Source organism: Lissotriton helveticus, chromosome 2_1 (assembly GCF_964261635.1).
Source record: "Lissotriton helveticus chromosome 2_1, aLisHel1.1, whole genome shotgun sequence".
NCBI lineage: Eukaryota > Metazoa > Chordata > Amphibia > Caudata > Salamandridae > Lissotriton > Lissotriton helveticus.
The window spans coordinates 1,995,497,224-1,995,785,581 of record NC_136059.1 but is presented as its reverse complement, the minus strand read 5'-3'; the positions used below and the strand labels follow the sequence as shown (position 1 = coordinate 1,995,785,581).

General features: G+C 45.1%; 1 protein-coding gene across 1 annotated transcript; it reads left to right on the top strand.

Moving 5' to 3' along the window:
• Positions 1-96,671: 96,671 nt before the first annotated feature.
• PLRG1 (pleiotropic regulator 1) lies at positions 96,672-235,418 on the top strand. The gene is made up of 15 exons (XM_078676958.1): positions 96,672-96,813; positions 115,720-115,826; positions 128,478-128,602; positions 140,254-140,307; positions 154,922-155,015; positions 170,551-170,614; positions 172,022-172,123; positions 173,303-173,395; positions 174,393-174,542; positions 174,675-174,776; positions 193,865-193,967; positions 194,695-194,803; positions 202,642-202,781; positions 215,140-215,333; positions 235,237-235,418. Exons 1-15 carry the CDS (start codon positions 96,775-96,777, stop codon positions 235,294-235,296), a joined length of 1,536 nt encoding a protein of 511 aa, XP_078533084.1. The 5' UTR covers positions 96,672-96,774; the 3' UTR covers positions 235,297-235,418.
• Positions 235,419-288,358: the final 52,940 nt, after the last annotated feature.

Sequence of the window (288,358 nt, the reverse complement as noted above, 5' to 3'; positions counted from 1 at the left end):
GAAATCACCGGTCGTGGAAAGCCGAAACGACATTTGGTGTAGAACTTGTCCTTGTTTCGGAATTTACGACGACAGTACTTTCCACAACGATGGCTTTGGAAACGTAGAACTTTTTCTCTTAGGCTTTTCTTCTCCTTTGCGTTTGGAACAGCACACGTAGAATACTGTTGTATGAAACTCATCACTGAGTCTTCTGGATCTGTTCCAAATTTAGGTGCATCCTTGATCCACAACAGCATATGTATGTGAGGAGCACCTCTTGCTTGGTACTCCTTTCTCCAGAAGAAATCCAACACCTCTCCAAGAGGTGGATTCTTCTTATTCATGATGAAAGACATCATAGCTTCAAATCTATGATTGAAGTACCGGCATACATTGACTGGATCCAAAGAGCACAGTTCTCCGGGTGTCTTGAATTCGATGTTTTCGATGTTTCCATTTGCCTCTCGTAGAAATTCAAGTAAGTCTTCCCAGCCATACTCGGCACAGCTCAGAGTGAGGAACCATGTGGGAGTTCCTAAGTTCCTCAGCATACATTTTAAATCACCATGACGACGGTACCAGTACTCATTAGTACCACGCTGACACGCCATGAGATTAATCAGGTGAGAATCCAAAATACTGTCTTGGACATTGACTTTATCCATAAAGTCACTTGCCGAGATGTTTTGCATGTGTATACCACTTTTCAAGATGTGGTTCACTGCATATGACAGTCCAGACAGATCGCTTTCAAACAGGAGATGAAACAAATAGGGAATACATTGTCGAAACCTAGCATCTCCTGCATACAATCGCAAAGTCCGGTATTCAGAAGCAGGAATTTGATGAGGTCGCTCATCATATCTTCCTCCCTGACCTGTTGGAAAAAGCTGTGGGAAACACCGAGCTTCCAAACTTTCCTCCCAAACACTAATGGGACTCCCTTTGGCTTGTTTCATTTGAAACAACTCAATAGCATTCCCCATGACTTCCTTGGAATGCAAAGGATGAACACTATAATGTTCATATATTTCTTCACTAGTAGAGGGTTCTACTTTCTCAATTTGACCAGCACACAAATCGCTATCCTCTTCCTCACTTACTTCCTCTTCTGCAACATATATATTCTTATAGTACTTATTATTTTTTTTCAAATACAATGTTGCCTTTTTGACTTTCCTAACATCCACTAAATCTTGCCATATTTTCTTATTCTTTGTCGGAACCCCATTAACTAAGATAACCAGAGGGTCCTCTTCCACTTTTTCTACTCCAATTGTGTTAATGTTTTTCTTCAAATCTAGAGGCAAATAAACAACTCTTCCCTTTAATCCTCTCTGTAAATCTGATGGAGGCAATTTCCCTGTCTTTGGCTCCATTCTTACAATAGCCTGAAAGGGATGGATACTTTGAATCAAAATAGATTCATAAGTATTTAAATCCTTCAATTCAGAAGGAATCTCAACCAATTCCAGATTATTATGAACCGCTCTAGCAGGCATCTGGTTTTGATTTAATTTATTACAACAATAAGTACACACACGTTGATCCAATCCCAAATCAAAACAATTTTCTACCATCAAGTATGTTGCAAAATCCTTCCATTCACTATTATTTTCCCTTTCACTTTTTGCATATAAATCCACTAACTTAGTCTGATTCTTATAATAAGTGCGTCGACAACACACACAAGTGAAATTAGGCCTCTCACTTGATTTCACCTGAAACGTGGCAATTTCCTTCTGAAAATTATCTGTACTGGAAACCTGTACACTATCTTCCACATTACCCTCTTCTTGTGGGTCAATTTCAACATTCTCCTCTTTACTTCCAAAGTAACAAAACTCAATTTCTTCACACATATTCTTCACATCTATTTCAGAACCATGCAAAAGAGCAGCGCATAATTGTTTAAGCATAACTGCTGGACTCTTAGCATAATACAACATTCTAACTAATTTCCTCACTTTATTATGATGCACTGCTAGCATCCTGAAATGATGAAAAACACTCTGGCATACTCTCCTGGAAAGACAAGCCAGTGAATGACCATGCAAACCTGTCACTTCTCTCACTCTGCAAGGATCTAATTCTTGCAACAACTTCATTTTCTGCTTCAAACTTTTCTTATTAAATGTCCGTACAAAATCACAAAGCAAATTGATGGAATCCTGTCGCACACTGCAAATACTACTACACTTCCAGGTGTACACAGGACCCTTAGGACGTCTTCCTAAAACCTCATTACCTAACACCTCTTCTGTCTCTGTTGTCACAAGTTTTTCTTTTTCAACTGGACAACCATCTTTCACCTCATAAGCTCGACCATTGGTGTCAACTGCATGCACCAAATCATTATCCTGGAAATAACTCTCCTCATTAAAAAATGCCTCACAACTTGAACTATGCATCCATTCTCCGGAAAAAACTTCACAAAAATTACTACGATTAACTATTCTCTTCCATCTACTATTTCTTTTGAAATCATAAATTGCCTTGTTTAGCTTACTAATTCTATTGATTATCAAAATAAATAACTTTCGTTTAATTTCAAATGCCTGATCAATAACTTTCTCAACTTTTTTTTTTCTCTTATAAAAAACCACTTTCTGTTGACCTTTCTTAATATTTTTTAACAAATTGCCAATTATCCTGTTGCGGAACATTCGTTTACGAATGTCCCTAAACTGTTGTTTCCTTCTACTATCATGCAGAGTTATCTCTTGCTCTAGCAGTAACATTTTTGATTGGCCTTTCCTTTCCGTTTAAATTGCTTCTCTTTTTGTGGACTGAAACATTTTCTGTAGTAATACTTTTTTTACTACAAATATTTCTTATGAATGTTTTTGTGGTCTTACCCGGTGCTTTCTTGGTGACTTGACAAGTTTTTTTGGTAGAGGACTGCTGCATTATTTCATGGACCTGCTGTCTTTGACGTTTTGCAGCCTTTCTAAGTCTATCCTTGGTTGGCATGCTGAAATCTTGAAATGATCTGCAGTTGAATCTGTGGTAAAATATAATAAAAAATGTTATTAACCACTATTACCAAACAGTAAATCAATAACAGTCATCAAAAACTTAACACACTACTTCACATTTTTACATAGAATATTTTTTAGTGCTTGGCAAATTTAGAATACAGAAATAGCAGAAAAGAAATGGAATTCATATTCATTTTACCTGTGCTGTTTTATATGTGAATCTGATCTAATTTTATGAGCATATTTTAATATTTTATTGAAGACACTACACATAACCTGTTTTTGAAGGTGTCTTTATTTTTAAATGAAACGGTTTACATTTTTACTTTTCATTTATTATAAATTTTTATATGTTTATAGTTCCATAGGCTCAAGCACGTCAGCTTCCCACCCTATATCATACAATTCTGACAAATCGGCATCCTCATCATTTTTTTCATCATCCTGAGAATTTAAATCATCCAAGGGATCTACTTCCACTGACGTTTCAATTACAAGTTCAATGATAATGTCATAATCAACTGATTGCTGATTGTCACTCATGGTTGATGTTGTCGTTATCTTTAAAGAAAGAGAACAACAATGAGATGTTGCAGAGTAAGAGACAAATCTCAGAGATTATAATAGTAAAATTGTTTAACAAGAGTAACATTTTGCAGCTATTATTTAGCCATGTCCAGCGATGCTGAGGAAGTGAAGCCTATGTCCAAGTTTTCAGTGAACATGACTCATCTCTTCTTAACCTTGGATAAGCCTCACCGACTCTGTGTCCCCTGCTCATACTTAAATGTACAGGGGCAGATTTATGCTAAATGGCGCATCCCCACGGATGCACCAGTTAATGTGCACCGCTGCTCTGCCAGCCATAGTGTGCCTAATTTACAATGTGGTTTGAGAAACAAAAAGCAACCCACACTTCACATTTAACACCATACAGTTTTGGTGAAAAAGAAGATAAACAAAATTTAATATGTTTATCCTGGCAATTAATTGCCCAGTTTTTATTCAATAAAAAAAATTTTTTGTTTGTTATTCATAAAGTCCAGAGAAATGACATAGCCTTTCATGTACTAGCCATAAATGTCGCGATGTTCACTTGGTTCAACACAACGAAAGTTAAATCAAAATTCAATATACAATGTGCAAAAACATTTTTTGAATCAAAATTACATATACAATGTGAAAACATATAAATATTGTGCAAAAAGAAAAAAGGGTGATACCATATCTCACAACAAGAAAAGAAGAAAAAATGTTTCAATCAAAACATGATGGATGCTCATTCACAATTATTTGACCATCAAACAGATTATCACTGTGTCTGTTGAAAGCACTGCCAACGTTCTGTGGAAGTGCTAGTAGGCTGCAAGTTCCTAAACAATTTAACTATGAATCCAAACTAAGGACTTGATCCCGTTTGCCTACGCGTTTCGAGTTTGGGAGGGTTCTTCACAAACTCTCATCAGGGCCAAATAAATTCCTTCCTTCGTTTCTCAAACCTAATAATAAAAACAGAAACCAAATTGTGGACATTTAGTATGGATTGCTCCCCTCAACCTTCACGGTCCTTCTCATATCTACATATATAAAAAAGGAACATACCTCAGACAACTTGAGGTAAGTTCTGATCTTCCATAGCAACATTCATGAATTCATGGAGTCTGTGGGTATTTCTAGAAAAACGTATTTTCACGTAAGGTACAGATATTGTGCAGTTCTGACCATTTGAAATGCTGTTAAGACAGAGGGAGAGACAAATGGCTGGATGTCTCTTACCTGAATTAAAATGGGGAAAGTGCCTTTAGGATTCCTGCGTTTTCTGTTTTCTAGTTCTGGTAATTATCACCAATCGTTTTTGGGAAGCGCTGTAACACATGTATTAAAATGCCCATTACTCGCTTATATCGCTCTTTCTCACATTTTCACTCAACATAACAGGCTGGGGGTTCGAACAACTTACTGCGTTTATGTCCCGCTTTCGAGATGGGGGTGGCTCACGAGCCTCTCACGAACGTCTTCGTTAAACGAATTCCAAAATTCTTTAATTCTTTTCAGTTTACTCTTCCCGCGCAACCCAAGTACAGGGTTCCTGTATAAATAAACATGGGCACCCCTTACTCACTCTGGAATTATATATTTGTGCACTAAACATCAGAGACCGGCCGCCCGCTTTAGGCTTGAAGTCATTTATATGGAACCGACGCGTGGCGTTCATTGCAAGCGGCGCGTTTCAACTTCGGGCTTCAGAAGTTGACGTGCTATTACTTGAGAAACAAGCGCTGGTGCTTTGGCAACCCGCTTCTTTGGTTAATAAACGAGGGCGCTCCCTATTTACAAATGTTAAAAACTCTAAATCATTACAATGGAAGCGCGCGCGAGAATGTTTACACAGGTCGCGTTTAGATTTACAGCTTTTAAAGTTGATTGTGTTCAAACGCGCATGCTGTTGCTCGGGAGCAGCGCGGAAAAACCTTAACAAACAGCTTATAAAAATGATTAAAGGGAAAACATGAGCGCTTGTTACTCAAAATTATTAAGATTAAAAAAGTCTTCATTACCGAGGCGCAGGAGCTGTGTTTTCTCCTGGCGACTCTGAGTCAATCAAACTGCACATACCTGAGATTTTGACATCGCCTTTCACTTCCTCATTCCATCACACAGAGAGAGGGAGAGATTCACTTGCACTGGCCTATCTAAAAGGTTCACTGTTTTCTCCACCAATCACTGGTGGCGCGAGTTAGTTAACCGGACCAGTGCATTATGGGATTTGAAGTTTCAACTTGCATTCAACACTCAAAGTCTAGTGATTTCACTAATCGAGTTCAGACCAGTGTTTATGGTGTCAAAGCGGAGTATCAGATAGGCCTCTTTGCGCAACAATGCCTTCTCTACATTAGGCGATTTGTGCTGTGGGTCCATCCCAGCTAAAACTGTCCATTTGAAATCCGTCTCTTTGTGGTTAGCTGCCAGAAAGTGCTCAACCATTGGGGCATTTTGCACTTTTCTCTTCAGTCGCGAACGATGCTGGGTTATCCTTACATTTACTTGTTGACATGTTTTTCCTATATACAATTTATTGCATGCACACAGAATCCCATAAATGACATTTTTGCTTTTGCAATTTGTATGTAAGCTATGTCTCCATTTCCTACCATTATGGCAAAATTCATCTCCTTCCACAACATTATTGCAGGCCACACAAGTGCCACATTTATGGTGGCCTGTGATGGGTTTAAGATTCCATTTTGTCATCAGGTCACTTTTTGGTTTCGGTATGTAACTGTCGGCTCGAATGATTTGTTGACCAACACTCTGATTTTTCTTCATTGCGAAGATTGGCCTTTGTAGTGGGTGTTCCATTCCCTCTAACAAGTGCCAATTGCGCAATATGATTTGGCGAAATTTGTTAGTGTGAATCCCATAGGTAGTAACACAAACGAGTTTCTCCAATTCCTTCTTGGCTTTTACCTTCAACAATTCTTCCCATGGTGTAAAGCGTGCCCTTTTCTTTGAATGCTTTAAGAGCTTTTTAGGATAGCCTCTTTTAGCTAGTTCCTCACAAAAACTGTCTGCATGTGTATTGAACTCATCGAGTTCAGAACAATTGCGTCTAATCCTGAGGAGTTGACCATATGGAAGGTTCTCTTTTAAACTCTGCGGATGGGCGCTTTTATAGTGTAAGATGGTATTTTTGTCTGTTGCTTTCTTGAAAAGGGTGGTGGTGAATTTCCCCCTTTCCGTGCCGACAGCCACATCGAGAAATGTCATTCTCTGATTGCTACAATCAATGGAAAATTTGATATCAGGGTGTCTCATGTTGAGCCACTGATGAAAGGCCATGAGCTCGGTCTGGCTCCCCTGCCACAGGAGCCAGACGTCGTCGATGTACCTCATCCATTGCTTGATGTTTGTGCTGTAAGGGTTGTCATTATAGATGAACTTTTCTTCATATTGCGACATGTACAGCACCGCCATTTCAGGAGCATAGGGACAACCCATGGCCGTGCCCTTGACCTGGACAAAGAACTCATTTTCAAATTTGAAGTAATTGCTTTTCAGTGTAATTTGGGCCAAAGATAGAATAAATGCAGTTGGAACTCTATGGGGTCTTACACGTTGTTCTAAATAGATTTCCATGACCTCGAGGGCCTCTCCCTGGGGAATCTGAGTATAGAGAGAGGCAACGTCTAGCGTTACCATTAATTGTGTTTCTGAGTCAAAAGTCATTTCATTGAGTTTATTAATGAAATCAATGGTATCAATTAGGTACGATTTGACTTCAGGTAAAAAAGGCTTCAGAAAAAAGTCAATATATTTTGATGCCGGCTCCAGGACTGAATCACAACCGGAGACGATTGGTCTACCTGGGGGTCTAGTGTCGTCCTTGTGAATTTTTGGAAGAAAGTAAAGAACAGGTGTTCTTGGTGACTTTTTATTTAAGAATTCCAATTCCTTTGGGCCTAAAAAGCCACTTTCAAATGCCTCCTTGGTAATACATGCGATTCTGTTTTGGATTTCTACCACTGGGTCATCCTTTACCGCTCGGTACCATTCCGAATTATCAACATGTTTTCTACCTTCAAGCAGATACATCGTGCGTGGCCAAACAACCACCGCACCGCCTTTATCGGCCTGTTTAATGATAATTGTAGGATCCGATTTCAAATCTTTGATGGCTTTAAGTTGACCCTTGCTGATATTGTGATGAATAAATGATTTACTTTTTTCCAATTTTGTTAGCGATGACAAGATTGCATGTTCATAGGCATATACCTGTTTGGGAATATTACTGGTTGGCATAAATTTTGATTTTTCTCTGAGGCCTGTAGCTTCAAAACTCGTGGTGACTTCAGCACCAGCAAAAAAGGTTTTAAGTCTGATTTTCCGGCAGAAGTCCAAAGCTTCAAGTTTAAGCTTTGTGAAATCCGTCTGGCGATTTGGTACAAATTTGAGACCGAAGTTTAAGATAGTGTTTTCATCCTCAGTAAGGGTTTTGTTGGAAAGGTTAACTACTGTGGACACATCTAGTTGTTGTAGTACCTGTTCCTTGTCCGCATTTCCCATGGTGCTTTGAAGCGGACGTTTTGTTGACCGCCCCTTCCTAAAAAAGATTGGTTTGGACCCTTTTTGTTTTGCTGACCTTGATTGGGGTCAGAAGAAGAACCTGATGATGAGGTGGACGAGAAGGTAGTGAACCTCGTTCTTGACCTGCCTTGATATGAGTTTAATGCCCTCTTCGAATCAACCGTGGTGTAATAATCCTCTTTGAGAAAAGGGTACACTTGTTCTATTTTAAACGATTTGGAATCTTTCTCAAACTGAGCAGTTTTGGTGTTAATCGTGATATCTTTGAAGGTTTGGATCTCTTTTTCAATTTTCTCCAATAGATTTTTTGCCTCTAGTTCAGTTTTATTATCAGCTATGGCTTTTATAAGGTCAGCGATTTCCTTTTCTTCCTCACTACATAAACGTTGGGCCGTCTCAATTGTATGGACCATAAGGTCACGACTGCATTTCGTGTTTATATAGCTAAAACCTTTTTTGTATTCCGGATCTTCTACAAAGATGACCGGTATATTTTTGACTTGCAGGCCCCAGGGTATTGTGCCGGCCCGCAAATGTTGTAGAAGGAAATGCCCATGCAATTCCGTCCTGATGTGCTTCTTCTGGAGACGAGTTAATTTGTCAGCCTCATTTTGGTGTTTTGCAGTAGTGCTTAGAGAAAGGCCTGAGAAGGGATTAGAAGCAATCAAATTTTGGATGTGGTTTTCCGTAAAAGACAATGTTTCTTTCTCTGACATGTTCTGACAAGGAGAGATTCCTTGTCATAGGTTTGGTCAATGAAATAAATGTAATCGGAATTCGTTTAACGAAGACGTTCGTGAGAGGCTCGTGAGCCACCCCCATCTCGAAAGCGGGACATAAACGCAGTAAGTTGTTCGAACCCCCAGCCTGTTATGTTGAGTGAAAATGTGAGAAAGAGCGATATAAGCGAGTAATGGGCATTTTAATACATGTGTTACAGCGCTTCCCAAAAACGATTGGTGATAATTACCAGAATTAGAAAATAGAAAACGCAGGAATCCTAAAGGCACTTTCCCCATTTTAATTCAGGTAAGAGACATCCAGCCATTTGTCTCTCCCTCTGTCTTAACAGCATTTCAAATGGTCAGAACTGCACAATATCTGTACCTTACGTGAAAATACGTTTTTCTAGAAATACCCACAGACTCCATGAATTCATGAATGTTGCTATGGAAGATCAGAACTTACCTCAAGTTGTCTGAGGTATGTTCCTTTTTTATATATGTAGATATGAGAAGGACCGTGAAGGTTGAGGGGAGCAATCCATACTAAATGTCCACAATTTGGTTTCTGTTTTTATTATTAGGTTTGAGAAACGAAGGAAGGAATTTATTTGGCCCTGATGAGAGTTTGTGAAGAACCCTCCCAAACTCGAAACGCGTAGGCAAACGGGATCAAGTCCTTAGTTTGGATTCATAGTTAAATTGTTTAGGAACTTGCAGCCTACTAGCACTTCCACAGAACGTTGGCAGTGCTTTCAACAGACACAGTGATAATCTGTTTGATGGTCAAATAATTGTGAATGAGCATCCATCATGTTTTGATTGAAACATTTTTTCTTCTTTTCTTGTTGTGAGATATGGTATCACCCTTTTTTCTTTTTGCACAATATTTATATGTTTTCACATTGTATATGTAATTTTGATTCAAAAAATGTTTTTGCACATTGTATATTGAATTTTGATTTAACTTTCGTTGTGTTGAACCAAGTGAACATCGCGACATTTATGGCTAGTACATGAAAGGCTATGTCATTTCTCTGGACTTTATGAATAACAAACAAAAAATTTTTTTTATTGAATAAAAACTGGGCAATTAATTGCCAGGATAAACATATTAAATTTTGTTTATCTTCTTTTTCACCAAAACTGTATGGTGTTAAATGTGAAGTGTGGGTTGCTTTTTGTTTCTCAAAGTATCTTGGGCCCTTACCCCACTTCTGTCCATATGGGTCAAACTCTTTTTTGCTAGAAAATAATTTACAATGTGGAGCACCATTGAGCAAAAACAGCACAGATGCGTCACACATCTGTGCCACAAAAGCAGCACATTGCAGGAATCACGTCATAAGTGCGACATGTCTACTGCAATGCACAAGAGGAACCCTCACATTGCATGGTGCATCACTTCTTATGCCTGTTTCAAACAGGCATAAGCATTTGATTCAGCAATGCTATAAAGCTGACTCAGTGAAATCTTATAAATTTCACTGTGTTAGTTTTACAGGGCTTTCTTGCAAATTAATGCATACCTTGCAACAAAACACCTATATGAAAACTGACGCAGGTGTCATGTGGCACAGGACTTTACAGCATGACACATCTGCCTAGATGCATCAATTTTTAAATATGTCGCCACATAGCAAATCTTTTGCACCACCGCTGCGTCACAAAAGTGACGCACAGCAGCGCAAAAGAGGCACACGGCTATCATAAATCTGTCCCTAACATGTTAAATGATTGATTCAGGATGACGATAAGGTGTGGCCTATCCAGAGGTTTGTTTAAGGTGAGGCCTACTCAGGGTTGCAGATCAAATTTACGCTTGTTGAAGAATACAGAGGAGATAATACATGTGAAGGCCTACTAATGAAGTAAGTCATGTGCACTTCACTCTTGAACAAAGGCCAGACCTCTTTTCTGTCCGTGGACAGACCTTAACTTCATCTGTACAATGTCATTCGTAAACTTAAGAAACACAGGTGATGTAATTGAAAAATGTGGAGTTTCTTTTCCTCATTTTACAATTACATCACCTGTGTTTCCTTTGCTTAGGTACCTCATAGTGCAGATGGAGTCTAGCATATCAAAGAGTACACAGAAGTTGAGCAGTGTATACAACAATTTTCACATTTACAGAAGACTCAGCTTCTTATCTTGTTGGAGATGAAGTGAGGCCTGTCTTGCAACATGGTGCATCTTTTGCATCACTGCTGCATCGGTTTCATGTGGCACAGGTTTTTTACAGCATGACACATCTGCCTAGATGCATCAATTTGTAATTTTGTCGCCACATAGCAAATCTTTTGCACCGCCACTGCGTCACAAAAGTGACGCACAGTGGCGCAAAAGAGGCATACACCTATTATAAATCTGTCCCTAGCATTTTAAATGATTAATTCAGGATGACGATAAGGTGTAGCCTATCCAGAGGTTTGTTTAAGGTGCATGAAGCTCTAGCAGTACATATCCAGAAATGTAAGTGATTTCAAAAAACGTTTTTATACACAACATATAAATCAATTGTATACCTACATTCATGGGGAAATGACTTAAAATGAAATTAAAATAGTTTGTGAGGAAAAGGAATGCTTTTAAAATTTATGACAAGGAAATAATGGTGTCTGCTTCTTCATTTCATTTCTCTTCAACATTTTTGGGTCACTTTTAACATGGCTATGTAACTCAAAGACTCAAAATCTAAATTTGCCAAGCACAGCTGCGAGCATATTTACAAGGAATTTGCCCCACGGAGAAAGGTCTTAAATTAAAATGGGGAAAATAACATCAGAGACACTCAAATGCCTTATAAAGAAGCAGACACCATTATTTCCTTGTCATAAATTTTAAAAGCATTCCTTTTCCTCAAAAACGATTTTCAAGTCATAATTTGAAAACACTGCACATGGGGAAATGACTTAAAATGTCCTTAAGACACATGAAAGCGTTTTTTGATTGCCTTTGCAGCATTTTTGGGTCACTTTTAACATGGCTATGTAACTCAAAGACTCAAAATCTAAATTTGCCAAGCACAGGTGCGAGCATATTTACAAGGAATTTGCACCACGGGGAAAGGTCTTAAATTAAAATGGGAAAAATAACATCAGAGACACTCAAATGCCTTATAATGTAGCAGACACCATTATTTCCTTGTCATAAATTTTAAAAGCATTCCTTTTCCTCAAAAACGATTTTCAAGTCATAATTTGAAAACACTGCACATGGGGAAATGACTGAAAATGTCCTTAAGACACATGAAAGCGTTTTTTGATTGCCTTTGCAGCATTTTTGGGTCACTTTTAACATGGCTATGTAACTCAAAGACTCAAAATCTAAATTTGCCAAGCACAGGTGCGAGCATATTTACAAGGAATTTGCACCACGGGGAAAGGTCTTAAATTAAAATGGGAAAAATAACATCAGAGACACTCAAATGCCTTATAAAGAAGCAGACACCATTATTTCCTTGTCATAAATTTTAAAACCATTCCTTTTCCTCAAAAACGATTTTCAAGTCATAATTTGAAAACACTGCACATGGGGAAATGACTGAAAATGTCCTTAAGACACATGAAAGCGTTTTTTGATTGCCTTTGCAGCATTTTTGGGTCACTTTTAACATGGCTATGTAACTCAAAGACTCAAAATCTAAATTTGCCAAGCACAGGTGCGAGCATATTTACAAGGAATTTGCCCCACGGAGAAAGGTCTTAAATTAAAATGGGAAAAATAACATCAGAGACACTCAAATGCCTTATAAAGAAGCAGACACCATTATTTCCTTGTCATAAATTTTAAAAGCATTCCTTTTCCTCAAAAACGATTTTCAAGTCATAATTTGAAAACACTGCACATGGGGAAATGACTGAAAATGTCCTTAAGACACATGAAAGCGTTTTTTGATTGGCTTTGCAGCATTTTTGGGTCACTTTTAACATGGCTATGTAACTCAAAGACTCAAAATCTAAATTTGACAAGCACAGGTGCGAGCATATTTACAAGGAATTTGCACCACGGGGAAAGGTATTAAATTAAAATGGGAAAAATAACATCAGAGACACTCAAATGCCTTATAAAGAAGCAGACACCATTATTTCCTTGTCATAAATTTTAAAAGCATTCCTTTTCCTCAAAAACGATTTTCAAGTCATAATTTGAAAACACTGCACATGGGGAAATGACTGAAAATGTCCTTAAGACACATGAAAGCGTTTTTTGATTGCCTTTGCAGCATTTTTGGGTCACTTTTAACATGGCTATGTAACTCAAAGACTCAAAATCTACATTTGCCAAGCACAGGTGCGAGCATATTTACAAGGAATTTGCCCCACGGAGAAAGGTCTTAAATTAAAATGGGAAAAATAACATCAGAGACACTCAAATGCCTTATAAAGAAGCAGACACCATTATTTCCTTGTCATAAATTTTAAACGCATTCCTTTTCCTCAAAAACGATTTTCAAGTCATAATTTGAAAACACTGCACATGGGGAAATGACTGAAAATGTCCTTAAGACACATGAAAGCGTTTTTTGATTGCCTTTGCAGCATTTTTGGGTCACTTTTAACATGGCTATGTAACTCAAAGACTCAAAATCTAAATTTGCCAAGCACAGGTGCGAGCATATTTACAAGGAATTTGCACCACGGGGAAAGGTCTTAAATTAAAATGGGAAAAATAACATCAGAGACACTCAAATGCCTTATAAAGAAGCAGACACCATTATTTCCTTGTCATAAATTTTAAAAGCATTCCTTTTCCTCAAAAACGATTTTCAAGTCATAATTTGAAAACACTGCACAGCTCCTATGCACAAAAACACCCTGTCAGTACTAATACTTCACATGTTCTCCCATTACAATTTCTCAAAGAAACATACTCTATTTGTAAAACACTTGAGACAAAGCAACATTTTAAAAACACAACTTCCTTCATAATTTTCTCCTTTAAACACACTATTCTCTATCTAAATTAAATAAATCTTTTCTCACCTTAGCAAATACTTTATGAGTTTCAAAACAGTCTCAGAAATACACCAATTTGTCTTCAGCAGAACAAAGGGTATGCACTCCAGAGGCTGCAGCTATAGAAAGCACAGAAATGCTGTAATTCATCACACATATCTCTCATGTCACCCAATCAAAACTCTTCCCTCACTTTTTTCAAATCAAAACCCTTCCCCCCTCTGCCCTCTCTGCCTTTTTTGCATAGCAACCACCTCCTGGAATACCTCTGGTGTTTGCAAGTTCACACAACAATGTTTCAATTGAACTCTGAACTCTCAGTGCACCTGCATATCCAGTGCAATCTTTCATTTAATGATTTTTTATTGACCATTCAAAATACATCTTTCAAAGAACTCATCCATGCACCCTAACTTTCTGTTTTCAGCAATCAAAATCCACCAATCACTGTTACTGCTTCATTAACACAGAAACTCCACATTTTTTTTCATTTTAAACTCTTATTTTTTCAACTGCCATTTCATTGCCACACTTCATCTGACTGCAGCAGAACCTTCTCTCACCATGTTTTCTGTCTGGATTGTTGGACATAGTTACATCTATTGGGCTCAGAGGTATGCTGAGAACCGAAATTTACCTAACCTCAATTTACAAGATGTGGAAATTAAGTGGTTTGGCCACAGAGGATTAAAATGTCACCAATTGATACCATTGGTGAAAACCTTTATGCATTTGCCAAAACCTGACCTGTTAATTGTGCACTGTGGAGGTAATGATTTGGGCACTTTGACTGGGGTAGGTCTGGAAATGCTTTTAAAGGACACCTTTGAGCAAATAATGGCACTTTTTCCTCAAACTGCCTTGGTATATTCAAATATATGCCAAAGACAGAAATGGAGGTGGTCGAACCAATTTTGTCCACAAATTGAGAAGTCGAGGAAGCATGTAAACAAATCTGTTTCAGCTTACATGAGAGACCATGGAATGGGCTCCGTGTACAACAATAACTTGCGTTACTACATGCAAGATATCTACAGAGGAGATGGAGTTCACTTCTCAGATGAAGGGAACAGAGTTTTCATTCTGAATTTAAGACTGTGCATTGGTACCTACTTATAAGTACCTAAATGTACCATAAACCCAAAAGCTCTTCTCAGAGCTACCCTACATCTGATCACTCACAATTATTATTTTACTCTAACTTTTTTCATTAATTTTCAACAAAGTACGCTCCCCGGAGCGCTACCCGGTACGCGAACCGGAAGCTAACCGCGCGAAATATTTTTTTTTTTTTTTTCGCACATATGGGCCTCCTCAGCCATCCTCAGAAAACCTAGGGGGTCAAAATACGTCTACCGTGTCCCCTTCTACCCATTCTGAACATTATGTGCCCTCCATCTTGTATCTTAATTCGACCGAAACACAAAATGGTGGACTCCCGTAACGCTTCAGGTTCGCGTACCGGGGCGCTCGCCAGTTCGCGTACTGGGGCGCTCCCCGGGAAGCGCTCCATCAAAAAAGGTGGGAAAGTAATTTACAGAAAAACGACTGGAGACACTTTCACCAAATATAGATTAGCTCATACTACATACCAATCCCTACCATTTTCACAAATTTGATTCAAATTCCATTTAGCCATTTAGCCTGTAGACCTTTCTAAATACCGTGAGGTAAATTACTTCACAGAACACATCTGAAGTGTTGGAATTGACAACCAATGAAAATGTTACTTTCATTTTCTACTTTTTTTACCTGACATTTGATTCGTTATATACCTGAATATATTTAAAGGAAGAGAAGGGAACACAGCCATTTTGACTACTACTTCCTGGTGTACATTTCAATTGGATTTTCACTAATCACTTCAACTTCTTTGTAAAGGTAAGTTGTTATTTTAAAAACTGAAGTATATTGTGCACTATAAGTTAATATGGTAAACTTTTTCTGATAGTTATATACTATCCCTCTGTAGTAGTTATAGATTTAGATAGACTTCTCTGTTATAGTTATGGATGGAGTTAGGTTTCTCTTGCATAATTATGAATTTACTTACGTTAAATCACATACACTTTTTTATATTCCTACTTCCACTCTGATACTATACACTGCCCAAAGATAAATTCACTGATAAAAACTGCCTATCTAAAATTAATCCCAACAGTGCCCTATCTGTACTAATATATTTTTTTTTATCCAAATTTCAGGCAAAATGGAAGGCGAACAGAAAGTTTCATTTCAAATTGTCCTGCAAGAGAGCAACCAAGAAATAATTGATCCAAATTATATAGAATTTATGGATGAAACTTGGGACCAAGAACTACTGCAATGTGTGCAAGCAGTAGATGTCCTCCTTGAAAATGAGGACATTTTACACACTCAAACATTACAAGCTATGTTCAATGAAAATAACGACATTTCAGACAGTGAAATGTTAGACATTTTATTAAATTTTGAAACACAATCACAATAATAAATAATTGCTTAAAAAATAAAGAAATTAAAAAATAATCAACAAAACAAACAATCAATTAACATACAATATTTGAAAAGTCTATCATTCTTTTTTCCTTATAGTACGCTCCCCAGACCGCTTCCCGGTTCGCGGACCGGGCGCTCCCCACGCAAAAAAACAAAAAAATTTTTTTTTTGCCCTGCGGGGCCCTTTTAAAGCCTCTACATCAAACCTAGGGGGTCAGGGAGGATCTACTATGCCCCCTTATGGTCATTTGCCCCTTCGCTTTGGCCTCCTCTTGTCTCTCGATCCTACCGAGAGACAAGATGGCGGCCGCTACGGACTGTTTGGAATGTTGACAGACACCGGAGAAGTTCCGTTACGCGTCAAGTACGTGGGGGTTAGCTTCTAAATGTCAGGTTGGTACCAATTTGGATATTTCTTTGCGTGACCAGTTCATTTTTCATTGTTTTAATAAAAAAATTTCAGGAGCACATTTTAACTTTCAAAAATCCTTCACTAGAAGAAGTTATGGACATTGCACGTAGTATTGAACATTCTGTTATCCCTTCCAAGATCCAAACACAAGATTTTGTTTGCAAATCTGCAGAAAGTACTAGCATCATGCAGATTACTTCTTCTTGTAAATCAGCTGAGACAGATGTTAACATTGTTTCTACCAAACCTAAAGTTAAGAAAAATGTTGAAAAACAGTCAGTGTGTTATAGATGTGGTTCACAATATCACTTGGGTAACAGTGTGAATTGTCCTGCACAAAGTAAAAGGTGTGTTACTTGTAAGTAAATTGGACATTTCTACACTGTTTGCAGGTCTGCTAAACAAAAAGGTAGAATTAATCTCCTCAAATTTGAAGAGTAGGAATTATGTGATGCCATGAGCAATGCATTATCTACTATCCAAATTAACAATTTAAGTAATGATGTGAATAGATGTAAAGGACCTCTGTGTAATGTGTCCATTGGCTCTATTGATATAAATGTTATGGCTGACTCTGGCTCTCCTATTACAATACTGGATAAAAGAACCTTTAAGAAATTTTCGTCAAAGGTATTATTCAAGCCTACTGATGCTAATCCTAAAGCATTTGGAGAGTATGATATTAGTATGTCTGGTTATTTTTCTGATTCCATCAAATTCAAATGCAGAGAAATCTTTATCAAGATTTATGTGGCACTTAATGGTCGCAAGATCTTGAGTTTTTAAGATCAGGCCAATTTAGGCATTATATTGAAACCTGGTCATCTGTAACTTGTTATTTTGGGAGATTTACCTATTCTCTCTGTAGAACAAAAACCAGTAAGTATTATCCAACCTAGTGGTTATAGCGATTTAATTTTGAGTAATTTGTATTTCAAATGTTCCAGTGGGTTTAGCAACAAAGTTGGTTTGGTTAAAGGGTTCCAACACACCATTAAGTTAAAAAAAAATTTCACTCCAGTAATTTAGTGGGTCAGACCAGTTCCCCTCTCTGCCAGAGATGATTTAAAAAAACTATTAGATGATGTGTCAGCAAGATGTCATTACACCTGAAGAATCTTCTGAACGGGTTTCCACTATTGTTATTGCATGCAAGAGTTCTGGACATATCTGTCTATGTGCGGACCTAATAGTACTTAATCGCAATATAGAAGTAGACTGGCATCCCTTTCCGAGGATTTAAGAGATGTTTGCCAAGCTGGGTGGGACTAAGTACTTTACGACTATCGACTTACGTTCTGCTTACTAGCAGGTTCCCCTGTCCAAAGAATCACAATTGTTAACCACAATTGTTTGGCATGACTGTTAACAGAAATAAATGCTTGTTTATTTCTCAAGAAGTTGACTATTTGGGACACAACATTTCTATTGAGGGCATAAAACCGAAGTTGTCCTTACTTAATGCTTTTAAGGATGCACCCAAACATTTAGATAAAGACTCTTTAGGGGCGTTTTTAGGTCTTATATTATGCCCGGTCTATGCAGGGGTATGTCATTGTTATGCAACCACTTAGGAATCTTTTTAAAAAAAAATACTAAATATATTTGGTCTGAGGAATCTAAACTTTTTGATTATGTGAAGAAATTAATTTTGGAAGTACCTGCCATCAGATCTCTTACGCATGGTGAGTTGTGCATTGTAACGGTTGATGCAAGTTGAAAAGGGATGGGAGCGGTGCTTAATTGACAGGAATGCACAGTAGCATTTGCTTCAAGAACTCTAAGATGTGCAGAGGTAAATTATAGCACCCTGGAACGAGAAGCTTTGGCGTGCTCATGGGTGGGGGGGAAGTTTAAGATGTACATTTGGGGCTCTAGGTTTCAGTTATTTACTGACCATAAACCTCTCATTTACATGCTGGGTGACATTTGTTCGAACAAAGCTTCATCTAAACTTATCAGATTACTGGCGAGACTACAGGAATTTCATTTTGATATCCAGAATATTCTTGGAGGCAAGAATGTCAGAGCTGATTGCCTGTCAGGCATGCCATTAATAAGAAGTGACTTTGATGATTCTAGTAAGCATGATGATTGCAAGTGTGTTTTTTCAATAAGTGACCCGATGCAAAGTGTTAAATTTTGAAAGTGAATGGTTTGAGAGTTGTGTTAAGGACATGTGTTGAAAAAGAGTGAAGACATTTTTAGTCAATGGTTGGCCATGTGACAGAAGCATGTCCATTGAAGATAGATGTTTTTCCCAAGTTGCCTCTGAACTATCTTTAGTTAATGATATTTTGGTTAGGGAAGACAAATGTGTTCCACCTGAGGGTTTGAGAAGCAAAATTGTCTCCCTAGCCCATGAAGGGCACTTAGGAATCTCAAGCACGGTTCGCAAAATTAAAGAAACTTATTGGTGGCCTGGCATTGATGGACAAGTCAAATCCTTTTTGGATAAATGTCCTAAGTGTTTATGTTCAGATAAACATTGGCATACCACCAATGCTCCGTTATCCCCTGTGGAAAGGCCTAAAGGTTCATGGAAGAAGTTGGGATTAGATTTTTCTGGTCCATTCAACCTGCTTGGCTCAGATAACAGGTTTCTTATTGTAGTAATTGACTATTTTTCTAAATGGCTGTACTTTTCCTTTGTCAAAAGTGCTGATTCTAGCTCTGTCCGTTCCTTTTTACAGAGGGTGTTCTTGATTGAAGGATCTCCTAGGGAGATCATTACTGATAATGGTAGTCATTTTGTTTCAGATGAATTTGAATTTTTGGAGGGAGAGAATGTTGTTAAATATACGTTGGTACCTTTATATAGCCCCTCTTCCAATGGTCTTGTAGAGAGAGCTAACAAATTGATGAAAGAAGGAGTACAAATAGCCATAGCAAACAAGTTGGACATTTTCAAGTATGTGAGTCACAAAGTGAGGAATTATAATATTACTCCTCATTCCACCACTTATGTTTACCCTTATGTTTTACTTGGAGGTAGGAAACCGATTTCTCATTTGAATCCCTCTTGGTTAATGGATAAAGTTGATACAGCACATACATTTGATCTGCAGAAGGTAAGATAACATGTGAAAGAGAAACAAGCGTTGTACAAAAATAATTATGACAAACTTATGCATGTCAAAGAAACTCTTTTAGCTCCTGGTGACAGGGTTCTCATTAGGAAGCCTTTTAAGGTATGTAACGGACAGTTCAAATTTAAGGAACTTCTCAGAGTGCTCAAAGTTTCTAAAATGGCAGTGTTATTACAGGATCGTGGAACCGAAATGCTTTGATTAGATTGAGTCCTGAACTGTTGTGTGTCGTTTTAGATTCTGAATACAATTCACTTTGCCCTTATATAGGCATAGAAATCAAGCCCTTAATTCGGCATAGCCCATGCAGCCCAAATAAAGACATGGCTACTTCCATCCGTTCACCAAACGTCACAACGATTTCTTGGAAAACCAGCTTAAGTCGTGAGGGACTTCCCCTTGCTTGAATATTGATTTCTCCAAGAACTCAGTTAGTTTTACAATGAACAACTATTCCCCAGGGGTTCATTCATGACGTTAATATGCCTGACTTTATGTCAAACATGGCATTCCTAAACACCTTAAAGGTATAAATATACCTTCACTTGTTATGGCAAAGCACGGTGGTTCAGAGCAGTTCGATGGCCTACTTGCCCAACGCAGCTCGCTACAGCAAGTGCCGAAGGAAGCCGACTCTCCAGCTGACGCACTGATCAGGAAGCTGCCCTCCTCTGCTGAGAAATCCAGCTCCAGTGTTTCTGACTCCCCTTGCGGGGTGTTGGAAAATCGAGTCCCGAAACAGAGATACCAGACCTCCTTCATTCTAAGGTATGGAGTGGATTAGAACCTAGAGAAACCTTTGGTAGATTCTTGGCAAAACTAAACCTATGCGAAAAACCATACTTACTTCTTCCCTCATACTATACTTAGTTTAGGTACATTGGGGTAGGCGTATTTTAGAAGCACCAGTTGAGTATTTTAGTATGTGTTATTTATGTATGTATTTTTATATGGCTTAGAAACCATACAATGCTATTACAGTATTATTTTATAATACTATTCTCACTGTACGCATTATACTTTGCATTCTGTCTAACGATTGCAGCAGTTCACCTCTCTTGCATGAGAAAGAAGACTGTTCAATAAACCTTTTATTGAAAACGCCCGTCTCACTATTTCTCTGCAACTCTGTAGAAACGAAGCATGCACGATCGACTGAGCGAACTAGTTATTTATTGTTTCCACGACTCTGAGAGTTATGTTCTTATTCTTGGGGAAACATAGTTGTCATGTTTCTGCGGTTGTCAGAAGCAAATCCCTTCTTGTGAATTCGAGAAAGTTTCTAGTATCCTCTGAGCTAGCTGACACTCACAATTAAGTTTAGTATATTCGATAGAGACCTATTGACTTAAGTCCTACGTCCAATCTATAGGAAATATTATTCCAATGCGGAGAGCCTATTCGGAATATAGAAAATACACTGCAGAACAAGCCAAGATCATCTACCATAGAGTTAAAACCAAACTGATTCTGATTGGTTTGATCTTGGTGATTTTCACAATATTGGTGATGGCAGTGCTTGTCCTTCTGTTTCTTTAAGGGACAGAGGTGATGGCAGTGTCCTTCTGTTTCTTTAAGGGACAGAGGTGATGGCAGTGTTATTTCCTCTTCATGTAATGTGACTGATGTTAATGATAATGTTACGAGTGGTTCTGGAGATTGCAGACAACTAAAGAGTAGTTGTCGTGTTAGAGCTGCTCCTTTTCGATCAAATGATTTTCTGTATTATTATTTATTTATTTATTTATTTTTATTATAAGAGGGGGTGTAAAGAGTTGTACTATTGTACTTTGTGTTTTATCTTGAGTGTCAATAAAGTTTCTTCTCAGGCTATGTGATGTAATTGGAAAATACTAGGTTACTTTTCCAGTGATTCTAGAGCTTTAGTTTAGCTATGTCATTTACTTGCTTGATACCTGCGGGAGCTGTCGTGGGTCTGTACCTCAGGAATAAAGAAACTCCTTGAGAAAATATTTGAAGCCTCTTTCGTTATTACAAGGAGTTGACTTCCTACAGCGTCACCGGTCATGTGACCCTGCTAATAAAAGGGGCCGGGCGCACGTGCCCTGGGCCCAGTTGCAGTACCCCACTACCGTGTCCATCTGTTTACTTGTCCAGCATGTGGGCCTAGTGGCTCAAGATACCACAGTGATGTAGCCAGCCAGCGCATAGGTTGAGACAGTTTTACCTGGTGTTGGCTGTGTCAGCTGTGAGCTCCGTTACTTTACCACTAAATAAAGAATTCACCAACAACCTGGATCTCATTTGCTTTTATTGGCGCGGACTGTATTTTCCATTACAACAGGCCCTCATGTAAAGAGGTCCAATACCTTGTGTAGAGATGGACTATCCAATGAAATCCAAATAAATATGAAGAGGGTTAAATTCAATCCAAAGAAAGGTTTATTCTTTGTCTCAGCAGATCACGGGAGTACTGCTGTTCTCCAGGAAGCATGACTGTTGAATGTCGATTCAACAGTTGTTGACTCCGCTGGAAAACTGCCCCAGGAGAGATGCATCTTCAAACATAAGCATGTTTGAAGATACACTCTCCAGTAACGTTACAGCAACATAGAATATAGTACCTTTGTACCTCACAGAACATAGAAGAAAGACTGTACATCATAATAGTATGACAAACCCCTTAACATCATCTCCCTTCTCATAAAATGAAAGAAAAGTCTGAAATAAAAGGTATTGTTAAGACATATAATAATCTTTGAACCTTAGAAGAATAGAACAATTTCGAAACAATTTATGTGACTCTGAAGTCGTAGTTGAAAAAGTGACAACAGGTTGAATCATATATGGCGCTTGTGAAGAAGTAGATGTGGCAGTTGAAGAGGATAATTCAGGAGTAAAAGCGTTGTCAGATGAAGTACCTAGGGGAAAATGTGAACAGTCATAGTCGTGTGCAGTAGAACTCTTGCAAAAAAGTATCCACTTGGCTTGTTCATTTGAAATTTTAACCACAGTTCTCTTACTCCACCACCCTTTCTTTTCCTAGAAAAGGGAACCTTTTGAAGGTTTGACAACTTGAGTAGGCAAGGAAAATTTAGAGTCCCCTTTCTTAACCTTGATGGGGTTTTTAAACAAAACCCAACCTCCAATTTGAAAATCCTTTGTATTTGAAGAACAAGATGAATCAAAATATTTCTTTTGTACATTCTGTTTGATGAATTCATTTTTCTTAAGAATGATTTTATCATGACAAGCCAAGCAGGAGGTATCATCTTTCTTGAGAAGTTTTATCCAGATGGACACATGTTTCCATTTGGATTTCTCTTTTTAAGAAGCCTGAAAGGTGAAATCCCTGTTGTAGAGTGAGGGGTGACTAGATAGGACCAAATTTTCTTTCTTAAAAACAATTCAACAGGAAGATTGCAAGCTAAAGCTGATTGTATACCTTCTTTTATTCTCTCAATGAGACCGTTTAATGATGGGGAGTATAGAGCAACCTTAAGATGTTTGATATCATGAGCTTTAAAGTAATCCTGCATGGATGTGGAACAAAAGTGTGAACAATTGTCTGTAACAACTTCCGTGGGAGATCCTTCTGATAGAAAAACTCTATTGAGAAATTTTATAACAGCCAGGATATTAGGAGAATCACAAAAATTGAAATCAACCCATTTGGAGTGATAGTCAATGAGTGCAACAATGTAGCGTTCAGTATTAGGAAGTAGATCGAATGGACCAGCAAAGTCAATTGCAATTTTAAACCATGCCTCCTCCGGTACATGTACAGAGTGGAAAGGAAGTTTGTTGATCTTCCAATGTTTGTCGGAAAGTAAACAAGTATCACATGCATCAATCCACTGAGTGACATCTCTATCTATAGCAGGCCACCAAAAATGTTCTTTAAGATTTCTAGAAGTTGCTCCTACTCCTAGATGTCCCTCATGAGCGTATTCAAACAATTTGATGCGAAGAGAAGTTGGAGGGATACATTGATCTCCACGCATTATAACATTGTTAACAACAGAAAGATCATCTGAAACTTGAGCATATGACTTTAATGAAGCAGGAAGTGAATGTTCTCTGGGCCAGCCAGAAATATTCATGTTCTTGACTGATTGCAAAATTTGATCATCATCATATGCCTTAAACCAATCAGATTGTGAAAAGTGGGAAAAGTGGAGAAAGAGTCATTGATGGATGCAACTACACACTCTACTTCATCAAATTTTGGGTCAGAAAGATTGTCTTTAAAGAGAAGTCTAGAAAGACAGTCCGCTCTGACGTTGAGTTCACCAGAATTATGTTGAATAGTAAAGTTATATTCATGTAGCCTGGAAAGAATGCATGCTAATCTTACCGAGGCTTTACCAGTACAATTACCGTTGACTAGATGTAATAGGTTTTTATGATCACTTAACAGTATGAAATGGGAACCCCATATGAAACTTTCAAACTTTTCAACGGCCCAGGAGCAGGCGAGTGCTTCTCTCTCTATAGTGCTGTAAATCATCTCAGCAGAAGCGAGAGACCTGGAGGCAAAACCTATTGTGTTTTCTTTTGTCCCAAACCATTGACATAACACAGCTCCTAAACCCAATTGACTGGCATCTACTGAAATAGAGCATTGAACACCCGGAGTGAAAGAAGACAATGCTGGGGAATCAGTGATTACCTTTTTGATAAGGTTGAAAGATATATTCAACTCAGGAAACCATACAAATTTCCCATTTTTATTTAGAATATGAACATAACGGTTGTAAAATCTGAGAATAACCTTGAATGAATCTTGAGTAGTATTCAGTCATGCTCAAGAAGAATTTTAGGGCATTTTTATCTTTGGGTTTTTGCACATTAGAGATGGCCTGAGTAAGCGAAAATGTTGGCTTGATACCATTTGAGGAAATGGAGTGACCTAAGTAATCAACCTCTTACTTAAAAAATGTACATTTGTCCTGACCTAAGGTGATGCCTGCATCTCTGAAGCGTGAAAGAACTTATTTAAGTGTCTGAACGTGTTCATGTTTATTTTTTGAGAAAATTAAGACATTGTCTTGATAAGCCTGAACAGATTTGCTATTCTTTAGTAAACAATCCATACATTTCTGAAAGACGCGGGCTGCAGAGGCTAGGCCAAATGGTAGCCTTAGATATTTATAGGCTCCAAAAGGGGTAATGAAAGTTGTCATGCTAGTAGACTAGGAAGACAGGGGAATTTGATGGTATGCGCTACGAAGGTCAAGTAAGGTGAAATATGTTGAACTATTGATACCAGTTAGTAAATCTTGAATCTTGGGGAGAAGATGACAATCAATGAGTATATTTTGATTGAGGGAGCGAAGGTCGACACAGAGGCGGACACTGGAATCTTTTTTTCTGACAATCACAATAGAACTAACCCACTGAGATGAATCTGTTGGTTCAATAATACCTTCTGATACCATTTTGCCTAATAAATTCTTCAAGTCATCTCTTACGCTAAGGGGAGTGAACCTGAGTTTATGTGTGACAGGTATGGTGCCTGGATTAAGTTTAATCAATTGCACAAATGTTTTAATTTTACCTATATTGGTACTAAAAACCTCAGGAAATTGTGAAACAATGTCATTATTGATTAGATTGGCATAATCTGAAATAGATGAAATTTCGATATCAATAACTTGAACAGGATTGTCGGATCTAGGGACAAGTTTCAAACCCATTTTTGCGAGTTCCTGCCAGCCTACTGTTTTTTCCTTTTGTAGCAACATAAACTTTAGTATCAATGTGCCTACTAAGACAAGAGATATTTGATACAAAAAATCCAAGCATGTCTATATCTTTGCCTCCGTAAGCTTTAGGAATAATTTCTAATTTAGAAAGAGCCACTGAAGAAGACCAAAATTTTCAAACAATATGTCGGTAATGATGGTAACAGGGGCACCTGAATCAGCCATCATATCAATTGACATATCACCAATAAGAACTTCACATGTTGGATCTTTAGCACGTTCATGGTTAGTTAAATCCTCACAAGAATCGATGGCTAAAATTTCCTTTTTCACAAGATTATCAGCAGATAAATCTACAGTATTATTATTCAGATTCTGCAATGGTAAATCAAGGGGTGAAACATCAAGGGAGGAAACATTAATGCCAGGGTGTTGAAATTTGTGTGAGGAAATAGAACCAACATGAATAGAGCGTTTACTTCTGCAAACAGAGCTGAAGTGCCCTATTTTGTTACAATTTGTACATTTCTTACCTAAAGCAAAACAAATAGGACTATTACTAAGATGTGATCTAGAGCTACATCTATAACAAATAGTGGTAGGTTTCCTTTGGAAAGGTTTGGTGAATTTGTTCTTGACAGCAATAGCATTCACAGACGGGAAACATCCTTTACAACGCAACTTTTACCACGCAGTGCCTTTACAACGCAACTTTTACAACGCAAACCATTACAACGCATTGCGCTGGGGGGCGCTCTAGGATAGGGAATAGATTTAATTTACTATCCAACACCTTCCCTACTATCCATGGGGACTGGAGTTGGAATAGTAAATTAAACTATTCACTATCCAGCGCCCCAAAGCGCTATGCGTTGTAAAGGTATTCGTTGTAATTACCGCGTTGTAAAGGCATGCATGGTAAAAGCATACGTTGTAATGTCATACATCCCTTTTTTTAATGCTTTTGGCCATATCAATGACCTCGATAAGGTAGGGTCTTTACAACTTAAGATACGCTTTTGGATTTTTTTATGATAACAGCTATAAACGAACTGATCCCTTATATACATGTCGAGAGAAGCACCAAAATTACAATCAGCTGATAAGTTTCTAAGTACTAAAATGAATTCTTCAACAGTCTCGTTGGGATTTTGTTTTCGTTTCCTAAAGTTAAAACGTTCAAGCATTACTTTTGGTTGTTCTAAAAAATGTCTGTTAAGTCTTTGAATAGCATCAGTATACACATTCCAACCATCACCATTTCCAGGAGGAGGTATCGTGTTTGGTAAATTATCAAAGATCTGACGACCAGCACTTCCCAAATGGCAATAGAGTATTGCTAATTTACGTTTGGCTGAATATTCCTCAACATTAATGGCAATCAAATAGCTTTTAAAGCTGCAAAACCATATTTTCCAAGATTCATTAGGTTTGCCATTAAGAGGAAGAAAATGATTTAAATGTACAATTTGTTGATTGTTTGCCATGTTAAATTGGTACAAACAAAATATTTAAATTGGCTTAGAAAATATAGGGCCATATGTAGGTAACCACTATTTACCGATTTTTAAATACCGAATTTTATTGATTTGGTATTTGAAAATCGGTAAATAGTACACAGGTAAAAATTCTGTAAATTTTACCGAATCGGTAATATTCGGTATTACCGATTCTGTATTTACCGATTCTGTAATTCCCATTCATTCCTATGGGCCTGGAGGCCTATAGGAATGAATGGGAAGCCATTCACTATTACCGATTCGGTAAATACCGAATCGGTAATAGGGGGAACATATTCAAGGGTGGCAGGGTGTCACATTGACACCCTGTTGCACCCCTGAATCGTGCATGTGTGCACATGTGGCACACATACATGCCCTAAGGGCATGTATGTCTGCCACATGACACATTTAAAAAAGCACAAAATTGCTTTTTTAAAAGTTTTCGATATTTACCACCAACTTGTAGTTGGTGGTAAATACCGAATCCTTAAATGAAAAATGCCCTCACTTGAGGGATCCCTAGATAGGATTTAAGGATTAGGTAATTTACCGATTCCTTAAATTACCGAATCGGTGAATTACAAATCCTGCAACCTACATTAGAAAAAGCTAAATACCGGTCGGTAACGGCAAATTTACCGATTTTCCGCCGTTATCGACCGGTATTAACCTACCTACATATGGCCCATAGTGTTTTATTTCCTGCTGTAAAGAAAAATTAAATAAATAGGAGGTAGGTCCCTTTGAAGTGCTGTAACTTAGTCAAATGTTAACTTCCTTTTCTAAATCTCTGGGCACCAAACTTTAAAGTTCAATAAAGTACATAGCATATTACTGAAGTTTGAATCAGCTGATTTCCAAGAGAAAACAGATTCAAATCGAGCGATGTTTTAAGCAGCCGATTTCGTTGGCGAGCGTGTTAATAAACGCTTCTTTTTTTTTTAAACAAAATAAATAAAGATGGCCACTGGTGTGTGAAACGCTTTGAAATAAGAGAAACGCTGGTGCGTCAAACACTTTGAAACAAGAGGTACGATTGTGCGATACCCTCCTTTTGAATCTTGCATTAAAATGCTTTAAACTAGGGGTGGGTGTCAAATTCCATTCCGCTCGCTGAAATTGTGATAATTTGACATTTTCACGTTCCACAGAGAGCGCGAAAATGCCAAAATGCCCGCGATCCGCAGCGTAACGGAAATATTTTTCATGCTAGCGCTTTAAAAATACATTCTCGCGCGCGCGATCGCCTTACCTGGATCCCCGTGTTCGCCGACAAGTTTTCCCGATCCGGTCACTTGCTCCACGAGATGTTGGTAGCCTTTTGCGCTATCTCGGGCGAGTTTGCGCCCGTGATCACATCATTCGTCTCGCTGTCATGCACCGCGAGAGTATGAGATCTCGCACACGTCATTCTCCACCGCGAGCAAGAGTGTGAGGACGCGAACACGTCATATCGAACGCGACAAGAAGATAGAGAACCCGAACATGTCATTCTCCACGGCGAGGGAGAGCGTGAGGACGTGAACACGTCATATCCAATGCGACAGGGAGCGACAGAACGCCAACACGTCATTTTGGAAGCGCCATCGACATCCGGCGGAAGTAATGTGAAGCTCAAGAACTCGAACAAGTAAAATTTTCAATCTGGAGAAGAATATCAGCTCTAGCAGCATAAAACCTTCTGCAAATGATGATTTGGATGAAAAAACTCCTCAGATTGACATTTGGCTGTCCTTTTTTGTAGGTCTCGCCTGCCAATGCGCTTGCGAATTGCTGGCGAGAATTATAGTAAGTGGAAAAGAAAAGTCTACCAAAACGGCTGCGGATCATGTGAGGTATGCGTGTGCACGCCAGCCACATAACACATCACCATTTGTCTGTGCCTCGGCATCAGACTTCAAAGGCTGCCGCCCCCCAGATCCCCCGTGTGCACCACCCCGCCCTGCATCAGACTTCAAAGGAATGTGCTCCTGCTCCCGCTCCCCCACCACAGCAATGTCGAGAGCTTGTTCTTCATAGCTGGCATTGCAGGCACAGCTATGCACTTCCCCCAACCCTGACTCACCAGATGCTTCCGACGGTGCCTGTTCCTGTTCCGTGCACTTCCTCCTCTTGCATTGGCACAAACGGCATTCGCATTTCAGTAGGCACGTTCGGAAGGCGCAGTGCACTTCCCCCTCTTGCTTGTTTTCTTTTGTTTACATTGCGTAATTTCACATATCTAAGCATTGTTTAATAATATTTATACGTTTATATTTTTTTTTTACCATTGACATGTTTTAAATACAGTCAAAGCCGAGACTAGAACCAGGTTCCCTAGGGCCAAAGTTGGAAGCTTTATTTATTACACTGCCAGCACAGTTACACACTTACCACTAACCCTGACTCATCAGATGGTTCCGAGGGCACCTATTCCGTATATTTCTCCTTACTGCATTGGCACACACATCATTTGTATCTCAGCAGACGTGTTTGGAGGGTACGATGCACTTCCCCCTCCCACTTCTTTTGTTTTGTTTACATCGTCTAATTCCACATATTCAGGCATAACCCCAGACTCAAGAGCCAAGTTCTTGACAACTCACACCAAAACTTGGCGAAGGAAGGTCCCATTGTGATTGCCCCCTTGCTCGTTCTCTGCCTTATGTACACCATGAAGTCTGCCAAACAAGACCTACAAGGTAAGAAGAGAGGGGTGATCTCGTGGCACCCAGCGTCCTGAGTGTGATACTCGGGTGACTTATCTTCCTGCATCCTGACAAACTGCCATGTTCATAGCCATCTGCTTTATGCATGCTTCTGCTCACTGCAAGAACCCCAGTCACAGTAACTTCTGCATTCTGCCCCTTTCCCATTGTCCATTACTGCAGTCTTAGGCATGCCTGTGCACACATGCATTTTGCAGCATCCCCAGCTGACTTGTTTTGGTACTCGGATCACTACCAATCCATATCCGACCATGAGTGTGCCCTATGCATGCCCCATTTGCTGTGTGCTGCCCTCACATAGCACTGCCCCGTCCTCAGCATGATCTCCACTATGACATTTGTGTGCATCATTCTCCCTTGTGTGTGCATGCTCCCTTCCCATTATTCATGTCCCATGCCTGTGTGTGTGCTCCCTCCGTGGGGTCCATGTCCCATGCCTGGGTGCGTGCTGTCTGCACGCGATCCATGTCCCATGCCTGTACTCGTCCCAGAGCCACGCGGTTGTTAATCCTCTCCTGTGCTTGCCATAGATGCCCGTTGTATGCTCCACATCCACGTGCCATGTTTGCTATCCCAATTCCCCATCACAGGCATGCCATCCTTGGCCTGCCCCTTCTTGCATTTGCCTTCTCTGCCCTTTGCATCAACACCGTTCATCCTGTGTGCACCACCTCTGCTCTTTAAATGCTGACCATGTCCGTGCATGCTTCTTGCTCTGTGAATGTTGCCCACTGTACCCAGCCAGTCCTGTGAATGCTCCCTTTACCCTTTGTGTGCTCCCCATCCGACTCTGTACATGCTCTTCTTGTTTGTTCACACTACTTTATCCCTTCTATACCACCCTCCACCCCATGCCCGATGGCTGTGCATTTTGGGGGTGCCCCTTGTCTTTTTGGTGCTCTCACTGGCATCCAGTGCTTCAACTGTGGTATGCGTGCTCCTCTGACAGAGCTGTAAACTGAGCCCTACATAATGTGAGCAACCGAGGGATAGCTCCTAAAAGTGCAGCAACCTTGCCCAGAATTTGAATTAATAGTGTAGTGGGACTGTCGAGACCGACATCCCATTAAAAGTGTAGCAACACACAAGTTCATCTGTGACAATACACCAAATTAACTGTAATTCGTCATATGTGGAAGGTTTGATGTTTTAAATTGAGCTGTAAAGTTGGTGTGTTGTCAAAGGAGGTTTTCAGAATTTTGAAATTATTTCTATGTGTATTTTTTAACAAACAATGTATAGGCTGTTAAAGCTCATAATGTCCTATCACAAGCATTGCAGCCTTTCTAAGAAGCTGGTATGGCATTGGTATCATACTCAAAAATATAATCATAAGTTTTATTATAAGTTTTTACCATACACTTGTATTTAGCTTAAGTCTCTGTGCTGCTGCACCACATCACTTTTCCTTGCACTTTTATTTTCAGTCCGTCACTCACTCCTTTCATCTCCTCGCCTCTAGCCTCATTCTTTCCTCCTTATTCATTTATTTTCGTCTTCCTCATCCCACTTTTCAGCTCTTCGACTCTCCTTTCTCACTTAATCTTGCTGTTCCTCTTGGTTTATTTCCTCAGCGCTCTCATGCTGCAGTCCTTCTTTGCGGTCGTTCCTTGCATCGACTACCCACATAGCCTCTCCTTGCTTTCCCTCATCTGTTACTCTGTCTGCTATCTTTCATTCTATTTCCAGCTGTTTTGTTTGTCCCTGTCCTCTGTCTTTTGTGACGCTCCGCCTGTTCACTCCTTTCTCCCTCCTCTCTCTGATTTTTTTTCTCCTCTGCGATCCCTCAGTTCTTCCCTGCTGTCTCCTCCCCCCTATCTTCTACAGGTATGTCTCTTCCTTCTTTTCCGTCCACCCCTTCTGTCTCCTACAGGGCTGCCATCTCCCAGCTCTGGGTTCTTAGCTGAGCTCCATTCCTTCTCTGCAGTCTTTCTTCTCTCTACCGCCCACCTTGCCTCTCCTCCCCCTCTTTCCGGTGTGCTCCACTCTGTCTTCCCTTCTCTCTCCTACAGATCTCTTGCTTCCTTTCCCCACCTTTCCTAATAACATTCCATGTTGTGCTGTTTATGTTATGTTGGTATATTATACAACGTTATGTAATTTTGTGACACACTTGTATGTAATGTTGATTTGTGCAGCGCTGCCAGTATTTCTGCTCCTACACAATGTTTGCTCCTGTTCCCTCTCTCACCTTCCGCTCAATCACCCCTCTCTCTTTTCCATACCTCCTCTGCCTACTTTCTCTAACTTCTCCGTTCTCTCCCTTGCCCTTTTGTTTTCAGTCCGTCACTCACTCCTTTCATCTCCTCGCCTCTAGCCTCATTCTTTCCCCCTTATTCATTTATTTTTGTCTTCCTCATCCCACTTTTCTGCTCTTCAACTCGCCTTTCTCACTTAACCTTGCAGTTCCTCTCGGTTTATTTCCTCAACGCTCTCATGCCGCAGTCCTTCTTTGCGGTCGCTCCTTGCATTGACTACCCACGTAGCCTCTCCTTGCTTTCCCTCATCTGCTACTCCACTACTTGTTTTACAAAGGGCTTACACATTGCACCAAAAACACATCTAGCAGTATTAGCAAAAGCCTTAGCTAGCACTTTTGTGCAAATTGTTGCATGTCAAGTCTGTACAAAAGGCATACTATTCACCTTTACAGTATATGCTGAGCCAGCACTGTGCGCAGAGTTCGCACCTATTGCGGTCACTGAGCCTCAAACTGCAAACAAAAGTACTGAATTAGCACACAGTGAAAAAGGTGCCTGCAAATTCTTGCACAAAAATAGCACAACCACATGTAGCTTTTTTATACAAAGGGCTTACAGATTGCATAAACAACACATCTAGTACTTTTAAGGAAGGGCTCAGTGAACAATTTTGAGCAAATTGTTGCATGTTAAGTCTGTGCACAGGGCACACTGTTTACCTTCATATTACATGACTAGCCAGCACTCTGAATAGAGTTCGCACCCATTGCGGTGTATGTAGGCCACAGCTACAGTTTGCAAGTGAAGCATACTTTTAACCTTTTAACAAAAATCCAAAATAACATCTAAGAGTTATGCTCAAAACACAATTTTTTAGGACAAAAACAAAGCAGCAAAGTGTAGCCTACTATTGGCATAGTTGTGGTGAATTAGCTGGTAAAAGCAAGTTATTTTCTGCTTATTACCATCTACTGTGAGCAGTTACTATATCTCCATGGGGGAAAACTGCACGTGTACAGCGGGGGCCTTGCACATAGTTTCGTCTAGTTATTATTATCATGGCCGTTTGCCGGCACCGCAGCCAAAGTGTGGCCCATATTTGCATAGTTGTAGTGAATTAGCTGGTAATACCAGATTATTTTGGCTTTTGAGGGTCTACTGTGACCAGTTATTTTAATAATTACACGCCACATATTTACACTGCACTCAATGCAACATACACTCCAAATACCACTCAGTGCCACACAATTACACGCTGCTTAATTACACTGCACTCAATGCAACATACATGCCAAATACCACTCAGTGCCACATAATTACACGCCACATAATTACATTGCAGTCAATGCAACATACACTCCAAATACCACTCAGTGCCACATAATTATATGCTACATATTTACATTGCGCTCAACGCAACATACACTCCAAATACCACTCAGTGCCACATAATTACACGCCACATATTTACCCTATCTATCTATCGCCCTCACTCTATCTATCGCCCTCACTCCATATATCGCCCTCACTCTATCTATCGCCCTCACTCTATCTATCGCCCTCACTCTATCTATCTAGCACCCTCACTCTATCTATCGCCCTCACTCTATCTATCTATCGCCCTCACTCTATCTATCTATCGCCCTCACTCTATCTATCGCCCTCACTCTATCTATCGCCCTCACTCTATCGCCCCTCACTCTATCAATCTATCTATCTATTGCCCTCACTCTATCTATCTATCGCCCTCCCTCTAGCTATCTATTGCCCTCACTCTATCGCCCTCACTCTATCTATCGCATCACCACAGCATCACTCAGCACCACCACACCATCACTCAGCACCACCACAGCATCAATCTGTGCAACCATTTAAAAACAACTGGTTCAAATATGTTCTCTCAATGTTTCAAGCTTTATTACAAATGTCACAAAAAGATGTTAATATTTCACTTCTGTTCTTGGATTTTCGTCACAATAAAATACACTGAACATAATCTTCACAAAAGTTATTTACAAAAGTTTAAGCTATTGCCATTTTAAATTACAATAGCTTTTATTTAAGTATTAATTATTTAAAAAAATAAAAGCCATTGTTATTAGTAATATCAATACATCTAAGTCACGTAAATACAACACATATTGCATTACAAATGCTATAGTTGTCACATTTGCGAAAGTTATAACTATTGGCATTGTAAATGACAAAGCTATTTATTAATTTCGCTATTTTCAAAACCAACACATAAATAAAAAAATTGTCATTTACAATACCAATAGCTCAAACTTTCCGAATGCGAGACCTATTGCATTGCAATGCTTGTTTAAAATGGGGGGAGAGGGAGGAAATGCCACAAAATCTCCAACTTCCTGTTCCTGTCCAGCAGGCTCCTCCCAGTGCTTTGTCCATCTCCTGTTCATTCTGCCTTTGGATTTTGAGCTGGAAAGATCACTCTTTTTGTCTGCTGCATCATTGCCATTGGATTTGAGGATTTTTGAATTGGATATTTTACAAGTAAGAGGTTGTTGTGTCTGTTTGATTGGGAGCATTGCAGTTGTTGCAACTACAATTTAATTTTGGTAACTATCATTCCTTTTTTTTTTTAATGTTGTGGGCAGTAGTAGTCAGTAGGCCCAGATCTAGTCATGGCCTCATGGGTGGGTGCATGATGAAGCAACCGTTCCTTTGGTGTTTTTGAATGTATTTCATTTTCAAGCATCATTTAGGGCATTGATGGCATTGGATTGAGTTGGGAAATGTGTTTTTTGGGGTGGGCTTTCTGTTGTTGGGCCTGGCCATGTGGCTGGTGGCCATTTAGAAGTCTAGGCCTGCAAGCTTGTCTGACCTTGTCTGCCAACAGGCCTGCTTTCATCCGGTAGGCTCAGAGCAGGTAGCCACAGCTGCATTAAACAAGTGTTTCTGTGTGGTCTGTTGAATTTAGACATCATTTAGGGCATGGATGGCTTTGGATTTAGTAGGGAAATGTGTTTGTTTGGGGGTGGGCTTTCTGTTGTTCGGCCTGGTCATGTGGCTGGTGGCCAGTTTGAAGCCTAGGCCTGCAAACTTGTCTGGCCTTGTCTGCCAACAGGCCTGCTTTCATCCGGTAGGCTCAGATCAGGTAGCCACAGCTGCATTAAACAAGTGTTTCTGTGTGGTCTGTTGAATTTAGACATGATTTAGGGCATGGATGGCATTGGATGGAGTTGGCAAATTTGTTTTTTTGGGGGTGGGCTTTCTGTTGTTGGGCCTGGCCATGTGGCTGGTGGCAATTTTAAAGCCTAGGCCTGCAAGCTTGTCTGGCCTTGTCTGCCAACAGGCCTGCTTTCACCCGGTAGGCTCAGAGCAGGTAGTCACAGCTGCATTAAACAAGTGTTTCTGTGTGGTCTGTTGAATTTAGACATCATTTAGGGCAAGGATGGCATTGGATTGAGTTGGGAAATGTGTTTTTTTGGGGTGGGCTTTCTGATGTTGGGTGTCTTAAAGACATGCCTTTGTTGTGTGTGTCTGGTGTGAGTTGGTGTGCTAATAGAAACAACCTCTTGTCAAACTTATTTAATTTCAGCCAGGCAACTGCTCTGGTAATAATCATTAAATGTACAGCATAGAAGCACAGAAAAAGTCTTTCATTTGGATTTCATTTTATTTATGCAAATTCATTCTTTTCTCTTTTTTGATTTTATAATTCTTATTTTTGTATATTAAAAGTTTTTCAATTATTAAACATCATCATGTAATAAGTACAAAATTATTCTTTACACAGGAAAAAATATTATTACAAGAAGTTAATACACCCCACACAAAAAGAACTCATATCAATAATGACATAAAATTCATACTCTCATCCAACCATTCTCACCAATCAAGCTCCTCAGGCATGCTAACTGACATACTGTGCAAACATTTCATATAGAAAGGACATGAAAAAAACATGGAAGAAACATGAAAAAAGCACATCTGAATTGATAGTCGTTTGGCCTATGGAAAATATGTACATGAAAGGGGCATCAGTCCATCCTTTTAGTTTCCAGATATTCCATTCTTTGACATATTTCTTTAAGGTTTTCAGGTGTGCGTAGCTGGCCAATGTGTGTTGGTGTGCAATGCATGCACCCTGCAGACTTTTTTTGGGCCTGTGTATTTTCGTTTTTGTATTTTATTGCATTAAAAAGGCAGAGCAGTATGCTTTAGCGTGCATCCTTTGCCTGGCTTTTATAGGCCTTTTGTCAGTTCATGGTGTTTCCCAGGCCTCCTGCTTGTTGCTTGTGATTTGTGAGTGTCCATGTGGCTGGTGGCCTTTTTTTGTGGTGGGAGTTATTAGTGTTAAATTCATCACAAGAGAAACGGACACTAGTTACACCTTATGACCATTGGTACAAGGAATAAAGATCAGAGTAGCCTAAAAAAACTCTATGTACTGGTTGGAAAAAGGTGCGGTTTATCTGGTTCATCCGCCCCACATTAGAGTTATGGCAGTTATCATTGGTTACTCTGAAGTGGTAAATTTGCCAGCCTCAACCCGAGGCGCCTCTGGTCTAGGGTGCAGCGTCCAGAGAATAATGAGTGAAAAAAGTGTTAAAGTAAATTGTGCAAAAAAGGGAAAAAAATGGTTAAAAATGGTAAACAACCCTGTGGTTTTTTAATGTAGGTTGTTTAACCACAAGCTTTAAAAATTGGGTAATACTCCTTTTTAGACCAAGTTACTGGATCTAGCAGTATAGTTAGAAAAATACGTCGACATGTTTCAGCTCCTTGGGCCTGGATGGGTCTGTGGAGCTTTCGTCAGGACTAACAAACATAAAAAATTCGTACTCACACAACTTGTGTAGTATTTTTTCTGATATGGACACACTTTTTTGGTTATGTAGTTGAGAATTTCTCCTTCACAATCTGTAATAAGATAGAATGATATACACAACAATTGCACACTTTTTTCTTAATGCATTGCAGTTCTGATCACGATTGGTTAAGTAACATTTTTCTACTGCCAATACGACATGACCAAGGGAGGCAGTGACAATGGGGAGTTAAGTAATGCTGATATAGAGTTTTATTAAAGGGGCGCCTGTTTAGAAGTTCAAGAAATGGGCGCTAGTATGTTATATGTCGACTGTGTACTCGCATAACTCTAAATATAGTAGCCCGCTGGTCTTAGCCTGCTATTAGTTGCTTAAACGCTTGAGGGATTAGTTTATGTAGAAAAGCACGAGTGTGCGCAACAGAGAATACGCTATACTGCCACTTTACCATGAGCGTTTTGCGAGGTCTTGGTGGAAAACTGGGGAAAGCGGTAGGGTCAGACGCTGCGCAATTAACAATATACTAAGAAATACTGTTTAAGAAAAGGTGGTTTAGCCTACCTTATGTCCAGAAGTGTTCTGCTTCATCGGGGTGTAGCTCTTAAAATTTCGAAGCCCAGAGCTGTTACAGAAATGACTTCAATTAGTGTACAGCTACTCGTGCATCTTACCGGTGTTACGACGTTCTAAGAAGGTCGGCGCCATTACCCGTGTGCAGGTAAGATTCCTGCCTTGTGCTGACTCTGCCCCGGGGTGTGGCTTCTGAGTTGAGATCAAGATTTTTAAAGGGCCCTGGCGGGCGGCAATGGCGTCTCGTTTTTTTCAAGCAACTTTATTAATCTCTCTGTGGCGTTTTAGCTAGGAAACGTTCTAGATGTCAAATTTGAGAACAGTCAGTGTTAATGGAGAACAAAAACCAGAACTAATACAAAAATGGGATATACACAGGCAGCCAAATATTCTACTTGTGGTCAGTTCATGCCCTGTAGTTACTTGGCAAATCGATGCCAAGGAATGGCATCGTTCAATCCTTGTTCACATGTTTTAAGGCGGTCCACCCACCTTTGTTCTTTTTCGAACAATAATCGTTCACAGTTATTGCTTTTGTCAGTAAGCATTTCGATTACAGTCCAGCGAAGTTCTTCACAAGAGTGGCCTGTCTCTACGAAATGGGCACATAGTTTGGTGGTATTCTTTTTTAGCTTAATGTTACTTTTGTGCTCACCAATTCTTACTTTAATTTTTCGACAAGTCATCCCGATGTATTTTTTATTACATGGGCAGCTAACCATGTAGATGACATGTGAAGAGTTACAATTCGTATGTTGTCGTTGTGTCCATGTCAGTGTCTCCGTCAGTTGTAGTGTTTTCGATACTGTGGTTGTCTTACAGGCTGCACAGGAACCACATGGGTAGTGTCCAGTTACAGGTGCCATTGTCACGTCCCTCGTGGTTAATTGTTGCTGTATCTTCAATGGGCGGGTATGGACTAGGACATCCTTGATATTCTTTGTTCTGCGATTTGCAAATCTTGGTTTTGGCCAAATAAAGACTCCAGTGTTTAAAATATGCCAGTTTTTATTTATCATTTTATTGACCTCATAGGTTGAGGGGCAGAAGGTCGTCACACAGGTTGTCAGATCTTGTATTGGTGCCTTTGGGAAGCTTTGCAGGAGGCACTCCCTCGGTTGGTTACTCGCTCTTTTTTTACAATACTTTATTGTTTTGACCTTATAGTTCCTTTTTAACAACTTCTGACTTAGATCATTTGCCTGAATCAGGTAATCCTCATTCCTACTGCAGTTTCGTTTCAGCCTCAAAAACTGGCTGAAGGGAAGATTGTCTCTGAGTGGCTTGGGATGGTAACTCTGGTATGATAGCAGGCTATTTTTGGTGGTAGGTTTGGTATAGGTTTTGGTCTGGAGGATATCGTCCTCCACAAAAATTGTAAGGTCCAGAAAATGCAAGCTGTTGTTACTGGAGGTAAAGGTAAATTTTAACCAGGGATCAAGCTGGTTGAGCCAGTTCATGAACTGCTCCAAGTCATCTGTAGTCTTCCAAATCAGGATAATATCATCAATATCATAAACAACCTACATTAAAAAAACCACAGGGTTGTTTACCATTTTTAACCATTTTTTTCCCTTTTTTGCACAATTTACTTTAACACTTTTTTCACCATTATTCTCTGGACGCTGCACCCTAGACCAGAGGCGCCTCGGGTTGAGGCTGGCAAATTTACCACTTCAGAGTAACCAATGATAACTGCCATAACTCTAATGTGGGGCGGATGAACCAGATAAACCGCACCTTTTTCCAACCAGTACATAGAGTTTTTTTAGGCTACTCTGATCTTTATTCCTTGTACCAATGGTCATAAGGTGTAACTAGTGTCCGTTTCTCTTGTGATGAATTTATAACTTCCTATGGGGAATGAAACGGAGACTCTGATCCCTTATCCCTCCTTTTGATTAACTATGGGAGTTATTAGTGTCCTGCTTTTGCCATATAGGCCTGCATGGTTTTCCTATTGGCTTACTGCTTCCATCCATCCATCCCCTTTGCCAGCAGCAGCTCCATGAATGATGTGATGCTCAAATAGTTTAATGCCAAATAGGGTCCACCCCACTTCCATTACATTTGTATTTTGGTGGTTCTTATTCTCTTTCCTATCCTTCCTGAGACTGTAATGTGTACACAATAGTATAACATAGCCCTTGTTGACAAAATCTCAGAAATGGCTAGACTATATCTTCTTTTGTTTGTTTGTTTGTACTAGTACAGTAGTAAGTAATTGAACCACAACAACAAATGCAACATTTCACTGATGTTCTTCTCCTGGCTTACTTGCTTTTAGGTGCCCAAAAAGCCAGAGGAGGAGGTGTCATCATCATTACCCGTTGTACTGCCAGCCAGACAGAAGTCCTGCTGCGCATCACGGCCACGTGTAACCACAACTTGTGCACCTGCGTCCTGCCTGACATCTGAAGATGGCCCAAAAGAAAGGTACCAGGTCTAGTACCAAGAAAGTTTCCGGTGAGAAGAAGGAACAGAAAAAGGAAGTGCCACTAACCACGACTGGTGTGCCGGCCAATGTTTTTTTTTGGGACCAAAAAAAGTACGTCTGCAGCAGCGTTGTCCGGGAACCAAGCTATGAGCAGCACCTCCACACCAGCGGTCCAAACCCACCAACCTAGGCCCAAGCCCTTGAGTGTCGCAGAGGTAGCCACTCTACTAACGAGCAGCGATGTTGAAATGTCATTATCGCAAAGTAGCACACAATCAACGCAGGCGGAAACTCAGCAGATAAGTGTGCAGCAGCAGCCGCAACAACAACAGCAGTAGCCACAACAACAACAGCAGCAGCCACAAGAACAGCAGCAGCCACAAGAACAGCCCACAATAGTAGTTGTTGCTCCTGAAGTAGGGGCATTTCAGGAAATCGAGCTTCCTGCAGACAAACTGGAGCAAACCACTGTTTTGGAAGATCTATTGTCTTCCAGACCACCAGCAAGGAAAAGGAGGCTTAGTCCATCATCTTCTTTTTCAAGCCCCGCTTCTGATGATCGTGATGCCACTTGGCAGCCACCAGCTCAGTCTGAGAGTGATGCACACCACAATACAATGCTTCTGAAAAGGAAGATTCCAGAAAAACTTAGAATTATGGAGGTAGATATAGAAGAGGGGGATGATGTTGATGAAGACGAGCAAGTCATCACGCACATCACTCCCGTGGATGGAGACCAACATTCTCACCCTATCCAGAAAGGCGGCTACTGAGCGGGATGTAGCACGGATACCACCAACACAGGTTACACCACCACGACCTCCAGCTGCCATATTTTCAAAGGCATGGCAGGGAACTACATCCAGCTCAACCATCTCAGTAGGTAGTGGTAGTAAAAGTCACAGTGTAGCTGCACAGAGTCACATTCCAAGCACACCCTCCAGTTCATCTGGTATTGAAAGTGGCACATCCAGCAGTGCCAGAAAGTTCTCCTCCCCAGGTTGGGACTTCTTTTCTGTTAGCACCAAGGAGGAGAACATTGCTATATGCTCAGTTTGTCGACAAGGTGTTCGGTGGGGTAAGCTTGGTATAAACTATGGTACCGGGGGCCAAGCAAGTCATCTCAGAATACACCACACTATAGTGTGGGAGAATCACCTACTTCACTTAAAACAAAGTAAAAAAACTCAACCCATTGAAGTTGGGCATGAAGAATCAGGGGACGATATTATTGCGGTGGAAGGTGAAGAAGAGGGAGGCATTTCTATCCCTGTCCCCAGTAATGTAGTGGTACCGCCCACATCCTCCTCAGCAACATCTGAGTGGCACCGCAGTAAGAGCCATACTTAGAGTCAGGCTGAGACACCAAGGCGACTGAGTACTGCAATGAGACAAACTGTGTCGTTGAGCCTAAGTGGGTTAATGAAAATAACAGCGCCACAAAGGAAAGTAATCCAGCCTACCATTGAGAGCATGCTTAGGTTGGAGGGGCAGTTCCAACGCAACCACCCAACATCACGGTTGTACAATGCGAAGGTGTCTAAAATGTTAGCACTGGACATTCTCCCTTTTTCATTTGTGGAAGAGGTGGTTTTCCTTGAATTTGTGTCAGCCATCTGCCCTAAATGGAAGTTTCCCAGCCGGTCCTATTTCGCAAGAATCGCTGTTCCGGCACTACATCATGATGTGCTGTTCACAATATCCACCTGACAACAGACATGTGGACCAGTTGCCAAGCCACAGATTACATGTGCATCACCTCACACTGGATCTCTTTTGTGGGGGTTAGAGATAAGCTATCTGAAGGAGGAGCTATTGACACAGCTGAGATTTTTAAAGCTACTCAGAAATATGCAATTGTAGCTATGTTCGCCATGGAGAAATCTCATTCTGCTATAAACATTTTGGAAGAGTTTCGCAGCAAGGTTTTCGAATGGCTACGCCCAAGAGGGCTTAGTATTGGTTTTATTGCCACAAATAATGGCAGTAATGTACTTAAGGCTATGGAGCTTGGTTCTTATTTCAGGGTTGCGTGTTTGGCGCACTGCATAAACATTATAGTTCCAGACTTTCTGAAAAAAAAAACCCATAGTCAGCAACTTACTGACCACCTGCTGAAGAATATGCACCAATTTCAGCCATTCTTTTAAAGCTTGGAAGTAGCTGAGGATCATTCAAAATGACTATAAAATGCCAGTCAAAGCACTCATCCAGGAGGTGGCAACAAGTTGGAACTCAACGTATTTCATGCTTGATCGTCTGTTTGAGCAGTACAGGCCACTCAATGAATATGTCATGCAAAGACTGGATGCTACTGTGAAAAGCATGACCCTTCAGATGGACCAATGGTGCCTAGTTAAATGCCTGACTGACATGCTTCGTCCTTTTGAGGTCTTCACACGTGAAGTCAGCATGGAGGACTGTACAATGGGCCAAGCTATCCCATTATTGCAAATGCTAGAGCATCAGCTGAAGAAGGTGTCTGAATCATACAAAGGTGTAGAGGAAAAAAAAGAAGCCTATGACTTGGTGGAGAGCTTAGCCCGTCGCTTAGCTGAAAATACAAAGGTGCAAAATAGGATTTTATCACAAGAACATTACATTTGTGCCACAATTCTTGATCCACGGACAAAATTGACACTGAAGACATTAATTATTTTTCAGAGATGTATGTTGCCCGCTACAAAACTTGGATAGCTGAGGCAGTGAGTAAGTTGGAAAGTTAACGGCTGCTAATTAAATGCCCGCTACATCAACCCACAAGAAGTACTGCAGCAGGGCATCCGGCATCAAGTGCAACTTCAGAGGCTGAAGGAAGTGCGTTTGGCTCAGAACACTCACCATCACTATCCACAACAGCAACAATAACTGGATCATCATTATGCCCAGTAGAATCGTTACACGATTGGTATTTACAGTTAAGAATTGGTATTAAGCACAGTACTGATGCACAGAGAAAACAGCCAGAAAAAAGGTTAGCAGCAGCACCCCTGAACATTGAGCAGATGGTCCAGGCCTATCTGGACGACCCAACAGAGGTGTACATTGATCAAAACCCATTGCAGTATTGGTAAAGGAAAAGGGACGAATGGCCACTGCTCAGCAGGCTGGCGATAAGCTATCTGGCTTGCCCTGTTGCAAGTGTCTCTTCCGAACGTGTTTTCAGTGCTGCTGGGTCCATTGTAACAGTGAGAAGGACCAGTCTCTCGCCCAAAAATGTGGAGAGGTTAACAATGATCAAAATGAATTAGCACTTCATACCACCGAATTACACAATACATGAATCAAGGGAGGAAGATGAGGACAGCGGGTCAGGTGACGGAAGTAGTGTGTTACATGATTACCTACTACTGGTTGAACCCCCAGAGTTTGAGGACGAGCTATACTTCCCTGACAATTAGACTTGCACTTATTATCCTCCTCCCTTATTTTCATTTATTTGTGTGTCTGTCTTTCCAGTTACAAACTTTGAATCACAACAAATCCATCACCACCGTCTTCTACTCTTCTTATTTCTCCTAAATCTCCCTAAATCCATTGCCCTCAAGACAGATGATGATTGGATGATTCTAAATAGAAGAAAAAATAAAATCTTTCCTAGTCCTGCCAAAAGAAGTGGAACATGATGACAACTATAGCTATCCTCTTTTCTGAGCCGAGAGAGACTGCCCATGAACTGAAAAGTGAAAATGAGATAGAAGAGGTAATGAATGATGTCATGCATTGGACGCAGACTGAGTGATTTTGTTGTTGTTTGTTGTGCATGAAGTTATTTTATTGTGCACTAATCATCATTTCACATACTAAACGTAACTCAAGGCAATTTTTCCCTTCTTGCAACTATTTTTAATAAGAAATGGGTACTTCTCCTGGAGCTTGATACATTGCTTTTGATTGAATACAGGAAGGGGACTCAATCTGTACACTGCACACTGAGTATGACAACAGCACCGTCCATGATGATGATGGCGAAAAAGACGGCCCATTAATTTAAGATGAGAAGAAACAGGTAAATGGTAATGAAAATGAATGGCATGCACTATACACCTGACTCAGAGTGATTGGTGTTTGTGTTTTTGTTGTTTGTTGTGCATGAAGGGAAGTCAAAGTGTACTAGTAGTCTTACTCACTTACTGTACACACTAAAGAGCGATTCAAGTCAATAATATTTCTACTTTTGTTGTGTAATAACAAAATTGTACTTCTACTGCAGGCCGATCTTCACAGTCAGTCAGTACAAGTATCGGAGATGATTGATGGAATAATACAAGTCAGGAGGACGTTTCATGAGGGGCATAAAAGGTCAACAGGTCAACAACATCCACAGCGGACCTAAATTTCTGTGTAGAAGTGGAGTCGAGTGTAGCAGTGGGATGACTGCGGTGCATTGATTTAGTCACTTAAATTGTAAAATGCTATGTTTCTGGATATGTGTTTTGTCCAACTCTTTTTAAAAATGTACTCTAAACAGAGGATGTGCTAAGCGACATGCCGTCACTGTGAGCGTATTCTGTCCTGTTGTTGTTGAAGGTCAATGCTGGAAACAGACTAGAGTAGAGATGATGCATACATGCCGCCTCGGAAAGTGTTCTTGTTGCACTACACAATAACTTGTGCATTTTTTTCAACTTTGTTTCTCAATATCCCTTTTGTTTTTTCATCTACAATTACCGGCCGGGCCTTTCGCTATACTTTGGAAAACATTACAATGCACACTTACCTTACCAATAAATCTACATTTGCCAGACAGGCAGTGGTGACTGGCGACACCCAAGATTGATGGAAGAGAGGACCAAGAGGAATGCCGAGATGCACATTCACATTTGACCAGGATAACACAGTAACAGTATCAACTTTCATCATCTTTTCAATAATCTGATTCATTTTTTTGTCTACAATCTTTACAACAGTGTGCTCTTCTTGTTGTTATTATTATCATTAGATTTGCCCCTTGTTTATGATTCATCCCTACCAATATTTAAAATGGGTATTTGCTATCTTTAAAAGTAAGCCCGGAACAACTGAACAAGAACTGTATGTAATCCGGGTCTCCTTATCAATCATCATCATGCATGCATTTCCTTTTTCTCCCTTAACATATTGATATGGAAATGGTAGTCTACAGAGATTGTTTTTTGTTGTTTGTCCATGCGTACTGTTTTTCTTTTTCAAACCTTTCCCCAAACCCCCCTTCCCATCCATTTAACCAACCCTAAACCTCTTCTCCCGGGCTGTGTGACTTATTGAAGTGTTGACTAAATTAAATGTACACCAATAATTTATCACACGCTTGCTGGGGCGGATGTGGCGAAAGCAACAATACTTCAATTTTCTGGCAGAGCGAGGATCTTCTTCTGCTTGGCCACCCATGAGCAGTATATTTTAGAGGTGATTTTTAGTTACCAAAGGAACATATACATCCACATTAATTGCCGGAATTGATAGGATTTGTTGTCATCCTCATACACAGCACTAACTGGTACGCTTGTGTCGAGGAGTGTACTGTAGGCCTAGTCAAGTGACTGAATGAATGAATGAATGAATGAAAAATATTTGTAGAGTGCACTACTGCCGAGGCGTCTTGGTGCTAGAGAAAATGAACAGACCACAATGCATACAAGGGTTTATGTTGAGTAAAAAGCCAGGTTTTAATTTCTTTCCGGAACAACATTCTGTTAGTTACTTTTCTCAGATGACCGGGAATTGAGTTCCATAACCTAGACCCAAGAAAGGAAAAACGTTTTCCTCCCCATCTTGCTTTCTTTGTCTTGGGAAGTTTGACTAACCCAAGAGTGGCTGATCTTAAGTCACGCATTGGTGTATAGCGGGAAAACAAAGACTGCACATCCTCAGTGGGGAATTGACATCACATATATAACATCTCAAAATCTGAAATAGAATAACTGGACTTATCAATCTACATTGAAAACAATAAATTACACACATAGATACATAGAAAACCTACATCTGCTAATTCTATTCTCCATGCCTCAAGCAGTCACCCTGCACATACAATCACGAACATTCCAGGAGGTGAATACAGACGGGCTCGGATGAATTGTAGCTCAAACGAAGAATATCAAATTCATTCTGACAAAATAACACAACGCCTCAGACAACGAGGATACAAAGAACATGTCTTAACTAAAGCTCAAAAACAACTCTCGGATACTGAAAGACAAACACTACTACACAACAATCAAATCAGAGACTGTAAACAAGTAATTCGTTACAATACTCAGTACAACAATGGACATTACCACATCCGTAAAACCCTGAATAAACATTGCCACCTTTTGAAAGACAATCCGAACATAGCGTCTGCCTTACATGACAAACCGCAACTTGGCTTCTCTAGGAGCAAAAATTTGAGAGACATTCTTTCTCCATCATTCCTGGAGATCAAACAAAAACCAACCACCTTTCTGCAGAAACCAAGTGGTTTCTTCACTTGTACCAATTGCTCAATCTGCAAATTAGGTAAATCTAAAACAAAAGAAGTATCAATCAATGATCATAAACATAAAATCATCGATTTCATCAACAGTGAAAGCACCAATGTGGTGAATCTCATCACATGTCCGTGTGGGCAAAACTACATCGGAAGCACAACTCGGCCTTTGAAGACTCGCATTCAAGAACATTATCGTAACATACATAAGACAGATGCAAGACAACCTCTGGTTGGTCACTTCTTGAAAAATCACTGCCACCAACTTACATTTTCTTTTGTAGGTTTGAAAAAACTGAAACAGCACAAACGAGGTGGGAATCTGGAATTACGACTACATAGAGAGGAGAGTGCCTTGATCATAGGCATGGAGACAGAGGAAAAGGGCCTCAATCTGGAACATGATTGGCATCACTGGCTCTAAAAACTAAAACACTCCCTGTGAGACAGTATATGGTACAAAAAGGTTCTCTCTTATCACTGATGATCTGATGCCTTAAATTGTAAAAAGAGAAGGAAGATAACTAGCCCCGCCTAGGAATAACAACTCCTTAAATTGTCCAAACAATCCTGAAACTGACCGCTTAGATATGAAAGTGTCCTTACTTTCAACATGAAGGAAAGATAACTAGCCCCGCCTAGTAATAAGAACTCTTTAAATTGCCCAAATAATCTTGAAACTGATAGCTTAAATATGAAAGTGTCCCCATTCACAACATACATCTTATGCCCTTGCACTACATCACTAGGAGATCCTGTATAAATAAGTCATAGATAACATCATTATGTTCCTAACCTAATTATTTAGTCTAAGCAATATTTTCAGACTTCACTTAAATTACAAACTCTCTGGATCTTAGGAGTTCCTAGAATTGATAAAACAAAGTCTGTCTCGCTGATATTTAAGATTGGACTGGCTTTTTCTTTTGTTTCTTTCCTTTAATACACTTACCAATCGAGTTATAGCACCCCTCTAAGATGGACACCAATTCTCGAGACTGACAACTTCAGTCCGTTCTCGATGACTGACACTTCCAAATGCCTGGCGGCTATCGGGAGAACCTGTTCGCTTAAACATAACGTGTAAAGTTAAGTTAGGAGCCTTTATTGTTTCGGCTCCAAAAATTGTAGATATCCCCATCAATTTAAACGCTCTTTTGTTATATTGATCGGTGGGCTCACGAATACAAGTTACTTTCACTTCCAGTTCACTCTCGGCAACTCTGGCTACTAAACAAGGCGGTGGCATTAGAGCCCAGTATGGGACTTGCATCGCATACGGAACTCTGTGAAGGACACCGCTAACTCGGGAGATTTAACTCCCAGGAAGTAAGTCTTGCGCGCACCCGGCACTCTGCCCGCTTATAGGAGATTACAAGCTGCCTATATGACTATAGCTACTCCCAGGAAGTAAGACTTGCGCGTACCCGGCACTCTGCCCGTTTATAGGAGATTACAAGCTGCCTATATGACTATAGCTATTCTCTCGACTTGGCCTCATTTTTAATAGAGTGGAGACAATCTCTTATCTTGCTCAGTACTGGATCCTAATATCGGGATAGCGAGGGGGCGCGTACACTATATAGTGCCTTATCGGTTTAACAGGGCAACAATGACTCTACCTGTTACATCTCCCTTCCCTCTGCTCGGCGAGTCCTCTGTTAATAAGAGTAAAGTTTAACTCCAGTCTCAACTTGATATTATGATGCTCTTAGAATCTTGTTAAAAATTAAACAAAAAGCTAAACAGTCGCGGGGTTTATGACCTTTATTTTTCCACCAAAGGCTAAAAGCGACCCGTTTGTCATGAAGGATGAATACACAATAAGAAGAAACCAATACTTTTGCTAAAAGGGGTTTTAATATAATCATCATCCGAACTAGAGATTGCTCATTCTGTCAAAAACAATAGTGACACCATTATTACGTGTCTAAATAAGGGTTTGTCCAATCTATCAAACAGTGACAATAATACCTATGGCTAATTACAAAACAATACTAGATGTATAGAAGGGTAAATGTCCTATATTGGTGAGTTATACATTAGTGAACTGATTGTAAATGAGACATTTTATTTACAGAATTGTATGTGGGAAACCATCTTTGTTGCCTTTGTACATCTACGAAAACTGAAGAAATTTAAGGAATGTCTAAACAAAATTGAAATAGGTATTAACATTAACAATGCTTTCTGCAGAGCTCAACCCTATTTCTTGCATTGGTACTTTGGGTGTCTCTCTGTCTATTTATCTAAAACCTCACTCCTATAAATGACATTTAAATTTAATAGGGACCGTTACACTGTATTGCATGTATCATCTGTAACGTAGAGCAACATTCCAAAATGATGTCATTGCTTCTAGGACTTATAATACCTGATCCTTAAATATTCTGTGTAATACTATCCTTTATATTGGCACTGTCACGTTTTCTTTCTCCTTTTTTCTCTTTTTCTGATGTAAATACACATGATATTTAGTCCCATTTCTCTCAAAGAAAACTCTGAACTCTTCTGGAAGCTTTCCTTTGGAACTTTAACTAAACAAAAAATGAAAAAATATTTTATTTAAATTTTGCATTTTATAACTTTCTTGATTCACCGATCCTCTTGGACTAATTGGTTTTTTCACCTTTGCTCTCTTGGGGTCAACTGTTCCTTTAATACAGAGTAATTTTGACAAAACACATTTTACTTTTGTTTGCAGCCTTGAGAAAGCCCTGGCGTTATTTCCCACATAGGGCGAAACACGTGTCGGCTGTCTGTGTTTAATGTCGAATCAATAAAGGAATTCTTTGGAAAATCTTAATGAAAATGGAATGAATCCTTCACATTTGAATGGTGTTTGCAACTAAGAGAAAAGGATTTAGCCCTGAATTAATACACCTACAGAAAAGGAACACATACTCATACTTATCCTAAAATTCGAAACTTTGAAGCTCATAGGGTCCAGAGCTTTGAGTATGGTTCCCTCGCCTCTATAAAAACTGCGAAAAAAGATATAGGCCTGGAATCCTAGGACCTCCTGCTCTTGTTGAAACTGCACATCCTCTGCCCCTCCGCTAAACAGGGCTTTATGAAACAGGCAGAGTGATTTAAACTCAATGCGCCATTGTACCGGGAGCCAGTGGAGTTGTTTTAAGGCGTGTGATGTAGGGTGAAGTTTAGGTAAGTTGAGCAACACTCTGGCTGCCGCATTTTGAATTGATTGCAGTTTAGCCAGTTGTCGTACACCTTCTTCTAAATACAAAGCATTGTCATAATCAATTCTCGAAAGAATTGTGGCAATTATCACTGTTTTCCTCAAGATAAGAGGAATAAATGGAAGGATCTTTCTCAGACGTTTCAGCATAAAAAAACAGGCTGATGATACTTGGTTGATCTGAGCAGCCCAGTCCAGTTTTTTGTCAAACATAAAGCCAATATTTCTGGCTTTATTTACTGGCACCCGGCAGACCCCAGCTGAAGATGGCCACCAGTGCTGATTCCAGATCAAGGCTTTATGACCAAACTCTAAAACTTTTGTTTTCTCGGTGTTCAGTTTTAGAAAGTTAGAGTTCATCCAGGTCATCAAAGCCAAGATGCTGGTAGAGAATTCCACGGCCATGACATCCTCTGCCTGGGTTACAGATACTATCAGCTGAGTGTCATCGGCATATGACATCAGCATGAAGCCAAAACTCTTTATTAATTTTGCCAGTGGGGCAACGTAGATGTTGAAAAGAGTGGGGGATAATGCAGAGCCCTGAGGGACTCCTCCCGGTAGCAAAAATTCCTCCGACTGAAGTCCATCCCAATGGATGATTTGTTCTCTGGATGATAGAAAAGAGGACAGTAGTGCAAGAGTTGTACCCGAAATACCAATGTCCTGAAGCCTTTGAGTTAACACCAGATGGCTCACGGTATGGAAGGCTGCTGTTAAATCAAGCAGGACCAGTATAGCCCTTTCACCCATATCCGTGACCTAACGTGTTTCTTCTACTGCCATAAGCAGGGCTGTTTCCGTGGAATGGTTTGCATGGAAGCCATGTTGGGTATTATCCAGGATGTTGTAAGTTTCTAAATATGATGTTATCTCCACATTCATGGCCTTCTCCAGCACTTTGGCAGGAAGCGGTAAGCAAGAGATGGGACGATAGTTTTTTTCATCTAGTGGATCGAGTTTTGATTTCTTTAGAAGGGGACGAGTACAGGCCTTTTTCCACTGTGAAGGATAGACTCCGGTGGAGAGGATAGTGTTTAGCACAGGGGGTCAAAACAGAACTTATTTCTTCTGGGGCCGGATGTAATATGGACAGTGGACACGGGTCCAAAGGGGAACCGGATTTAATTTGAAGCAACAGGTTTGCTACTTTTTCTTCTGCCAGAATTGAGAATTGGGATAAGCCATGTTCCCCAACCCTGAGCGTAGACTGCACAGGGTATTTTCCCTTAATGTCTTCAGCTACACTAGAAAATTCATTGTACACCTTCTGGACCTTATTCTGGAAGAATCTGGCTAATTTGTGTACAAACTTTTGGTCGGGGTGAAAGTTTTGTCCCGAGGACACTTCATTAGTGCAGTGATCATTTGAAATAATTCCTTGGGGACATTGACCGCCTCTTGAATTTTAAGAGTGAAGAGAGCAGTTTTAGCCTGAATAATAGCTTTCTTATATTCATCAAGCGCCGCACAGTAAAACTTCTTCAGTGCAGCATTATATTTTGTGCTCTCCAAGCACGCTCTTTGTGTCGCCATTTAATTTTGGCTGCTTTAAGATCCGCAGAGTACCATGGGGACGAAGCCTTTTTTGGTTGTATTTTTTAAATTTTTTCAGGGGCTATCTTATAAGCAGCCTTATTAAGCCAGTTGGTAAATTCCAAGGCTGCATGATTTGCGTTGAGAGAAATCACGGCCTGCGCGTCAAATGCAGACACTAAGTCATGTTTATTTACTGCCTTCCAGGCAAGATGTTTCTGCGCCAAAGGTCTAGTTCTCCGTTGGCTATTTCCTGTTTTCAAAACTACAGTAAAATAAACTGCAGCATGATCAGTCCAAGGGAGAGGAGCGACCCTGTTGACTTCTATCCTAGAGTTACTGGTACAAAGTCCATCAAGTGTATGACCTGCTATGTGAGTGGGATCACACACAATTTGTTTTAATCCAAAACTAGCAAGGATATCCAGAAAGTGGATGGTGTCTAAATTATTGGTATCCTCCAAATGAAGATTAAAGTCTCCAAGGATGGTAAAGCTATCAGTATCAGTACAGATTCTAGGTAAGTGTGAAGGGAAAGGAAAAACGGAGATCTGGGGCCTGGGGGCCTGTAAACCAATAGACCAGCAAAGGTTTCTAAATTATTCGATTTTAACAGGAATGACATAGCTTCCGCGCCTACTAAGGACTCAGCAGTGATCATAACTGAAAAGAGGGTGTGATAAATTATCGCTATTCCTCCCCCTTTCCTGTCAATGTTGGCAATGACATAGCCAGTAGGTACAGCGAGTTGCCAGTCAGGATCACTGTTTTCGTTAGCCCAAGTTTCGGTAAGAAAAACAATATCAGGGTCCTCTACTTGGATGAGACATTCTAGATAGTATTTATGTTTCACCATAGATCTTGTATTAAGTAAGATTACCCTTAATAGCCTTCGAATTGCAAGTTGAGGTGAAAGAAGCTCTTTCCCCATAAACCATAAGCTTGACAATCTTTTCATGATGTTTGTTGTTAACGCTACTTATTGTGGTCGTTTGTACATCATTAATACTGGAGGTCAAATCCTCAGCCCTCCAGGCGCATCGATTGCAGCAAACGGACATGGGAGAGATGGAACTCAGCAAAACCTCATGAGAAGTACAGGTACCAGGGTTAAGATGTAGTAATTGATCTCGTGTGAAACTGGCAGGGGTCCTGGCGCTGGGTGCATTTTGGGCACTGACGGGCGCAGACGGGCTTGCCTTTGGCGCGCCCGCTGTGCGGTCGCTGCATCCGGGTATTCATGCCGAGGGAGGGAGGGAGCCAAGATGAGAACAAACAACTAGAGCGATACTCTTCGAGCGGGTCCGCACAAAATGGCCGGGCACCGCGTTAGCTTTCCAGGTAAGATACACAGAGTGGCAGATTCACGCTTCCATTTAAAAGTAATACAAAATCACCCCCAAAATAATGAGTGCAAAGTTAAAATTCCCAGTAAAAGCCTGTCAGCATACCCCACGCCCTCTCTGCAATTGTATATGCTCAATTATCACCGGAGCGGTCGCTGCATCCGGGTACTTATGCCGAGGGAGGGAGCCAAGATAAGGATAAACAACTAGAGCGCTACTCTTTGGGCGCGTCCGCACAAAATGGCCAGGCACCACGTTAGCGTTCCAGGTAAGATACACAGAGTAGCAGATTCATGCTTCCATTTAAAAGTAATACAAAATCACCCCCAAAATAATGAGTGCAAAGTTAAAATTCCCAGTAAAAGCCTGTCAGCATACCCCACGCCCTCTCTGCAATTGTATATGCTCAATTATGGCCGGATCGGTCGCTGCATCCGGGTATTTATGCCGAGGGAGGGAGGGAGCCAAGATGAGAACAAACAACTAGAGCGCTACTCTTCGGGCGGGTCCGCACAAAATGGCTGGGCACCGCGTTAGCGTTCCAGGTAAGATACACAGAGTGGCAGATTCACGCTTCCATTTAAAAGTAATACAAAATCACCCCCAAAATAATAAGTGCAAAGTTAAATTTCCCAGTAAAAGCCTGTCAGCATACCCAACGCCCTCTCTGCAATTGTATATGCTCAATTATGACTCAACACAACTATAGTTTGTAACTCTGTTTAGTAGGCTATCCCCACCACCGTTATGTTTTGATGTAAAATATTTTTGCATATTATTGTTTCGCGGTAAGTTCTGTACTGTACTTCAATCTACTACTCCTCGAACAGTCTCTCTCAGGCAACTGACTGTCTCATTTTCTTTTTTTGCAAATGCTGCTGCCCTGCCAGTGTCTACTACTACTACCACCACCACAACCATGGCATGTTAGGAAAGGAAACCATCATCACCACGCAGCAATCGCTGTGCCTAAGTTAAACATCAAGCAAAGGTAAGAGAAGTTTGGGGGAGGCATAATTAATAATGGACATGTTTTCAATCAATTCAGTAATTCACACACCCCTTTGAGTCCAGTTAAAAAATGCATAGACTAGAAGAGAGAGACTGACAGTACTTGTAGAACAACTCAATCAGTGAGGGGTGCCGCATCTATCTTTTTGTGTCTTACAAAGTCAGCCAATTATTTAAATCAAACACTGGCTATGGGTGGCCCTGCACCAGCAAGGAAACAATGTGATGTAAAACAGTAACCCCACCCACAAAACATTAGCAACATTGCATGTAAATTAGAAATATTGATTTAATAATAACTCTAACAAAAATAAACTATGTAAAAAACCCACAAAACCTGACCCACCCCTCTCCCTAACCCCAACCAATGTCCATAAAGTAGTCCAACCAAATGTCTAAAACACCAACGCCCATTCCCACTCACCAAAACAATAAATAAAAAAGGGGCAATAAACAGGGTCTCCTAAGTTCGGCGGCATTGTCTTTGGAGGACACGCACTGCCTCCTCTAGTAGGGCGAAGCGGCGCTTTAGAGCGCGGCAGTTGCAGCCATAGTGGGGGGGGCACCAGTGATGGAAAGGCAGCGGCGGTGGGCAGCCGGCGGCGCCATACCGCTGGAGGGCAGTGGCTGGGGCCCGGGGCATTGGAGGAGTGTTCAGCTGCTGCGCCTCCTTCTCCTCCTCTTCCAGGACCACCAGCTGTCGATATTCTACTTGTATCGCCTCCAGCTTCTGGCGCTGTGCCTTGGCGGCCAACTCCTTTCCGATCTGGTTTGGAAGGAGTAGCTGTATATCAAAAAGAAAAAACATCCTCATGCTAAAAGGGACCGCCCGCCATATGGGCGGGGGTCCCGTGGGGGCAATTAGGATGCACCTGCCACAGTGGCGGGTGCATCCCGTATTTTTACCATTGCAGCGGGCGGTGCAAAACGCACAGCCCGCCACAATGCTAAAAATACATGTTGTGCTTTTGAAAGCACAACGTGACAGGCACCGCGCGAGGCCTGTCACATGGTGCTTTGATTCAGGGGGGTACTGTCATATAGCTACTGTTTATCTTTATAATGTGTTAATTTAGCATAGGCTTATTAAATGTTTAAACGCCATTTTTACTTTTGCTGCTTCTGCACACGACACTTAATTGTTGATTTAGCTTTCAACCTAGAAGTCCGTTGTGGTTTACATGAGAATAATATGTTATTGCTCTGATATCAGCTTTGCTTAATAAACTATGTTTGTACAGAGAGTGCTGAAGCTTCAGGAATAACACGATACAGAATTGTTATGAGGTCTGATCTCCGCACCTTCATAGACATAACATAAGTGCAGCTTCTGCCAAATTTAGGCTTTAGGCGGGTTTTATATTGCTTTGCTTAGAACACAGACACACACTTGATGCGGTTCGCATGCAGAGAGAGCTGGTGGAAGCAGATGTGATCTCTTCATACTAGGATCTTGAGGTATGGGCCCGCCCTGCTAAAACCCAAAGAGACCTTCTTAGATAGTAATATAATATGCTAGTTAGGGAGGGTGAGAAATAGGTGTTGTTAACCCTTATTCATTACAGCATGTTAACATGCTGTCACCTTTTGCTTTCTATGGACTAGTAACTATGCTGATAACTTTGCTTCTGATAATATGTTTCCTTGTATTATCTAAGATACTGCGTTTGAGAAAACGGCATTAGTAAATAAATATTTCAAATGTGCACGTGTCCTCATTTACTCCACGTTCTGGTTTGAAATGATTGTATAACGAAAGAGTGTTCATGTGTTCCACGTAACCTGAGGTATTGTAAGTTCATGTTCTGGTTTGTCTAAATCAATTGGGAGTTTGTTATGACCAATGAGACACTGTAGCTAGCCTGGTAAGGGGTTTTGGGTACTGAGGTGAGTTTTGGGTCACCCTAATTCACCGAGGTTCCAAATCTCTATGCACAGTTCTGTGGGAGAACGGAAACCCTGCTACATGGCGCCCAACCGTTGGTGGTCTTATATCATGACACTCGAGTAGTATATCGTTCAAACCTTAACCCCTTCACTGTCTTTTCCGGACAACGGTGGTGTCGGACAAACCTACCTATTTTTTAAATAGGTCTTTTCAAGCTTGAATCTTTCTAAAATGGTTTCCTTGAATTACTACCCAGTTGTGCTACAAAGTTTTCTTTGTTTTTCTACGTTTCTGTGTTATCATGGCCCAGCCTGTGGACATCCCTCAGCATAGTCGCATTGCGGTGCGCAACCATTTACAGACTTTCCTAGTCCCATTGGAAGGCTTGGCTGTGATTTTGGTAGTGAGTGCGGATGCAGCTTACCCATACGAACTGTTTTATTCGTGGGTGACGTTTCCGGCTGTGGACGCTAATTCTGGTGTGTTCCACAACTACACTGCCTCACCTGTACCGAATGAATATACTCCGTACAGGGCACTGGAAATACCTATTGATCATTGGCAGCATCGCGTTTGGTTTGGTGGCGCCCTACCCCATTCGTTAACCGCTCCGAGGTTAGGTCCTTTGTCCATTCCAGGCGCAAATTGGCCTGTTTTGGCTGGATTTACTCCTCATTCTCAACGCGGCAATTGTACCCTAGCGGAGGTACGTCGGCTACATGACGTTTCCGTTGCCGTGATTCATGCATTAGTGCAATACATAGGTCGTCTTCTCCCGGGTGGACCCCCGGGGGGTCCGGCTCTTCCAGCGGAACATGGCGGATTGAAGCTCAATCCGGTTAAGGTCAATGCAGTGTTTGGTAAGCGACCAGATGATAAGGATGAATTTCCTTTTTGGCTTGCCGAGAAATTTGACCAACTGTAAGCAGTATTTCCTAACACGACTCCTGGTGAAAAACATAGAATCTTGACGATTAGTTTACCTAAAGATTTAGCTCCCGAACTCGTTGACTGTGAGAGCTGGGGGAGAACTTTTGCAGCTGTTTATGCGAGGTGTTTCGGCACCCCGTCTATGGCTGTACTGCCTACGATAATTAAACGTGTTCAGGACGATCACGGACCGGAAGCAGCGGTTGAATTGGGTATGCGCCTGTGTGGCTCCTTTGAAATAGTTTGCGATCTCGTACCTGCTAATGTCAAGGGAGACGCTGTGAACTTTCAGGTGTTTAACGCGTTGGCTGCTATTCCTGATGCCGGGAAACCCCGCCAGTTAGCGAAGATTGTAGTGGCTGCTTATAAAACAGTGGGTCGCACAAGTAAGGGTCTAAAATATTTTTCTGACAAAGAGAAAAAACAACCGCAGGGGCAGTCTGCTCAGGCAGATGTCCAGCCCAAGTCCAAAAAACAAAATTGGCCTAAAAAACAGAATCAGGGGAAGCAGAAACAGCAGACTCAAGAATCTTATCCTGCGACTCAGGTGCCTGCGCCGACTGAGAGAGTTTATGACTTGCGCGATCGCGCGACGATTAAATCACCTGATCGATTTCAGGTTTCTGATCAACGCTCTCCTCGTTCCTTTCAGGACTCATCGGCTCCGAAGACCCGTGGTGGAGGAGGCGGAAGGGGACGGGGTGGTCAGCAAGGACGTGACCAGCCCCGCAAGACAGACGGCACAGGTCAGCAGGACGGCTCAACGCCAAAGAGACCGCAGTTTGCCAAAAAGGAAGTCGCAGCTTTAACAGCGCATCGATATGCCACAGATAGTGAGAACGCGGCTTCGGACTCTGACGTGGGCTCTGACCTTGCTGGACATCGCGCCGGAGATTACCATTGTGAGAGAGGCCCTGCGTCCACTACTGAGGGTGACAGCGACTGATGTTTACGTTGTGGTACGAGACTTGCTCCCCCTGATAGACTTTATGAAATTGTCCTGTTGATAGAAGGTGACATACAACGTGCCGTCAAAGGGGTATTTTGGGAAAATCTTTCGTCTACGTATGACATTTTGCTTTCGGAGGCTGACTGGCCCCCAACTTTTGTGCTCGCGGTGCCGCGAGGGGAGGAGGTAATCCTCCCGAGTTTCGTGAACACTGTCTCGAAAGAGCATGCGCAGCATTTTGCAGAAGAGTGGACTAGGGATCTAGCGCCGGCTCTGTACCGCAACCAGTGTGGTTGGGATAAATTGTCCCCATGCCATGTGATTCCTTTGCGGTCTCAGCCGCAGCCTCAACCTGAATATCCCATTCGTCGTGAAGCCAAGGCTTCCGTCGCGGAAATCCTTGAACAATTGGAATATCAGGGAGTTATTGACACATGTGTGTCACCGATGAATAACCCTCTTTTTACTGTGACCAAGCCTAACGGATCGCATCGTTTGGTATTGGATTACCAGCATTTAAACTCGCATTGCCGTAACTGTGCAGTACAGAATACTCACGGCTCTGCCCTAGTGGATAGTCTAGTGCGTAAGCGTTTTAAAACAACGCTTGACATTTCCAACGGTTTTTATGCCCACAGATTGGATAGCTTCAGCTTCCAATGGACCAGTTTTACATGCGCTGGGGTCCAAAAACAATTCTGGCGTCTCCCAATGGGCTATAAGAATAGTCCTGGTATATTTACCGCCCGCATAGTCTCTCTTTTGGAGAGGGTCGACCCAGATGCTTGCTCGTATGTGGATGACATATATCTCACAGACGACGAAATTTGGGAGCATCTGTGTCGTGTAAATTCGATTATTTGTAACTTTGCAGACATGGGTTTCAAATTTAACTTTGCAAAATCGCACATTGCTGAGTACACAGTGTTGTTCCTGGGCTATGAGCTCAACAATGAAGGTAGAGGTTTGGCTCCTCACTTCTTGGAGAAATGCGCTCAGTTGCGCGCTCCTACAACACTGAAAAAATTACAGTCTTTACTGGGCTTTTTAAATTTCGGGAGGACATACATTCCGGAATACGCCCAGCGTATCAAGCCTTTGTATGCTTTGATACAACCAACTTTTTCCAAATCATGCTGGCTGCCTGAGCACTCAGCCATCTTGCAATTCTTGCAGGCTGATCTGCTCGCTTCTAAATTCTTACTGACTCATGATAACCACACCAACCTGGTGATAAGAATAATTCCTGGGACAGTGGGTTTCATGTACCTCACTTTTAATGAAGGAGACACAGTACCTATTGCTTACAAGTCACACTTGTACACTTCGGCTGAAATGCGGTTTCCCACTGTGGAAAAGGTTTTAACAGCTGTGCAGATGGCGATTCTCAAGGAACGAGCTCTGTCACAGGGGAAACGCATGTTGGTTGTTACACCCTGTCCTCATTTGGAGGCAGTTACGAAGGACAGTGTAGCAAATTCAAAAGCTTTGCACCCTCGGTGGATTCAATGGGCTGCTTCCTTGACGTCCAGAGATGTCACGTTTATTTTTGACGCCTCCTTACGGTCGCAGGAGTACTTGCAGTATGAGTTCGTTCATCCTGCTCCTCTAGCTATGCGACCTTTGGAGGACTTCCATTGCATCATTTACACTGATGGTTCGGCGCAGGTTGCGCATGGCTCTAGACACGCCTACGTTTCCGCATGCGCCATTGTGGTCGGTGCCATGGTGAACGATGAGTTCAAGTCCAAGGCAGTACACACGCAGCCTCTAGGGGACTGCACCGCACAATTGGCAGAGCTTCGTGCTCTCTTACTAGCGTTGGAGTACGCGGATCCTAGTGTAACTACTCTTATTGTGAGTGATTCTTACTACTGTGTACAGTCTTACAATGAAAACTTGTTCTTTTGGATTCAAAATGATTTTCGTGATTCCAAGGGTAGCACAATAAAACACAAGATGATCTGGGTTCGAGTGGCAGAGCCTAAGGCTAAGTTGCCACTCGTTTTTGTAATTCATACTCTCGGCCATCAGCGTGTTGGAGTCCACGCTGTCGGTAACTCGCTTGCTGATGAAGCAGCAAAATCAGCGGTGTCTACATACTTAGTTGCAGCAGTTACTCGGTCCAAAAGTAAGATTGATGATGACATCTTGGTGGCTGTTGCTGCCACTGAGAAGGGAGGTAAATGTAGTAAAGAGATCCTGAGACAGTAGTTGCTAGTAGTAGGGTTCTTTATTGTAGAAGTTAGGAAGTGGAGTAAGAGCAGACCCTCCACCGCAGCAGCAACCAGTTAACTGCCAAAGTGTAGAATCCACAAGGCAAACACAGAAGGAACATGGAATATGGAACATCAGGTACAGATATTCTTACAAAGACTAGAAAGCCAACTTATGACAACTTACTATGTACTACACATCTTCTCCCTTTCTGTTGTTTGAGAGGAAGAAAAAAAAACAGATAAAGGAAACTTACAGAGATAAAAAAAACTTAACAAACAAAATCTTGCAAATAAGTAGGAGGCCTCCTAGACCTCAGTGAACGAGTGCAAGCGGAATCACCCTGAACAGAACGAAGAGCCTGCGAACAAACTGGAGCATCACCACCCCCTGAATTATCCACTTTGGCTTCAATGATAGAGCTAGAAGGTAATTCATCTGCCAACAAGTAGCCACTCGTAGAAGAATCACTAGAAACTGGAAAATGAGACGTGGAATCGTCACAAGGCAAAGGAGACGAAGAAACACAAAACTACTCCCTCTTATAGAGAGCGACTCTCCTAAAATTCCAACATTCTCTATTATTAAGAATGACACAATGGTTAAGGACCTTCTTGACCTTAAAAGGCCCCTTGAACTTTGACAGACCCTTCTGTAACCTCCCCAACTTGATCTTGACCAAATCACCTACATAAAAAGAAGGTGAAGACACAGACTGGGAAGGAAGTGCATCAACCCTGGTTTCCTCACCATCCAAAATATTACCCTGAGACTGCAAAGTGACAACACTCTTCATCCAAGATGGAAACAACTTCAAACCAGGATCACGTCCTCTCATCAGCTGAAAAGGGGACAAATCTCCGCTAGCTAAGGGAGTGGTGCGATAGGCCCACAACATTTCATTCACCATTTTCCTGACAATGTGCCCACCACTGGAAGCCATCTGAATGATGCCTTTGACCACTTTATTCGCCCTCTCACAGACAGCATTGCCCTGGGGGTTGTACAAGGATGTACGATGATGTGAAATACCACACTCTTTCAAGAAAACCTGCATGTCATTGGACGTGAGCTGCGGACCATTATCTGTAATTATGACAGAAGGCAACCCCTCATCCTTGAAAAGATTACCTAGAAATCTAATGGTACTGGGTGTAGTGATGTCGCTGGTGAAATGAACCACTAACCATCTAGTGAAGACATCCACAACCACAACAGCAAACCTGTCACTTTCACCTAACTCACCCATGGGACCGATGAAGTCAAGGGAAATGGTATGCCAGGGTAAATTGGGACTCAGAATGTGTGCACCAGGAACAACCTTAGGACCAGTTTTTAACCTTTTTTCCCCTTCTCTGCATAAAGTACAATTTTCAATCCAATCAACCACCTGGGAATCCACGCCAGGCCACCAGAAGTGGTCCTTAATGCATCTTTGAGTAAGGGTCTGACCCATATGCCCTTCATGGGCCAAAGCCAACAACTTAGGTCTCAACCCAAATGGTGGTATGAACTTCTCCCCCTTAAAAAGTATGTCACCCACAACTGAAAGATCATCTAGAACTTTAACATACGGTCTGACAGAGACGGAGACAGAACTCTCGCGCCTAGACCCCAATCTGACAGGTTTGATGACTTCCTGAAGAGTAGTATCAACAGACATTTCCTTAGACCAATCACTAGATGAAAAAACACCTTCGCCCACAAAGACTGCATCCTCAACTGAAGCCACAGCAACATCATCCAAATCCAGTGACACCACAGAATTGTGAGGAGAACGCCAATCCAAGGATAGCCTCGAAAGACAATCTGCCTGGACATTTCTCCAACCAGGAATGTATTCCATGGAGTACTGGAATTCTTGTAATCTGGCTGCTAGTTTCATGAGCCGAGCTGAACCCTTTCCCGCTCCACCAGGAGAGAGGACTTTGATGAGGGGTTTATGATCGGACCTCAAAATGAACTTCATGCCCCACAAATATGTGCGGAAATATTCAACAGCCCATGACGCAGCCAGTGCCTCCCTCTCTATAACAGAATAATTTTTTTCCGTGTCAGTGAGAGTCCTAGAGGCGAAAGCAACGGTGAGTTCTGTCGCCCCTTTCATTTGTGACAACATGGCACCCAAACCATGTGCACTGGCATCCACGGTAACAATTGACTTATTGTGAATATCAAAGGAAGACAACATTTTAGCATCACAAATCTCATTTTTGATATTTTCAAAGCATTCTTGTTGTTCAACTCCCCATGTGAAACTAATACCCCGTTTTAACAAAGATCTTATGCAAACAGTTTTATCGGAAAAGTTCTTGACAAACTTCGAATAATACTCTATGACTCCCATGAAGGAACGCAACTGATCTTTGTCACAAGGAGGAGGTGCAGAGCGAATAGCCTCACATAAGTCTTTCTTGGGTTTGATGCCAGAGGAGGTGATAGTGTAGCCCAAATATTCCACTTGATCTACTCCAAACAAACACTTATCTTTGCGTAAGGTAAGACCAGCATTGGATAATATTTCCAGGACAACTTTGAGTGTGGAATTGTGTTGACATTCAGTAAGACCATAAATCAGGATGTCGTCCTGAAAGTAGACTACCCTGGACACCCCTTCAAAGATGCCAGAAACCATACGTTGAAAAACGCTCGCTGCTGACTTGAGACCAAAAGGCAGACGAGTAAATTGATAAGTACCCCAAGGTGTGATGAAGGCCGTTAAACTTTTGGAGTCCTTGTGCAAATCAATCTGGTGATACGCACTCCTGAGGTCTAATTTGGAGAAAAATCTGGCACCATTGAGGGTAGTGACTAATTCTGCTATGTTAGGAAGAGGGAAAGTATCTGCTACAACACAATGATTAAGAGACCTGAGGTCGACACAGAAACGGAGCTTGCCATCCGATTTCTTGGTGATGACAATGGGCGAAACCCAAGGAGAAGCTTCAACTGGTTCAATGACACCAGACGCCAACATGTCATTAAGAAGGACCTTGACTTCATCCCTAATAACAATGGGGATGCGTCTCACTCTGTGCTGGACAGGAATCGAGTTGGGCTTAAGTATAATTTTATGTGAGTAGCCCTTAAGACGGCCTAAGCTTTCTCCAAAAACGCCTTTAAAGTTAGAGAGTAAAGAGAGTAACTCAATGTCCTCTACTACCATGACTTGGGGATCAGCACGTGGATTAACAATAATAGAGAGGTCGTATTGGTGTATCCAACCAAGAATAGCAGGACCTGACTCTGAGACATAGACCTTGCCAAAGATTTGTCTCGTACAAAACTTAATGTTGGCCTCAAAATAGCCTAAGATGTTCAGAGGTTCACCCTGATACCCACCTGGCGAAATATCTCTGGGAAGAAGTGGACTCATTCCCCACAAGTTGACATATAACGAGTTGGGAATGATGGTGTAACGTGAACCAGTGTCCACCGTTAAATAACATTTTTTGCCATTTATAATGAATAGTGCCTTAGGTCTGTTTTTTCGTTTGAGCTCTTCATATTGAAGATCATTATCATCACCAACAACCAAAATCTTATCTTTATCATCTTTGACTTGAGAAATATCACTTACATATGACACAGATGAACGTGCTTTACCCCTGCACACACGAGCATAGTGCCCCAACTTGCCACACTTCATGCACTCTTGTTTAGCTGCAAAACAAAATTTTGAATCAGAAGCATGTGCTAAACTACCACATCTTAAGCATTGTCTAGGAGTATTAGATCTAACAGTATTTTGACTTTTGACATTAACTGTTTTCCTGTTGAAAGGCCTCTTTTGCTTGATGAGGGCAATATCGTCTTGGTCATTATCTTCCTGAGAGGAGAATAAATGTGAATGATAAGACACTTCACTAACGTCGCTTGACATTGTTCTTTTTTCCAACTCCTTCATACACCCTTCGGATTGCTCAACAACTTTTGCTAAGTCAATTGCTGTTTGGAGGTTAGGGTTCTTTGCCGCCCATAAACGCTCTTGTATTTTTTTGTTATTACACTGTACAATGAGCTGATCCCTAATTAGTTCATCGGTCATATTTCCAAATTTACACTTGACGGACATCTCGCGCAACCTGGAAACAAAATCATCTATAGTCTCACCCATTCTCTGACTTTTGGTGTAAAATTTATATCTATTCATTACGAGGTTTTCCTCCTTAGCATATCTGACTTCGAGACGGGAAACTGCCTCTTTATACTCATCTAAAGCAGCTTGAGCACCAGCTTGGAGAGCTTGCGGCAAGAATCTGAAAACACGCTGGCCCTCTTTACCAAGGGAACTCTGAAGAAGTGCTTTTTTTCTTTTGGCAGAGTATTCCTGTGCATCCAGAGCATCCAGGTAATTCTCGAACATGGGAAACCAATCTTCCCATGATACGCTGGGCTGGCCTGGAATGGGAAGAAAACTGGGAGGAAGAACAACAGTGCCACTCTGCAAAGCCACTTGCTCAGACATGGCTGATGTTATGAATATGTCAATGAAGTCGAATAATTATTGAGTTGTCTGAAGTAAAGACCTAACAAAATCAGTCAGAGATAGTTGTGAGGGAATCAAATGTGAAATATTAGAAATAACCACAGCAGATGGGCGTTTTGTCAAAAGTCGCTAACCCAAATAATTAAAATCAAGATTTATTTGAGGAAAATGCGCAAAAGACGTGCGCATCGTCGTTGCATCGCTGGAGATGAGTCGGTAACTACAGCAACAAAGAAAATGGCCTCCAAGAGCGTGGTGACGTAAGACGTGGTTCCAATAGCGTCTAGTGCGCCAAATGCGTGTGTACGCGATTGAGCGCGTCTTCAAGCGCAGGACTGGGGGCGCGAAGACTAGAATCAGGCAGACGTCACAAGCGCAATCACCAATTCCCCCTCAGCATTCCAATACGTCATCAGTCGGAGTGAGGCAGGGAGCGGAGCAGGAGGTAGGCAGAGGAAGGACGGCAGGGCACAGAGGAGGTGAACGGCAAGGTAAGAAACTGAAAAACTTGCCGATTGCTTCTGAAAGTCCTCCGTGAGTGCAGCACGTCTTCCTGGCAGTACTGTAGTAGCGTAGTAAGTCCAAAGCGAGAATCATCTCATATGGGTCTGCTCTTAGCTGCGAGGGTCCATGGGTTCGAAAGAACATCGCCAAATTATTGTAGTAAAGAGATCCTGAGACAGTAGTTGCTAGTAGTAGGGTTCTTTATTGTAGAAGTTAGGAAGTGGAGTAAGAGCAGACCCTCCACCGCAGCAGCAACCAGTTAACTGCCAAAGTGTAGAATCCACAAGGCAAACACAGAAGGAACATGGAATATGGAACATCAGGTACAGATATTCTTACAAAGACTAGAAAGCCAACTTATGACAACTTACTATGTACTACAGTAAACATCCTTCGGGGTTCCCTTCGAAGTACACATACCACTTAAGTCCCGAGAAGGTTCCTTTTGTGAAAATTCCTGAAGTTGGAGAACGTTTAATTCCCAACTCGGAATGCAGGGCTGACTTGATTACAGCGGCACATGAAGGTGTGGCGTCTGCGCATGCGGGCGTCTCGGCCACTGTAACTCAATTACAACAGCGTTTCTTTTTTTTTTTTTTTTTTTTTTTTTTTTTTTTAAAAACCTTTATTGGAGTAAGCAAGAAAATACAAGGATGGGCCTACAACCACACGGGCTGGCCGCTAAAGAGGAGTCGAAATACAAGATACCTGCCCGCATAGGCAACAATCGACCAACAATGCAATACTCCCCACGAAATACAGGACAAAACAGATTTTATTTTATATGAAAGAACAAGCACACAAAAAGGCGAAAGTATAGTACTGTCAGTCAGCCCAAAGGACGTAAAGGGGGGGTTATAGCAGCAGGAGAACATAAACGGAGCTCCAAGCTCCAAGGAGATCGGGGGGGGGGGGGGGAGAGGGGCGAGGAGATCAGAGGGGAGGACCGGAAACACCAGTACAACCCCTATATAAAAGGTTCCAGGAACGCTCGCCTAGGGAGACAGGGTAATCTCAGCAGTGCCTACAAGGGGAGGAGTACAAATGTCGCCACGGTAGTCATTCCATTGACCCCAAACCTTCGTCCACGCCCTGGGTCTGCCCCTGGCCACATAGACAGTCTTCTCACGGAACATGGACCAGTCCATATTATCCTCCCATTTCGAGGCGTCAGGGGGCCTAGAGGCCCCCCAGAGTTGCGCGATATCCCGCTTCGCAACCATATAACCCAGGGTGGCCCATCTGGTCTGGGCCACCGAGTAGTCGGTGGGTTCCCAAACATTCAAAAGACAGCGACGAGGTTCCGGACGCAAGGACACACCTGTCACCACAGCCATCACTTCAAGCACAGCCGTCCAATAAGCAGCCACCATCGGGCACTCCCAAAGAATATGCAAAAAAGTTGCACTCAAACCACAGCCACGCTTGCATAACCCGTCGGAGGAAAAGCCCATCACCACCAGTCGCGGTCCCGTAACGTACACCCGATGAAGGATCTTGAGTTGAACCAGACGGAGACGAGCCGGAATAGCCACCTCCTTCGGGGAGGAGAGGGCCGATTGCCAGTCCTCATCATCAAGTTCCAACCCATCGCCCACCCACGCTTCCCGAAGTCGGACCAGTAGGTCGGCCCGATTATTAATCAACTTTTTATAGATCAGGGAGATAGTGCTATCAGGAAGATGCCCGTCAAGGATACGATCTTCAAGGGGGGAAGAATCAGGCGGAATCTCACCAGGAGCAAATACCGAAGCAAGGGCGTGTCTGACCTGTAGATAACGAAAGAACTCCCGACCATTCAGGCCATAGTCAGCCTGGAGGGCCTGAAACGACCGCACAGAACCCTTAGAGTACACATCCCCCACCTTACAAATCCCAATCACATCCCAACGGTCGAAACCCTTGGTAGACCAGAGACCGCCCAGACGTTCCGAAGCATAAAGCGGTGTCGCCAACGTCAAGCGATCTTCCCAACCCAAGCTCACATTCGCAGCGCGCCACACAGTCAAAGCAGTCAATGTAGGTCCCACAAGATGGCGCCCGGCGGAGCGAGAGTAAAGCACTCTGTTAAAATCACCTCCCGGAAGCTGAAGTTTATCCATCTCGAACGCCGGATTACGACCCGGCGAAAACATAACGTGATTGATAGCAGACAGGTGGGAGGCCCAATAATATCTCTTAATGTCGGGGAGCGCCATGCCCCCGTCATACCACGGGATGGAAAGTTTCGCGAGAGCAATGCGCGGACGCCCATCCCAAATAAGCTGTCTCTGAAGACTCTCAATCTCCCGAAAATAGGTCTTAGGGATAGGATCATAAAAGTTCTGGAGAGCGTAGAGAAATCGCGGCAATGACATCATTTTAAACAGGGCCGCCCGACCCAGAGGAGATAAGGGAAGTTTACGCCAGCGGGCAACGTCCAAACGTAGTCTAAGCAACGGGGGAAGGAGATTACGATCAAAGCGAAGGGACGAGTCCAAAGTAACAAAAATCCCCAAGTATTTAAAGCCATCCTGGGCCACCTGAATGGGAAGCCTACTCGGCAACGGAGGCAAGACACCAGATAAAACGTATACACAGGACTTGGCCCAGTTAATTACAAGGCCCGAGTTAGCACCAAAGGACGCGAGAACGTCAAATAAAACGGATAAAGACTTACGAGGGGAGGTAAGATACAAGAGGATATCGTCCGCATAAAGCGAGACACGGTCTTCAAAGTCCGGGGCCCAACGAATCCCTTTAAGGGACGGTTCCCACCGAAGCCAGGCCGCCAATGGTTCAAGAGCGAGTGCAAACAGCAGCGGAGACAAGGGGCAACCCTGGCGGGTGCCCCTGCCCAAGGAGAAGGGAGCCGACACCCTACCATTCACCACAACTTGCGCCAGAGGTTCCGCGTACAACAATTTAATCCAGCTAATAAACTCGCACCCGAATCCGAATTTCTCAAGAGTCGCCCATAAATAGGGCCACTCCACAGTATCGAAGGCCATAGAGGCATCCAAAGACGCCAAAATGGCCGGTTCCGTCAACAGCCCCGCCCTCGATATCACGCCGTGAAGGCGACGTAGATTCAAAGCAGTGTTGCGATGCGGGATAAAACCAGATTGATCTGGATGGACCAGGTCACCAAGAACCGACAGAAGACGGGACGCCAAAAGTTTCGCCAAAACCTTGGGTTCAACATTTAACAGGGATATAGGCCTATATGAGGAACAAAGGTCCAGCGGTTTACCATCTTTGGGGATGACGACTGTCGTCGCCAGACGCTGATCGTAGGGAAGGATGTTGCGCTCTCGGGATTCTAAAAACATATCGCGGAGATACGGCGCCATCTTATCGGGACGTAACTTATACAACTCAATAGGCAACCCGTTCGGGCCCAATGCTTTGCCCGAGCGGAGCGAACGGATAGCAGTAGCTATCTCATCAGCCGTAAAAGGGGAGTCCAAAGCAATACGGTCCAAGTCGGAGACACAGGGCAGAGTTATATCACGCAACAGAAGGCGAGAATCATCCACATCCCTCACAGACACGGGAGCATACACAACACGGAAGTATTCGGCAAAACGGTCAACAATAGCAATCGGGTCAGTCACATTCTCACCACTCGCAGACTGAATCACGGGCACCACACGATTAACTCTTTCTTTCTTGTCCAACCACGCTAGGAGTTTACCCGCTTTATCACCCACATCATATAACCTGCCTTGTTGTTCTCGAAACATCACCTTTGCAGCGTCCGTGACCAGGGATTTATAGGCAAATTGCTTCAAACCCAGGGCGTGAAGTTTCTCAGGTGTGACACCAGAGTCCAGTCCGTCCTCCAAAGCCGAAATCTCCCCCTCAAGGTCTACCACCTCCCTCTTCCCGGCTTTCTTAGCTGCAACAATCAAGGAAAGGGCCTGTCCACGAATCACCGTTTTAAAGGCTTCCCACAGGGACACAGCCGAAGAGACCGACCCCTCGTTGTCCAGGAAATACGCATCCATGGACTTGAGCAAGAGGCTACGGGTCTCAGGGGAGGAAAGGTACCATGGGTTAATGGGAGCAACTCGGCCCGCTGTCTCCACCCCAACCTCAAAACGAAGCCAGAGCGGAGAGTGGTCAGAGATACCCCTTGGCAAATGCAAAATCTCACTGACCGCCGACGACTGGGCCGCGGGCATCAGGAAATAATCCAGCCGAGACAAACTGCCATGTGCCCCAGAGTGGAATGTGTATTGAAGCTGAGTGGGATGCAACAGTCGCCAGCAGTCCACAAGGCCAAAGGTATCTAGAAACCCACCCAGCCACTGCTGAGCAGCCGGAGTATCCCTAGGGGGATGGCGATCGTGAAGGCCGGAAAGCACCGAATTAAAATCACCGGCCAGGAAGAGAGTACTATTAGGGAGATCTAACAAGACGCGGCCCAAATCAGTGAAAGTGGAAGTCTGCAAACCCGGGGGGACATAAACATTGAAGAGAGATAGGGTGCGGCCCTCATATCTACCCACCAAGACCGCATACCTCCCTCGGTCATCTTGAATCACCTCATCAATTGCCAGGGGGAGGGAGGTTCGAACAAGGATACCCACACCCCTGGAACCAGAGGTAAACCCCGAGTGCGCCACAAGGCGGTAGCCCCACCTATTCATTGCATAACAAACATTTCCAATCAAGTTGCAGGAAAACAATGTCCGGTGATAAACGTCGTATACATTTCAAAACCACACTGCGCTTAATACGATCTCCCAGACCGTTAACGTTCCAGGAAACAAATTTTAACCCTCTACCCCCCATCCCATCCACCCGATCCAAGACCCCACGTCCATGAGCACGACATCAGAAACAGCAGCAAACACAGGAGCAATCCGCCTTGAAAACAACACACAGAAAAGAAAGAACTTCCCAACCCCCCTCCCCCAAACTGAAAAGGAACACCCCCCACCCTGCACCCCTGCAAAAAGCTAAAGAGCCACCCCAACCTGCAGTGTGCCTGTCGCCCTAGGACCCCTATTCTACACAAAGACCCCGGAGGAGGAAAGGCCCCCGTTCCACCCGCCCCCCGACCACACCAAGAACTAAAAGGAACAAACTAAAGACAAAATAATTATGTTGTAGAGGAACGCCGGCCAACACTCCTGAAAACGTATTCAAAGCAAGACATGAGAGCCGAACAGTCAGATCTCCGCACCACCTTCGGCACCACCAGGGTGAGCGGCGGGCTCAGTCTCAGGAGGACGGTCAGGCAAGGAGTCCAGCCAGTCATTAACAACATCTGGTCTATCAAAGAAAAGGGTACGCTCGTTATACTCGACCCGAAGCCTGGTGGGAAAGAGCATAGCATAGCGTAGGCCCCGGTCCCGAAGACGTTTCTTTGCACCACGAAATTCCATCCGTTGTCTCTGAACTTGTTGGGAAAAGTCCGGGTAAAAGTTCACCGTGGCATTTTCAAAGGCCACCGGGCCCTTCACCCGCGAAGCCTGCAGGATAGCGTCCCGGTCTCTATAGTGGAAAAGCTTCGCCACAATAGGTCTCGGCGGGGCTCCCGGCTTACCTTTGCCCCCCGGAACACGATGTGCACGTTCCACTGTGAAAAACTTAGTAAGACCAGAAGGGGCAAGATGGTTCAAGACCAGATCTTCAACCAGGAGATCCACCGAGTGGGGTTCTGGGTTCTCCGGTACACCAACCAGACGGACATTGCAGCGACGTGCCCTGTTTTCAAAATCCTCCAGGCGTCGGGTCATGAAGTCGTTCACCCGACGGAGATTCCCAACCTCCGTCTGGAGCTCCGACACGTCCTTCGTGAGGCTGGATGATTTAATATCCAATGATTGTACCCTTTCATTCGTCTTGCCGAGATCAGCACGAATCAGATTCACTTTGATGGAGCGAGATAGAAAACAAAATTTTGTTTAAACTCGCAAAGTCACATTTCCATAACATGAATAAAATTATTAATGATTTGTGATATGTCGTACTAATACAACTTAGATTAAACTTTACACGTGGGGGGACTAACATGTGTGCTCATAAACGTGCATATTTGTTGCATCTTTTTGTTCGTGCAAAATAATAAAATAATTTATTGTTTTCGTTTTTTGTCATTACTAACTGCTGCAAACTTAAAATAAGCATGTGCTTGTTTTGCTTTTCCTTGTCTGTGTGATGTCATTTCTACTATTCTAGGTGCATATGGGTCTCATAGATAAACGGAGACTGGTAAATATAAACGCTGCTTTATTTGTTTGCAATGGCTAGGTAACATTTTGATTAATCGGGTGGGTTAATTAATTAGTAAACCATGGGGTGGATACAGAATCTACATTATTTCTTACATTAATACTTTTCTTGTGTTTGTTTTATACTAGAAAACATAAGTTGCCTGCTTTTGGGCCTAGTTATTTGAGCCGCAGGAAAAGAGCTGATCTATAATTCTGCAGAAAGTCACGAGACGCCCATTCTGAATTAAAACGTTTATTGAAGCTGCATTCACAAAGCAAAAACTGATGAGCTGACATCATTCTGTCGGACATGGCCAAGGTCGAAAGTGAACTTTTTGTCAGTCCTTAACTTGGCATCCGCGGAAGTTGTACTGAAAGGCTATGGAAGCTGCGAGGATGACTTAATACAAAGTTGCAATCGCAGGAAGTTTCTGGCTTCACGTGGAAGAGACAATGGTCTTTGTAAGACATGATTTTGTGGAACTTTTTAAGAATCGGGTGACATGTCACTTGTCACTCTCAGCCAATGGGACGTCGAGGATTTCTGAAAATTTTCCTTTGCTAGTTTAGTTAGCGTAGAAAGGTATAAAAAGTCATGCCCTTAGGGTTGGGCTGGCTGCTGCTTTCTGACTTTCCGATGAGGGTGATGTGCTGCTGGACTTTGCGTGGAGCACGTAAGAATCCTCAAAGATCTTTACTTTAATTTCTGTCTATTTAGCTGAGTTAGGGAAATAGGTTTTAGAAATGCTAAACTTTATATAATTTCTTTAAATTGATTCAATTGCTTAAATTGTATTTTTCTCATATTTCTTACCATCATGCTTGCTATATTGCATATAAATTTCATTTATAAAACTTTCAACTTATATACCATAAAATAGAAAATAAAATCTTACTTTTGACAAACAAGCTGGTCTTGGTTATTCAGAAGTGTAGGTTACCTTTAGCTAGATCACGTCGCCTATGGTGGTCGTTTAAATGATTGGGTTTATTCTTTCTGCAAATGTATAAATATGTATATAGTGTGTAGATAATGTGTATATAGATTTATTCTGACCACCTGATTCAGTAGGCCCAAAATATATCAGGTTCATAAATGGGTCCATATTTAGTATAGAATTTTGTTTATAGGTTATGAAGTTGGGTAGCGTAGTTTATGATATATTTTCTATAGCCCGCTGGATCAATTCTCTGGTAGCAGAGGATGGTTGCTAGGAGGTAACCAAGGTAATATGTTGGTTGCTAAGAGTTACGTCATGGTATGGAAATAGGATCGATGTTTTAACACATGTTAAGTTCGTTTTTCGTGCCTATCTGTAAGCTATACCGGTATAGATTGTGTGGCGAGAATTTAGTCACGCAAGCCATCTGTTCAGTTTGTAGTGATATCGCCGAGTATCACAAGAGGTATCGCCGTGTACCATAGTGTTGTCGCCGAGCAGCACAGTTATAGGGCTAGGTCTGAATCTTGTATAGTGAGGATTTTCTAAGAAATCAAAGCAGCATGAGAATAGGGACAAAGCGCCTTCCATAAAACTCACTGTGATGAGAGTATTAGTTATATCCGAGCTTGAGTGAAGGGTAAAATTAACGTCGGTGCATGATTATCTATAAACAGGTTAGAGTCCTGTACGGGTACATGTTTCATATCTATAAACAGGTGAGAGCCCTGTACGGATAACGTCGTTATTTTGCTAACGGTGCATGAATTATATAAACAGGTGAGAGTCCTGTACGGATTTCATGTGTGTTTGAATTTAGGGAATTTTCCGTGTAAAAGTGCGAGTTTGAATTGTATTTTATGTTCAAGTGGAACTCTTAGAACTTTCACTTCGCGGTGGGTTCAGAGCAAAGCGAGTTCATAATTATACGTGTTAGAAGGGTGGGGTAAGGTTACTCTACTGACAATTGAATATTATCCTTAGTGTGAATAGCGCCGTCTATTCCGAAGTGTGGATACTTGAATGTATGTAAACTATCCTAATTAGTGAAACGAACAGATGTTGTCTTTATAAGTCATTGTTAAGAATTAATTTACACTGAAAAGTGTCCTTAAAATGGCGCTGTGAAAAGATTTTGTGAAGGAGGGGTAAGCGCCAGGAGTGAGAAGCGAGAAACCGCAGCTGCTGTGTACGTCACAGAGCCGCGCTAGGATTGGGTGACCTACGTCACAGGTTGTATTCTGATTGGCTCCTGAGTCTCTGACGGCCTGTGAGCTGATTGGTCCTTCGAAAATTCTCCAAATTTATTGGTCGAGCTGAAAAGTGACGTAGCTCAACTGCCATTGGCCTGTTGGTGTGTTTCGCGCACGGATTGGTTGTTTCGCGGAACATCCCGGAAATATTTTACGAACAATTTTGTGAATAAAATTTAACTTTTAAAAATGAGTTATCATTTTAAACATGTTGAGAAAAAGACAACATTATTTCAGAAATTTAAGAATTTATTTTCACCCGACAAGAAAATCGAAACGCGAGGTGGTAAACTACTTCATAAGTATAAAACACCTGCAGCGTACATGGAAGGTGAATACGGATATCATACTGTCTTATGGTTCGACAGTTGGAAACGCTATACTAAAAACGACGGTGTTTTAGCTTGGCCTGATGATGGTTCATTTAATGTAAGAGTTTTAAGAAACTTACGAGAGAAAATGAATACTCTTGTTCCAAAACCGAGACCAACTCAATTTGAAGCTTTAGTTGAGTGGGAAGACGAGATGTATCAGTTACAAAGAGAAGCTAGTGGAATTAAAAGACCTTCTAAAAATCCATCATGGAAAAGAGAAACTCATGAAGATAGATTGCGAATGTGGAGACAGGGAAACATGAGTGAAGGATTGTATTTAATTCATGAAATGGTAATGGGTTCTCCTACAGGAAAATCTATGGAAAGTGAATCTGAGGATGCAGTTATGGAAGAAATATATACAACTGCTAGAAAGAAACAGCCTAATCAGCCTTTGAGACCTCCTAGATCATGGTCTACTCCGGTGGTTTCTACTGAAACTTCACCGAGTGCACCTCCAATTAGTGAAGCTCCTAAACTTTATCCAAATAATAGTGAAATCACTGAAACACCTAGAAGATCAGAATTTGAGAATGCTCGAAATGAAGGCAGACATTTTTCAATGACTCCAAGAGCAAGGGAACCTCCAAAAGATTATGCAAGAGAGACAAGAAATGTTGAGGATGTTGATTATAATGAATATTTAAGGTCTAAAGAAGAATTAATTAAAAGAATGACAAAAGGCATGGAAGCTGTCACAGTTCCAGTAACAATAGGTCCTGTTCAGCCTGTATTTGATCAAAGAGATACAAACAAAAACGGATTAACTATTCCTTTAAATACAGAAATTCAAAAGCCTACTGAAAAATTTTATTCAGACTTGACTGAATTAAACACTTCTAGATCGAGAATGCCTGATTTAACATTTAATGAGGATTTATCTCCAAAAACACCAATGGGTGCTATGTCAGATGTAGGAAGTCCTGAAGTCAGGGTAACCACACCAAAACTTGATGTGGCCAAATTAAAAGCGAATATAGAAGAATTAATAATTGGAACAATTGGTCCAGATAGTTTAAATTACTATCGGGATGATGAACTACTATTCATTTGCAAAAGTATTCAGTGGAAAACGAAAAATAAATATGATCAATTAGAGGATCTAGCTGGAGAACTTGAAATCGATGTAAGTAAACAAAAGAATTTTGCAAAACATTACAGATTAGATTTTTCAGAAAGTGACATTGAGAGTTTGAACTCAATGGGAAGAATAGTTCACATTAAAGATTTGATTGTCTATATCAAAAAGCTAGGAGAACTGAACAAATGGAGAGTGAAATGGACCAAAAGGAAGGAAGATGAAAGATTAGAAAAATTGTCAAAACAATTTCCAATGAGAGAAGTTGCAGGTGGAGGATATGTTCATGTCCCATGGTCGAGACAAGACATTCTGTTATTCACAAATGACTTTCCAAAATTAAGAGAGAAACCAGTTGAGTGGTACAGGCAAGTCGATAGATTTATTAAGGTGTCAAAAGTTCTGTGGATTGATTTGGATGGATTTTTTGACATTGTAGTTCCATCTGATCTTTGGACAGAATGTAAAATATCTATTAGTTGGCCAAAAGCAGAACCTGAGCGAATTAAAGAAACAGGTGCCCCAAATCCACTTGTAATGGATTTCTATGAGAAAGTAATTGTTTGGATGAAAAACAAAATTCCACCCAAAGAAGTTGATTGGGTTAAAATAGAAAGAACAGAACAGGAAACAAAAGAATCAGTTCATTCTTTTTATGAAAGACTATTGTTAATCTTTAAACAATATAGTGGTTATGAAAAATTAGATGAAAAAGACATGAGTCATTTTATCTATAGATTTGTTTATGGACTAAAACCTGAAATTGGAGAAATGATCAGAACTAGTATTGTCGGATGGCAAGCACTATCTGTAGATGATATATTAAGAAAAGCAAAATATTGTAGCGATGAATTAGAAGTAAAACAGAAGAAGCTGAAGGAGAAAGCCATGTGGGCTCAGGTAAAGGTGGCTGAGCAACAGATTGCCAGCATGGGAAATAAGAACACTAATTTTGTTCAAACTGGAAATACAAACCAGATACAAGGAAAGTTTAAAGGTAATAATTTCCCAAAGAAATTTAGCCCAAAGATAGAAGAGCTGAAACAAAGATTACCTTGTTTTAATTGTGGCGAAATTGGACATTGGAGGGACGAGTGTCCTCATCCTCCTAGAAACTCAAAGAATCCCTTATTGAATTCACAGATGCAGAATGGTGTTAACCTGCAACAACAGCTACAGATGCAACAGGGGTTAAATGAATTTAATATTCAGCGACAGTTACAACAACAGCAACAACAACAGGTGAATAATCGTCAAGACCAATTGCCACAACCACCTTTTCCGAATTGTGGGGGAGTTCAAAAATATAATCCAAACGTGGGATTTCAGGGATGTGAACAGGTAATAAAACCACAAAAACAGCAAAAGCAGCAAAAGGTTCAAATGCAAAATGCTTCACAACAATTTCTATTAACAGAAAGTCTAGACAGTGATTCTGATGATTATTGCTGACGGTGCCCGAGAGAGGAGGAAGAGTGTGTTGTTGGAGCCACTCTTGAGGTTGACCAGTCTGGTCCTTATGTAAACGGGAAAGTTAATGATGTAGACATCACTTTTCTAGTGGACACTGGTGCTACCCGTTCTACTGTTAGATCAGTGGAAATTGAAAACCTACCTCTCTCTGGGGATACCATCCAAGTTGTGGGAGTAAGTAATCAGCAAATTAAAACAGACTTAACTGATCCAGTACCAGTTGAAATTGGAAATTATAGAGACAAACACAGATTTGTGGTTTGTAATAGTAGTCCAGTAAATCTATTAGGTAGAGACATCCTATGTAAAATTAATTGCAGAATATATTGTTCTCCTGAAGGAGTTGAGTTACAAACAATGGAGGAAGATGGTTTGTATAGAATGACAATGATGATGATGGAAGCAGAAGAAACAAAATTGTTTCCTGCATTTGAAGAAAAGGATTTACCTGAAGAGCTAAAGGAAACAGTGAAATCTGAAATATGGGATTTTACTGGGAATGAAATGGGTCTGATGAAAAACGTAGATCCTGTTAAAATTGCATTGAAACAGGGAATAGAATTTCCAAACACTCCACAGTATAAAATGAAAACAGAGACAATTGAAGGTATTACACCTATAATTGAAAAGTTAATCAAGCAAGGTGTATTAAAGGAAATGAAGAGTAGCTCTTGTAATTCACCAATTATGGGAGTTAAAAAGTCTAACGGAACATTTAGGATCGTACAAGATTTGAGAAAGGTTAATCAAATTGTCATTCCATGTTGTCCTGTGGTTCCAAATCCAGCAGTAATTCTATTTCAGATTCCACATGATGCTGAATGGTACACAGTTATTGACCTTTGCAATGCATTCTTTACTGTTCCCTTACACCCAGACAGTTATGAAATCTTTGCTTTCAGATTCCAAGGTAAGACCCTTGGATGGACAAGAATCCCTCAGGGCTATACAGAAAGTCCTTCAATCTTTAATGAATTGTTAAAAAGATCATTAGAAGATTTAGACTTACCAGGTAGGTCTACATTGGTGCAGTATATTGATGATTTGTTAATAGCTGCAAAGACAAGAGAAAATTGTGTAACCGACACAATAATTCTGTTAAATCGCCTTGCAGAAGAAGGACATAAAGTGTCCCCAGCGAAACTACAGTTTTGCAAACAAGAAGTAAAATATCTTGGTCACAGAATTGCAAAGGGAAAAAGACAAGTAACAATAGAGAGAATAAAAATGATTCAAGCAATGTTACCGCCAAGAACACAAAGACAGGTCAGGATGTTCCTGGGAATGGTAGGTTACTGTCGACAATGGATAAGTGGATTTTCAGTAATTGCAAAACCACTACAAAGACTGACCAAATCAGATGTAAAAGATCCAATTATTCTCAATGATGCTGAGATGGAATCTTTTGAGAACCTGAAAAAGAGCTTATGCCAAGCTCCTGCTTTGGGTATGCCAAATTATGAGAAAGATTTTGAACTGTATTGCAGTGAGAGAGAAGGATGTGCATTATCTGTGTTAATTCAGAGACATGGAAATTTAAAGAAACCTATTGCATACTTCTCTGCAGTTCTTGATCCAATTGCAAAAGCATTACCAGGTTGTTTAAAAGCAGTTGCAGCTACAAGTATCAGCCTTGAACAAAGTGAAGGAATCATAATGGGATTTCCTGTAAAAGTTTTTGTGCCTCATTCAGTTGAAATATTACTGACAAGAGGTAAGACTCAACATTTAACAAGTAGCAGATTGACAAAGTATGAGAAAATCATACTGGGAGCAGATAATGTTTCGATTTCAAGATGTTTGAATCTGAATTCTTCTACATTACTGCCTGATTCCGAAATTGTTGATGACATTGAGACAGAACATGAATGTTTAGATGTCATGGAATTTTGCACTAAACCAAGAAAAGACATCAAAGACAGACCTCTGTCTGAATCGGATTTTGTCTACTTTGTAGATGGCTCATGCTTAAGATCCGAAGGAGGTGTCTTGAAAGCTTCATACTCAGTTTGTACAGTTGTAGATGTTGAAGAAGCATCATGTCTTGAAGGAGTTCGTTCAGCACAAGTGGCTGAATTGATTGCTTTAATTCGTGCATGTGAAATATCAAAAGATATAAGAGTTACCATCATTACTGATAGTCAGTATGGGTACGGAGTTGTGCATGATTATGGACAACTCTGGTCACAGAGAGGATACATGACATCAACAGGATCGCCAATTAAAAATGCAGTTTTCATTAGAAGATTAATTGAAGCAATACAATTACCAAAAGAAATTGCCATAGTCAAGTGTGCAGCGCACACTAGAGGAACTGATTATATTTCCAAGGGAAATGCCTTCGCAGATGAAACAGCAAAGTACTGCGCAAGGAAAAATTATTCTTACAATCGGAATAGGAGTAAAGAAACTGATTCAAATTCATTAATGCTAACAACTGTTGTAGAAACATGGCATGAGATTAGGGATTTACAAAATGAAGCAGATGATGAAGAAAAAGACCTATGGTTAAGATCAGATTGTAGACCACGTGAAGAAGATGGAGTGTGGGTTTACAAAGATGGCAGAATAGTCTTACCAAATTGCTTGATTGCTGACATGGCCAGATTATATCATGGTCCTGCACATTTAGGAAGAGATTCTATGGTCAGACTTTTTAGAGAAACATGGTTCAATACAAAATTTAGAACCATTGCAGAATCTTTTTGTCAAAGGTGTTTGTCATGCCAACAAATGAATCCAAACAGAAAATCAGTGGTGGGGACAGGAATAATTGGTCGAGAGGGTGGTCCCTTTACCAGGTTACAAATAGATTTCATTGAAATGCCCTTACACAACTGTTTAAAATATGTACTTGTAATTGTATGCTTATTCTCAAGATGGGTAGAGGCTTTCCCTACACGACATTGTGATTCAATTACAGTAGCAAAACTAATGCTCAGAGAAATCATCCCAAGGTACGGTTTTCCAGTCACTATTGAGAGTGATGGAGGAAGCCATTTTGATAACAAACTGTTGAAGTTAATTTGTGAAGCTTTGAGCATTGAGCAGAAAATACACTGTGCATACAGACCAGAGGCATCAGGTGTAGTCGAACAAATAAATGGAACTATCAAAAACAGAATTGGAAAAATGTGTCTTGAGACAGGAGTTAAGTGGACTGATGCTCTTCCACTTGTTTTGATGTCATTAAGAAGTACACCAGATAAAAAGACAGGTCTGAGTCCTCATGAAATTATAATGGGAAGAGTTATGAGGCAAGCTTTTGTACCTGTAGGTAAACTGTTGAGCATAAATGACAGTGCAATTTTGGATTACTGTAAAAGGTTATCTGATATGGTAACTTCTGTGTCTAATCAGGTGGGAACTGAAGCTCAATCAAATGACAAAGTTTTGACACATGATCTGAGACCTGGAGACTGGGTCAGAACGAAAGTACATCGGAGAAGGAATTGTCTATCTCCTAGATGGCAGAAACCTAGGCAGATAATTTTGATCACTACTAATGCTGTAAAGTGCAGAGGATTGAAACGCTGGATTCATCCAAGTCATACTATTCCAGTACCAACTCCTGAGAGTTCTGATGTTGAAAGTGATACCACAGATGATTCTGATTCTGAAGCTGAAGACAGAACAGAAGGTGAAGTAATTCCAGATTCTGAAGATCGACAAGAAAGTCGACATCTGGAAACTGTGCCAGTGAATGGAAATCTGACAAGAAAAGACTTAGAAATAATTGAAATAGATTCTGAAGGAGAAGAGAATCTGTTAAAAGGAAAGATAACTGAGGATTCAGTTGTCTCTATTGAAGACAAAGAAGCTGAACCAAAAGAAGTTTCAGACCAGGAGAGTATCGAAAGGCAGAGAACAAGCTCTGAAGTAAGGAACAAAAATCCGAAATCTGGGAAGCTAGAGGTAATTGAGGAAGAGGAGGAGAACGAATTACCGAGTACCAGTGATGGAAGACAAAGTGAAGTTCCTGAAGGAGTGAAATTGCCGAATAGAGAAGTTCCTAAGTCAATTGAAATTTCAGACTACGAAACTGAAGAAAGTGACGTGGAAGGTGGAAGTGAAAACGGAAAGAAAAGGACTTGGAAGTCAGAATCAAATAATTCTGAACCAAAGAAGAAGTACGTGAGAAAAGCAGACTACTGGCCTGGTGGAAGATTGAGAGTCAGATTGATCAAAAAGCCAATAGAACAAGTTGAAGAAATAAGTAGTCAAAAGAGTCCAGGAAAAGAAGTTGGAGTTGGAAGAAAAATTGAAGTGATATCGAGAAAAGGGAAGAGAATAATTAGACCAAACCAGAAATATAAGTCTCCTGAGTGGACTTACTTAGTAATTCCACCTGTTATTGACATATATGATAGTAGTGAAGAAGAAAACGAAATCCAAGAAATTAGTGACAATGATTGAAGTACAGAATTATTGAATTGGCAAAAGGCTGAAGAAAATCTGTTAGTTGACACAAGGTCGAAGAAAAACTGTTTAGTTGAAGAAAACTTATGTATGACATAAGGTCGAAGAAATCTTGTTTAGGGTCATAAAAGAAAAATATATTTTAAAAGGGGGGTGTATATAAATTTTAAAATTTATTTTTATTTTTGAGGCTAAAACTAACCTAAAAATGCCTTATGTTAAGGAGAGCACTTCAAAATGTTCTGTTTTTAAAAGATGCTGTAAGATGACTCTGGTGTGTCTGCTCATTTTAGTTCTGCTCTGGTTAGTACTAGCTGTGATTATCCCTTTAGAAATGAATAGAGAATTACACAAAGTTAACATAACAAGCAAAGCTCTGGTTAGCCAAACTAAACATAGTGCATCTGCAAAAGTTATTGATCATCAACCTAACATTCATCAAGATAAATCAATAGGTGATTTTTCAAGCAATACATTCACAAAGCTTTTGAGTGAATATGTAAAGGTAATGGATGCAAAGGACTGTTATGTCTGTGTTAAGTTACCTGCTTCTGTTTCTGAGGGAGTAACATATAATATGCTTCCTCTCACTTATGCTGTAACATGTAGTGTATTAACTAGTTTATTTTATCAAACTGGACGTTTAGAATATTACTATTCAAATTATGATGAAATTTTTGCTAATGTTAAGATTGATAATGCTTTAAATAAGCATAAGAAAGCAAAACAATTGAGAGAATATTTCCTTGTTACTAACGAACTCACTTACGAGTATGCTTACAAGAATAATCTAACATGTAAATTAAGTGCTGAAGGAAAGAAATTTTTGAATATGGTTGAGGAGAGAAGAGCAATTTATAAGAGAAATGAATTAGTCAAGCAGACTAAGTCATCCTTCTGGCAAAAAGAGGATGAGAAATTAAATGGCAAAATGCTTGAAAATATTGCAATTCACATAGACAAACCTGTTAGTGGAAAGCTTTGCATTAGAAGAGATAATACACTTTTTGATAACTATTTTGTAGGTGCAAGCAACTGTGAAGATACTTATCAGATTATGGGAGGTTGGGGATTTAAAGGTGGAAAAGATCCTATCTTCCCTGGAATTTATTTTGTTTGTGGTGACAAAGCTTACTATAACCTTCCAGACCATTGGTATGGAACTTGTTATGTGGGAATTGTTTTTCCTAAAGTGTTTCATGTTGACAGAGATTCAGAAGGATTGTTTAAAATTCATAATTATGTAAATAGAGCTAAAAGAGAAACTTTTACTGAAGTTCTGGGAGATATTTTTCAAGCTGTAATTCCTTTTGTTGGTATAACCCTAAATGCAGGGAGAATCAGAAAATTGTCCACTATAGTTGATAGATTATCAACTGACACTGCTGATGGATTTCAATTAGTGAATGTTGAAGTTATTGCTATTAGATCGATGGTAATTCAAGATCGTCTTGCTTTAGACATACTCCTAGCAAAAGAGGGAGGAGTCTGTGGCATTTTACATGTTCAACATTGCTGTACATATATACCGGATGAAAGTAAGAATATTGAAATGTATATTAAGAATATTACACAAATGCATTCAGAGATAATTCCTTTAGAAGAAGAAGATTTTACAGGGAAACTTTCAAAAAGGTTTCAAGCAATTAAAAACTGGTTTCATAATATCGGAAGTTCAATTCTTGGCAAGATTTTGGCACCTTTGATTATAATATTTTTCATTTTTATTTTGACTAAAGTAGGTTGTTTGTTACATAAAAGAAAGAAACAGTTAAAGGAAAAGAAGAGAATTTATAAACTGAGAAAAGAAGAGGAAAGGGAGATCGAGTTACAGGAGTTACATAGAGAGCGTCATGTTAATTGCAAAGATTATGCTGAAACAGACTTTTAGGTTTACTAATACAATTGAATTTGAATCGATTTCTTACAAATTTAATTTACCAAAATTTTGAGTGCTGGTGTGGTGATTTGTTAATCACCAGATGAGGGAGTTGATGGAGCGAGATAGAAAACAAAATTTTGTTTAAACTCGCAAAGTCACATTTCCATAACATGAATAAAATTATTAATGATTTGTGATATGTCGTACTAATACAACTTAGATTAAACTTTACACGTGGGGGGACTAACATGTGTGCTCATAAACGTGCATATTTGTTGCATCTTTTTGTTCGTGCAAAATAATAAAATAATTTATTGTTTTCGTTTTTTGTCATTACTAACTGCTGCAAACTTAAAATAAGCATGTGCTTGTTTTGCTTTTCCTTGTCTGTGTGATGTCATTTCTACTATTCTAGGTGCATATGGGTCTCATAGATAAACGGAGACTGGTAAATATAAACGCTGCTTTATTTGTTTGCAATGGCTAGGTAACATTTTGATTAATCGGGTGGGTTAATTAATTAGTAAACCATGGGGTGGATACAGAATCTACATTATTTCTTACATTAATACTTTTCTTGTGTTTGTTTTATACTAGAAAACATAAGTTGCCTGCTTTTGGGCCTAGTTATTTGAGCCGCAGGAAAAGAGCTGATCTATAATTCTGCAGAAAGTCACGAGACGCCCATTCTGAATTAAAACGTTTATTGAAGCTGCATTCACAAAGCAAAAACTGATGAGCTGACATCATTCTGTCGGACATGGCCAAGGTCGAAAGTGAACTTTTTGTCAGTCCTTAACTTGGCATCCGCGGAAGTTGTACTGAAAGGCTATGGAAGCTGCGAGGATGACTTAATACAAAGTTGCAATCGCAGGAAGTTTCTGGCTTCACGTGGAAGAGACAATGGTCTTTGTAAGACATGATTTTGTGGAACTTTTTAAGAATCGGGTGACATGTCACTTGTCACTCTCAGCCAATGGGACGTCGAGGATTTCTGAAAATTTTCCTTTGCTAGTTTAGTTAGCGTAGAAAGGTATAAAAAGTCATGCCCTTAGGGTTGGGCTGGCTGCTGCTTTCTGACTTTCCGATGAGGGTGATGTGCTGCTGGACTTTGCGTGGAGCACGTAAGAATCCTCAAAGATCTTTACTTTAATTTCTGTCTATTTAGCTGAGTTAGGGAAATAGGTTTTAGAAATGCTAAACTTTATATAATTTCTTTAAATTGATTCAATTGCTTAAATTGTATTTTTCTCATATTTCTTACCATCATGCTTGCTATATTGCATATAAATTTCATTTATAAAACTTTCAACTTATATACCATAAAATAGAAAATAAAATCTTACTTTTGACAAACAAGCTGGTCTTGGTTATTCAGAAGTGTAGGTTACCTTTAGCTAGATCACGTCGCCTATGGTGGTCGTTTAAATGATTGGGTTTATTCTTTCTGCAAATGTATAAATATGTATATAGTGTGTAGATAATGTGTATATAGATTTATTCTGACCACCTGATTCAGTAGGCCCAAAATATATCAGGTTCATAAATGGGTCCATATTTAGTATAGAATTTTGTTTATAGGTTATGAAGTTGGGTAGCGTAGTTTATGATATATTTTCTATAGCCCGCTGGATCAACTTCAATAGCCACAGTGTCAAGTTTATGGGCCAAGGCCTCGTACTGTAGGCCGATGGATTCCCTCACGCCCGAAATGGCGCCCATAATGTCCTGCAGGGAGGGCTCCGCCGACTCCTCCAAAACTCGATCGGACGCTGTAACAGGAGCAGGCAGGGCAGCTCCGGGGGACCCCTTAGAAAGGGTATAGCGGTCCATAACATTTGATTGAACCGGAGCTCCGCGCAGAGGTGTTTTCGTCTTGCGCGTCTCCCTGTCCCCTCTGCCCGCCATTTTGAAGATGCGTCACAAGGCGAGCCACCAGGGTCAACGGGCCCGACACCCAAATCGCAGGACCAAAGGTTCCAAAAAGGGCACCACACGGGTAGAGGTCGCCAAACCAGCAAATAGTCCACAGGAAGGCCCAACAGCCGAGCTGCCTCCAAGTATCAGTCCCTGCACGACACGCACACTGTCGGCCCAAGTCGAAACAGAATCGAAACCGAAACTTAGGAGGGGGACCCACAAGGCTAGTTCTCCTGCCGCTGTTGTTCAATTCCAGGACGGCCACAGAACCGCACCCCGTCCCGGGCGCACCTCAAGGGCGGAGCCCAAAAGCTCAGATCACCGTATCTCAGGAATCCAATGTCCAAATCGATTTCTGAAAAGTGCCAGGGTCATCAGCCAAACGTCCTCCACATGAATTCTTGCAGGAAATCAGGATTCAGTCAGGATAAAATGCCGGGAGCGGCGAGGGTCCGGAGAGCGCTGTGCTCAAGCGGCCATCTCGGATGCCCGCCAAGCTCCTCCCCCTACAACAGCGTTTCTGGTGGCGGGGGCTGTACAAACAGACGCGAGATTATGTCCTTCAATGTGACATTTGCCATCAGATTAAACCTTCGACTGCTGCGCGCCCGCCACAGACACAGTTGTACATTTCTAATAAACCACTAGGTTGTGTTTATTTAGATCACTGCGGTCCTTTTTCCTCTGATACTGCGTATAAGTACATCTTAGTAGCAGTGGATTCATGCACACGCTTTGTATGGGTCTGGCCCCATCGCAGCGCTGATTCACGGACTGTCATTAGAGATTTGCGTGTCTTTGTAGGGATTTTTGCCTGTGGTACCTTCCATTCGGATCAGGGTCCGGCTTTCGCCTCTAAGGCGTATAAGGATGCCATGACTTCGATGGGGGTCCAAGTCAAGTTTTCGTCTCCCTACAGACCTGAGGGTAATAGTGTAGTGGAGCGAATGAACCGTGATTTAAAGCAATCTTTGACAACTCGAGTTATAGGCACTGGCAGAAACTGGCTGGCTGGCCCACCTCAATGGCGTGCAGCGTGCTCTTAATAATCTCCCTAGAAGGTCTCTGGGTGGGCGGACCCCATACGAAATGCTCTTTGGCATCAAGATGTACGTCCCTGACCTTGACGGTCTAGACTGCGTGGCTCGCGCCACAACCTTTGACATAGATGAACATTGCAATGTTTTACAGGATCTACAAAAGACCAGAGACAGTCTTGCAAAGGAACATTTGCCCTCCACATCGGATGTTGCGTTGCAGATCCCGGTAGTCGGCTGGCTACCCCAAGTTGGAGAACTGGTTCGTGAGAAGATTGATAACAAGAAAGAATTTGGTCCTTCCTATCGAGCTCCGGTTCCAGTCCTTGGAGTGAAGGGCACAAGAACAGTCATTTTACCACCACTTCCTGGTCGTAAGGAAAACAGGTTTATCTCAATTGACAATGTCAAGATACACAGAGTGGCCGATTCTCCTTAGTATGACACCGGCAGTCTCCTGTCCTTCCATTGTGAGAAATTCAGTTTTGGCCACTGCTTCTAATCCTGAAACTGAAGTGGCCATCGAATTGCCTGCAATTTCCAGTCCTTTATTAAGTACTTTGCCTGGTACTGACCATGATGATATAGACTACACTTACCCCACTGACTTATCCATGCCTGACCTGCAAGCACGTTTGGCCACAGAATCCAGATTTTCATTTGACACTGTTTCCAATGCCTCGAAAAGACCTTCACGTTTTGCAGTTTATGCCAGCTTATTTAAAAAAACATTTTTTGATTCCCCCTTGGACATATATTTGGCTGGTGCTTTTTTCAATTTACCTTTTTATGTCAATTGGGTTTGTGTTTTATTTTTTCCGGATTGTAAATGGACACTATGTCGAGGAAAGAACATGCATTCGACATCTCAATGGAACTTTGGCCCCCCTTTCCTCATCGCATTCTGCACACAGGCTGAAAAGAGACTTGACATTTGTTAACATCACTGCTTGGCCTGTCCTTGATGGGATAGTATGGGATGCCGTTAGATTTCAAATTCATGGCCCTACTGAGGTTGTTAATGTCCCTAATGTGCTTAGAGTTAATATGGGGGAGGTAGTGAAACAAAACATACGTTCTGATGATTGGGATGTTCAGGCCGTAGAGTCTTTGTTTTCTGATTTGAAATACTATGCTGCCTTTGATGCTGAAGATTTGTACTTGGAATCTGCTAATTATGGTGATTTGTTTTGCTTTCAACATTTTGGCAATCACTTCTTACATAAAACGACTTCCAGAAGGAATACTGTAAATTATACGCAATGGGAACATTGCCCCGCTCCTAAACATGGCAGTTCAAGTACTTTTTTGAAAAAGTACACTTATTTTACTGACTTCAATCAGTCTAATCCCGAGTCCTTTTATTTCAAAATGACACAGAAGCCTATGTCCAGGGTTAGACTTACCGATACCAAATTATTGTACTCGAAGTCCTTTCTTGATCAGCTGGCTGTTGGCGGCTATGAATTGTGGAAGGAAACTATTGACCTAAAATCAGTTTGGGGTTCTAAAAGCTGACAGGTACAAGGCACTGAAGCTTTGCACCGTGCCTGTCTCATCCCGAATCAAATGTTGTTTTTGAATTCCTCTATTTCACAGACAACATGCTTTGGATTGGCTACTTCTAAAAAATTGAATACTCCAACTATTCCTGAGTTAGAAGAATATTCTGGTTGGAGTAATTATACTCAGTTTTCGATTAGGGACTTACAGACCCTTTTGCTGAATGCATCCTTTAACATATCCAGTATGGATCCAAAAGGTTGGCTGATGTGGCACAGAAGTGCTGATTCATGCCTGCGCCGTTTTCTGGATTTGTCTGGGGGCTTCACAAAGGTCAGGCCTGATCCACGTTTTGAAACGGAACATTCTGACACGACTTACTCAGTGGGCAAATTATGTCAAAATTGGCTGAAACATTCTAAATTGTCTGCAGTTAAATTACATCTTGCGAAGCTGAATGATGATGTAGATTTAAATGATTTCATAAAAGGCCCGGCTAGTGGTAGATCAAAAAGGTGGATATATGCTATTTACAATGAAATCTGGAAGACATCACAGATTGAGGCGGCGACACGCCTTAGAGCTATAGATCAAGCTAATCCAGAAAAAGTGCTTGCAGTAGTAGACAATAGTATTAACATGCTTTCTTCCCGCATTTACACGTTAGATAATATTGTGTCTTCTGTAGTGGATATTGTGCAGGATGAAGTATCTGTATTGTACCATGGTCAAAATCAATTGCGTTCTATCATGCAATTTGCGTGGACCCTACAAACACTTAAGTCTGGCAAGGTGTCATGGACCTACATGAATGTCTCCTCTCTCTTTGCACCCTTTAATTTAACTGACAAGCAGCGCATGCTTTCCATGCAAGATGCTTCCTTTTCAATGTTACATATTGAGAGATTAGAGTCCTTGCCTTTTTCTGTGGCAGAAGCCACCGCTGCAACGTGGCTTATCCACGGCTTGATAACATTGCCTTTTGCTTTGTATAAATTTACAAATTGTATGCGATACGTTGCCATAGGTCGCTATGAACCATTAGGTAGTGCGTTTCTCCATGAAGTCTGGTCCCTTCCTTTCACTTATAGATGTTTGAAAGACGGACAGGAGGTTTATCTGAATGGGGAGGAGTGTACAGAAACACCAGATCACTCATTAATGTGTAGGCACATACAATTGCACGGTTCTTGTAACCAGGACCGGCCAAACTTAGCCTGTGTTTTAAAGGGGACTCCGGTTCCGGCAATCATCCCAACTTTTACCTTACTGGGGAACGGAAGTTATTTACTTTTAAATAATGAAGATTGTTGCGGGTTAATTAAAGGTGTTGCTTATGTGGTGACAGTAACTGAACGTGTAGTTTGCTGCAAAAATTTACTGTACCCACCCACGCATGGGAACGGGGATGTTTCCATCTGGCCGCGCATCCCAACCTTGAAAGCGGAGTTCAATGGCATGAGCAGAATAAGAGCTCTATTGTCCCAAAAACAAGTTGCCTTGAGTTCGGCTCGAGAAACATTCGTGCTTCACATAGCTAACACCCGTACAGAGGTTCAAGCCCTTTTAAATACTGATTTACCGTTGAATTTTAGCGAACTGGTTCATTCTATCTTTAACGCTTCCTCGACGACGGGGCTGGCGCACTTTTTTAAAATAGTTAGCAGCGGTCTCGTGACTTCTTTTGAGAAAATATTTGGAGTCATTCCTGCTTTCTTTCATTCCATTTTTTCAAGTCTGTTTGGTGGATTCCCGGTTTTACTGGCACTAGCGGCAGGCGTTTTGGTGATTTTTTGTTTCTTTAAATATGGATGCCCTTCATGTGCAAGAAGCCGCGCAGTCCCTCCTGGCACTGTTTCGCAACAGGATGCTTGAATATTATGGCACACTGCCGTTTGCGACTTTAAGCACGGCGTTTGGATTATCGTTCCGATTTTCCTATTTCACCTGTGTCCAGCCTGTATTTCATTGCCTGAGCTGTGATTTTGACTGGGCCATTGATTTGTGTCTCTGCAAGACGGTTTCTCCTGACGTCGATTTTAATCAGCTGATGTGTCCCGTCGTGACTCACGAGTTGATTTGTTCTGGCAATAGGATTATGGCCTTGGTATTGATGCATGGACTAATGGGTCCTTGGAACATACTCGCAGCAGCGCAAGATTTCTTGGCACAGAGCTTTCTTGAAAGCCCACCCAGTTGTCCTCTGATGGTGATAGAGGCTCCGGTACTAGAAGAGCACGTATGTTCTTTCCCACTTTTGAATTGGATGGCTGAACTGTTTTCGGATGAAGACAGTGATTTCATGTTGGAGGTTGTTGCTGCATATTTTGCATATTCGGTCTTGCCTTAAAAAACTTTCTTGGTTTATGATGATGCCACCTTTTTCTTTGCATTTTTTCACCTCCCAGACCTATTGACTTGAGCGCTGTTGAACACAGTATTGACATTTTGGTTTTTTGATTTGGTTCATGTAGTTTTTACCATCAATTATTAAGTTTTTTAACATTGTTCATCGTTCTTGAACTCTGCTTTCATGAAGTTGCCCTTATCTTATCTTATCTTGTCCGTGCTCGGATCATGGGGGGGTGTCATATAGCTGCTGTTTATCTTTATAATGTGTTAAGTTAGCATAGGCTTATTAAATGTTTAAACGCCATTTTTCCTTTTGCTGCTTCTGCACACGACACTTAATTGTTGATTTAGCTTTCAACCTAGAAGTCCGTTGTGGTTTACATGAGAATAATATGTTATTGCTCTGATATCAGCTTTGCTTAATAAACTATGTCTGTACAGAGAGTGCTGAAGCTTCAGGAATAACACGATACAGAATTGTTATGAGGTCTGATCTCCGCACCTTCATAGACATAACATAAGTGCAGCTTCTGCCAAATTTAGGCTTTAGGCGGGTTTTATATTGCTTTTCTTAGAACACAGACACACACTTGATGCAGTTCGCATGCAGAGAGAGCTGGTGGAAGCAGATGTGATCTCTTCATACTAGGATATTGAGGTATGGGCCCGCCCTGCTAAAACCCAAAGAGACCTTCTTAGATATTAATATAATATGCTAGTTAGGGAGGGTGAGAAATAGGTGTTGTTAACCATTATTCATTACAGCATGTTAACATGCTGTCACCTTTTGCTTTCTATGGACTAGTAACTATGCTGATAACTTTGCTTCTGATAATATGTTTCCTTGTATTATCTAAGATACTGCGTTTGAGAAAACGGCATTAGTAAATAAATATTTCAAATGTGCACGTGTCCTCATTTACTCCACGTTCTGGTTTGAAATGATTGTATAACGAAAGAGTGTTCATGTGTTCCACGTAACCTGAGGTATTGTAAGTTCATGTTCTGGTTTGTCTAAACATTGGGAGTTTGTTATGACCAATGAGACACTGTAGCTAGCCTGGTAAGGGGTTTTGGGTACTGAGGTGAGTTTTGGGTCACCCTAATTCACCGAGGTTCCAAATCTCTATGCACAGTTCTGTGGGAGAACGGAAACCCTGCTACAGTACCATCCATAGGCACTCCCCATGTGCACCCCTCCACCCCCCCGGATTCCATGGGGGCCCGCAACGGACCCCCCAAGCATACTCCGCATGCCTTTCCGTGGCGGCAATGTCGCCACAGAAAGTCATCCCAAAATGCACATTGTAATATGGCTGGTGGTGTCTTTCAGACACCACCACCATATTGAGCCCTTTTCCGCCCGGTCGACATGTCGACTGTGCGGAAAAGCAGCGGACGGTCTTTCCGTCGGCCGCGGACCCCCCAGCCATTGTAATGTGGCAGGGGGTCTTTTCTACAATGATGGCGGACGGTTTGCTGCTGCTGGGCCGGCGGTGACTACCACTGGCCCGGCAGGGGCTATCTGCCCCCATCCTAATGATTCCCTAAGTCTCAACAGTACAGTATACATACAGTATACCCGTGCAGTGAGTTTAATGTCAATAGTTAAGGATTATGAATCTAACTTACCACCGCCCGCCACTGGTGCTGACTCATCCCCTGCAGCTCCATCCGCAACTGCGGCATCCTCGTCAGCCACGTCACCTTCGCCGCTGGCCCCGGCACTGGTGGTCGGTAGTGCGCCTAGAAAAAACATTACACATTTTTTAGGTGTCATATACACCTCCCCCTATTGGTCAGTAGCAAGATTGAAAAATGAGTTAATAGTATACAATACATCACTGGTACAAATCAGGTAGTACTGGAGTAGACACTGGTAGTTATATGGTCCTTAGGGTTATTCTAGTCTCTGCTTAGTTAGCCCGAGCCGTGCAACCATTTTACCTTTGTGTCTCTTATTTTTGCACACGTGACCTTACCTCTCAGCTTGTTGTATAAGACACATTTGAGCCCACATGACCTAGTCATACTGATACTGTCTAAGCGCTGCGTACAAGGTCAACCAAAGCATTAACAAGCCACTTTTTATGAAGTTGTGGTGTTAGTCCATATTGCTTATCCATAAAAATGCTACACTTTTTGGCACGGCTGAGAAATGCTTGCAATATACTAACGCGCACCATTTTTCTCATTACAGACAGAAGATTCCCTTCTACGAACCAGAGCTTTGCAGAGCTTATGATATAACAACTACCAGTACTAGGTTCTTCTAAGGTGGGGGGTCCCCAGAATTCACTCAAAGATCTTCATTTAAAATTTTATATAAACTATATTCCTAACAAGGGGATGGTGGTGCTCTAGTTGTTGTAACTGTAAGTGTAACAATGTTTATTGTTTTAATGTTATGCATTTTCCTGTTGGTGCTGGATTATAGAACAACGTAGATAGCTCGTCAATTCAAAATAAAACTTTTGAACTTACATAGACTCTGTGGTATTTGGTGTGGACTTACACGAGTGAGCGAGCGAAAGGAAGGGTGTGCATATGCATTGCTTCCACGACTGAGAGGTCGGGTGTGTTATGTTCTGGGTTGTCTACTTGTTGGGTATCTTGGGGAGAGGGTTCGGAGAGCTAATAGTTATGAGTCATGACGAGACACTATTATAACTAGTCGGGCAGGGGATTGTGGTGGGATATGAACTTCTGATTGAGGTATAAGAAAGGTCCAACCTCCCATCACCAACATCCTATTTTCTTGGGCAAAGGTCTGTATGTGCAAAATCCCTACAACAGTAGTAGTTTATCCTATCCTATCAAAATAGTAATAAATCTGGTTGGGCATTGTTGGTGGGAATTGTCGAAAAGCCTCAAGATTAACAAAGACATGCCTGCCAAGTATCATGCAACAGGTGTGACACTCACGCATTTCAGTGTGGTGTTCCGCATCACCGCACTGAAATGCTTTGTCAAGCATTTATGCCACTCGCCAGCGCGCGCCACCGGCTGCGCCTGTTGTGCACCTGCTCTGCTGCTCCGAGCCATGCTGCTAGTTCTATCACATCCGGAGGAAGCTGGAAGTCAGAGGCAGAAACGGCGGGGGACTCAATCTGAGTCGAGCAGTCCTCGCCGGGTGAAATGCTGACCACCAGTGCGTTAGTTGGTTCTGGGTGTGCCGGACAGCAGGACAGCGGAACACTGGCCGGCGCACCTTCCCCCACCGATGCCGATGCTCCCGGAGCCTGTACCCGGACCCAGGCCTGCCACCTGCTGCCAGAGTTAAGGGGAGGTGGTGCTGCACAAAGAAAACGAGTGCAGCCAACTCCACCTCCCCGAATAAGGCCTGTGCCTGCACCCCTTGTGAGCGCCGCCTTCTGCAAGGAAGGGGGTCGCGGCTCTGGCTGCGATGAGCCCTGTGGCCCTTTGCCATGGTTCTGGGGTAGGCAGGGGCGGAAAAGAAAAGGTAAACATTTTAAAAAGAAATGGAAAAGGCAGGTAATAGAAAAAGAGTGAAAAAGTAGTTAAAAACACACAAAAAGTAGACTAAAATCAAAAATATAGCAGGAAAATAGTCATAGAGATAATAAATAAAATAGATTAAAAAAAATGTCTAGAAACAAAGGATTCAAAAGACAGAGGGAGGATTGAAAAGCAGGCCCCAGAACCATGCAATAGAGTGAAAAACAAAATGGCCGCACCTATTGCAACCGCGTGGGCAAGTTTGTGCAATATTTTTTCCCCGAGCACGCAAAAAGCGTTGCGAACACGTAAAAGCATTACCGAACAGGAAAAAAACACCGCCAATGGGCGCGAGCATGCATTGCGCGACCCAGAACAGGAAGTAAGCATTGTGAGCAGGCGGGACAAGTGAAAACAAGATGGCCGGGCACATAGGCGACCGCATGGGCAAGTTGGCAAGACTTTTTCAACGCGATCACACAGAGAATATCGTGCACAGGCGGGAAAAAAACGTCTGCGTCTTTGCGATATTTCGGAGTGTTCGCTGAGACTTGTGACATTTTCGCGATAGTTTGTAAAAGTGAATTTCGCAAATCCCGCCCACCCCTACTTTAAACATGTCCGCTTGCGTTGCGTGATAACGTCATCACATTCTTAAATGACAGAGAAGTCGGTTGGCTTGCGGTGCAGAAATCGACCAAAGAAGACAAAATTCAGTTTAGACTGAATGACAGGTCGTATTCTGTTCATTGAAAGAGGAGCGGGTCCCCCAAATCCAGACTAAGAGTTGAAAACAGCAATAACAAGGTTTGCTCAGAAAACTTTGAATACGATGAGTCCGTTATGTTACGATCTTTGAAAATTGTTGAAAATGGTGAAATGCTGAGAAATCCTGACACCAAATGTAGAGATGAACTATCCAATGAAATCCAAATAAATACGAAGAGGTTTAAATTCAATCCAAAGAAAGGTTTATTCTTTGTCTCAGCAGATCACGGGGTGCTGCTGTTCTCCAGGAAGCACGACTGTTGAATGTCGATTCAACAGTTGTTGACTCCGCTGGAAAACTGCACCACAAGAGATGCATCTTCAAACATAAGCATGTTTGAAGATACACTCTCCAGTAACGTTACAGCAACACAGAATATAGAACCTTGGTACATCACAGAACATTGAAGAAAGACTGTAGATAATAATAGTATGACAAACCCCTTTACACCTTGGCGCTAGAATCTGGAACTCACTTCCGCCTCAGCTCAGGACCACCACCTCTTCCCAGGCCTTCAAAACTGACCTCAAAGTTCTCGGCCTTCAAAGACACTTCCAAATTTAATTCACGCCCTCTCTATTCATAGCTGCCAAGGTTTCAGATCGCTTATGTGTGACATTTTCATAATTTCAATGTAATTATGAGTGACATTCAATGATTATGAGTGACACTTTCTCACGAGCAAAATCAAAGCTATGAAGACGAGGGAAACATATAAATATCAGAAATTACAACTATTTGAGCACTGAGAAACTAGAGGATCATCTTTAACTGCTTCAAAAAAGCACCAGGAATGGAAGGGAACTGTGAGACGGACTGACCCAAACAGGATGTGAGAGGCCCAGTGCGCATATTCTCAGTATGCAGTTAATAAATGATCACAATTAGTCAGCCTTGGTTTCAATCTGCAGCAGCCTGGTGTTCTGGAGGGCACTAGAATATTCTGCACATTGAAGCCTCAACTTTTGAAGAAAAGCTCATGAGTGTCCTGATTTAATGCACCCCCAGCAGCGCTGACTGATAGCACCCCCGGCAGCGCTGACTTAATGCAATGTCAGCATCTAGTGCTCTGCTGTCAGCACGGGCCTGTGCCTGCTGCACCGATTACATGATCTAAGCACTTCACGCCTCCCGCTGGTTTGCATCAACAACCTCGTGGCCTGTTCTATTGTCTTGTGATTGCTGAAGTGTGTACATGGACAGACTTGGAAGTACTTCACAATCACAAGACACTAGAACAGGCCACAAGGTTGTTGATACAAACCAGACGTGAACTGCTTGGCTCATGCATTCACACTATAGATAAACTAATATCATTAAATCTAAGATTATTGAGGCTCTCACCTCACCTTGATGGACCGAGTCTTCGGGGCTCAGGTTCCTGTGCCAGCTATTCCACATGTTTGTGGTAGGATCCTTCTCCAAGCACACCCCTTTGAAGGGTGGATGACCCTCTGGCAGCGAGGCTGCTGGCCCTTCGTATTGCACCAGCGCTGTGCCTGTGTGTCCTGAAAACCGTTAGTTTTATTTCCTTTGCAGGCTCATGATTGATAGCAGCACTGACTGAGGCGGGTTCAAGGGCAGGCAGCCCTCGGTCTCCAGAGTGACCGAGAGACCCACAGCCATGGCGAGGAGCCACCAAGCAGCCTTGTCCTGGGTGAGACACAGAAGGGCACGAGAGGCACAGGCGTCGGGCGGTGCGAGCAGCGGGGGCTTCAATTGCTAAAAGGAAAGTTACAAACATATCTTCCTCCTGCTCGCACCGCCTATTTAATGTCTTAATTTTCTGTGACTGTCTCGGGCAGGAAATGTACAATGTTTTAAACGATGCCGTGGTGCTGCCCCCAGTGAGAACTCAGCTGAGACAGCCGGGCTGGCCGGACGGCCGGCGCGACCGGAACGGGCTCCTGGCAGATTAGATTTGCATTGTAATTAAACAGCAGAGAAGTGCAGTAGCTGCACTGCACTGAGTGACAAGATACAAATTAAACTTGGCAGGCATGAATCACTCTGGTCGTCTTGGCTCCCCGCCGGTGTCTCTGGCAACGTGAACGCGGCACCGGGGGTTTTATTGCGGCGCTGCGCACCACAGAAAGTCAGGTCAGCAGTTCACCCGGCGAGGACTGCTCTACTCAGATTGAGTCCCCCGCCGCTTCTGCCTCTGACTTCCAGCTTCCTCCGGATGTGATGGAACTAGCAGCATGGCTCGGAGCAGCAGAGCAGGTGCACAACAGGCGCAGCCGGTGGCGTGCGCTGGTGTAGAATCATGCTTTTCAGTAAATTGGTTTTGTTTCCATTTTATGTTATGCATTTCCCCTTTAACTTGCTTTTATATATTTCATTATTAGTGTTCTAAGTTCCAAGATGTAATCTCTGTGAGGACAGTTACCTACTGTTGATGCTGGCATAAGATCTGAATGGTTGTGCTCTTTTCCTTGGAATAAATCTACTTTGTTTTACTACTATTCTTCTTCAATTCATTTCAATGAAACTACAAAACTGGCGACGATTGGGATCTTGAACCAAGGATTCTTCTGGAAAAACCTCAAGATTTATTTTTATCTACCTAAACAATTTTTTCTATTACTTGAAAAACTTCACTGGTTGGCTACTTTTCATGCGTGATGATATTCTTCTAACAGTGAGTAGATTAAAGGAATTGTTAGTTTTGTAGTATCATTGAAATGAATTGAAGAAGAATAGTAGTAAAACAAAGTAGATTTATTCCAAGGAAAAGAGCACATCCATTTAGATCTTATGCCAGCATCAACAGTGAGTAACTGTCCTCACAGAGATTACATCATGGAACTGAGAACACTAATAATGAAATGTATACAAGCAAGTTAAAGGGGAAATGCATAACATAAAATGGAAACAAAACCAATTTACTGAAAAGCAGGATACTACAGCTGGCGAGTGGCATAAATGCGTGACAAAGCATTTCAGTGCGGTGATGTGGAACACCACACTGAAATGCGTGAGCGTCACACCTGTTGCATGATACTTGGCAGGCATGTCTATTATCTGAAGGAAGTCCTTCAATTATAGGAAATTCCATTCTCCATGACTATGGAAGTGCCTTCCCAGTGTGTTCTTGTGGTTTGAGTATCTGCCATTTATTGCAGTATTATCCTTCTACCTGTATTTTGTACTCTTTTGTAACATGCACAAGTCACTTTTCTCTTGTAACGTATTGTTTGCTACCTCTTGCATTTTGTTTGCTTTTGATACTCGCACAAGTGCCACCATTGCCTACGTAACGCTTGTTCTTGTGTTTTGAGTGTCTGCCATTTATTGCGGTATTATACCTCTACTTGTACTTTGTACGCTTTTGTAACTTGCACACATCTCACTTTTTTCTCCTGTAATGTACCGTTTGCAACCTCTTGTATTTTGTTTGCTCACAACTGTCACTATTGCTTCATGTAACGTAACGCTTACTTTTGTAATTTGTTCACTTGTAATTTTCTCCTCATGTATCATTACTGTTCCTATTGTGAAGCTGCTCTGACACCTTCGGGTAAAGTCCGCGCTATATAAAAACGCATAAAATAAATAAATACATAAAAAAAACAATGTCTAAAATATTCGGCTTCGTTGTTGTCAAAAACAGCAAGCCCGACAACTCTAAAAAGTGTCACTATAAGTCAGAGGCCTCCGCATCTGGTAGGAAAACGCTTTAATAATACAGGTTACAGTAAGCAGCAAGCATCCTTGATCCCCTCACTTTCCTTTCGCCAAAAAAACAGACAGTATCCTACAACGACATCTACTGACTGCATACAGACATGTGAAACAGTCATATTCGGATCCATTTCTTCCTCCCGTGCTGTAGGTGGCGCTGGAGAGAGTAGAATTCGTAGCATTTGCACTCTCTTTGAACCGCTTCCGTAAGGTGTCACTTCCGGTTCAAGAACCCGGTTGTGAAAAGAAAGTAGGAAAACGCAGAGTGCGTGTGCTGTGTTGTCATCAGCTGTGGCACCTTTTCTATCGCTATGTCTCAGCGCTCGCAGCGGGAATGGATCAATGCAGAGGTGAGAGTCTCGGTAGCACAACTCCCAAACCTGACTCTGGGACTCGATTCATACATAGCATATGGTTATATAGGCATTTCGTAAACCACGCCATCTGATCAAATCTAATCTTTGCTTGCCCTAAGTACGTAGGGCTTAATCACTTGTGCAGTTCTCTATGAATGGCCGGCAAGATATCCCCTGCCTGAACACTACAGACATATTACGACATTCTCTCGTCTGCCCTGCTTTGACTCTCTTACTCCAGTAGTAGCTACTATGGGATCCGTATCCTATTTAAAACTGTCCGTGAATCGTGCCCGTCCATCAAAAGTACCTTCCATACTGGGGTTTTGAGCCAATACTTAACATGTCAACTCATGTTAATTAGCGGATGCCCCCCAATTTTTAGTAATGCACACTTCCCAAAAAGCAACATACCAGTGTACACTTCCATACGATCAGACTTGTTGCAAGCTTTCATCATCCTAGAGAACTTGTTTCGAAAGCATTTCCACTCAGTAAAATTGAGTAAATCTGCATAGAACATAAATGCGGTTACAAATGGGGTTGTGTCTTTCCCCAGCGGTTGGTGTGTGGCAGATGATGGTGTGTGGCAGATGATGCACTTTGACGTCTTACTCGTTACCATTGGTAACACTGAATAGGTTTCAAGCTGGGGCTTTGAAAAGGGTGAAATGGCGTGTCAGTGTAGAGAAGAAAACATTGATGCACTTAGTGGGCTCTTGTGTTCGGTGTTGTAGACCACACGCATTTTTCCTCATGGGAGGTTGACCAAGACTAAAGAAAAGAAAGGCAGAGAATGTAGAAAGAAAAGTAGCAGTGACAAAGGGAGAACGAAGGGATTCACATCCTATTGTAATAAAGCGAATGTGGTGTGGGGCAATAAAGACACATGAGGTGGAATCAAAAATAGGCAGCATTGGTATCAGGCCACCTCCACGTGAAGCAGGCCTAACGGGGTTGAACTACTCCTTTTCTGTACAGTGACAGCAGAAGGCATTTGGGATTCTCCCAGTGCTGAAACCAAAAGGGTGTATTCTGGAAACTCCCACTGGTTGAGACGATGATTTGGGGTATTTTGAAGAGGGTGAGTGGTCGTTCTATGTGGAAGCTAAGTGGCAATAGACAACATTGTTTATTTCTTCCCACAGACTTGCTCACTTTAATATGCATGCTCGGAGTGTCTGTGCTCTCTCTGTCTCTTCTTCTGTCCTAGTCGTTGTGTCCCTGCCTTAGCGTCCCGGGGTCAGCGACCTTGTACTCATTTCAGTGCCTTTTAGTGACCCAGTGTCCCTGTATTTTCCATGTCCCAGTGTTGGGGTCTCAGAGCTAGTCTTCCAATGTCAATTACAGTCACAATGTCAGTGTGTCCATTTCATTGTGCAAACGTCAATAGCCCTGGATCAGTGCACGTGCTTATGTTTCCCTTTGTCAATCTGTCAGTGTCCTTGAGCCAATATCCTTATCTCAATGCCTGTGCCATTGTTCCAGTGTCACCATTCCAATGTCTAGTATCAGTGTTGATTTGCCAATATCCGTATCCTAGTGAGTCTGCCCATTTGTCAGTGCCCCTGTGTGTATATGTCCCATTGTGAGTGCACTTGGGTCTGTCCTTCTGTTTGTCAACATGCCCATGTCCCATTGTCATTGTTTGAGTGCCTGTGGTGCACATTTGTTTTTGTTGGTGTTTCTGTGTCGGTTTCCTAGTATCAGTGCGGGTACTCTGTGTTAGTGTACTAGCCATATCATCTTATATGATGTCATTGTTTGCCTATAAACTACTTATAGGTTCCTAAGTCCACTTCAAAGCACTAATTGGATGGAAGAGTGCTGAGGGTAAAGATGGATTAGGAATCTCGTGATATTAAAATAGACCAGAGGAGATGAGAGTTTGATAACTTAAAAAAAGTTGTGAAAAAATGTTTGCTCGACAAAAAGCTCACTTCAAAAAATGGTGCTTTCAGAAGTAAAACGTGCATTGCAGTGACTCATGCATCCTTACAGGTTATCGTCCATCATACTAACTTAAGTAGATGAACATGATGAATGCAATTTCACTGATAGTTTGTTTCTCAGCGGACTGCTGGTCCAATTTTAGCCTGCATTCTGATGGTATCTAGAGGTTTAGGAAGTGTTGGCAATCACTAAGCTTTTATTTTCAAAGTAGCTGCCAGTGCAATGTACGGTGGCAATCATTATTATGCGGGTGCCCAGCCTTAATAGGCTCCTGTTCTATTATCTTATACTAGATAGTTCTTGTTTAATGTTGGGCTTACCTTGCTGTATTCTTGTGAAGCTGTGCTTACTTTATTGTATACTTATAAAAGTAACACTGTTGAGTTCGGTTGCCATTCCTTCTTGGACTGTTGACTTGGACTGCAGCAGATGTTCCGGCTCTCCCGACTCCTTGTTGGCTCTATGTTGTGCATGAATAAACCTTTGTGAGGACTCAGCTTACACAGGAGTCTTTCTTCCTTCATGAATGCGACATTTATTTGGTGAACAGTTGTGAGAATCCAGGGCTGAAAGCTTTCCTCTTTGAGCCCACCGAGGAGTTAATCTTTTGGTTAGGTGTGCAGCATCACCGGAGCAACATATTCTGTTTGGGCGAGCCCTAGGTTCCTTGCTGCATTTGCTTTCTGTTTTCTGGGCTCTTCCTTTCTTCATTGGCTGCTCTGGTGAGTGGTGCGAGCAGCGTGAGCATGCATCAGCTAGTCCCTGTTTAGATCGAGCATTCGAGACCTGTTGTATATACTTTAGAATATACTTATATGTGTATGTATTTTGTGGGCTCTGGAGATCAGCCCTTGGACTTGTCTGCTTCCGCTTAGGGACCTTTTTTCCTGTTTAACTGCCTTTATTAACTGTCTTGATAGAAAACAATCAGTAGAGGTCATTAAAATACCAGAATTGCTTTCTGCTTGTGGACTTTCTTTTTTTAAATATTTCTGGTAGCTGAACTGCCTCTATTTAACTTTCTTGATAGAAAACGACCAGCAGAGGTCAGTAAAATACCAGAGTCACTTTAGCGTTCTCTAGATTCCAGTCTATAGAAATTGTATTCCACAAGAACCTGTAGCAAATAATTTTTTTTTTCCAATCTTGTATTTTCAGTGATATGATCACCGAAGGTCCTGATTTTATATTGAAAACAGAGCTTTGGACTATACCATTTCCCACTGAAAGGCAATATTTCTCTCTGGTGTGTCACGCAGTTTGATGCTTACTTTCCCTCCATGTTAAAGAACAGTAGATGTTTCTGCACCCAGGGTAATGTGCTGCATAGCTAAATACATATAAGGTCCCGAAGGCGAGACCAATTGCATTGCTTGTTTTGATCAGTTGGGGATGATGCTCGAGTGCTTGCTACGTGATCTTCTTTGTCAACTGCTATCATAGCAACCGTGCTGATTTCTCCGTAATGAGATCACGCTTTCTTTTAGTAAGTGCCGCCATCTTTGTTTGGTTTATGTACTTTCAACAAACAGATGGTAATTACAGCTTTTACCAAGCGTTATCGTTACAGACGAATCTGGGGCACTTCTGGTCACCACTTTTGTCTTCAGCTACTTATGTAGTATTCTGGAACCTACATTGCTTAGCGAAAGTTTTATTTTTCACTTTGAATTCTTTTCAAGGTGGGTGACTATTTTAAAGCAATTATATTCCTATACATTATGCATTTTGTTCTATTTTCTTGGCTTCTTCAGGGCATCCTTTTCAAATTGCACCTTTTCTTTAAAACCATGGGAAGCCTGGTCTTAAGTGGCGGCAATGGTTCAGATCATTTGAAAATGCCATTGTGGCTATTGATGTGAAGAAGTATTCTAATAAAAGGAAACAACTTTACTTTTTGGATTGCTTGTTGATACTGACCAAGAAATTTTCAATATTCTTCCTGAGTGTGAACCTCCGGCTGGGCTGTTCATACCTTAGGATGAATACACCAAAGCTGTCAAAAGGTTAGAGAAAAGATTTTCAGATCAGCCTAACATCATGATTGAAAGACACAGTTTCTTTCATAGAAAGCAATTGGTTGACAAAACAATTAAGGAATATTTATCCAGTTTGCACATTTTGTCTGGCAAGTGTGAATTTGGTATGAACTTGGATGTATATTTGCGTGACCAATTTGTTTTCCACTGTTCAAGAAAGAAAATACAGGAACGGTTACTCGCTTGCAGGAATCTCACACTTGCTGAAGCAATTGATAGTGCTTAAAGTATTGAGCAATCTTCAATTTCCAGTAAAGTTATTACTGGTTCAGATCTCAGCAGTGATTCTGTGTGTGCCATTTCAAATTAAAATGGGCAGAATGATATGGCAAAAGGAAAAGTAAATTCAACTAGTTCTAGAAAACGGAGTTGTTACAGGTGTGGGTCAAAGCAACATATTGGAAACTATCCAAGTTGTCCTGCTGTCAACCGCAGATGCACCAAATGTAAAAAAACAGGGTAACTTTCAAGCTGTTTGCAGATCTTCCGGTAAAACAGCCAACACAGCATTTAGGGTTAATGCATTGGAGTTCACATTTGAGGATTTTCAAGAAGACCTAATTAGTAACCTTGTGTTAACTGTGGATGATGATATAATGTGCTCTTCTTCTGTCAGGACTCCATTAGGTGTAGCACTTATTGGTGATCTCGAATTAGAAATAATGGCAAACTCTGATTTGCCCATTACTATTTTGTCTGATGTTTTATATCTTGATAAGAACTTTAATAAGTCACTTTTACACACTGATGTTCATCCAAAAGCCTTTAGTGGACAAGACATTGTGATGTTGGGTTATTTCATTGAGCATTTAAGTGATTTTTGGACGCAAAATACTTACAAAAATGTATGTTGCAGAGAAACGTTGCAATTTAGTTGGCTGGAAGGATCTGGCTAGAATGGGTATCATTCTCAAACCAGGAAGTGATCAACATCTTGTTTTGGGGGAAACACCTAATGCCTCAATTGATTTATCTGAGGATAAATATACTTGTGAGATCAATAATCTACTTAGCATAAAAGCATATTTGAGAATAGTGTAGGTTGCGTTAAAGGTGTGGTTTATGATGGATGCAATTTCACGGATAGTTTGAAGTTTGTTTCTCAGTGGACTGCTGGTCTAATTTTAGCCTGCATTCCGATGGTATCTAAAGGTCTAGGAAGTGTTAGCACGCACTAAGCTTTTGTTTTCAAAGTAATCTCTAGTCAGCTGCCAGCTGTGGAGAAGTGTGACTCAATGGTTAGAGCGGCAGACCCTGATGCAGAGGTCTAGCCCGGGACCAGGGTTCAATTCCCCGCCTCGGCGGTTCTTGGGCTCAAAAATTCCACGGACCTGATAATTCTCGCCTCGGTGCCTATTCCAATCATGGAGTCCCACTCTGCAACTCTGGGCAATAGCTTTCTTAATCTCCACAACGGACCACACAACGCTAAGGATGCCTGGCCTCCACCTTGGGGGTGCCCAGGAGTGGACACCTCACAGGGAAAGCCAGGATGGGTTCCACAGCGGTATTCGTACAAGCGCCTTGAGACCCTTGCGGGTGAGTAGTGCGCTATACAAGTATCAATTTACAATTTACAGTACCATCTTCGGTGGCAAGCATTATTATGGGGGTGCCCAGCCCTAATAGACCCCCCATTGACTACCTCTGTGTGTACTAACACATCCCAGACAGGCATGCAATAATTCACATCAACTATTTGTGGAGAGTGTCTGTTCAACCTGCTACAACAAAATATTTAGGTCCTTGCCAATTCATGAATAGTGTCCTTTTCTTTAAGACTTTCTAAAACTCAGGGTTTTATTTTTAGCAGTGTTATTTTGCCACACGCCCAGAACAGATTGTAATCAGTCTCTATTTTCAAAGATTGCAATATTGATGTCTTTTGTACCAAAACATTTTTCAGCCTATTCCAACACCTAGGTATCGAAAACAATGGTCCTTGACCTATTATTCAATCTGACAGAATCAATCAGTACATATTTAGTTGATCACACACCATTTAGGAGCATATCTCCCAGTAAAGCTCTAGCTAATAAATGCACTGTACAATGAAAAATAATGCAACAGACCTTATTCAAAAGCATTAGAAACAATTTAATTCATTGTGTCTAGATAGAATGCGCTATTTTTTTATTCTAACACCTAGATACCGTCTCGGGTGATAAGCAATGCTGTACAAAGCGACTGATGCAAAACTATTTCATATCATGTATCAAAGTATTATTTCCTTCAACATAAACTCTTTACCGACATGGCTTGTTTCAGTCTGACAAATAGTCCTTTATCCGGAGACCATAGGAGTTACGTGTCATTTTGCCTCTGTGTGAGTAAAAGCAATACATTTGTGCTGAGTAATGTCCACCAAATCAGTTTGTTTGGCTACATGTTATCCAAGGTTGTTCTCGATAATGTGGTTTACAGTATATGAAGGGCCTTTATAGAGGAACACTCTCCACTGTGACTTGCTTATCACCCCCACCACTAAAGGCTGTCCCACCTGGGTGAATAACTTCCGACTGTTATCATGACAGTGCATGTGTGGCGCACACTAACACATGCTGATCACCTGAAGAGTTTTGTGACACTCAGAATGGAAAATTCACCTATCGCCCCAGCTAAGTTCTAGATCTCAAACTCCCTGCTCAAGCTAACAGTACCGCGCGTGAGGAAAGCTAGACTTGGAGGCAGGTCCTTCTCGGCCGGCACGGCAAAACTCTGGAATACCCTGCCCCCTGCCATCCAATCCGCCACGTCAGAAGCCAGCTTTAGGAAACTCCTAAAAACTTGGCTTTTTACGCAATAAATCCTGTTCTCCCTCCTGATTACCCACTCTTGTTGTAGGACTCGCTAGTGCCGGGACACCTCTCCAGAGGTAGCTGTTCGCGCTTAACAAGTTTCTGTATTATTATTATTATTATTATCTCTCTTGAGAATTATTTTCAATATTTTTGCCAAGTGGTGTATGTTAGAGCACAAAGTCCAGCAACATTGTCCTTTCCGTAATGTAATTTCTTCTGTATTGTCTGTTTCCTTGAATTACTCTTTAAGTTCATCTTATTGTCTTCCTTTTACTTCATCTCATTTTCTACCTTTTACATTTAGTTTTCTTCTCCTTCCATCTACTTTTTGTCCTCACTATGTTCTCTATACTCATTTCCCTGTCTACACCCCCCTCTTGTCTTCATTAGTGTTTGTTCTTCCTCTGCTTCACCATCCCTTGCATTATCTCCCTTTTCATATGTCAATGTCTCTCATCCTTTCACTTTCTGTTGTTGTTTATCTTTCCCCATTGTCATTTTGTTTCCCTATTGTTATGTTCTCTCTGTGCTTGTAATTTCCATTCTACCTCTGTTACTCTCGCCCTCTCCTTTTGTCTACATTGCTCCTGGCACATCTGAGGGTCTCATAGTTGCCTTTCCTGTTTGAAGGGCTGTTTTCTCTGAATTACAAGTTCAGAACACATTCATTAGTAACAAGCTAGTCCCATAAAATGCAAGACTGTTGGTCCCCAAATCCCCTTCTTCTCAAGCCAAAGCTCCATAAGTCCTGGACCTGTCTTGTGTTTCTGCAATCCTTAAATAGGTAATTGCGGTGCAGTCAACAGTTCAACAATTTTAACCTCAGTTCCATGTAAATAAAATCTGTACATCATAATTGCTGTATTAATTGCTGTATACAACATTTCTAATGGAAACAACAAATTATATATTGAAAAGTAGGAACATAGTATAGTTAACACAATTCTAATGTTTCACATTTGTTTTGTACACATTGTTTCTTTTTGACAAGTAGGTTGCAAAAGACAAATGCAAAGTTACTGTTGTAATGTTAAGTTTAGGTTTTATAAAAAGTTCATAAACCCTGAGTTGTTGTTGGTTCTGGTGAGATGTTAGAAGATAACCACAAACTGTTGTGATCTAATTGATGTATTGAAAATACATTCCATAAATGGTGTTTATTTTTTATTATCTGTAAAATAATTGAAGTCTCTGGTTTCATTGGCAGACTGCAAAAATATTGCATACGAAAGGAGTCTTTCATATATCACTTTTTTGATTTAGTCAAACATTGGTCTTCTTTGGAGGTGAAACAGTGTTCAGTAAGTTAACCAATATTCCTCGACTGAACACGTTACTCCCTTTCCTATATCTCCGATACGGATAGTACATTGAATTACTTAACTTATAAAATTCGGTTATTGATGCCAGATATACTGAGGGTGTACACAACCCACTTCTTATGAATAATGAAGATTGGTGTTAACATAATGCTATAGGTGCATATGGCTATGCAGAGAGAGAAGAACATTGAATAGTATCATTTTATCTAATGATTCATGATCTGTAATGGGACTTGGGGTACTCATCAACTAATGATTGATATTAGTATAGAGGAGGCGGTTGATTGTTCTACCAGATTAGCATTCTATAATATGCCCTGTTTAATATGTGCATTTCATGAAATGTATGCTATTGGAAATTGAGTTGGCACTATGCGCTTAGAGCTATAGTAGCTCTACTGAAATCATTGACTGCATTGGGAAACCTGTTCTATTTGGGACGTGTGTTATGTAAATGCATAAAATACAAACAAAGGATGTCAGCCCATATAAATAATGTCCCTCAGCTACATGCAGTAATGAACGGTAGTAATATTTGTCAAAACAACTATAGTAATATTTGTCAGAAACAGTTATTTAATAGGAGTACAACCACTTTAACAAATGTCTGTTCCCAAAACTAGGCAATAGATGCTAACATTTAGTTAATCACAAGTTTCATTGTTCATTATTAGCAGATAAACAAGTCAATTGTTTCTGCCTACATTTTGTAACTGCTTCAGACCATTGATTGAATTTAAAGTGCAGGTAAACAGCAATACATACTCTGGCATTGTAAACTTTCCAGTCTGCTGATTCAGTCTCACCCTTACCATTCTATTCCACTCCTTATGCCGGGAGTGTCTACCTCGTACTCTAACTAATCTAAGAAGTGGCCAGTAGTTTATTGGCTGTCCAAAGGGGTTGGTAATACGCAGAACCTTTATTGCTAAATACTTATGGTCAGTTGCGTCTCATGTGTTGGAAGGTCCAGAAAAACATGTCATGAAGGCTGTATTGTAATAACCTTTAGACTGTCGTGTAGTTCCTAGGAGTCCCCCAGGACCTATGTGTTTTGGATGACCTAAAGTGAGGGCTTGGTGTCCCAACCGCTTTTGGACACCCCCACAGGATATATCAGCTGTTACACCAGCTAGCTCTACAGTGCCAATACCACCCCTTGCATTCTACAGAGGTGTAGGTAGTTTCTGGAAGCCACTGAACATGGCAACCCTGATTCCTCTGGGATCGTGGAAAACAATACAGTGCGTTTTGCTTAGACACTCTTGCTTTCTTTCTCTCAGAAAATACACAGATTGGCGATTCAGATGTTTCAATAATAATTTATTGGTCCAGCGACAATCTGGTGTAAAACATATGTGCTGCGACAATCAGGAGACAGAAGCATTGCTAGTACCAATATAGTGAATAGTAGATATATTTCTACCATAGTGCTAATTAGATGAACAGAAACAGTTCAGATAAGAACAGTAGCACTTGCATATTCCTAAAACGCTCACCCTACGTAGTTTGCTAAAATATACCTAACCTAACCTAGATGTGTGGGTGTATATGCGTATAGCTATTCGTATCTGTAGCCAAGAAACCCCCAGGGAAGAGCCAGCTCCTCACCTGATGGTTTAGAACAAAGGACCCTGTCTCTGCGTCGAGGATGACAACCCGCAAAGGATGTCAGACCGCTGTGTGTCAAAGATTCGGCATGCAGGACCCCAATCTCAGCTTGGAAGGAATTCTCCTGTAATTTTAGGAGGGAGTCAGGGTCTTTTATACTAAAGTGGTCACTCGAGGGTTTTTTCTAGAATAGATATGTTTTTAAAACAACCATGGCTGTTTTATAAAAATGCCCCCGAGTGATGTGTGGTGCCCCCGAGTGATGTGTGGTGCCCCCGAGTGATGTGGTGGTGCCCCCGAGTGATGTGGTGGTGTCCCCCAGTGATGTGGTGGTGTCCCCGAGTGATGTGTCCCCGAGTGATGTGGTGGTGTCCCCGAGTGATGTGGTGGTGTCCCCGAGTGATGAGGTGGTGTCCCCGAGTGATGAGGTGGTGTCCCCGAGTGATGAGGTGGTGTCCCCGAGTGATGAGGTGGTGTCCCCGAGTGATGAGGTGGTGTCCCCGAGTGATGAGGTGGTGTCCCCGAGTGATGAGGTGGTGTCCCCGAGTGATGTGGTGGTGGTCCTTGAGTGATGTGGTGGTGGTTCTTGAGGGATGTGTTGGTGTCCCTGAGTGATGTGGTGGTGTCCCTGAGTGATGTGGTGGTGTCCCCGAGTGAAGTATCCTCTTAATAGACCTGTAAACAAAACCCTCGTTATGTATATAACATTGATTAACGAAGCATGGGATGTGTTATGAAGAGAGATGAGTAGGCACAGATCAATCCTGCAATTATTTTCTTAGCCAAGAATGGAAGTATGTCTGCGAATGAAGAGATGGTGGTAAATAGGATGAGGAAGATGAATGAATAGGAGACAGGAACAGTAAGCGCGGGAGAGGCGAGGGAGAGAGGAAAGAGGAGGAGGGGGCCGAGATCCAAGATCAGCGAGGGAGGAGGTTGGAGATAGGCCAAAATTCATAGGAGCAAAAGCAGCGAGCAACAGAAGTGAGCCTGTATGGAAGAGAAGAGCCAGGGCAAACAATATGAAACAACAAGGTTGAAAGTGAGACAGAGGGGAAGAAACAGAGGTAAGGAGAGAGAGCTGGTTGAAGAACAGACCATGAAAACAAGTAAATAAAGGCTCACAAGAGCTGCAGTCAGACAAACTACCCTTTGCTCCTGGCAATATAAGCTCTGTCGTGTAAGTGGGGTTTCTACTTCATCCGATGAACTGTTTGAAAAGGTTAAACACTAAAATCAAACTGGTTTGTTAAAACAGGCCACTAGATGGTGCAGGAACGACACTGGATAAGAAACTCCTAACTGCAATGCTCTAGACGGCCATGTAATCCTGGTAGCAACCTCAAATCAAACATGTGGACTACTAGTTTGTGAGGGGCGCCAGAGACCACAGTACATGCAGAACAGAAAGAATTCAACATCTGAAAAGGATCGAAACAGGACTTAAAGCGGGCAGAGTCCCTAGACCCTGTGACATTTTAGAACGGACAAGTAAACGGGTCCCTAAAGTCTTGTCCTTAAGTCAACAGGGGAAAACACAGACTATTTATGAACAATTCATGTAATCCAGGGCAGTTTTTTTTTAAGTGTCAGTTTATATTTCACGTTTTATTGAATCTTTCACTCCCTTATAAGGAGGTAGCACCTCTGCAAGCCTCCTTACACTTCTAATTGAGGGAAGCTTTCTAACCAGAGGAGTGGAATTACCTCACCCTCATACAGATTCTCCGCGGAAAGAATTTGGGTGCTCGCCAAACATAACAAGCAGAGAGGAGATTGCTCCTGGGGTCGCCCCTCCCTTACAAAGAGCCCGGGAAAGAGGAGGCTCTGTGGAATGCATGTTATCTCCTCAAGGTCAAAGCATGTCAGTTCCCAGCCGTTCACAGCCCAAAAGCTGTGAAATTTTCCATTCGTAAATGGAATACACTAAACTAAAACCACATTGAACCGCCCACCTTTGAATGCATGCACCTTCATATATATATATTTTCTTTTAAACTATCATTTGTCTATAGGACTATTGGTAACTAAAAGACAAAACATTGGCAACATTAAAAAGTCACATACAAAATCTCAGGGTACTTCTGTAACAATATCTGGGGTAGCATCAGTCAAAGAAGGTCTATGTTTGTTTAATTTGTAACCGTTAACTGTCATGGGCAAAGAATTATCACATTTGCGCACCAGCTACATAAAATCATTTTACACATTAGTTGTTGGGGTCACCAACCCTGCTTCTGTGAAATCCTACCAAACTGTTATTCTGTCTATATGGGCCACTAGTGTGACCTCCCATAAGCAAATCACATTTTCCCTCACGCTGTTCTGTCCAGTATCTTTTAGTATGCAAAAGCACATAGTCATGGGCCTTTGTTCAGCATCTGAATTGAAAAGTCCCTGCATTTCACTGTAGCTAAAATGTGCACATTGCTTTTGGGTAAACTCACAAAATACATTTTTAAACCTTTGAATTATTCAGTCGTACACACTCTGATGTTGTACACTTTCAAAATCATATGGTTGCACTTGTCTTTCAAAGCAAAATGTATCGTGCACTGTTAGGCCTGATTTATTTCCACCACTGGTGATCGTTAATTCTAAAACACGGGTCTTCTTATCTGACTGAAAACTCTCTTCGGAAGAATTAATTAAAACAGCCTGTGCAATTGGCAACCTGACTAGATTTTCTGTAACATTTCTCACATGTAAATCATGCACGTTTAATTCTGTTTGCAAAGGTATATCCTCACACAATTGTGGATGCATGTTAAACAACACATTAAAAATAAACCCACTATCTATATTCTGAGATGTTACATTCGCGTTGCTGCTCAGCACATTTTAAATGCATCTTTTACTGAACACTAAAGGGATCCAGCCCTTTCTCCCTAACGTAAAAAAGCTATTCACAGGCCCTTTATACAAAACACATTTAAACACACAGCAATTCTCGTTCCACCAAACACAATTAGCTCACTCATGAGCCAGAACACCATATGGGCTACCCCCATGCAAATAAATCAACTGATATCTGAGAGTCTGCTTTCAATTGCAAAAAAATATATATATATATTTTCCCCTTTTAAATCAACGTTCATATCCTGCAACCGACTACACCAAATTGTATTGACCTACTTCTCCGTATGTTTTGGTGCTTATGTCAGTCACCAGGTCATTACTTACCACATCCTTTCTCAGGTTCCAGAAAGACACCACATTTCACAATACATACCCAAGAAAGGAATAAACACTGACAACATATAAGACCATTGCCGAGGAGCTCGCAAATAACAAGTCACAAAACCTCGATATCCGAGAGGGTACGCCGCGCATGCTCCTCCTAGCAATGTAATTTAGACATCCCTGATGGGAGCCGATTTCCCTCCTGTATCAACAATTACCCATTAGAGGGCAATCGCCCATCCCTCTGTAAGTACTTGGTAAAAAAGGGTCCCGAACTTCCCTCATAAGGAATACAAACAAATGATATGCTCTAAGGTTTCTTTATTACACGATAATAGGATGACAAAAGAAGGAAATAACTAAACATCACAGTAAACATTAGTAGCAATCATCAACACATACATATACATAGAGCCTGAAAATAAAAGCTTAGTTGGATAAAGTTAGATATACATGGAACACCTCACCATAATCTTAGGCGTCTTTCCATCTGAAGAAGGGTCCGTCTCTCTTTCCCTCTCTCTGGTTGGGTCAGGACTCTGTTGCACAAACACGACTGCACGTCTGCACCGTGATGTATCATCAGACCGCCAAAACACCAGACCAGCATCTCAGCATTAGAGCATCTCAGAATCTCAGCATCTCAGAATCTCTCGGACCCCCTTTCTCTAATATAGAATGCAGCTCTCCATCGAAGTTTCTAGCTAACTCCGCCCACAGTTCTCACTGGATTCCTGTACCACCTCGTACCAAGAGCACAACAAGCAGCTGGCCAAGCGTTTTGCTCTGACTCGGCACGAAGAGAGCACATTTCACCCGATAAGAACCGATCCTGTCTGGTTCACTACTGGTGGACAACACATGTAATCTAAAATATGTCCTCTCACCTACAGAGACTCAGAAGATGGCTGCAGTTTAGAATATGGAGTTGCTCAAGCATAGGCCTCTACTACTTGGAAAGCAGAATGATATTAGACCATGTCAAAGCCAATAGGCTAAAGTCATAATTCACCTAACTCAAATAACACTATGCCCTTAATCCCTCAGTATCCACTATGGAGCACTTGTGTGCACCATTACCAACAACTCTGCACCTCGACATCCCATACCTTCTATTCTTTGGCAGGATTATTCTACTGAAAAACAGCACAAGTATAGAACAGAAGAGAAATTGGCATATGCAAGACCATCCTACATTAAGGCTAAGGTAACATAGCACACTAAAGTCAGTGCACAATGGTGGTGATCGAGGTTCATCACAGATCATCAGACCAATAAAGTGGCTCATTCACTACAGGGGCCCAGTCACTGCCTGTTTACTACGGCTTGTGACCTTTTACCAAATCCTCCCAGAACTACGCTGCCTGTTTGTTGGGTTTTGAATATTCATATATATCACTTTCGGCCTTGCATTTCAAATTCACTGTGCCCCTGCCACCCCAGTGCCTCCCCCCCCCCCCCCCCCCCCACCCCACCCGTTTTGTGCTGTTGACAACATATCAGGAACGAGTGTCTTTGTTGCCCATGATGTTCGGCGTAAGTGCTCTAGCTCCGGGAGCCCCAGAATTCAGTTAACTCCACACCTGAAGTACCAACAGATGTGCCCAAACGCTACTATAGGAGCCGTGCTGTAAATCGTGCCAACAGAGCACGTTTCCATTGCTGTGCAGAGAGCATATTAGAACTCCCTTTCACACTAGATGTGTGACACAGAATTGCCATATTGGGCAATTTCCTTCACAAATGGGCGATATCTTTCCCATAATTAAGCCCGTTGTGCGCATTTCTTTTAAGCTGCCACGGCGCTACAGTTTCTTTCTTGAGCTGCCAGGCTTGCGTAACTGCTAACTAAAGGACACTGGATAATTAGGTAAAGAGGTTGTCCAGATTACACCACGTTGGTAAAGTGAGGACATGAGCTTGGATTAGAAGGCGCATTTTGGGACTCAACAACCTAAATGTCCCCTCTGCATAACACATTTGATTTCCTGTGCAGCTGCGCCAATTTAATAGTGCAGCGAAAAAAATGAATGTGTCCTTCTGTAAATGTAACTGGCGCTCCGGTAAAGCGCTCCAATATCTTCAGGTCGAGTTCGCGGTATATAAAACCGCAAAAAAAAAATCCATTCCTTTATTAGCACTGAAAGTCTTATGCTAGCGTATTCATGCCACATTAAAATTCACATCGATCCTTACGGTGAAGAAAAAGAATGTCCAGCTTTTTTTTTTTAAAGCACCAAATGCCACTTTAAAGTGCGTGCACACTACCTACTGGGCAAGTGGATGTAGGCACAGGCCATCTGCTCGGAGCCTGGATCCCCTTGTGAAGCAAGACATTCTTTCCCTCCTTTTATTGTGCCCCAAGGTGAGACAACCGCACAGGGGGTCTGCATGAGGGACATTTCTGCAAGCCTCACCGCCCACGGGTATTTCCTCAATATCCTGCACACAGCAGCAGAAAAGGCGAAGCTTGACCCGGGCAAGAACAGGCAGCGCAATGGCTCTATTTCCATTTAAAAAGGTTGAAGCTGTTTTTTCCTCACCTTCTTATCTGTTACTCAGTGGTGTGGTGAGCCTCTCACCTCCGCCTCCCCTTCGCTCTGTCAGCTGGAAGAGGGAGCGGGGGCTGCTACTGGGCCCCACTCAGCCTGTCATCCTCAAAATAAAGATCAATGAATTTTACAGTGCGTGAAGTGTAGCACTGTAATAAGTGTTGCTTGTGTGCCCTAAATAACTGAAATGTTAGGGGGGCCCAAGTTAGCTTCTAAGGGTAGACCAGAACTACATAGTGGAGCAGAAACTCACTGCTACCTGTTTGCAACTTCTCACTCTAGCCGAGACCTGACTTGCTGACTGAGGCATTCTCATTGTTCAGACATCTTTGACTTGTGCTTGATTAAAAATAATCATTAAAACTGCTCTATTCATCAGAATAACGTATCCCCGTCCAGTATACTAGTTAAGTCTTAAAATGACTTGACTAGTGAAATGGTGGTGAGAAATAAATGAAGGGTGCCATTAAAGAAGAGAAAATGCTGATTTCACTTGGCAGCAGTACGAAAATCTGGTGGTTTGTTCAGTTGGTATGTGCTAGTTTATACATATGCAGAGCTCTGCCAATGAACACAACTAGAACACTCGGACAGTGCTTGTGTGAAACCGGGGGGCCTCCATTTAAATACTCATAGTTTGTGAAAGAGAATCTGGCTAGTTGAAAGTTGGCTTCCATGCTTAAATGGTGTGATCTTAGGCAAATATTTTAATTCACCAAAACTAACTTTGTCTAAATAATCAAGAGAAGCACTTTCAAATGCATGCGTTCAGAATATGAGCTGTACGAAAACCCGTTTTTGAATTAATATAGACTACAATGTTGCTCTACATTCTGGTCACATTTAATGTTCACTTCTGCTGTGCCTCTTGGTTCACTAATGGCACGGTCATCAGTGCGGTACATCGTCCATTCTTCAAGAATGTCAAGACTGATGGCGCGGGCAAACCGATCATGAGGGTTCCGTTTTCTCCTTCTACAGATACATGGTTTAGTGAGATTCTAGATCCTTGGCAGGGAATGAAACATGCTTCTGTCTGTCTGTAGGCAAGCCAAAGGGTGTTCATTTTTAATCAGTAAATAAATATTTTCAAAACATTTAGCCCCTCGTTCCATAGGTGCATGCATTTATGGTGATGCATACACTTGTTTCTCTGTCAGCCCTTATGTTTGATGTATGGACGGGAGTAGGTGGGACAAGTGGATTTTACGGGACATGTAGATCTCAGTGGCATTTTGTCACTTGGACAAGTAGAATATTTTGAAAATTCCACACCCCTGGTAATGCCAGGTGACTTCTCTGTGTATCGCAACAATGGTAAGTATTTAAATACGAAAATGTGTTGAGAACTTCAGGAGCTGGATTGGACAACTTGCCTGGTAGATGGAAAAAGGATAATTATCTTTGTTTCAATTTAAAGGAGCGTTGCCGTCTAAACGAAAAACAGGATTGGTACGGTGCAGTCTTCTAAGTATGCAAAGGACTGCACAACGTATGTGCTGCTTATGCGTAATGTTGTTCAAATCTGCCGGTACGGGCTAAGCAAATAGCTTAGTGTGCAGATCAAATCGTGGAATAATCTTTAATTCTCTCAGTGTATATCCCGCATTGAAATCCTCAATTCACAACGCGTTCTGGACTTCGCCTTCACGTTTGTGACTGAATTTAAGATTGCAACTAATCTGCTGGCTCACTTTCAATGCGGGATATATACTGAGAGCGTTAAAGAGAATTCCACGATTTGAAACAAAGATAATTATCCTTTTTCCATCTACCAGGCACGTTGTCCAATCCAGCTCCTGAAGTTCTCAACACATTTTCGTATTTAAATACTTACCATTGTTGCGATACACAGAGAAGTCGCAGGGCATTACAAATATAAATTTAACAGTCCTGAAGATGGTCTCGCAGATAAACACATAGGAGACCGAAACGTCGACCATCGCCTTTTTCCATATCCATCCACCCAATTGAAAATCAGGAAAGGCGTCATCGGGACCTACAGAGCTATATATTGATGTATTAACGATATTCCTGTAGGCCTGTTTATATATTTGTACCATAATCTCACTACCTTTTTAACTTTTTTGATAAATTCAATATTTTTTCATACACACCGGTTCAGCGTTTGTCTTTTTGTATCTATGTTATCTGTTTCATGTTGAACCACAATGCTTATTCTTTTGATAATTTGAAGAAAGTTGCACTGTTGATTTATTCCACTAAAGGACCATTGATTTGTCCTAATAAGTTTTTTCTTAAATCAGTTTAAAGATATATGTGGCTTCATGTTTTATTTCAGAATTTGTGGTTTTCAGCAGTGGATACTTTAAAAAAAAAATGTTTATATATATTTTTATTAATTATAACACAAGAGAAGAAATGTACATATCAGGTGTCATTTGGAAGAACATATTGTAATGGCGAACGGGCAAATGATTTGAGGAAATACACAATAATTATAGGCATCTGAGAGTCAACAATGCCAGCGTAGAGCTGGGGCAAAACAATACGGTACAGACAACTTTAAGCAAACATCATCGGAACCCGCCCACCCAGAAGACAGGATATGAAAATCCAATATTCGACACCCAGATATGAGGAACTAAGCGGCTCAGGATAATATGCCACATCTCTTGTGAAGAAGGGAAAAGGGAAAAAGAAAGGCCATAGAACATAATAAAGGAAAAAGAAAAAAAAAACACCCTCAGCCCCCCACCCTGCACCCCTGCAGATGGCTACGACCTAACCCCACTAGCAGCGTGCCTGTCGCCCACTAAACTAAACCCCAAGGAAGGGAAAAGATGGAGGCAGTTTAAAGATATATCTTCAAAATAAATCCCCTTGAAGGCACCCCTTACCGTTTCATATATTGACCCAAGCCCTCATGGGTATTTCGGGTTGCTCACTGCTTTAAACCTAGTTTTACTGTCTGACACTTCACATTGCACATTCCATAAAGCTACTGGCAAGCTACAATTCTTCTTAGGTATTGGTTTTTTTCAAACATGTGTTGTACCTGTGTCACACCTCCTATCGTTTTGTCATGGTGTAGTATCGTTATATTTTATGGCTATTCCAAAAAGCGCCTTCCTTGTTGCTGTGTGGACGTTTTTTTTTACCTCTGGTGTCCTACAGGCAGTTGAAACTAGTTAGAATGATTTACAAAGGCTACAACGTTCAGGTTATTTAAAATGTGCAATGTGATATCCCATATGTGAAAGTGGATGAGGAGCTAGGTTGTTTCTGAACGGAACTGACAGGATGGAACATCAATACTGAAGAAACAGTGTTATGGGTCCATACCCTTTCCTAAAGAAGAGTTCACTTTGAAAGTTCATCAACACACTTTTACTCCACACTTAAAAAAAGAAGTTAAATGTAAATGTGAAATAAGTCTAAATATGTAATTTTTGTGTTTTTTTTTGGTTTCCTGCAGGATGTACAGAAGCACTCTGTGCATACCCTTGTGTTCAGGTCTTTGAAAAGGACCCACGATATGTTTGTGGCTGACAATGCAAAGTCAGTTGCAGCAGATGAAACAAGGTAAGGGCGTAGTAGTCTTATTTTTTGTACCAAGTGACTTTTCAGATAGTTTGAGTGTGAGAAAGTGTCTCGTTTTGCATGGTTAGCCCCTACCTTTTGCCTGGTTTTGATGTGGTTTCAATTGTAGTGCACTGGGTCACTCCCAACCCTGTGCCAGTGCTTCTTCCCCAAAACATATCCACAGTTGATGCTTCTGCAACTTGTAATTCCATAGTTAATGGTACCTAGGGTCTGGGAGCTAATGAGGGTCCCCTGAGACCCCCTCTCACTGGGACCATGCCACTGCCCTTGCAGCTTGCAAGTCCCTGAGAGGGAGAAAACAAAGTCGACATGGTGCCATGCCAGCCAGCACTGTGTGACGTTATAGGTAAGTTGACCCTCTAGCAGACCTCACAGCTCTAAGGCACATTGCACTATACCACAGGTGAGGGTAGATCTGCATGAGCAGATATGCCCCAACAATATTAGGGTCCATTCCTTAATATTGTAAGTGGCAGTGAAGTCTTAAAGAGTACATGGGCTGGAACCATGACAACTCGAGTTCCACAGTACCATGATTACTTCACTGAACAAAGGAGTGTTTGGTAAGAAACTACTCCTCAATAAATCCACACTGATGTCAGTGTGGGATTTATTGTACCATGTACTCAGAGGGAACCTCGAAGGTGCCTCCTGAAGTCCTGCCAACCCTGTTGTGGTCTCTGACCCTCTGTAGGCAGCTAGCCACCACCAGACATATTCCTAGGCCTCTGGGTGGAGAGCTCCTGCTCTTTGGTACCAGAAACAATGCACATTCCCGGCAGAGGTGTCATACCTCCCCCAGGATGGGCCAGTGCTCGAAAGAGGAAGCTTCAAAGGCCTGCTGCCTTTGCAACGCAACCCCCAGCTGCTAGCAAGAGATGGCAGCCCATGGTTTACACCCCCACTTTGGGTTGAAAACCAGTGGAAAAACTTCGGAGAGTAGGAGGTGTGCCCACCTCTGCCAATTTCACCACTAAGGTGGGGGAGACCAGGTTAAACGCATCTTTCAGTCCCATCATCTTGAAGATGGGGGGTGGGGGGATCCCTCCAATAAGGGCCTGGTCTATGCCTTCTCCCACAGGATGGTGGCATAATATAGGGTGTAGTCACCCCAGGTAAGGTGCACATTGGCCCTACCTGCTACTCCCTTAAAGCACCCCTAAATTCAGTATTTAGGGGGTTCTGTCAGACCTGGAAACTAGATCTGCGACAACCTAAGAATGAAGAAGACGTCCCTGCAGAAAAGACCGAAGATGACAGCGGCCTTAGCCCCAACCGTACCGGTCTGTCTCTACCTTCTGTGAACCTGCGCACCTGTCTTTCAGCCAGCAACCTCTGAAACCCTGGGAGGACTGCTTCCTTAAAAGAATTCCAATCTTCGTGGACAGCTGACCTCTCCAAACGAACCCGACTCCAAGGGCTCCGGATCCAGCTGGAACCGTGATCCCTGCCCCCTCTTCACCCGATGCCCGAGGTCTGAGTAGCTCACCTGTGCAGTGAAGTCTCCCCAGCTATCCTGACCTCGTGCCCTTCATTGTCTGACCCCTCCTGATCTTTACAGCGGCACCTGCAGTGTGAATTCAGAGGTACCCCCTGAACGCAACCAGCTCCAGTAAGAAGACTCTGGCATTGAAAGGCACACCTGCACCAAAGCCACTGGTCCTTGATGAGCTGAACCGACGATACCGCTACGACCCTCTACATCTCAACTTGCCTCGGCTGTCGTTGGTCTCCCTCCTGCAACCTCCAGTGCCACACTTGCAGCCTGTGTACCAAAACAAGAATCTTCATTGAATATCATTGGACGCCCAACGCTGAAATTGCATCCTGAACCCAGTCACCCCTGTGCAGCTGGTAGTGTAGGTTTGGTCCTGGTTTGTTAGTCCCCTGTGCTTGTCCTAATCCCCAGAGCTTGGCCCCTGCAACTTATCTACTAACTGTGTTGCTCCATGAGTAGGACACTTTACTCAGTACACTTTTACTCCGCGTGCCCTTACCCCGCAGTTTTTACACCGCAAAATCTTTTACAACGCAGGGCTTTACAACGCAATGCATTACAACGCATTCCACATTATAACACAATTTACTATTCTAACGCCACCGGGCGTTACTTTGGGGAATGCGTTGTAATAGTTTGCGGTATAAAGACCTGCGGTGTAAAAGATTTTGCAATGTAAAAAAAGCAGGGTAATGGCATGCGGAGTAACACATGTGGGGTAAAGGATGTTTCCCTTGCTCCAGGCACTTCCAGTCTCCATTGAAACTCATTGGGCCGAACTCCCGTTATGACCTCTGTACCTGGCTGCCCCTGTGCCACTGGTGGTGCTCACCTGATCCTTGCCCCTTGCTGACCTTTAGTCCCAAAGACTGGAATTGTAAGTGTATTACTTACCGGTTTAACCTCAATATTCTACTCCCCATAGGATAACATTAAACTGTTCTGAGAAGTGTCGATTTTTGAAAGTGAAAAGTATTTTTATTTAAAAAGTTTTACCTTATTGTGAAGACCTTGGTCTTAAAATAAAATACAAACAAAGTATTTTTTTCAAAAATTGGTCTGGATCTCCTTCTTGAGCAGTGTATCCATTATTGTTCATTTGTTGTACAATAAATGTCTTGCACTCCTCTGTGTTAGTCCTAAATCTGCTCACCCACACTACTACTAATAGAGCACTTTGGGTTTTGCATTGAGCCCTGTACACTTTTAGGGAACCTTTGGGCTGTGTGCACGGTATAACCACCTAGTGACAATACCATATACAGAGCCAGCTTCCTACATTGAGAATTTCTCATTTGGGGTTGTATGGTGTATATTGCAGATTAGGCCCTTGCAATTCCTTTTGTGTCTATAGGGAATTGCCCCCAAGTGCAGTATGTGCTGCATATCAATGGTAAAGTACCTTTCCTAGCATTTTTGTTCTACTTTAAATATATTTTTATAAACTCGGATTGAAAGTGATTCTCTAGTTACTAGATGTGAGAAGTTGGCCTGGTATATGATGCTTACTAGTTCTAGTGATCACCTTGTACCATGCCAAGCAACCCTTATGGTGCAGGTTGTAAAGTCAACCTTATAGACAAGCTATCCTAGGGGTAGCATGGACTAAGCAGTCTTAGGCTAAACTCTGTAAAGGCATGTGAAGCAAGATGTTTTACCATACACAATCCCTTGAATACCAAATGAAAGGACACCACACAGATATATATTGAAAATATATATGGATTTATTACTACAAATATCCCTGATACTCTTTATGAGCACAGAAGCAAATGCGTTAAAACAAAACACAGTTAAAATACACAAAAGTTGCACAATTATGGATGAGCCCTAGGGGCCACCTAAACCATATACTAAGAAAGTGGTATAAGAGATGCCACTTGGACAGGAAATAGGCCTAGGGCCTGGGGAATCGCTGGAGCTGTTCGGGACTAACAGTGAAGAAGTCGGGAAAGGCCCGCGGGACTCGGGTGCAGTGTTTAAAGTGCACGCACTCACCAATGCAAAGTCTATGGTGCGTAAAAAGTACAAAGTTAGTTAGAAAGGAACCTTCCGAGTGACCTAGAAGGATGAAACTTCAGACACAGACACTAGAGATGTGTACCAGTGTGGGAACACCGGCGGAGCTGAGTTACCTCACCCACAGGAAGCGGGTGCATAGGGTCGAAGTAGTGTCGGGTTTCGTCACGCAGGTCGATGGTGCTTGGAGCTGAAGATGCTGCAGGCGGCTCGATGTGAAGATTTCCGGTGGATCCAAGGGTGGATCTGAAGAGGTGAAGACCTGAAAGCAGAGGGGACAATGTTCAAAGTCACTAGCAAGTGACTACCGTGGAACCAGATTGGAACCAGGCGATGTCGGGTGCAAACAGGCGTCGAGGTGTAGCTTCTTTCTGCAGCCACGTGGGGTCGAAGACGTCCAGGAGTCGGTCACGAGCTGTCCCACGCAGGCTTCTCGCTGTTGGCGGTGTCGGCAACTTGATTGAAGCAAACAGGCCTTGGCTAATGCAAGCCACGCAGGAATCGAAAAAGGCTTGTTACTCGGACCAGCAAGGTCAGAGCAGGGGCTCCTTTTTACAGGAGCAAGGGCAAGTCTGGAGCAACCAGACCCGCAGTGAAAGTCGTAGGTTTCGTCGCCAAGATGGCCACTAGCCGCGTGGCAAGTGGACGGTTAGGCGCGTCGAGTGGCACGATGCAAAAGGGCCCCACGCAGATCGTGGAGATGCTGGGGGGCTGATCTTCGGTGCAAGGGCTGCTCGAGGTTGGGGCTTTTCAACCCCCAAAGCACAGCGTCGAGGGTGCCTCTGATGCTGCGCAGTCAGCGTTTCGGGGGTCTTCCAAGAGGTCCGGTCCCACGTCTCTCGGTGCCTCCACGGGTCCCTTCTTTGCAGGGACTGTGGATCGGGCTGTGAGAAGTCTGGGAGTCTGGGTCTTGTCAGGCTCTGGGCTCGGGCTCCGGCGGGAGGCGGCGGCAAAGCAGACGTCGAGTTGCTGGTTGGTGCCTGTGTTCACAGGGTGGTCACTCCTTGGCCACAAGGGAGATTCTCTTCCGTCTTCTGTGCAGCAGAATGTCGAAGTCCAGTCTTCTTCTGTATTTCAAGTTGATTCAGGATGATCTGAAGTCTCAGGACACAGCTCCCACTCTTATTCGAATCTGGGCCTACTAGGTACCTCCTCTGGGTGGAACCAGGAAGGGGGGTGGTTACACCCCCTTCCCTTTGTCCAGTTTCGCGCCAGGACTGGGGCTGGAAAGCCCAAGCACCGGTTTGAACTGGCCTATGCACAGGGACACCTTGTGTGCCCCAGGCATGTCTGATTCTATTCAGCCCTGTCCTACCCAATACACAAAATCCTGTCTGGAGTGGTGCTAGCACCTCCCCAGGCAGGAAACCCTTTGTCCAAGCTGCCCTCGCTGGAAGGACTCCCAGCAGCAGGAGGTCAGACTTGTGTCTGTGGTGGCAGCATCCATTTTGAGATGCTAAGGCTCTGTTTAACTTTAACCGGGGTTCAGGCTAGGTACATGTCGTGTCCCTCTAGAAGGGTGGAATGCTACCCCCGTCGCCAGAACTGGCGAGGGGGTAGTATTCCAATTCGTATGACACCTTACTCGACATGTTTTGATAAAGCCAAACCTAAGATAGCATTTAACCGCGAGGTTCATAATGCACTTAAGAGTATATGGTATGGCAATACCATGAAACAGCTAAAGGACATGGTTCCGAAAGCTGTAGACAGGCTCAGCTCATGCCAGAGCACCATCTCACATATTTCCAAGCACTCTGCCTCCAGGATTGATGAGGCCTTCCATAGGAGTGACTGATAGGAACATATGTGTCCATTTTAGGTTAGGTATAGGCATACTACACCTAAGTAAGGGGTGATTACACCGACTTACCCCAGCTGAGTGATCAGCCAGTTGTGTCAAATATGGAGGCCAGGCCAGGGGTGGCACAATACATGCTGCAGCCCCTGGTAGGCCATGGAAGTACCTATGCCCTGGGTACCTGGGTACACTGTTACAGGGGCCAATAAGGTGAACCAGTTCCAATTGTGTATGTACCTAAGGTACATGGAGTCCATTTTAAGGAGAGAGCAATTAGCCTGGGGCCCTGAATAGCAGGATCCCAGGCCAACTATGTCAAAAACCAGCTAAACACCAGGCAAAAAGTTTGGGGGTAACCATAGTCAGATATCCACCTTCCTACATAACCCCCCCCCAAACGAAAGGAGATAAGGCTATCCTTGACCAGGTAAGCCTATATTGCCTAAGTGGCCATATAAGGAAGTACCAGCTCTGGCTTGGTTACCCCCTGTCTCATGGTCCACTAAGCAATCCCTCACCCTAAGGGTATCTGAGGGTCTCCACCATAGGGAATCTCTACTTGTGGTGTGACTTTGCAAAGTTAAAGGCTGGTGTTGGGATGGAGTACTGAAGTGAGATTCCTCTGTAGGACTCAGCTTCCTCCAATCACTCTCCACCATGTGTGCCTTTCTTTCTTTGACTGAGTTGCACTGTGCTCTCAGGGTCAACCTCTGGCTACCTAAAGCTGGAGGCTGGGTCCCTCTTGTTGGCTTACTGGAGGGACAGGTCAGGTTTGGGGCCTTGGGGTCCCAGGTTTGGCTGTGCCCAACAGAATCCATCTGTGGGAGGTCCCTAACTACTTTTAAGGGGGCTCCCTCAGGAGTTTTTAAAGTTTTCACCTCACTAGGGCTACTAGTTTCGGTGCCCCTAATCTGTTGATGGGGGTGCTTTATTTGACAGGGGGCCCTTTGGGGCTCACTGTCCTTCTTGTCCTCTGCAGCCCTGGGCTGAGTAAGGCAAGGTAGAGAGGGGCAGGATACCTGCTCCAGACTGGGTTCCACCTGAGAAGGGTCCACTGACATCAGAGGCTCTGTCAGGCTAGGCCTGACTACCTCTGGGGCAGTTCCTTCATCAGGGGTAAGATCAGTTCCCTGAGGAGGCTGATCCTTTCCTAAAGTCTGGTGGGAGGGAGATTTCTCTTCCTCCTCAATGCTCTGTCTGTGTGGCATGATCCATCTTTTCAGGCTTCACAACACATGTATCAGTTTGAGTTTGGGCTGTGGCCATCACAGCCCCATCAACCTTTTCAGGAGGAGACTCAGTTTGGGTATGGGCTGTTACCATCACAGCCCTGCTAATCTTTTCAGGAGGGAAGTTAGCTAAAGATGGGGCTGAGGTTTGCTCAGCCCTACCAACCTTTTCAGGAAGGACATCTTGTATTGGGGCTGTGGCCAGCACAGCCCCACTAACCTTTCCATGGAGATTTACCATTCTAGAATGGGTTTCCTGTTCCACCTCAGCCCAGGCTGAGATTTCTAAATCATTCCCCAGTAGACAATCTACAGGCAAGTTTGATGACACTGCCACTCTCTTTGGGCCAGTGACACCTCCCCAGCTAAGATTTACTACTGCCATGAGGTGATTGGTTTCTATTCCATCAATGTTTGTCACCTGATATGTGGCATCAGGTAAAAGTTGCCTTGAGGGGACTAGACATTCAGCTAACATGGTGATGCTAGCCCCTGTGTCTCTAAAGGCCTCAACTTTCAAGCCATTGATGAGGGGCTCCTGTCTATACTTGCTCAAAGTGTTTGGGCAAGCAGTGAAATTGGCAAACCCCATGCCAGTCTCATAGACAAGAGTATCTGAGGTAGGGGACCTGGTTAGGCCAGAATCCACCTGTCCTCCAAAAGTAAACCCACCCAGATTCCTGGGTGTGCTCCCACTTCCTGGGGGATTACTGCTGACAGTAACAGGAGGTGTTGGAGCTGGCTTTGGAGGTATATTCTCTTTATTGCCATTCTTGGGACAACAGCTGTCTGTTTTGTAATGCCCAACCTGTTTACAGACATGACAATAAGGCTTTCTCTGGGTTGAAGAAGTGTCTTGGGACCCACCCCCATCCTTGGAGTTTTGGGGCCCTGGGGAAGTCTTTTCCTTACTTTTATCCCCACCCTTCTCTTGAGGCTTGGTAGTCTCTTTCTTTTGGTCACCACCCTGGTTCTTAGGCCTGATCCTGGTTCTGACCCATTTGTCTGCCCTCCTACCCAATTCTTGTGGGGAGGTCAGATCAGAGTCAACCAGGTGCTGATGTAGAAGCTGATTTTGACAATTACTTAAGATTTGCTCTCTCATAATTAAATTATACAATCCTGTATAGTCAGTAACCTTACTTCCCAGCAACTAGCCCTCCAGAGCCTTAGTGGCACATTCAACAAATTCAGACCAGTCCTGAGTCTGTGTCTTCTGGGTATCTCTGAACATTAACCTGTACTGTTCAGTGGTTAAGCCTAACCCATCAATCAGAGCACTCTTCAGGACCAGGTAGTTTCTAGAATCCCCATCACTAACTGTGAGGAGTCTGTCTCGGCCTCTACCTTCAAAGGAGAGCCACAAGATTGCTGCCCACTGCTCCTGAGGGACCTGCTGTACTTTGCAAGCTCTCTCAAGTGCAGTCATCCACTTGTGGATATCATCCCCAACTTTGTAGGGGGGCACAATCTTACTCAGGTTTCTATTGTCATAGGACCTGTCTTTATCCTTAGGGATAGTGCTGCCACCAGTGGAATCTAATCCACTCTCTCTAGGCTGCCTTGCTCTAGCAAGTTTCTCTTTGGCCAGGGCAACTTCTAATTCTTGTCTCTGGATCCTAAGTTCAGCCTCTCTCATTTTGGCCTCATGTTCCCTACTCTGAGGGCTAGTCAACTCCCTCTGGAGTTGCCATGAGAACCTTTAGAAACATGGGAAGTATTGGACTCACCTGAGTGATTCCTCCTCCTCCTATGCTCCTGGTTAAGTCCATTTGGGGGTCTGAATGGGTTGGACCCACCTTCAGTCCCAAATAAGCTTAGGTTAGCCTGGTTAAGCCTGCTGACTAACACCTGGCTATCTCTATCATCATCAGACTCCCTTTCGTCTACCTCCTCCCCCTCTTCTTCTTCCTCAGGCTGAGTATTGCCAGTGGTCTGGTTTTCCTCATCTATCTGGACGACCGGGGCAGGGGCATCAGGGTTATCATCTTCAGTGGGAGATCCTCCATCTCCAGTCCCTGAGGGGCCTGGTTTGGAGTTCCTTAGAGCTTCAGACTGGTCTAACAGCTCTCTGAGGTGTCCTGCTGTAGGAGAAGGACCTGTTTTGATTCCTCTCATGGAACACAGTTGCCTCAGTTCCTTAAATGGAAAGGTAGCAAATTTGGATGGTGCCCTTGGAGGGTCACTCTCAACAGAGGTTAGTCCAGTGGATCCCTCTGCTCCAGACATTGCTCTAGTGTGGTGGATGTGTTGCAATCTACCTCCACTTGTGTTTTCCTACAAAACCTATCTAGTAGTTGTAGTCAGGGTGTGCTACTCCCTATCCTCTACAACAACTAAGTTCAGTAGAACTTAAGTATATCTAGTCTTGTTTTAGTGTACCTATCAGGTACCTGTATGATCTTTCAAATGATATTTTCAAAGATTGTAATGGTAAAACAACAGCAAGCTCAAATCCCAATCCGCTGCTCACCAATGTGAGAAGTTGGCCTGGTATATGATGCTCACTAGTTCTAGTGATCACCTTGTACCATGCCAAGCAACCCTTATGGTGCAGGTTGTAAAGTCAACCTTATAGACAAGCTATCCTAGGGGTAGCATGGACTAAGCAGTCTTAGGCTAAACTCTGTAAAGGCATGTGAAGCAAGCTGTTTTACCATACACAATTCCTTGAATACCAAATGAAAGGACACCACACAGATATATATTGAAAATATATATGGATTTATTACTACAAATATCCCTGATACTCTTTATGAGCACAGAAGCAAATGCGTTAAAACAAAACACAGTTAAAATACACAGAAGTTGCACAATTATGGATGAGCCCTAGGGGCCACCTAAACCATATACTAAGAAAGTGGTATAAGAGATGCCACTTGGACAGGAAATAGGCCTAGGGCCTGGGGAATCGCTGGAGCTGTTCGGGACTAACAGTGAAGAAGTCGGGAAAGGCCCGCGGGACTCGGGTGCAGTGTTTAAAGTGCACGCACTCACCAATGCAAAGTCTAAGGTGCGTAAAAAGTACAAAGTTAGTTAGAAAGGAACCTTCCGAGTGACCTAGAAGGATGAAACTTCAGACACAGACACTAGAGGTGTGTACCAGTGTGGGAACACCGGCGGAGCTGAGTTACCTCACCCACAGGAAGCGGGTGCATAGGGTCGAAGTAGTGTCGGGTTTCGTCACGCAGGTCGATGGTGCTTGGAGCTGAAGATGCTGCAGGCGGCTCGATGTGAAGAGTTCCGGTGGATCCAAGGGTGGATCTGAAGAGGTGAAGACCTGAAAGCAGAGGGGACAATGTTCAAAGTCACTAGCCAGTGACTACCGTGGAACCAGATTGGAACCAGGCGATGTCGGGTGCAAACAGGCGTCGAGGTGTAGCTTCTTTCTGCAGCCACGTGGACACGAGGGGTCGAAGACGTCCAGGAGTCGGTCACGAGCTGTCCCACGCAGGCTTCTCGCTGTTGGCGGTGTCGGCAACTTGATTGAAGCAAACAGGCCTTGGCTAATGCAAGCCACGCAGGAATCGAAAAAGGCTTGTTACTCGGACCAGCAAGGTCCGAGCAGGGGCTCCTTTTTACAGGAGCAAGGGCAAGTCTGGAGCAACCAGACCCGCAGTGAAAGTCGTAGGTTTCGTCGCCAAGATGGCGACTAGCCGCGCGGCAAGTGGACGGTTAGGCGCGTCGAGTGGCACGATGCAAAAGGGCCCCACGCAGATCGTGGAGATGCTGGGGGGCTGATCTTCGGTGCAAGGGCTGCTCGAGGTTGGGGCTTCTCAAACCCCAAAGCACAGCGTCGAGGGTGCCTCTGATGCTGCGCAGTCAGCGTTTCGGGGGTCTTCCAAGAGGTCCGGTCCCACGTCTCTCGGTGCCTCCACGGGTCCCTTCTTTGCAGGGACTGTGGATCGGGCTGTGAGAAGTCTGGGAGTCTGGGTCTTGTCAGGCTCTGGGCTCGAGCTCCGGCGGGAGGCGGCGGCAAAGCAGACGTTGAGTTGCTGGTTGGTGCCTGTGTTCACAGGGTGGTCACTCCTTGGCCACAAGGGAGATTCTCTTCCGTCTTCTGTGCAGCAGAATGTCGAAGTCCAGTCTTCTTCTGTATTTCAAGTTGATTCAGGATGATCTGAAGTCTCAGGACACAGCTCCCACTCTTATTCGAATCTGGGGGGCCGGATCACCTACTAGGTCCCTCCTCTGGGTGGAACCAGGAAGGGGGGTGGTTACACCCCCTTTCCTTTGTCCAGTTTCGCGCCAGGACTGGGGCTGGAATGCCCCAGCACCGGTTTGAACTGGCCTATGCACAGGGACACCTTGTGTGCCCCAGGCATGTCTGATTCTATTCAGCCCTGTCCTACCCAATACACAAAATCCTGTCTGGAGTGGTGCTAGCACCTCCCCAGGCAGGAAACCCTTTGTCCAAGCTGCCCTCGCTGGAAGGACTCCCAGCAGCAGGAGGTCAGACTTGTGTCTGTGGTGGCAGCATCCATTTTGAGATGCTAAGGCTCTGTTTAACTTTAACCGGGGTTCAGGCTAGGTACATGTCGTGTCCCTCTAGAAGGGTGGAATGCTACCCCCGTCGCCAGAACTGGCGAGGGGGTAGTATTCCAATTCGTATGACACCTTACTCGACATGTTTTGATAAAGCCAAACCTAAGATAGCATTTAACCGCGAGGTTCATAATGCACTTAAGAGTATATGGTATGGCAATATCATGAAACAGCTAAAGGACATGGTTCCGAAAGCTGTAGACAGGCTCAGCTCATGCCAGAGCACCATCTCACATATTTCCAAGCACTCTGCCTCCAGGATTGATGAGGCCTTCCATAGGAGTGACTGATAGGAACATATGTGTCCATTTTAGGTTAGGTATAGGCATACTACACCTAAGTAAGGGGTGATTACACCGACTTACCCCAGCTGAGTGATCAGCCAGTTGTGTCAAATATGGAGGCCAGGCCAGGGGTGGCACAATACATGCTGCAGCCCCTGGTAGGCCATGGTAGCACCTATGACCTGGGTACCTGGGTACACTGTTACAGGGGCCAATAAGGTGAACCAGTTCCAATTGTGTATGTACCTTAGGTACATGGAGTCCATTTTAAGGAGAGAGCAATTAGCCTGGGGCCCTGAATAGCAGGATCCCAGGCCAACTATGTCAAAAACCAGCTAAACACCAGGCAAAATGTTTGGGGGTAACCATAGTCAGATATCCACCTTCCTACACTAGATACCTGCAGAGATCTACAAAAGACTATAAGAATAACAACATCTGTCTTCTTGTAGGTGACTTTACATTTGAAAACCACTTTTCTTCCATTGCTCAATGGCTATATTGTAGTGTCTAGCTGCTTATTTAAGATTGAGTGGGGGTTCAGTCGAAACTGTACAACTCTGCAGGTTTGGATTCTTCACCACTTGTTGAATTTTATCAGTGTAATTGAGAAGGGTTTGCCATACGTCCTTTGAGTTCTGTTTGATAAGTAATTGACATTACATGCAGGTGTCAGTCTAATAATACTTTAATGTCAGTCTCAGGGATGACCTTCCCCTTGCATGCCTCAGAAATAGATTTGAACCATGCAGAATGCTAGAAAAAAGTGGGATACAAGGGCAAATCATGTGGCAAAAGAACGTTTAAGTTGCAGTGTTAAAAGACTTTGAGTGTTTGTAATGTTTTCTTACTGCAGTGGTCGGGTGTTATTGTGACCCATTTTTTCTGTAACCAGGGCAAGTGGGCTGATGTTGCCACATGATGTGAGAGTACCTGCTCTTTCCTAATTTGCCAACTTTCATTGTTCTGAGGAAGCTCAAAGTAGGAGAGGGAGGTGGTGCTACTCTCAGGGGAGGTGGAAATACATCTGTCCCCGATGGAAGTTGGTGAGAAAAAGCGTAATACTCTTGCCACAAATCTTTAAAGGGGGCCTAGGTTTATACAAATAAATCTCTACATTATATTCTAAAAGAAACCAAAAACTGACTGCTAGTTGTAACTGCTCTAGTGAAAACCTGATGCAGTAATAAGAAATATTTCATTTAACTTGACCGTGTACTAACAGGAGAGATGGTCTCTTTTTATTCTCTGCAGTCATAAGCTGAAGATGTCCATTAAGATGCGCACAGAGTATGGACCCGTGCTGCACATGCCAGTGGTGAAAGAGATCAGAGAGAAGACTGCTGGGGACCCTTATCCGCAGTATCCCACTCATCAGGGTGCGTTTTTCTTGGTGTGTTTGCCATTTTAATTTTTTAGGCCAAGGCCGGTTGATTTGTATTAAAATAATATGTATAATATACTTACTTAAATGAGCTCTCTGTCACCTCTCCATCCATTGGTTTGTTGTCATTCTCATTTTGCTTCTGCCCTCCTCAGCATTCAGCATGGGGTAATAGGTCAGCCTACTTAAATAAACCTCTGGTTACAGCCTCTGTAGCAAAGTAGCCGTTTTTTGCCTGGTAACTGATGTGACTTTGACTGAAAGTGCACTAGGTTCTTGCTAACCAGGTTTCCAGTGCCAGAGGTCTTTCACAATACTGTACAGTTGTTTGCTCCAACTGTACAGTAGTATAGTAAATGGTACCCCTAGTACCTGGGGCCTGGGGTCCTAAGAGGGTCCCTGCAGGCAGCAGCCCTAATTGTACCACCCTAAGGGACCCTTCACCAATCTCATGCAAGGCTGCCATTGCAGGCTGCGTGTCTTGGTGCAGACAAAAGTGAAAACACGAAATGTCACACATCTCTCTCTGCCATGTCCCCTAATGCTGCATGTGATATTTGTAAGTCACTCCGACAACAGGCCGAACAGTCCTAAGGCATGGTGCTGAAAAGTTCGAGGCATGTGGGCTGCTGAATTCATATCTATAGCATAGATCGCCGCCTAGTGTTGGGTCCGGATGATTGCACATTGTTGTCCTGGAAGAGTCTTCGAAGTATCACGAGATAGGTGGCTCCTCCCCTGGACTACAGTGCGCATGGGCATCGACTCCATCCCCAGATTGTTTTTTTTCCGCCATTGGGTTCGGATGTATATTCGTTATCTCCAGTTCGGAATCGATATAGACTTTATTAAGGCCTGAAGGCCTTTTTCCTATACCGTCGGTATTGTTTTTGCGCTCGGTGCCCAACTCTGTTCCGGCTCAGCCCCGAGTCGGACGTCCCGAGGAGTCGCGTGACTCTTTGGTGCTCGAGGCCCAGTCGACGCAGCAAGACTTTCAACGACACATCATGGAACGGAGCCCATTCAAGAAATGTCCCGTGTGTGGATCGAAGTATCCCCACATCGACGTCCACCCAGTGTGCAACAAGTGCCTGTCGCCGGATCACGATGAAGCCAACTGTATGGCTTGGTCCCGGTTTCGATCGAAGAAGACGATTCGGCTTCGGCGCGTGGCGTGACTGGAGGCCCAGCAGTCGGCCCCGGCACCGGTGGACATCTTCGAGAGAGAAGACACTGACGAACAAGAAGTTCATCTGCAGATTTCACCTCCTGCGGAGGAGATCGACTACGACGCGGATGTCGAAGCGCTCGATGCAGAAGAAGTCGTCGACGAGGTAGGAGACTACAATGAGGCCTATGGGGCCATGGAAGATAGCTCAGGCGAAGAGCTATGCCCCGTTCGTACAATCACTAAGGTTCAGGTCGCGGGATCGCCACACGGCCTTACCCAAGACCTTGCTCCCCAATCCACGGCCTCGCCTGCGGGCCCGGCTACGTACACTTCTGCGGAGCCGCCGGTCGTCAAAACGAAACCGAAAGTGAAACCCTCTGTGTCGGCGAAACCGAAAGTGATGGAGACGCCAACGAAACAGAAGACGTCTGTCCCTCTGGCCGCCCCCTCGTCTTCCGATATGTCGGGGCGGCCGAAGCCGAAGAAATCTGTCGACCCAGTGAAGTCGACCAGAGGCGTCGAGCCAAAGTCGGTCAAGGCCGTCGATCCAAAATCGAACAAGGGCGTCGAGCCGAAGACTGGGGCCCCAACCCCGGGAGTCAAGGCCGCCGAACCGAAGTCGTCGGCGCCAAAGGCCGTCGGCGCGGAAGGAGGACACGGCGCACCTAAGAAAGCTGCTCCTGCGCCTCAGCCGGAGAAGACAAAAACATCGACGCTCGAGTCTTCACACGCTGGTGGACCGAGGACGTCTGTCGGGTCGATGAAACCGTCCGCTTCCTTTACGAAGCAGGTGTCGGACTCACTGCGACGCATCAGGAACAAGGCTTCCGCGGTCGATCCGAAGGATGCTTCCACCCCGAAGCAGGCTGCCAAAACGCCAAAGTCTTCGACGCCACTCCTGTTTACGTTGCCGCCGAAGGTGGCACCGAAGGCCTTCGCACCAAGGTCGGTCACCAACGCGCCCGTGCAAGGGTCTGCAGGGTCGAAGCCTTCTCCGCAGCTTGAGAGCTTGAAGCATCGACAACCCTTGATGGAGGAGCAGTCGGAACACTTTATCGACGCCGACACCGGTAAACTTACCCTCTACAAGAGAAAGATCACGGCGACGCAGCCTTTGGAGTCCTACACGATTCCTTTGAAGCGCAAGAAGCCTTCTACGGATTCCCCGGTTCTGGTTGAGCCACTTGCTCCTCAGACTCCTAGAGTTGCTACACCCTCACCCACTTATTCAGATGTGGAGGCTGGGGAAGGTGATGACGAAGAGTATAACTTTCCTGCCAACACTGATCCTGAGGATCACCAGGACTCTTGGGCAGATGCAGGGGACCCAGGGGATCCGCAAACTGCCCCGGACACTCAAGTGTACAATGTCAAAACATCTCCTACTGAGGATTGTGCGGCATTTAATGCTCTCATTGAGAGGGCGGCTAAAAACCACGACGTCCAGCTGCACGCTGACCCTGTTGACGTGGACTTCCTTTTTGATACCTTTTCCACAGCAGAAAAGACTGTCAAAACTCTCCCAATGTTGAAAGGGGTTCTCAAACATGCTGCAGACATCTTTAAGGAACCCACACGTGCCAGGGTGGTCAACCCTAGAATTGAAAAACAATATAAGCCGGCACCTGGAGACCCTACCTACATCAAGGGCCAGTTGCCATTGGACTCTCTGGTCGTTTCTAATGCCTGGAAGAGGGCGAATTCGCAAACCACTGGTGATGCTCCTCCCCCAGACAAGGAATCTAAAATGCTGGAGGCATCGGGGAAGAGGGTGGCGGCTCGAACAGCCAATATCTGGCGTATCTCAAACACTCAGGCACTCTTGGCCAGATATGACAGGGCGCACTATGACACACTAGAGACCCTGTTACAACATCTACCCGATCAGTATAAAGAGGCGGCGGAAATGCTCATTCAGGAAGGGAAGCTCATCTCCAACGCTTCTATTAAATGTGCACTGGACATGGCGGACACCGCGGCCATGGCCATTAACACCAGTGTGATGTTGAGACGTGAGGCATGGCTCAGAATCTCCGGTTTCAAGCCGGAGATACAAACCACCATCCTCAATCAGCCGGTCAACCCTGATAGGTTGTTTGGTCCTGAGGTGGATACCACACTGGAAAAAATAAAGAAGGATACCGAGACTGCAAAGTCCATGGGAGCACTCCAGTCCCAACAGTTTCGGGCCAATACTTTTCGTCGCTCAGGCAATAGAGGTGTACCCAGAGGCCTGATGTCCCAGCAAACGCAATACACTAGAGGTGGAGCGCAGTCCTCTTATACCAAGCAGAGTAGAGGCGGCTACCGGGGCAACAGTGCCAAGGGCAGAGGCCGTGGAAATAACAACTCCCGTTCCTCTGCCACCACCAAACAGTGATGACGCCCTGCCACTGCCCCCCGACCACACAACACCTGTCGGGGGGGAGACTCCAGCAGTTCCTGCCAGTCTGGAAATCCATCACCACAGACAGGTGGGTCAGGAAACTTATACAGTTCGGTTATTGTCTGGAGTTAACATCCACTCCACCCAACATGCCACCAAAACACCGTCCTATGTCCACAGAGCATTTGCACTTATTGCAGCAGGAGGTACTTGTCATGCTGCAAAAAGGGTCAATCGAGCTCGTGCCGGTGGAAGAAGAAGGCACAGGAGTGTACTCCCTGTACTTCTTAATCCCGAAGAAGGACGGGTCCCTCAGACCCATTCTGGACCTCAGACCCCTAAACCAGTATATTCTCTCAGAACACTTTCACATGCTGACGCTGCAGCAAGTTCTTCCGTTGCTCAACCAGAGAGACTTCCTCGCAACCTTGGATCTCAAGGATGCATACTTTCACATTCCTCTACATCCATCACACAAGAAATACCTCAGATTCACCATTCAGGGTCGGCATTATCAGTTCAAGGTCCTACCTTTCGGAGTGGGTGTTCACAAAATGCCTGGCGACGATGGCTGCGCACCTCAGAAGGCGGAACGTTCACGTTTACCCTTATCTGGACGACTGGCTTGTCCAAGCAAAGTCGGCCCAGCTGTGCGCCGCCAACATGTCCCACACCATACACCTTCTTCACAGTCTGGGATTCTCACTGAGTTATCCCAAATCGCACCTTCAGCCAGCCCATGTGCGGCAGTATCTGGGCGCGACGATAGATACTCTGGCGGCCACGGCTCAGCCGAATCCTGTGAGGATCAACAGCATTCAGTCGCTCATCCAGAAGTTCAGACCGCGACACTCGCTTCCAGCAAGAGTGTTCATGCAGTTGATAGGCATGATGGCCTCCTGCATCTTCATAGTCCCGCACGCGAGGCTACATATGCGTCTGCTTCAAGAGTGCTTAGCACGTCAGTGGAATCAGGCTCACGGACAGTTAAAGGACCTAGTGTTGGTGACCGGTCGGGCATACAACTCTCTGCATTGGTGGAATCCACACAACCTTTGAAAGGGCCGACCGTTCCAGGAGCCTGTTCCACAGATCATCCTAACAACGGACGCTTCTCTCCAGGGTTGGGGAGCTCATGTACTCCACTACACAGTGCAGGGACTATGGACTACAAGAAGATGCACATCAACCACCTAGAGCTGATGGCAATCTTCATGGCAATGAAGGCATTCAAAGTACATCTGTGCAACAAAGTCGTGTTGATCCGGACGGACAACATGACGGCAATGTATTACATTCAGAAGCAGGGAGGTACACACTCTCCACAGTTGTCTCATCTGGCTCAGAGCATGTGGAAGTGGGCCATTCAGAGAAACATCTTCCTCATGGCGGAACACCTCCCGGGCAAGGACAATCAGATGGCGGATCTGCTCAGCAGGTACAGCCACCAAATGCACGAGTACATCCATCAGTACTCCACCCGTACTTCCAGCAGTGGGGTCATCCAGAGATAGACCTGTTCGCCACAAGGGAAAACGCAAAATGACAACACTTTGCCGCCAGGTTCCCTCACCCACAGTCGCAGGGCAATGCGATATGGATGAACTGGTCAGGCAGATTTGCGTACTCTTTTCCCCAAGCACCTCTCATACCGCTGGTGGCACGAAAGCTAAAGCAACACTCAATGACACTCATCCTGGTTGCTCCAACGTGGGCACGCCAACCATGGTACACCACGTTTCTAGAACTCTCCGTCGTACCTCATCAAAGGCTGCACCTCACGCCCAGACTTTTGACGCAGAGCCATGGCGACATTCAGCACCCAGACCCGCAACAGCTCAACCTGGCGATCTGGCTCCTGAAGTCTTAGAATTTGGCTACCTTAACTTGCCTCCCGACTGCATGGATATCATACGGGAGGCAAGAAAGCCCACCACCAGAGCTTGCTATGCAGCAAAATGGAAGCGGTTTGTCATTTACTGTACAGAACACAACATCAACCCGCTAGATGCATCCACTCACAACATCGTCTGTTATTTGTTACATCTTTACAAATGCAAGCTGGCATATGCTTCCATTCGGATACACTTATCCGCCATAGCAGCTTATCTCCAAAACAGGCAGCACCTCTCCGTTTTCAGAGTGCCTGCCATTAAGGCCTTCCTAGAAGGACTGAAACGGGTCATCCCTCCCAGGACCCCGCCAGCTCCTGTATGGAACCTTAATGTGGTCCTCACCAGGTTGATGGGCCCACCTTTTGAGCCTCTGCATTCATGCGAGGTTCAGTTTTTAACATGGAAAGTGGCTTTTCTGATAGCCATTACGTCTCTGCGACGTGTTAGTGAGCTCCAAGTGCTCACTGTCCACGAGCCATTCATACAAATTCACTCGAACAGGGTGGTGCTGCGCACTAACCCTAAATTTCTTCCTAAGGTGGTTTCACAGTTCCATGTCAACCAGACTATTGAACTGCCCGCGTTCTTTCAAAACCCAGAGACAGTAGCCGAAAGAATGCTCCACACTCTCGACGTCAAACGAGCTTTGATGTACTACATCGATAGGACCAAGGATTTTAGGAAGACACAATAACTCTTTGTTGCCTTTTCGGCCCAGCACAAAGGCAACCCCATTTCCAAAGCAAGTATAGCCAGGTGGATCGTTAAGTGTATTCAAATTTGCTATCACAAGGCTAAGCGCACTTTAACGGCCCCCCCTAGAGCCCACTCCACCCGCAAGTTGGGGGCCGCCATGGCTTTCCTTGGTAATATCCCTTTGGAAGACATTTGTAGAGCCGCCACATGGTCTACACCACACACATTTACTAAACACTACTGTGTAGATGTGCACTCCAAGCAGCAAGCCGCTGTAGGGCAGGCTGTTCTTAAGGCACTTTTTCAAACGTCTGCAGCTGGCACAGGCGGCCGCCGTTAATGGAGGGACTGCTATATATTCTATGGTATAGATATGAATTCAGCAGCCCACATGCCTCGAACTGAATATGCTATTTACCAGTATGCATCTGTTCTTGGCATGTAGGGGTGCTGACATTCATATCGCCCGCCCTCCTCCCCGGCGCCTGTAGCGGCTGCAGATTTCATACTTACTCTTAGCATGGTCATCGCTCACACTGTTACACTCCATCTTCGCCACAATGGCTAATAACAATCTGGGGATGGAGTCGATGCCCATGCGCACTGTAGTCCAGGGGAGGAGCCACCTATCTCGTGATACTTCGAAGACTCTTCCAGGACAACAATGTGCAATCATCCGGACCCAACACTAGGCAGCGATCTATGCTATAGATATGAATGTCAGCAGCCCTACATGCCAAGAACAGATGCATACTGGTAAGTAGCATATTCATTACACGTGAGGCTACAGCTGCATGAGCAGATATGCCCCTCTACTCATCAGTCCTATTACTGCCAGTGCAAGTGGACAGGGAAGCCATTTTTAAAACATGTGCTGCACACTGGTGAAAGCGAGTTCCTCAGCTACATGATGGCTTCACTGAAAATGTGGATGTTTGGTATCAAACATCTCATATTGGTAAACCCACACTGATTCCGGTGATGGATTTACCAATAAATGCTGCCAGCGGGCACCTTAGAGGTGCCCCGTGAAAACCTTCCAGCCTCTGGTGTCCTCTCTGACTGGTTTCTGCCAACCTGAGACACTGTTCTGACCTCTTAACGTGAGAGCCTCAGCTCCCGGAAGGCCCAGAATAAAAGCCTGTCTGGGAAGAGGGTGTAACACCCCCTCCAGTAGGATGACCTTCTGATTAACCTCCCCAGGACGACGAGCTTCAAAGAGCTGCCACCTGTGAAATGAGAGACTTACTCCCCTCACAGGAGAGGAATCTGCCACCTAGAGCCCCCTTGGCACCTGGATAGGGGGCAAAATTAGCTAGTCAGGTAGGCATGACACACCCAGGCTAGTACCGCCCCTAAAGTAGGATACACTGAGGTGGATAACATTTTTCAGAAGTAGCCATCTTTGTGATGACTTACTTGGGAATTCTGAGACAGGTTTATTCCCTCTTCCAACATGAAGAGGTCATATAGAGGGCATAGTGACCCTAGAGTCAGTAGCCATTGGCTATTACTCTACACTCCCCCAACGCCCATAAATTGAGTATTTAGGGGAGCACCTAGCACCAGAGAATACGATTCTGTCGACCTAAGAAGAGAGAAGACACCAAAGATCCGCAAAAGCAGAGAGGAGGGAAGAAGCAGTTGACCTGTTACCAACCCTGCCAGCTTGTCTGCATCCCTTACCGATACCTGCACCAAAGTCAACTTGTCCTGCACCTGTTGGCTCAGAAACTTTTGAGGACTGCCTGCCTTCGATAAAGACCCAAGACCTCCCTTGAAGAGCGGACCTGTTCTCCTGCATTCCGCAAAAACTCAGAAGCAAAGACTCCTAGGCCCATGGAATCACCAAAACGTGACACCTGAAGCCACCATTTCACCCATCGCCCCCGGCCCAAGTTGAAGTGGCCAACGGTGTCAACAAGGTCCCCCAGCCCTCCAGCGCTCAAGTCCATAGTGGTGTTTCTCCTCGTGGACTCCGTCACCTGCAGCCTCTGCATGCAGGCCCCCTCGACCGACTGCTCCTGGGAAGAAAACCCAATGCCCAAAGTCACCTCTGCATCCGACTCCGCTGTGTCCTGGAGTAGAGAACCTCCGGTGTCCCTACGTCCCAGAGCATCGCAAGACTTGAACACCCTGTTGGTTCCTTCCGAATGGCCTTCTAGCCAGAGCCTTCAGCCATTTGGTGTAATTACCGATCTTCATAGAAAACCATTGGGCTCCCAACACTGTTTTGCACCCCGCACCCGGCTGCTCTTGTGCCACTGGTGGTGTGCTGTTGGTGCTGCCTTGGACCTTGCCCACCACTCATCTTAACTCCTGGAGATTGGTCCTGTAAGTCGCTGTAGTATCCCTGTTTCCAGAACTTGTTTTACCTTCCATAGGACAACATTGCTAAACTCCCAAAGTTGCAGGGTGTTTACTTTCTGAACTGAAAAGAATTTATATTTAAAAACGTACTTACCTGAACGATTTTTCTCTGTTGTCTAAACCTATATAAGGATACTTGCTATTTTTATAAAGTGGTGTGGATCTTCTTTTTGAGTCGTGTCTCATTTATTGGCCATAGTGTGTATTTTTTGATGTTTTGCACTCTACTGTGTTGAGCCTGTGGCTGCTCGACCACACTACCCCTACCAGAGTACTTTGGGATTGCTTAGCAAGCTGCTGCCCCTTCATAAGGGATCCCCCGACTCTTTGCACGATATATCAGATTTTTGATATATCACATAAAGAGCCAGCTTCCTACAGCCAGATTGAGGGACTGCATATTGCTCTTTCACAGGGTGCACGTCCCACACAAAGATTTTCCTTTAGGGCCAGTGTTGTCTGATTTGACAGTAGGACCCACTTGAAGTGAGCACAGGGCACATTCCAGCTTTATAAGTTCATGGCTCCTTCCGCTGCTGCTGTAAATTCGTTTTGAGGTGAACTGCTGCTATTTCACAGCATACCATAATGTGTTCTTGGAGTGTGCTTTACCAATGGTTCTTTGATAAATTTTGCCCAGGAAGAAGACCAAACCTTATGGTGTTTAATTTGCGGCACACTTATACCAGTTATTGAAAAAAACGTGGGGTGTAATTTAGGTTTTAATATCCAGTATTTTATGTTGTGAGCCATCTTTCCTTCCTTGTTTCCATCTTCGTTCTTTCCTTCTTTCCCTTTTCTCTTCTTTGTTGAATCCCTTCTATATTTTGTTTCTGCCTTCTTATATCTTAATTCTTGCCTTCTCTACTTCGTTTGTTGCTTCTTTCTTTCTCTTCTGCCTTTCCCTTTCCTTTTTTGCTTTCCCCATTTCTTTGCTTGGATTCTTCTTTTCATTTTTACGTTCTTTCCTTTCAGTCCTTCTTTTTGGGCTTTTATTATTTAAAATTGATTTTGTGCCTTCTTTACTTTTCTTCCCTTCTTTTTTCCTTTCTTCATTTTTTCCTTTATTTCCTTTTTTTGTTTTTGCCTTTCCCTTTTTTCTTTTTGCCTTTTTTCTCTCTTCCTTATTTCTGGCTCTTTTTTCCTTCTTTTTTCCCCCTCCTTTCCCTCCTCCTTTTTTACTATCTTTCCATCTTTCTTTCTTTTTTACCTTCCTTTCTTCTCTTACTTGCCTTAATTTTTTTCTTTCATTCTCTTTTTTCCTTCTTTTTTCCTTCTTTTTCCCCCCTCCTGTCCCTCCTCCTTTTTTACTTTCTATCTTTACATCTTTCTTTCTTTTTTACCCTCCTTTCTTCACTTACTTGCCTTAATTTTTTTCTTTCCTTCCTTCTTTTTTTCCATTTTCCCTCCTTTCTTTTTTTGCCTTCTTTCCTTTTTTGCCCTTCCTCCTTTTTCGTTCCTACATTCCTTTTTTCTTTCCTTACTTTCTTCTCTTCTTTATTGCCTTCGTTCTCAAAGGTGAGGCTAGCAGCCAATGCCAGACTAATGACTTCTTTTAGGTCTGTGTTAGTCAAGACTTTTGATTTTACTGAAAGTATGTGTGACATAGTTACTTATGGAGGTTTTCAGCAAGGCATTCTCCATTAGTTTGTGAATGTGTCATTCACATTTCTCCTCCACCCACTCCAGCATGCACCAAGAGGTAATGTTAGCCCACTCCAGCCATTGACTGAGCTCAAAATGAGTTACAGCATGCTTCCCTTTCACATCGAGCACATCAACACAATATAGTTTCCTTTGATGCTGGGTGCACCAGGGTAAGGTGTAGTTTTTTAAGGTAATTGGTTTTTAAAATTTCTTTTGATTTAATAGGGCCGGGCAGCTTCCTGAACAATAACGTTTAACAAAAACCACGCAAAATAAAAAAGAATTGCCAAAAGGCTGGCAGCCAACACCAGACGTATTGGCTTTGCGAATGCTTGGTTAAATATTATACAACTGGCACCATTTTGCATTCGACTTCCTGAGTTCCAAATCCTCCTCCCCCACCCCTCCCTTTAAGGAAAACACTATCTTTTGTAGTCTGTGCCAAGCTTTGGTATAGGTTCCTTTCAGTGCTGCAATGAGCACAAAGAAAATCCCTGATAAGGTATTTTCAGGAGCATGTGTTTTGATTTTGAATCGTCGCTACAGGTGTGCCCCTGCCCTACTGCTGTAATAAAGCAACGCGTACAGGAATTTTCTCCACATATTAGTGGCATTGGCTATTTCTTAAGGCATTCATCAGTTTAGGCTAATTAAGTTTACTGTGACGGGGATCACTGGAGACTGATTTAGATCATTGCTTAAGGACAGTGGATCAAAACTTTGATCTATATTATTCTACAGTCATTTGTGTATCCCGACATAGTTCATGTCCTACTTAGCTGTATAATTGTTCTGAAGATGCACAATTACTTTTTCAGTTTCTAAGATCATTGTAGGAATTGCCTAGTAGCATGAGCTGTCTCTTGCAAGACGTATTGTTATCTTACAGAGGCTTGGAGCCTTCTCGTTATTTGAGCATTAGTTGGCTTCATTGTCACTCTCATTTGATTGCTCATGTTTTCTAGCAGTCTTCCTTGTGTACTCCTCCCCCTCTGTCAAGCTTGCCCCTGTTGCTCTTTCGCTGCCCTAGTGCTTCTCCGGCTGCCCTCCTATGTGGTACCTTTGCCTGATTATACCATCTACATTGCTTTTTCGCCCATGTTGGTATCTGTTATCCGTTTGCTCCCCCTGCGTTTCTTGCACTTTGTTTTGGTCCCTGCCACCCACACCCTCATTGTTGCATCCCCCTTTCAGTGATATTATTTTCTTTAAGTCTTCCCATAATATCCTAATTCTGTTTCACAAACCTAAACCGAAGGCAAGAATAAAAAAAACGTTGTTAATGTTCGTTTTTGCTTCGGGAGCTTTGTCTGAAATGTATTGTGTACTATGCAGATTGACTGGTAACTGGGAGGGCCTTTACTTCAGTTTATAAGGAAACCTTTCATTGTGTGATGTAAATGAGGAGTGAGAGTAAGCTGTTGTCTGTTACAAGCCTGCTCTAGTTGAGGATTAACTAGCTTTTATTTTTTTCCTTTTAGGTCAGGAGTCTGAGTATGCAGCGACAGGAACCCTTCCGTATCCATCAGGTCCTGGTTAGTCTGACATGAATTTACTTTTGATTTATATGCTCTTTGATTTCGTGGCTCAAAATGGAGAATGGGCAGCTTGTGATCTTCTTCTACTGTCTGTCTTCTAATGCAGCTGTGTTGAGAATTACCCCTTTCCTCGTTTTCACAAAGGACAGTTTTCCTTTCCTCTTTAGCCAAAATAAGAGTTGCATTAGTAAATGTAGATTTTCTCCCCAAAAGAAAATCTGTTGCCTTTATTTAAGTAGAATACATGCTTTCTAACTGTTAGTATTACTTGTAGCACGCAGAAGCATTATTTTTAACGCTTCTTGAATCTAAACTATTTTGCATTATATAATATCCATTCGCAAGAGCAATGGAAATTGGCTTCACAATAAGGCTACTTTTGGTCTGCCCCGCTCAGTTGATGTATTAATCAAAACATTTTTGAAAAAGGCACTGCAAAAAGGTTTCAGCACTCTTATGCATACATATTGCTTTATCGTATTACAGTCCACAAATTATTAGCACAATGAAGAATTGTCCAACTCCTGTGGTATGTATTTTCAATGCAGTTTTCACTTTATTTTTTCATCAAAGGATTCACTCCACAGTCCCAAAAAGCATAGCCAACGCATTTCGTCTACTGAGAGACTTATTCAGGGCTTGACAGTATGCCGACAAAAGTGTTGCGTCACATCTTGTAGTGTTCCTATCCCCGAAAAGATTAATTCTTTATGTGGAGAAGTGTGGCTCAGGGGTTAGAGGCAGCAGACCCGGAAGCTGAGATCGGTCCTGGACCAGGGTTCAATTCCCCGCCTCGGCGGGTCTTGGGCTAAAAATTCCACGGACTCGATAATTCTCGCCCCGGTGCCTCCTCGACTCACGAGTTCACACTCTGCGACTCTGGGCAATAGCTTGCTTAATCTCCACAACGGCCCCTCGCGGCGGGATGCCTGACTTTCACCTTGTGGATACCCTGCTATCTCACAGGGGAATACCAGGACGGGTTCCCTAAGCAAGCGCCGGGAAACCCACTGCGGGTAGCTGTGCGCTATATAAGCTCAACTACATTTATTGTTTCACAATTCCTTAGCAGCCTGGTAACCGCTCCTCACTCTTGTCAAAATGAAATGTCTTTTTTCGTACATGAAGAAGTCTCTTAGTAGACGAAAAGTGTTGGCTATGCTTTTTGGGACTGTGGAGTGAATCCTTTGATGAAAAAATAAAGTGAAAACTGCGTTTGAAAATACATACCACAGGAGTTGGACAATTCTTCATTGTGCTAATAATTTGTGGACTGTAATACGATAAAGCAATATGTATGCATAAGAGTGCTGAAACCTTTTTGCAGTGCAATTTGTTGTGACTTTGTTCCATATTGTGGGGAGTATAGAGGGAAGTATTCCCTGGTTTCGTGGACCTTTTTGTTACTTTAGGACACAATTCAATCTGTTGGGTGCTGTTTTAGTAGCCCCTGCCCTCTGCCATTGTGTTTTGAATTTTTGAAAAAGCCTGGGGAGGGAGCGGGTCCCTTGAACCCCTCCCGCTCCTGTTTTAGAATTAAAAACAAATATGAGGCCCCACTCCGTTTTTATTTCAAAACAAATAATCATGCCTGGCCCGAGGAATGAGGTCCCTGGGGCTGAAATCGGGCCAAGGAGGGAGAGCCACCCCCCCCCCCTTTCAAAGTAGCCTGGCCCCGAGGCATGGGGTCCCTGGCTGAAATCAGCCCACTGAAGGGCAAGCACGCAGCTCCCCTGTTAAAAAGATATATATATTTTTTTTAAACGGACCGGCAAGTTGCCAGAGGCCCCGCCCTCTTTCTGCACTACTCTGCAAACGTGCCTCCTGGTCCACTACTAGTTGGGGAATTAAATCCCCTTGAATGCTGAGAGTGTTTGGGGGGGGCAACAAGCTCTCCTGTTAACTCCAGTAAGTCCCCAACAGCAGGATTGCTCAGAGGACTTCAGAGGCCATGCCCACTTTCTCCACCACTCTGCAAACGCAACTACTAGTTAAAAACCATAGAAATTCACTGAAAAAATCAAAGGTTACAGGGATGTTACAGTTGGGAATTAGCATTTAAGAACAAGCATTGGAAATGCAATAGGTCTCGCAGCGTTAGAGTTAGTGCATTTAGAATTGTTTATGGGTTTTTTGTTGTAAATCTTTTGCATTTTTATTTTTAGTAGCCAATGCTAAAGAATTACAAATCAAAAAAGCAATAAACATTTGTAAAAGCTTTAACTAAAAATCACTAGTAGATATGCTATATGCTATGCTGATGAAAACGCTTGCATATGGTGGGTGGATTAAGGGCCAGAGACTCCTTTTTGTCATGGAAATGTTTTTGGTTACTTGGCGTTGCGTGGGTGAGTGGCGTTGCGTGGGTGAGTGGCGTTGCGTGGGTGAGTGGCGTTGCGTGGGTGTGTGGCGTTGCGTGGGTGAGTGGCGTTGCGTGGATGAGTGGCGTTGCGTTATTGAGATGGCTTTTGAATACTTTGAAGGAAGGGTTAGTGCTGATATGTATAGGGATGACATTCCAAATTCTGGGTGCATTTCTGGAGAAGGACCTAGATAAGGTGTTTTGTTTGCAGGTTTTCGGGGGAATGAGTAACAGAGTGTTGGCACTTCTGAGATTTCTTGTCTGTCCCACTTTATTGAGTTTGGCGGCTAGTTAGGTGGGTTTTTCAGTGTGCAGAGCTTTGTGTGTGAGACAAGCAGTTCTGAAGTTAGCCCTCATTTCTATTGGGAGCCACTTAAGCTCTTTTAGAGCGGGGGAGATGTGTTCGTATTTCTTTCCTCCGTCACCATTCTGGCTGCTGCATTTAGGGTTGATCTGAGAGGAGCAAGGTGTAGTTTAGCTGTGCCTGTGAGGGTGGCGATCCCATAGTCTAATCTGGATAGCACGAGGGATTGCGTGACTTGCTTAAGGTCATTTGGTGGGATGAAGGGTTTGATTTTGTTCAGTAGTTTTAAGTTGAAGAAGGAACATCTTGCAGTGTTCTCGATGTGTTTGACCATGTCAGGGTTGGAGTCTAGAGTGATACCCAATGACTTCACTGAGTCTGCCGGGATGAGAGTACAGTCGAGAGCATCAATTGACTTTATCCACTCCGTGATTCTGGGGGTATGTTCTTTGTTGGCTATGAGGAGGATTTCCGTTTTGGCTTGGTTGAGTTTCAGATGGTTTTGAGACGGCCACTTTTGGACTTCTATTAGGGTGTTATTGAGTCTTTGCATGTCCGCTATGGTGGAGGTTTCGAGGTAGATCTGAGTGTCATCGGCATAGAGGTGGAAGGGAATATTGGCTTTTTTGAGGATGATGGTGAGTAGCTCCATGTAAATGTTGAACAGAGCAGGTGAAAGAACTGAACCTTGGGAAACACCTCTGATTATAGGGTGTAGGACGTGAAGTTTCGGATTTTTGTTCTTTGAGAGCAGTTTTGCAAGAAGGAGGTGAACCATTGTAAAACCACCCCTTCTGCTCCTGCCCTTTCTTGGAGAACGTTGATGAGTAGTTTGTGGTGGACTGTGTCAAAGGCTGCCAAGAGGTCCAGGAGTATGAGTAGACGGCAGCGGTCCTTGTCCAGTGATTTGTGAATGTCGTCAATGACATTTAAGGTGGCAGTCTCTGTGCTGCATCCTTTTCTAAAGCCGGATTGGTGTATTGGTGAGTGGTTGGGTGTGTGAACGAGTATATGAATGGTTCTGTGGTTGTGTGAGTGGGTGTATGAGAGGCTGTAATGGGCTGTGAGTGGTTCTGTGGGTGATGGCACCAGTGATGTCACTGTCCAAGTCATGAGTATATGTGAGGTAATAAGCAATTATAGTTATCTCCGGTAACTATAACTGCTGAATTTCAATGATTTAGTCAATCAATCAATCAGTACATTTGTAGAGCACAGTACTTACCCTTCGGGGTCTCAGGGCGCTGGGGGGGGGGGGGTGCTGCTACTGCGCAAACAGCCAGGTCTTGAGGAGTCTCCTGAAGGGCAGCAGGCCCTGGGTCTGTTGTAGGCGGTTGGTGAGGGTGTTCCAGGTTTTTGCGGTGAGGTGAGAGAACGACCTTCCGCCGCCATTCGCTCGGCGGATGCTTGGGACAGTGGCAAGGGCGAGGTCAACGGACCGAAGCTGGAGGTTCGGGGTGTAGAAGGTGAGTTGTTCTTTGAGGTACGCTGGTCTGGTGTTGTGGAGAGCTTTGTGAGCATGGGTGAGGAGTTTGAAGATGATCCTCTTGTTGACGGGGAGCCAGTGCAGGTTTTTCAGGTGGGCTGTTATGTGGCTGTGGCAGGGGATGTCGAGGATGAGGCGTGCAGAGGCGTTCTGTATGCATTGTCGTCGTTTCTGGAGTTTGGCTAAGGTTCCTGCGTAGAGAGAGTTGCGATAGTCCAGTTTACTGCTGATGAGGACCTGGGTGACCGTCTTTCTGGTACCGGTGCGGATCCATCTGTAGATCATGCGCAAGGTGTTGCAACAGGAGGAGGAGACAGCGTTCACTTGTTGAATCATTGACAGAGCGGATGCCAGGATGACTCCCAGGTTGCGTGCGTGGTTGGTGGGCGTCGGTGCAGCTCCCAGTGCGGCCGGCCACCATGAGTCGTCCCAGGCGGAGGGGAGAATCCGATGATGAGGACCTCAGTCTTGTCCGAGTACAGTTTCAGGCGGCTGCTCATCATCCAGTCGGTGGTGGCCTTCATTCCTTCATGGAGGTTGAATTTGGCGGTGGTGGGGGCCTTGGTGAGGGAGAGGATCAGCTGGGTGTCGTCGGCGTATGAGATGATGTTGAGGTTGAGTGATCGGACGATGTTGGCGAGCGGTGCCATGTAGATGTTGAAGAGTGTCCGTCTGAGGGACGATCCTTGGGGTATGCCGCAGATGATCTTGGTGTTAGTAGAGCGGAATGGGGGGAGGTGGACACTCTGGGTTCTGCCAGTGAGGAAAGAAGTTGTCGAGTCCAGGGCTTTGTCGCGAATCCCTGCGTTATGGAGGCGTGTGCTAAGGGTGTGATGACAGACGGTGTCGAAGGCGGCCGAAAGGTCCAGGAGGATGAGGGCCGCTCCGTTGTCCAGCATGGCCCTGATGTCGTCGGTGGCGGCAATGAGGGCTGTTTCGGTGCTTTGGTTGCTGCGGAATCCGGATTGGGATGGGTCCAGGATGTTCTCTTCGAGGAAGGAGGTCAGTTGCTTGTTGACAATCTTCTCAATGACTTTCGCCGGGAACGGGAGTAGGGAGATGGGCTGGAAGTTCTTGAGGTCCTTGGGGTCCACCTTTGGGTTTCTTGAGTAAGGCGTTGATCTCTGCGTGCTTCCAGCTCTCCTTAAAGGTGGCAGTCTCAAAGGAGCTGTTGATGACCTTGCGGAGGTGGGGTGCAATGGTGGAGCTTGTTTTGTTGAAGATGTGGTGCGGGCATGTGTCAGATGGTAAGCCGGAGTGGATGGTGTTCATGATTTTTGTGATTTCGTTGACGTAGGTCCAGGGAGCAGGAGGTTGATGTGGCTGGGGGGTGGTGAGTCTGAGGTGTCAGTCGGGGGTATAAACAAATTTTGATATCCCAGTGCACTCAGGATTTCATACAATTTCAATGATGTGTTCTTTATCTTAAGACTCTGTGCTGCAATGTCTGTCGCACCGTGTCTGTCGGTGGCTTTGAATAACAAAAATTGTGTGTGTTAGGAGGCTCCTAATCACTGAAGTCTTGCGCACAAGTTCCAATGAAACTAAATTGTTTCTTCACTTTCTTAGAGAACTTAAAAAACTTGATTCAAATGATCAATTGGCAGTTCATCAATGAATCTTTATTTTATGAATATTTGTTCATGATTTGACTTCAATCCGTTATTTCATTCCATAACGTGATGAGACATCGTTGTGATACATTTATTTTAACACCCAATGCATTTCGGGTCATTAAATCGACCCTTCCTCAGGGGCCTATAAAGGAAAAACACAGGGGACCAGATCAGTCACTATCTGTACAAATTCTCACATATAAACAAAATGACATCATAGCTTTTCATTATCAATAAGTGCTAGTTTAGTGAGGTACCTAACAACGCAATATGTAATCACCGGTGATACGTTTTTGCATCCAATGAAAGGAAACCAAATTATGCTTTGTCATTCAAGCACATGTGACACGAAAAAGGTAATCTACGCAATAAAATGCCCTTGCGGCAAGATTTATGTAGGACAAACCGAGAGGAAGATCAAGGTCAGAATGACTGAACATAAAAGTAACATTAGGTTAAAAAACATGAAATCCACCATCGCCACCCATTGGATGGAAGCCAATCACCAGATTTCGCAAATGAAATTCACAATACTGGAAGTAGTGCCACAACGCTGCGACATGGATCCTCACAAATCTCGTTTAATGGCTAAGTTCTACTGGATAAAAAAATGTAACTCTCTTCAATCAAACGAGATGAATGATAGGGTAGAATATGTATGTTTCCTTTAATTGTATTTCCTACTTAACATTGGACATTGCTCTATTCTTGATCATGATAACTTTATTGCACACAACCTTTATATTGTCCTTATTTAACGATTATGTATTGTACTCTTCTCTAGTTCATTTGTTTACATCATATCCAATTTTTCACATTTCACATCATTCCTTCACTTCACACGTTGTTTTTTCATTAGCACCTCAGCGAGTCTCTTTTCCGAATCCGTCACCACACAATATTTGACCTCCGTCTGTCTTCTTTCTTTATTCGGCAGCTTCCACGTTCTTTGCGCTCAGTGAGCTTTTTGTACATCTTCTATTGGTCGTCATCACACACGTGACCCGGTACTGAAGCCAATACACCCAGATCACATGATCACGCAAGCACCTTGAGTCCACGGGACGTAGTCACATGACGCGTTTTTGAAGTTAAAACAATGCCCATTGGTCATTCAATATTCGAACTTACTTTTCCGAACTAACACAGAAGAGACTAACGATCACTGACCGCGACTCTCACTTCGACAAACTCAATTGTAAGTACCACTATTCCCTTCACCGAGATCCGCAGGAGACTGCATCCCTGTTCACCATTAGCCTGCACACGTTTTTTCTTTCTTCTTACCCTTCATGTTCATGCACGGATCTATCACTCGCAAACCATTTATCAGAGGTCTAAACGCCCTAAAATTGCACATTCCATATTACACGCGCTAAGAGAGAACTTTTTTTGGCATTCACTTCACGCTTTTTTGTTAGAAACGACAATAGTGTTATTGCGTTGTTAGGTACCTCACTAAACTAGCACTTATTGATAATGATAAGCTATGATGTCATTTTGTTTATATGTGAGAATTTGTACAGATAGTGACTGATCTGGTCCCCTGTGGTTTTCCTTTATAGACCCCTGATGAAGGGTCGATTTAATGACCCGAAATGCATTGGGTGTTAAAATAAATGTATCACAACAATGTCTCATCACGTTATGGATTGAAATAACGTATTGAAATCAAATCATGAACAAATATTCATAAAATAAAGATTCATTGATGAACTGCCAAATCATAATTTGAATCAAGTTTTTTAAGTACTCTAAGAAAGTGAAGAAACAATTTAGTTTCATTGTTACTTGTGTGCAAGACTTCAGTGATTTGGAGCCTCCTAACACACACAATTTGTGTCAGTCGGGGGGGCCTGGTTGTTGAAGCTGTCGAGGATGTCTGCGATCTTGGGGTGAAAGAAGATGGCTCGGGAGTTGCAGTGGTCTTGTGATGGCGGGAAGTCGTTGTAGCTGGGGTTGGAGAGTTCCTTTACAATGTTGAAGAGCTCTTTGCTGTTGTGTGCGTTGCTGTCAATGCGCCCTTTGAAGTAGGTCCTTTTGGCGGTTAGGATGAGTTGGTGGTGTCTGCGAATGGCGCTCTTGTAGGCTGTGTTGCTGTCCGGTGTCTGTTCGTGGTGGCACTTCATCTCGAGCCTACGGCAGGCCTGCTTGGATGCCTGGAGGTCGGCGGTGAGCCAGATGGTTTTTTAGGTCTCGTCCTTTACCATTCCGAAGGAATGGGAAATGGCGAGAATTCAAGTGCTCGAACTGATTGTCAAACCACCGCTTTTTTTCGTGGCGTTTTCTTCGAGTGCACGTACAGGCACGCGCTTTTGGCCCATACACTTTCATGGCCATCTGTTCCTGTTCCTCAATGTCCCTCCCACCCTTCGTTTGATCTTGCCGCGAGTTCAGGCTAATGGCCCTCCCCCAGCACAGAGCGCGCATCGCGGCCGCACAGCACATCAAAGGGCTTCTCCCAGCGTGTGCTGTGCGGCTTCTCCTCCCCATATTATGTGGCCGGCTGTACTTGTGTTTCCCGGCTGCTTCCCGGCCGCTCTTGTATTTAATTAGCAGCAGCAGCATTTCTCCTGCACCAGGCCACATCAAAGGCTCTGTGCCACTTTCACCCACACAGTAACACTTACAGACACGCAACGCCACTCACACCCACGCAAGCCCACTATCATCCACGCAAGCCCACTATCATCCACGCAACACCACACTCACCCACGCAACGCCACTCACCCACGCAACGCCACTCACCCAAGCAACACCACTCATCCACGCAACCCCACTCATCCACGCAACCCCACTCATCCACGCAACCCCACTCATCCACGCAACCCCACTCATCCACGCAACCCCACTCATCCACGCAACCCCACTCATCCACGCAACCCCACTCATCCACGCAACCCCACTCATCCACGCAACGCCACTCATCCACGCAACGCCACTCACCCACGCAACGCCACTCACCCACGCAACACCACTCACCCACGCAACCCCACTCACCCACGCAACCCCACTCATCCACGCAACGCCACTCATCCACGCAACGCCACTCATCCACGCAACGCCACTCATCCACGCAACGCCACTCACCCGCGCAACGCCACTCACCCGCGCAACGCCACTCACCCGCGCAACGCCACTCACCCGCGCAACGCCACTCACCCGCGCAACGTCACTCACCCGCGCAACGCCACTCACCCGCGCAACGCCACTCACCCGCGCAACGCCACTCACCCGCGCAACGCCACTCACACGCGCAACGCCACTCACGCGCGCAACGCCACTCACGCGCGCAACGCCACTCACGCGCGCAACGCCACTCACGCGCGCAACGCCACTCACGCGCGCAACGCCACTCACGCACGCAACGCCACTCACGCACGCAACGCCACTCACGCACGCAACGCCACTCACGCACGCACCGCCACTCACGCGCAACGCCACTCACGCGCAACGCCACTCACACACGCAACGCAACGCCACTCACACGCGCAACGCAACGCCACTCACACGCGCAACGCCACTCACACGCGCAACGCCACTCACACGCGCAACGCCACTCACACGCGCAACGCCACTCACGCGCGCAACGCCACTCACGCACGCAACGCCACTCACGCACGCAATGCCACTCACGCACGCAACGCCACGCACGCAACGCCACTCACGCACGCAACGCCACTCACGCACGCAACGCCACGCACGCAACGCCACTCACGCACGCAACGCCACTCACGCACGCAACGCCACTCACGCACGCAACGCCACTCACCCGCGCAACGCCACTCACCCGCGCAACGCCACTCACCCGCGCAACGCCACTCACCCGCGCAACGCCACTCACCCGCGCAACGTCACTCACCCGCGCAACGCCACTCACCCGCGCAACGCCACTCACCCGCGCAACGCCACTCACCCGCGCAACGCCACTCACACGCGCAACGCCACTCACGCGCGCAACGCCACTCACGCGCGCAACGCCACTCACGCGCGCAACGCCACTCACGCGCGCAACGCCACTCACGCACGCAACGCCACTCACGCACGCAACGCCACTCACGCACGCAACGCCACTCACGCACGCAACGCCACTCACGCACGCACCGCCACTCACGCGCAACGCCACTCACGCGCAACGCCACTCACACACGCAACGCAACGCCACTCACACGCGCAACGCAACGCCACTCACACGCGCAACGCCACTCACACGCGCAACGCCACTCACACGCGCAACGCCACTCACACGCGCAACGCCACTCACGCACGCAACGCCACTCACGCACGCAATGCCACTCACGCACGCAACGCCACGTACGCAACGCCACTCACGCACGCAACGCCACTCACGCACGCAACGCCACGCACGCAACGCCACTCACGCACGCAACGCCACTCACGCACGCAACGCCACTCACGCACGCAACGCCACTCACGCACGCAACGCCACTCACGCACGCAACGCCACTCACGCGCGCAACGCCACTCACGCGCGCAACGCCACTCACGCGCGCAACGCCACTCACGCGCGCAACGCCACTGACACGCGCAACGCCACTGACACGCGCAACGCCACTGACACGCGCAACGCCACTGACACGCGCAACGCCACTGACACGCGCAACGCCACTGACACGCGCAACGCCACTGACACGCGCAACGCCACTGACACGCGCAACGCCACTGACACGCGCAACGCCACTGACACGCGCAACGCCACTCACACGCGCAACGCCACTCGCACGTGCAACGCCACTCGCACGCGCAACGCCACTCGCACGCGCAACGCCACTCGCACGCGCAACGCCACTCGCACGCGCAACGCCACTCGCACGCGCAACGCCACTCGCACGCGCAACGCCACTCGCACGCGCAACGCCACTCGCACGCGCAACGCCACTCGCACGCGCAACGCCACTCGCACGCGCAACGCCACTGACACATGCAACGCCACTGACACAGGCAACGCCACTGACACAGGCAACGCCACTGACACAGGCAACGCCACTGACACAGGCAACGCCACTCACACATTGTGGGTGCAGATTGTGGGTGCAGATTGTGGGTGCAGATTCAGAGAAAACTCAGCAGCACCACCACCATTGCAATGCAATAGGTCTCGTTTTAACGCAAATTTAAGCTATAGGCCTTGTAAATGGCAAAGCCTTTTATTTATGTTCCAAAAACCAGAACGCAAAAATAAAGGGCATAATCATTTACAATGCTAATAGTTCAGACTCGCGTTATTGCGAGACCTATTGCATTTTCAATGCTTGTCTGTTGGTGCGTCTGTTCGAGTGTTTCTTGATTGGGGCGAGAGTGTTGGCGCAGTCGTCGATCCATTGCCTGAGGTTGTTGGCGGCAGAGTTGGTGTCGGTCGTGTCCGTTGGTGGGTTTCGGGCGAGGGTGGTGATTAGCTGGTCTCCGGTGACCTTGCTTCAGCTGCGGTTGGGGGCCCGTTGTGTGCGGTGGTGCGTGGTAGGCTTCTCTAAGGTGAAGTGGACGCTGCGATGGTTGGTCCAGTGGAGTTAAATGTTTTGGCTGAAGGTGACGTGGTTGCTGGCTGAGAAGATGGGGTCGAGCGTGTGCCCGGCAGAGTACGTGGGAGTCTTGATGAGCTGTTTGAGTTCGAGGTTGTCGAGCAGGGTGGTGCAGTTGCTGCTGTTGGTGTTCTTGAGGTGGGAGTTCAGGTCTCCGAGGAGGATGTAGTCCGTGGAAGCAAGGGCGTGCATGCTGACGAAGTCAGCGAAGGAGTCGCTGAACTACGGATGGGGGTCTGTAGATGAGGGTTCCTCAGGGTGGTGTTGGGGTCGGTGTGGATCTGGAAGTGCAGGTGTTAGGCGGTGATGAGCGTGTCGTCGGTGCTGGTCGAGATTCTGAGGGTGTTTCTGTGGACGATGGCGATCCCTCCTCCTGTTCCGTTGGTGCGGTCCCTGCGGGTGATCTTGTAGCTGTCAGGGATGGCTATGGCAATGTCGGGTGCCCGAGGAGGGGCTCATCCAGGTCTCCGTCAGGAAGGCGACGTCTGGGGAGGTGGAGTCGAGTAGGTCCCAGAGTTCGATGGCGTATTTGCAGGCGGAGCTGGTGTTGAGTAGAAGGCTTCGGAGGCTGTTGCGACCTACTCCGGTGGGCGTGGTGGCGGTTTGGAGGCTGATGTAGCTGCAGTCCGGCAGGAAAAGGGTCCATGGGTCCTTTTTGGTGTGGCCCGGAGGCAGGTGTGTGATCGGCTGGCGTTGAGTGCGTGGAGGTGCGTGGAGGGTGCTAGCGTCGTAGTGGCGTCGGGTGTCTTGGTGTTCGCGGGGGCCAGGGGGTTTGGCGCTGGGCGCAGTCTAGGCATGGATGGGCGCAGACGGGCTTGCCTTTGGCGCAGTCACGCTTGCGGAGAGTCAGTGAGCTGCAAGCTCTGACTTTGGAGAGAAACTTTTCTTTCCTGGTGCACAAAGATTGGCTCTTTCTTAGAACTAACCCCAACTTTCTGCCGAAGGTCGTCTCCACGTTCATTGTCAGTCAAACCATTGACTTAGCAATGTTCTTTACACAACTGCAGCCTTTTGCAGGAAGAACCTTACACACTTTGTATGTCAAGAGGGTGCTCATTTACTACATTGACCACACCAAACATATGTGCGCCCCTCTATTACTGTTCCGTAAACTTTTTAAAACATGTCTATTCTAATTCTAGTGATTTGAGCAGCAGCTGGGCCTATGCCTAGCGATGGGAAACCAGATGGGTAGCTGTGCGCTTTATAAATGAAATTAACATAACACCCAGTTTGACATCGTTGGCAGTAACTGTGTTTTGCCTACCTCTCCAGGCCAAATGTTATATTGCCAGACGTTGGATTAAGATAATATATGGCATTCAGTTTTTAGTTGCTCTCATACAATTTTGATAGTTGTCCACTGCTAGAGAAATATATTTTTCAATTCTCAAATCAATTTAGATATCAGCTTACATGAAAAATGAGTACCCTAAATACTTTCTCAAGTGGGCTAATAAAAGTACAATTAGGTTGAAAAGTAGTCTGAATAATTTGGACTATTGGGGCATCTCAGAGTTCAAATGGTAGAGGGTTGACCGTGTGGTGTCCATTTTAACCTGTCGTGTCAAATCACTCAGAAAATCTTTAATCGATGTACGATATGTGTCTAGGACACCAAGTCTGCTTAAATGACCCAGAACAATAGATTGGTCTTTGTGTAGAGAGCACTGGAGCTGCTGGGGACCCCTCGTCTGCTGATCATTCCAGCTCATCCATAGCTGCCATTGGGATTGTTTCCATGCTATGCCCTCATCAAAAACTGACATGCATCGAGTGTACTAAATGATTAACTTCAACAAATTCATGCAGTTGATTGTGTTGCTTTCTCTAGTAATTTAGCCGTGAAAGGCAGTTTAATAATACATCATGATTTTTTTAACAGAGTTACTAGAGTGGCAAACTTCAAAGCAGGAGGGCGGGGTGGGGGGGGTCCTTGCCAGATAACATTGAAGCTATAATTGTAGCAAATATATATTGTTGCTTGCTGATTGTCGCAATTATGCTGTTGATGTCTGACTGTGTAATCTGTTTAAACTTAGATAAACATTGATTGATTTTGCTAGCTGGAAGATCAGTCTTACCTATGGAAACTTTTAACTGAAGCCTTACAATATTGTTTCAATTGGAGCTGATTTTTCCTGAAGAGATTTGAGTCTTGTTCCATTTCTGATCTGTACAACAATATGGAGGTTTGGCACAGCCAATTCTATAAACTTTGAGAAGGAACTGCAGCCACATTAGGGTCCGAGAGGTTGTTTCTGATATGAAAGGCTGGGTTTGTTGATTTCAATCATGGATTTGTATGTTATTTTTGTCATCGAACCATGTGGTTTTAGTGTCAGTAATTTTATTTAAACCCCATTACATTTTAAAGCTCAGAGTGTTTGTTTTGCAGTTATGAGGCCTTATAAAAACACAGGTTTGGGGGTTTCCATGTAGAATATCAACAAAGGCCAGCAAATTCAGTTATTTTCAAGGAGATCATTACAATTAGATAGTGAGCACCCGGGGCTTATCCTTGGAAGAATGGCGACATAGCCCCATTGTAGATGCGAGTCTATTAGGGATCAATGTCATCTTACATCTTATAGCTATGATGAAAGGTGGTGAAGCAGATGGGGGGGGGGACCATCTCTAGGAGAGCCCAGAAAAAAGAAATGACATTGTTTAGTCCATGGAAAATGTTTGGAGGTTGATTAGGAATATCATGGGGCTAAGAACAAATGCTTTTAGGGCAAAACAAATAAGAAAAAAGGTTCTAATAGCTGTTTTGCACTTGTAGAAACAATGAGAGAAGAGTAGGTATTTAAATTGCTTAATAATATAGTGAGAACGGTCTAAAGTTGAGCATTATAGGAGTTCTATAAGAGACACAGTGGTGTGGATGGACTCTAGGTCAGAGGTAAATCGAGATCTAAGTTCCAGCAACAGGCTGTCTGCAGATTTTCTCCGAGAGGCTTTTTAAGTAACTGCCGGAAGATGCTTCCAGAATTCAAGCTTGTAAAGAGATTTTAGCAATGATTGATAATCCTCTTGCCATTTCCCCTATTAAGTTGGGTTGTGGAAAGACCCGTTGTCACTTGTCAATATTTAGTCAGTAACATTTGCTTTATGGAAGTTCAAAATGCCTAATAAAATCAGTTTTCAGTGTGCGTTGTCTCTGTGAACATTTAAGCAATAGCATAAGAATCTGTATCCAAATGATGGTTATTTTATTTCACTTTAAAAGGTATAGACTTTCTGTAATGAATAGTGAGTTAAAGTTGCTAGTTTGATGTCATTGTTTCTCTTTTTTCCAAGGTGTGGCTTTAACAGCAGATACACAGATCCAGAGAATGCCCAGTGAATCAGCAGCGCAATCTTTGGCCCTGGCTCTTCCTTCCTCCCAATCCAGGTTTGGATGAATGTGTTTCTGATAAACTCAATGAAAGATATTTTTGTTTGATCTCCAGTTTTTGTGTGGAAAAATCAATCTTTCATTTTTCTTCACACTTTTTTCTGTTTATTGATTTTTTGATTTCTGAATTTTATGTTCTAAGTTTAAAGGATCAGGTCCCATTTGACTTGTCATAAACATAAAATCGATTTGCGACATCACAGTAATGCCCTTTTTTTTAAAGAAGCAACTGTTTCCTTTGCCTTCCCTTCCGAGAGTGGTGTCTCTGAAACCCCATTCCATGGGGGCAAGCCTGTTTATTGGCTCGGACTCCACCACGCCAGACAACCACATTAGTTTCGCTTTTGACTGTGTTCCTCCTATCTCATTCCCTTTCTCAGATCACCCTCTTGCATCACTCAGCCTCTTTCCTGGCACAGCTCCTTTTAGAGTCCACCACTTATCACTGTAGGAAAGTGCCTCTTTTTGCATGGTTACCTTCTACCTTTTTGCCAGATACCTGATGCTAACTTGTTTGAGGGTGTTCTGGGGCCCTGCTAACCAGGCCCCACAGCACCTGTTTCTTTCCCAAACCTGTTCCTTTGTTTCCACAACTGGCACACCTCTGGGCCACTTGTAAGTTGCTTGTAAAAGGTACCCCTGGTACCAAGTGCCTTGTCACCAGAGATGGTCTCTGAGGGCTGTAGCATGTATTATTCCATCCTCAGAGATGCTTCACCTTAACAACCACACACTGCCGTTGCAGACTGCATGTTTTGGTGCAGACCAAACTGAAAGGTCGACATGGCACACATCCCCTTTGTGCCATGCCCACCACCATTGCCTGTGGCATGGATAAGTCACCCCTCTACAGGCATCACAGCACTAAGGCAGGGTGTACTATACCACAGGTTAGGACATATCTGCATGAGCATTATGCCCCTACAGTGGCTGTGCTATTCACAGACATTGTAAGTACAGTGAAGTCATTTTGAGTACATGGGCTGGGAGTTTCTAATCACACAAACTCCACAGCTCCATGTTGGCTTTACTGAAGACTGAGAAGTTTGGGATCAGACTACTCAGCACAATAAACCCACACTGATGCCAGTGATGGATTTATTATAAAATGCACTCAGAGGGCATCTTCGAGATGCCGCCTGAAAAATGACCCACTCCTACTGTATTGGCTGACCAGTCCCTGCCACCACCATACAGGTTTCTGACCTCATGGGGTGAGAGTTTTTATGCTCTCAGAGGTCAGAAACAAAGCTTGCTCTGGGTGGAGGCGTTTCACACCTCCCCCTGGCAGCAACAGCAACACTTGGCGGTGAGCCTCAAAGTCTCTCAACTAGTGATGTGCTGCGTTGGGCAGCTCCAACCAGAGGAGATGCTCGCCCCTTTGTCCAAGCCCCACTTTTGGCCGCAGGACCGGCTGAAAAATAAGTAGCATTGTAGGAGAGTCCACCCTAGCCTGGCGCACCCCTAGGGTCACCAGGAGCTGAGGTGCACCCCTCTCTTAGAAATTCTTCATCTTGAATTGGAGAATTAAGTGCAATAGGAACCGGGATGTGCCCCTCTCCTCAAAGTGAGGGGGCACCCAGAGGGTGTAATCACACTAGGGGACAGTAGCCTTTGACTACTGCCTCCCGACCTCCGTAACGCCTTTACATTTTGCATTTAAGGGCTCCCCTGAACCTTGTTCCTCAGATTCACTGACCTACAAAGAAGAAGGACGAAGAGTCGTGCAGCAGCGGAGAAGAAGATGACTGACTTGGCCCCAGCTCTACCGACCTGTCCCCTCCTTCAGCGACCCTGCCCCAAGAAACTGGTGTGGCCCGCAGCCAGTAACCTCGAAGAAACTTGGGGATCTGCGCTTTTTTCAACAAAGACTCTTGTCTCCTGTGGATTTTTCCAGCCGGAAACTAACTCAAGGAATCCGGATCCATGTGCATCTGCTGCACTTACACCACTCTGCACCCAACGCCCACGGCATGAGTCCAGGTGGCCCACTGACCCAGTGAAGTCTCCCCTGCGATCCAGACCTGCGATCCAGCGTTGGATGACCCATCCTGACCTCCCCCTCAATGCCTGCGACCTCAACCTGAAGGGTCCCACTGACCGCAACCGGATCTGGTGAGAAACAACCGATGTCTAAAGACACCCCTGCACTCGCAGCCCTGGGGCCTTGGTCTGCCCAATCTACTGTGTCCTGGCATCCCCGAACTATCCAATGTACTTCTCGAATTCCTTCCGCCAGCCTTCGGAACCGAGCCTGCAGTTGTTTTTTTCCCAACCAAGGATCTCCATTGGTTTCAACACGGCCCCCAGCCTCCATAGGATAACATTAGGACCAGTGACCTCTGCACCCAGCTGCCCCAGTGCTGCTGGTTGTGCAGTACCTACCTTGGTCCAACCCTTGCCCAGTGTTGATCAAAACCCTTGGAGACTGAATCTCAAAGCTGCTTACTTGCCTGCAAGTCACTCACCTGTCTTTCCTCCCATAGGACTGCATTGGTCTCTCACTGTATTGTACTACGTGCGATTCTGAATACAAAGTATCTTTTTCTGTACTGAAAAGCATTGCATGCCTATGTAAAGTATTGTTTGATGCTATACAAACCTCTTGCCAGTAACCTGAAAGTATTGCATAAAAGCCTGCTTGCCTATAACTGAGTTCAACTTGATTCCTAGAAATAAAAGTAACTAACTTAATTATTTTACAAATATTGACCTGGAGTCAGTCAGTCATTCATTTAGTGTGTATTCCTGCCTTGTATGAGTATGTATACCAAACGCATTCACTCTACCCTCTGATAAGCCTAACTGCTCAGCCCAGCTACCACTACATTGAAAGTAAGGTGTTAACTACTTTAACCTCTGCCATACCTTTGGGGACTCTTTGGACTCTGTGCACACTATTCCTCTTTTTTTGGTAAAATATACACAGAGCCAGCTTCCTGCAATCACCTGATGAATACTGCTTCTTTTTCAGCCACTAATTAATTTCTTAAACCTCCTTGTCCTCTGTCTCCGCCCAATACCTGTTGATATGCTCCTGCCCCTTTCTTTCATATACCTACTCCACCACTTCTGACTTTGTTGCACTCTAGCACTCTTCCTAATTTTGCTGTTGCAGTCTAGTTTTCTGACTGATGGGTGGTTGTCCGAATGCTCTTTTGTTTCTGTACCCCTTTGTATCGGAGGTTTGTTTTCCAGGACTCAAAATCACACCTGTCTTCACACCATGTTCCTGTGAGCCCATATGACTCCCATTGGCTCTTCCACCATTCCTGTCTTTCATGTGTAGCTGAATTGTCATATAACCAGAAATACCTATTGTCGCCATTATTATCAACTCAAGGTGGGGCTAAGAAATTCTAACTTTGGCAAAGGGTGTACTCTTCAAACACTATCTTACAGCAGCCATCGCTTCTAATTGACTCTTTTGTTTGTTGAGGCTAGTGAATTTTGGCAGTAGTAAAGGGCATGCACGCCTGCAAGTTCAGTGTGTACCAGCATTTTCCCACCTTCTAGTCAGGCCACAATATCTCTTGTTGGGTTGCGGTTGGTAGCTTCTCGAAATATGGGTAGTGGAAGAGGTAAGTCAGCTTCTCGCACTTCTCCAGAGGTGAGATGAGGATGCTACCCAACCCCTATCCTTGCTGTGGCGTCCACACAAACACAGATTCACTTTACCCCTTGCAATTTTCAATGAGCAGGTGGTTCCTTGCTGCTATGCATGCCCATTGCAACAGTGAAATTTGTGTGAAATGGTGCTGACATGTCCTTAAATAGCATGTTTTGTCCTGTAGTATTTGCAACCACAGTGTTGTAATTGTGCAGTGTTGTTCCTTTAATTCAGTGATTCTTGCTTTAGTTCCTCGAAATTCAGTATTGTGATCTGTAGTATATGCCTTGCGTAGAGAAGCATTTTATAACACACATTATAGATAGTTTTGACGTTTTGCCTGTTATCTTGAGACATATTGGTTTTAGATATTAAATAGCACAGGATGGGTTATTAATGTGTGTCACGTCTACTACTGCCTCCCATTAAAAGAGATGCTTTGTCTGATGGGTTTATACTGACCGCTGTTATTATAGCAGTCTGCAGCCCAGAAACGAAATGTGTAATTTTATGTTTAGACTCTTTCAAACCACACCAATATATGTGTCATTAGCGCAGTCTAAAAAAGCCCTTGTATGATGTGGTCAGGGCCGTTGGAATCATGGTGCAGTGCGGCGGCTGAATTCTACGTTTTGGAATAGCATTATATGCTACATGTCTGTTATAAGGCAATATTAAGCAAGTTCTGTTATATTTTTATGAATCACGATATTTAAAACTTGGGTTTGAACAGCAAGCAGGTCTGCATGCCTTATAAAATGCAGATTAATTTAGGGAACAAATGTACATTCAACAGATTATTAACATTTCTGTCACCTATTTGCTGCGGCTAATTCAACTTAATAGTTCACATATTTTATTTTGGCAACATTTTAAAATGTGTCTCTTTGAAGCAAGTCAGGGGTTCAATTAATGTTCACATTGGAGGAAGCACCGCTTTTAAAAATAAAATGCTCAACAAAATAAGGCATTTTGTGTTAGTATCACAGAAAGGCGATATAGAACTGCGTTTTAGAAAGTGAGTAAAACATTTTCTTTTCTTTTATACTTTTTCTGCCTTCTTGTACTGATGGGGAAAATAGTGTTAAAAACATGAATTTACTTTATAATGTGTCAATAGAAACAAAAAGATCAATATGATATGAAAGATTACTCAGGCCGGGAAATTGTTTACAATAAACGATTCATTCTACTGTCTTTTTAATGTATTTATTCAGATTTTCCTACATTTCTTTTCATTATCCCTTTATTAAACAGGCAGAAAGCCAACACTCTGAATATAATTAGCTGGTATGAAATTCATACAGATACAAGCCACATCTGTCTACCTCTAGCTTCCTTTTGTGGTTCACAAGCACCGATACTTAATCACTGTAGACTTTAAAAAGGTGGGGGGAGAGTTAGCAAGGAACTGTGAGTGACAGAAAAGGTAGTACGTCTAGCACGTTCCAGTGTGAAAACCAGAATACAATTCAGTGTCCAAACATAAAGGAGAAGTGGTAGATTAAGTCATGAACATCATTTAGAGATAAAGCAGAACATATGTATGAAATAAGGAACGCATCAAGATATGTTAGTTTGAGCTCCGTCTCCAACGGACCCCTTAATAATTGTGACTCTCATCCAAAAGATTTTATATTCGAAGTCAAAGTGTGGGGGAGGGGAATAAATATATATAAAAAAGAAGCTTTGCGACCTCAAAACTGGAGTTTGTGCCCTTTGGAATGTGAATGTCGGGTTGCCCCACAAGACTTACCGCTGCTTGTTAAGCAATTCCGCAGAGACGACAAGAGCCACCGCCCCTGTACCCACCTGACCCTTGTGGACTGTGGTACCCAGCAGGGATGAGATGGACGCAGGGAAGGGAGCCAGAAAAGAACGTAGAGGCTTGGTGTGGGTGTGGAGCTGGGGTAGACCGTGGTGTCAACTGGGGAAACAGAAAAAGACCTGATTAGGAAAAGCCCACACCTCCCTCTTCCAGCACAGACCCTAAACGCATACAGAAAAGGACAAGCCTGTAGGGGACTCACCAGTGCTTTTGTTGACCTCTGAACCAAGATAACAGTGAAGCTCCAAAGGAAAAACCAAGGTAAAGCGCTCCTGCGCTATGAGGCACAATCAAATGTTGATGCACAACCCTGATGTGGTACGCCTAGGTGGCGTCAGTACTCCAGGATATCGTTCCTGTTCAGGAGGAACTGTACCCCTAGGCTGCGCTCCTGCGCGGTGAGGTACTTCCCAATTGTGCTATTAAATCATATGCAGTGCTCTGGCGCAGTATTTCTTAACCCCAAGAATAGCGCTCCAGCGCGGTGTAGTCTAACGACCTGCTGGCGCTCCTGCGCTGGACCAAGGCGAAGAAAACCAAAGGCAAAGAAATTATAAAAGCGCTCCAGCGCGGTGTCTTCTAATGACCCCTACTAGCGCTCCTGTGCGTAACAAAGGCACAGAACACCAAAATGCAATGAAAACAAACAAGCGCTCCAGCGCGGCGAAGAAGAAACCAGAATGCGCTCCTGCGCGGCGAGGGTCTTTCATGATACGTCTCCGGGCTCTGAGGACAAACAGCGTATCTGGAAGCAGGAAGGAATCCGAAGCACTGAGCCGGCGGGAAACGCGATGTTTAAGCGTTTCCCCCGGAAGTGCTTCAGCGTGAAAGGTCGGCAGCAAAGACTGGACCGGGTCCCGACTTCCGCCCGGAAGTGAGTATCCCGGCTTTCTATATGTGTTTCGGCCGGGAACGGCAATTGCCGCAAACGTGACAGTGAAGGAGAGCAATTCTTGGTATTTCGATATATCTATATATCAATCATATGGGGGGTATGGAGTTGTGCTGAGGTTGTACATTTTCTAGCATAACAGGATCACACTAAACCTAAAAGGGAAAATGTAAACACTGTTACTGGCTCAAGGAAAAGACAATGTTGTAACCTGCTTCAGACAAATTGTACTGAGCCGAGCCTGTCCCTAAAATTTACTGGAAGGTATCTAGCTGATCATGCTACTTGTAATTAAGTATTTGGAAAAAATGTTGTAATAGGGTGCACTAATAGGGGGGGACTTTAACAGCATTGGGGACGTAGCATTGGATCGTTCCCACCCGCCCCTACCGGATTCACCCATATGTAGAACAGCAGAAGCACGAAGAAATTTGCAGCAACAATGGGGGCTGATAGACACCTGGAGAGGCGCATCACCCTGGAGAAAGGAATTACAAAATTTTCTCGCCCCTACACAAGTTGCATTTTAGGCCAGATTCCATATTATGCGCTCCAGACGTACATAACTGCATACAGATGAGTGGTGAGTAGTTAGCGAGGACGATCTCTGACCACAACCCCATATTGGTGGAATTGATCTGGACTAGGAGTAGGCCGAAAATCCCAATCTGGAGTCTTAGAACAGAGTCGTTACAGGATCAAGTTTTCCAAGCAACAATAAGTACTGCGATTGGGCAATACTTTGAAGAAAACGCGAGGACAGCCGTGAATCCCTTGGTGGAATGGGAAGCCTTTAAGGCAGTTATAAGGGGTAGGTGTATAGCTGAGGCAGTAGGGGTGAGAAAGGTGCTATTTCTGGACACTCTAGCTGTAGAGCAACGCCTCCGGGAGCTAGAAAGGGAGAGACTGGAAAGGAGAGACAAGCAAGAGGACCTCCTAGCAGCTAAAGAAGCAGTGGCTGAGCATGCAGAGCGGCTACACTGTTTTGACTACAATATTACATGGTCCGTGCCCACGCAGAAAGGGATAAACCTGGAGCACGGCTGGCTAGCCAGCCCGGAGGGGTTCGGTGATCCTAGAAATGAAGGGGGAGCAAGAGGAGGTCCGGCCCGACAACAAGACATCAATTACATATTTCTGAGGTAATACACCGACCTATATGAGAGTAGGATGTCCCCCGTGAATGCCTAAATAGAGGACTATATGGTGACCAAGAGCTGCCAGTAATATTGGAGGATGAGCCAGAGTCATTGGGAAGGGAGATAAAGCTGGGAGAGGTGAGGTGTTCCATCAAGGCCATGGCCAGGAACAAAAACCTGGAACAGATGGGCTCCCAGTTGAATTTTACTTAACCTACGTTGACCTTTTGGGTCCTCTGCTAGTAGAACTCTATAACCAAGCTAAGCAGCTCAGGGGGTCCCAGTGTCCACAAAAGAGGTGCCGATTTTCCTGCTGCTGAAGCCAGGGAAGTGGCATACAGCCCGCTCTCCACGCTTAATTGAATGTTCGGTGGTCGCTGCGTCTGCTTGAGGCCGACGACTACTGTAAAGAAGAGGCTGTCCTTTTTGCAGTGGACATAGAGAAGGCCTTTGATGGCCTTGAATGGCCTGATCTGTTTCAGGTGATGAGAAAGTTTGGTCTGGGGTCTGAATTTATGGCATGGACTGCCCTGCTGTATACAGACTCAACTGCCAAAGTCAGGACGGGTAGGCTCATATCGGACTGCCACAGAGTGGAGCGGGGAACACGCAAGGGATGCCCTTTATCCCCCCTGCTGTTTGTTTTGCCCATGGAGCCTCTGGTAGCCAAGGCTAGGAAAGGACGCTTCTATCGTGGACTGGAGATAGAAGGACAAATACACCACATAGCATTATATGCTGACGACTTGCTGTTATTCCTACAAAATGTGAGGGAGGAGTGTCAAGGCGCGAGGGAACTACTTGCAGTGCTAGAAAGAGTAGTAGGCATTAGGGTGAACTGGGTAAAATCCTGTCTCTTCCCCGCCAAGTTCAAGTAGAGAAAGACTGCAGGAGGTGGAGGGAGTTTTATTGGAGAACCGATGCCTGCCGTATCTAGGAGTCCAAATATACCACGACTGGACGAACCTGTTAGAGGGCAATGTGGGGAGGGCACTGAGAGAGGTGAAAAGCCAGTTTTGATTTCTGGGAGACCCTACTCTTATCAGTGGCAGGCAGAGTTGCCCTTCTCAAGATGGTGACTTTGCCGTGGCTATTGTATTACTTCGGTGTGCTCCCGGTGGGGATCCCAATGGGGATGTTTGGCCAACTCACAGCTTTGATGGTGGCATTCTTATGGGGAGTGGGAAGACGCAAAGTAGCACTTGCAACACTTATGAGGCAAAAGCAGCAGGAGGGCTAGCAGTGCCGGTCTTAGAGTACTACTATATAGCGGCCCAGCTGCAATGGCTCACAAAATGGGTGGCGAGCCGGGTGAGAGGGACAGCGCAACAAGGCGATGCGGCGCCCAGTCTCCGCCTCCTATCACGGGTGGTGCTGCAGCCTCCCATACAGGAGAAAGAGATGGCTACCGAGCTGGGAGTAATCTGTAAATGCTGGAACAGGAGTCTGCAGAGGTCCAAGACCAAGTGCCCGTCTGCCCCAGAGATCCCATTGACTAACTATCTGTGAAGCCCTGCCACATGGGGGGGGGGGGGAGGGCTGGCGAGGGCTGAAGGGAAGTGGGGGTACCACGGTGGCGATGCTGTCCGAAGAAAGAACCCTGCTGCCATTCAATGATTTCAGAGAGAGGTATGACATACCTGGGGTAGACTTCCTTTTACATACTGCCCTCACAGCAGCGATACGCAAACAATGGGGGGGAGGGGGGGACTCAGAGCCGGCCACTTCAGAAGGGTGCCAATACATAGTAACCGCGGCGGGAACATTCAAAGCAATCACATCTATATATACAGTTTAGTCATGCAACACTCCCTGCCTTCAATTCCTTCCACCAGAAATGGGTGGAAGATGTGGGAGAACCAATTGCCGACAAAACATGGGGGAACTTGTAGAATGAGCAAGCAAGGGCACCAGAAACACTATATTCTAACTAGTCCACTGTTATGTCCTCCACAGGGCTTACCTCACGCCAGGTCGTATTATTAGATACTTTGATATAAGGACAGCGGCATGCCCATGATGTAACAAAGTGGGAGCGGAATTCCTCCACATGTTTTGGACTTGCCCAGATGTGGGGGACTTCGGGGATATAGTGACCTCGGTGCTAGCAGAAGTGACAGAAAGGGAGTTGACCGCAACCCCAGGGTACTGTCTTTTTGCATTGGTTCCGTCACACTGCTTAAAATAAGGTGACAAGCAAGTTCCAGGATTTGGGCCTTATCTTGGCAAAAAGAGACATCACAAGCCACTGGAAGGCACAGGAGGGTCCGAGTCCTTGCAGATGGAAGAGAGAGTTTTAAAATAGGCAGAGTGTGAGGGAGCATTGAGACTACGGACAGTCAAGAAAGCTGGTAGCGAGAAGTCTTTGGAAGCAGCTCGGTCATGGCCAGCACTGGTGGAACCATTAAAGAGTCCAGAGGTTGAGGCAGAAGATGCGCCGCACGGAAGCCCAGGAGTGAGAAGCAAGAGATCACAGCCTATGAATAAAGAAGGGTGGGAATGGGATGAACAGGAAGAGAAAGGGTGTCCCCGTACAGATACAGATGGTAAGACTAAGGAGTGGCATACCAAACAGAGTTTCAGAGCACATAGTGTCCCTCGAATATGGATCGAATATTGCTGCATATGACACGCCTGACAGGGGGAGGGAGTTTGTGAGTTTTGGATTGATCGCTTGCAAGAGATGGACAAAAGACGGGCCAGGCTCAAACCTTTCCCTCACAAAGGGCCGAAAAGGGTGGCGGACGAATAACAGTAAGATGAGGGGTACTACCGAGAACAAGAACTGCAGCCGCGGTGGCACCAAGGCAGTTGATCTGACAAAATGGAGGGCCAGTGGGAATGGGCGACCATTCATATAATATGAATGTAGTAATGTAAGGAAGGTTTAATATGCCTGTATATAACAATCTCTGCATTGATGATTGCACAATCATAAGTGAAAATGCTCAATGAAAAGTTGTTTGAAAAAAATGGAGTGCACTAATCCCCAATCTGATGTTGAATTTGGAATATAGCAAGTTGTTTAATCTTGTACCCAAAACACACAGTGAATCGGGGCATGGCTTCACCTTAAATTAATGTTTTTTTAGCCTTTACATTTGGACCTAAAGTTTGGTGCTCTGTCTTCATCTGGGTTTCAAGCATACCAACAAAGACTAAATAGGAAAATTAAGTAAACCGCATTAGACTCTATTACGTCTAAAAAAATACATTGGATTACACATTAACAATCAACAAATCCTGATAGCTTAATGCTCACCTTCAAATCGGACAAGATATTTCTAATGGATACTTCTAACTGCAGATTCCTCAACCTTAAGTGCCACCACGATGCACTGTCATCAGTTACTTCTAACGTAGAGCAGGATCTCCGCTCTCACTTTTTGTCTTTCAATGGTTTTTATAAACGATACCCAGTGTGCAAGGTATCTGTGTCCCCTCCTAAAACTACAGGCATCAAACCATAACTTGACTGCAGAAAACCAATGTAGGTCATGAACTCACATGCGATGTGTCTTTGGTGCTTGGGCTTGTGACACAACTCCACATTGTTCAATGAGTGTGTATAGGAAGCTGGCTCTGTATATGCTATACTAAAGTAAGGTATAGGGTGCACAGAGTCCAGGGGATCCCCAAAGGTAGGCAGAGGTAAAAGTAGATAATACCTTATTCTCCTTTTGTGGTAGTGTGGGCGAGCAGTAAGGCTTTATCAGAGGGTAGTGTTAAGCATTTATTGTACACACTTAGGCAAGAAATTATGTCGCGCAGTCAAAGCCTGAACTTAGACCAATTGTATTAGTATGAAAATATTGTTTAGTTATATTTTACTTTCTAGAACCAACCCAGGCCTGATACAGGTAAGTATAATAACACTTTGAAGGAATAATGCAGTTAAATTCAGTTTGAATGCAGTAGGATTGGTTACAGGTAAATCATTTGGTTGTAAAGCAGTTTAAATTACTTTTCAGTTATTTTACTTATTACTTTTCAAGTAACTTTTCAGATTACTTTTGAAGTTACTTTTTCTACTCCGTGTGATATGCCGAGATATCACACTGGGACATTTCCTAGAGAAAAGGTAAGTAAGTCAGTTCTTGTATATTTGCAGTTTCTTAGAGTGTCATACAAAGCAAATCCACGCTTAAAACAATTTTCACAAAAAATCAGTTCAATGCAGTCCTATTGGAGAAAACAATGTTATCGACTTAACGGTAGTACTGAGGTTTGGGAGTTGGCTTTCTGGGGTTAGAAGCAGGATTCCCCAAGGGTCAAGGATGCACTCTCAAAGCACCCTCAGCGGCACTAGGGCGGCCGGGTTCAGAGTGCTAAGGCCGATATGTTATCCAACGGGGATAGGGGGCCTCCGGTCGGTGGCTGCTCATGAGCAGGCCACAAGGTTGTGGGAGCAAAGCTCCTGGTTTTAGGCTCGGGGCAAAGGGGGATCCGGTTTAGCACCCAAGGTGCACCCACAGCGGTACCAAGGCGACCAGGTAAAGGGTGCTGTTTTGGCATTGGGTGCCCTGTTTTTTTTTCAATGAGGATTGCTGGTTTTGGTTTTTAGCTGCAGGCTCGGTCCAGGAAGTCTTCCAGGAGGAACCAACAGCTGGGCAGGTAAGCTGGAGGGCTCGGGACGTAAGTGCACCGCGTGTTCTCTTCTCCAGGGCACAGGGTGGCTGGATGCAGGGGTGTCTTTTGAGGTCGGATTTCACCTTCCGGTGCCACTCGTGGTTTGGGGGGGTCTGGAGGGGCCAACCCACGGGGGACCTCGCTGGGACTAGTGGGCCACTCTGATTCGGGCTGTAGGTGTCGAGTGCAGTGGTGGTTCCTGGCATCGGTTTTCTCAGCAGGCTCAGAGTGTGTCTTGGGAGTTTATTTTGCCGGTAGGGCTGGGGCCAAGTCAGTTCTTCTCTGCAGTCTCTTCTGCTGGGTGTCTTCTTTCGTCCTTCTTTGTAGGTTGCAGGAATCTCCCTTCTTGATTCAGCGCTGCTCCCTAAATACCGTATTTAGGGGGCGTTTGAGGGGTCTCGAGGTCAGTAGCCAATGGGCTACTGACCTTAGGGTGACTACACCCTTGGTGTGCTCACCCCACGTGGGGGAGTGGGCACAATCACTAATCCTGATTGAAGAGTGCCTGTCATCTGCAAGATGGCGGGCACTGAAGAGTGGGCTTCGCCTTTCCTCCTTCACCTGAGGGGTAGGGTTGGCAGAGGTGGGCACACCTTCTGAGCGGTTCTAATTTTTCCCACCAAAAAGGAGGGGAGACGGAAAAAGGGCCTGCTCCTGATAACAGGAGAGGTTGGGGGTCGTGTTACAAAGGCGGCAAGACCTTTGAAGCATCTCTGCCACAGATGGCTCTTCCTGGCCTGGGGGAGGTGTCACCACCTCTGCCCAGGAAAGGCTTTGTTTTTGGGCTCAGGGAATGAAGGCTCACACTTCAGGGGCCCAGAAACATGTCTCGTGGTGGCAGCCTGGCGTTTACCAGTCTGGGAACCCACCAGAGGCTGGTCGTTTTTCATGGGGCATCTCTAAGATGCCCACACTGGCATCAGTATGGGTTTAATGTGCTGTGAAGTTTGCTACCAAAAATCCCAGGTTTTGGTAAACCAATAATGAGGCTGTGGATTTTGTAATGACCAACTCCCAGACCTTATGCTCTTTATGGCTTTGCTAAACTTACAATGTATAAGAATGGACTTTTACATTGTAGGGGCTACAGGGCTCATGTCACTGTACCATCTCCTGAGGGCTAGTGCACCCTGCTAGAGGGGTGCTTACCTAGGCCTCAGGCATTGGGGACGTGTGCCATGTCGACTCTTCACTTTTCTATGCACCAAAACATGCATTCTGCAATTGCGGTGTGTGGGTGTTAAGGTATAGGGCCTATAAGGGTGGCACAGTAGGTGCTGCAGCCCTTCGAGGCCTTCTATGGTCACAGTGCCCTTGGTAACCATGGTACCTTTTACAAGGGACTTGCATGTGGCCAGAGACTTGCCAATCAGTGATGCAACGGTCCAGTTTTGGGAAAGAACACAGGCTCTGGGAACCTGATTGGCAGGAACCTAGGGCACATCAAGTCAAAGTGCATCAGAAATCTGGCAATAAGTGTGGGGGTTACTGCAATCGAAACCCATCTTCTTACAATGTGCCCTCATGCACCTTAATGAGATCCGGGCACCTTGAAGCAAAGCTGTATGTGGCTGAATACAGGCACCACAGGCCTCACGTAAGTCTCCCTTTTGCTCCACTCCAAGTTGAGTGCCACACCAGCTCCTACACTCAAGGCCTCTCCTGCATGAACTTTTCTATGATTGAGGAGACAGTTCTGCAGATGATCCTGATGTGCCAGAGTCCCCCAACCATCGGTGATGCTACAGCAGGTTGAGGCCTTCAAAAATTGCATACTGCTATTCATAGGCACTCTTTCAGCTCTGTCTGGCGCGACTTGGGCACCAAGTTTCTGTGGAGGCACTCAGTTTGATTACCTCCAGTGGGTGCATATTCAGCTATGTCTGAACCACTTGTTCCTGTCTTGGATTCAGCAACGACTCCAGTTCAAATTTCTACACTGGCTCCAAGACCCACTTTGGTCCCTCATTCATTGATGCCGGTGCCAATGCCAGAGGAAAATCTGATACTGGTGTTGATGTCCAACCCGAACATTAATTGGCTCTGCCCCAATCAAGATCATGCTCCAATTCTTTGCAGCACAACCAATCTCCCCACCACCTGTGTGCGACCCTACGCTTCTACAGAGGTGCCTTCAGAGACTCTTGTCTTTTTTGTTCCGACTCCTACCAGAGCTTGCTGCCACTCGGGTATTATTTAATCTCCAATTCAATTGAGGGTTAGATTGTGAAGCCACTAACAGACTAAAGGAGCAAAAGCTGTATGCTATTGGCTTTTAAATATATTTCACCATAAAGATCCTTATTACATACAAATCTAAGTGGGTGGTGGGTTCAGCTGCTGGGCGGTGAAACCTTATAGGAGATTGCCAACAGCAATGCGCAAGAAGACCCTTTTTAGGCTGAGCCTGCCAGATAGTATAGCTGTCTAGTTGCAAAAGATCCATTGTGGGCTTATAAAGAACCTAGAGGGGCTTGCAGCCCACCTATTGCTTACCGTTGGTTGGCTTTACTGTTATTCTCATTTGCTTACTTCTTATTCAGTCGCTTGCCTTTTCCATCTTCTCCGTCCTGTCCCTGGAACATACCCAGTGTCCTCCACTGCTCACGTTTAGAAAATACTTTTTCTTTTGTCCTAAGCACTACACAAGTGTGTTTCCAGATGCCTCCTTCATGTACTTCTCAAGCCCCGCCTTATTGCATGTTGCGCTCATTCGCATGTGTACTTCTCCTTGTCCATCCCCATTATGCACTCAAGTGCTTCTTCCGCAGCACTGCTTTCTCGCTCATTTGCTTCTCTCCCTGGCATTCGCTCTCGCCTGTTTGTTTTTCTTTGCCCTCCAACCCGCTCACCCAGTGTTGCTTCCAGCCCCCAGTGCTGTCTCTGCACTCCTGTGTTGCTTCCGCCCCACCCACTTGGGAAAAAAATATGCTTTTGCAGATTTTTTTCTTTTAATTTACAGATCTAACTCTGATTGGTTAACACAAATAGAAAAAAATGTCTGTTTCATTTTGTAGGCTTGCACATGTGTGGTTATATGCCTACAGAACGATTAGGGTCACTGCGTCATAAGCTTTCTTTTTTTATTTGATTCTTCTTTAGCCATGCTGCACAGCTTGGGGGATACTGTACTGTACTGTACAACTAAAAACTGTTGTCAAAGCTAGTGGGTCTCAAAGGTGACTTCTACTGGATTTGCCAACAGAGTCTGTAGATTAGGGTATTGAAATTTTAATGGCGGCCTGTCTGTACCAATATTTATAGCTTCTGATGCTCTCTTATCTTCAGTGGGGCTGTTTAAAATTACAATAATTTACTTGAATTTACAAATCTAGCCCTGCAGGTTAGGCAATCTTGAGTCAGCCATTTAAAGTGATATCTGTGTGAATCCAGTTGCCTTAAAAGTATCATTTCCTTTTCATTTTTGTAAACAGGATAGATGCTCCGCGAACCGCTTCTGGAGTAGGTGAACGTTCTCAGCCTCTTGGGGTGTCTCTGGTGAGTGTCTTAATAACAGAAAGCTGACCAGGTTTCATTTGCTATTTTGTAAATTCATTGTTGGTGTGGATATATGTTGCAAAAGTGTAATAAAAAATTCCCTTATATTGAAAGAAAATGCATACATCTAACCACATGTGCCCTCTTCAGCCTTCAGTCTGTTCAGTTGCCATTCACATTTTTCTTCCACCCACCACTAGATACCTGTATACAGCATGGGTTGACAGCCAACCCATCATTTTATTCCAATGACATGTTTGCAATATAAAATAGCCTTGTTTTTGCCAAAGGAGCCTGGTGAAATAACCTGGAGGGATCGACTGCCTTTTTCGAAACTATTCAATTATTCATGGCTGCTATCAGTAATAAATTCAGCAACATGCAGGTTATTTTTGTCAATTATACCAGGGGGCTTTCACATCAGCACTCTTAATGAGTTTGTGTAGTGCAGATCAGTGAGGCAGCTAACTTAAGGCCAAACAATATTTTTTGTGGGTATTACTATATGCACATCAGTGATGCGACATCTGCCTCCAATTGGAACAGCCCTCCGATAATGGAGCCATTGTCACTACAGTAGGGAAAACACTTTTCCTTTTTTTTTATATACCATTGCCAAGCAAATACTGATGTTACCCAGGAGGTGTTGTTACAAAGTATAAACGCTCATCTGACTTCACCTCTGACCTCACCTGAGAGATCTTCAAGCTGGTAATAATTAGGGTAAAAGGACTGCTCTTCTTTCTTGTTTTTTTTCTAAATATGACTAAACATGGACACGGCTGGCCACATCACAAAGTCCAGGGAAAAGTTAAATTATCGGAGAGAAAATTTTACCAATGGGTATGTCCCATAAATTGCTTATCCTGCAATCTGGAGAGGATGCTAACACAGGAGAGTTTGAAATTGTGTGTTACCTGGAAGTATGAAACGTTGTATGAGCTGTTCCTTGCTGTACCATATGAGCTAAATTTTTTCTTTGCCAACCCTTTCAATGTCTAATTGTGGCATAAGTTCTTCATAGCATAACTGTAATTGATGTGCATCTGTTTATTACATTTTACTTCTTCACATTTCACCTGCTAAGCATGTAACTTTTATACATGTACAAGGGCAGTAACAGACCACAAAGCATTCACATTCCCACCCCTAAAGAATTTCACATTTCACTTTTAATTTGATGCATCTTTCATATGACTCACTCTTAAGTCAAACTTTCGAAAATTGTTAGGAGTTTTTGTAGGCTTTCTGCTGTTACAGCAGAGGAAGATATAGGCTTACTGAAATGGTCTGGCAGTGTTTGCTAGTTTTAATGTATTTTAGTCTTTTTTCATTAAGTCTTGATAATGCTTAGAAAATAACTGATCAGTTTATATCCAACCCTAATACACATTCTTGATTGTTTAGATGTCTATGGAATCAGGTGGAACCAAGAATATGGCCTTGGTGGTAAAGAAAGCTCAGACTATGCCAAAACCCCAGTGGCATCCACCATGGAAACTTTACAGAGTAAGTTCTGAAATCTCTTTGGTCGAAGTGAGTATACTGAGCTGTATCATGTGTTGACCTGTTTAACCTGTTTCTTCTTTATTAAAATCTGCATTGGATTTTCTTACTACCCTGTGCTGTCTGGTCATGCGCAAGCACCTTATAGCTAGCACATTTCTTGAAAGTATCGTCAAATCCACACCATTTCCTTTGGAGCACATGAAATGTTGAATGCAGGAGTATGTTGACAGGATGAAGATGTTGGATGTGCTGATTTCTATTTGTGCCATTCCGTTCATAATGTTGTGTGGGCTACCGAAGGTTTTCACAGCAAATTAGGGTACCTGTGAACCTATTGTTTGAATTGTATTACTATGGTTTAATCCCCATTCTAAACAAGTAGCTATTTTCATTTGAAAACTATTTAATGTTCTGTAGTGGCTGAATGGTTTTCATATCTGCATGTTTGTATGCATTGTAGTTTTATGGTGATCTGATAGTATGTTACAACACTGCTATTATTTCACTGGTAAGGTTTCAGTCCATAACCCCAGGGTTCTGTCTTGTGTATGGTATTGTTCTGATGACATTTGGCTGGTTAGTGTGCTACAGGTATGGTAAAGTGTGTGTGCCAGCTTGTTGAATTGGAGTAGTAGGAGTTATAGTTTGGGACTGTTTAAGTGGATGAAGATTGATTTATTCACTTGTTGGTGTGATGGAGCTGCACACTCTGAGTATGACTAAATGCTGTTAGTACTATGGACCTAAAGCTAACAATGTGTAATAATTTCATCATAAATATTGAGTGTTCTTTCAAAGCTGTAGAGCAATACTATTTCTATAGGTCTTTGGATAGGAAATAAGTGTGCTTAGTTTCCGTGTATGAAGCCGGTTTTCCATTGTTTGATCAACGTTTCTTCATTGTTAGATCACGTTTCTTAATTAAAGAATTGGTTGTGACTAACATTTGGTAGTTGGCGATTGTAACATATTACAGTTCTGCGGCATGATGTTTGTTGTTTTAAAGTTCGATATTTAGTCTCATATTCCATGCATAAAAGGCAGGTAATTTGACATTTTTTTTGTCACTTATTTTCCCCCTGCTTTTGGGTAAAATAACCATATAAAGGTGCTTAATTTATAATCAACTGTTTGTGAGTTTTTTATACTTATTTTGCTTTCTTATGTGTTTTTTCACAGGTTATCAGTGGCCACTTGGGCTGGGTGAGGTGTATTGCAGTAGAACCTGGAAATCAGTGGTTTGTTACTGGATCTGCAGATAGAACCATTAAGGTTAGTAAAAGAAATCGATGATATTGGCAATTAATCATTACAGGAGTGGATCATACTGGGGAGAAGAGCCGGTGCAGGAAAGGGAGGACGGGGCCAATGGAGGTTAAAAATGTTTTACAAAAGAGACTGGGTGAATGGGATAACGAATAAAAAATTAAACTTACCTACTCCAGTATCGAGTCGCGCTCTTCCACTTCTCTCCACCGCTGCAAGCAGCAACAGGCTCCCAGCCTGCCCTGTGGCCAATCCTGAATTTTTCTCACATTAGTCCAGCTTCGAGATTGGCCTGAGCGCCGATGATGTGCGCTCCAGGACAGACTGGGAGTCTGTGCCTGCTCTCTCCAGCCCTAGCAATGCTGCTGGGGTTGGAGAGGGGTCACTGCACGTGTGGTTTTTGGCTGTCCTGTGACCGCCGGCCAAAAACCACATGTGTAGTGTAGGTAGAGCCCACCACTCGCCCTCATAACCCGGCCCCTCCCCAAGCTAAATAAAACGATATTAAAAGTGGTTTTAAACTCTTTTTTTTTTTTTTTATTTAAATGCTGGCAGGGGCGGGGGGCGACGCTACTCCGCCATAGCGAAGGAGCCTCCGCTGAATAATTTGATCTCTGTACCTCATATTTCTCTCTCTTTCTAGTTTGATGTTTAATAGAATGTTATGTTTCGGATTTTATTTAGTAGATGTCTTTTACATCTGTTGTGGGAACCCATATCCTTCATGCCTTACCAACAGTACTTGTTTAGTTCATGAAAAACCTGTAGAATCTCAAATATAGTTAGAATACCTTTGTTCACTCATTCAATCTGACATTCCTCCTCTAGTTTTCTATCTGTCTTCTTTAGTTGCTTTCTCCACTTTGAGTGTTCTAATAAACCAGTCCGGTCGTATTACGTAGTTGCTTTGCAAACTTTTCTTTGTTACATACCTAGATTGAGCTTTCTTCTTGCCATACACTATTACACTAATATTTTTTCTTTCTTTCTTGTATCAATTCAGATCTGGGACTTAGCTAGTGGCAAATTGAAGCTGTCGCTAACTGGGCATATTAGCACAGTGCGAGGGGTAATTGTGAGTGCGAGAAGTCCTTACCTTTTTTCTTGTGGAGAAGATAAGCAGGTGAAATGCTGGGATCTTGAGTACAACAAGGTACCTTTCTTTCTTTACTCCGTCATGCAGTGTCTGTGCTCTGTTGTAAACTGACTTTGAACTAACTGCACTGCAATCTGCCATAGTTCAAAACAATTGATTTGACGCAGATTGATTTTCTTTGCTGTTTAGGTCATTAGGCATTATCATGGCCACTTGAGTGCTGTATATGGCTTGGACTTGCACCCAACTATTGATGTCTTGGTAACTTGCAGCAGAGATTCTACTGCACGAGTAAGTAGAAAAATTCTAACATAACATGTAGCCACCTAATGTATGTTTCCAATCATAATGTTTAATTGTGTATGATTAAAAGGCGCCCACGTGGGAAAAGCTAACCAACCCAGGCAAATTTGTTTTCGTACAGTGATCATCATTTCTGATTTTCAATTTCCTAGTCTTCTAAATAACAAGTTATATTCTCCAGGAGATCATTATTAGTCACTAGTCCCACTCACTTGTGGAATCCTTGCTCCCTTTTGACTAAATATATTTATATAAATATATACATACACTTCATTTTTGAAAAGCCATTTTCAGTTTTTAAGTTTATTTTTAGCAGCCTATAAATGCAAGTATTGACAATTTTCACTTGTATACTGCAAAATAGAAGCCAATTGTAAATGCAGAAAAATTATCACTAGAAATAAAATACTGACAAAAAACATTTTCACAAACTTTTTTAAAATGGAAAGGTGAGAGAAAATAGGGAACATGTAGCCTAATAGACTGAATCGCGAAACCTTGTAACGCTGCCACCCCAAACTGGTTCTGAAGCTTCAGACAATGTATGCACTTTCCCTATCTAGGGCATGTGTATAAAAGTGGGACCAAACCACCCCACTTTGTTGCAATTCTTTGTGAACAAGGAAGGGTTTACTTTAAGAACTGCGGTGTGACAAGGCCTGGTATATGGAGGAGAGAGCCGACTTCCAGTCTTTTTTCAGTGGCATTGGTTGGAGGTTAGCGCTCTAGTTGGCCACACGCCCACGCCATAAATTCCTGCAACCAGAGCGGGCGCGCACGAGGAGAGGTACGGGGGCAATGTCACGAAACCCTGTCTGACGAAAGATCTTTTTAAAAAAACTGTGTGAATAGTTTATTTTCTGGGGGGGACTGTAAACTGTTGGGAATTGTGCTTTTAACTTTGAGGCATTTTAGAAGCTCTCCGGTCCACCACAATCGCATTAGGCGTCTGTTTGTGTGGAGAGAGCCGTCTTCCAGTCTTTTTTCAGTGGCATTGGTTGGAGGTTAGCGCTCTAGTTGGCCACACGCCCACGCCATAAATTCCTGCAACCAGAGCGGGCGCGCACGAGGAGCGGTACGGGGGCAATGTCACGAAACCCTGTCTGACGAAAGATCGTTTTTAAAAACTGTGTGAATGGCTTATTTTCTGGGGGGGGGGCTGTAAACTGTTGGGAATTGTGCTTTTAACTTCGAGGCATTTTAGAAGCTCTCCAGTCCACCGCAATCGCATTAGGCGACTGTGTGGAGAGAGCCGACTTCCAGTCTTTTTTCAGTGGCATTGGTTGGAGGTTAGCGTTCTAGTTGGCCACACGCCCACGCCATAAATTCCTGCAACCAGAGCGGGCGCGCAGCGGGCACGCCTAAGGCTCGCCAAAGGCAAGCCCGTCTGCGCCCGTCCGCGTCTGGACGCCGCCCGGGATGCTGCCAGTTGTACAGCAGGGATATGTAGGGGGGGAAGAATTACATACACGCGCGACACACTCCTGGAATTGGGATTTGCGCCAGTATGCAATAGGAGCAATGGTGAGGACCAAGCAACTAGAAACAACAGGGCCATTAGTTATGATGAGCACACTAGTCGAGATCGGAAAGTGGCAGAACACTCTTCCCTTTCCCCTAATCCCCTTTTGTCTGCACCGCCACCTCAAAGGCTGCAAGATGAGAACTATGAGGAACCCAGTGGTACATGGCTACACATACAGAGAAATTACATGCAAGGAGTTTATTTGAATGTTAGATCTATCTCCAAACATGCTATGGAAACATGGGACCTATTAGAGGAATTGAAACCTGACATTTGTCTTTTCACTGAATCCTGGCTTAGCAAAGACATTACCCCGGTCTTAGCAGTTGCCTTCCCAGAGGACTACTCAGTTATTAGGCTGGACAGACTGGGTAAACGTGGAGGTGGCTTAGTAATCGCCACCCGTTCCCCTTACTACTTGAGGGCACTGGATAGAGTGTCCCCCTCCAATCTGGAGCTTCTAATATTTAGAGTAGAGTGTGATCAGACCATCATTTGGACAGGGGCTCTGGTATACCATCCCCCGGGAGGCAGTAAGAAGGCATTCTGTTCCACTCTTCTAGACAGATTGGCTCCTCATGTCCTGAAAGCTAATAGGTTCCTACTAATTGGATACTTTAACCATCATTTAGATCTGCTCACCAATCCGGACACGGCTAGTCTGATAGCAGCCCTGGAATCCCTTTATCTGACACTAAATAAGACCAGCCACACGCACAGAGCAGGCCATACGTTAGATGCCTTCTTTTCTAATATATCTGAGTTAGCAGTTGATCCCCCTCAAGTACTTGGCTGGACCGATCATCTAGCCCTACAATTTCGGGTGATGCAAGTTCCAACATCCAAGTGGGCACAGGGCCATGAGACTCTGCGTAGACCATGTTCTAGAGTAACGTCGGCCACTTTTGGTCAGGTTTTTTTGGATCCTGCTCTTGACTCATTTGAGGACCCTAACCTGGCCTGTGCCAAACTGGAGGCAGCAATCCAAGAAGCCCTGGATGTTGTAGCCCCTCTCAAAAAAGCAACTGTACAGGAGAGGGCAGCTCCTGCCCCCTGGTATACGGACACCCTTAGGAAGGAGAAAACTATTTGTAGAGCTTTAGAGAGGAGATGGAGGAAGTCTAAGGATAACATAGATGAATCACAGTACTGTAAGGCCCACAAACTTTACCTCAATAGCTGCAAAGCAGCAAGAAGGTCACACTTGGGTATTCGCATCACAGAAGCAAAAGACTCCTCCAGGGAACTATATTAGATCCTGAAGGAGTTTACGAACCCTCAAGCCGAAAATGTGTTACCCCCCGCCACCCAGGAACGTTGTGATGAGCTGGCCAGCTATTTTACTCAAAAGATCGATTTGATCTATCAAAATATCAACATGGAGGAAGAGGAACTAGTTGAGGGACAACCATCTAATGCTCTACGGCCGAATGAAAAGCCCTCTTTTGGGATCAACTCTTTTTCGTCTATAACAAAAGAGCAAGTCGGCTCTCTACTGAGCCGGGTAAAATCGGGCACACCACTGGACCCAGTGCCGCCAGCTGTCATGGCGACACTTAGCCCGGTGCTAGCAGGTGCGCTCTCCATAATATATAATATCTCTCTGGTGACAGCCATTTTTCCGAATAAGTGGAAAATGGCACGTGTAAAGCCACTGCTAAAGAAACCATCTGCCGACCTGAATGAGCTGCAGAACTATAGACCTATCTCGCTCCTTCCCTGCTGCTCAAAGATCTTGGAAACCCTAGTGAACCAACAACTATCCCTCTATCTGGAACAGAACAACCTCCTGGATCCCTCGCAGTCCGGCTTCCGTGCCTCACATAGCACGGAGACCGCACTGTTGGAGGTGACGGATACTATTAGAATGACTCTGGATAGAGGGACTCCAGTGATCCTAGTCCTCCTTGATCTGTCAGCAGCTTTTGACACCATCTCGCATAAGCAGCTGCTGGACAGATTAGGGGGCATTGGGGTGAGGGGCAGGGCCCTTAAGTGGATAGAAAGTTTCCTGTCGGGCCGCACTCAGAGCATCCAGCTAGACACATTCATATCGCAAACCACTGAGTTGGACAGGGGAGTCCCGCAAGGGTCTGTTTTGAGTCCTACCCTGTTCAACGTATACATGACCCCTCTGGCTGACATCATCAGAGGCTATGGTTTTGCGACCATCTCTTATGCGGACGATACACAACTCATCGTCCCCATTGAGGAGGACATCATGGCAACTCAACTAAAATTTAAGCGCTGCATGTCTAGCATAGCCAGTTGGATGAGGAAAAATGTCCTACAACTTAACACCTCAAAGACAGAGATTCTACTGTTTGGGAAGGCCAAATCCATCTGGTCTCCAGAATGGTGGCCCTCTGAGTTGGGCGAAGCCCCCCTCCCCAAGAGCTGGGCCAAGAACCTAGGTGTAAAAATAGACGATAAACTGTCTATGGAGGAGCAGGTCAAGACTGTGGCCGGGACCTGTTTTGGCACCATGAGGATGCTCAGGAAGGTTTTCCCCTGGGTCCCCTTGTCAGCGAGAAAAATCCTTACCCAGTCACTCCTGGTGAGTCGGCTGGACTACGGGAATTCGCTGCTAGTGGGGGCGTGGGAGGATCTTCTATCAAGGCTCCAGGTGGTGCAGAACACGGCAGCTCGTCTTGCCCTCAATAAGCCGGCACATACGCCCTCTGCCCCCTTGCTGAATCAATAACACTGGCTCCCGGTTAAGAAGCGTGCCATCTTTAAGATGCTCTGTGTAGCTTTCAGATCATTACAAGATAGTGGCCCGGCGTACTTCAAAAATAAAATCAGTTGGTACCAGCCTGGGCGACAACTTAGATCTGGTAATGCGAACCTCTTGTGTTCCCACAGAATACATAAGGTAAGGATGGGTGGTAGAGCCTTTTCCCATCTGGCAGCCAGTCACTGGAATAAACTACCACAGAACTTCAGAGCTGAACATCAGAGCCTGTAACAAGATCACTATGTTCAAAAAACGTCTAAAGACATGGCTCTATTAATTATATTTGCCCAGTATAACCCTCTCTTCGAAGTGCCGAGAGATCCCTTTGGGGATGATTCGCTGCGCTATACAAGTCCACAAGTAAAGTAAAGTAAAGTATATGCCTGAAAACCAGCATCCCAGAGAGGTGGAACATCACCTGAAGTCTGCAGTTTTCGCTGGAGGAGCTAAGGTTCTGCCTAGCGCCCAGAAGCTGCCTACTTGTTCAGAGAGGGATGGAGCCTACTTAGTCATACGGAAGAAGGCTATCCAGAAGGAGAAGACCCAACGTGTTCTTAGCTTGGGAATCACCCAGACAAAAACAGAGTGCCTTTGCGAGTTAGCCAGGGGCAACCGTGCTGCAAGTGGGTGCCCAGGTCTCTCCTCAGTTTACTCTGGGAACTGCGTCCCAAAAACATCTTCTCATTCCTATGTCCCCTGATAATTGCAGCATGACACTGCTGCTGCCTACTGCTTGGAAAACCACTATACTGGGTGAGACCCTATCTGCCTAATAATCTTGAAGCTTCCGGTAGCACATGTCTGTGGATGCATCAGTTCATTAGAGTGATGCAAGTACTTTGCCTGAAGTATTTGTTTGCTCCGGGCCCAGAAAAGGGTCATGACGCCCTGTTATACACTCCTGCATTGGCTTTATAGAAGGCAGCAACTGCTGACGGTGCTGGGATTTCTAAGCCAAAGCCTACTGAGCTGCATTTTTGCTCCCCTGGGAGGCTGCACCTATACAGAGCCTTGGATTTCCACTTGTAGCTCAATGATATTCAGATGGCAGATTAATCGACGAGCAAAATGAATTTGCTTGGGAGATACATGGAGGGTTCAGGAGAGTGTAGCTTCCATTTTGCTTATTAAAGTCATTGTTGATAGATGTATATAGTTGTCAACAGTGTCAAGGCTCCCTCTCAGTTGCCAGTACGGATTGAAAAAGATATATGTGCCTGTTACAAATTGATGTTATGAAACAGAGATGTAAATGCAGGTTGGTTCCTTGTAGTACAACCGGGGGGGTGCTTCTGATTGGAGATGATCAGAAATTGTGGGTCACGGTTTGTTGGGTGTACTTCTGAAACAGTTTCTATTGTTTTGGAGAAGGGCTGGCAACTGGACGTTTTTTGGTAAATGTACAGGTGTTGGGTAATATTTATTTTAATGATGTGAACAGCTACTGTTATTATGAAGCATGTGGGGGTACATATGTGAATTAACACAATGAAACTGACTAGATTGTGATTTGAGTTTTCTGTGCGCTTTCAGATGTTTGGGGTTCACTTAAAGGGTTGGAAGAGTCACAAAGAGCAGGCCCAAATAGAGATTATTGTAACTCTCCTTGGAGAGAGGGTGGTGCCAGCTGGTATTGGTAGGGTTCAAGGATCATGGAAGAATTTGACAGGGGACAAGAGGTAAGTTTATATTTGTGAGAAGGTGACTTGGTATATGCTGTCTACTAGTTAAAGTGGGCACCTGTACCAATCGACATGACTCTTATGATGTATGAGGTCAAAGATAACTTTTATGAAAGCTATCCTAGTAGTAGCTATGGAGAGCAGCCTTCAGGCTTAATCTTGAATGAATGTGAAGCAGCTTGATTTACCAGAATATCACCTCCTGAATGACTAAATGAAGGAGAACCACCAAGTAGTTATATAAAAATATGTATTTATTAATATAACACACTCTGCTATCCTCTACACGAGGTTAGAACACCAAGCACACAATACTGGATCAATAGAACAGTTGTAAGTAGCACAATACACAGCGGGCTCCAGGGGGAGACCGAACCATATACTAAAATAGTGGTATGACGACTTCATCACGACTTGTCTAAACACATTGCCTAGTGCACGTAGACAGAATGTTTATTGTGCTGCCTTTCCCTGCTCGAGCTTGGCTCAGTAGCAGGAGGGCAGGACTGTGTCTCTGGCTGGCAGCATCTATTTTGTGCTGTCTGGGTGGAGAAGGCTGTTACCGGGTAGACCGGTGACCCCACGAACGTCGCTTCCGAAGGGTGGAATCATACCTCCAACACCAGTTACTGGTGTGGAGGTATGATTCCAAGTGTTTGACACCAAACTCGATATGTTTTTATGCAGCCATTTTCTAGATAGCATTTACCGCGAGGTTATAATGCACCTCTACCTATATGTCCGGCTGAGTCTCAGACAACTTGGGAGAATGGTTTCCGAAGGCTGTAGAGGGGCTCTGCTCATGCAGGGGAACCCTCTCACATAAAACCCAGCACCCTGCCTTCAGGATTGTGAAGGCCTGCTATAGGGGTGACTTATAAGTTTTAAGTGTAGTGACCATTAAATATAGTGAACCTATATCTAAAGTAAGTGGTGCAAGCACCATCTTACATAGTCTGCAGTAACAGACCTCGATTTCCATTTTATATGGCCTCTCATGGGTGGCATAATACATGCTTGAGCCCATGGGAGGCCACTGGAGTACCTATACCCTGGGTACATAGTGTACCATATACTAGGGACTGATCTAGTCCCTAGTATCCAGTATCCAATCTGGAGGGTACCAAAGTACATGTATGTCAATTTAAGGGAGAAAGCAGATAGGCTGGGGTCCTGATTAGCAGGATACCAGCAAGACTAATCCCAAAAAGTGAGACATAAAGCAACAAGCATTTGCGATGCAATAGGTCTCGCATTTGCAAGAAGTTGAGCTATTGGCATTGTAAATGACAATGCCGTTTAATTGTGTTTTGAAAATCTGCAAGCGGTGCATAAACATGCATTTATGAGAAGCAAGGCTGGAGTTAACTATGCCTTTGTTACTGCCATCGTTGCTTCTCTTAAGCAAGGGCTATAACTACTATGTGAGTATTTAGGCACCACTTGCAGGTTTGAAAAAACACAAATAAAAAGCATTGTCATTACAATGCCAATAGCTCAAACTCTTGCAAATGCGAGACCTATCGCATTGCAAATGGTTGTTACTCACTTACTGTGAATCGACCACATTCTTTCTGCAGTCCATCCTTCTTACAGCACTGGAACAGGACACTCTAGCAGCACTATGCATGTCACTGCAGGACACTCATATGTTACTGCATGTGATGCTGTAGATCACTAGGCGGTCCGAGGTATGTTACTGACTGGACTCTCACGTAACTGTGAGTCAACCCTAAGTATCGCCCTAGTCAGATACTCAAGCAGCCTCATATTAGTGGCTCCCTCTAGGATTCCTACGTAGGTCACTAGCAGGACATTCAATCACCCCAGAGTGAGTCACTGACGAGACACTCGGGCACCTGGACTGGACCAATGTGTCACTGAGGGGACAATGAGTCAACTGGAAGTCACCAGTGCTGTTCCAAGTATGTCGCCCGAAGTATGTCGCCCGAAGTATGTCAAAGTAAGTATGTCACACAAAGCATTAGAAAGACATTCAGTCTGGAGCTGGACACTAGTCACCTTTAGGTAGTCAGGGGAGGCACTTCTAGGTATGTTACTGACAGATCACTTTTAAAGCCCTAAAGGATATAACACATCAGAGAGTGACATATGGACACTGGTCACATCTTCCCCTTTGCAGCAGCTGCAGTGAGAGTGAGGGCGTCGCTCTGTGGTACCTTCAGGGCGGGTTCCAGTCTTACTTCCCCATCACTCTGTGTCACTGTGACGCATCATAATCATAGATCTGACAGTGATAGACCTCCTCGTCCTCCGCCAGGGCCCCGGTGATGGTTAATGTGGCAGTGTCACCAGGGTTAGGGTTGGTGCCGGAGAATCTCTCTGGATATCTGAGGGTCTTTTTTTATCCTCATACATGACCATTCGAGGGGCCCCGCCCGGCCTCTGCTGGTACCAATACACACACACTCCTCCAATGTCACTGGCAGAGCAGGTAAATCCAGTGGTTCCTCCCGGAGACACAGACACCGAGGGCGGCTGAGTCAGAGCCCACTGAGCTACATAACCTAAAATGAAAGGAGGAATGAGGACTTACAGCGTCACGTGACCAGGAGAGAAGTGAAAAGTACCTAACCTGTATGTATCTTAGAACAGGTAACAGTACAATACATAACGCACCTGCGCAGATTGAGAATGCCCTGGTGATAACATGGCCTTGGAGCTTTGCCTATGCCTTTCCACCGATCCTAATGATATCACATATATAATGCACAGTTGCATGCAGGAACATTTCACTCTATCCTAATAGCCCTGCAATGGGCCGGACACGCATGGTTCTAAGATCTGTTGAAGCTATCACATGGCCAGTTCGTAAGACTTACAACACATCAGGATCTGTTGACAACACAAGAGAGTCAAGTGTGCCATCAAGAAGCAGACACACTTTGTCTGACCGCATACTTTCCGAATACATAGAATTGGGCCAGTTTAACCTACCGCTAGGTCAATGGAAAGACTTAAAGAAACAATGCATTTGACTACAAGATGATGTTACAGCAACAAATGAAAGAGTTTCTTACACTGGTGCAACAAGAAGACAAATCGCAGGGGTTGGCCACAGGATGCCATCATAACCACACAACTGTATTTTCCGACACAAAAGGACAACGTAGTAGTGGGAACAAATCCAATGTTTATACCAAGGATGGTAACAAAATTCCATGTTAACCAGGCCATCCACTTACTGCCCTTTTTTCAATATCCTAAGACACAGGCAGAGAAGGCCCTTCACACATTGGATGTGCGATGAGCAGTAATGTACTACCTGGAAAGGATGAAACTCAGGAAGGAGGATCAGTTCTTTGATTCCTTCTCACACAAGGAAGGGGTCTCCTATCACTAAGAGAACCATCGCGTAATGGATAGTACAGACAATACAATACCGTCATAAGGTAATAGAAACAACTCAGGAAAGACCACAGTTGCACCCAATAAGGAAGAAAGAAGCAATGCTTGATTATGTAGGGAGCATGGCACTAGACAGTATCTCTGCCGCAGCCATGTGGTCTTCAAGCTCAATTTTACAAAACATTACTGTATGGACATCCAAGACAACAAGGAGGCAAAAGTGGGACAATATGTACTAAAACATCTGTTTGTAAACACACAATCTAAAGGACATAGCCCACCCACAAGACTAAATACCATGATGTAATCAATGAAGAGCATGTGAATGGAGAATCATGCTGCAAAACTAAATGGTTACTTCCTTGAAGAATGCTATGTATTCCCATGTGATCCACCCACCTTCACCAATAGGGGTGTATTTACAAAGGAATCAAAGCTAGAGTAATCATCAGAGGCAAGCGAAACAAACATGTCGTTAAGGGGAGAAAAAGAATCTGAAGATGGGGAGTATTTTGAGGAAATCATACAAGGAGACGTATAGCCTAAGTGGCAAAGGGTTGATAATTCCCGTGCAAAAAGAGAAGAGAGACTACAAAGAGATAATTTCAGACCCAGGAACTAGATGGCAGAATAATGCATAGCTTGTGAATCCAGAAAATTCTTCAAGTGGCAAAACTACTCCTACCGGTATTTAACCATTTCGTCATTGTCTACTCTAGGGTTTTCCCTCAACAAGTTAAAGTCTCAGCTTCAGCCTTCACAAATGCTGCAATGTAATCATACCATTTTGGACGCTCCCCTTGAGGGGATTTCCACCTCCACAGCTAGTCTGGGAAATTGAGGCTATGATCCTGATGTTTGAGGTGAGAGCTACTATTCCAACCCTGATGGTTCTGAAGCTTTTGTGGCCATGCATCCTGCTGATACCTCAGCCAAGGTGGCACATGCAATCTTTCAGTGGAAGCACCATCTACTGGGAGCCCAACATTGAGAATGTCTCTTGCATAGGATCTGTGTTTCTGGCGAGGCAGCTCAAGATCTCCTGTGGTGGATTACAGACACCCATTTTATCTGTGGCAAACTTCTTTCCCTGTTCTGGAAGTCACAATAGTAACAGATGTATTTTCTCTCAGTTTGGGAGGTCACCTGAACGATGTGGAGATCATAAGCCTCTGGTCGTCTGGGTAGCAGTGCTGTCACATAAATCTGCTAGTGCTGTGTGACCTCCACTGCCTCCGAAGGCCTTTATGTATTCCATCAAGGGCAGGTTGATTCAGGTTTTGAAGGACAATGCGGCCTCCATGTAGTAGAGCAACAAGCAGGTGGCACGAGGTCGTAGTCACTCTGTCTATAATCATTAAGGTTTTAGTGATGGCTGGTGCGTCATGTGATCTCCCTGGTTGTCAGGTCAGATTCAGATTCAGATTTTAATCTTTATTTCGTTGACTTGCAACATAAAAGATACAATAAAATGTAACAAAACAAAAAAAAAAAGATTTTTTATCACATATGAGACTTGCAATTCATTATGGTTGAGCACCCTATTAAAAATCTATATTTCATCATATTAGGACACACAAGATTACAAATATGTGTTTGGCACAGAAAATGAATAAATATGTTAAAATGTTTAAAAATCAAATTAAACATTAAATTGATTATAACAACCGGAAATTTGGGAAGACACAAATAGCTAGACACAAGAATCATGGTTTACAAAATTTCAGGATGGCTGTTTTTCCTTATTTAGAATAAAAGGTTTAATTTCCGTCTAATAAAATAAACGGACAATAAGAATTTACTGATTCCGAACACAATTATTTGACTGGTGTCCGAGCTTAGGATCCTACCAGCCTCTCTATGGGAGATAGAACCAATATTACGGCACAAGGGGACTATCCATCTTTTCCTTGCCCTAACGTAGCTAGGGCAGAAAAACAATATATGATAAATGTCCTCCCTTTGATTATTAGTGCATAAACTGCAATGGTCACTATCTATTTTCCCCCATCTTTTCTCTGTTACCTTGGACCTCAGCGTCCCATATCTAAATTTTATATACAGAGATTTGGCCAGTGTTGGCTCGATTTCATCAAGAAATTGTTCAAATGATGCCTCATTTTTTACCATAAGGAATTTTTCTGTAAGAGGACCGTGTGTTCTTGTATACACGGAATCGTGACTCACATATGACCAAAAGGACAACTTGAGTATTTTCTTGGAGACTGTGTTTAAAGAACCAGGCTCGTTCCAAAAGTGTATTAATCCGAGCTTCATTAACCAGGTTTTGACATGCTTAAACCAGAAAATCTTCCTGTCGCTATCAAGCTCTAGGACTTCTTTCAAGCCATTTTTATAATCCGATAGTTCAATAGTTGTCCATAATCTAACCCACAACAATACTGGTCTCAACATTGCATGATGATCTGTGTGTTTGATATTTAAATCAAGAAATAAGGGTATCAATGGGGTATTTGTGGGAATTTTTAAAAGACCCCTAATAAATGTATTCTCAAGTGCTTCAAAGGTTTTCTTACACACTGGCCCCCAGATTTCCGCCCCATACAATGATGTTGATTGAAACTTGTATCTAAAAAGCTCTAATGCTGGGGTGATCGCCTTATTCACACTTTTGTTATGTCTGTGCAATATTGGAAAGCAGTTTTGTTTAAACACCAATTTTGATTTCTCTAGTTGTGGGCCCCATCCCATTAAAGAATCTATCAGGACTCCCAGATATGTAAAACTGTGTTCGTAGTCTAGTTTGCGTCCGTTTAACATTAAATTCCTTTTAAAAGTTTTATGCGGGTTTAGTGCCATGTATTTTGTTTTTTTTGTATTAATTTCTAGTCCTTTTGAGGTGCAATACAATTGGAACCTGTCTAAAAGGGTCTGTAGGCCGCGTGGTGTTTGCGAGATTAAAATTGTGTCGTCCGCGAAAAGGAGGGACGCAACACGTTCCCCTCCCAGTCGGGGCGAATCATTGTCACAATTTTCCATATAGGCTGCTATATCGTTTACATACAAGGAGAAAAGTGTTGGAGCCAGTACGCATCCCTGACGTACTCCCCGTTTTATGGGGATTGGGTCTGTAAGTTCCCCATTTGGGCCCCACCTAACTTTGGCATAGTTCTCCTGGTGCAAGCCCATCACAAGTTTTAACAATTCGCCTGGCAGCCCTTGCCTGTTCATGGTGTTCCAAAGTAAATCGCGAGGAATTAGGTCAAATGCTGCTTGCAGATCTACAAAGGTCACGTACAGGTGACCTTTGCGGATAATTACATATTTCCAGTACAAGCAGCATAGCCTAAGTACCTGATCTATAGTGCCTGTTTTATTCCTAAATCCCGCCTGGTATTTGGATAAAACTGACTCATCCTCCAACCATGAGTTTATCCTATTTAAAATATGTCTAGCGTAGATCTTCTGTGTTATGTCTAAAAGACTAATGGGGCGATAATTGGCTGGATCGCCACGATCCCCTTTTTTAAAAATAGTAATAATTTCTGCGCCATTCCATGTGTCCGGAATATGATCAGTAGCCGCAACTATATTAAATAGATGGTTCAGATAGGGTGCCCAAACTTCAATGTTAGACAGATAGAGGTCACCCGGAATTTTATCTAAGCCAGGTGCCTTCCCTTTCTTTACCGTGGCAATCGCTGTCTCTGTTTCATGAATGGTGAACACTACCGGGTGGGCATTTGCTGATATTGTGACGGTGAGTAAATCCGATGCAACAACATCAATTGGGGTTTTAGCTGCATATAATGATGTAAAATGGTTGACCCAAGTATCCTCATCTAAGTAGACCTCCCTAGAACCTGTCTCACGATTGTTTTCCCTAGCTGCTAGTTCCCAAAATTGTCTCTGGTTCTTGTTTTTGGCGGCTGTTAGCATACTGAGCCACATTTCCTCATCCCATGAGGATTTTGCTCTTGCTATTATTAAGTTATAAGCCTTCCTTCTAACTCTAATTTCTAATGAACCTTCCCTTTTAACAGCATTAATCAGTGCGGTTTTAGCAAGGCGGCATTCCTTGTTATACCAAGGTTTACCTATACCTTTTGCATTAGGGACGCCTGCACCTTTTATGGGAATTTTTGTGAGAAGTTCTAATAGTTTGCTGAAGAGCGATGTATGTAATTTAATAAATTCTTTGGGGTCGCAGCTATGGGGACAATATGAGTTTAGGGTGTCTGCAAAGGTACAATATATATTGGCCAATAGATCCTCTTTATCCAATACATAAGCCCATTTAACCGCCCTGCGGTTGTTACTAAGGACAATATTCTCTTTTATAGGTGAGGATGCTTGACTATACCCTCTCTCCGAGGCTCCCGTCCCCTTTAACATGCTTTGTTGAAAGCTCGTTTCCAAAGGGAAATGGTCACTTTCATAACTCTCTTTGACTTTTAAGTCTTCCGTGAATGGCCATAGGTCAAGAGAGACCATGACATAGTCTAGTTTGCTTACATACTCACGTCTCTTAAAGGTTGGGGCTTTCGGGCTGTCGGATGGCATGCGCCCGTTGCATGCTCTCAAGCCATGGGAAGTCAACAACCTTGTGATCTGCAGAGCCAATGCAGTACCAGCCACCATTTTGTTTTCATTCAGGGCTGGTACTCCATTGGCTGTATCCTCGTCTTCAAACAAATGAACTATACCTGTAATTGGTTCAAAGTTACAGTTCAAATCCCCACATAAGACAATACTAGCACCTATTTTTAATAAATCCATAAGTGTCTCTAACTTCCCTATACATGTTGATTCCTTGTGGGAAGACTGGGGGCTGTTGTACACATTAAAAAGATAGATCACCCTGTTGTCTACTGTAGTTACTTCCAGTCCAAGAATGTCTGGAGAATCAGTGTTAAGCATCGTTATGCCTATTTTAATGGAAACACTGATCCATATTAGCAGACCTCCAGATGCGCGACCTCTTGTTGAAGGCACAGCCTCTGTTTGATACGTTTTATAGCCAACCCTGTGCATCTGTGCTGTGGCCCATGTTTCCTGTAATACACAAATATCAAAAGTATTTATGTATTCGTTCCAATCGGGATCACATAATTTCGCGCACACCCCAGCTATATTCCATGAGACAAGTGTAAGCGAGGGGGGTCCCTCGTTGGAACCATGAGTCGCTACAGGCGAGACAACAGACATACTACTATTAACTTCATCATTGTCTGAAACAACAGCGCTTGAGCCCATCATACGACCACTAGTCCCTTTTCCTACATTATGTTTCACTATACATGGAACATTTTCGTTTCCCCTGGCGTCATCTCTACTTTGTAGCCTTCTGGCTAGTGTAAGCAATGGGGCTCCCTTTTTAGTCCCAGGAGACACTACTGGTGAAACAACAAGCAAACTACTGTTCACATCATCACATATTGCAACTGTATATGGCCCTATCTTTAAATGGCTGGTTCCTTTTTCTTCACAAGACCCCGTGGTGCATGGAACATTTTCAGTCCCCCCAACATCCTCTGTACTCTTTAAACATCAATCACATTCCTCCATGCCATTGAATACCTCAAACCTGTTAGTTAACTCTAAGGGAGTAAATGGCACCAAATGAGTCATATTTTCATTTTCTCTTATATTACGACTTATCGGTATGGTGTTCCACCCATGAATCGCAGGAGGTGGAACTAATTGATGCATATATGCAGGGTTCATGGCAGTCTCCATGTTAAAAAAGTGGTTGGTGAGCTGGATGTTATTGGTTAAGTGTTGGGGGGAAATACTGTAGATCTTGGGTAAAAATAGGTCAGGGGACGGGGTACAATGCAATTATTTTCATTGCCAAAGGGCCAATTCAAAATATATTGAACTGCTTTTCTATCCCTGAAGTTTACCACTACAATATCACCCCCTACGTCCTTTGTTCTTCCACCCAACCAAGACAAACGACGAACATGGACTATTTCACCATTTACCTGGTTAATTTTGGGTCTATACAATGATAGCCAGTGCATTATTTTGTTTTTTAGTTGAGAATAACCTTCCCGTTTACCACATGGCAGTTCAGGAACCCCGGTAAGTATAACCACATACGGTAGAGCTTCCGGCGGGAGTTCCATAGGTGGTCTCCTATCCTGTCCCCTTCCTGCATGACTGATCTCATTCACTTCTAATCTTGGGGGTCTATTTGAGAGGATACTTGGTTCCCTTACCAGTATATTGGCTGGGGAATCAGTATTACTGATTGATCTTATATTTAATCTACCCATAGCTGTTGTTGGCTGTTTTGGCTTGGGTTTATTACAGGGTTTGCTAGCAGATGGTAGTACATCTGTTAGCAAATGATTAGGAGCAGCTGGAATAGCTGCTATCTGGATATTGCCAGTATTAGAGGTAGAGGGTAATGCAACCACCGCATCTTATAAGAGGGTGGGCTGTGGTGTTAAGATTTTTTGAGGGTGTAACACTTTCAAAGGCCCTAGTGACCTAACAGAATTCCCAAGTACAGACAGATCCCCTTCTATTTTCCCCAACCTTAATTCCATTCCCCTAAGTCGTTCAGCTAGGGCAAGCATGTAACTTCGCACAATCAGTTCTATATTGTCCAAGAGAGACTTGGGAGAAGCTGATTGCAGTTCTTCTTCCATTGAGGTGTAGATGATATCGGACTCAATGGCTGCTTGGGATGATGGTATCTCGAGGATTGGGGTGGTTAGAACAGGCGCTATTACTTGCTTAATAGCAGGTTCTCCCAAAGTCGTGGTAGTAGCAGGGTTCAACTTCTTCCCAAAATCAGAATGTCTTAATTTGGGCTTGTTTATATCAGTTTTTTTCCGTCTCCTTTTGGCAGGTGGAGGCCCGTGTATTTTAAGTGGCAATGGTCGCGTATTTTTTCCTCTTACTACCTTGCCTGGCCTAATAGTAGGCGAAATCATAATGTTAGGAGTTTTAGGTATACTAGGAAGATCATGTGTCACAATTAGTTGGTCTGGTTGAGTTTGCGTGGGTGACACAGCAGGGGCTAAGCATTCTTTGAGTAGTAGGGGCACACTAGCAGTTGGTGATATATTGCCTGTCAGTACGGTGTTTAAATCATCATCCGAAGTGGCAGACATAATAGGTTCAGACAAGGTCCTGTTTTTAATACGTTCAATTGAACGGCGACGATCTGCCCGCCGCTCAGCTAACAGCAGTTCTTTATTGCCCTCAGGAGCAATTTTGAGAAAATAGTCATCCAGGGTTCGGTTTAACATGCCCCCATTTTTGTCCTGACCAGCAATTGCAGGGCTAATGGCAGCTGTGGCCATCATGCAGAAATAACAATGGTGATGCTATGGTAGTTAGTGAATCACTACTTACTCAGACACGGACCAAGACCTCGAGCCCAGCCCAGCCTCTTCTGGCCGATGAGGGCCGTAGAGGGCCCGCTCTTTGCCCGGTCTTCGCCCCGGTTGCTCCCGCGCGCTCCCGCGCAGCGGATACTCCTCCCTAAATATAGGGCGGGGCGGGGGGCGTTGCCGGCAGGGAGAGCGGCCACAGGTGTAGCACGCAGGGACTCCTGGACAATGGAGTCCCTGCTAGCCTTCTCGCAGCCCTGCCGGTGGACAAAGAAGTTATTACGATATGGAGCTCCCCTCCAGCGCCCCACAGAGTGTCCTGTGTCGCAGCGGGACCCGCGCAGCGGGTCCGGCAAGTGATGGTTTAAATCCGGTGTCAGGCAGGCAGCAAACAAACGAGTGAGCCTCCAGCAGTGCTCAGGCAATCCAAAGGAGTTTCAGGTCATTTTGTGGGATCCCTCTACAACAGTCTAACAAACTCAGCAGGTATTGTCTTTCTGACCACGCATGGTGTCTGTCTTTGCACGGTGGACTGCATCCTACGTAGTCCTTTTTTGCCACCTCCGAAAACACTCTGTGCCCAATATTTTGTGCTCTAGTGTTTCCCTCTCTAAGGTCTCTAGGCCTTCGGGGGGACTTAAGCTTCCTTCAAACCTTTCTACCTCTGATCCTGTAGGCAATAAAGGCATTTTTAAGTAGCGCTCGTTTACATAGCCCAGGACTGGGCTTTGAGCCTGTATTACTCCAAACTACTGGCTCTAAGCATATGCCCTGTACTTCAGCTGCCTCTTTTGGAGTATCTGTTTTACCTCCAAACACCACAATCTGCACGTCCATGCATAGCGATTGAGCGGAACCAATTAAGAGATTTGGAACTTCTGGTGGAATTGAAGAATGTCATTCTGGAGGTTTGCTCTCTCATCTACCAACTCTGTATATTCAGGCCATTTGGCTGAATCTCACATGGTGTTAAGAGAAGAAAGTCGACTGCCTATAGCTAAAACGACCTTGTTTTCTATGGTTTGTATTGCCTTTAACCTCGCAAGACTTTGCTGTGGGCACAGATAAGCGTTAATTAATGTCACTTTTGGACTTCCTTTGTTTGCCTGCTCAGTCCATTTTATTCCGGCCACCCACTTTTTATGTGTTTCTTAAAAGGGCTTAAACATTTATTTCCTACTGTTCACTGCCCCCCCCTCGAGCCTTTCCACAGCTGTGCTCTGAGTCGCATGGCTTTTGTCATTGCCATCACTTTTGCCTATCACGTTAGCTAGATGCAGGCCTTATTAGGTATGCCTCTGTTTTCTGCTTGTTTCTTGACAAGCTGGTACTTGGGACCCATGTATCCTTTCTTCCGAAAGTAATGTCACCTTTGCATGTGGCACAGTCCATCACGCTCCTCGTGTTTTTTTCTCCAATGCATCCAATTAAAAAGAGGCCATTCCGATTGGACCCTTAGCAAAGGAGTATTCTGTTGATGAACAACTGTTAGTTGTGTTCGATGGTGTGACCAAAATAAATTCTTGCCAGAAATGGACCGTATTGAGACTGTATTGAGATGGATTGTCCTCTTATTCAACATGTGTTATGCATTGGCCAAGAGTTATCCCTCTGAGGGCTTTAGGATTCCTTCCACCAGGACAAAAGCTGCTACTACAGCCTTGGCTTTGCTGGCGGTGTGCAGGGGGGTTAGGGTGCGAGGGCAGTGGGAGGGGTTGGGGGTCGTGGTAGGTAGTATTTGAATTTCTGCTAGGCAGTCACTTGGACATCTCTATGCTTTCACAATGCACTACTGCATCATATCTTGAAGTCTTCAGTGTTGATTCTGAAATCTAAAGTGAGGGTCATATTCCTCTCTTAGCACTGCTGACTTCCTGATGTGTGCCCACTCCTGAGACCACCTCCTTGGAGGAGGTATTGCTTTGGTACAGATTCACAAGGTTACCATTCTGCGTGTAGAAGTATCTATGATAGAAATAAGTTATTATCCTGTATGAATACTGTGGCCAATGTATGGGTGAGAATGGTTTAATGGGACTGTACCTGTACCTGTACTAGGAAGAATATTGACTCATTTAACAGACAGCAAATATGCTACACTTTTCTTCAAGCTGTGATAGACATGTACAAATCCATTACATCTACTTCTTTCTATCTGTAAACAAGTGGATTAAGACATCAGGCTAATGCCAGCTTTATAGGGCTGATGTGCTACACTTGTACATATACTTTTGTTCAACTTGTAGCCAGCCATATACTTGACATGAGTGATTTTTGTTTGTTTGTGACTTTAAATATGTGGTACTCTTGGAATGGGACTTGATGAATTGAGCAAATTTCGATTTCCCTGAAATGTATTAAAAAAGAAAAAAACTATATCTTGCTGTGCGGAAAAGTGACTCCTTCTATATGAGCGCTAACGTGTTTTACTTAAATGTACTCTTCTGTGTTAGATTTGGGATGTGAGGACAAAAGCTGGAGTACATACCTTACAAGGGCACACAAATGCAGTGGCAACAGTGAGATGTCAAGCGGCAGAACCACAAATTGTAACTGGTAAGCTGGAGCTCTACAGAGATTTATTCTACAATATTGATTTCCTGTTTCGTAATTGGAAATGTACATTTAAAATTCAAATCACAGTAGCTTGAGTACATCTTACATGTTCACTTTAATATCTTTACTATGGTGCACTTTAATATTGTTGAGGAAATAAGGGTTAGAGCTCGTAGGTTGTACAAAACATTCATTTGGTGGATGGTTTTGGCGATTGGGGAGAATGCTGACTTTATGGTGAAAGGTGAATAAGCCTTTAGACTAAGCCTGCAATTATTTTTCTTTCTCTGATTACTCCTACATTTGGGCTTATGACAGTGCAGTAACCTCACACCTATGTGTGCCTCTGTTGTGTGTTCTCCAGGAAGGAGACTACCCTGCTGTGAGAAGCTTAGCCGTTTAAGACAATTGAGCCACATCTCCTATCTTACATTGTGCATAAAGTGTGCTAGAAAACATTCAGTGTTGATGTCATAGTGTATTTTACCATGTAGACAGGCATGTGTTTACCTCTAGCCAACAGGACTGTGGAATTCCTCAATTTGCCCTGGCATTGTGGTGGGGAGCCATATTTCCTAATTTTCTCTATTTAATTTATTTTATTTTTTTAAAGAAACTGGGCAGAAAGCAATAGTTTGATGTTTTGTGTTATTACTAATTTTTATAGTAGTAGGTTTTACATATGAATTTTGTTGCTTTGTTTACATTAAGTTTCTTTATTTTGCAGGAAGCCATGACACTACAATACGATTATGGGACATGGCAGGCGGAAAAACACACACAACATTGACAAATCACAAAAAGTCCGTGAGAGCAGTTGTTTTGCATCCTAGACAGTAAGGAATTGTCCTTATTTCAAATGTACCTTTCTACGGCTTAATGTTTGTTTATGGCTCTTTGTACTTCTGAAATGGAGTTTCTTCTGTCTGCATACACAAAACCTATAACAGGATGTATCCTATTGCCTTGATAACCAGGCGACTTTTCCTCATAGCACATAGAACAGTGATTTTTTTCCTCTGGTTTTTTTTTAAGAATAAAGAGCTCTGAATTGGAGATATGCAGCAGAAAGATTAAAATTGAACTGCAGCTGTTTTTATTTATAATGAGCATTCCATTGATCACACCTCACTGGCGTAGATGCATGGCTTCACTCAACCCAACCTTGATTTTTAGTGGGTCCCCTCCAAGTAATGAAGATCTTTAACTCAAGGGGGGCCCTGACATCATAACAGAATTGATCTCTAGAGGGTACACGATTTCATGAGGGTCACAGGGCAGAGAAGGCTATCAATGTCACAAAGTAATTTGTTTGCACATATACTGGATCCAGTAAATCATTAGTAGTTTAGCCCTATTTTTATATTATAGATGTGGTAAGCTGCTACCTCATTTATTTGTTGGTTCTTCGATGTAAACTACTTCACGATAGTGCACTGATTATCTCTACCTCATTCACTTCACTTAGTCATGTAAGCTGCACCCAGCCACTTTCTACACCTAGACTACACTGCTGTTACCTCGTACATTCTGATGTATAAATTGGCTTCCACCTAACCGGTTCTACCTCTCATATCTTGTACATGGTGTAAACTGACTGCTACCTCGCATATAGGATGCATTAGGTAAGCTGCACCTCTCTAGAACAGCCTCTCTAAAATGGAGCTCAACGGCAAGCACACTTTTAGAATTAACTACCCTTCCACTCTCACCAAAAAAGCCACTAAACGTTTTAAACAGAACTTCTTGAGGTCGCACCCTGAAACACCCTTTACCGACACCTACTTCTCACCGGGCAATGGAGCCCTGAATACTGATATCATCTTCCACACCTCACGCAGAGCCCAATGGAGAAAAGTGTTCCTCTCCCTACTCACCGTCTCCACCACCAGGAAAACAACTCATGGCCTAACTCTCTCTATCACACCTTCCCACCTCTTCCCTGGCAGGACTACCATTACTATCTACAATAACGGGATTGTCCTAATTCAATCCACGGACAAGAACCTGGAACTACTAGACAACCTGTTCCCCAAGTTCAAAGAGCACCTTTCCAAGCTGCGGACCCCCACACACAACTCCACCAGCACTATCACCCCTGACTTCGCAGCCCCCACCTATGACACCTCTACCCCCAGCACCCCAGTAAATGGCCCACCTGCTGTTAACACCCCACACTCCCCAAGGACAGTCACAAATCTCTCCACCTCATATACTAGCCATCCCTCTAACATGACCCCTCTTGTCCCTACTCATACCCCCTCCATCCCTCTCCCCCCTGACATAACAACTCCCACCCACAACAAGCCACCATCTGAACACACCACCACCCCCTACCATCCCCCCCACGGCAGACCCCTCTCCCTCCCCACTCCCACCCACGAGTCTCTCACACCTGACACAACAACTCTCACCCACAACACGCCACCATCTGTACACACCACCATTCGTTGTTTATCCACGCCCCCCTCCCATCCCCCCCACGGCGGACACCTCTCCCTCCCCAGCTCCCTCCCCACTCCCACCCACGACACTCTCACTCTCCCAACAAAAGATACAGAACATACCACCTCCCCTACCTTAGCATCCCCCTCTCTCCCACCTCCTATTCTCAGCCCTCACTACCCTCTTGTCTCCCCCACTATCCTCAGCCTTCACTCGCTCTTCTACTCACCGGCACCGTCCCCCACTAACGTCACTACATTTGCCTCCCACCCACCGCCTACTTCACCTACTTCACCCACACCCCTCGCCCACAAACACTCCCACACTTTGAATGCCATCCCACTCTTTAGCACAACAGAACCTTCCAATAACGCTAGTATATCCTCCCCCACGATACCCTGCCCGCTCTCCAGCTCACTACTCAACCATTCACCATTGGCTCTCACCACCAACCCCATCCCCAATGCACCTCCTGACCTGACTTTATTCACCCTCCAACAAGTCAAAGAGGATATTCTACAAATCAAAAAAGATGTCCACGCAATCAAAGACCTTCTCTCCTCACAGCCCAGTCTACCTCCCACCACCCCCCTACCTTACAAACGACGCACCCTCCCTACATACCCTCGCCTCCGACGACATCCGCGCTGGCCGACTATCCCCGTTCGCAACAACTCCCACCGCCCCCGCCGTGTCCTCAACTCATTGTCGGACCGCGACCTATGCTCTCTCCTATGCTCTTATGGCCCAGGTCCGGTAAAACACATATCCAGCACGCACATCCCCATACCCACAATTCTTACAAACCCTCTGAGGCTCCCAACACTCAACAACAGAGGCTCCGTCCCTAACAACCTCAGAAAAGTTCCACTCACTCTAGAAAGCTCGACCACCCTTCTCTCTCCCAAACTCAAATGCATTCTACTCAACTGCAGATCGGCCCAGAGACACTCCTCCGACATCGCTGATCTCGTCTCAGCTAGGGATCTGGACCTGGCCATTCTAACAGAAACTTGGCTCACTGAAGCCTCTACCCCGATTATGGACATACTAGTCCCCCCCCAACTATCACATCATTAGGCTAGACAGGTCTTCAGACAAGACGGGCGGGGGAATTGCATGCATTTTTAGAAGCAACCTCTCCGTTACTAAAGTCACCTCCCCCTCCCTCTCCTCCTGTGAACTCCTCTGCCTTGACATCACCAGCGAGGGCAAACAAGTTTGTGCTTTACATCTCATCTATCACCCGCCTGGTGACAATCTCATATTCACCCAACAACTCATGGACATGATCACTTCCAATGCCGGTCGGCAGACCACCCAAGTCTACCTGGGTGACTTCAATCTCCACTGGAACGATCAGAAAGACACAGTGGTGAATAGTCTCAAAACTTTCCTTAATGCGCTTGACCTCACCCAAATTTGGGATAGACCAACACACGACAAAGGCTCGATACTTGATCTCATCATTGCCAAAGAGAATTCTACACAACTGGAGACGATTCTACCCTGCGACTGGTCAGATCACCACATTATCACCTTCTTTATCAATGAAAAAGTTAAACCTAACCCGGCTCAACCAATCAAATCCAAAACATGGAAAAGGGACATGAAGAATCTCAACCCCTCTACTCTGCCTCTCCACATCGGCAATCTCCTCCTTCCCCCTTCAGGTGCCTCGGATGTTCCATCACTGACTGACCACTACCTTGAATCTATGAATACATTAGTCAATGAAGTCGCCCCACTGCAACTGAAGAGAGTCTCCACCAAAACTTCTAACCCCTGGTATGACGACCGACTCAATGACGACAGGCGTTCGATGCGAATGGCAGAGCGCAGCTGGAGAGCGGACCCTTCAGCACTGCACCTCAAAAGGCTTAAAAACAAGAGAAATGCCTACTTCAGGAAAATAAAGCGCACAAAGTTGGACTTCTTCAGCCGCCAGTTGGACCAAGCAAAAAACAGGCCAAGAAAACTGTTCGAACTAATCAAGACCCAAACAAAGGCACAACCTTTACAATCAAATAACACAACAAGCGACACCCCACACTGTGAAGACTTCTCTGCTTTCTTTAAGCTCAAGACTGACAACATAAGAAATGACCTCATCATAGATGTAAGCCGATTCCCCAACCACACCAGAATGGTTAACACTCAACCTAAAAACATGGCATCTTGGCTGTACTTCGATACCTACTCGGAAGAAACAATACACAATCTGCTCTGCACCTTGAAGCCCTCTAATCACCTCACAGACCCTCTACCTGCTAATGCTGTAAAAGACTTCATCCCCTTGCTCCTCCCTCTCTGGACCAAAATCATCAACTGCTCCCTGCAACAAGGCCTCATTCCAGACTCCCTCAAGGTGGGGCAAGTCACGCCTATACTCAAGAAACCTACAGCTGATCCGTCTGACCTAAACAATTACCGGCCCATCACCAATATCCCCACCCTGGCCAAACTGCTGGAGAAATGTGTCCAACTCCAACTAACAAGACACATTGACCAATTTGACCTCCTCAACTCTCATCAATCAGGCTTCCGAGCGAAACATAGCACGGAAACAGCTATGACACACATAATTGATGACGCCCTCCAAATTCTTGATCGCAATGAGTCCTGCCTCCTCATCCTTCTTGACCTCTCGTCAGCATTTGACACGGTCAAACATGAGAACTTGCTGGAGCTGCTAAGCACTAGAATGGGTATATCGGGAACGGTTCTCAAATGGTTTTCGTCCTTCCTCCACAACCGGTCTCAGAAGTTCAAGATCGACAATGTGCTATCTTCACCTGTGCCTGCAGATCTAGGTGTTCCACAAGGATCCTCCCTCTCCCCCACATTGTTCAACCTCGTCATGGAACCGCTCGCCACCTTGCTCCAAGCTTCTAATGTCCAATTCCATATGTACGCCGACGACACACAACTGTACCTAAAGCTTCAATCCCCGGAAGATATCAAACATCTGAATTCCACGCTTATTAACACTCAATCTTGGCTAGCCGATAATCACCTCAAACTAATTGCTCTGAAAACTGAGTTCCTTCTCATCTCACCCCCGGCGAAAATTTCAACCACCCAAACATGGCTCAACAACCTAACAGCACTCAATGTCCAACCCACCATCGTGGACTCAGCGAAATCCCTAGGCATTACACTGGACGCCAAGCTCAACATGTAGCAGCACGTCAGCAAAGCCACAAAAGCAGCTAATTTCCATATCAACACACTGAGGAAAATTAAACCCTTCCTCCCTGCTGAAGACTTCCAAACTGCTGTACAAGCGTTAGTCATCCCTCGAATAGACTACGGAATTGTGGCCCTCAGCGGACTCCCGCTATCCACAACAGCACCCTTAAGAGCCTCCCTGAACGCTGCCGCAAGACTCCTTACTGGCTCAAGAAAACATTCACATATTTCCCCAGACTTAAAGTCCCTAAAATGGCTGCCTTTTGAAGCCAGAATACAACTTAAAATTGCAGTTATGACACACGCGGCCGTGCACCACAATGCACCCAACTACCTCGCTCAAAAGTTGTCTATATCAGGAGGTTCGAGATCCAATAGAAGCTCAAAAAATCTACTCCTGAAACCCCGTAGATTCCGGAAAGAGAAAACTTACAAGCGCTCCTTCTCAGGTATGGCACCCAGGATCTGGAATGCGCTCCCTCCTGAAACCAGGCGTATCTCCTCCACTGCACTCTTCAAGAAAGAGGTGAAAACCATCCTTCTGGCCAAGATCTCCTGAACGTTATAGGTGTTGGATCAGAGACTCTGCATTGCCTTGTGTCAATGCTCACCTTGTCCTTTGGCACTATACCTCTACTTGAGGGAGACACTACTACGCTACTTTCTTGGTACCTGAACACCTCTGGAGTGGGATCAATGACTTGTGCCGTCTTATATTACTTGTTTACCTGACAGTATATTGATATGTTTTATGTATGTTATTATTATCCATTCATGTTAGTGACTACTACATTGCTCCCATTACCTCTGTTCATTCCTACTGCCCCTACCCTGTCATTGTGAAGCGCTCTGATATCTGTAAGGATCTTGTTCGCGCTATATAAAACTTTGAATATATAAATAAATAAATAAATAAATAAAGTCCTCGACATTGGAAGAATAACTCAAATACCTCAAAGATGATCTGTTGAGATGATGGTGCAGGCTCATGAGGCCAGATTGGGCAGCTGCCCACAAGTAAGTGCTACAAGGTGAAAAAACAGTAAAATGTACTGTGATTCAGACCCGTACCCCAGGGGCGGCTCTTCCACAGGGATCTACCTATGGAGGATCGGGCCTCTTAATGGTTCCAGGTGCCACATGGCCATACTTTGAGACCGCTATGCATCCAGAGAGTCATGACAGCAGAAGAATAAAAATTAATGTGCTAATGACATGAGCTTAATGCTAAACTGATTTGCGTCACTGAAAACATATGACCGCATGGAGACCAGTACATTCAAAATATCTCGTATTCATGTAGTGTCATATGGTTAAAAGTACTAAGGAAGTCATAAAGAATCTGAAAGTCCTGACACTTCATCAGGCCACAAGGTTGTAAAGGTTTGTAAGCCAACTGGGATCCACTGCCAAAGGTACCAGAAGGAGCTTTGGTGTTAGGCTATGCCACCTGAACATCGACATTCTATGTAACAATAGATGCTTTTTTAAGCATGTGTCAATAGTATCCAGAATTGCCTTGTCATCAAGAAGAATATACCATGAAACTAGTTATTTATAATGCTGTGATCTTGATGTAAAGAGATGGGCACCCTAAGGTTCTCATTGGAGCCATCAAAAAATCACCACTTTGCGTAAGAGCATAGTAGTTTGAACAGAACCTCAAAGTCCATTAACCCTTTTGAAGAACAAAATGGGCATGTGAAAGTGATTTACTTGCATGCTCTACTTAGCAATATTTCTGAAGGTTAAACCACACTGAAGCATGTTTTCTTACCCAACTTTACATATCTACAGATTAATACTTTGTTCCTACGTGTTTTGGAACTTTTAGACTGCGTTGTTTGATGACTTCATTACACTTTACAGTCACTTTCAATGTAGACATCTGAGCGTTTCTACCATTTTTCCATACCAAAGGATTATTCTAACAGTTCTGAGACTATTCCGTCTTTATGCACATACACTATTAATATGAAATATGAAAGTGGCCGTGACGGTTGCACGTTAGTCTTGAGGGATCACAGTTGTAGACTTTGGGGATTTCTAGTGTTTTTGCTTAAACAACTACCTGATATGGTCATTTTTGTGTTCAGGTACAGTCTGTAGAGAATCCACACGTCTGGTTTAGTGAATAGATTTCTGTTTGCACAGCCAGGAGCCACACATTGTAATACCAGATCCCAAACTTGACAACATTGTGTGAACTTTGGAAAATCACTTTCTGGCCCTGTGCCACAGATCCCTCATTTTGCAAACGTGAATTTTTGGGACTGGCTGCACAAACTTGACCATGTTTGTTTAAACATCCAGTTAGGATATGTGTGCGCTTTCTCCATTTTTGTTTTAACAAACAAAATAATGTTCCAATTATTCAGAGACTGTTAGCACAAAATAAAAAATAAATTGCCCTTAAGCAAAAGAAATAATAACTTGCGCATTCAACCTAGGTTCTGCTATTAACCGCTGGACTATTTGAGCTTGTACTAAGTTAAGCTGATCAGCAAGGCCTTTTGATTGCACTCTGCCTTTGAGTGTACTCTGCTTGTTCTGCATAGGCACATGTCTGGTGAATGTCTGTTTCCTGTTCCACAAGTGACATGACTGACATCTGACAAAGGCTACAAAGCAAACATGATGTCTAGTGCTAGTGACGTCACTGCATTTGAAGTTTATTAAAGTCATTGAAGGTACATTGCAGGCATAGCCACATAACTGTTTAAGAAGCTTTACTTGTGTTTTTTTTGTGATTTTTGCCAAACGTGAGGGACATTTCAGCTGTGATGAAATTTTGTCTGTGAATTATGCAAACCAAGTTCAATCTCGTATCATACACTACATAATGTCTGTGTACACATTTCTTGAATCCCTGCTCTAAGTTTCTATCTTTGTTCAACATGGGTTGCTTGACATGCAGTCTTTAGTTAAAAAGGAAAGAAATGACTGTGGAAAGTACAGAAAGTATTATTTCACTGACTATTAGAGAGTGTACCATTTTGTCCCTTCTTCCCTCAATCTTGATGTAATTTTCTTTCAGGTATACATTTGCATCTGGCTCTCCAGATAATATTAAACAATGGAGGTTCCCAGATGGGAACTTCATTCAAAACCTTTCTGGCCATAATGCGATTATCAACACGCTGGCAGTCAATTCTGATGGAGTTCTAGTATCTGGAGGTAAGACATTGAACCTTTTCATAAAAACAGTTTCCGTGATAGAGGCTACATGTTATACCACTTGGTGAATTTTGCAGGAATAGTGTTGTATGACCACAAAAAAGCATGATGGGAACCCAAACAATTTTTCAGTATTTATATCAAATGTACAAAACTATTTTGTCACTTTCACGATGAGTGGATTTCAGTTTTCCTTTATATGCTATATTGACAGTGCAAAACACCTCTTGCATAGCTAATTTCCCTGCCTATCCTGGGGCCAGATGGGCCTAGGGCAGGTGGTTGGTATCTTCCCTGTCTAGGGAAACCTTGGGTCGCATATCAAAGGCGACAGAGGCCTTTGAAGCCGCCTGCCTTGATATGATGATTTACCAGCCTTCCTAGAGGAGGAGATGTAGAAAGCGAAAGGGGTATGTCATGCAAAGAGTCCAGGTATTCCCTTACTAGTGGAGAGTGTCTTGCTTTAGCAATCCCAAGGTGCTTTTCTATGGTGTAGTTTGGTCGAGCAGCCTAATGCTTAACATAGAGGAGTATTAGATATCTGCAAATACACACAATAGTCAATAAATGATGCACACGAGATCCACAGCAATGTATAAAAATTACACCTATATTTATATATATTTAGGCACCAGAAGCAATGCGATTAGACGTACATTTTTCAATAGAAATACTTTTGCATTCAAACAGTTGACACTTAGGGCATTTTTCGGAAGCTTCAGTGTTTTCTTTCCTATGGGAGGGAAAACAAATACGGCATTCAGGAACAGTACAGCGACTTACGAGAGCAATCTCCTGGACTTAAGTTGAGTGTAGGGCAAAGTCCAAGGCAGCACCAACAAGGCACCACCAGCGGCACGAGGGAGGCCGGATTCAGGGGTGCAATACAGCTTTGGGTGGTCAATGATAGTTTATAGCAATTGGTCTTCGCGTAAAGAGGCTGCAGGTTTTTACTGGGTGGCCAGTCGGACTGAACCAACAGGGGGGCTCAGGCTTCACGATGCTCAGGGGCTTGGGGACACTTTTGATCCTCTTCTACATTGGCGATGGGTGCAGTCTTGTCCTTAGACGTCAAGTTTTTCTTACCCAGAGCAGTCACGGTAGAGGGGACCTGCAAACCGAGGCTGCAAGCGATGTCAGAGAGTTTTCGAGGAGTCAAACCACAGTGGACTTGTTCTCGGGAAGGCTAGGGGAACCACACTGACACCATTGGGCCACTTCAACTCTGGCTTGGAGCAATGGATGCAGTGGTGCCCATAGGAATCAGGTTTTCATGGTCTTGAAATTCTCTCAGACCCCTTTGGGTCCACTAGTTCAAGGGAGTTCTTGGTTCCTGGTTGAAGTGCTGGCAGGTCTCCGAGGCTTTGGAGACGAAGCAGCTGCAGGACAAGTCCTCTTTTGGTACAATTGTCGAATTCAGCATGCCGGGTTCAGGGGGTACCTCTAATGTACCCTCCTGGTGCATTTAATAATACATCCATCACTGGGTTTATTAGGTCTCGTGACCTACAATGCGCGCAAGCGCATTGAGGGAGCGAGAATTCAAGTGCTCAAAATCCTCGTGAAACCACGGGCTTCGTTCCTGCGGTTTTCTTGAAGTTCATGTGAATCACGTGAGCAAACAAGCACGCGCATTCACGGCCGCACAGCACATCAAAGGGCTTCGCCCAGCGTGTGCTGTGCGGCTGCTCCTCCCCTAATTATTCATGGCCGGCCGCAGGCCGGCCGTACTTTCAGTTTCCCGGCCGCTCAGTAATTATCAGGTACGTGTTGTTTCACTTTGTCTCCGTGCGTTTCCCCCACCACTCGTGTTGTTCTCTCCCTTGTTGTTTTTTGCAGATTTGTCTCTCTTTTCAATCTGTTGAACCTGGTTAATCATACCCCTTTTGTTTTACATTCTCTGATTCCCTCCATATCTCAGCATTTCTTTCATGCAGTTTTACTTTTTGCAGACCTCGCACTGTCTTCATTACACGAAACACAGTCAGAAATAAAACAAGCACTGGCGTTGCCAATAGGTCTCGCATTAGGAAAGTTTAACCTATTGGTATTGTAAATGACATAAACTTTCCTAATGCGAGACCTATTGGCAACGCCAGTGCTTGTTAATACAAGGTGTCTAATACCAAACAACATAGGTTTCAGTGAAGCAAATGTGTGGCTGGGAAACTCATTTTGACCAGTGCCCAATACATACCTTAAGATGGCCTCCCTGTTCACTTATACTGTCAGTAATTGAGCTGGTCAGCACAGGGGCATATCTGCTCATGCAGATATGTCCTCACATGGAATATGATGCACCGTTCCTTAGGGCTGCTGTAGAGGCGCAAGGGTCTGTCATATTGTATTATCACTTTTTAGAGCACTATGTCAAGAAGCCTGCAGTACCAGTCTGTATTACTTTGGTGCTGGTTCCCTTAGAGTGGCACAAACTATGCTGCAGCTCTTAGAGGACCCTCCTTATGCCCTAGGTACTAGAGGTACCACTTACTAGTGACTTACAGAGGTGCTAAATGCCTGGCCACATGAGGATCAAGTGCCAAGTTTTCTTGTTTTGGGGAAGGAACACTGGCGACCTAGTTGGCAGGAACCCAGTGTACTTCAGTCGGAGTTACATTAAATACAAGGCAAAACATGTGGGGGGACTACTGCAATAAGAGCCAGTTTCCTGGGTGCTGCAGGGATTTTTTTGTGTGATAACACATTGTTACTTTTTCCACCAACATGCATGCAACAGTGCCTACATTCTTAATTCGAAACAAGGAAAATATTAACAATATTTATAGGTAGAGAAAAACCGATGTCTCACCGTTGATCACCTGACCAGTTCTAACTCTTGCTGTGCTTCTAGTAATTGTAGGTGGAGGGGTCATTTTTTCATCTCCAATCTTCCACCTGCGAAGTATTTTCTGAGGTGTGGGCATCGTGGGAGCTAAGGGCCGCTGTATGATTTCTCAGCCCTCCTTCCTCATCTCTTCCTTCTTCATCAAACATATCTTCAAGCTTCCCTTTGAGCCTAATGCCGTCTCTTGCTTTTATTGTCCTTTTGGACATTTACATTTTTTAATTTTTTTTTATTAAATCAAAGAACAAACTTCAGATACAAGCAGTTCCCAATGTGTAGATACAACATATGTAAAAGACATGTCGATCAACAGACACTATAGCCCGCTGCGCGTAAGACCAATGTATGCAGATCTGCACCCCACTGGAGTAACTGTGACAATGCACACTCCCAGATAAGTATATGCGGCCCACCCCCTGGATCCAATTGCAAGCCTCTATACAATGTCCAGGACCCCCATATTTTCTCCCTCTTGCGAGGGCACCCTCGACCTTGATAGACCACCTGCTCTGCATTATGACACCAGTCCATGTCACACAGCCTTGCTGCCTGCTGCTGTCGGTGGTTCTGTTGCACCCCATCCACGTGCAATGCTCCTCTTAGCTACGCACCCCAGCTAGTGTGAGCCAGAGCTTGTCCCACTGTGGCCATGTGATCTCTCCAGTTACTCCAAGGATGTGCCATCTAGGCTCCAATGGGACCTGCTCACCCACTACGTCCTCCATTATACGGTTCAGGCCTCTCCAGTACTTCTGAATCCTGGGGCAGGCCCACAAAATGTAGAAAAAGGACCCCTTCTCACCGCAACCCATGATGCATAGTTCGGAGCCACTACCTTGGATACGGATCTGTGCCATTCTCGATGCGGAAGACCTGTGGAGAATGCGTAGCTGGACCAGCCTGAAGCGCCCCCTGATGGCTATTCCTCTGGGGCTCTGGAGGGCCTCTGCCCAATCATCATTCTCCAGAATTCCCACATCCGACTCCCAGGCCTCCCGCAGGGAACCCAAGCAATCCGGCAAATTGTTTACCAGTTTTTATAGGTGAGCGACACTGCTTTTTTGATCATAGGATCTAAAAGGTGCCTGTCCTCTACTGGGGAATATTCGGGGATCAAAGTCCCTTCTTTCAGAGGACAATGGAGCGCAGAGCGCAGCTGCTGGTACCTAAGAAATTCACTGCCCCCATTTGGAAGCCCTCCCGCAAGTAATCGAAAGGCAGCATTTTCCCCCTTCTCTTCCAGGGGATACTCATCAATAGTCATAAGCACTGAATAGTCCCGCAGGGACCACGGAGCAATAGCCAAATATATATATATATATATATATAGATATAGATATAGATATAGATATAGATATAGATATATAGATATATATATATATATATATATAGATATATATATATATATCCTGAAAACATTACTAGGCTCCAAAACTGCCATCATTGCATGTAAATCTTTTACATTTGAAAAAATAGACATATAAGCCATAATATACATATGATGTATATAAAGAAAACTGCCTTGAGTTTGCTTTCAAACACACAACCTTTATTTTCAAAGGTAAAAAGCAAGATCATAGAGGCAGATTAGCCTAGACAGGCTGCATAGAAAACAATTGGGAAATTGGCGCCATGCCTTTAAGACCTCCAGGAACCCCCATGCTCCCATCATGCACCACAGGTGACCGTCAGGTCAGTTCTTTTTTCTGGCTCCTTCTGTGAGGCTCCTGGAGCATTGAGCTCGCCAGTTAGTGATTTTTTATCACTTTTTTTCTAGTGTAAAGTGAATTTTTTTGGTTTCACTCGACGTCTCTAGTACTTAGCTTACTAATACTATATTTTCTGACTTTTGGCTATTTTTTCCTGTCAAAATGCCGGCCTTATTTAATAAGTTTCCGGCCTGTGGGGAAAAAGATGGCTAAGTCAGACCCTCACTCGGCCTGTATTGCTTGTTTACCTTCATCTCACAAGCCAGACCAGTGTTACCAATGCAGCAAGATTTCAAAAAGAACCCTTAGAGGAAGGGAGAAGATTAAGCTGCACTCCATGCAAGAGAGAGGAAACGAAACAGCAAGGGAGAGAAGAACATCCCACAACGAAGCCCTCCTCTCAAACAAGGTTGGAGCGCAAAGAAAAAGGTGAGAAAAGGAGACATCGGTCTCATACGCCGTCCAGGGACAGATCGACATCCAAAATACCTTTGTGCTCTGAGTCAGCGTCGAAATTGAAGTCAAGACTTCCTTCGCCCTCGAGACTTCCTTCGCCCTCGAGACTTCCTTCGCCCTCGAGACTTCCTTCGCCCTCGAGACTTCCTTCGCCCTCGAGACGTCCTTCGCCCTCGAGACGTCCTTCGCCCTCGAGACGTCCTTCGCCCTCGAGACGTCCTTCGCCCTCGAGACGTCCTTCGCCCTCGAGACGTCCTTCGCCCTCGAGACGTCCTTCGCCCTCGAGACAAGGTGAGAATATCCATAAGATGAAGTCGACACCAACGCGTAGGTGGTCCAAGTTTGGTTCGCCTATGACGTCAAGAGGCCGGGGCTCGACGTCGACACATCAACGTCGAAGCCCGCCGCCTAGAGGGACCGTGCCAACGTCGAGATGACTGCCTATGTCGAGATCACTGCCTACGTCGAGAGGTCTAATTCCATCAACGTCGAGCCAAATACCAAGGGCTTCGACGCCGGAGAAACACAGGCATTCGACGTTGAGACGCATGATGTCGACACATCCGTCACCGAGGAGGTCGCCGTCTAGGAGATAGACATCCAGATTTCGATAAACACCCCCTGTGTCTAGAAGAAGGTCGCGATCTAGATCGACGTCGAGGAGAATACACTTAGATCATGGGTCTCCGTCTGCAATAGGGCGATGTCGAGAGACCGTTCAATGCGGGATGCCCAGGTGGTGACGTCAAGGAGTGATTCTTCCTCCCCAGGACTTCAGATAGTGCAAGTCACTCCTGATGCCTCACCAGTACCGTCTCCAGCCCCGCCAACTAATATCTCACCGAGATGGCTATGGGACATAAGAGAGTGGAAGATGCGCAGGACTAATCTGCCACCTTCAAGATCCAGATCGCCTATAATTGAGTCCGTGTACACTTCTGAAAGACACGAGCGTGCCGCTCCACGAAGGTCCCCATCTGTAAGAAGGCGATCACGTTCTCCTAGAAGACCGAGCCATAGATCTTCTTCATGGTCGTCAGACTCCAAAGCGGACTATTCTCCTACTCTTTCTTCCTGTCCTCCGAGTAGTATATCGCCCATTGATGATATTCTGACCATCAATGAGGTTCTCTGCTGAGGGGCTGCGAAAGTTCACATTAAAATGCCGGTCTCCACCACCAAGACATCTGTCATCTTTGAAACACTGCCCAAAGGTCTTCCTCTAGACCATTGCTTCCAATGGGTGCCTAGATTGCTGGAGCCTGCTCTGCAAAAATTCCTTAATCCAGCATTCGGTGGGGGCGGCCCCATCTCCTATCACTAAGAAATATAAGGCTCCAGAGAACAACTTCTTTTTTCTGAGGGCTGACCCTCCACCGGACTCTGTTATTGTTTCAGCGGCACGGAAGAATCAGACAGGGGCATCATCGTCTGCGGTACCCCCAGATAGAGACAGTAAGGCACTTCTGTCGGCAAGAGAATGTGCACGACCTCAGCCTCTTACATGGAGGTAGCCAGCACCTCGGCCTTGCTGGGTCGGTATGACAGTTCTTTGTGGGACTCTTTCACGCTTCACTGAGAAGCTCCCAAAAGAAGACAAGCACAATTTCCTGGAAATCCTGCATAAAGGTGGCTTGGTAGCCAATCAAGTTATCAGTGCAGCAGCTGATGCCTCTGATCTTACTGCCCATGGTTATGCTCATGGGATTTGTGCCCGTCGCTCTGCTTGGCTGAGATTGACGGGTCTGAAGCCAGAGGCACAACATCGCATTCTCATCTCCCCTTCAGTGGCACACCACTCTTCGGCTCTCATGCTGATGACGAAATGTCCAGAATGAAGACCAAACTGGATACTGTGAAGGCGGTTGGGCTCGAGAAGAGGAAGGACATCAAGGGACGCTACCGCCCTTGCTATCGGCAAAAATACCAACAGATGGTTCAAACCCCTCAGTGGTCCTCTCAGCGGTCCTCTCAGCAAAATCAAGGAAGATCACAATCCTACCAGCGTCGTCCTGGTAGAGGAAGATGAGGGAACTCCAGACAGTCCACACCTACTGCCAAGCAACAACAAAAGCAGTGAGAGCTTGCTTCCACTAACTCAGTTACCCACATCGGTGGGGGGGGGGGGAGAGAGTGTCAGTTTCTACCTGGAAGAGTGGACCAAGATCACACTAGACAAGTGGGTGCTGAATATTGTAAGGAATGGGTATACCATCGGGTTCAAGTCCCCTCCACCTTCCATTCCTCCTCAAAAGACTGTCATCCATCGCATAAATCTTCTGAGAGAAGAGGTGCCCTCTCTACTCCTAAATGAAGCCATCAAGGAGGTCTCATGGCATCAACGTCGGCAGGGGATCTACTCATGATATTTTTTGGTCCCAAAGAAAGGTCCAAACAAGAAGTTCAGGCCTATACTAGATCTCAGACGTCTCAACAAGTTCATTCTGAGAGAGAGGTTCAGAATGCTGGCATTTCATCAAATAATCACGCATCTACATCAAGGGGATTGGATGTGTTCCATAGATCTTCAAGATGCCTATTTCCTCATACCAATCTCTCAAAAGCATTGGAATTTTCTAAGGTTTTACATTCAATCAGACTACTTCCAGTTCACACTCCTGCACTTCGGTCTGAAGTTGGCTCCTCGCATAATCTCAAAGTGCATGGCAGTAGTAGCTGCTTTCTTGAGGAAAAAGCAAATCTTTGTCTACCCTTACCTAGACTGCTGGCCTCTCAAGAGTGCGTCGCCATCTCTTCTGCAGCAGCATCTCGTGTACTGCATTCAACTACTACATCGGCTCGGTCTACACGTAAATATCAAAAAATCCATCCTCAATCCAGCACAGAGGATACACTACCAAGGCGCAACTTTGGACACAGTCAACGCAAGAGCGTATCCTTCAGAGGAGAGACTATAATCCATTCTCCAACAGTGTCAAACTCTCCTGAAGATACCTCAGCCCACGGCCAGACAGATCTCATCTCTACTGGGTTCGATGGCCTCATGCATTTTTCTAGTTCCAAACGCCAGACTTCACATGAGACCTCTACAGCAGACTCTTGAGGATCAGTGGTCCCAAGTCTCCAATCCTTTTTCACCTGTCCAAGGTACCACACCGGAGGTTGCCATGTCATCCAGATCTGCTGACCAGGCGGGCGGCAAGGTATTCCACCCCAACCTGTCGTTCCTGAGGGTAGCAGCATGGCGCCTGAGTTCATCCAATATGGACATTTAAGCCTCTCTCAAGACTACATGCAGATCTTGAAGGAGGCAAGGAGACCTTCTAGGAGGAAGTCTTACACTTTTAAGTGGAATCGTTTTTATATGTGGTGTACTGCTAAAGGTCATGACCCTGTTTGAGGTCAGGAACAGGTACTGTAACCATAGTTACTGTATTTGGCCAAAGCAGAGTGGCAATACTATTCCATAGAGGTTCACCTGTCGGCGACAACAGCATATAGAAAGTCTCCTGCTCAGGCTTCGTTCTTTCGGATGCCAGTTGGTAAAGATTTCCTGGAGGGTCTCAAGAAGGTCTATCCTCCCATTAGGGCACCATCTCCTCCCTGGGAGCTGAATATAGTTGTCTCTAAACTAATGGGTAACCCATTCACAAAGCTTCCCTTCAGCATATTTCGTGGACGACTGCTTTTCTCGTGGCAATCACATCTGCTTGCAGGGTAAGCGAGGTACAAACCTTATGCTCTACAGAGCCTTATCTCGTTATTCACGCGAACAGCGTGGTGTTACGTAGTTAAAGGAGATCCTGATACTGGATATGAATCCCTAACATAAGTGGAGGAACTTTGCTCAAGGCTCTGGACCTTAACAGCCTTGAATAGACAGTTGTAGATAGGGTTGTGAGCAGGTGTTCCTCCTTTCCACGGTTATCTTTTTATCGAAAGGATAATTCCTTGCCTCAAATCAACACAAGAATCCAGGTAGGTTTTGAGTGACGAGTGATTATTTTTATTCACAACATTTTGTTGTTTCGGTTTCACTTGTTTTAAAATTTTTCATTAGGTAAAGTGTGAGGGAAAGTGAACAGCAGACACGTGTTTCGCCCTATGTGGCAGGTAGAGCCAGGGCTTTCTCAAGGCTAATCTTTACAATCCAACATCATAGAATCAGCGATTAGTCTGTGCATTTTCAGGTTTATAAAAGGATAATGTGTTTAACATCCAAATTTTGTCGGTAGTATAAGAAAAAGTCTGTCGTGGAGTCCTCGATTTACCCGAGGTCAGGTGTCCTACTCACTTCAATGGGAGAATGGTCCGGCTAGAAACAGGCTGCAAGCTGGGACAGGGGAACCAGTCCAGGGGAACCCACAGCGGGGTTAGACCCTTGAGATCCTCAGGCACACAGGGTCACCTTTGGTCCACCTCTCCTTGGGCTGTGTGGCTCGGGTGCAGTGGTGTATTTTGGGGTCGGATTGTTAGTTCAGGAGTCTCTGGCGGTTGGAGGGGCCTGCAGAAAGAGGATGCAGGCAGCGACGAAGTGCATTCTGGCCAAACCCAAGCGTGGGCTTAGCTCTTGTGGGTGTGGGAGCCCTGTTGGCACCATCACCTCCTTTGGAACATGGGCTCTGGAACACAGGTGCATGGGTGCATTGAGGCATCTGGTGACTGCAGACTCACGTATTTGCCTTGTTTTGACAGGAGGGCCGAACAGGACAGCTGGGCCACTCACAAAGTGTGTCTCACTATCCCTGAAGTCCCTCGACGTGCAGGTCGGTCTTCATCAGCGTTGGTTTCCGGTCTGGCCACAACTAGCCTTAGCTGCTGCAAGGGGACCTGTACCCCTGGGATGGGTACTGTGCGGCTCCAGTCGGTCCTGGCGTCCCCACACTTGGGACGAGGGTGGATCCAATCTGTAGGAGCACTACCATCTATTCCTAGGTGGCTGCTGCTTTGGTAGACTTCTTAGGCCGCAGGTCGGTGTACCGGGTCTTGCTTCTTTTAAGCCTGCTGCGACAGGGGAGTAGTTCCTCTACTCCAAGGGAGTTTCTTTGGCAGTTTGCGAAGCTCTGGTAGCCCTCTGGTTTCTGGAGGTCTGCACAGCGGCAGGACGAGTCCCTACGCACTGTATATGACCACTTCCTGTGGGAAGTGGGCATAACCCTGTCCTAGAATCCCTGAGTTTGCCATCATCAAGATGGCCTACTCTAAAAAGGCGTGTCCACTTCAGGTATTCCACCTTTGGGGTGGTACTAGCCAAGGGTGGGTACGCCTCCATAACTGTTTAATTTTTCTGCCTGTCCAGGTGCCAAAGGGCTCTAGACAAAGTGGGTTGGCTTCCTTTCCTGTGAGGGAAGACAGACTCCCATTTCAGAGGTGGTGGCTTATTTGAAATGCTAAACAGCAGGTCTTGGGATTTTTTTGGGGAATGCTAAACAGCAGGTCATCCTGTCAGGTGGGGGTGTGAACAGCCTTTTCCCGAGCACGCTTTGTTTCGGACCTCCTGAGAGCCAAGACCTTCACCCTTGGGATCAGAAACTCTTCTCTGGCGGCAGGCTGGCAAGAACCAGTCACTCAACACACCAGAGGCTGGTAGGTTTTCAGGGGCACCTGTAAGGTGCCCTCTGTGTGCATGAATTAACAAATCCAACACTGGCATCATTGTGGGTTCATCAATACAAGATGTTTTGTACCAAACATCCCTACTTTCAGTGAATCCATCATTTAACTGGGGAACTTGTTTTCACCAGTGTCCAGCATATGCTTTTTAAATGGCTTAACTGATCACTTGCAATAGCTAGTAATGGAACTAGACACCACAGGGGAAAACTGCTCATGCAGATATGTCCTCACATAAAATATAATGCACCCTGCCCTAATGCTCAAAGGCCTGCTGTAAGGGTGACTTACATATAGTAGATACAGTGACTTTGGCATGACACACGGGAGTGTGTTATGTTGTGTTTTCACTCATGGTTTGCACCATGTCATGCAGCCTGCCATAGCAGTCTATGTAGAACTGGTGTGTGGGTTTCTTGAGGTGGCATTAGATATGCTTCAGCCCTTGGGGATCCTCTTTAGTATCCATGCCTTTGGTACCTGGAGTACCATTTACTAGGTTTCAATCTGGACAAAACCAGGTGCTTGTATTCTTCAGATGAATTTTCTCATTCAGCCATTCAAGAAAAGGCCGCCCAGTGTCCAAACAAGGCGTGCTTGAAGGCTGTCTGCCTGTATCTCCTTCAGTGACAAGACATAGCGTCTGCTTCAGGGCTGAGTGAGAGGGCACTCGACCAGAAGCATGGCAACCACAGCTGCACTCTATACCGGAGTGTCTTTGCAGGACATTTGCCTTACAATTGTGGCAAAGCAGGCAAAACTTCACCTTTATATGGAGTTCCTTCCCTGACCACATGCCTCTCAGGGACAGTACATGCATGTGTGCGCCCCATCCTTGAAGGGACGTATCCCATTTCTCGTGATTACTCTGTTCGTTGAAGGATTGAATGGAAGACGTGCTCTAAGGAACTGGCCTTTTTTTGCAGTTACCCCCGAACACCCCCCCCACCCCCTCCCCCCCACCACCACCACCACCACTCACTTTTTGCCCCCTTTGTATGTACTAGATGCTGATTTCCGACTCAGTGCACTGAGGCCTTCTAACCAGATCTTAGTGCCAGTGCTCCTTCCCTAAAACAAGGTCTTGTCTAATTGTTCCACAATTGGCAATGGACTTTAGCAACCCTGTAAATCTCTGGAATTACTGCCTGGGTGGGAATGTTTCAGCAGACTCAACAGTGGGACAGGCAGCACTACGCATCCTTCAGTAAGGTAAGTCTGCTTCCCATCTTTTTTTAAATTGTATGCATTGCTTGCGATTCTGACTCAAGCATTTCAATATATGAAAGATCCAATGATGGATGAGATTTGAGTTGTGTAACTCTGGTTGTTCAGGATTGGCATCTTTTATATATTTACATGGACTCTCTCATTCCCAGTAAGAGGCTCACTGCTTCAAGCAGACTTGTATATGGTGGCCTCCGGGGGGAGTAGAAAGCTCAGTCCTTCCTCCTCATTCTCTGTAATTTAGGCAGTTTCAAATGAGGTTAATGTGCTACTAACCAAACACTGTTTGTAAAGCCTAGTCCCATTTTAACACTGTTTTCTGCTACCTAAAGTCACTGGGGATTCCCAATCTAACGATGGGGAATGATGGCTATAAAGATATAATCACTGTAGAACTGAAGTAACAAAAAATAACTAATTTCACACAAGGTAGAGAAAAAGAATTACTATAATGTAAATGGAAAAAAAAGTACATACAACAATCTGTTATCCTGCAGGCCATGCCCTTCTGTCCTAGTTTTTAACAAATATGTTTGAATTGTTTCAGCTGATAATGGCACAATGCATCTTTGGGATTGGAGAACAGGTTATAATTTTCAGAGAATTCATGCCGCAGTACAGCCAGGCTCGCTCGACAGTGAATCGGGAATATTTGCATGCACTTTTGACCAATCAGAAAGCCGGTTAATTACAGCAGAAGCGGACAAAACAATAAAGGTGTACAAGGAGGATGACACTGCGGTATGTATGATTTATATTCAGCTCACAGTGATTTCTTTTTAAGGAATATTGCATTCTGTTGTATTTCTGGTATGAGTAACTTGTATTTACTAAAGGCTTATTTGATAAATGTATTGTGTGGTGGTGCACGTCTTAGTGTTATAGCTGGTGATGCATGCTTTCAGTTAAAAGTAATGTGGCAGATCTGTACAAAAACAACTTTGCACCTCATTGAAATAACTATCAATGTAAAGGATTTTTCATTGTTATGGAGTTTGAAATCAAGCTTTTCTGAGGCAAAGGATGTAGCTAAGGTGTCATAATATGGAGGAAGGAAGCTTAGCTATCATGATTTATTCTTTTTACTTCTTTCCCCATTGAAAGACCTCTCCTGTAGTCAATCACATGGGAAGCACAGTTTTCATAAAATAATAAGTATTGGGGGCGTGGCCAACCAACATGGCCGCACGGACGTAATACAGCGCGGCTTCGCTCCGAGCACCGGAGATATGACCGGCACAGCGCCCGAAAAGTGATTCAAACCGCACAAACTGACAGCGTAAGATGTGCGACACCGGAAGGGCCTTGAAACTCCCGCTCGTCATCGCCTGTTGCCCCGGTGGACCGATTGACCCGCGCCGCGGAGCAGCACCCAAGATGGCGGCTGCAGAGTCAGAAGGAACGCGAGCACGCCACAGAGCACATTGTCTCTACACCCGGGCACAGAAGAGAATAACAGCAGTGCAGAGACATGCTTCAAAACTGGCGCGTCCGGCCGGGTACCCCCAACGCGAAGATGAACACATAAGACTCACTGGCACGACGGCACTCGGGTGGAAGGCCTGCATTGCACAGATGAAGGTTATGGGATAGCCTGGGGTCCCCTCAAGAAAAACTACTTTAGTGGTGCAAGATCCCTAGCCTGGGTCCTGCTAATGGTGCCTGACCTCAATATGGCACCCAACAAGCCTCCATATTAACAAGCGATAATACATGGAACTACTGAACAGAGAGAACTAGAGCCACGGTGTGAAACCCGAGAGAGTCGAACCATAGCTAAAATCGGCAACTGCAAAGAAAGGCGAACCGCAGCTGTGGGAGAGGATCCGACCCTGATGTAAGCAGCCAGGGTCGAACACCAGGTGCCCTGGGGCGAGGGCCCTATTGATTCCCATGCGAAGCCCCGTAGCACGCTGGTAGGCCCCTTGTTAGACCAGAGTTAAAATGAGCAGAGGGCTGCTCCGTGCGGACTGAGGACCAAATCCCCGTGCCTCCTAAGAAGGCTCAAGGCAATAGAGTCTCCAACTACTTCGCCCCAGCGGATGTCCCGGTGAAAAAAGAGAGCGACGGGGGGCGCAATGGCTCTCACTCCAGAAGACTTAATGGCGTCGCTGAGAGACTTTAAGAAAGAGCTACGGGAGGATATTAAGACCCACTTGAGCACCTCGTTCAATGCATTAAGAACAGGGATGACCACAAGATTGGTGGCACTGCAAGCTGACGTGGTCTCGGTGGGATTTCGCACAGTTGATCTTGAAACTAAATGCCGAGAACTAGAGGTGCAAATGTCGCCCTTGGAAGAAAGATCTGCCAACTTGCACAGCCAACTTCGTGCCCCCATCCTCAAATGCGAGGTCCTTGAGAACTGCTCTCGTAGAGATGACAAAAGGGTGAGGAGGGAAATGAAGGACCCGATTTAGTAGCATTCGTGGTGGGGCTCTTCTCCACGCTCCTGGGTGATGGCAGTCCAGAGATCCAGCTGGAATGGGTCCACAGTGTTAGCCCACGACTGCAGGGAGACAACATGCGACCTAGAGTCATTCAAAAAGCTAGTAGCAGCGACAAGGTAACTTTTCAGGGCTCTTCGTGCTCTTTTTTCCAAGACATGGCCCAAGCAACACTGGCCCGAAGACAGCAATTCCTCCCGGGCACAGATGCTCTAAGGGAACGCCAAACGAAATACAGATGGATGTACTCCTTTGGCATAGCCTTTCTGTTCAACAACAAACCATTCCACTTTACGGAACAAGAAGAGGCGGTGGAGCTGCTTGGTCTTAAGAACACTTCACCGAGACAAGCAATGACTTCAAACAACGACATTGTAAATCAGCCGACGGAACAATGCTCACTTGGGCCATGGCAGACACCCAGAAGAGGTAGCACAAAGACAAAGGGCTGATAATTACGGTACCACTGGCCGCCTAACGCGAGACTCGAGATGATCGCAGGGTGCTCCCCATGGTTATCTTTGAATTTGACAAGGTAAAGCAAGGTGTGGGAGGATTTTTTCGGGGGGACTCTTCATGCACCCGAACGCTGTGAACTCAAGAATGTGCCAACAAGGACCTTGGGTCCCACAAATAGACGGGTGATGATGATGATACTCTCTCTATATTGATGGCAGAGGCTTACTAGAGGCCCTGTGCCCCATAGGGTATACCAATGGGGCTCTGGAAGCAGAAATGGGCTCATCCCCAGAGCTTATGTTTGTGAGGTTCCTTTATTATCATGGGAGCCTCTCCGCTCCAACGTATTGTTTATTCTTGAAGTTAATGTTTATCACGTGGTATCTTATGGTGTCATTTTCACGCTTCATCTGGAAGGAGGGAGGAGGGACGGGGGAGGGGCGGCTGAGACTGGCCATTGGCTGGCTCTCCTGAGCAGATACAATGGGTATTACATGTGGAATGACGGTTAACTATATGTCTTGGAATGTGAGGGGCCTAAACTCCCCCCAGTAAGAGGCAACGCCTGTGGAAATTTCTGTGAGATAATCATATTGGGATAGTGGCTCTACAAGAAACTCACCTGAAAAAAGGCGACTATCTGCATCTGAAACACAAAATGTATCCCTTAATTTTTCACTCCTCAACTACCACAAAACAGAATGGGGCCGCACTTCTCTTCCACACCTCGGTTCACTTTCATCCCCATGACACTAGGACTGACAGGGCAGGGAGGTTTGTTATGGTCAGGGGTGATCTGAGGGGACAACCATGCACCATAGCTACAGTAACAAAATAGGTCCACTACTGGCACGCCAGCTTAGAGCAAAGCAGGAAAAAGAATACATTAAACAAATAATGGATGACTTCACATACAGTAGCGAAAGTGGAAATATGAATGCCTTCAGGGATTTTTAGAGCTCACTTTACACTGCGGACACCCTAATAGAAGAAGACTAAATTAATTACTTAGGCCCCCTAGAACTGCCGCTGGTTTCTCCTGCCACGTCTGAACTGGGGTGGCAGAGTGGGCTAAAGAACGGTGATGGATTAAACCCAGATCTTTTGACTGGGTGTGAGTGTTTGATTGGTTCAGATGCTCCGTCCATCACCACCCCCTTTTGTACCACTTTGTTCGCCATAAGTTGGCAGGGTATGCTCAGACGTGAGTCCCTTGCTCACTTTGCCACTGGATTCAAGCAAGCCTGGCTGATGACGGCTGAAAGGCCAGAAACCGGTCCTAGGATGCTTGTTTCCGGTCCAGGGAAGGCATGGCTTGGCAGGTCGGGCTGGACTGTTCCCATGAGGCACAGGGTCAGACTGATTTGCATATGGCCATGTCTGAACTGGGGTGGCAGAGTGGGCTAAAGAACGGTGATGGATTAAACCCAGATATTTTGACTGGGTGGGAGTGTTTTATTGGTTCAGATTCTCCGTCCATCACCACCCCCTTTTGTACCCCAACATTGAACTCAGCAAACCGATCTCTATTGAGGCGGTCCAAAAAGCGATAGACGCCCTTAAACTTCAGAAAGCCCGAGGGCCTGAAGGGCTGAACGCCCTCTTTTTTCGAACATTTGCACCTGAATTAATCTCCCACTTGGCAAACCTCTTTAACTAAGTAATCTCAATGTGTCTGTTTTCTTCCACCATGGGGGAGGATTTAATTACTATAATACCCAAAGCGGGGAAAGATCCCCAGCGGTGCGCCATATACCGGGCCATAGCCCTCTTAAACCTAGACCCCATGCTTTACTCCAAAATATTGGCTAGCTGCCTGGAAAACATACTACCTGCACTAATCCATCCCGGTCAATCGGGCTTCATCAAAGGGCGGCAGACTCATTATAATATTCGCAGGACACTTCACTTAAATGAGCAAGTAACAAAAAAACACATCCTGGCGGCTCTTCTTTCCTTGGACGCGGGGAAGGCCTTCGACTTAGCTGATTAGTCTTTATTATACCTCACTCTGCGTCAATTCGCATTTAATGACTCCTTTATAGGTATGGTGCAGGCCAACTATCATGCTCCCAGATCCCGAATCCTGAAGAACAGGGAAAGCTCGGACTCTTTCGAGCTCTCTCGAGGGACGAGACAGGGCTGTCTCCTCTCCCCTATTCTCTTTGGCCTCTGCATCGAGATGTTGGCAGCGAGAATATGGGCTGACCCCAACATTTGGGCGATCAGGTTTGGTCAGTAGTGTGTTTTCCCTTAACACCCTGTGGGGTCATAATTGGCATTGTGTGTTGTGGTGCGCAGGGACACTGTCCCGGGTGGCTTGCCCTGGGATAACGAAGGGCTGGTGTGTCCGTAGCGCTCTGCCCGTCTATGGTGCGCCTTTGGCCACCCACATTCGCCTGGGCTCCCTCCCAGCTCCAAATCTGTGCCTAGTAAGGGCCATATATACACCTTGTGCTACTGCACACAGGCTGCCTGCCACTTCTGGACCCTGCGGAGCCTACTGTAACCCAGCATGCAGGGGGATCAGGATCACTACCAGGAGGAGGACCCACTGAGCTACCTCCCCTGGGATGATGATTTTTACCAGGCGGTGGACGATTCTATCTACAGGGCTGTAGATCAGGCCATGGGGCTGGCCCCTCCAGATTTCAGTGGCTATTACAAAGCTGCCCAACTCCGGTTTCTGGCTTGATTGTCCCTCAGGGAGTCTGAAAAACACTGTCTCTCTATGGATCGGCAAATAACGGGCAGAACCATATAGGATCTTGCTTGGAAATGGAAGCAAGACAGACTGCCTAACGTATATCTCAGCGCCACCACCCTTCTGGTATGGGACAGTGTCACCAAGACACTGCCCTTGACATCCTTTCCCTTCCCCTACACTCCCATCCATTTTAATCCGGCCCTCCCTCTGCTCTCACAGAGGGTCCCTTTGACACATGGAGAGAAAGTGGCCGCCTTATGTTATCTGACCTTTTTAAGAGGGGAGAAAAGCTTACTTTTGCCGAATGCACTGCCCTCTTCAAATTGCTGCCCACAGAAAAATATTGTTACCTACAGCTAAAACATTGGGTGCAACAACCCCAGGTGCATTTGGCCACGACCAGGGACCTGCTCCCTATTGAAAAATGTATGCAATCAGGCACTATGACGAATTGTTGCACATCATTCCTTTATTCCCTTTTGTTAACATTGGGGCCACACTTAACCTCGCGGCACTGAAGATTTTGGGACGCCCTACTGCCCTCCCCCTTGAAAAACATACAGTGGACTTCCCTGCACAAAGACATCACTAAATATAATTGCTCCCTGTTTTTAAGAGATGCTCACTATAAAACTATGTAGGAATGGTATCTACACCCCTAGAAACTGCACAAGATTTTCCATAACACCTCAGATAAATGTTGGCGTGGCTGTGGGATGTTGGGAGACTGTCATATTTGGTGGGATTGCCCCTCTATTCAACCCTTCTGGAAATAAATATTCTCCCAAATTAAAACTTTCCTAGGATACCTAATTCCAGACACCCCGGAACACACACTCCTGGGGGTGAGGGACCTAAGTCTGAAGTGCCAACCCCAAGGGGTTCGATCCATCATGTGGCTGTGCTTGGAGGCGGCCAAGATGGCATAGCTGCAGCATGGAAAAAACTAGAAACCTCTTCCCTTACCCAGTGACATGCTCGACTGTGGTGGGCATTAGCCCTTGAGTGAATGACTGATAATATTGAGGACTCACGGAGGGGCTTTGATTATGTATGGAATACCCTGGTGAGTTACCTATCGGAGGGTTTATCCTGTTTTCAGGCGGGCCTAAATTACGAGCCCTCCATCTCTTTCAGATTTAGTGACTCGGGCTTCCCTTTTGCCCCTCTCGTGGATGGGTTCAGTGGTATCTAGGGAAACCCTTAAAGAAGGTAGCCGCGAGGTACCCATGGGATTTGATAGGGAAGTCCTGGGGGCTTGCCGGCCCCGAAATGTACGCCTATCCTGACACACTCCTATACCCACCAGGACCAATTATTCACATCACCAAGAAACTGTTGATTTGTTTCTGTTTTTTTTTCAAGTTTATCTTGTTTTTTGTTTAAGTTGCACATTACCTGGGAACCCCGAAGCACAAACTGAAGCTGCAGCCTAAAACATATAAGCTTTTGTACAGGGAATGGTGTAGGGACAGCCCTATCACATCTGGTGTAAAATGTGAAGTTAAACAAGCTATGTTGAGTACCTGTGAAAATGCTGCGTTTATTTTCAGATATCTGTAACTCTTGACATGTGAACCATGCTGGGAGGAACTAAAGTGTGTTGTGAAATTCTTTAAAATCAGTAAAATGTTTTTGACAAAAACAATAAGTAGTGTGGAGGCAGATCCAGGTGAGTCATTCTGTACTTTCTCCACCTCTGTCCTTACCACTGTGTGAAGTCGAGGAGGTCAACCAGAGAAGGGATGGCAATATGAATATGGAGAATTCCTAAAGTGGCTGTGAGGAAACTGGCACAGTGTCTGTGAGATGAAGTTAAGCATTTCTGCCCTTTGTACACAGCCTCATTTAGGAGCCAGGGGACTTTTTAAGTGCTTTCTTTCCAAAGAGACCATGGTTTTCTAGTAATTGTAGCACCATTGTTCGAGGCATATGAGCAGTAGATCACATGCTTTGCATACTCCTGCCATCTAGTATTGGGTCTGGATGTTTGCAAGTTGTTTTTGTTTGAAGAAGTCTTTTCAGTCACGCAGTAGGTGACTCTTCCTTTCGCTGATAGTGTGCATGGGCATCGACTCCATTGTTAGATTTTTTTTTTCCGCCATCGGGTTCGGACGGGTATTGCTGTGCTCCGCTTTGAAATCGATCCTCAGGTTCCCCCTAGGTGCGTACTTCTCTCTACCTCTACGGTATTGTTTTCGAATGCGCATTCTCTTTCCGCGGTTCGATTTGAAAGTTCAAGATTTTGACCAGATCGTCTGTGGGCTGCCTTACGGCCCATCTGCGTCCTTTCGGCTCATTGTCGGGGAATGGACTACATTTTAATTCTGTCCCATGTGCCACGCGAAATATCCGCATACGGACTTTCATCTGGTGTGTAATCTGTGCTTGTCCCCCGAGCACAAAGTGCAAGACTGCGACACGTGTCGATCCTTCAGATCAAAGAAAACTCTCTGTGATAGTCACTCTCGACGTCGAGATATGCAGCGGTTGGATGTCACACTGGACCTCTTAAGCGAAGATTCCAGTGGTAGAGGAAGAGCTGGCTTCAGCTGCGTCTGACTCCGGATCAGACTTGCAGATCGACCTTGAGGACGATGATGTGCCGCAGGGACAATGGGACATGAGTACCGAAGACACCTTCTACCCCCATCCCACCGTCCCTAAAAAATCTAAGGCTTTGGTAACACTTCCGCCTCAAGGCCAAGGTCTGCACCGAGAAGAGGTTTCTCATGCTCCGCCTCATGGCTCTGCACCAAAACACTCTGAAAAGTCTTCCGGCTCGGGACCGAGTCAGCCAAAGCCCAATTCCAAGCCGAAACCTTTTGAGCTCTAAATCCAAGTTTGGTTCCGAACCGAAACTTTCGACACCGAAACTCAAGAAACAACCCTTGGAGTTGAAATCCTCAGCACTGGAAGGACATTCCTGCCAGACTCCGAAAGCTTGGGTGCAGAAAAGCAAAGACTTGCCTACAACACAACCAGAGCCAAACATGACACGGTACCTCCTATATTGGATCCGAAACAGAAGAAACTGTATATGCAACCTGACACAGGGCATATCCATGCAAAACCACCATCTAAGCACAAGCTTTCTGATGATGACAGCCCATGCAAAATTCCTTTGAAGAAAAAAAGTGTAGGCACTAGTCCTTTCCATACACTTCCATCTCCTCCTCCTCCCCCCTCTCCACCACAGCTTAATCCATTACATATTACACCTAGTCAGTCTCCTCCACCTCAATTTGACGCCGGTTACACTGAAGATGATGATGCACAATTACCAGATCTTTGGACAGACTACACAACTGGTCCTCCACAGGATATAAACCCAGATCTTTATCCTGCCAGTCCATCTCCACCTGATGACAATGTCATACCAACAGTTTATTGCTAGAGCAGGAGAATACCTTGGGGTGGAGCTACTTAAAGAGTCTCTAGTAGAGCATTTTCTCTATGACCCTCTAGGATCACATAAATCCAGTCCGACACTGCCTATGCTCAAAGGTATGTTAATGCAAAGAGGGCCGATGAACTATTAGTTCAACAGATGCAGTATGCACAGCCAAGGGATCGGGCTGTCGGCCCTTGTGACTCCATATTAAAGTTTGAACAAAATTATCACATCATTTTCTCTATATTTCTTCAAATCTTATCTATATTTTTCATCTCAAATTTAAACGAGTTGAACCATGGGTATTCTAAACTTCAATATTTTATTCACGTTGTGATGTATAAAATTATAACAGTCCCGGGTGGTATGTTCCTCGATTTGTAACATCATACATTTCATTCATTGTCATAATACCCAATGCATTTCGAGAATTCTTTTTCAGGAGTAACTATAAAACATTAAAAAAAAACATACCATTATAATCAACGTAATCAAATCAGATCTTCCCCTTATTTTAAACACGTTGTTTCTCTTGTCTGAAGACCAAACGCATATTACCACACAAAAACTGGCTGAATTGCTTTCTTTTCCTTTACTGCCCAAACTCTACCTGAACATTAAATGCTACTGTGCCAAATAAAGAATATTAGATAATAACTTACACTGTGTATGTGAACAGCAGAGATCTGCAACCATTAAATGGGCTGAACGTGTTTCTCACTCAACATCTTTCCTTTACATGCTCAGCCACTCCCCACACCTCTAAACCTGAAGCTAATTAATACCTCGTGACCTCAACCCTTTCCGCGAAGGAAATAAACGAAATACTGAACTGTGTGCAACAAATAAATAACTGGAAATGAGCACAGAGTGAAAAATAAATCCTAAATGAAAAAATAAATCCACATCCGAACAAATTAAAATACAATTGGCGAACCACATAATAAAAAACTATAAGTGTTCAAAACTCCGCCTTGTGAAAACATCAAAATATAAATGAATCCCGTGCTTGAGTGTAAATTGATAACAATGTGTTTTCAGGGTTAATAATTTAGTCCAGTTGTTCCTTGAAGTTTGAATACCAGTGTCCAACTTGTCAACCATTTTACTCTTCTGACATTTTCCTGGGGTGCAAACTCGATTTGGACAAAAAAACTAATGAATACACATGAATGGGAGAATGCACACATTCTGGTGCTTTAAATCAGCCTAATACAAAGTTCTCCAACTGCAATGCACGCCGTACATTGCAGTTGGAGAACTTTATATCAAGCTTATTCAAAGCATCACAGGGTGTGCATTCTCCCATTCATGTGTATTCAAGGGTTTGTTAAGGCACACAGACGATATTTTTAAAGATCCTGTCCGTGCCAGAATCCTTACTCCTAGAGTAGATAAAAAATATAAATCTTCCCCCACATATCCTATTTTTCTTAAGGGTCAGTTACCACTCGACTCTTTAGTGGTATCAAATGTTAGAAAGAGAGCTAACTCAATCATCTGGGGATGCCCTTCCCCCAGATAAAGAATCCAAGCTTATTGATGCTTCGGGCAAACGGGTAGCTGTGCAAGCAGCTAATCAATGGCGTATTGCTAATACGCATGGCTTACTAGCAGGATACGATAGAGCCCACTGGGATAAAATATAACAAATACTACAGTTTCTCCCGGAGGAGCATAAGGCAAAGGCTCCAAATTTAGTCCATGAAGGCAAACTAATTTCTAATGCCTCTATCAGATGCGCTCTAGATGCAGCTGACACCGCAGCTAGAGAGGTAAATGCTAGTATCTTACTACGACGACAGGTATGGTTACGGCTATCAGGATTCAAACCTGAAGTCCAACAATCCATCCTGAATATAGCTTTTGATTAAAAAAAAAAGTCTTTTGGCCCTGAAGTTGAAAAAATTAAAATGGACACGATGTAGTAAAATCGATGAGAGCGCTTCAATCTCCCTCAAATAGACGTTTCTTTCAGCGTTCTTTTTTTAAGGGAGGGTCCAAGTCCACAGGCACTATCCAGAACACTTCCTCCTACAAAGGCAATTCTCAATCATCTTTTACAAGTGGATTTTTCAGAGGAGGTTCTAGGAGAAATTTTCCCAGGGGCAGAGGTAAAAACACCACACCTCGCACTTCCCCTTCCTCAAGTAAACAGTGACTTCCCAACACTTCCCTCCGACTATTCCACACCTGTTGGAGGAAGACTTCCAGACTTTCTCCCCATTTGGAAATCAATAACAACGGACTAATGGGTGCTTGGAATTATTCAACATGATTATATCCTGGAGCTTATCAAAAATCCTCCAATCATTCCTCCTCGATCTCACAAAATGTCACCAGACCACTAGCACTTGCTTCAACAAGAAGTGCAATCTTGATTACTCAAAGGGGCTGTAGAACCCGTCGCACTTCAGTACCAAGGGTTTATTCCCTTTACTTTTTGATTCCCAAAAAAGTCGGCTCCTTCAGACCTATACTAGATCTCAGAAAGTTAAACAAATACATATTGTCAGAGCACTTTACATGGTAATTCTTCAACAAGTACTTCCCCTCTTGCAGCAGGGCGACTTTGTCTACTCTAGATCTAAAAGGCGCCTACATTCATATTCCAGTTCATCCCGCTCATTGCTAATACCTCAGGTTTGTGATAGCAGGCAAACATTACCAGTTCAAGGTACTTCCATTTGGCGTCACCACAGCCCCCAGAGTGTTCACCAAAGGTCTTGCAGAAGTAGCCACTCATCTCAGAAGACAATGTATACATGTCTTTCCTTACCTGGACGACTGGCTTATCAAAGCGGGCACTTACTAAAACTGTATACTACACACTCAAACAACATTACACCTACTTCATCAGTTATGTTTCACAATAAATGCACACAAATCTCACCTATGTCTGGCACAAGTGCAATCTTATCTGGGAGCTTCCCTCAACACTCAAAGTTCTAGCCACTCCCAATGTAGCCAGGGTTCACAATATTACAATTTCAACCAAATCAATCATTACTAGCCAGAGTCTTTAGCAACTGCTGGGAATGATGGCATCCTACATTGCAATCATACCTCATGCAAGGCTTCACATGCGTCCTCTGCAAGAATGTCTAGCGCACTGTGAGAAAGTGCCCTCTTTCTGCATGGTTGCCCCCAACTTATTCTGAACTGCTGATGTACTTTGACTAAGTGTGCCCTGGGCGCCTGCCAATCAGGTACCTAGGTCCTATGTTCTTTCCCTAGACGTGCATTGAAATCAAAAACCAATTGGCATCTCTGGCCAAAGGTCAGCCCCTGGTAAATGGTACCGCAGGTACCCAGGGCACTGTGACCAGGGAAGGCTTCTAATGGCTGCACACACTGCCTTTGCAGGCTGTGTGTTTTGGTGCAGAACAAATTGAGAAGTTGACATGGCACACATCCCTGTGTGCCATGCCTACAACCAACTGCCCTGGCATAGATCAGTCACCCCTCTAGCTGGGTGCACTATACTAGTAGTGAGGGTACGTGTGCATGAGCCCTGTACCCCTACAGTGTCCAAGTCCATTTTTAGAAATTGTAAGTGCAGTGCTGTCATTAGGAGTATATGATGCTTGGAGTTTGTGTTTACAAATATCCAGGTATACTGCACTGTGTAAGAAAAGTAATCTGTAAAGTAATCTACTTGACATTCTACTAAAAAGCCTTAACAAAGTATATGTACAGTATATCAAAAGCACTGCATTACTAGTAGCTCTACTGTAATCAAATCAAAGTGCATATACAATTGCAATTCAAACTGTTTATAAACTGCATTACTACTGTAAAGTATTTATTGCTTACCTGAGCCAGGCTTGCTTGGTTCTAGAAAATAAAATAACTTAAAGAATATATATACCAAACCAAATTGGTCTGAAGTTCAGTCTTTGAGTGTGTGATAGCATTTGCTGATTGAGTGTGTACAATAAATGCTTAACACTACCCTCTGCTAAAGCCTTACTGCTCGACCACACTACCACAAATAAAGAGTAAGGAGCTATCTACTTTTACCTCTGCCTACCTTTGGTGTTCCACTGGACTCTGTGTACACTATACCTCACTTAGGTATAGTATATACAGGACAGCTTCCTATACACGTCAGTGGGATCAATCACAGGGTCTATTAACCGATTTTGTGTTGTTAGACATCCGCACCCATCGCTCTCTGCAGTGGTGGAACCCTCAAAACTTAGCAAAAGGGGGCCTTTCATAGACCCGATTCCACAGAGTATACTGACATCAGCGGCATCGTTAACAGGTTGGGGTGCCCATCTTCAACTTTAGACAGTACAAGGGCTGTGGTCGGACAATCACAAACGTCTCCACATCAACTACCTGGAGATTCTAGCACTGTTCCTAGCATTCAAAGTTTTTCTCACCCAACTTGTTGGCAAAACTGCCTTAGTTCGCCCTGACAACATGACAGTAATGTACCACCTACAGAAACAGAGAGGGACACACTCTCTCTAGCTGTCACACCTTGCACAAAGCATTTGGAATTAGGCGATTCACCACAAAACCTATCTCCTAGCAGAACATCTTCCAAGAGTAGCTAATCATATCGTAGTCCTGCTCAGCAGACACAGGCAGCAAGTACACAAGTGGGACCTTTATCCCAAAGTTCTTCTTCCCCACTTTCAAAAATGGGGATTTCCACAGATAGATCTGTTTGCCACAGTACACAACGCAAAATGCTTGTTTTTTAAAATACCCCTCACACACCAAAAGGCCCCTTGGTGTCATGCTTCATCATAGGGGTCTTCGCACCCCTCTAGCGGGATGCGGCGTGCTACGACCTACGACTACGCGGGAGCACTTATAGTTCTGACTATGTGTGGTGCATGTGATGGGGATATTTTATGTGAGTGGTGGGATTTAGTGAAGGATTAGTCTGGCTGGGTTATATGTGCACCACTTAGAAGCAACTAGAATTCTTCATACACAGAACCCTTACAGACAGAACATCAATATCTGGAAAAGGTACATTGGCGACGTCCTGGTCATCTGGGACAGAGACCAACAGTCTGCAGACGATTTCCTTATCTGGTTAAATAACCAGAATACATTCCTGAAGTTCACTAGCTCAGTCTCTAACCAATCTCTGGTTTTCTTGGACCTAAACATTTATACAGAAGGTGGGAGGCTCAAAACGACGACCCACTTCAAACCAACAGCGAGGAACTGTCTGTTAAGATATGACAGTTTCCACCCGAGACACCTCAGAGAGAATTTACCATACGGCCAATTTTTACGCCTCAGGCATAACTGCACTGAGGTATCGCAATTCAGAACACAGGCCTGTGACCTGAGAGAGAAATTAATACTGAGGCAGTACCCTATGAAAATCATTGACAAAGCTATGAAACGAGCGAAAAACAACCACAGAGAAGCTCTACTGGAGGATAGACCACAGGAGACACCAGAAGTCAGACGACCAATATGTGTCACCACCTACAATACCATGTCCAATGAGGTCTCCAAGATCATTAACTAACATCGGGGTATCCTCACATGTGGCGCCCTCAATCTGGAAAAACCGATGTACGCACACCGTAGAGGTAAGAACCTTAAGGACATTTTGGTACACACACGACCCAAACCTACCCATGAGACAAGACAATCTGCTCTAGGAATACAAGGTCATTTCCCATGTGGGAACTGCAGCAGTTGCCATTTAACACAAAAAAAGCACTACATTAACATTCAGGAATGGCACGACGTGGGAACAGCGCAAAATGTCGAATTGTAATACCAAGAACGTGGTCTATTTAATTACATGTCCATGCGGGTTAGAATACGTGGGGATGACCACGAGGGCTGTGAAATTACGCATGAACGAGCACAAGAGTAATGTGCGTTGCAAAAAGAGCACAACTAAGATGGCAACACATTACCTTAACGCCCAACACTGTGTCAACGACCTAAGATGGACAATTATCGAACAATTGCCATCAGAGGCGGGTCTTTTCCAGAAGGAGCAAAGGTGGGTGTTCCGCCTGGGCACCCACATCACGGGACTGAACGATGAGGTCCCCTGGGGACAGCTGTCTAACTAAGCCGACATGGTTACCATCCTCAGAATGGACGAACTTACTAATATGAACTGGATGACATTATGTACAAAGGCATAATAATGATCTCTTACATCTATCATTATTGCTCCGTCCATGGGTTTTACGAGACGTTAGGGAAAGGTAGATGCAATCTTGAGTCAAAAAGCAGTGAATGTACAACCACATATACCCTTTCCTAAGTATCAGATGTATCTAATGGTATATTAGACGATCCTCCGGTTAGAAGAAACCACCGAGAGAACCAAAGAGCGCTATACACACTGCACGCATGCGCGGGGAAACTCTGCCATCCCTCGCGCATGCGCAATACTGTAGCTCTGTTTTGAGCATGCGCGACATAGTGGACGCTACTAGCGCATGCGCACACCTCCTATACGGAACCACGGGGCTGAAAGCTGACCGTTCTCGCCGGATCTGCCTTATAAGGACTTATAATTAACCTATCGTCAACGGAACCACCCAACTAATGGCGGATTACCCTTACATGGGCATATACTCACATCCGGTTTGATGTCAATGAGGTTAAACCACTAATCAAAAACCAGGTATAAATACCACACGCCCCGGACTTTCCAACTCAGTCCGGCGGAGCAGCGTGTGGGGTAAGACGGAGTATAGAGTGTGCAATACAAGCATCCCTAAGACTAACGAAGTAAGTAAGGAACCATATTAAAACCTACCTTGTTTTTTACCTAGATTGCACAATAGCAATCACCCCCCAGACGTTTTTGAATGCTCATGAAGCAAGCAAGCAATACCTAATAAGTATGACCATAACTTCTTTTACATCCTTTGAGTGTTTGTGTTTCTGTGTTGTATGTCTTTTCAGTGTTTCTTTTACAGGGCTAATTGAGCACATGGTTTGTTCCAGGTGACTACACCTGTCTGAGCTACCCGTTACCAGGGTGACCATTATATCGTTTCCTTTTTCAGGTCATGCAAATTGCATTGAACTTGAGCTAAACCGCTGTAGGCACATTATAGCCTGTATTTTTATACGCATATTTAATCTTTCACTTTTTGTTATTAACATAAATACAAATTTTGTGGCAAAACTAGTGAAACATGAGTAAGGTGAGGAAGTTGTGCCCCCGTCCTGAAGAAGGAGCTTCTGCTCCGAAACATGTCGACGCACACAGGAGGTACTGTCCATTAACACGACAGGTCCATCCTCGCACTTCACTTCTTTTAATAGTACCAGCCCGGGGTTATGAATAAAAAATGTTTCCATTATACCCACGAGCCAGGTATCTTTTTAATCATTCACTAAATCCCACCACTCACATAAAATATCCCCATCACGTGCACCACACATAGTCAAAACTAGAAGTGCTCCCGCGTAGTCGTAGGTCGTAGCACGCCGCATCCCGCTAGAGGGGTGCGAAGACCCCTATGATGAAGCATGACACCAAGGGGCCTTTTAGTGTGTGAGGGGTATTTTAAAAAACACTAAGTGCTACCACATCACTGTGCGAAACACTTGCCTTACACCCCCAGTAGGATTCCTTTTGTTTATGCAACTAAGTCTGTGGAGTAAGAATCCTACTATATTACTCTACCTCCCCTTTTTGTTTATTTGCCCACTTCGAAAGCTACATCTCACACCCTGTCTCCTTACTCATAGCCATGGAGAAATCAGACATCCAACCTAGCGATTTGGCTCCTGAAGTCATAGAGTTTGGTTATTTACAACTACCACCATTTTCTCAAAGAGACTGAAAAGCCTACTACTAGAGCATGTTATGCAGCAAAATGGAAATGGTTTGTTGTCTATTGTAGTAACAACAATATCAATCCACATGATGCTTCTGTACAAAACATCATTTGTTACCCGTTACATTTACAGCAATGCAGATTGGCTTACACATCCATTTGTTTACATCTAGCAGCGGTAGCTGCATACTTGCAAAATAGACAACACTTCTATCTAATCAATGGAAGAATTCCCCCTGCTCTGGAGTGGAACTTGAACATAGTCCTTACAAGGCTAATGGGTCTACTTTTGAACCAATGCACAAATATCAGGTACAATTCCTATCATGGAATGTTGCTTTTCTCATAGCAATAACCTCACTAAGTTGGTGAACTTCAAGCATTAAATATACAAGAGCCTTTCTTTCAACTTCACAAACATAGAGTGGTTCTTCGTACCAATCCTAAATTTCTCCCTAAAGTAAATTCTGCTTTTCATATCAGTCAGTTGAGCTACCTGTGTTCTTTCCTGAACCTGATTCTGTAGCAGAATGAGTTCTACACACACTTACTGTTAGACGTGCTATACTTTATTACATATGAAGATTTTGGAAAACAAAGCAATAATTTGTTGCTTTTTCTCCACCTCAAAAGGGCAATCCTAAATCTAAGTCGGGTATTGCAAGATAGATTGTAAAATGTATCCAAACATGTTATAATAAAGCAAACAGAACTTTGTTAGTACCCTTTAGAGCTCATTCTACCCATAAAATAAGGGCTACTATGGGCTTCTTAGGAAATATTCCCAAAGCTGATATTTGTAGGGCAGCAACATGGTTTACATCGCACACATTCACCAAACACTATTGTGTAGATGTGTTAGCAAGATAACAGGCAAATGTAGGCCAAGCAGTTCCACAGCGGTATGAATACAGCGCTACGAGACCTCTGGGTAGAAGTGCGCTATATAAATACAAACACATTTACACACATTACAAAACACTGTTTCAAACAACTACAACCGCTACAGGTTAGTCACCGCTTTGGGAGTTTAAAGCTATATAGTCTATTCAAAGCATGTGATCTACAGCTCACATGCCTTGAACGGTTAATGTTACCCAGTAAGCATCTGTTCTTGGCATGTAGATGTAGATTCACATGATCCCACCCACCTCCCTAGTCTCCAGTAGTTATTGTAGTTCTTAATTCACATTCATACGCATGAACATCTCTATTCTACACATACTAACTCCATTCTCACCCTCTGCGGGAAAACAATCTAAAAATGGAGTTGATGCCCATGCGCACTATCAGCGAAAGGAGGAGTCACCTACCTCGTGACTGGAAAGACTTCTTCAAACAAAAATAACTTGCAAACATCCGGACCCAACACTAGATGGCAGCAGTATGCAAAGCATGTGAATCTACAACACTACATGCCAAGAACAGATGCTTACTGGGTCAGTGACATCCTTCCTGTTAACTAGGGCCTGTTGTGTATTGCATTTTTGCACAACGGAAAATATTCAGAAAACCTTTTGCAGCAGAATTTTTTGTGACAAATACGTACTTAACTGTTTTCTCCGTGGTTCACAGGTATGTTTTATTTGCAGTTACATTGTGCTGCTAGAAAACTATTTCCATTCCAGAGCTTGCATCACTACCTGTTCAGTGGAAACCATGCGCCTGGTATTTAACAATTGTGGGTAGAGCAAGTTGCTGACTGTGTATAATTTTTTTCTGAGCAAGGAAGTAGCCGGAAAATTAAAATCTCTCCTCTTTTTGACCTTACTTCTAAGTGAGTGAAGCAAGGGGGCCTGTCCGTCACTAGTTTTCAGGAGTGTTGATTGTGCTGAGGGGTCTTTCTGCTGCTAAGAATTGTTTTTGAAAGAGCCGAATAAGAAAATATACAGCACGTTTTTTACCCATGAAATAATCCCCCAAGTAACTAAAGTAATCCCAGTGTAGGTGCTGATGCTGACCTACACCACATATGCTAGGGGTTTTTCTTCCTTCCCTCTCCTTTCTACCTTCCTCTTTTCTTGCCTTTTTCATGGTCTGTCTTGACAGTGCATCTGTTGCCACAAATTTATGTGAGCATCACTAGAAATGGGCTTTGACTCCGAACACATGTTGAGTTCCAGGAGTACATGTTTTGATTGGGCAGAGGTTGTGTGCTTGCAAAAAAAAATGCTTGCCCTCTACACACCTATGATCATTTTGTTTATTTATCCAGCTGCCTGAGCTTGAACTTTCATTGGCACACGCATGACATTGGAATGCTATTAAAATGGCTTAGATAACTAGATAATTTGTTTTTTTCTCGAGCAGCCGTACAGCGGGGAGGAGGGCAGTTATTAACCTACATGGATTTTTACATCTTGCTTGAAAAAGCCACTGTCACTTGGCCATTTAACCTACACCAATATTCTGCTGCTTCCACGCAAATACATATGTTAACATGCTTGTAATGCTTCTCATAACCATATAACATTACCTTGAAACCAGACCTATTGGCATTGCTGATGCTAGTTTTCTTTTTCCCATGTACATACTTTTTTGTTTCCTTTCTTGCGCTCTTTCCTTTTCGGTTTTCTTTTCTCTTTACCTGCATTTTTCCTGTGGCTTCATTGCCAGCCCTTGACCCTCACCTCTCAACTTAATCATGGCATACTAGTGAAATTGTGTTTTTGAGTTTCCTCATAATTAACCGACTGAAGAGGGCATCTAAAGCAAAAATTATACTTTCACAGTGACCTAGTTTGCTGTGCCTTCGGGCCCAGTGGCAGCCCCTGCTGTATGAGCTTAAATGGAGGGTTCCCAGGCTACTGTGCCAGAGGCATCTACTTCTGAATGGGATGTCTAGCACTCAACAGAATTAACCCTCCTATGCAGGGGGATAGGATGTTGTTCCACGGCCAACTGCAGGCCATTTCTCATGGTTCTGCCTTCTGCAGAAAGGAGGCAAATTCCTCAGTTTAGAAGTGAATTGGTTCCCACCAGTGACTGATTGGATGTGCAGTTTGAATGTGATTTTATGAGATGAAATAGTTTTTGGGGTTAGTTACTGCCTTGATTTGGAAGATACATACAATAGTAAGCATTTTACTAGTAGTCTGCAAGTTTACCTTTCTTCAGACAACCAACTCACCCAAAAGGATCCTTTTATCGGAAGGAAGAAAGGAAGGAAGGAAGGAAAGGAAGAAACGATTTGCGAAGTACCAGTGCAAGAGTCTGTACTGCAAAACATTGTACCTGATGGCAGTGATGCTTTCAGTGGTGGTTTATTATCTTCCTGCAGACTACCCCAGTGTAGCCAGAGAGATTACTCAGGAACCCTCAAGGGAAAAGCAGTGCAGAAGTGTCCATGTGTAGTTGCCAAGCTCACCGTTAATAGGTTTTTGCTGTTGCTTAAGTAACCTCAATAGGCTTTTACTGTGAAGAACCTTAAGTTTGTTGGCTTTACCCTATTCTTTCAGGAGTTTGGAAGGACGTACATTAATGACTCCCAGCACAGGAGTCAATGTAGTGAGTAAATTGTACTGGTTGATCAAGTCAACATGTGCATAGAGTTTAAAATGATTAGGACACAGGAATATAAAAGTTATATTTAGCAGGTCAAATTGTTTTTCGTTTACCGCCTTGCCCACACCTTGACTTCTAGGTAATGTACCCCTAGTGTGTAGTTACGCTTGCTGGGTAGGTTATTTGCTGCTACTTTATTTGCTCCTGCAGTGGCACAGTGTGTGAAATCTCTGGGTAGATTAATTACAAAATGTTCGTGCGAAATTGAATGGATTGTATATATAACATACGGTATTTATATTCTAAATTGGCACAATTTTCTTTTTAATTTTAGACTGAAGAAACACATCCTGTCAGCTGGAAACCAGAAATTATGAAGCGGAAACGATTTTAAAGGACACAAATTATAAACAACTTCTATTATCTTTTTTGTAATATCTTTCTTTTATTTTATGCTCTGTGCCAGAGTGAAAGCTACATTTGTGTTCCCAATCTTCATTAAATTGGTGATTTTTATTTATTTTGTGACTCTGACTATGTGGGATTTTGGAATGGGTAATTCTGTTTGCTCAGATATTATATTTTAGGATTGGTTTAGGATTTACAGAAGTCTCTACACCCTTAATTTTGTCCTGTCCATATCATGCCTCTCTAATGCACCATCATTTTTATCCACTACTGTTTTGTGTACATGTTGAAACATACAATGGAAACCTGATTGTATCTAGTAAACGGAACTCTTAATCTTTTTTTATCAGTGGAAGAGAAGGTGAATGTTGAAATCATGTGCAATTTCATTAAGTAGGCGTTGATTCAATGCGTTTTTCCATGCCAGTATTGCTATGTTAAATGTCTAAATTATTAATGCTTTTATCATTCCTTTCTTCCCAACAATGAATGTTATAATTCCAATAGTAATGGTTCTGAAAAATATATAAATGATTTCACATACTTCAGGCTGCACATAAATTCATTTAATAAAGTGTAGAATGTGATCAGTTTGTGGCTTATAAAATAATCTGAGAGTGTAGGGCTAGTAATATTAGTATGATGGGAAACCTATGCAGTCACTTCACATAATGTAATTACAGATGTTCAAATCTGGTTAATCCTGTTGTATATCCATGTCTAGCATGAATTCCTGAACTTTTAAGTCTGTACCCATCACTCATAGTTAGCAAATCAAAATTCAAAGTATTTTCACTAAAGCCATCAGTTGCCATTAAACAACCGGTTTACTCTCCCTCCTGGCTAAACTGACCTTATTAACTCCAAAAATGTCCTAAACCTCAGAAGCCTATATGGGTTGCTAATAGCGGCCCTGAGTTAAGCAGCCGAGCTACTAGGAAATGGGCGATAGAGAACCCTAGTTAGGTTTGGAAGCCAGCAGAGCTGGCTATATATAGAACAGACCGGTCAAGACTTATGTCTAGGGTACTACTGTGTGTAGAATGTAATAAATAATCCTCTATTCTCATGACAGCTGGTAAGAGGACTTACATGATGCTAGTGGGCTTGACTTCTCCCCAGAGATTCTACCCTTTTCTCCCAACAGAAGAATCTGCATCCTACACTATTGGTATGCTTAGGGCCACTGAGGATCTTGACCTCCAGCTTCCACTATGGAGGTGAAAACCAATGCCCTGATGCAAGTTCTGCAGCCTTGCCAGCCTGCTTCTTAGCCTTCTAGGTGTGTGGGCTAAACTTTGTTCCAGCCCTCCAGTTAACTGGGAAATTGCTAGATACATCACCCTGCTCCAGGTGACTTGGCTTTTCAGTTACAACACCTCTCTCTGAAGAGTGCTCATGGTACAGGATCACAGCCATCCAGTGGAACACAAAATCCACTGATTCTGTCTTGTTTGGCAAGAAATCACTTTAGACAGGCGGGTTCTGCAAATGGTCCGCAAAGGCTATGTCCTGTCCTCCTTTTCATCGCTGCCACACTTTCTATCGTCCACCCAATGGCTGACGGCGGACCATGTTTCCATATTGCATTAAGAAGTGCAGGCCCTTAGGGTTAAACAGGATATTGAGAGCGTACCTGAGCCAGTGGTAGGTTGTGGTTGTTAGTCCCTCAACTTTATGTTTCTCAAGAGAAATGGAAGTCTGTGACCTATTCTAGACCTGCAACCTCACTATATCTTTCTTTTCAAGGAGAAATTCAAAATGCTAACCCTCTACAAGGTCTGGTCTGCCCTTGACTCTGACGTTGGATCTGCTGGACGACTATTTCCATTATCCAGTCCTGCGGGCCCATCGGTGCTACCTGCAATTCTTGACGGGAGAGGACCATATTTAGTTTGCTGTGATTACCTTTGGTCTCACCAGCGCCCCTCAGACATTTCCAAAAGTGATGGTGGTGGTGGCAGCACATCTTCGGAGTTCAGGGGTGTCAGTCATCCTCTACCTCAGCAACTGCTATTGATTGCAGGCTGATCACAGGCAATCGTCAACCATCTTTGAACTACTGCATACCTCCTGTCATCTTTGGGGCTCACTGTCAACATCCAGAGGTCACACCTGACTTCTCCTCAGTACCTCCCTTTTATCAGAGCCATTCTGTACACTGTATGGTTTTGTTCTTTCCCTTAGGGGAAGAAAGTCCAGAACATTCAAGCTATGATCTCTATCTTTCAGCCTCCGTCCTAGATTTCAGTGAGGTTGACTCTGAGGCTTCTGGCACTGATGGCCTTTTGCATCCCGTTGGTCGAGCACACCAGGTGGCATGTGCAGACTCCGCAGTAGGATCTGAAATCCCAGTGGGCCCAACATTATGGGGACCTCTCTGATCATGTCCCGAACTTGGAGTAGACTGTGAAAGTTCTACAGTAGTGGATACAGGACTGCAATTGGGTCAGAGGCAGGCCCCTCTCCCTTCCCCCACCTATGGCTGACAGTAGTGAAAAATGTATTGCTTCTGGGTTGGGGTGGCTCTCTGAGAGAGGTGGAGGTCAGAGGCAGAGTCCCGGCTCCATATCAACCTTTTGGCGCTAAGGGCCATCTGTTTGGCGCTGAAAATCTTCCTGACGTCCATTGCGGACAACACTACCGCCATGTGGTACTGCAACAAACAGGACAGGTCGGTTATGAACCCTTTGCCAGGAGACCTTTTGCCTCTGGAAATGGCTGAACCCCCAAGACATTTTCCTAGGCATCTGGCAGAACCTTTGAATGCCAGCGGATCATGAATGGCACCTACACCCGAAGGTATCTTACTCTAATGGTGGGAACCTTTGCTTGATCAGTTCACCGCCGCTAAGAACACACAATGTTAGCACTTCTGTGCAGTGGAGTTTCCCAGGTGTCACTTTCTTGGAGACTCATTCCACTTCGAGTGACACTCCAGACTCCTTTACGCCGTTACCGCTCCAGTAACGAGCTCAAGACAGACCGGGTCCAAGTCATCCTAGTAGCTATGGTCTGGGAATTGAGAGCATGGTATCCAGAGTTCCTGGGCATGAGCATCTGCCCTTTGATCAGGGTCCCTCTCTGAGAGTATCTGTTGTCACGGCAGAACGGTTGGGTTCTCCATCCTGACCTTCGCAACCTCCATCTTCATTCATGGAGATTGAGCAGTGACAGCAGGACATCTTTGACCTTCTTCCGGAGGGGGTTGATGGCATCTTGACAGCCAGGTGCAACTCAATGAAAACTGTATACGCCTGTCAGGACCAATTTGTTGTTTGATGGAGCACTCGCCAGATAGACACCCTTCAGGCAAAACAATCCAATAATTGTTTTGTTTGTTCTGTCTTTCCCAGGTAGGGCCCTGCTCTATGCAGAGTCAAAGGTTATCTTTTGGCTGTCTCCGCCTTCTTACGGTTGCTTGATCAGCCCTCCCTACTCAAATCACCTGGCATCTTTTCTTCCAAAAGTTGTGACGCCATTCCACGTCAGCCAAATCATCTCACTGCCTGTGTTCTAGGCTCCACCTCACCACTCTGGAGGAGGAAAGGACTTGATTGATTGATCATGCCAAGAATCACTGAGTGGACATCAGCCCTTCCTCAGGTTTGCCAGAGTGAAGAAAGGCATGGCTGTGCAAAAGTGTACCGTACCAGGCTGGAACATACTCTGCATTAAGATATGAGTTAAGCCTGAGTTAAGCCCGTCTGCGCCCGTCCGCGGCCGACCGGGGCTAGGGGCGCGTCACTCTGTCCCTCTACTCACGTACACCCGCGCATCACTCGTTGCTTGTCACAATCCTGCGCTTCCTCCACCTGAGTCTGTTCCCAGGTTGGTCTCCTTTAGGCCTGCTTACCACCCGCAGCTCTTTTCCCGAAATAACACGGCCATACACCATCTCAAGGCCCCTGATCTCGGACCCCAGACCTGGTCCCCACTTATTGACAAAACCTCCCCATCATTCCCTCTCAGTTTTTTATCTTAATACCCGGTCTCTGGTCAGTCACCAACTCGACATTTTCCATCTTCTGGAGTCAGAACAACCCGACATCCTATTTTTGACCGAGACCTGGTTAACTGACGACTCTGCTCCTGATATCCTGGCTGCCACCCCCCCCCGGTTATCATATACTACAAGTTAATCGTGCCTCCGGCAAAGTCGGAGGGGGAGTTGCCGCTCTTTTTAAGCACCCGATTCGCTTCTCCATAGTGCCCACTACCAGCATCCCCTCAGTAGACTGCCTGGTAATCCGATTGGAACTGCCAGGATCATCTCTTATATGTGCTCTGACCTACCGTCCTCCCTCATCCATGCCCAACTTTCCTGCTCAGTTTGGGGACCTCATCGCCCAGCTCTCCATTAACAATTCTAACATACTGGTCTTAGGCGATTTTAATTACTGGCCTTTGGACCCCCACGAATCTCCCAGTTCATTAGCCTTTACGGACCTCATGTCAGGTCTGAATTGCACTCAGCATATCTATTCGCCTACGCACTCAAAAGGGCATATCCTAGATCAGGTGTGGTCATCTGGCTTGGACATTTCAGCTCCCCTCATCCTGCCATGCCTGTGGTCAGACCATTTTTTAATCACATTTACGCTAGGGATTCCCTGCCCCACCATTAAGCCTCAAGAGACGAACTTCCTGGCCCGCAATTGGAATAGGTCAGACCTAAATACTTTTCATTCTATTCTTAGCTCCTCTGCTCCTTCTACCCCCGACCCACTTGCCTCTATTGACACCCAGTCACTAAACCTCACTCGTTGGCTCACCTCCGCCGCTGATGCAGTAGCCCCGCTAAAATTAGTCAGAGCCAGACGCGGCCACGATGCTCAAAGGTGGTTCACCGAGGACCTGAGAGCCCTTAAATTAGGCCTCCGCCAAGCAGAACGACGTTGGCGTCGAGGTTACTCCCCTGAGAATAAGGAGGCATTCTCCTCTTCACTGAAAAAGTATAAAATCGCTATAGCTCTTGCTAAATCCACTTATTTTTCCACTAAAATCATGGACTCTACAAATAAGTCGAAGGACATATTTGCCATTGTGGAAGAACTATCTAACCCAGCCAGACTTACATTAGGGCCACTTCCCTCTCAAATCCTGTGCGATTCCTTGAATGCTTTCTTTATTGAAAAAATAGCAAAAATTAAATCTAGTATTGCTGCTCAAACCTTACCTGCTCACTCCCCAACCTCTGAGCCCTCTAAATACTCCAACTCTCACACTCTTACTGCTATTCCCCCCATCGTGATGGCTACTTTTCTTTCGCTCCTGCACAAAATTTCTTCTGGCTCTCCTCGTGATTGCTGTCCTCCCTCGGTTCTTCGAGCAGCTTTCATCTCCTGTCCTGAGCCCCCCCTGGCCCTCATAAATAGCTCTTTGGTCACTGGGGCTGTCCCCTGCTCTTTCAAACAAGCCGAGGTGGTTGCCATTTAAAAAAAACCTTCAGCAGACCCCTCCATTCTGAGCAACTACCGCCCTATATCCCTTCTCCCCTTCCTTAGCAAAGTTTTGGAATCGCACGTGACCCTCACACTCAGTTCCTTCATTGAGGACTCGTGTGTCTTAGATTCTAAGCAGGCAGGGTTTAGACCTGCGCATTCAACGGAGGCTGTCATTCTCTCCGTGATGGATGAATTGCGCAGAGGGGCTGATGTTAACACCCGACAAGCCCTGGTCCTTCTGGACTTATCGGCCGCCTTCGACACGGTCGACCATGGGATCCTGGTCGACCGTGTCGAGGAGGCCGGCATCCGAGGGACCGCCCTTGACTGGGTTCAGTCCTTTTTGACGGGACGACAACAAGCTGTCAGGCTGTCTCAGTTCTCTGCCACTCAGGTTGAGCTGTCCTGTGGTGTTCCTCAGGGCTCTTCATTATCCCCTCTTCTTTTTAATTTGTATTTGGCCCCGTTACTCCGTGCTCTCCGCGGGTTGAACGTTATCGCGTTCAACTACGCGGATGATATCCAATTGATTTTTAATATTGATTCTTCTGAGGATTCCATCTCTATTTTTCAAAATACACTCTGCTTCATCAGTGACTGGATGAGCTTAAATCACCTGAAGCTCAACCCCGACAAGACTGAACTAATTCTTGTCGGGGGAGCTTCCAACCCATGGCAACCTTCCATCTGGCCTGCCAGTCTTGGAAGCCCTCCCTCTCCAGTCCACTCTGCCAAAAGTCTGGGTGTCATTATCAGCAATGATCTTTCAATGACTCCCCAGATCAGTGCAGTGGTGTCCGCCAGCCACTTCCAACTCAGGAAACTCCGGAAAATATCTCGCCTTCTTACCACCGAAGCGCTCACGTTAGCACTCCTGGCGTTAGTGATCAGTCGACTCGACTATGCCAACGCGCTATACGTCGGTATTCCTGAGTACCAACAGAGAAGACTCCAGCTGATACAAAATCAGGCTGCTCGCCTGATTTTTCACCAGCCTAGAGATCAGCACGTCCGTCCACTCTTAAAGAGTCTTCATTGGCTGCCGGTTTCCGCCCGCTGCCAATTCAAGTTAGGTTGCACCATTTATAAGTCTCTCTCTGGTTTAGGTCCCTCTTTTATCTCCTCTCTTCTTCACTCTTACACTCCGTCCCGTACCTTACGCTCATCCCAAATGGCCCTGCTATCCGTCCCTAGGTTCAAGAGGAAAAAACACGGGGCCTGAGGTTTTCTCTTTTGGCCCCATCCTTCTGGAACTCCCTTCCTCTCTCCCTCAGACTGGCACCTTCATATTCTGGCTTTAGATCACTTCTTAAAACCTTCCTTTTTACTATTTCGTATCCTTAGATTCTGTTTCCTCTTTATTTTTCACCACGCCCCAGCACAGCGCCAAGAAACCTAATGGTGTTAGCCGCGCTCAATAAATTTTTATCAAATCAAATCAAATATGCGACGCAACAGCACCACGTCATCGGAATTCCGACACGGACAACGCTGCCGGAAGATTATGGTAATATGAGCTGCCGCAAGTTTGAAATAGTGATACCGTGGTGGAAGAAGAACAGCAGTGTAATCTATCCACTGAGTGTTTGGCTTCCTTACACGGGACCACTGCGCCATAGAAGCTGACTTCAATCATTTGTTGAACAGGGTTCTTCACGCTTCAATATACAGCTTTAGCGCTAATACTCAGATGTTTGAGAGGAGTCTTCCCCTGTAGCATTGAATTCTCCTTAATTAAACAGTGTTATATTCCTTTTGCCCTTGTGCTGATGAGGCCCGAATTGATGGGTCGAAACGCGTCGACCCCACAACATGGTAGAGTCCGACAAACTATGAATGATATGAAAGATTGATTACACGCTCCTTGTACTAAGTGGAGGGTTGACCTATCCCCTCAAGTGTGTATTGGACTACTACTTTTTCTCCGATTGCTTTTTGAATTATGCCCCTTGTTTATAATTAGCATCCGTATAAAGTAAGAATGGGTACACAGGATTTGTACATGTCTATGTATGTTTTTACTTGTGCATAGATTTTGTGTGTTTTTTTTGTCATATAAAAGATAAAGTATATTTTTGAATATTACTCTTGGAGTTGATATCTGAGTAACATGGAAAAAGAAAAAAAAGTGTAGAGATTTAATACTCCGTGATGGGGATCAATTCATTTTTTTTCCTTTAGAAATATAGGTTTATTTGTTCCTCTGCAAATGACTCATTGTCTGGAAACAGACAATGAGTCTGTTCCACACGCAACGGCAACATAGCTGCTTCCAGAACGTCTGTGTGCCAGGGCCAAAGCTGTGACTATTGCGTTGGCATGTAAAGTCCCTGTCCAGTGTGGACGTCCCTGCATATTTTCACAAAGCAGTATTGTCTGGAGTCCACTGAGAACATGTCTTTGCCTGCCTGTCTTGCAGGACTTTCTGGTTTGAGTCCATCTACTGTCCTCCTCCCATTGAGTACTGCTCTGGTATCTGTTAAAAACTGAGGAACCTGCAGCTAGATGTCTCTATCAAAAGAACAAGTTACTTATCTGGATTAGAAAGTTTGATTGGTGCCAGGTCATATGAGAGTGACTCATAGGGAATGGGGTTATGGAGATCACACCCTTTCAGATTTGTTTAAGTGCAACAGTAAGCTCTTGTGGTCGGAAAGTCACCAGGTTTGTAATTTGTGTTTGCCCAGCACCCATTAGGAATGCTGCTAACAATAAGATATAGAAGGGAATGTCAGTGCATGCATTACAAAATGCCTCAGAACCCTGCAGCACCATCAGCAGTCTTCAGACCTTAAGACATCAAGGTAACCTGCTCAGAAGAAGAAGGTCTGTCTGGCATGCCAGTGGAACAACTGGATTGAAGTTCAGAAACTCCCTACTCTGCAGGCTCCGACTATAAAGGGGGACCGTCTTCAAGGGCCCACATGAAACCTGCAACTAGGATACAGACCATCAGAGAGGGTAATTCTTCAGACACCATCTGAGGATTGTCCCTTCAGGGTTCCCTCTCAACAAGGATCTGAACGTCAGAGCAAGCACAAGTCTCGAGAGACGTGGACTTTGAACCCTGATACAAAGCCAAAGAGGCCTCGCCAAGCACTGCTCCTGAGGCCGCTAAGCAAAGATAGGCAAAATAGGCTCCAGAGAAGCCTCAAGCAAGGGTACAGAGCCATGAAGTCAGACCATGCCTTACCCAAGGTACAGAACCAACACTTTGGTGCCAAAGTCATCTCTGAAGTCTGCTGCTTGACAAGTTTCGAAAGACATTGACACCAAGCAAGCATCGATCTGCATTAACGCCCAGATGACGGGCAGAAGATTTGCATGCACCCTCAATCTGGGAAGGTTTTTGGCTCGCATCCCACAACACCTCTTTAGAAGAGAAATCTAACATTCGATGAGATCTGAGGAGCTCACTGGTTCCGTAAACCAAAGATCCATTGACAGGACACCAGAACTGTGCCTCAGCCACCACTAAGTCCTGCTCCTTCACCACAAGAGTCACCGAAGCCTTCACCTTTTCCATAACACTTTACACACACTGACTCAGATGAGGGCATGGAGTGTAAAGTATCCGTAGCAGGATTATAAAATGGGCCCCCAGGATGATACCATCATCGGGCACTTTGCGTTGAAGGCTTTTCTACCACATAACTCAACAGCATAACATGCGGTCAAAAGGCAGAAGAACACAACATGGTGAATCTGAATGCCTTTGAGGAAGCAGATGTCTTACTGTTAAACACCCTATTAAAAACTAAGATGTCTGTTCAGTTCTTGCCTGTATCTAAGAACATGAAGTATGCAGCAGAGAACTTTAGGATGCCAGTCAAAGTCTGGGTTATCACGCACATGATAGAGAAGAAATATTAACCAGCACCTGATAACTCACTTGATACCAAGGGACATGTACCTCCTGACTCAGTAGTGCACAATGCAAGGAAAATAACCTTTTCACCAGTAACTGGTGAGGCGCTGCCTTTGACCGTCTGACTCTCGAACTCAGAGGTCGAACTCAGAGGTGACCGTCTGACTCTCGAACTCAGAGGTCGCTCCCACTTGCTCCTCCTCGAGCCCTGCCTTCCAGAGATAGCTCAGCTGCATAGCGCCTGGTACCACTTGTGCATAGCGCTCCTGTATAGCGCCTGGTATCGTTTTACTTTAATTAATTAATTGTAATCTGCATTTGCCTGGTATCGTTTTTCAGCGGAATAATTTAATTTTATTAATTTGCTCAGTGCTCCTGCTTAGTGGCAACTTTATTGTCTTTTCTATCTACAGCGCGTGTAGTGCATTTTGGCTATTTTAAGATAGACTGTGCCCCTGCTTAGAATCGCGCTACCCCACTGCCATTTTGCTGTTGTTGTTGCTGTTTACCTGTCCCCGTGTCTCCTCCCCGCTCCCGCCTCCCAAGCTGACCCTCCCACACACTAGCATCGATCTGCAGACCCCGTCCCCCTCTGCCTCTGTGACCGTCTGACTCTCGAACTCAGAGGTCGCTCCCACTCGCTCCTCCTCGAGCCCTGCCTTCCAGAGATAGCTCAGCTGCATAGCGCCTGGTACCACTTGTGCATAGCGCTCCTGTATAGCGCCTGGTATCGTTTTACTTTAATTAATTAATTGTAATCTGCATTTGCCTGGTATCGTTTTTCAGCGGAATAATTTAATTTTATTAATTTGCTCAGTGCTCCTACTTAGTGGCAACTTTATTGTCTATTCTATCTACAGCGCGTGTAGTGCATTTTGGCTATTTTAAGATCGACTGTGCCCCTGCTTAGAATCGCGCTACCCCACCGCCATTTTGCTGTTGTTGTTGCTGTTTACCTGTCCCCGTGTCTCCTCCCCGCTCCCAAGCTGACCCATCCCACACACTAGCATCGATCTGCAGAACCCGTCCCCCTCTGCCTCTGTGACCGTCTGACTCTCGAACTCAGAGGTCGCTCCCACTCGCTCCTCCTCGAGCCCTGCCTTCCAGAGATAGCTCAGCTGCATAGCGCCTGGTACCACTTGTGCATAGCGCTCCTGTATAGCGCCTGGTATCGTTTTACTTTAATTAATTAATTGTAATCTGCATTTGCCTGGTATCGTTTTTCAGCGGAATAATTAAATTTTATTAATTTGCTCAGTGCTCCTGCTTAGTGGCAACTTTATTGTCTATTCTATCTACAGCGTGTGTAGTGCATTTTGGCTATTTTAAGATCGACTGTGCCCCTGCTTAGAATCGCGCTACCCCACCGCCATTTTGCTGTTGTTGTTGCTGTTTACCTGTTCCCGTGTCTCCTCCCCGCTCCCGCCTCCCAAGCTGACCCTCCCACGCTCCGCCCCCCCCACTACCCATTTATGGACAGATGGACCCACGCGCAGCGTCCACGCGCTACGGCCACGACGAAGGTGCGCCAAAGGTAAGCCCGTCTGCGCCCGTCCGCGCCAAGACCGCGCCCAGCGCCCGTCCCCCTGCTCTACGCCGCTCCCAACCCCCCAGAGTAACTTATGATGCCGCTACTCTCCTCGCCCTCAACGCCGGACGCTCCCCACTTTGCTGCGAAGCTACCCCACCAGGACGTACCCACGGCCCATTCTCCTGCCTCTCCTGTAAGTTCAACTGCGTCAGGACCCTCACCAAACACACTTCCCCCACACACAGCTCCGAACCCACCGACTTGAAATGCATCCTACTGAACACCCGCTCGGTCCACAGACATGCAACCGAACTCTGGGACCTAATCGACACTGCTTCACCTGACATCGCCTTCCTTACTGAAACATGGATGAATGCATCTTCTGCCCCCGACATCGCCATAGGCATACCGGACACTTACAAGATTATTCGAAAAGACCGCACCGATCAAACTGGAGGAGGCATCGCCATCATCCATAGAAACACCATCAAAATTACAACCAGCTCTGACGTCAATCTTGCAACCGCCGAACACCTCCACTTTCAGATCCACACAGACCCCAGGACCACACTTAGAGGAACCCTCATTTACAGGCCCCCAGGCACCCGATCTCAATTCAGCGACGTCATCACTGACTTCGTCAGCCCGCACGCCCTCGCCTCCGAGAACTACATTCTCCTAGGAGACCTCAACTACCACCTTGACAACATTCTCGACAACAACACCACCACCCTTCTGGACAACCTGTCCAATCTCGGACTCAAACAACTTGTTGACACCCCCACTCACATAGCCGGACACACGCTCGACCCTATCTTCACCTCCAGCAAGCACATCTCCTTCGATCATACTACAGCCCTCCACTGGACGGATCATAGCTGTGTTCACTTCAGCTACAAAACAACCCTGACCCACAACCGTTCACAACCCATTCCCCGAAGAAAATGGAACAAAATCACCACCAAACAACTCCTCACATCACTCAGCCAAAACACTCCCACCCTGGCAACGGATCCAGACCTAGCGGCCACCAACCTCAGACAATGGATTACCCACAGTGCGGACGAACTAGCACCCCTGAAAAAACACCAGTCGAAATCATCCAACAAAAAAGCTCCCTGGTTCAATGATGACCTTAAAAAATCCAAGAAGACATGCCGCACCCTGGAGAAGAATTGGAGAAAAGAACCAACCTCAGACAACATGGCCTCCCTCAAGACAGCCACCCGCAAACACCACCAACTGATTCGATCCGCCAAGAAATCAGCACTTAAGGACCGTCTCGACAACAATTCTCATAACAGCAAGGAACTCTTCAATATCGTCAAAGAATTCACCAACCCTCCCGCAGCATCCAACGACATCACAAACTCCCAAGACCTCTGCGATGCGCTATCCTCCTTCTTCTACAACAAAATTGCCGACATCCACAACAGCTTCAAGAATACTCCCAATGACCAACTCACCCCACCCCCTTCAGATCCCACCCCTCCAACTAACTACCTCAACTCCTGGAACCCAATCACCATTGAAGACACTATTCGCCTCATGAACTCAATCCACTCAGGCTCACCTTCTGACCCCTGTCCCCACCACATCTTCAACAAAGCCGACTCCATCATCGCTCCCCAACTCCGCGATGTCATCATCTGCTCCTTCGACTCCGCCACCTTTCCAGAAATATGGAAACACGCCGAACTCAGCGCCCTTCTGAAAAAACCAACAGCAGACCCCTCAGATCTGAAAAACTACCGACCCATCTCCCTCCTCCCTTTCCCGGCCAAAGTCATCGAGAAAGCCGTCAATAGCCAACTAGCAGCCTTCCTTGAATCCAACAACTCCCTGGATCCCTCACAGAACGGCTTTCGAGCCAAACACAGCACCGAAACCGCCCTCATTGCGGCGACCGACGACATCCGAGCACTCCTGGACAACGGTGAAACAGTGGCCCTCATTCTACTCGACCTCTCCGCCGCCTTCGACACTGTCTGTCACAACACCCTCATACAACGCCTCAACAACATCGGCATACAAGGAAAAGCCTTGGACTGGATCATCTCATTCCTAGCCGGGAGAACACAGAGAGTCCGACTCCCCCCATTCTACTCAGAGCCCACCGAAGTCATCTGCGGCGTACCTCAAGGCTCCTCACTCAGCCCCACCCTCTTCAACGTCTACATGAGTCCCCTCGCCTCCATCGCACGTCAACACAACCTCAACATCATCTCCTACACCGACGACACCCAGCTAATCCTCTCCGTCACCAAAGACCCCAACACCGCCAAAAACAACCTTCACGAAGGTATGAAAGAAGTAGCCGAATGGATGAAACAGAGCCGCTTAAAACTCAACTCAGACAAAACGGAGGTGCTCATCCTAGGATCCTCCCCCTCAGCTTGGGACGACTCCTGGTGGCCTTCTGCTTTGGGATCTGCGCCCACACCCACAGACCATGCACGTAACCTTGGCTTCATTCTAGACTCCTCCCTCTCAATGTCCAGACAAGTCAACGCCGTATCGTCCTCCTGCTTCAACGTCCTTCGCATTCTCAAAAAGATCTTCCGCTGGATCCCCCTCGAAACAAGAAAGACTGTCACCCATGCACTGGTCACGAGTCGTCTGGACTATGGCAACACACTCTACGCCGGAATTACAACAAAATTGCAGAAAAAGCTCCAGCGCATCCAAAACGCATCAGCGAGACTCATATTAGACATCCCGCGCCAAGAGCACATCACCGGTCACTTAAAAAACCTCCACTGGCTTCCCGTCAACAAAAGAATTACTTTCCGCCTTCTTACCCACGCACACAAGGCCCTTTATAATCTAGGACCCGAATGCCTCAACACCCGACTGTCCTTCTACTACCCCACCCGCCAACTAAGATCATCCAATCAAGCCCTCGCCGCAGTCCCGCGCATCCGAAAAACCACCATGGGTGGCAGATCCTTCTCCTTCCTGGCTGCCAAGACCTGGAACTCACTCCCCACCCACCTCCGCCTTACTCAGAATCACATCTCCTTCAGAAAAGAACTGAAAACATGGCTATTCGATAAAAAGTAAACCCCTCCCTCCAGCGCCTTGAGACCCTCTGGGTGAGTAGTGCGCTTTATAAATGCATGAACTTGAACTTGAACATTGGATAAGGACCACTGCTAAATCAATGCAGCAGTAAAGAGTTGCAGTGGGAGCAGCAATATAGTGGCACATAGCTAAATCTGTAGGCCTTCTCTCAAGGTATGACAGACCATTGGAATGGGATGGAGCAGTTGGTCCAACATCTTCCTGATGTATACCACAAGCACTGTCAAAGGTTTGAGAAGTGAATGCCAGTATCATTCTGAGATGGCACATCTGACTCCAGATTTCACTCTGACATCCAGCAGCATGTCATCAAAGTCCCTTTTAATGGTGAACATTTGTTTCAACCACAAGATAATGCAATCATGGAGAAAATAAAGAATGACACAGCTAAAAGCCCTGAGGGCACTTCAAAACGCAATGTGGCAAAACTATTCTTACTAACAGCACACAAAGGATTTTGATGTTGAAGTAACACCATAGTGTTTCAGCAGCATCAGCCATTTAACAACAGACAGTTTCAAAAAGCCTACACCAGATTAGGCTTGAGAGGTAATGGCAGAAGAAAGAGTAGAAGTGGCCACGGAAAGGCCGCATTAACACCTGTTGGGGGCATATCAAGTTATTCCTTTCACAGTGGGAGAAATAACCTTGGAAAAGTGGGTCCTGTCAACTTTACAATAAGGATACTACTTATTGTTTCATAACATGCTACCAAACAGTCCACCTCACCATCACACACTCAGTCTGTAACATCAAAGACTACTGCAGGAGCAGGTGCAAGCACTTCTCAGCAAGGGTGCAATAGAACCAGTTCATGTCAATGCCTGAATCTTGAATAAATTCATAAGCAGTGTTGCAAAGTAGAATCTCTCTGCCATCGTTACCCCCACTTTTTGGCTACCCCCACTTTTTGGCTGGTGTCAGTGTGTTTTGACTGTAGTAGACTGGGATCCTGCTAACCAGGGCCCCAGTGTATGTGCTCTCTCTCTCCTTCCAACCACAATTGGTACACTATAGTACCCCTGTAAGTCCCTAGTATATCTTGTACTAAGGTACTTAGGACATTGGTACACTACGGGTCTCCCATTGAAGAACATCGAAACCTTCTCATGGGTCTCACTGATACCTGGTCCTTTCAAACCAACAAAGAAGACATTGGCACAGAAGCTGAAATATAAAAAGAATGCATTTATTCACCTCAGATGAGGGAGACTACGTCACACAGAAGCCTTAGCAACTGAATGAGGCAGTCTGAGGAGTACAGAAACTGGGGCCTTATATATGCTTAGGGTTACGTAGTCAGCATAAGACGAAGGGGCAGTCCTGACACATGTAAGCATGCAAAATGCCTAAAATGGGCATACAAGATCTGCTTGCTCACCAAAGTGGGAGAGTTACTTCTCCATACAGCAGCAAGAATAGCCTGACAGTTATACTAGAGAAGCAGGTGCATTCTACTAGCTATGCCCTTCTGAGCATGTGCAAGGCTCTGAAGAGGGAAACAGCACATGGCGAGCACATGGCTAACTAAAATGGCTGGCAAAATGGCTTTCAGCTCATGCTAACAAATCCCTGCAATATTTAACAGATAGTCCTTTTAGCTTGAGCTAAAGACATTCATATGATCCAGTAGGAACATAGAAAATATTTGCACATTAATTTTCATAAATTTATCAATATCCTAATTCATTGATAGGTGGGCGTTTTCCATTCTAAACATTTCATTAATCGGGTATATATGAGGTATAAGCACAAATACAAAGAGAACGGAGCATCAGGTCATAATTAACATACAGATAGCAGGAGAGAGTAATGACCACCATTACAAACAGAATTATAATTTTTCTAGTCCTAAGCAAATCCTAGAATCATCTAGTAAAAACATGTTCAGGGCTACTTACCCAGTTTCCTTTTATGAGGGCTAGAACATCAATTATATTTGGGACCAGGAAGACCACACAGGGCCATAGAAATTAGGACGAAGAGCTGCAAAGGGCTACTCCTCCTTAAAAATGGGACGACTAAAGGGGTACATTATTTACAAAAAGAAGAAGTCCTTGGGGAAATTGAAGCCGCTGTACAACCAAGCCAGAGGGGAGTCTTCTCCCTGTGTCTGTTTGAGCCTCACAGGCAGGCTCTTGTTGTTTCCACGGTGGAGCTGCACAACTCGCAACTCAAGAATCGCAGCCCAGTTTCAAGGAAAAAGTCTCTTCTTTCAGGATAGGGCAGTCACCCACCAAGGCAAATGCTCTTAGCGATCCTGTCCAGTGTCTCAGGCAGTGCACCAGTTTTCTTCACTTCAATCTAACAGGCACCAGAGACACAACACCTGTACCCTAAACTCAAGTCCTTCCCTATCTCCTGAATTGCTCTACTGGTGCACTGTTCATTTGTTGGGGCCAAACATTGTATCCAGTGTGCTCAGGCACCTCTTGACCAACGAACAAAGGATCAAACTTGCATTCACTTCGGGACCAGGATTCAGAGGCCTGATGCTAGGATCTCTGAAGCAACCCTTGTTTCAAAAGTGGTCACCTCAAGCAAAGCCTCCTCGCCATTCTGGTAGGTCTGTGACTTTCAACTAGGCATCAAACTTGATTCACAATTTCTCCTTTCTGGTTTGTGACCCCGTCTTTCGCCCAAGACAGTGGCAGGGGTACACACTTTATTCCAAGGCTTCCGCCTTCACTGAGGTCCTAGTTGCCAGCAATGCCTGTGCTGGTTACCTTCACCTTGGCTTCAAGCTGGACTGGTGCTGACGCTGACTCCCAGCCTGAATCTGATGTCCGGGCCCCTCTGGCAATGATTGTAAGGCAGCAAATATCTATTGGTGGACAGAACAAAAGATCTTTAGACAACGCACAGAAACAGTCTGTCAGCAGAGAGGATAGTCTCAGAATACTTCCTAGTCTTGGGACGCCCCATGTATTAGCAAGGCACCCAAGAACACTTTCATCTATCTATGAGAGAGTGAAAAAAACACAACATCCTGGATCTATTGGCAAGTATAAAAGGAACTCTTTGGTGAACTGACGAGGAATACATCACCCAATCCCAAGCAGCCAAGAAAGTCTGTTAATTTACTAAATTCTTAGGAAAAGAGAAAAACAACACAGACATACCCTAAATCCTTACATTGGTGTATTCCTGTGTACTAATCTGAAAACCCTAAAAAAAAAGGAAATGTTCTACACTTTTGCTCATAAACTTTACATTACTTGTACAGGACTGCAGACACTTCTAAAATTATTTATTCTTAATAAAAGCACCTACATTGTATGCTTAGGACCATGCTCTCATGTTATACGAGCAACAGGAAAATCTAAAACTGCTAATTTAGCAGGAGTTCTTATCTATAAAACAACATTTCCTTCAAAAAATTTTTTGCTAAGGATCACATAGGCATCTTCCCTGCGTTCTACTTTTCATGATCCAAACTATGCAACATCAGCTCTAATAAGGACTGTCAGTTTATTTACACAGACTAGCTAATAAAAAACTAGCAATGCCCTTGCAAAACTATGTTGCATGAGAATAACATACAATAATGGTGTTATCACCTAAGACTTGTAGAACAAAAACTGCCAACATCTAGTTCCCCTTAAAGATCAAAATAGGGGAACAACAATCTAGACTACGGATCCTGTCATAATTTCATCAAACAGGATGGGCAGTAACATAACATATTTTCTTATTCATTTTATTAATGCTAACAATGTTTAAAACAGTATTACTGAATAGCCAATTAAATGTCTCATTGCTATATCACAGACAACTTAGACAGGCTAAAAAATAATTGAGAAAAAGAGAGCGCCACATGCATTTTACCTAGCCTTAATTTGTAGAGGAGATAGCCTCCTTCCCCTATTTTGACAGTAGGAAACCTGAAACAGGTTTCACTTCTGTCAACACTATCAACCCCTATTTGTAGAAATTGGGCATAAACAAAGTTATAGGAGGTAGATATTACATTTGAGAGAGCTAAAAAAAACATGAATACCCAATCCCCAATCCTTTTAATAAGTACACTGGTTGTAATATAAGGGCAAATGAAGTCAAACTAAATCCCATTTGCTCAGCCCTAGTAATCGCCAAACTAAAAGCATTAGTGCTGTATATATGGCCAAGCTCACATATACAATTGTTTTGTGGTACATTCATATGAGTGCATAAAAACTTGCTTTTGCCAACAAAAAATGAGCACAACTCCTCCTTCTTTCCCTGCGCTGCCATCTTGTCTTTCAAAAAGTTTCAGATGTCAAAATGTCAAAGCAGACCTTGCTCTGGGAGCCCTGCCAGGCTTCTAAATATAGAACAGACATTTAACTCTTCCCAGCTGTCCTATTCTGTGTGCAATCTTTTCCATGTGGCTTGCCCAATTCAAAGTCACCCCTATTTGTCAGTTTAATGACTTCTGCTGGTTTTATACATTTTTCAATTATAAGTAGTGTGCAATATACTTGTCTAACCATATAGAGGTCAGCTATTTGTATTATACCTAAATGTATGCATTTACTGAAGCATAAGGCATTTTAAAAGCTGCTCTGAATGCAGAATTTGTTTTTAATTAGTGAATTTTGCCCATTTCGACTTTGATATTTGGGGCACTTAAAATTGAATATCCTATCATTTATTTGCATATTAGTCATCCTCAGAATGTCCTCTACAAATTCCAGAGATTGGGCAACAGAAATATCTCCTGTAAACTTTTAAAAAATTAGTTTTTTACGGCGGCGCAGAGTGATATTTCATTTGCAAAATTCCTCATTATGTGGTACAACACAACTTTAATTTTAATGCTAGGAGGTCACAGTATGAGCATTAAACTTTATAAATATAAAAAAATGAATTTAAAAGCACTTATTTTTTTAATAATTTTTTTTCTCCATAATATATTTTTTTTAATAAAACCAATCATTTTGATAATTCCACATAGGGAAAGCAATCTTCATTCCTTGCCTATCATATTTAGACGCATTCATTCATAAGCCTAAGCACAGAAGCTTAACTTTAAACATGAAACATTTTGCGCCACTTTTTAAAAGGACAATTATTTAACATCAGAACCACGAATATGCTTATAAAAAAAAGGCTTTAAGAAAGGAAATCCTTACTTTAAATGTTTTCCTGTTATCCAAAATAATTAACCTGATTTTTGTAACTTTTTAAAACTGCAGTCCGAAATGCAGGATTTTACACGATGTTCGAACTGACAAAATCCTAGCTGAGTCAACATTCCTGTCTCTCCGTGGCCTACAAAAACGACAGCTGCTGCTCAGGAGCAGTTAAAACACAGCTGTTGGAAAGCTTTTTTTAGGGTTGAAATGTAAGCATGGTGACAGTCTATTTAAAACTGAAGCATTTCAATGCATGTTCTATAATAAGTGTTTAGTTCAGCAAAATTTACTCAGATGATGTGTTTGCCTGTTTATATCTAACACAATGTATCTAAGGAAAATGTAGTAATATGTTATAATTGTTTATTTATTGCAAAACACAATTTCGTTTTTAAGGCCTATTTTATTCTTATTGAATGTGAATTCTAATTTTATCTTTTAAGCATTGGCAGTTTGTACATGTGCATAGTTGCTTGCTCTATACATTTAATAGTAACATGCAGTTATTTAGCATATCATATGGTTCATTTCTGGATTTTTATTTAATTTAATTTTTATTAAATTTTTATTTAATATTAATTAAATGACATTTTGCATAACAGACTGATGACAGCAAGAAACCACAAACAAACCTTTTGAGCACATTCCAGACATATACAAAAGGGGTCATACACTCAGAACACATGATACAGCGCGCTTAAGGCTAGCAATCCTTACACAAAGAGCGCAATGGCAATTTTCTCACAGAAGTTCCACAAATGTGAAACCACGAACCACATAGACATTTAAACACACATTTAACCCACAGATCAACACTTAGGACAAAAACAAAGGCCAGCCCACAGACTGTACTTAAACCAAACCATTTGTAAATACTAGTTGTAAGTCATATTTACAAGAAGAGCTTCTCAATAGTATTCCAAAAGACTGCAAAACAGCAGCCCAACAGACTGTTTCATTTTCAAGTAGCCAAAATACACTCAATTCACTAGCTTTGTCTGGCAGAACACCAAAAAATCGCTCTGCATATCTCCATTTATAAAAGTGCGCAGAAAAGGATCCTTGTTTGTATTATGTCCATATTTGAATTCCATGGGGATACAGAATCACCAAGGAAGAAATGTTTTTTTATACCTAAACCTATTTAGGTATTCCCTCAGGGGAGCCGGCTAATTCAATTCACATCTCACTATGGTACCTTCAAAAAGCAACACATTCTTCGATGTGTGCTTGAAACAGGCATGCCAAAAATATTGCAACATATGCAAATATTATAATCAAAGTAGCACTTAAGGTACTCTTGTACTGTGTGCCGTTCAAATCAATTCCAAACCGAGAAAAGTCTCCTCATTACCTGCCTACATAAATTGCAATTTATATATTACAAACATACAAATACAAATATTGGCCAATCATACAAATCAAAAGCCACAGTAAGTGTTACTAAACTACCTTACCAATCCAAGACATCAAAAACCAACAGCAAGTGCCGCAGAACGACTCTTACCAATCAAATGGTGTCCAAATTCTAACTGCCAAGTTCTGAATGACCTAACAGTCGTTTTTTTTTTAGAATACTCACGCCAAAAAGGTTCTCAGTCAGGAGTGGTAAACATCATGTGGAGAATTAAAATCAGGAAGATCAGAAATATACTGGGCTGCAGAGACGGAGAATCCCCAGAATCTCCGTGCACAGAGTACTTCCTTAGTAGAGTCCTGTCCTGCCCTCCTCAGTAGATTTCTGTCTCCTGACAAGATCACTCCCTTAGATAGCCACTTCTCTGATGAGGTCCACGTTGGAGCGCCATTTGAAGAACATAGAAACCTTCTCAGGGGTCTCACTGATACCTGGTCCTTTCAAACCGACATAGAAGAAATTGGCACAGAAGCTGAGATATAAAAAGAATGCATTTATTCACCTCAGATGAGGGAGACTACGTCACACAGAAGCCTTAGCAACTGAATAAGGCAGTCTAAGGAGTACAGAAAACTGGGACCTTATATATGATTAGGGTTACATAGTCGGCATAGGACCAAGGGGCAGTCCTGACATGTAAGCATGCAAAATGCCTAATATGGGCATACAAGATCTGCTTGCTCAACAACGTGGGAGGAGAGTTACTTCTCCATACAGCAGGAAAATAGCCTGACCGTTATACTAGAGAAGCAGGTGCATTCTACTAGCTAGGCCCTTCTGAGCATGTGCAAGGCTCTGAAGAGGGAAACAGCACATGGTGAGCACATGGCTAACTTAAATGGCTGCCAAAATACAAAATGGCTTTCAGCTCATGCTAACAAATCCCTGCAATATTGAACACCATGGGCTGCACCATGTATTGTGCCAACCATGGGAGCCCATGCAAACTGTCTCTACATGTCTGCCATTGCAGCCTGCGTGAAATGGTGCATGTACCTTTCACTTCAGGTATAAGGTTTTCCTTATATCCTGGTCGCTGCACTTACAACCTATAAGTCACCACTAAAATAGGCCTTACAGCCCACAGGCAGGTGCATGGTTCTAAGTGTGAGGGTGCCCCTGCACGAATAGACACACCCCTACAAAGCTCGAAGTCATTTTCTGGCTTTGTAAGTGCAGGGAAACCATGTTAAAGTATGTAGTGGACACTGAATGAATGAATCGAATTTGCCTAACAATCATAACGGTAAGTTTCAATTCTATTAAGGACACGGAGGTGAGGATTATGCTTTTCCTTCTTCGCTTTTAATTAATACAGAAAAAAACAGCAGCCAGAAAAGCACCAACATAAGCCCTAAATCCCAGAACAAGGATAAGGCTTAAAAGAAAAACATCAAAAGGACTCAGATTTGCACCAGAACTACAAATCCCATCATGTCCATCAAGTCAGTCCACAGAGTAGTCCTTCTCCCATATCCACGACAGATAGATAGGACGTCCCTCCTGTGACCATGTCCTTCGCGCGAGTCACGCCATGATCCTATTGGTCTTGTTTCGAACCATCATTACCTAGTAGAAAAAAACAACAGCTTAAATGGGGAAAGGAAAAAAATATCTCCACACATATTAGGCACAACATTAATGGCCGTAAAATTGCGAAACATTTTCTAAGAGAAACCTGGCTACTTACTGTAGTACGGGGGGGGGGCTTCCACAAGGTGGCCCGGGAGGGATAACCCTCGCCTCCGTGTCCTTAATAGAATTGAAACTTACCGTTACGATTGTTAGGCAAATTTCGATTCTATATCAGGACCAATCCGCTGCTCGCATAAGGTCCTCCAGACGTGCTCCCAACGAGAAAGCCTTAGAAGCCATGGCCACTCTCGCTGAGTGGGCCCCAAACTGCTTCGTATCGATCCCTGCTTCCTGCATGATCCACCTCACCCATCTGGCAATGGTGGGAGATGAGACAGCCTTGTGTGGCTTCCGCAGAGCTATAAGCAGCTGTCGCTTGCCCGGAGGGTGAATTTCTAGAGTCAACTCTTCATATGCCTTCAGGCATTGAACCACACATAACTTGGGCGCGTCCACAAAAGCTGGGTACGAAATCGCTCTGGACACACATTTTGTGCGACGCCCCAAAGTAAAAGTCACTCCTTCCGGAGAAAAAACTCTCGCCGAGACATCCAAGGCTCGAACATCGGAAACCCGTCGACAAGATACCAAACACAAAAGCATTGCCAATTTCGCCGACAGTTCCTTCAATGACAGAGACCTATTAGGTTGCCATGACAGAAAAAGATTCAAGACTAGATTGACATCCCAGAGAACCGAGTATCGCGGTTCCGGGGGCAAGGAGAATCTGATGCCTCTCAGAAGCCTACAAACGAAAGGGTGTTCTCCAATCGGCGCTCCCTCCACCGGATGGTGGGCCGCCGAAATCGCTGACCGTAGCGCATTAATAGTGCGATAAGCTAACCCGGCCGAAGCCGATTCCGCCCGGAAATTTAGCACTGGAACGACTCCTGCGACCAAGGGATCCAAATCCTGTCGAAGACACCAACTGGTCCATTTATTCCAGGCGGAGCGATAACGCTTTGCCGTACTAACTGCCCAGGCTTTTATGTTTAAAGTATTTTATTGCATTATCAAAAAACAATACAAACAAATGAATACAGTCGTCTCAAAAGAGGTAGTGCAAAGTTTCCGCCACAGGAGTGCCATCAGCGAGCCATATACTGCAATTACATCCTCCTTCAGGGCATGGTGCCAAGGGTGTATGCGGTGACGACAATTCCAATAACCAACGACCCCTTCCCCAACTTCCCCCCACCCCCCTCCCGTTCCACCCCCCAAATCCCCTGTCCCCCCTCCCCCGTGCTGCGTGAATGTCCCATACCTCTATCGCTTCTGCAATGTGCAAAGATCTGAGATGAGTTTGGAGTCCGAGGAGCGCGTCGCCAGCCACTTCTCATAGGGTGTGAGCTTCCGGTCGGCTAGGTCACGCACCTGTGGCTGAAGCGCCCAGTGACGCACCTGCAGATACCGCACCCGTTCTGTCTCGGGCATATGATATTCCTGTCTGAAATCCTGGAATGTTATGGCGCCCTCCGGGCCGTACATGTGAAACAACGCACTGCATCTAGCCGTCCGCCAGTGCGCAAAGGCTCCGGGCTCCATTCCAGGATGGAAATCTGGGTTCTCAACCAAGGGTGTAAACGGCGACGGGAAGGTAGTGAGTTCATGCCTAGCATTCACTGCGTCCCAAACTCGGAGCGGGACCCGCGTGATAAAGGACGCGTAGAGGTTGGGAGGACGGTGAGCTCTGCGCAGGAAGGGAATCTCCTGCAGGGTCCTGCCCGCCACTGCCTTGTCCTGGAACAGCCAGTGCTTATCAGATTCCCACTTGCTCCACTCCACCAAATACCGCAATTGCGCCGCCTGGAAGTACTTGTGGAGATCTGGTATGCCAAGTCCCCCGGACTCAGGCGCCAGCGTGGACAAGGCTCTCTTGAGTCGGGGTTTGCGGCCCTGCCAGACAAAGCGTGCGATGTCCGCCTGAGCTTGTCCAATCCACCCCTTCGGGGGTTGAAGTGGTAGGGCCCTAAATAGATACAGCACCTGCGGTAAGAGAGTCATCTTCACCGCCGCTATTCTGCCCAGCAACGACAATGTTCCCTTACTCCAGCGGGCCAATTCTTCCTTAATCTTGCTGCCCAAGGCTGCGTAATTGGCTGTCACCATGGCAGGTATCGAGGGTGCCAGCAAGATGCCTAAGTAGGGCACCAGGTCCTTAGACCAGCGCATGGGGAAGAGGCCCTGTAACTCAAGTCTCGTGGCGGTGGTCAGCGAGATGTCAAGGGCTGCCCATTTCCCCATATTCATTTTAAAACCCACCACTGCGGCGAAGGCTGCTAGCTCAGCGATGCAAGCAGGGAGCGCCCTTCTCGGGTCATCAAGTGTCAAGATCACGTCATCCGCGTATAAGCTAACGGTGTGAACATACCTCCCCATCCAAACGCCCGACGCATCAGGATTCTGACGAATCCTCTGGGCAAATGGCTCCATATATAGAGCGAAGAGCAGCGGTGACAACGGGCACCCTTGTCTAGTGCCCCGCTCCATTGCAAATTTCTGGGAGCTGCAACCATTCACTCGCACCACTGCGGACGGAAATCTGTAACAATTGAATATCAAGGTGCGAAATTTCTCACCTATGCCTAGTTTGCAGAGCACCCTCTCCAGGTACGGCCAATGTACCCGGTCGAACGCCTTCTCCGCGTCAACCGAAAGAAGCATTTGTTCCCCGGGAATACAGGAGGCCTTTTCCAGGATATGGACCACTCTCTTGGTGTTGTCTACTGTTTGTCTACCGGGGACGAACCCCGCCTGATCCGGATCTACCAGCCCCGGCAGGTGAGGTGCCAGGCGCGCCGCTAGGATCCCGGTGTACAGCTTGAGGTCCACATTCAAAAGTGATATCGGCCGGTAGGAGCCGCATTGAGTCCAGTCCTTCCCCGGCTTGGGGATAACCGACACTGTCGCCTGGAGTAGGTCCGGAGGGATAGCCCCGGGTTCAGAAAACGAGTTGTAAAGTCGCGTCAGCAGCGGCGCCAATTCTGGGCAGAACGTTTTATAGTAAAGTGGGGTGTAACCGTCAGGTCCCGGGGCCTTCCCGAGCTTGAGACGGGAGATAGCCGCGATCACCTCCTCTATCCGAATGTCCCGTTCCAAGTGTTTCACCTTTTCCGGGGCAAGGGTGGGGAGGTCGACCGAGTCTAGGTAATCAGCTTCGGCTTGCGCCGAGGAGGGCTCGCCTGCATATAAGTCGGCATAGTATCGGCGGAACCCGTCCGCAATCTGGCCATCCTCCGTGGCCGTCACCCCCTCGGAAATCGACAGCTCCTTCACCCGGTGTTTTTGGTGTTGTACACGGAGCTTATTCGCCAGAAGCCGGCCGCATCTGTCACCGCCGGTGTAGTACGCGTGTTTCAAGCGCAACGCCGCATATTCCGCTCTATCCATGTCTAGGGCAGATAGGAGTTTCCGGGCTGCCTTAAGCTGCCTCCAAACTCTAGGGGTTCCGGTTCTCTGATGTACCTGTTCCAACTGTCTCACCTTACCCGTAAGTTTGTCTCTTTTGTTGTCGTTCCCTATTCTCCACCGAGGAGATGGCGATAAACTCACCATGGAGCACGGCCTTCAAGGCGGCCCACTGCGTCGCTCGGGTGGTGTCACCATTATAATTGTGCCGCCGATATTCGCCAATCGAGTCTCGTATAGGTTTTACTACAGATTGCTTATGCAATAGGGTATCTCTGAGGCGCCATACTCCTCGTGAGGAAGGCACCGGTGGTAGCTGGAAGGTGCCCGTTACCGGGGCGTGGTCCGACAGCGTAGGAACCCCCATTTCAGAGGCCGTCGCCAGTTCGTAAAGCGGTCCCGTCACCAGGCGATGATCCAATCGCGCGTAGGACTTGTGTGCGTGTGAATAGTAGGAGTAGTCTCGGGCAGTAGGGTGGAGGCGCCTCCACAGATCATGCCAGTCGAGATCTCCCAAGCGAGATTTGCTCAGCTGCGAGATCTCCCCTGTTTGTGGGCGTCGCTGTGCCGATCTATCTAAGGATGAGTCAAAGACCACATTCAAGTCCCCCCCCAATAATGATGTGCCTATCTGGGGTGATCGCAACATCCTCTAGGGCCGAGTGTAAGAACCGCTCTTGGTGGTCGTTGGGACTATATATCGAGCCAATAGTACACACCAGACCTCCCATCATGACCCTGTAAACTAGGAGCCTCCCTTTCTGTTCTGCCACTTTATGCAAGACCTCTTCCCTAAACGTCCTAGACACTAAGATTGCAACCCCTGCTGTTTTGGTAGCTCCGGAGGAAAAGAATTGTACTGGGAATTTCGGTGAGCGCAGCCTGTGGCAGTCTTTGGCAAGGAGATGGGTCTCCTGCAAGAGACAAATGTCTGCCTGAGTGTTTTCAAGTAGGGACAGCACTGCCTTCCGCTTGACCGGGTTATTCAGCCCTTTCACATTAAGGGTAACTATCTTAAGAGCCATCAGTGACAAGTGCAAGGGCAGTGCTTAATGAGCCTGTCGCGGCCCCGGGGGGCCGTCGCCGGTGGCAACAGTGTGAAATAGTGGTGCGAGGTGAAAGCAAATGCAACAACAGTACAGCACGCCCCCCCCCCCAACATCCCTTGAACAACCCCCAACTCGGGTCCCCAAACATCGGAAACAAAACCCCCCCCTTCCCAACAATCCCCACCTCCCCCCTCCCATTCCTCGTAAGGAGTTCCAGTGTCTCATAGTCTCAGTCCGGTCCCCCAAGGACAAGACCGTGGTCGATTAAGGTAGTGGACGTCCAGCCACCGCATCCCCGCCCGCCCCTCCCTCCCCCCGTACCCCCAAACCTGCATCATAGTTAGGCTGTATCCATCTCCCCCCGGAGACAACTCAAGCCGTCAGCGCAACAGTGTTGGTGTTTGTGTCCCTGGCTGCCTCCTGTACCGCTCTGTCCATGCCGGACCGGATGGTGGGTGAGTCTGGGCGGGCGGAGGAGGCAGAGGGCCGGCGGTCCGGAATTCGCTGCCAGCCGTCTCTGGTGGAGCGTCTGGGACGCGGTGTCGATGGGGATTCGTCGGACGCGGTGATGCCCAATACCTCGCATGTGTCCTGGAGGGAGCGGAGCTGATGTAAAGTGCCATTCCAGCGAAAGATAAGTCGGAAAGGGTGCCCCCAAGCATATTGCGTATCATGGTTCCTCAGAAAGTCAGTTGCAATTTTAAATGTCTTGCGTTTCTGGAGCGTAATCGCTGACAGGTCTTGGAAGAGTGCAATCGAGTGCCCCCGGAAGTGCAGTGATTGTTACTTCCTTGCTTCGCGGAGAATTCGTTCCTTAAGTGGGTAGTCTGGCAGGAAGGCCAGGATGTCCGGTGGTGGCGCCAAATTCTGACGGGAAAGTCCTCCGCTTCTCCCAGTATTTCCCTGAACATGCACTGGAGGTGGGCCGCCGAAATCGCTGACCGTAGCGCATTAATAGTGCGATAAGCTAACCCGGCCGAATCCGATTCCGCCCGGAAATTTAGCACTGGAACGACTCCTGCGACCAAGGGATCCAAATCCTGTCGAAGACACCAACTGGTCCATTTATTCCAGGCGGAGCGATAACGCTTTGCCGTACTAACTGCCCAGGCTTTTATGTTTAAAGTATTTTATTGCATTATCAAAAAACAATACAAACAAATGAATACAGTCGTCTCAAAAGAGGTAGTGCAAAGTTTCCGCCACAGGAGTGCCATCAGCGAGCCATATACTGCAATTACATCCTCCTTCAGGGCATGGTGCCAAGGGTGTATGTGGTGACGACAATTCCAATAACCAACGACCCCTTCCCCAACTCCCCCCCGCCCCCCTCCCGTTCCACCCCCCCAAATCCCCTGTCCCCCCTCCCCCGTGCTGCGTGAATGTCCCATACCTCTATCGCTTCTGCAATGTGCCTCCCCCCCTCGTCAGGCAGTCCTCCCGGGCATACCAGGTGGACGGGTTAGCCGGGGACGTCAGTCGCAGTAGTCTGAGATATCGGGGACAGGTAATTTCTTTGAATTCTGACTGTAGTAAGGTATGGAAAGGCTGCCACAGCTCCTCAAACTTATCCACCTCCCCCGCCACCATGAGGGACAACTTCTCCATTCCCAGAACGTGCCACAACCTATGTAACCAGCCAACAGTGGTGGGGAGTGTGGTGGTGCGCCAGTAAATGAATATGTTCTGAACCGCCAAGCCCAAGGCGATCGCTATCTGTCTACCCTTTCTGGATCTCAGAGGATACATCAGGCCATTGGGCAATCCCAGCAAGACATAGGCTGGGAAGCGGGGTAACTCAATGTCGAAGCACTGGTCTATCTCATCTAAAATCTCCTTCCAATAGGGGCTCAACAAAGGGCAATCCCACAAGACGTGTGTAAGTGTGCCAATCTGTCCACATTCTCGCCAACAGGTGTTCACAATATAACGATTCATTTCATGCAATCTCTCAGGGGTATAGTACCAATAGGTGGATATCTTGGTGAACGTTTCTGTGAGGCCGGTGTGGTATGCAGAGTGGCGTGCCCGGTAAGAAATGTGGTCCCAATCCGCGTGGCTAAGCGCCCTTCCCAACTCCCGTTCCCAGCGCTCCCGCCCCGGGTTGTGAATGTGGAAAGGCGGAGGTTGCAAGAGCTTATATAGATCTGAGATGAGTTTGGAGTCCGAGGAGCGCGTCGCCAGCCACTTCTCATAGGGTGTGAGCTTCCGGTCGGCTAGGTCACGCACCTGTGGCTGAAGCGCCCAGTGACGCACCTGCAGATACCGCACCTGTTCTGTCTCGGGCATATGATATTCCTGTCTGAAATCCTGGAATGTTATGGCGCCCTCCGGGCCGTACATGTGAAACAACGCACTGCATCTAGCCGTCCGCCAGTGCGCAAAGGCTCCGGGCTCCATTCCAGGATGGAAATCTGGGTTCTCAACCAAGGGTGTAAACGGCGACGGGAAGGTAGTGAGTTCATGCCTAGCATTCACTGCGTCCCAAACTCGGAGCGGGACCCGCGTGATAAAGGACGCGTAGAGGTTGGGAGGACGGTGAGCTCTGCGCAGGAAGGGAATCTCCTGCAGGGTCCTGCCCGCCACTGCCTGGTCCTGGAACAGCCAGTGCTTATCAGATTCCCACTTGCTCCACTCCACCAAATACCGCAATTGCGCTGCCTGGAAGTACTTGTGGAGATCTGGTATGCCAAGTCCCCCGGACTCAGGCGCCAGCGTGGACAAGGCTCTCTTGAGTCAGGGTTTGCGGCCCTGCCAGACAAAGCGTGCGATGTCCGCCTGAGCTTGTCCAATCCACCCCTTCGGGGGTTGAAGTGGTAGGGCCCTAAATAGATACAGCACCTGCGGTAAGAGAGTCATCTTCACCGCCGCTATTCTGCCCAGCAACGACAATGTTCCCTTACTCCAGCGGGCCAATTCTTCCTTAATCTTGCTGCCCAAGGCTGCGTAATTGGCCGTCACCATGGCAGGTATCGGGGATGCCAGCAAGATGCCTAAGTAGGGCACCAGGTCCTTAGACCAGCGCATGGGGAAGAGGCCCTGTAACTCAAGTCTCGTGGCGGTGGTCAGCGAGATGTCAAGGGCTGCCCATTTCCCCATATTCATTTTAAAACCCACCACTGCGGCGAAGGCTGCTAGCTCAGCGATGCAAGCAGGGAGCGCCCTTCTCGGGTCATCAAGTGTCAAGATCACGTCATCCGCGTATAAGCTAACGGTGTGAACATACCTCCCCATCCGAACGCCCGACGCATCAGGATTCTGACGAATCCTCTGGGCAAATGGCTCCATATATAGAGCGAAGAGCAGCGGTGACAACGGGCACCCTTGTCTAGTGCCCCGCTCCATTGCAAATTTCTGGGAGCTGCAACCATTCACTCGCACCACTGCGGACGGAAATCTGTAACAATTGAATATCAAGGTGCGAAATTTCTCACCTATGCCTAGTTTGCAGAGCACCCTCTCCAGGTACGGCCAATGTACCCGGTCGAACGCCTTCTCCGCGTCAACCGAAAGAAGCATTTGTTCCCCGGGAATACAGGAGGCCTTTTCCAGGATATGGACCACTCTCTTGGTGTTGTCTACTGTTTGTCTACCGGGGACGAACCCCGCCTGATCCGGATCTACCAGCCCCGGCAGGTGAGGTGCCAGGCGTGCCGCTAGGATCCCGGTGTACAGCTTGAGGTCCACATTCAAAAGTGATATCGGCCGGTAGGAGCCGCATTGAGTCCGGTCCTTCCCCGGCTTGGGGATAACCGACACTGTCGCCTGGAGTAGGTCCGGAGGGATAGCCCCGGGTTCAGAAAACGAGTTGTAAAGTCGCGTCAGCAGCGGCGCCAATTCTGGGCAGAACGTTTTATAGTAAAGTGGGGTGTAACCGTCAGGTCCCGGGGCCTTCCCGAGCTTGAGACGGGAGATAGCCGCGATCACCTCCTCTATCCGAATGTCCCGTTCCAAGTGTTTCGCCTTTTCCGGGGCAAGGGTGGGGAGGTCGACCGAGTCTAGGTAATCAGCTTCGGCTTGCGCCGAGGAGGGCTCGCCTGCATATAAGTCGGCATAGTATCGGCGGAACCCGTCCACAATCTGGCCATCCTCCGTGGCCGTCACCCCCTCGGAAATCGACAGCTCCTTCACCCGGTGTTTTTGGTGTTGTACACGGAGCTTATTCGCCAGAAGCCGGCCGCATCTGTCACCGCCGGTGTAGTACGCGTGTTTCAAGCGCAACGCCGCATATTCCGCTCTATCCATGTCTAGGGCAGATAGGAGTTTCCGGGCTGCCTTAAGCTGCCTCCAAACTCTAGGGGTTCCGGTTCTCTGATGTACCTGTTCCAACTGTCTCACCTTACCCGTAAGTTCGTCTCTTTTGTTGTCGTTCCCTATTCTCCACCGAGGAGATGGCGATAAACTCACCACGGAGCACGGCCTTCAAGGCGGCCCACTGCGTCGCTCGGGTGGTGTCACCATTATAATTGTGCCGCCGATATTCGCCAATCGAGTCTCGTATAGGTTTTACTACAGATTGCTTATGCAATAGGGTATCTCTGAGGCGCCATACTCCTCGTGAGGAAGGCACCGGTGGTAGCTGGAAGGTGCCCGTTACCGGGGCGTGGTCCGACAGCGTAGGAACCCCCATTTCAGAGGCCATCGCCAGTTCGTAAAGCGGTCCCATCACCAGGAGATGATCCAATCGCGCGTAGGACTTGTGTGCGTGTGAATAGTAGGAGTAGTCTCGGGCAGTAGGGTGGAGGCGCCTCCACAGATCATGCAAGTCGAGATCTCCCAAGCGAGATTTGCTCAGCTCCGAGATCTCCCCTGTTTGTGGGCGTCGCTGTGCCGATCTATCTAAGGATGAGTCAAAGACCACATTCAAGTCCCCCCCCAATAATGATGTGCCTATCTGGGGTGATCGCAACATCCTCTAGGGCCGAGTGTAAGAACCGCTCTTGGTGGTCGTTGGGACTATATATCGAGCCAATAGTAAACACCAGACCTCCCATCATGACCCTGTAAACTAGGAGCCTCCCTTTCTGTTCTGCCACTTTATGCAAGACCTCTTCCCTAAACGTCCTAGACACTAAGATTGCAACCCCTGCTGTTTTGGTAGCTCCGGAGGAAAAGAATTGTACTGGGAATTTCGGTGAGCGCAGCCTGTGGCAGTCTTTGGCAAGGAGATGGGTCTCCTGCAAGAGACAAATGTCTGCCTGAGTGTTTTCAAGTAGGGACAGCACTGCCTTCCGCTTGACCGGGTTATTCAGCCCTTTCACATTAAGGGTAACTATCTTAAGAGCCATCAGTGACAAGTGCAAGGGCAGTGCTTAATGAGCCTGTCGCGGCCCCGGGGGGCCGTCGCCGGTGGCAACAGTGTGAAATAGTGGTGCGAGGTGAAAGCAAATGCAACAACAGTACAGCACGCCCCCCCCCAACATCCCTTGAACAACCCCCAACTCGGGTCCCCAAACATCGGAAACAAAAAACCCCCTTCCCAACAATCCCCACCTCCCCCCTCCCATTCCTCGTAAGGAGTTCCAGTGTCTCATAGTCCCAGTCCGGTCCCCCAAGGACAAGACCGTGGTCGATTAAGGTAGTGGACGTCCAGCCACCGCATCCCCGCCCGCCCCTCCCTCCGTACCCCCAAACCTGCATCATAGTTAGGCTGTATCCATCTCCCCCCGGAGACAACTCAAGCCGTCAGCGCAACAGTGTTGGTGTTTGTGTCCCTGGCTGCCTCCTGTACCGCTCTGTCCATGCCGGACCGGATGGTGGGTGAGTCTGGGCGGGCGGAGGAGGCAGAGGGCCGGCGGTCCGGAACTCGCTGCCAGCCGTCTCTGGTGGAGCGTCTGGGACGCGGTGTCGATGGGGATTCGTCGGACGCGGTGATGCCCAATACCTCGCAGGTGTCCTGGAGGGAGCGGAGCTGATGTAAAGTGCCATTCCAGCGAAAGATAAGTCGGAAAGGGTGCCCCCAAGCATATTGCGTATCATGGTTCCTCAGAAAGTCAGTTGCAATTTTAAATGTCTTGCGTTTCTGGAGCGTAATCGCTGACAGGTCTTGGAAGAGTGCAATCGAGTGCCCCCGGAAGTGCAGTGATTGTTACTTCCTTGCTTCGCGGAGAATTCGTTCCTTAAGTGGGTAGTCCGGCAGGAAGGCCAGGATGTCCGGTGGTGGCGCCAAATTCTGACGGGAAAGTCCTCCGCTTCTCCCAGTATTTCCCTGAACATGCACTGGAGGTATGCAGCAACGTCTTCCCCTTCTTCTGTGGATGGCACCCCTCGGACTCTGATATTATTTCGGCGGGAACGGTTCTCCAGGTCCTCATTGTGCGCCTGCAAGTCCAGGTGTTGATCACCTAGGCGGAGCACTTCCTGCTGCAAAAGTTCGATCTCTGCGTCTCTGGAGTGACCAGTTTCTTCCATTGTAGCCACTCTCTCCCCCAGGTTGTCTACTTCTCTCCGCACCTCTCTGACCTCACCGGCCACCTCTTGCTTTAGTGTTTGAAAGTCATCTCGCAGGGAGCTGAAGAGAGACTCCAGGAAGGATCTGGTGACCGGTGGCTCTCTGCCCTCTGCCTCCCGCGGAGTCCTCGAGGGGCCCGGGGAATTTTGCCCCTTGTCTGGTTTCAACAACCCTCTGTTCAGCATCTCAGGCAATGTTCTATCGCCCTTTTTGGGGCCTCTGTTGCCAGCCATCCTCAAGGGGTCTGACGCATGGGCGGCGCCGCCCTGCCTACTAGGCCGATTCGGAGGGCAGACGCGCATCAAGTAGAGTCCGCGCGGAGTGCGCACGCCTGTAACCGTGGGGGCAAAGCGATTCCCTCTTGCTTCGGGTATGGAACCTCCTTCCAGCGGGCTGTTTGTGGTGAGAGTACCTTTGCTCCCTTCTCCGCAGTACAGACCCTCCGGACAGTGTTCGGCTTTTTCTCCACGCTCCCGCGGCCACCCGTGCCAGGGCCCCGCGCAGCGCACCAGCTCCAGTTGATCGCCTCTCCCCTTCGGTTCCCTCCAAGGAGGTCCGCAATGTCGCAGGCCCTGTCGACTGCCAACAGTGATCCACTAAGCACACACAGAGACAGCTTCCCCACTGTGTTGTGGGCTGGCGCGATAGCTGGTGAAATTCAGCGCGGACCAGTGCCTTAGCGTACCTGGCGGGCAGCGCTGCAGGTCTCCCGCACCGCCACACGGGTCCCGCCCGTCTTCACCTGGGGGCGAGAGTCTCTGCCGCACTGCTCAGGACCGGTAGACGGCGTCTCCTGCAGTAGGTCGTCCCCTCGGTCTCCCGGGAGAGCCGCACCCCCAGAGCGGTCAGCCACGCTCCCCTGGTTCATCCGGGGTAGTTCCCTTGTGTCACCCCCTGTAATGGATTCGGGGCAGAAGCTCAGAGTCCACAAGAGCTGCTCTCTGCAAGTCCTCCGTCGTCAGGGCGCCCGCCAGTTAGCGCGGGGTGAGGGGGAGTCTCCTCAGGCCGTAGGCCGCGGCCCGGAGACGGCCGGGAGGCACAACCGGGGAGTACCGGTCCACCCCGGCCTCCCACTGAGTCCAGTGTTCACCACTGCTGTGTGGCCTGATGCGGCGTCGCAAGGGTCTGCCAGGCGGAGCGTCTGGGTGAAGCAGCGCCTTGATCTTGCTCTTCGGGCCTCCGGGCTCTACACAGGCTCGGCCCCAGGCACCTCCCCCCGTCGCTGTGGGCGTGGGGTTCCAGTCGCGGCCCCCCGGCCGCTCGGGCTCCGCTGTGCACCTCACCTCAGAAGCGTGACGGTGGGCAGGCGCGCTGCTGTCCGGAACGCGGCAGAGGTCCTGGACGTCACGTCAGCAGGCCGCGTCCTTGGCCTTGCGTAATGCCTTCCGGTCTATCAGGGCCTCGGGCTGGCGTCGCCGACCACCGCCGGCGGCAGTCTCTCACCCTTCCAGCGCTCGGTCAGGGCAGTCGCTGGAGGTAAATGGCGTTCAGCCGCACGGCGTCCTCGTCACCGCTCCGCATCCGATCCAGCTCAGGCCGCCTCACCGGCCGGACGTCTGTGCGGCGCATGCAATGGCCGCCGTCCGGGATCCGCCGCTCCCAGGAGTCTCCCAGGTGCCTTGCAGGAGTCAGGAGGACGCCCCTCGGAGAGCCACCGGAGATAGCAGGGAACTGTGAGTGCTGCAGTGCGATCTGGGGGGGAGATTATTATTATTATTATTATTGGACATTTATTAAGCGCCTGGTTACGCCAGTGGCGTGTCCCCGCGCTATGACAAGTGGAGTGACTGTCCCCCCTCCTCCCAAACCAAGCTATCCACTGAAAAGATACGTTTTAAGTTTTTTCCTAAACTGGATTTCGGAGGGCTCAAGCCGAAGTTCCAGTGGAAGATTATTCCAGCACTTGGGAGCAAGGTATCTAAAGGATCTGCCTCCCATACGAGCTTTAGATATTCTTGGAACTTTTAACAGCCCGGTCTGCGAGGACCTAAGACTGCGTGTAGGCTCGTAATAGGCTACTAGGCTCTGGAGCGGAGGAGGTGCCTTACCGTGCAGAATACGATGGCAGGTGGCAAGGGCCTTAAACTTCACTCTCCTCTCGATAGGGAGCCAATGGAGCGCTTGCAAGGCTGGTTTGGCAGATGACCTCCTGGGGAGTCTGAGGACCAACCGCGCTGCCGCATTTTGAAGAACCTGCATGCGGCCGATGACCTTTCCCGTGGCCCCCAAATAGAGCAGGTTCCCATAATCGAGTCGGGAGGTGACCAAGGCATGCACCAGCGTCTGACGAGCAGAAATAGGAAGCAGGTCTAAGACTTTCCTGAGGGCTCTCAGAACACTGAAGCATACCCCCGCCACCCGACCGACATGTGGGCCAAAGGTGAGGTCCTTATCGAGCCACACGCCCAGGTTCCTGGCCTCACGGCAGGGAGCGGGGACTTCCCCCAGACAAGGTGGCCACCACGCCGACGACCACGCCGACGGTGCACCCCCCACCACGAGCACCTCGGTCTTGCTCCCGTTCAACTTTAAACAGTTGGCAGACATCCAGGCAGCAAGGTCTTTCATACAATTCCTGAAGATGTCAGCCGCAAGACCGGGCGCGCGCGATAGGGAGATAACCAACTGCGTGTCGTCGGCGTAGGACACCAGGCGGAGGCCATGCCCCTCCACAATGGCAGCCAGGGGGGAGACGTAGATATTGAAAAGAGTTGGGCTTATTTACGATTTAGGGGCCTGAGGGTGGAGGAGCTCACGGCGAACGCGTCAGTTCAGCTCGCTATCTTGGCCACGCCCCCTGCCCAGGCTTTTGACATGAAATCCTCAGCTGATCTCGAAAGGCCTGGGAATACCCAACGTCTCCTGAAAGCCGCCATGCCATGAGGCGGAGAGAGCTGTGTGTGATCAGATGATGAGGATCCCCGTCCGCGTTGAGAAGAATGCGCGGAAACTGGGAGAGTAGGATTGGAGAATCCCAAGAAAGTTCCAGAAGAACTGGAAACCAAACTTGAGACCTCCACAAGGGTGTCACCATCACCATGTCTGCCTCCTGACGGCGGAGTTGGGCCGCCGTTCGTAGCACCATCGAGAAAGGAGGGAACGCATAAGCCTTCTCCAGACTCCAATCCTGGAGGAAAGCATCCGTGGCCTCCGCGAGAGGATCCGGCCTCCAGCTGAAAAACCTTGGGAGCTGCCAATCCAACCGCGACGCAAAGAGGTCCACCGAGAACGGGCCCCAAAGGCCGCTCAGCCACTGGAAGACCTGAGAGTCCAGTTTCCACTGGCTGGAGTCCCATAGATGTCAGGAGTGCCAATCTGCCACCTGGTTGGCTTGACCTGGCAAGTATTCTGCTGTCACCGACACGTGGTGAGCCAGACAATAGTCCCAAAAATCCTTCGCCAAGTCCGCTAGGGCCTGGGAGCAGGGACCGCCCAGGTGATTGACATACCGGACTGCCGATACGTTGTCCATTCGTAGAAGGACACAGGACCGAACCGAGTCTCTGGTCCAGCAGCGCACTGCAAAGGACCCCGCCAACAGCTCCAGGCAGTTTATGTGCAACCCTTGCTCTTCGGACGACCAGGCGCCGCCTGTGGAAAAATCCCCACAGCGGGCACCCCAACCGGTCCTGCTGGCGTCGGACTCTATCACTAGATCCGGAACCGGGCCGAAGATCGCCCTGCCGTTCCAAGCCTCCATATGGGCAAGCCACCAGGCCATTTCTTTCTTCACGTCGTCCGAAAGGGGAACCAATTGATCGTACGACAGGCCTCGTCTGAGATGATATGCCTTGAGTCGTTGCAGGGCCCGATAATGGAGGGGGCCCGGGAAGATTGCCTGGATGGAGGAGGACAAGAGGCCCACCACCCGGGCAATCTGTCTGAGCGATGTGTGAGATCTCAAGATCGTTTGATGCAACATGTGGCGAATCTTTCCCACTTTCTTGGCCGGTAGACTTAAGGTGGAACGGACCGAGTCCACAGCAAACCCCAAGAACACTATGGTCTGGGAAGGGGAGAGGATGGACTTGTCCCTGTTGATGACAAACCCTAATCCCTGTAGCAGAGATATCGTCTGTTGGAGCTGAAGGCTCAGCGTCCTGGGGCATTGAGCCATCAACAGGATGTCGTCTAAGTAGACTATCATCCGGATGCCTTGCCCTCTCAAGAACTCTACTGCCGGTCTGAGCAGTTTGGTGAAGCACCAGGGTGCCGATGAAAGCCCGAATGGAAGGGCGGTAAACTCGAACACCTGGTCCCTCCACACGAATTGAAGGAAGCGCTGATGCGGGGGGTGGATTGGAACTACCAAATATGCATCTTTCAGGTCAAACGGACCATCCAGTCGTTCGGAAGCAGCACGTCCCTCAGAAGATGGATACCTTCCATCTTGAAATGATGGTAAACCAACCAGCCGTTGAACTCCTTGAGGTTGATCACTGGACGCTTCCCGCCATTCGTCTTCTCCACTAGGAAGACATTGCTCAGAAAACCAGCGGGGTGGCGAACTGATCGGCAAATTGCCCCTTTGCGAAGCAAGTCTGAGACCTCTTTGTCGACCAGTTGCGCGTCTGCCAGGGAAAAAACGATAGGACGTGGGGGGGCTCCTTGGCGGGGATGATCGTAGAACTCTATGCGGAAACCGCAGACTGTTTGTAAGACCCATACGTCTGTTGTTATCGCAGCCCAAGCCTCTGGGAACAAGGTGAGCCGCCCCCCAATACGGACGTGGTCCGCTGAAATGACACTCACCGTTTGAACTGGTGTTTCCACGGGTGTTCTTGAATCCCCCTCGACCTCGGAAGTGCTGGCCTCTGGTAGGATAGAAGTTGTTGTAATTAGCGGAGGTGTTGAATTGACCTCTGCCGGAGCCTTGCCCTCTGTTAGCGTACTGCTGACCGCCGCGGCCGGTCTCGCGGCCCCCACCGCGACCGGCCCCACGGGAGAAACGTTGTTGGAACACTTTCTTAATGCTCGATTGGGCCCTGTCTAAGGACGTCAAGGTTGAGACAAACTTGCCTAACTCTTTTATAAAAGGGTCTCCGAAGAGGCCCCCTTGTGCTACTGCTCCTGCCTCCGAGGAGGCCAGATCTCCCAACTTCGGGTCAAGTTTGATCAGGAGGGATCGCCGGCGTTCGGTCGATAGGGCGCAATTGGCGTTCCCCAGAAAGACCACCACCCTTTGCGCCCAATTCGACAGGACGTCGGGGGAAATGGCGGCTCCTGTCACCTTCCCCTCATCCGCCATATCTAGGATCTTCGTTATTGGCCCTATAGCATCCAGCAACTTATCCTGAAAGTGGCCGTCTTTGGGTCCAGGTCCGGAGTCAGCGCCACCTTTCCTTCTAAAGTAGGTCTAGGGCACTCCCCACGTAGACAGCTCCATACTTCCTTCTCTAGGGGCTTGCGCAGGCGACTCGCCACGAACTTTGCCACCTTGTCCCCCGGGGTCCAAGCAGCCGACCGCGGATGCATAATCTCATCCGGGTCCAGCATGCCAGAACTATCCTGGGGTAACTCCGCGGCCGAGCTCGACGGGCGCCAAGAACGCACAGACCCATCCTCATCGTCTGTGTCTACTGGGGATGTGCCGCCCGGGGACGAGGGTGCTGTGCCCAACGATCCCGAAGGGCCCGGGGTCGGCAAAGGCGCAGGGGTGGGCGCAGTTGCCTTGGCCAAAAAAGCGTCCCGTAGGCGCTCAAAGGCGTCCCTGTCCACACCCTGTGCCGCACCAGACTCCCCTTCCCTACAAACCTTTTTGGGAGCTGGAGGGGTATCCCCCGTTGGGGCAGGTAGAGACCCGGAATTCCCTAAGTGGGCCTGCGCCACCCTCTCGCACTCCTGTATTATGCGGGCGGATAAGCGCTCTTCCATAGGTCCTACTACCTCAGTAACACAGCGGTATATAGAGCTGTCAACTGCATTGAAGAACTCCTCATCATTTAGGTAACTATGAGTCTCCTCCTCCTCGTAGTACTCCTCCTGATCCATCTAAAGTAGTCATCCACCTCCAGCTAGGGGAAGAAAATAGGCTGGGGCAGTGGATCAGGGCTGCGCAGGAAACCAGCGCGCTTTCAGACAGACTACCGTCTGGGGCTATTTGGGCCGGTAGAACCGGGACTTGGGCAGCACTAACCCCTCAGCGCGCTGACCCTCTTGCAGACCGGGTCTATGCCACCTCCCTGCGCGCTGTGAAAGTGTCTACCGACTCAGCAGGCAGAAGAATGTTGAAGAATGCGCGATAATGCGCTCGTGCAGTGCAAAAAACGCCCTCAGGCGGCAAACGCGGTTGAGACCACAATACAGACCCCCCGCGGGGCGTTCAAATTGAATGGAGACACAGTACTGACCCAGGAGGCCTGGGCGTCAAGGTGAGGCGGCGGGGGCAGGCTCCGGCGGTCGTTCACCTCAGCGCGGCTCTCCGTGTGTGAAGAGCCGCGCGTTAACCAACGAGACGCTTTGGCTCCCCCTAGCGGCCAAAACTGCGCCGCAATCAGAGAGATCGTGTGAGGAACGAAAACCGTTCCCGCGATCGAAAAAGGGCTCTGCAAGGCAAGAACATATTGACAACAATAAGAGTAACAGCCTCTGAAGAGCCCGGATAAACTCACACAGGCAACTGCTGGTAATGCACAGAATAATATAGAGAGAAATCAAAAACCACTTAACTGGCTGCGAAGCAGCGAAGAAAGAGGTTGTGGTCACAGGAGGGACGTCCTATCTATCTGTCGTGGACATGGGAGAAGGACTACTCTGTGGACTGACTTGATGGACATGATGGGATTTGTAGTTCTGGTGCAAATCTGAGTCCTTTTGATGTTTTTCTTTTAAGCCTTATCCTTGTTCTGGGATTTAGGGCTTATGTTGGTGCTTTTCTGGCTGCTGTGTTTTTCTGTATTATTAAAAGCGAAGAAGGAAAAGCATAATCTGAAGCCTCCGGTCCTGACATAGAATTGCTGTATTGTTTGATAAATAAAAATAATTACAATAATGGACATACAACGGTAAAAACATATATCAGTCGATACTAAAATATTCATACGTATTGGGGTAGAAGGGGAAAACATTAACTGAGTTTCTATATCCTTGCTTGCATTATTTCCTCAAGTTCTGGTAAAAAACAAACCTAAATACAGCCCTTAATCAATTAATGACATTGCATATAAATAGCTAATATTAGGGGATTATGATAGTCAATGATAAATAATTGTTTAAGACCTAATCAGCACCCAGTAAAAATTTCATAATATCTCTAAATTCATACTGCTTAAGTTTGGACTGCATTTAGACAAAGGGTCCTTTTAGTTAATTCACAGTTAAAGTAGTGTTCATTAATTTAATTTTAACATCATGCTAAGGCGAAGGGGCAAAGCACTAGTCATTACTAAAAGCCTTCTAGCAGTTCCACTGATGGTGCAATTCTATTTGTAAATAAGTAAAACCCTGCAAAGAGTGGTAGAAAAAGGGAGTGATGTACAAGTGATGTACAAAATGCTATGGGCCACTATTGGGGGTGCAATAAAATAAGCAGATTAGCGTCACAGCGGGATTAGAGCAGCACAGTGCAGATTGACAGTGGTTGACTCACTGGCTCTCAGAGTTAGTAAGTCTACTAGCTACTTTTCCTTCAGAAATAGGTGTCTTAGGCTAGTTTGGGGTGCTCCCGAGCACCTCCAGGCTACTTTGAAAGGAACATTTGGAGTGTTCCTTGCATAAACCGGTTTGTCACAGTCCAAGAGCCCTTGGTTCCTGCTCTGGTTCTAAAGTACAAAAAGCACAGGGGAGTGACTACCCCCTGTCTAGCTCTTCCCCTTGGAAGTGGCACAAGGTCTGCCAGGTGGCCACTTGATTCTGCCATAATTAAATCTTAGATGGACAGAGGCCTCTGGGAGCATCTGAATGGTCAGTCCACCAGAGTAGCATCCCTGGCCCACCCTGATAAATGGGTCACCACAGAAGTAGTCCTACCCCCTTTTTTAGGGTTAATTAAGGGCTCCTCTGAGGGTGGATTCACAATTAGTCCAGACTTCGTCTTCAAGAACCTGGTGGAGACTGTACTGTGGTGTTGGAACCGAGCCAGGAACCAAGACAAGACTGCCTCTGGAAGGAAGACTCCTACTGCATCTTCATCTCTCTGTGCTCTTCCAAGCTTTGCAACCTCCGTGGCTGTGCATCCTGCTAAGTCCCACACTACTCTGCATGTATCAAGATAGCAAGGAGGAATTTCCCATGGAGTGAAGGAGTTACTCACCTGCATCCGCAGGTACCTCAACAACGTTTGACTTTTGGATCCTGCTGTCCCACGGACACCTCTTGGCTCTACAACACAGATGGTTTGTTGGCTCTCCAGAGGCCTGACCAATCTTCCTTGAAACTTGGGAGACTGTAATCCCTCTCCAATCTAACTGAACCCCATCCCTGTACACCACATCTGTTTGCCAAGGCTTATTGCTTCTCCTGACATAAGATCTTCAACCTCCAAGAAGCCCCAGCCACCAGCATCAGACAGCTCCAAGAGTGACATACTCCCTTCTTCTCCAGCGACGTGTGTTGCTGCCGAGGCTTCCCTGTTGCCAGAGGGTCCTCCTGGGGTCTCCACCAATTCCTGCTGGCTCTCTTACTTGCTGGGGGCCAGTCCCGACTTACCCTTTCTGGGTGAGTCCCTCAGACCTTGCTGGTCTGCAACTGAGCATTTCTTTGTGCAACACGTCTGTTGCATTTGCTAAGGCCTGCTGGTTGTCCTGCTGGCCACTGACCTTCCTACATCTAGACAGCTGATGTGGGGCAGCTTGTGGAAGATGCCTGTGCTCCTCAGCTGCAGCTTCAAGACTGTGTGCTACAGTAAAGTGGATCCGACAAAGGCTGGCATTTTTCTCCTGCTCTTCCTGGACACAGCTAGGTGGTTTGGACTCTGTCCCCTATTTTTGTAGGTACTTGTCCGGAATCCACATCTAGGTTTCACTGACCTGGTCCACGAACTCTGTACCAGCTGGACATCAAAGGTTCCCCACTGGCTTCAACCAGACTCCCTGGTGTTGGTGTCCTGGTCTTCTGGATATCCACAGGTGGGGGTGTCCTCCAACCTCCCTGATTCCATATGGTTTCCTCTGGGTCCTCTGGGAAGGGCCCTGAAACAGTAAAACTCCAACTGTGACTTCCCATGTTAGCCTATGAACACTGACACAGTGTATCACCTCTGCACACGGTCGCATAGCAACACTTAGTTGCTTACCTGTGGTGGTTCCATGTTCCCCCTGGCCCTTCGTTCTTGGGTGTTAGTCTGGGTTTGGTACTCGCCTCGCTTTCCATTTTCTTAGTATATGGTTTGGTCCCCCTGTAGGGGCCCACCTATTTTATCTGCTTTACTTACCTATTTTGAAATATAATTTATTGTGTATTGATATCTCCGGGTAGGAGATATTGCAAAGCAGTTTTAGTGTTGGTGTATAATAAATACAAGGTATTTTTCTAACACTGGTGTGGTTCTTGGGTGTAAGCTTCACTCACTGACTGTGGTAAAGTAACCGCTTTGCATTCTCCTGAATAACCCTTAGCTGCTCTCCACAGCTACCCCTTGAGAGCTTTGGTCAGGGACCACTTGTACTGTCACTAAGTGTTGCCTGGGCTCCGTGCAGGATGCCTCACCAGTAGGTGTACACCATATCGTAAGCCAGCTTCCTACAAGCAGGATAATTCTTTGATGGCAAAGTTTATTCAGGCAAGATGTCTGGCAAAAATCTCTAAATACATGTCATCTAGCAGTGGGAATTTCCTCCACTGTTCTGTTATCAACTATAGCTAGGCTGTCCGGTTTTAGGTTTAAACTTATAATAACTGATAAAACCGCACTGGAAGAGAAATAGCCCATACCAGTCTAAACATATAAACACTGAAAAAAACCTGGCACAACCCTAAACTAAATATCCAATCAAAGAAAGGAAAAGGAGAGTGAAAGAGTCATTTTTATTTCTTCCTGAAGGGGCCAATACAATGTAAATATTATATAAGGTAGCAGTGAGAAAGGCTGGCCTAACATTAGTCTGCTTGAGTGTTGTTGTTTAGGGATGTCACTAAAATATTGTTTCTTCTTCCTTTTTTCAGTTTTGTGGTCTGGTCAACAGATAAAGGGGTTAGGAACATGTTTTAGGTGTTGTTTATTTATTTTATAAACTGTAGATAATCAGGACATATCAAAATCCTATTTGATATTTTGGCTATGTCTGAGTCTTTCACTGATAGTAAAAATGTAGGTTTCATAAGAGTCTTTCCCAATATGTACCATCTCATTTACTCACAGAGAATGGGTGTGAGAAGTTGGCCTGATGTGCAGTGCTCACTATTCTAGTGATCACTATATATCAGTCCAAACAACCCTTATTGATGATTGGTTGTAAGTCAACCTTATAGACCAGCTATCCTAGTAGCATGGATACGAGCAGTCTAAGGCTAAGACTCTAGAGGGCGTGTTAAGCCAGCTGTTTTACCATCACATTACCCCTTGAACACCCAGTGAAAGGACACCACACAAGTGTTATGAAAATAAACAGTGTATTTATTAGAATCACAACAACCCTGTACTCTTTATGAGGACAGGGTGCTAGGCACACAACAAAACTCTTACGAAAATACTTAAGTTAGCACGTTATACACAAATGCCCGAGGGGCACGAAAAACCATATACTTTAAAAGTGGAATGCGAATTACTAGCCGGTAAGTAACAGTTCTAATAGGCTTTGGAATCGCTAGGACTGGACTAGGGAATCGTTAGATTACTACTAGGAGGCCCAGGGGACTCGGGTGCAGAGTGTGCACTCTCACGCGGGATGCGGGACAAAGTCTATGGAGGCTAGTAAAGGCAAAGTTAGTGTTCACGGGCGAACCCGACCTGGTGGGAAGAAAACGACAGTGGATCCTGACCCTAGGATAGTGAGGCTATGCTGGGACACCGAAGTGCCGAAGTTACCTAGCCCAGGGGCTGCAGCTGCATAGGTCTGAAAAGACGTCGGGGATCTCGTTGCCGGACCAGGAGCCTGGAAGGAAGAAGTTGCTGGCAGGCGACCAGTGAAGAAAAGTTCGATGGATCCAAGCCTGGATCAAGGAAGAAGAAAACCTGAAAGCAGAGGGGACCAAGTTCTTGGATCACTAGCCAGTGATTAAGTGGGCACCAGGATGGCACCGGGCGAAGTCACCGCAGTCAGGTGAGTGGGCGCTGCTGGGCTCTGCAGTCTCTCGGACCAGGAGGCGTTGTCGGCGACCAGGATGGAGGTGCGAGCTGTCCCACGAAGGTTCTTGCTGTCGACGTCGCTGGACCCAGGATTGGGCAACAAGTCTTGGCAAATGCAAGGCCCACGCGGTGGACCTAAAATGGCGTCTTGGGCGGACCAGGAGGGTCCAGGGTACTTCTCCGATGGAGGGAAGCAAGGGCCAGTCTGGAGCAACCAGACCAGCAGCAGAAATGTCGTCGGGCGTCGTCAGGAAGGCCACAAGCCAGCGGGCTAGTAGCCAAACAACGCGGTGAGCAGTAAAAAGCAGAAGGGCCCCACGCAGATCGTGGAGATGCTGGGGGGCTGCTCTTCGGTGCTGGAGCTGCTCAGGGTGGGGGCTTCTCGGACCCCAAAGCACTCACCAGGAATTCACTCGGCGGGCTTGCTGGACAGAAGTCGTGCAGTCTTGCAGATGGCCGGTCCCTTGAGGTCTCGTCGCACCCACGGTTCTCAGCTGGGCTGTAGAGGTGGGTAGAGGTCAGAGGTGCCAGGGAAGCCGGTTCTCGTCGAGCTGGGCAGTCGGATTCCGGAGGAAGGACTTGCAGCAGACCGCAGTGTTCTTAGATGGTGCCTGCGGATGCAGGGTGACTACTCCTTAGTCACAAGGGAGAAATCTTAGGAAGAAGTCTTGAGTTCCTTTCGCAGAAAGTAGTTTCAGGATTCAAAGATGATCTGATTTGGAAGGGGGCCAGTCTCTACCTTTATCCTGTAAAAGGGGGCTGGCACGCGACTAAGTCCTGCCCTATGGGTGGGACTAGGAGGGGGGTGGTTACACCCACTTCCTTGGCGGGCTTTTCCCCAGCACAGGGTCTGGAGTGACCCTGGAACTGGTTCCAGCCAGCCTATGCACAGTGAGCACCGGGGTGCCACGTGCAGTCACCTTCCTCTAAAGCCCTGCCTACCTACAATACACAAAACCCTGTCTGGGACGGTGCTGGCACCGCCCCTGGCAGGAAACCCTTTGTCCTTATCTCCTGCTCTGGGAGGACTCCCAGCAGCAGGAGGGCAGACTTGTGTCTCGGTGGCAGCATCCATTTTGTGGATGCTAAGGCTCTGTCTGACTTTAACCGGGGTTAGGGGTTACATACATGTCGTGTCCCTCTAGAAGGGTGGAATGCTAACCCCGTCGCCAGAATTGGCGAGGGGTTAGTATTCCAATTCGTATGACACCTTACTCGACATGTTTTGATAAAGCGATACCAGAGTTGGCACATAACCGCGAGGATTATAATGCACTTAAGAGTATATGGTATGCGATATCATGGAAACGGCTAAGGGATGGATCCCGAAAGCCGCAGACAGGCTCAGCTCATGCCAGAGCGCCATCTCACACGATTCCAAGCACTCTGCCTTCAGGATTGTTAAGGCCTGCCATAGGAGTGACTGATAGGAGATCTGTGTCCATTTTAGGGTTAGATATAGGTATACTATATCTAAAGCAAAGGGTGTTTACACCACCTTGCCCCAGCTGTCGTGGAGCCAGTTGTGTCAGTTTTAGTTAGTCAATCCAGGGGTGGCACAATACATGCTTCAGCCCCTGGGAGACTTCTGGGTGCACCTCAGCCCTGGGTACAGGGACTTGGAGAGGGCCCAGTGCCAATTCAGTACCTAAGTACAATTTGGATAGAGAGAACAGCTAGGCTGTGGGTCTGATTAGCAGGCCCACAGCCAGGGAAAGTCGTAAACCAGTGCAGCAAAAAGCAAAAATCTGGGTGATCATAGGATTGCAGACCCTACTCTCCTACATGACCCCCCCCAAACTTTGGGACAATAAACTAACCTTGACCAGGTGAGTCTTCTTGCTCTAAGTGGAAATACCTGGAGAGCCCATCAGCATTGCTGTGATCAGTCCCAGGTCTATGCTCCACTGTAAAATCCATCCCATGTAGGGAAATGGACCACCTAAGCAGTTTGGGGTTTTCACCCTTCATCTGATTTAGCCACAAGAGGGGCTTATGGTCTGTCTGAATGGTGAAGTGAGTGCCAAACAAGTAGGCCCTCAGCTTCTTCAGGGCCCAGACCACAGCAAAGGCCTCCCTCTCAATAGCTGACCAATTTTTCTCTCTGGGTGTCAACCTCCTACTAATGAAAGCAATAGGCTGATCATTACCATCAAAATTCAGTTGAGACAGAACAGCTCCCACACCCAACTCAGAAGCATCTGTTTGGACAATGAATGGCTTGGAGTAATCTGGACTCTTGAGGATAGGTGCTGTGCACATGGCCTGCTTTAGGTCATTGAATGCTTTCTGACAGCTTGCTGTCCACTGAACTTTCTTTGGCATCTTCTTGCTTGTCAGGTCATTAAGGGGGGTCACTATGGACCCATAATTTCTGACAAACTTCCTATAGTACCCAGTCAGGCCCAAGAAAGCTCGAACCTGAGTCTGGGTGATTGGAGGAGTCCAGTCCTTGATGGCCTGTATCTTACTCTCCAGTGGCTGAACCTGGCCTCCACCTACAAGGTGGCCCAGGTATACAACCTGTGACTGCCCTATCTGGCACTTTGTGGCCTTGATAGTGAGGCCTGCCTTTTGCAGGGCCTCTAACACTTTCCTCAGGTGGACCAGGTGATCCTCCCAGGTGGAGCTAAAGACAGCAATATCGTCAAGATAAGCTGCACAGAAGTCATCCAGCCCAGTGAGGACTTGATTCACCAACCTTTGGAAGGTGGCAGGTGCATTTTTCAGTCCAAAGGGCATTACCACAAATTGATAATGCCCTCCAGGGGTAGAAAATGCTGTCTTAGGTTTGGCTTCCTCAGCTAACCTGATTTGCCAATACCCAGCTGTCAAATCAAATGTGCTTAAGAAGTTGGCAGAAGCCAATCTATCTATAAGCTCATCTGCTCTTGGTATTGGGTGGGCATCAGTCTTAGTGACTGCATTGAGGCCTCTGTAGTCTACGCAAAACCTCATCTCTCTCTTACCACCCTGGGTGTGAGGCTTTGGCACTAGAACTACTGGGCTAGCCCAAGGGCTATCTGAGGGCTCAATGACTCCCAGCTCCAACATTTTCTGCACTTCAGTTTTGATGCAGTCTCTAACATGATCAGGCTGTCTGTAGATTTTACTCTTGACATGCAGACTGTCTCCAGTGTCAACATCATGGGTACACCAATCAGTTTGGCTGGGTGTCAGAGAGAACATATGTCTGAAGGATTGCAAGACTTGCCTGCAATCCTGTTGCTGATGTTCAGTGAGGCTGCCACAAAAGACAACACCATCAACTGATCCATCATCAGGATTCTGAGTGAGCAGGTCTGGGAGAGGGTCACTCTCTTCCTCCTGTCCCTCATCTGTGGCCATGAGCAAGCTCATGTCCTTCCTGTCAACATATGCCTTGAGCCTGTTAACATGGAGCACTCTGAGAGGGCTCCTGGGAGTTCCAAGGTCCACCAAGTAGGTAACCTCTCCCTTTTGCTCAATGATGGTGTGGGGCCCAGACCATTTGTCTTTCAGAGCTGCTGGGGCCACTGGCTCCAGCACCCACACCTTCTGTCCTGGCTGGTACACAGTCAGTACAGCCTTTTGGTCATGCCAAGCTTTTTGAAGTTCCTGGCTGGCCTCAAGGTTTTTAGATGCCTTCTCCATATACTCAGCCATCCTGGAGCGGAGACCAAGTACATAGTCCACTATGTTGGTTGCAGGCTTTTTGAGAGGTCTCTCCCATCCTTCCTTCACCAAACACAGGGGTCCTCTTACAGGATGCCCATACAGAAGCTCAAAAGGGCTGTAGCCAACCCCCTTCTGTGGGACCTCTCTGTAAGCAAACAAGAGGCAGGGGATCAGGACATCCCATCTTCTCCTAAGAGTTTCAGGTAGTCCATGAATCATCCCTTTCAGGGTCCTGTTGAATCTCTCAACAAGCCCATTGCATTGTGGATGATAGGGTGTGGTGAACTTGTAGTTCACACCACACTCTTTCCACATGGCAGTCAGATATCCTGACATGAAGTTTGTACCTCTGTCAGAAACGACCTCCTTAGGGAAACCCACGCTGGAGAACACTCCAACTAGGGCTCTTGCCACTACAGGGGCTGTAGTGGTCCTAAGGGGAATAGCCTCAGGATACCTGGTGGCATGGTCCACCACCACCAGTATAAACTTGTGTCCTGATGCTGTCTGGGGTTCCATTGGACCAACAATGTCAATCCCCACTCTTTCAAAGGGAACCCCCACCACAGGTAGTGGTATGAGGGGGGCCTTTGTTGTGCCACCTGACTTACCACTGGCTTGGCAAGTGACACATGAGCGACAAAACTCCTTGGTATTCTCATTCATATGTGGCCAGTGAAAGTGTGAGACAAGCCTGTCCCAAGTCTTTGTCTGACCTAAATGACCTGCAAGGGGAATCTCATGGGCCAAGGTGAGAAGGAAACCTCTCAGAGACAAGGGGATGACCAGCCTCCTGGTTGCACCAGGCTTGGGGTCTCTTGACTCGGAGTACAGGAGTCCATCTTCCCAGCATACCCTGTGGGCACCTGTGGCATTCCCTGCAGCCTCAGCAGCAGCCTGCTGTCTGAGGGGTTCAAGGGAAGGGCAGCTCAACTGTTCCTTCCCCAGGTCTGCTCTGGAGGGTCCCCCTGAGCCCAGAAACTCAACTTGATCAAGTTCAAGCTCTTTAGGCTCAGTTTCCCTCAGCTCTTCTAGATCAGCCTCCTCAGAGACTTGATCCTCAACCTGGGGCAAGGGGGAAGGCAAAGCCTTACCCTTACTGCTCTTCTTCTTGGGAGGTGTCTGGTCCATAATTTCAGGATCCAGCACCTGTTCAGTGGGGCATCTTCTGGCCTGTGACCTAGTCACAGCAAGCACATGTGCTGGCAAGCCTAACATCTCCATGTGAGTCCTCTGCTCCACTTCTGACCATTGTGATGACTCCAAATCATTGCCCAACAAACAATCAACTGGGAGGTCTGAACTGACTACAACTTTCTTTTGTCCCTTCACTCCACCCCAGGAGAAAGCCACAATTGCCACACTATGACTAGTAGTGACATTGCTGGCATTGGTCACCAGGAAATCAGTACCTGGCATGATCTGTCCAGGGTCCACAAAGTTAGGTGTCACCATGGTGACACTGGCACAAGTGTCCCTATAGGCCTGAGCCATTTTGCCATTAATCAAAGGTGTCTGCCTGTATTTGCCCAAAGTATTGGGACTTATTTCAGGGGACATATCCATATCCCCTGTACAGACAAGGACAGCCTGAGTGAGTGTGCCAACTAAGTTGTCAGACCCCTCAGTACCCAAGGTTAACCCAACTAATGCCTTGGGAGTGACACTACCACTACTGACTGTACTAGGGGGTGCAGTTGCTTTAGGAGCTGTAGTGGCAGGAGTTTGTCCTCCTCTTTTGGTGCACTCACTAAACCAGTGAGATTTACTTTTGCAGTACTGGCACCACCTTTTTGACTGGCCTTCTTGAGTCTTCTTCTTCTGGGAAGCCTGACCCCCACCCTCTTTGGTTTGTTGGGGACCTGGTGAAGACTTCTGGTCATTTTGCTCATTCTTAACATTACCCTTCTGGTCTGCTTTCTTCTGACCACCCTGGTTCTGGTTCTGGTTCTGCTTGATCCTTGTCCTGACCCATTTGTCTGCCTTCTTTCCCAATTCTTGGGGAGAGGTCAGATCTGAATCAACAAGGTGCTGGTGCAGCAACTGGTTCTGACAATTGTTCAAAATTTGTTCTCTCATCATTAGATTATACAATCCTGTGTAATCTGTAACCTTGCTACCCAGCAACCAGCCCTCCAAAGCCTTAGTGGCACAATCCACAAAATCAGACCAGTCCTGAGACTGAGTTTTCTGGGTGTCTCTGAACAGCAACCTGTACTGCTCAGTGGTTAAACCGAACCCATCAACCAGTGTATTCTTCAGGACCTGGTAATTGTTAGCATCCTCCACTCTTGTAGTGAGGAGCTTATCTCTACCTTTACCATCAAAGGAGAGCCACAGTATAGCTGCCCACTGACTCTGGGGAATGCCCTGCACAGTGCAGGCCCTCTCCAGAGCAGCCATCCATTTCTGGATATCATCCCCTTGCTTAAAGGGGGGCACTATTTTAGTCAGGTGTTTAGTATCTAAACCCTTCTCTCTATCTCTTGGGAGATTGCTGCCACCAGTGGGAGCTAGCCCACTCATCTGCTGCTCTCTTGCCAGGGCAAGCTTCTCTTTGGCCAGGGCAATTTCTTCCCTTTCAATCCTCAGTTCAGCTTGTCTCATCCTAGCCTCATGCTCCCTTCTCTGAGGGGAAGTAACTCTCCTCTGTGGAGGATTCCTTCTCCCCTGAGAAGAGGCATTAGAGTGCAGAGATCTATTGGAGTCCCTAGAAAGAGATCTATCTCTCCTAACTCCAAGGTTAGGCCCACTTCGGGTCAGTACTGGGGGGCCCCCAGATCCTAGCCCAAGTAAGTCTAAGTTGGTCCTAGTTAGCCTTCTGACTACCTCAAGACGCTTGTCTACCTCATCCCCAGAGAGTACCTCCTGATCCTCCTCCTCAACTGCTGAATCAGTGTTGTGGAGATCTGGATCCCCAGAGGTTCCCTCTAAGGCTGGCATGTTCTCATGTAACTGAGAAAGCTTTCTGGCATCATATGTCTCTAAGAGACCTATCAGAAAGGGAGTGGTGGGGTTAGACCCCTGCTTCAGTTTCCTGGAGACACAGATTTGTCTCATCTCCTGAAAACTGAGAGCTGCATATCTTGAAGTGACCTGTGGAGGGTCAACACTGACCAGGGGAGTCTCAGTAGAGTCCCCCTGAGTCGACATGCTTTTCTAGTGAGGTGTAAGTGGTGCACTTACCTACACTATATGTTTGCCTACTGATCCCTTGCTAGAGTTGTAGTTTAGGGTGTGCTAGGCCCTAGGAGCTACAACAGCTGGTTCAGTAGAACTCAGAGTATTCTAAGCTAAGTTATATGTACCTTTAGTACTTATATGATCTTTCACAAGATATTCTTAGGGCATGTGTGGTAAAACAACAGCAAGCTCAAATCCCAACCGCTGCTCACCAATGTGAGAAGTTGGCCTGATGTGCAGTGCTCACTATTCTAGTGATCACTATATATCAGTCCAAACAACCCTTATTGATGATTGGTTGTAAGTCAACCTTATAGACCAGCTATCCTAGTAGCATGGATACGAGCAGTCTAAGGCTAAGACTCTAGAGGGCGTGTTAAGCCAGCTGTTTTACCATCACATTACCCCTTGAACACCCAGTGAAAGGACACCACACAAGTGTTATGAAAATAAACAGTGTATTTATTAGAATCACAACAACCCTGTACTCTTTATGAGGACAGGGTGCTAGGCACACAACAAAACTCTTACGAAAATACTTAAGTTAGCACGTTATACACAAATGCCCGAGGGGCACGAAAAACCATATACTTTAAAAGTGGAATGCGAATTACTAGCCGGTAAGTAACAGTTCTAATAGGCTTTGGAATCGCTAGGACTGGACTAGGGAATCGTTAGATTACTACTAGGAGGCCCAGGGGACTCGGGTGCAGAGTGTGCACTCTCACGCGGGATGCGGGACAAAGTCTATGGAGGCTAGTAAAGGCAAAGTTAGTGTTCACGGGCGAACCCGACCTGGTGGGAAGAAAACGACAGTGGATCCTGACCCTAGGATAGTGAGGCTATGCTGGGACACCGAAGTGCCGAAGTTACCTAGCCCAGGGGCTGCAGCTGCATAGGTCTGAAAAGACGTCGGGGATCTCGTTGCCGGACCAGGAGCCTGGAAGGAAGAAGTTGCTGGCAGGCGACCAGTGAAGAAAAGTTCGATGGATCCAAGCCTGGATCAAGGAAGAAGAAAACCTGAAAGCAGAGGGGACCAAGTTCTTGGATCACTAGCCAGTGATTAAGTGGGCACCAGGATGGCACCGGGCGAAGTCACCGCAGTCAGGTGAGTGGGCGCTGCTGGGCTCTGCAGTCTCTCGGACCAGGAGGCGTTGTCGGCGACCAGGATGGAGGTGCGAGCTGTCCCACGAAGGTTCTTGCTGTCGACGTCGCTGGACCCAGGATTGGGCAACAAGTCTTGGCAAATGCAAGGCCCACGCGGTGGACCTAAAATGGCGTCTTGGGCGGACCAGGAGGGTCCAGGGTACTTCTCCGATGGAGGGAAGCAAGGGCCAGTCTGGAGCAACCAGACCAGCAGCAGAAATGTCGTCGGGCGTCGTCAGGAAGGCCACAAGCCAGCGGGCTAGTAGCCAAACAACGCGGTGAGCAGTAAAAAGCAGAAGGGCCCCACGCAGATCGTGGAGATGCTGGGGGGCTGCTCTTCGGTGCTGGAGCTGCTCAGGGTGGGGGCTTCTCGGACCCCAAAGCACTCACCAGGAATTCACTCGGCGGGCTTGCTGGACAGAAGTCGTGCAGTCTTGCAGATGGCCGGTCCCTTGAGGTCTCGTCGCACCCACGGTTCTCAGCTGGGCTGTAGAGGTGGGTAGAGGTCAGAGGTGCCAGGGAAGCCGGTTCTCGTCGAGCTGGGCAGTCGGATTCCGGAGGAAGGACTTGCAGCAGACCGCAGTGTTCTTAGATGGTGCCTGCGGATGCAGGGTGACTACTCCTTAGTCACAAGGGAGAAATCTTAGGAAGAAGTCTTGAGTTCCTTTCGCAGAAAGTAGTTTCAGGATTCAAAGATGATCTGATTTGGAAGGGGGCCAGTCTCTACCTTTATCCTGTAAAAGGGGGCTGGCACGCGACTAAGTCCTGCCCTATGGGTGGGACTAGGAGGGGGGTGGTTACACCCACTTCCTTGGCGGGCTTTTCCCCAGC

Coding starts and splice junctions, on each gene's coding strand:
- PLRG1 (XM_078676958.1), top strand. CDS start 96,775: ATGTCTCAGCGCTCGCAGCGGGAATGGATCAATGCAGAG. Junction 170,615..172,021: donor AGCCTCTTGGGGTGTCTCTG/GTGAGTGTCTTA, acceptor TTGATTGTTTAG/ATGTCTATGGAATCAGGTGG. Junction 174,777..193,864: donor GCAGAGATTCTACTGCACGA/GTAAGTAGAAAA, acceptor CTTCTGTGTTAG/ATTTGGGATGTGAGGACAAA.